This window comes from Pinus tabuliformis, chromosome 1_1, assembly GCF_031772625.1.
Source record: "Pinus tabuliformis cultivar Carrire ecotype Pingquan chromosome 1_1, CPIR1, whole genome shotgun sequence".
Lineage (NCBI taxonomy): Eukaryota > Viridiplantae > Streptophyta > Pinopsida > Pinales > Pinaceae > Pinus > Pinus tabuliformis.
The window spans coordinates 852,366,647-852,655,004 of record NC_142297.1 but is presented as its reverse complement, the minus strand read 5'-3'; the positions used below and the strand labels follow the sequence as shown (position 1 = coordinate 852,655,004).

The 288,358-nt window shown below is 40.6% G+C and overlaps 1 protein-coding gene across 3 annotated transcripts; it reads right to left on the bottom strand.

The window, feature by feature from the left end:
- Positions 1-144,301: 144,301 nt before the first annotated feature.
- Positions 144,302-275,232, bottom strand: LOC149216949 (phospholipase D delta-like). Of its 3 annotated transcripts, XM_089392863.1 has the most exons (10): positions 273,616-275,229; positions 268,100-268,216; positions 266,268-266,462; positions 236,999-237,295; positions 236,824-236,892; positions 236,331-236,478; positions 217,334-217,482; positions 194,167-194,340; positions 151,479-151,676; positions 144,302-144,998 (listed from the first exon to the last, which is right to left on the bottom strand). In XM_089392863.1, the coding sequence occupies exons 1-10, from the start codon at positions 274,561-274,563 to the stop codon at positions 144,705-144,707; spliced, it is 2,589 nt and encodes an 862-aa protein (XP_089248989.1). In that variant the 5' UTR covers positions 274,564-275,229; the 3' UTR covers positions 144,302-144,704. The 3 variants fall into 3 exon arrangements, with proteins under 3 accessions (XP_089248989.1, XP_089248991.1, XP_089248990.1); XM_089392865.1 differs by lacking the exon at positions 151,479-151,676 and having other exon boundaries at positions 273,616-275,232; XM_089392864.1 differs by lacking the exon at positions 266,268-266,462 and having other exon boundaries at positions 273,616-275,230.
- Between the last annotated feature and the right edge of the window lie 13,126 nt (positions 275,233-288,358).

Below are 288,358 nucleotides of genomic sequence, written 5' to 3'. Positions count from 1 at the left end.
TCACTCAAGGATTGCTCACTCATAATCTGTGAGTCTTCTTTTCCCAAAAATGGCAGAAGGTCTCACACCTTAGCGCCCTCTCTTCATCTCCATATTAACTTTTAACTTTAATATATAATTCCCTTTCAGTTTTCCTTTCCCCTATTAAAATCATGTATATAACACTCCCCTACGTAAATATCCCATCCCTGGCATTATAGCCATAATTCTACCAAGTCCGGGAAATCTCAGTCCATCTGGGACTGTTTTTAGCCCATCTGCGTCATTGAGGAACTGGTTTGACATCTGGTCAGCTAGTAACCTCCCCCTTAACCCCAAAGACCCCCAAAAAACCCATGATTTCACCTTTCCCCGTGAAAAATTTCACCCCACCGCTGTAAAAACCCACATCCCGCCCCTAACCCAAAGTTCCTGTGCATAAATACTAACCCGCGCCTTTATTTAACCCCGTAAACCCGTTTTCCTAAGTTTATAACCCATCTGCCACGCTTATTAATTTCGAAATATTCCTACGAATATTCCCGCCCGTTAACCCCCTATCCCGTCGCGTCCGCCGCCAGCCGTCCGATCCACAGCCCCGCAGATCTACGGCTGGCGGGCATCCTCATCCTCGACGCGCCCGGCCTTTAACGTCCGGGAGTTCGGCGGTTTTGCCGCCGTACTCCCGCCACGCGTCAGGCGCCGGGCTGTGGCGGAGCCCCCCCCCCCTTCGAAACGGCCATCCCCCATAAGCGGTGCGCCACATACCACTTACCGCTCTGCCCGGTGACGTCACCACCCACGTCACCCCCTGCACATTCATTCCCACGTCACCCCCCTGCCCAGTCACCCGATGAGTCACCTGCCTGCGTGGCCTCCTGCCACGTCACTGCCACATGTCCCTGCCACCGTACCTGCCACATCATCGATCGTATGTGATGACGTCATGCTGACGTCATCCCGCCACGTCGCCATGCTAACATCACCCACCGTACAATGCTGACGTCATCAACATTTTTTGGGCGCAGAGGCGCAAAAATCGCACTTCGAAGCCCCGAAACCGAATTCTGAGGCAATTTTTGATGAGCGATTTGCGCCTAATCGCTTATCGCAAGATTTTTTGGGCCAAAATGGAGAATCTTCAGGGAATCTTTAAGGAATCTTCGCTCCATGCAGCCCCAGGAAGCCCAAAAAGGCGCATAAATGATCCGTTTTCTTCACAGAGCATGCCGGAAGGATCAGAAAACAATTTCAGAGGTGCAGAGGCCAAACAACGGCCGTTAATTCGTGATTAGACCCGCAGCACATCAGATCAGCAGCCCAGATTTTGTCAAAGAGTATCAGAGAAGGAAAAAACTCCAAAGAGTATCAGCCAAAGATATTTTAGTGGCTCGAAGCAGCTAAGAATTAATGAGCCCATCAGGAAGTCAAATCAGGCAGCTAAAGCCCATTCCTTCACTCAAATCACAGATTAAACTTAAATGCAAGCAGACATCGAGGAATAGGAACCCATGCATATTTATTTTAGAAGACACTATAGCAAGCCACCAAGGACCACATCATTCACTTATTTCTGATACGGCAACCCTCAGCGCCGCTCAAGAGATTTTTTGCATTTAATTCCAGATAGAGTTAGGTCAATAAATGATGTTATATGACCTGATTAGGTCAAGATGTAATAAAAGCAGTAGATAGAAAGTTTTGCCCTATATATACCACCCTCGGTATAGTTTTAAGGGTTGGTCAATTGAGAATTTCATTAGAGACTCGTAGTGTATACCTGAGTTCTTCCATAATCAAAGATTGCTGAAAGCTCGGAGAACGAACTGTCTGTTGTTGATGAACGTTTTGAAGAGTTGAGGATGAAATTCCTGCGCTGTGGCCTGAAGCAATAAGTGACTCTTATCTCTGTTTATGTGTTTGCCATTATCTAAATAGCAGGAAGAAAGAATAGCCTAGAATTAGTTTAAACACTCTCTATGCTCAATTTCTGCTATTTCTCTGTGTTTTCATCTCAATGAATTGGTTATGAATATGAATTCCTCCCGGCTCATATTTACCCCAATTTACCTGTGTTTGCCAATTATCTAGGGATTCTTAACTGCCCCTAGGTAGCGCTCTGTCATCTCCTCTGTTAAGCCGATTGAGAGATTCTTAACTGCCTCTCATTGCTTGGCATCTCTTCCGTCCATAAAACCTGAAAGTTGCTTCGACCTCAACTATCTGGCTCCATCTTCCCTCACTGTGATTAAAGAAATATAACAACATTTCTCCTCCTTGACTCCACGCCCAATGGTTCGAGAAACTTAGACTATGCACTGCCTCTCCACCTGAGAAATCAATTTTCCCACCAAAACAAAACAAAGAACCCCATGAGCCCAAGACCTATCCTGAAATCCTTTCAAACAAAGTTAAATCTAAAAGAGAGAGCCCTCTCTGATTGCAGGTTGGCTAGAACCTGTAGTCCAAAGTTGGTTTGTGGTTACCTTGGCCGTATCCCTTTCTTAACCTTCAGGTACAACCTGAGTGATAACATAATGGCGACTCCACTGGGGACCTTCCTCAGTTAATTTTACAAAGTTTCATGAAGAAGGTTAAAAAATCCCTGTAGAAATCGATTTTCTAATTGTTGTATATTTCCTAAAACTACAGATGAAGCCTGAATGTTAGCCAGGAAGCCTTTGAAACTGTTTTTGTTTTACATTAACAGGTTTAGATAAAAGCTGCTTCAGTCAATCTTCATGCTAGTTTTAAGATATACACAGCCATTCCAAAATCTTATCTGGCCCCTGTGAATACAAAAATATTCCAAAAATATACCCAAAAAACAAGTTCGAAAGCTGGCTCCCAAGAAAAATCCGCGATATACAAGGTCAAACCCAGACCCAGATCCTCCAACTGTTTTTGAAAACCCTAACATAATCCCTAAAGTCCTTAGGAAGCAACAAAGACAGGAAAATTTTGCTGATCTGAGTCCTGAAACAGCTTACCCTAGCTCTGTCCCAACTCCTGTCAAGGTTTTATTCCGGTCTACCCCTGCTTCCTCTAGTTCATCATCTACATCTCAAAGCCCTCCTTTCACACCTTCATTCACTGCACATATTCCCATTACAACCACTGTTGTTTCTACCGTTCCTATCACCCCTGTTGTACCAGTCGTTCCCGTTGTTCCAGTTATCCCTGTCATTCCTATAAACCCTGCAAATATGGCTAATAGATATGCACCCCTGCAGTTGCCTGCTAACGCTGCAGCTTTACCTCAGGACTACCAATCCAAAATCACATATTTTGATTCCACTGGCCCTTTCACAGCTATTCAGCATGCCAAAAAGATGCAAGACCATTTTGAGAACTATGAAATAGATGATGACAGCGTGAGAATGAGAATTTTTGTTCAGAGCCTGACAGGTGATGTAAGAACTTGGTTCAAATCACTTGCTGCAAATTCCATAACCACTCCCGATGAGCTTTACCTAGCCTTTACCAACAGATGGGAGAAAAAGAAAGATCCTTTGCGCATACTAGCTGAATATGATACAATCAAACGAGGTCCTTAAGAGACCGTTTTGGAGTACTGTGCAAGATTCAACAATGTATATAACGCGATACCACAGAGTTTAAGACCTCCACCCGATTTAGCCTTGTACAAATTTCCCGACAGTTTTGACCTTGATATGGCATATTAGTTGAAAGAAAGAGCTCCCACAACCCTTGAAGATGCGCAAAAGGTTGCTGTCACGATAGAAGCCAACTTAATTGCCAAAAGAAACAGAGCGAGAATGGAAAAGAGAACCACCTTTAAGGAAGAACCCTCGGCCTTTGACCAGAAACTTGACGCTATCATTAATGGCCTGCAAAGACTAGGAGAAAGAGTAGAACATGTTGAGAGAAAAGCATCATGGGAAGGGCAGCAGTCCAACACTATAAGAAACCCGAATTTTAGGAAAACACAGAACATAAATGCTGGTAATCCCAACCAAGACCAGGATATTAGACCCCCTTTTCAAGATAACTACGTAGAAGGATCCACATCCAGTCAGCCTATAGAAGACAATCACATAAATGTAATGGATCTAAAGGGTGAGCATCAAACTTTCTTGACACAAGAAGACCAAAATGAACAGATGATAATCAATTTCAAACTAAAACTGGCGAATCTTTTGATTTTAAACAAGGTTATGATGCTGCTGTATATGAAGTGCACAAACAGTATAAGCTCAGAACTAGGACCATCGACATCTCTGAGCCCAGCAAGACAAAGGAAACCAAACAGCCCAACAAGATTAAAAACACAGCTGTTATAACCCAACCAGCTGACACGACTGCCTCAAACTCCAGTCAAGTGACTGTAGAGGACATAACAGACATGCAACCTATTGTTGGGCAGCCTTTGACACCTCCTTTCTCAAAACAAAACTCAAACAACGTCCCAAAAAGTACCCCTGAAGTTGACAAACTGCAAGCAAATGCATCCCATAGCATTGATAAACAAAAGCACGTTGTTGAGAATTCAAATGAAGAGGGAAAAACTGCTAATGCCAATACCAGGACTACCCTGGAGAAGCCTTTCAGTTTAGAAACAGAGATTGGAAAACTCAAGATAGCCATTCCTCTTTCAGAATTGGCTAAACACGATGTGTATAGGCAACAAATTCAGAGATCATTGCAAATGCCAGAAAATAAAGATGATGTAAATGTTTTGGATGATTCCCCTGAACTGCTATTTGGCCCAGAAGTTAATGGAAAATCTACCTATGGACCTGTCCCACCCTTTTATATCAGTCTGCATATACATGACAAAGTGTTGCACAACGCTATGTTTGACTCAGGGGCATCGCACAATCTTATGCCCAAAGCAGTGATGGAAAAACTGAACCTCGACATCACAAGACCTTACAAAGATTTATACTCATTTGACTCAAGTCAAGTGAAATGTCTAGGTCTCATCAAAGATCTATGTGTTTCCCTAGTTCAATATCCGAACAAGACCATTCTCATGGATGTAGTGGTCGCTGATATTCCTCCCAAGTACGGTATGCTCCTGTCAAGATCATGGGGAGCGAAGCTTCAAGGATCCCTTCAACTAGACCTTTCCTATGCTACCATTTCAGTCTTTGGGCAACCAAAGAGACTGTACAGAGAAACGCTCATGAAATATGTAGTGAGTAGTGAAAGCAAGCCTGAAAATTTTCCCATTTATTCGATCCATTCCGATATGGATTCTTTCATTTTATTTAATGATGATTTGGATCTGCCCACCAATAAGGAGCCTTTCGCTCTAGAACAACAAGTGCACATCAGTGAAGAAGCGGTTACCCACAATAAAAAGATTGTCAAAACAGTAAATGCAACCAGCATGTTACAAGAACCTCCCCAAACAGAAATTCTAAATCTGCCCAATCCTAAAATAGCTCAATCCCTTGATACTGATCACAGGCAAGAAATCACATGGTTCTTAGAGTTTGATGGTTCTGTTAACAAGTTAGGAGCAGGGGCAGGTGTCTGGATTCACAATACATATGATAACCATGCTGAAGGACATGCCTATAGACTGAATTTCAAATGCACAAATAACATGGCAGAGTACGAGGCTCTGCTGTTAGGCCTTAAACTGCTGAAAACTCTAGGTGCTGTAAAAATAGCTATCTTAGGTGACTCTGATCTAGTCATACAACAGATAAAAGGTAATTTTGTTACCAATGACAATAGAATGAGAGCCTACAGAACAGCTGCTACTGATATACTCCAGTCATTCTCTGAATTCAAGATTGACAAGATTTCCAGAAATCACAACATTCATGCACACAGCCTAGCCACCTTCGCGAGTACATGCAAGCTCCCTTTTGACCCGAATCATCACTTCACAGCCGAAATAAAACATAGACCCACCGTCCCAAATAATGTAAGAGATTGGCAAGTATTCGAGAATGATGCCCAGATTAACAATTTCCTTACCCTTGCTCACGAATTCTCAAATATTCACATTGACACGGATGCCATGACAGATTCTGAACAACAGAGAAATGAAAGTCAACAAGCTTTAGATGCTGCAATAGCCAAACTGATTCTGAAGCCAATCGTTTTTGACAATGAAAACATTGAACAACTAAGACAAACATAGGCAGAAGAAATAGACAAAACAGAAGTAGAAATCATTGACCTAAAGGATAATTTTCTGCCTGCTGGGCTAACTCCACTAGAAGACATGTTTGACTCTAATGACGTTCCCAGAAAACCAAAATTGCAACCAATAAACACGGAAATTGAAGAACACAACATTGGGACACCAGAGAATCCAAAAATGATCAAACTGTCTAAAAACTTGCCACCCGATCAAAAGCCCAAGTACATTGACTTATTCAAAGAATTTCAAGATGTATTTGCTTGGAGCTATGAGGACTTGAAGTCCTATGATACATCAGTGATTCAGCACACTATCCCATTGAAGCCCAATCAGAAGCCCTTCAAACAGAAATTGAGAAGAATCAACCCCGTGCTGCTTCCCCCGATTGAAAAAGAAGTAAAAAGGATGTGGGAAGCAGGCATTATAGCACCTATCAGATTCTCTGAGTGGGTGTCCAATCTTGTTCCTACAAGAAAAAAGACAGGAGAAATCAGACTTTGTGTGGACCTCAGAAACTTAAACCAAGTCTCCTTAAAAGACCACTATCCTTTGCCCAAAATGGACCACATATTGCAGAGAGTAGTGGGATCATCTAGAATCTCCTTACTAGATGGATTTTCGGGTTTTAACCAGATACTTGTTCACCCAGATGACCAAGACAAAACAGCTTTTACCACACCCTGGGGAACATTTAAGTATGTAAAGATGCCATTTGGACTTAAAAACGCTGGTGCTACTTTTCAACGAGCAATGGATATTGCTTTCGCCAAAGAAATACATGACTTCCTAGTTGTGTACCTCGATGATTTAACCCCATTTTCCAAATCTGATGAAGAACATCTCAAGCATCTTAGGCAAATTTTCATAACATGCAGAAAATATGGAATTTCCTTAAATCCTAAGAAGTCCTTATTTGGCCTTGAAGAAGGAAAATTGCTTGGCCACATTATATCAAAAGATGGGATCAGAATTGACCCTTAGAGAATACAAGCCATCCTCCAAATCCCATACCCTAGAAACATAAAAGAGTTACAAGCATTCCTTGGGAAAATCAACTTCCTGAGAAGATTCATTCCAAATCTGGCTGAATTAATAAGACTATTAAGCAACATGTTAAAGAAGGATGCCAAGGTAAGATGGTCCCTGGATGCTAAGCAAGCATTTGAGAGTATCAAATCTGCCTTAACTCAAACCCCTGTCCTAACCAGTCCACAGTTCGATAAAGATTTCATCATATTTTCGTTTGCATCCGAGCATACGATAACTGTTGTCCTGCTGCAGAAGGATGAACAGGGAGCTGAAAAGCCAATTTCTTTTTTCAGCCGAGCCTTAAGAGACGCCCCATTGAAGTACCCGATAATGGAAAAACAGGCCTACGCGCTTATCAAGGCCATCAAGGATTTTAGAGTGTATATACTGTATTCACACGTGATCGCCTACGTCCCACACGCTGCTGTAAAAGACATACTGACTCAAGACGGATTAGAAGGCAAAAGAGGTAAGTGGATTGCAAGTATCCTCGAATACGACATTGAAATAAAACCAACCAAGCTGATAAAGGGACAAGGTTTAGCTAAACTGATGTCCGAAACAAACTTTCAGGTCTTAGACATTAACCAGCTGGACAATGAACCGGAGCTGGCGACTCCACAGATCAGTGAAATATTTCTGCAATGCCCCTGGTACACTGATATTTGCTTTGTATTGTTAAACCTGTGTGCTCCCCCAGGATTGTCCAGAACAAAGAAAAGATTTTTGAAAATGAAAGCTTTGAGATTTTGTGTTGTTGATGGTGCATTATTTTGGAGAAATCATGAAGGTATATTGTTAAATTGCTTAACCATGAATGAAACCAACAATGTCATGAAAGAATTCCATGCAGGTGATTGTGGAGGACATCTCTACTGGAAGTCCACAGCAGACAAAATCCTGAGGGCTGGTTTCTACTGGCCCACTCTTTTTGCAGATGTTAAAAAATTTTCCACAACATGTCATAAGTGCCAAATTTTTGAAGGCAAGAGAAAATTATTGCCCCTGCCCCTTAAACCAATCTCCACCGAAAAACCTTTTCAACAATGGGGTCTTGACTTCATTGGAGAAATCCATCCCTCTTCCTCAGGCCAACACAAATGGATCCTAGCAGCCACCGATTATTTCACCAAGTGGGTTGAAGCCATTCCTTGTAGACAAGCTAATGATACCATCATTATCCAATTCCTTGAATGCAACATCCTCTCTAGATTTGGCTGTCCTGAGAAAATCATCACTGATAATGCCGCTTCCTTTAAGTCCAAAAAGATGATCAGTTTCTGCCATAAGTTTCATATCACCCTGGGCCACTCTACAACATATTACCCTCAAGGCAATGGATTGGCCGAATCATCTAACAAAAGCCTCATCAACATCATAAAGAAGATGCTAGAAGAAAACAAGAAAAACTGGCACAAAAAGCTGGTGAATGCCCCATGGGCAGACAGACTTTCAAGCAAAAGATCAATTGGAATGAGCCCTTATGAGCTGGTATATGGAATGGAGGCTAGATTTCCTTCATCCCTGAGCATTCCCACCATCAAGCTGTTACAAGAGATTCAGGCGGAACCAAATGACATTCAAAGAAGAATTAATCAGACAATCCATCTCCAGCAAACCAGAGAACAAGTATATGACAGAGCACAGATTTTGCAAGAAAAGCTCAAAAAGATGTTTGATAGGAGAGCTAAAGATGAATATTTCAGAATTGATGACAAGGTTTTAAAGTGGGACTCAAGAAGAGAAGACAAGGGCAAGCATGCAAATTTTGATTTCCTGTGGAAAGGCCCATTTATTATTTCTACTGTTCAAGGAAACAACACCTATTTCTCAAATCTATGGAGGACAGCACCGTTGAAGAAGGCCCTGTGAATGGCAGGATGTTGAAACATTATCACGATCCTTGTTGCTAAAACAATGAAAGTCCTGTAAATATCTTTGTACAATTATATTGTGTATATATGAGCACTGTTTTTAATTCATTTTGATAAGCAGGCCGATTATTGAAGGAACAGTAGTAAATTCATGGAGGCACAGCTGGTGCTGATTGTCCAGTTTTTAAAGACCTATCTCTGTATCAATCTCAGCAAGGCAGCAAGAGAACAACGTCACAACAACAATTCGGGTCAAAGAGAAGTTGTTTTGCACTTGCAATTTTCAGGCAAGAAAAGGTTAACAGAAGAGGAAAGATTTCAGCAATTTATTTCACACCAAATCTGAAGGAAATACATCAATTTGCAATCCATGTTTTCAAAGATATATTCTCAGGCAGGATTGTACATAATAATACAGCACGCAGAAGAAAGCAGGCGTTGCTGAGCAGTTCACAAAGATTCAATTGAGGAGAAGGTCGTTTTGTCACAAAGTTTCATATTTCTAACAGCCAGAGCAAAGAAGTTTTTTCAGTTTACAGTGACAACAGAGATCAAGGCAGTCTGACCTGCTGTTCTTGACTTTTCACAAGGAAAAGCCATCCCCAAGTGGAGCCACTGTTAGCCTCCTGTTGCAACAGGTTTCATATTTCATGATTGACATTTTTACATGCCAAATATGTCATCTTTCTTGCAGCAAGGTTCCATATTTCCAGAGAAGAAAACCAGAGAAGAAGTAATAGAGTATGCCAATTCAAATGTTACTGCTGTTTCCAATTTTGATGAGTTGTTCCAGTTTTGAAGAAGTTCTTAGAGGGAGGTCCAGACCGTCTAATCCTGGCTTCCCTAGGTTTCAATTTCCTGTTTTAGAATATAGAGAATGACATCTGTCCAAACAGTTTAATCTTGGCAGATTTTTAGATAGGTAGAGAATCAAAGGGACCCAACTGTTTAATCTGGGCCCTGGCAGAAATAAGTGCAGATCTAGTTAAGAAAATTCAAAAGAAAAATTGTGAATCTGGGTCTGCAAGTCTAAGTGCACCCAAAACAAAAAGAAGTAAAAATGTTAGGACAATAGGCTAGGTAGGTAGCTTTGGTGTGGCAGAATCATGACTAATGATCAATTTTGTATTCCACAATGTCTTATCTTTTCTGATCCCAGTTGTCAGGCAGTTTTGCAGTTTCATGAAGGTACTCAGGCTGAGATTCACTAACCTCCCCTTTCTTTTGATCACCCCAAAGTCACTTACTAACATCCCCCAAGAGGTCAAGATCTGCTTGAGCCTCTCAGTTTCATCATCCCCATGACATTTGCCTTAGTGAGGATCTCCTTCACTCAAGGATTGCTCACTCATAATCTGTGAGTCTTCTTTTCCCAAAAATGGCATAAGGTCTCACACCTTAGCGCCCTCTCTTCATCTCCATATTAACTTTTAACTTTATTATATAATTCCCTTTCAGTTTTCCTTTCGCCTATTAAAATCATGTATATAACACTCCCCTACGTAAATATCCCATCCTTGGCATTATAGCCATAATTCTACCAAGTCCGGGAAATCTCAGTCCATCTGGGACTGTTTTTAGCTCATCCGCGTCATTGAGGAACTGGTTTGACATCTGGTCAGCTAGTAACCTCTCCCTTAACCCCAAAGTCCCCCAAAAAACCCATGATTTCACCTTTCCCCGTGAAAAATTTCACCCCACCGCTGTAAAAACCCACATCCCGCCCCTAACCCAAAGTTCCTGTGCATAAATACTAACCCGCGCCTTTATTTAACCCCGTAAACCCGTTTTCCTAAGTTTATAACCCATCCGCCGCGCTTATTAATTTCAGAATATTCCTGCGAATATTCCCGCCCGTTAACCCCCTATCCCTTCGCGTCCGCCGCCAGCCGTCCAATCCACAGCCCCGCAAATCTACGGCTGGCGGGCATCCTCCTCCCTGACGCGCCCGACCTTTAACGTCCGGGAGTTCGGCGGTTTTGTTGCCGTACTCTCGCCACGCATCAAGCGCCGGGCTGTGGCGGAGCCCCCCCTCCGAAACCGCCATCCCCCATAAGCGGTGCGCCACATACCGCTTACCGCCCCGCCCGGTGACGTCACCACCCACGTCACCCCCTGCACAGTCATGCCCACGTCACCCCCCTACCCAGTCACCCGATGAGTCACCTGCCTGCGTGGCCTCCTGCCACGTCACTGCCATGTGTCCCCGCCACCGTACCTGCCACGTCATCGACCGTAATTGATGATGTCATGCTGACGTCATCCCGCCACATCGCCATGCTGACGTCACCCGCCGTACAATGCTGACGTCATCAGCATTTTTTGGGTGCAGAGGCGCAAAAATCGCACTTCGGAGCCCCGGAATCGAATTCTGAGGCAGTTTTTGATGAGCGATTTGCGCCTATCGCAGGATTTTTTGGGCCAAAATGGAGAATATTCAGGGAATCTTTAAGGAATCTTCGCTCCATGCAGCCCCAGGAAGCCCAAAAAGGCACATAAAAGATTCGTTTTCTTCACAGAGCATGCCGAAAGGATCAGAAAACAATTTCAGAGGTGCAGAGGCTGAACAACGGCCATTAATTCGTGATTAGACCCGCAGCACATCAGATCAGCAGCCCAGATTTTGTCAAAGAGTATCAGAGAAGGAAAAAACTCCAAAGAGTATCAGCCGAAGATATTTTAGTGGCTCGAAGCAGCTAAGAATTAATGAGCCCATCAGGAAGTCAAATCAGGCAGCTAAAGCCCATTCCTGCACTCAAATCACAGATTAAACTTAAATGCAGGCAGACATCGAGGAACAGGAACCCATGCATATTTATTTTAGAAGACACTACAGCAAGCCACCAAGGACCACATCATTCACTTATTTCTGATACGGCGACCCTCAGCGCCGCTCAAGAGATTTTTTGCATTTAATTCCAAATAGAGTTAGGTCAATAAATGATGTTATATGACTTGATTAGGTCAAGATGTAATAAAAGCAGTAGATAGAAAGTTTTTCCCTATATATACCACCCTCTGTATAGTTTTAAGGGTTGGTCAATTGAGAATTTCATTAGAGACTTGCATTGTATACCTGAGTTCTTCCATAATCAAAGATTGCTGAAAGCTCGGAGAACGAACTTTCTGTTGTTGATGAATGTTTTGAAGAGTTGAGGATGGAATTCCTGCGCTGCGGCTTGAAGCAATAAGTGACTCTTATCTCTGTTTATGTGTTTGCCATTATCTAAATAGCAGGAAGAAAGAATAGCCTAGAATTAGTTTAAACACTCTCTATGCTCAATTTCTGCTATTTCTCTGTGTTTTCGTCTCAATGAATTGGTTATGAATATGAATTCCTCCCGGATCATATTTACCCCAATTTACCTGTGTTTTCCAATTATCTAGGGATTCTTAACTGCCCCTAGGTAGTGCTCTGTCATCTCCTCTGTTAAGCCGATTGAGAGATTCTTAACTGCCTCTCATTGCTTGGCATCTCTTCCGTCCATAAAACCTGAAAGTTGCTTCGACCTCAGCTATCTGGCTCCATCTTCCCTCACTGTGATTAAAGAAATATAACAACATTTCTCCTCCTTGACTCCACGCCCAATGGTTCGAGAAACTTAGACTATGCACTGCCTCTCCACCTGAGAAATCAATTTTCCCACCAAAACAAAACAAAGAACCCCCTGAGCCCAAGACCTAGCCTGAAATCCTTTCAAACAAAGTTAAATCTAAAAGAGAGAGCCCTCTCTGATTGCAGGTTGGCTAGAACCTGCAGTCCAAAGTTGGTTTGTGGTTACCTCGGTCGTATCCCTTTCTTAACCTTCAGGGACAACCTGAGTGATAACACCTAGCATCAGGATTCTTCTCACCCGGTTGCAGTGGGAGCTCTGGATATTTGTCCTCCCTGACACATTTGGTCAATTTCACCCCATTGCAGAAAAAAGTCCAGGTCTATCTTGCATTTTTTATATCCATAAAATGGCCCAGTGACTTCCTAAGCTTCCGGTTCTACTGACATTTATCTCTCTAGGCTGGCCTCTTTCACTATTTCTTTCTGCTTGCGCTGTCTTTTGGGAGCCATATCTGTGTCCTGTAACTCATTCATATCGACATCTGCTTTTGGACTAAGATTTGAAAACGTGTTACACGAAATCAAAGCATATATGAGATAAGATGCCATAAAGATCCTCTTCGTCTTTTGGAAGTTTGACAGCTGATGAGAGAGCTCATTTGATATGAGTTCTCCCCAGTCGAATACAGTGCCCTTATGCAGAGAGTAGTATATAACATGCAAAACATACCTAGGCACATGTGCAATATCCTCCTGACCTACGACTCTAGCAAACACCCATGCAAATTCCCAATATCGTTATGCTAAACCTGCTACTTCTATGGTGGACACTTTAACGCCTTCTCAAGACCTACGGGTGGAATTTTTTCATCTGGTAGTGGGGCCCTTCATCAATACTAAGGAGAAGGAAGTGACTTGCAAAGTCATTCTTTACAAAATAACTCACCTTCTTCCGGATGCATCCTTAGTCATCGTAGCTGAAAGAAAGTCCAAGGCTGGGGATCTCTTTGACATTCAGACTCGAGACTCGTAGCTCTGTCCTCCCTTGAAGGTTGAATGAAATTTAGCCAACATAGGCGATATAATTATTTAGTGGATAAAAGATCTTATTACAGATGATTTGTTTCTTATATGATCAAGGCTTGGCCAAACCATAAGTGAATATGTTGTACCAAGGATCATAAGAAGATAGGGTAAAGGTTCATCTGGGTGCCCGCAATAACTCGATAGAACCAACAGCAGATTCTAGGGAAAAACTCGGTCAATACAAAATTTCGAGATTGTCAATGTTATGAAGCTGGCTCATGCTTCTTCAGCAGGGCAGTTATAATGCCATTGAATATATATGAGGAGCATCGCTTTATTATATGATGCATACCCCTAGTGAGTCGTTGGTTGGTTAGTTTGGGGGTTGGTTGTTCTTGGATCTGGAATTAGTCGTAGGTGAGCTCCCAGATTGCTTATGGAAATAATAGTGAGCTCTGGGAATGGTTCGATCTGTGGAAATGGGGTCTGATCCCCGGCGGATAGCGCTTCTGGTTAGTTCGGGTTGGATCGATACCGCCCACGTCGTATGCCCCACGAACGAGAATATCGCCCGCCAGGAACAGCTAGGCCCGATAATACCGCTTGCCTACGTCCTCTGATCTCCTACTGCTTGCCTACTTCTCTCTGGTTGCTTGCTTGGATCTAGTCGTAGGGTTTCAGATGGCCTTTGATCAAGTGAGTGGCGTTGATCTGGTTGCTGGTTGGAGATGAAAGTAGTTGTTGTAGGTGAGCTCCCGGATTGCTTCTGATTCTGGTTTGATACGGCAGATTGCTTATGCCTTCAGGTTAGCTCTGGAAATGATGGTTAGCTCTTCTGGTGGAATGGATATGGAATCTGGAAAAGGTTAGCTCTAGAAAAAAAAGGTTGAATGGAAAAGGAGTAGTTGTGGAAAGAAAGGGAAAGGGATCGCTGCTTGATCGCTCACGCTGCCTACTTTGGCACAGCCAAGAACAACTTAGATTGGAACAGAATTTGGGAAACCTTCTCAGTTGCTGGGTTTAAGCCATAAAAACGCTTCTTTAGGCGGTCAGATGGCCAATGACTCATCGGAACAATGAAATGGATTTGATTCTTTATGAACTATACCCTCTCACTACTACTATTTTGCAAGCGGGTTCGTATCCTCACCCCCTCACCCCCTCGCCCCTTTCAGATAGGTTACCTATGATTGCCTGGTGTTGATTCATTAGATGCTGGTATTCCATGCCAAGAGCTGATCCAACAGTCGATTCCCAGTCAGTTCCGATACCCAGTTGTACGTGTCCAGGAAGGAGTTATACATAACCTGTTCTCGCCCATGCCCAGGAGGTAGTGGTTCTTGGTGCGGGAACTTTCATAGATTATCCACCGTTAACAGTTCGATACATACACAGGAAGGAGTCGGTTCTTAGTGCGTTTTACCCGTTTTCAATCCACGTCCCTGTAAGGTGTTCGTGCCATTTTTTATGTAAACGATTGACAGTCAGCAATAGCGAAGTAGCACCAGTTAGTTATTGATTTCCCACATTGGCAGAGCAGGGCCTACAGTGATCGATGATAGTGATTCTTTATAGTCAGCACCTAGGGGTTGGCAGTACAACATATAGAATACAACCTTTGTTGGGGGAGTAGCCTACGGCAACAAATACAACCACTATAGCAACTATGGATACAACAACTACACCAACTACTACGAATGACAACAGCTACGGCAGCTACAACATATACAGCAACTACGAAAACTACAGATACAGCAACTACAGCTACAACGAATGGAAACAACGACGGATACGGAAACAGCGGCAGCTACAACGACAGATACAGCGGCTTATATGGAATATTGACACACCACACAGCGTAGATTTATATACGTTTGTTTTTATACAACATAGCGTGAATTTCTTCGGTACCGGCCAAAGCAAGAGGGTTGATCTCAATTCACATAGCACAGTGATTCCCATCATTATGTTGGATGCCGGGTGGACCCGTAGAGAGAAATAGAATGTGTCACTTTATGGTGGTTTCTTATGCTGCTTACCAGTTTCAGTCGAGGGTACTACAGATTATGTTGTCTGCAAGGTAGGCTGCTGGTGGGTGAAAAGCCTAAATTCTAAAGAAAAGGTGGCATATGGGTAGATCTAATTCGAGGTAGTGGCCCAAGAGATATGGTCTTGAGAAAGATAAGGTGCATATCCAGTAGATCCAAGTGAAGAAGCTCCGACAAGATTAGTTAGGAAAAATAGGCCTCTTTTCCTCCTTAGTAGAAGCTCCAACAAGATTGAAAGGTATATTTGAATCTTACTCAAACCCCGATAGAGATGATTTCTAGATTGACTCATACTCCGACAAGCTTTAACTAAAGATTTGTTCATACTCCGATGAGAGCTGATTTGTCATATTCCCATAACTACTCCAATAAGGGGGGTTATGTTTTACTAAAAGAAAGTGAGCTGTTGGTGCATGCTAGGATGGTGGTCCAGCCAGGGGTGTTGGGGATGGATGTCCAGCAGAGAATCAAAAAGCCTGAATAAAGTCTCCATTGGAGTGAAGAGCGTAGGAACTCCAAATTAGACCTCCAATCTCAGGTTTGATGGTGGGATTTGGGCTATTGAGACATGTCAGAAATTACATATATAATGAATGAACCGATCACATAATGACATATGCCCATAGCAGCATTTTCTGCAGAGAAAGCGTAATGAAATTATGCTTTTCTTCCAGTCATTCATTATATACGTAATTACGTCATTCGAGATATGTCATTCTGCCTTTGCCGAGCAGCAATATCTGTTTGGGGTCATTGGGGTCTTACCTGATAGTCAAGGAGACATGAACTAGTCTTTATTCTCCCCGTATGGATGGTTGAGCCTTAAAGCGTAATTACATATATAAGACACTCTGCTTTGTCCTTGAAATCTCGACCGACCTGGAGAGATTTTCTACTGTCCATCTCAGGCCTTGTATGCCCCGCGTAATTTGAAGGGACGTAGTCGCTTGTCCGCACTGGGCAAGGACCGACAAGATGCGTAAGCATGCTTAACTGTTAAGGCCGCCATCGGCTTGACTAATAAGGAGAGGATGTGGAGCACGCTCGACCAACGGGCCGCCATCATGCCCCCGACAGGGTGAGGTACGAACGCTCAACTGTTAAGGAGAGGACTTGACCAATGCCCCCCCACCCAATAAGTAAAATCAATTTATTGCTTGCTTGACGTTAGGAAAGCAAGGACAGGTAGGGGTTTGCTTGACACTAGGAAAACAAGGAACTTTAGTTGCTCGACCACCGGGAGAGGACCGGAGGGGCTCGACCACCAGGAGAGGACCGGAGGGGCTTGACCACCGCCCCCCCACCCAATAAGTAAATTTAAACTTTAGTTGCTCGACCATCGGGAGAGGACCGAAGGGGCTCGACCACCGCCCCCCACCCAATAAGTAAATTGAAACTTTAGTTTCTCTTTAGTTACTTATTTGAGAGGGGCCACCAAATAAGTAAATTGAACCGGCAGGGTGCGTAAGCACGCTCGACTGTTAAGGAGAGGGACGGAGTCACTCGCTCATTCTGATGGGTGAGGGTGCGTAAACACACTCGATTGTCAAGGAGAGGGGCTCAACCATAATTCCGCCCACCCAATAAGTAAATTGAAACTTTAGTTGCTCGACCACCGGGTCGCCATCACCGGCAGGGTGCGTAAGCACACTCGACTGTCAAGGCTGCCATCGACAGAGTCACTCACTCATTCCGATGGGTGAGGGGATCGACTGATAAGGAGAGGATGCGGAGCACGCTCGACCAACGGGCCACCATCATGCCCCCGGCAAGGTGAGGGTGAGCCTGTCGAACTCTCGACTGATGGGAGAGGAACGAACTCTTGACTAAAGGTCGCCATCGCTCGACCAACGGGCCGCCATCAGAATAGAGACGAAAAATAGACGTGATCGAATGTGTCTTTGCATGGCCAACAGGAGCGTAGAAAAGTAGGTAGAGAGAGGCGAGTTGAGGGAAGAGAATGTGGAGGGAATAAACATGATAGCTCCTTCTCCCAGTAATGAATGATGATAGCTCCTTCTCACTTATATTTATATTTGAAGATGTAGGTGGAGGCACAGTTCAATGCCCTTACGTTAGTTCATGATATGAATATGCTTACCGGGTATAAAGACTAATGAATAGAGACCTTGGTCATTGGTAAAGTATATAAATAAGTTGGTTTTCTTCTCCTTAACAGTCGAGCCCCTCCGGTCCTTGCACTCGGAAGCGCAAGACCCTCCGGACCTTCCTTAATAATGAATAGAGACCTGTACCTGCGCTATGTGCTTACCGGGTATAACTATGCTGGCTATGGCTAGCTGATGAGATATGCCTTCCTAAATAGAGGCTAAAATAGACTACATATAGATACGGGTAATAAATACGCTAAAGTCTATGCATGATTGATCTCCTTATGCCATTGTTTCATGACGCAGTGTTCATTTGTTTCATGAGGCACGCTTGGAGAGATCTTCCCGAAGATAGATTTCTTTTCCGCATATGTGGCTAGCAGAGTTTATAAGTAAAGAGAGAGTATTAGGAAGCTGGCCCTATCTTCCTCTGTTCTTCCTCTCATATATCTTATCCGCATATTGATTGACCACATATTTCAGGTGGGGCAGTCCCATGGACTAAAGACATCTACAGAGAGGGGTGGTACAACGAACAACTACCATCTACAGAGAGGGGTGGTACAACGAACAACTGCCATCTACAGAGAGGGGTGGTACAACGAACAACTGCCATCTACAGAGAGGGGTGGTACAATGGAACATGGATGGTGGCTTTAGGGCTGGTAGAACCCATGATGCTAGAACGTGATGCGAGAACGTGTGTGTGGATAGAACCGTTAGGCTTGGCGAAACTAAACCCACGAGGCTGGTCGAATGAAATAAAATGAAGCTGGTTTATGTTTTCACCTGTCTAGCTAGCTTATGAATGGTTTGTGTAGTTTTCTTCTTAGCCTATTTAGTGGTGATGTAAGTGATTGAATGGTCCTTAGTCAGAATGGTCCTGATTCAAAGAAATGAAGTGTTGATGGTTTTCCGGTTTCTAGAATGAAAGAATACTAAAATCTGTTGTTGGGGTGGTGGTAGTCCAAAGCATAGCTTGTTGTTTGGTTCCTGTGTTTGACTGGTGAGGGAAGCCTTGTGTTGTTGGATCAAGTAGTAAAGGAGCAGGGCAAAAAAGTGTTTGTGTCAATTCTACGATACACCTTACGGGTAACGGATAATAGGGAGAAGCGATCTAACACCCGAACTCTCTTTCTCTAGAGAAGAAACATTGGTGACACATAGTTGGTTGATGTCTATAGTAATCCAAATAAGAAAGAGCAGTAAAATGAGAACTTATCTTCGAGGGAACTATGATGATTATTTTCTGGTACGGGCAATGGCGAAGCGATCCTTCTATCTACAGTCTATCTACAATCAATCTAAAGTCTTACTTGCTCCTCCTCCGCTAGACACGGTAGATAGAGAATAGAAAGGAAAGGTTTCGAGGATATCAGCTACCAAGGTGATCGATGCAGGCCGCCACGTAGCTATGATAAAGTAGAAAAAAGAAAGTGGGCTGGGTACATGTGAAAATTGAATCTTTTTTTATCCTAATTACACCCTCATTTCTATATTATGTGCAAGGGATGAAAAAGTATGATACACCCTAATGAGATGTCAAAAGGTGATCCGGCCTGGGTCGGGGTCAAATTATGGGAAAAAACAAAGAAGTGACACCTAGTAGTATCGTGATCTGTTCCCCTACTTCTAGTCAAATAGCTATTATCTTATAGACTGTTGTTGGTTTGGTGTTATTCGATATGAGAAAAGCCTGTGTGAGAGCAGGTGTAAGGGCTTATGAAACTCCTGATAAAGTAAAGTAGAATCCGGCATGATATCCCAGTATTCTTCCCTAGAAATCCTAGAGTGTAGTTAATATGAATTGATTAATCCAGCTTAGTAATGTCCTCATCGTTTCCAATGTAGCGATAGGCTTCCTTCGTTCGTTATGTGTGTCACCGATTTGTGTCCTTTGCTCCACCAGGTGTGATCTGTTCAAGTTAGGAAGTGAAAGGAGTTCAATCGGTTATAGGGTTTATCCTATGAGGTGTAGCGTTATGGGTAGTTGAGCCTTACACTCGGATTTTAGGGCTTTTTCCGATGTGAGAGTCCCAGCCAGGATAGTAAGCCTTAGCTTCCCAGTCTAGAGCATCATGGATGGACCTCGAAAGGGAGTTGAAAGTGATCCTTACCCCAAGTCTTATGAAGCATAATTAGACTTTGCATAGGATCTGTTGGGCAGGCCCGGCTTTACTACACCAACACTTGGCTTTGCACCTGGCTCCTTACTATCACCATCCGGCTTTGCTGCACCTGGGTCTACTGCACCATCACTAGGCCTTGCCGTACCCTTCAAATGGTATTTCATTTATTTGGCATCTGGGTGGGTCGCTGGGTTTGGCCGGGGCCGCCTTCTGGAAGCCTTTGACCATTTCGGTTAGACCACTAGCTTCTTTTGATGGTGGCGGTACTTGAGATCGTGATTCTGTTCCAGATGTTCCCGATCGAGATACAGATGCACCAGAAGCGCTTTCAACGAAGGGACCAAAGACGGTTTACCTAGTTGATCTGAAACCAGTGAATGATCCAGTTAATGCAAGTAATCCAATGAAAGTAGCAACACCTACTACCTACTATAGCAGACAGTGAAGGGAGCATATTCAATATACGGAGCAAGGGGGGGCTAGATAGCAACGCACGTAACTTAGGGTACCATATCTATACAGGTTAGGAGTACATGAGCGTTAGCCAGATAGTTCCAACAACGAGAATATCCCAGTCTTCCAAGGACCACTTGAACTACCCTATGATGTATGGCCGGATAGGGCAAATGATAGCTGCCTTATCAGTAGTAGGTCTAGGAGCAGTGGTGTTAGCTTGATGAGATCTGCACACCTTCTGGAACCAATCCTCTATCTACGCTTTATGGAATAAATCCTCTCCTTATCAGTCGAGCCTGCTTACGCATCCTCAAGCCCCAACCGCTTGATTGATATGTATAATATTTGGGAGGGATCACATTGTGTTGTTGGAGGTTAGGCCGGTACAACAGACGGACAACAGCCAACGAACGTAGTGTAAAGTTAGGCAGGACATCAGACGGACTACAACCATTGTTGCGAAGTGGGCCCGGAAACTTCTTTATTGACCACATCGGCAGTATAGTTGCTAGCTTCACATAGTAACACACTGTATGGTGGCTTTCGCATAGTCCCCTTTCTCTTTCGCGCCTGACTAGGCCGGCAGGCAGTTATGCTACAACGATACCAACAATTGAAAGCTTACCCTTATGGAACACAGTGCATACTACACCTTACCAGTACGGAACCAAAAGGAGGTACTTCTACCTGCGCATAGAGCACCAACAGCGTTCACCCCGACAGAGATATAAGAAACCTTTCGGGAAGCAAAATGAGGAAGAACCTTTCAGGAATAGCACTTACCAGAAGGAACACAGTTACTACAACCTTCCCCCCTTTCAAAACTTCTCCTGCCTAAGCCCCTTTACCCATTATGCATTCACTTATTTGCCCAGGACGTGTTGAAGAGAGAGGTGAAAATACACCCGCGTTACCAACTTACGACGAGATGAACGAAACAACCCTTGAATGAAAGGCACAGTTATCCACATTATTGCTTGCCTCCTTTTTGGTGGTGCGTGGTTGATCGAGACCGCTTGCCCCAGGAATGATCCAAAGAAGGTACCGCAGGAAAGGAAAAAGGTAACGCACCAAACAACTCTGCTCCCCGTAAACCCCACAAAGAAGAAATAAAGGCCCAGTTTCATTACAGCATTCCCGCTTGTATAATTACGTATATAATGAAACCCGATAAACTGACCCATCTGCCAACAAAGGCGTTAACCAGATTACCCAGTACGCTTTCTGCCCGCTTTCCGTTCAATCCGCAACAGCCCACATCTTACCAGAGAGGCGTTACAACTGACCCATCTAAAAGCCCCAGCATTACCAGCTCACGGCCCGATCAACTCCCCATATCACATCCCAATATGAGGCCACAGAGAAGGCCCTCCTATACTACTATAAGAGAGAACTAAATATAAAGGCAAGTGAAGTTGTTGAACTCTAGAAAGAAGTCTCATTTCAACTATGCACAGACCGTTTGGGTGAGTCCGGTCCCACAGTTGGTGGGTGCCGTTACACAAGCGGTTACACAACAGGGTAGTGTCCAGTAGACCTACTATACCGCTACTACTCTACAACTAGTAGTTCTACTCTAGAGCTTCAGACTACTGCTAATCATTTCCTATATGGGGCCTTAGGGCAAGTAAGAAAGAAAGTGTCCATTCCGTGCCGTGCCATCCAGAATTGGGGGGAGCAAGGTACGAAAGGTAAATAGCAGTACCTCCTCTCCTCGTATTTCTGGCTGAAGCAAGTGTTGGGGCAGCACTCAAAGATCAACTAGGGTTAGAAGGGAGTAAGAAAGTAAAGGGGTAAGGTTGGCCGGTTGAATCCCGTGTCCCAATAAGAAAAGTTATAGTGCAGTAGCAAGTAAGCGATTCATGAGAAGGGTATAGGTATAAGGCAGGTGCTGGTGAGCTGGTGAGCTTGCTGGATGGTGGTGAGCTGGCGGGCTTATCTCGCTTGCTTGCTAGATGAACACGGCCGCTTGCTGCTTGCTGGGAGAATACACCCCGGCTGGTCCAAGAACCGAGGCTGGTCGAACCCATCGGCTGGTTGTTGAACCCCCGGCTGGGAAAGAACCCACAGCTGCTTGCTTTGATGCTAGAGGGAGGAACCAACCACCCGTGTGGTGAGAACCCGTGGCGAAAACCTGTGGAGAACCCACCCGTTACGCTAGACCGTGAAGGCAGACAACACCACCCGATGATGGCTTATGCTTTGCTCAACAAGAGCAACAAACCTTCAACCTTATCTATTTTCTCTTGATACCTGTCCGTATATCTATCGCTACCTGCTGCTTAGATATATTCTATCTACCTGCCTGAGATCTATCTCTCTTTATCCCCGCCTTCAATCGAACTTGAGACCTTCCACCGATCCTTCAACCTTACACTGACTGCCTTCATCGAACCTCGAGGAGACCCGCCTTCAGCGGCCTCGCTCCCTTCCCCCTGATAACTTCATCGAGGAGACCCGCCTTCAGCGGCCTCGCTCCCTTCCCCCTGATAACTTCATCGACCTTGCCTGCCTTCAGCGACCTTGCGACCCTTACGAACGAACTGCCTTCAAGGAATAATCTATGATGATGCGGCGGGGTTGGTGAAAAACGGATGGAGAGATACCTGCCTTGCCGGAAAGAGCGGCCAGATGAGGGAGCAGGTATGAGGGAGAGACAAGTAGAGGCGGACCCATCTTTGGGGTGGGATTTTCCGGAGAACGATTGATTTCTTTATGGCAGATTTGGGATATACAAGGAGAGACGGATGAGGTCTTCGGAATATCCAAGTCGAGACTGCCCCATCTTGAGCATAGAAAGTCGGGACGGATAGAGACCTGACGGGAACGAACAGAGACCTGGCGAGAACGGATGCCAGATGAGGGGGAAACGGTGGGATGGATTAAGTCTTCGGGTTAGACGTTTGGACGGCCATCTACAGATATGCTTTTGCGATTGATTGCTTTGCAATAAGGTGGTGTTTTCTTTATTTCCCAAAAACGATTTCTTCCCCTCAAAGAGCTAGAAGGGAGGGTTGGTTATCCCCTCATATTTCTTCCAATGGTGGCCCCCCCTTTAGTTGCTCGACCAAAGCCCCGTAAGGAATCGATAAGTACTTCGGCAAGGTCCGGAGGGTCTTGCGCTTCCGAGTGCAAGGTCCGGCAGGGGCTCGATTGATAAGGAGAGGAAATAAGGTAATTTATTGCTTGTCCGCACCGGGCAAGGAAGGACCGCTACGAGTTGATAAGGTCAATCCTTTGACAATGCATATATTATAAATGTCATTATGCATTTAAGAATGAGATATGTCATTTCGCTTGAAATTAGATCGATCTCGCGAACCTCTGCGCGAAACGATGGGGGCCTTCCAATCAATTAATCTTATGCACGAATCAATTGATCATATTCGATAAGGAGCTCTGCTCCCGGCTAGATCAATCAAACTCAAAATAGGACCGGCAGGGGCTCGACCACCTCTTTCTTTATTTGTGGTAATTAGCTAGCTACTTACTTACCGGCTCTCTATGTGAGGAGGGATAAAAAAGGAAGGATGCGTATGAAGATGGTAATTATGAAAGTGAAAACGCTTGTAAAAGTGGTAAATGCAGTAAGAAAAGGTGAAAGAAGAGAGAAGAAGGTGCTTCATAAGTAGGCAGATCCTACTTATTCTTTCTCCAAGGAGCGAAGCCGCTTGTCCCTCCGGGGGGCAAGGATGTCTCCCTGTTTTATGCGAGGCATATTAGTTCTCGATCACTCACTTAAGGGTGGCTGGCCCCGCCTCCTACCTAATAATAGGTTAGGTGTGGTTTCAACTGCAGGAAGGGTTGAGCTCCTGAGAGGTTTTTTAGGCATGATCCAGGATGGACCAACCAACAATACGCGGGCAGACGCTTCTTACTTCACGGTCCAATAAGCTGAGTACGGTTCAAAACCATAGACGATTACGTAACTCATACTAGATGACGCTTAAGGAAAAGTCGAAGTGGCCTCTAGGGGGGCTTGTTGATTTGCCGCCATCGATTCAGTCTTGGTTCAGAAGATAACAGTCACAGATCGAGATAGAGTTCCTAGGTCCTTAGTAGGATATTCACTGAACGTTCCAGCAGCAACAGAGCAAGTTTCAGTTGACCATCAACAGAAACAATGGAACCGCACAAGCCATCGATCCATCCCCAGCAATTCAAAGTAAGCCCAAGCAAGCTTCGTTGCAGCAATAGTTTGAAACGTTATCAAATGCCCTTTTCGTTGCTTTCACCCCGCTGTCCTTTGATTATAACACCCCATTATGAATAGAAAAGAAGTAGCAGGAGCATTGGAAAGAATTGCCAGAAGTCCAGGAGTAGTGGAAGAATAAATAGCCTTAAGCCCTTTAGCCTTTTTATATTTGCCGGAAGCCCTCGAGTCGGGAAAAGAGGGACTCACAGAACCAAGCATTGTTCGAAGAGCTTAAACCTATTCAAACAATGCTCCTTCCTGGGCGGGCTTATTCCGGGGCTTCAGGCTATTCTCATAAAGTGACTGCTGCACGTCTATCGCGAACTTGGCATCCGTCGCAACATAAATCCCTCATATGTTCTCCGTGTCTCCCGTCCACCAGACAACACATTTCCCCTAATTTGATTCCTTCAATCATCAAAGCATATCCGTAACTGGTTGGTAGTCCCGCTCTATCTCTTGTGGATAGCTGGCTGGCTATTGGTAGTTCGCATAAGTAGCTCAGGTCCAGGTGTACGCATAGCACATAGGGTACATCCTTGAGTTGGACAACCCCTATTCTGATTATTTAAGGGCAGCCTTGGATTGCTTAATTGTTGGAATTGCCGGATTGATTGATTGATCACGATTCTCTACAGCCAGATACTGATGATATCCAATCAGATGATTGGGTGGGGTGAAGCACTTGCAACCTTGAATATTTCACCTTTGCTGTTACCTTTTTATTTACTCTTACCAACTACCCCGAATTACCAACCGGAATACCTAGAGACCTCGTAGTTCTAGACCGCTTGCTTATTTTATGCAATGAATGGATAGATGGAATGGGATGGGATGGGATGGGATATGCCCCAACCGGGCACCCATTGCTTCAACCAGATAGACAGTATCAGCACTTGTAGGGCCGGGATTCACCCCCAAGATATGATTTTCTTAATTAAGATGGCCAGTCAGCATTGCCCAGGATATGGATGATGCCCACTTGCTCATGTTAGTGCCTGTAACCACCTGTTCTACCAGAACTTTCACTTGCTACTGCATTCAACCTAGGAAATGGGATGGAGTTATTCCTAACCTCTTCTAAAGCCAGGAATATATGTAGGGTACAACACTATGAGGAGAGAGAATCCCCTTTAGCCCTAGACCACGAACTTCATGAATGCTTAGGAAGTACTGCTATTAACAACCCTTCGCTAGAGAAATGAGATACCTGAGCTAGTTACTCTGAACATGCATGCTACCTAAGATGGAGAGATAGGCATTCCCTGAGGTGTGATACGAATAGAAAAGACCTTAGCTGGTGAGATAAGCCTTACCTACTCGAATGAGATCACCACTACCATTACCTGATTGGATGATCGGGTTTGGCACTAGGGTGTGGGATTAGGATTTGGCATGACCTACCTGAGTTGGTGAGATCAATATTACCTGAGCGATTTTACCTAACCTGAATGCTTTTACCTAACCTTACGCTCAACCTTCATCCTCAAAGTACAAGTAGAATAAAGGTCCTAAACGCTAACCCTAAGAAGACTGGTCAGAAGATGGAATAATTACATATATAATATATGCATTGATAAGAATCAGAGTGGGTACGATGCGGGTATCAGCCCCTTGCCCGGTGTGGACAAGCAATCAATTACCTTTCTCTGCTTTTTTCGTGCAAGCAATCAATTAATTTGACTTATTGGGTGGCCCCTCTCAAATAAGTAACTAAAAAGTCATGCTTACGCATCCTCTCCTTATCAGTCGAGTCGATGGCAACCTTAACAGTTGAGCATGCTTACGTATCCTGCCGGTCCTTGCCCTCAGTGGACAAGTAGTTCCTCTCCCGGTGGTCGAGCCCCTCCGGTCCTCTCCCAGTGGTCGAGCAACTAAAGTTCCTTCATTTGACTTATTGGGTGGCCCCTCTCAAATAAGTAACTAAAAAGCCATCCTTCCTCTCCCTTATGGTCGAGCGGCCTTACGACACCTTAAGAAAGCAAAAAGCAAAGCCTCTAAAAGAAAGAATAGAATAGAATGAAATAATCATAATATCTAATTCATTCATTTATTGACCTTGATTGATTGATTGAATGCTTGCTTGATTGATTGATTGAATGCTTGCTTGATTGATTGAGAGTTGGCAGAGTATGCCTCCTTGCTTGATTGATTGAGTTAGCTTGGTTGAGTGAGCTAGGCATATATGCTTGATTGGGTAAGTGTCTGCTTGGTCGATTGGTTGAGTAAGCTAGGGAGAATAGCTATTGGTAGTGGGATAGCTAGCTTGTATTTTTGGTATGTGTTGTCCTTCATTAAAGAAAGAGAGAACCTTATTGAAGAGTGATCAGATGGGCTTCCACCCTTTCACTATTGAAATTACCACTTCAAGGCCACCCAAAGCGGTTCTATTCCTTCTGGCCTAGGAGAGCACTGTAATAAGGCAACCCTCATTCCTTGTCACTAATAGGAAACCTTTCTTTAAGGACTGGCTGGCATGCCTTATCTTATCTTCTTGGGAATCGGGCCGACTCTTTCTTCCTATCTTCTCTTACTTGTCGTGGCTGGCTTCACCCCTGTTCTTGTTGCTAGAGCCAGAAGTTGATTCTTGGTCACTGCCGCCGTTGCCGTTGTTTGTACCCCCTGCTGATGCGGAGCCCCCTTCCTGGCTGGGTAGCCTCTGTCGGTTGGGCCCCTATCTAGACGTATTACCTGCTGAGCCTTCTCTGCTTTGGTACTTTCCGGGGTCTATTTGCCTTGTATGAGTGGGGAAAGGGAACCGGAACAAGGGATATAAAGCTCGCCGTCTAAGCGGGCGTTCTTTTTGCTTTACTTGAAAGGAAGAATAAGAATAATGTAACCACACAATACTAGTCGTAGGCAGGGGCACGGTGGGCCGCGCTACATGAAAGAACAAGCTGAGAGGGGAGAAGGTCCCCATTCTAGAGGCACAAAACTCAGTCTACTCGGAGGAGGCACTCGACCCATGGGTTCATGTTAGTAAAGATGAGCATCTGAAAGGATATGTGGAACAAGTGCAATTGGTGGATTACGACATCCACAACCCCACCCAACCAACCCCAATCACTCTTTCTATCCTACCTACCCTTCCTACTAAGGTGACTAATAGAAGGATTTTGATCCATGCTACTACTCGCCTACCGGAGCGAGGAGAGACAGGCATGGGTGGCGACTACCTACTAACCACTACTACTAACTCCTACTAGGGATGTTTACTTAAGCAAGGGAAGCTTCGTTACTAATGCTACCTACTCGCCTACCTACCTACCTCGGATCTAGTATGGTTACCAATCCACGGGTCTATGCTTACTACTAGGGATGTATGCTTAAGCAAGGCCAGGGTCAGGTTACTAATAGAGAAGCATACAGAGGAATAGATTCACATTCCTAAACGAAATCCATTTCCTGAAGATCTAGTGTCTATATATGTATATATAGGTAAGGTTGGTTTTGGTAAGAAAAAGCCCAGTCAAGGCGTGTTTCAGTCTAAGCAAAGGGTTAGTACCTAAGCTCAGTTTTGAGGGCTATAAATCTAGTGGTTTGATTCATAACATGGCATTTGTTCTAGGATTTGTTGTAATTAAGAGAGTAAGATCTTCCCTGTTGCTTGTGTTTTCCTCTGCTCATGGTGTCTACTGAGTGATTGATTCCTTCTGTTGTGAGTGTAGTACCAGTTACGATAAAGGTAAAGTGAATAAGGCACTCTGTAGTACCAATATGGATGGATATAAAGAGGCTCAGAAGTGATGGTAATGGTATGAGGTCTAAGTGTCAATTTGATCTCCGGGGATACTATTTGATTTTGTCTAGTGGTTTTCTTATAGTAATAGCTTGTTCCTAGCTTTCTATAGGGTGATATCTTGCTTCTCTAGTTCCTATTGTTCGAAATAGAATATTCCTTGTCCCCCGCAGGGACAAGCGGCTTCACATTCCTTGCACTCGGAAGCCCAAGACCCTCCGGACCTTGTATTAATTGTTTCTATATTGTTCAGGGGGGATTTCATTACCTTAGAACGCCCGCAAATGTCACATCCTTATAAGCCGTTCGGAGGTTCAAAGGTGGTGCCAGTCTCGTTTCTGTTCTACCCCATCCCTAACCTAGCTATTTTCTTTGTCCCCTGCTGGTGAAACTGAAACTACTACTTATGAGTTAAGCCTCTCTACTGCCTCTACAACTGGAACTATTTCCGTCCAACTAGTAGATCTATGCTGTAGGTTTTACCAAGTGCTCTTACCACCCAGTATTAGGGTCTATCTTAAGTGCTTCTCTCTATAGCCTATCTTTGTTGCCTATGAATAAGGCTTATGCTTACCATCTTTCTCTCATAGCCTTACTAATGCATTGGAAAACCATTTCTTTGGGTCTAACTTAAGTGCATGCTTTCTTTACTGCCTCTATGGCATTTCTTTATGGCTTATGCTTACTGTCTTTAGAACCCAACACTAGTCTCCCAATAGCCTCTTTGTCTTACCTATAAGCCTAACTTCTTAGCCCCACTGATAGGTTTATCAGTAAGTCTCTTCCTGCCTTGCTACGACTTAACTCCAGTCACTAGCGGCATTCCCCTCCTTGCAGTTAAGGTTTAGACTTAGGGGCCAACTCCCTAGGGTGTTGCCTATAAGGGTTTACCTTATATGGAACCCGCTCATTTTCACTTGGTAATTGTTAGAGTAAGTGGAAAATTGGAAAGTGATACCAGCCAATAAAACTTAGGGGGTAAGCGTATGAGATATGGTAATCTTAGTAGTGGTTTTCCTAGCGAAGGTGTATAAAAAGGGGTGTTATACTAATGGGGGTCCTTATGGGTCCATAGCAAAGATGTTGAATGGTCGGATACGGATAGTTGTCCATGGTACGAAGTGATATGAGTCGTAGAGGGTGTTAAGGTGTATGACCTAATATGATATATGGGATAAGATCAAATTATGAGGTGTGGGGGGAGATAATAATGCCTCGTGATGGGAATATGGGTCAAATCGTAGATAAGGATGTGGTGTGATGACCCCGGGGGACATGAGGGATTCGATAGCGTTATCTGTGTCGCTACCATTATGATCATTTGAGGATGTATATAAGGAGCATAGTCCGTTCATGATCCAATCCGTGTCCTATTGGGAGTTTCTTAGGGTCAGCGTGTGAGGACTCTGCCCTATGGGGTTCTTCGTTACTGAGGTTCTCACCCGCCCTGTTGTGTTGGTATCTGGGGTGAGGTGATAGCTTGTGCTGGGCTCATAGGAAGGGTCCAGTCTGGATTAGAGGTAGACAGGTTTACCTTACCTGCCGCTGCCACTATGGGCTAGCCTCCCTGGTTTCGGTCGTTGCTAATCATCACGTCATATCCGCGACGGGCTCGAGTTCCACGGGCATCCTCACTCAGTGTCCGTGGTGGGTTGACTTATGGGGGGAGTGAGACATCCATCCTATGTTAGGTGAGGGTTGGATTGACTATATAGATGCTTCCAATCAGTGGGTTGGACTAACATCCTACGAAGGGTAGTATGAGGGTAGGTAGATAGGAGCCTCACAGTCGTCACAACGTTAGGTTAGTTTGATTCTCACTATCTAAAGTATGATCCACAGGTCATACGCTGTTAGTCCAAGACAAGGAAAGAGGGACTCTCCTGCTCATAGGGGACTAGCCTGTAGGAAGGATACTAGCCCATAAGGCCTGAAGGGGATCCCGAAGGAGACAACTCAACTAATGTACAACTAGAATCTGATAGAATATGATCCAGGTTACACACTTTTATCCCAAGAAAGTAGTGTAGTGATCGTGGTGGTGTAGAAGAGAAGGCACTCACTTTCCTATAGGAGACTCTTGTAGGAGACTCCTGCAGGGGACTATCTTGTCCGAAGGGGATTTGATTGGTTCAGTGGTAGAACTGATGAGCACTAGTGGTAGGTGGATAGGAACTTCACTGTGTAGAGTATGATCCCACTCCACTTTCTGTTTAGAATCTGATAGAGTATTCATGCCTACCCCACCTAAGGTGTGCTTAGTTGATGTAGTGGATCTACCGATAAGAGCTTTTGAGAGTCATCAGTCTGTTATCTCCATTCCCACATCTTCATGGAGTGTGAGTGGAGTGTGAGATGTACACTATCTCAGTTAGCATACAACGTTATATATTCCATTATGCAACCAAATTAGATTGGTCATAGCAAGGCTCTTGATCACCTTGGTAAAGTATAGAGAGGGAGAGGTTGATCCCTGTGACATTGAGGTTCATCCTCGTCTGTATTGGATAGGGAGGGGGGGGGGGAATAATTGAACCTAGATTCCATAGCAGGTACTCCTCATAAACACCGCAGTATAGGTAAGGCACCCGCCCAGGCTTCAATGCAAAGCTTCTTATTTCTCAGCTCAAATGGTTAGTCTAGCTGTCTCCGTTGGTGGAGGAGAAATACAAATATTCCTGCCCTGCAAGGCTGTTGGTTAGTTATCTAATAGCAAGAATCTAATAGCGAGCGGTTAGTAATCCAATATAAGGCCGATTCAATAGATAGATAGATAGATCGGGATGTCAATATTATTTTCAATAGGTCCGGTAGAGTAGTTGATATAGCTTAGAGGTTTCCAAGGAAAAGAAATAGTTATTGAAAGCCCCGATTCCACTACCGAAAGAAATCTACGAGCTTCTGTTTCACCCAAGCCAAATGATAAAGAGGATGTCGATGTGCTCTGGGATAGTTTCGGAAATCGCGAGTGGGATGGGGGAATAGGTAGCAATATCAGTAATGCGAAACACCTTGGCTCTGCATGGTAAACCCTAGCTGGATGACCTGACTCAAATGAGACACATCATTGGAATATAGTAAATAGCAATTCCGATAGGGCAGACTTAGCTACTTCATTCCTATTTCCCTGCGGTGACCCCGTGATCATTACGAAACTAAATTGAAATTAAATTGTGGGTACTAAGTATTTGAGTAGAGGATATGTGTGGCAGTGTAGGTTCGGCTTTTCGGAACTATGAACCTGGTAGAGCCGGACGCATTACTCATCTGATCCCGTTTCTATAAGGAGTAGGGCAATCTCTAGCAATTTCTTCTACTTCGACCGCATCTGGTTGTTCTTTGACTCCGACATATTCATTTATTGTTCGTGGTCCTTTCTTAGTTCGAGATGGAAGGTCCCAATCGAATTCATTTAGGGAAGTGGTCTGGGTGGACCTCAGATTGCTCCATCAGTCCAGCATGAAAACCAATCATGTCACTTCAGAACCGAATGACACCAATAAAGAAAGGGCACGGAGATCCATGCATGGGCCTGTAACTCGAAGTGAAATACTTCTTGGTTCATCAAAGTTCTGAGAATAAAAAAAGGGATAATCCAATGGGTCACGTGCACTCAGTGCCCATAATGCTAGTTATCATCAAGGTCTCGGAGGGGCTTGCGCTTCCTAGTGCAAGGACCCGACAGGGGGCTCGACTGATAAGGAGAGGAAGAAATAGAAAGTTGCCCCCATTGTTCCCCTTTTGTCTAAGGAGAATACCACTGGAGTAGATACGACCACATTCACCTTGTTGGGATCTCGACCTCACTCTCGTATGGATCCACTAGCAGCCAAGATTGCTTTGGCCGGTCTCTGGGGTTTTTTCGGTTCCGTGGGAGAATATTTCATTTTGAAAAAGACCTAACAAATGCAGCTACACGGTTATTCTCTTATATATATGTTGCTGCGGTACAATAGAATTTCCCTAAATGGTCTAGTATTTGTTGGCCGGGGTGTTTTTAGCGTGAAGAGCATGGGGAATGAATGAATTGATTTCAACGGCTATCTGAAAACCGCCTCAAAAGCCAGTTTGATTTAATCAAAACTGTGGTTTGGGGATCGAGATGATATTCCATAAGGATATAACAAAAAACATAGCTTTCCTAAGTGTAACGAATGTCAGGCTCCTCCTTATAAGCCCCTCTCTTTTCCGGGAAAGCAGAGCTAGGGGAAGGAAGCAAGGCCTTTCAGATTCAAGTAGGATTAGTTAAGTTATGGATTAAGGGTAGGGCGTTAAATGAGGGTAGATCGAGGTGCGAAGCCGCTCATAATTAGTAGGAGGGAGAGGAAGTGTCGTTCTAATGACTCAACTGATGGGGCTAAAAATAGCAGTGGGATAGAAGGAGATATCTAATCATAGATAATCGCCTTATCTTTCTATAGATTTCCTGGTCCCTCAATATTTGGCATCTCCTTGCACTCGGAAGCGCAAGACCCTTCGGACCTTACCTTATTTGGTGGAGAAAGGGCTTTCAACCAACTAAGCCCAAAGATATCTCTCCATATCATCTAAGTCGGGTATTTAGGCAGTAATCAACATATCTAAGTCAGGTCTTGCTTCGTTTCACGCCCACCAAAGCCAAGCAAAGCCTTTATTTCATGATAACACAGGCCCACAAGGAACGGAGTGCTCGACCAACACCCCCCCACCTAATAAGTAAAATGAAGGCAGGGCTCGACTAACAGGAGAGGAACTGGAGAAGAATATCGTATACAAAAAGATATCTCATTATATATGTCATTATGCATGAATGAATTATATATGTCATTACGCTTTCTTATCATATGGGATCGTAGCTCTTTTCATCGATCATACCAGAATCTCGTATACAAAGATATATATCTAATTACTAATCATTCTTTATCTACGTCATTCCCCCTCCCCCCAATAACAAAGAGGGGGAGAGGGATGGTAGATTCTCCTCTACACACATGGCCTATCGAGGTGGTAAATTGTAGAGTGAGAAGGTGGCATATAGTTATGTTAATAGTAAGAGTTCAAACGCTCGTCAAAGTGGGTAAATTCAGTACTCAAAGGTAGCGTATCCAAACGATAGGCGCGAAGCGAACACTTACTTAATTCATCGTACTTGGGTACCCGCTATTTAGACTATTTGCCCCTTGACTCTTCAAGTGCAACTGTGCTACCAACCTTTGATATTTACCTACCTCTAGTTACTCACTACTCACTTACCTTACTTTAGAATGCCCCAACCTTATTGCATTGAATGGAAAAGGGCTTCAACAGAAAGCAAAAGCATTGGTTGGACTGGACCTGCGTTTGACAGAGCATCCTTGTATACGGGGGGCGTTTGACTACACACACTTGCTGACATATTCCTTACTTCGGGGGTACCATATCACTATGACTATTTACCTTTATGAAAGCTACTGACTTATCCCTACACGCTTAACTTGCCTCATGAATATTTGTAGGTTCCATTATGGTTGAAGCATCTTCGGTCCTTCTGGTATTTCCACTCTTTCGGTGATAGGACAAGGGAAATGAAAGACATATAACTCCACTCATGTGCATGCGGTTTCCAGGGCTGCATGATCAATGGCGTAAGAATCGAAGATCAGAGCCAGGCCTGATTTCCCACCCTATAAGTCAGTAAGTCTGGTAGCCAGGCCGGATACTAGAAGTACAAGAGCCAATTCAGTATAGTCACTAATATCGATCATAGGCAGGGCATAGAGTTTGTAAGCACCAGTTCGCTTTACTTGGGTTGCTTGGTTAGGGGGGTTGAAAGGGTTGAGCGCTACCCCCGGCTTAGGAAAGTTAAGGCTAAGCAGATGATCCAGATCTAGCTTTAGATTCTGTCGGTTTAATCAAGTGTCGGCGCTAATCCAAACATTCAATTAAGAAAATGGAATCTTCAGCTTCAAAGCCAGCCAGCTGATAGATAGCCATTGATGGGAAGTCATTGCTAGCTGGTTAGCCAATAGCCATGCATCAACAGGAGGCGGTCATTAACTAGAAATGACATACATATCCCTTGACCCTCTACCTCCAACTCTAACCTCGAACCTCACCTCACACTCGCTGACTGAGCACATGGTATCTAAACTGGTTAGGTATAACACCGTCCTGAATGTATCAGTACTGCCCACTGAACTAACCTCCTCACTACCAGGGCACGTGGGCAAGAGAAAGGTAACACAAATATAATCCACCACAACCGAACTTTCTTCCAGGGTACGTCGAACTGGTAGGGTAGATTTAGAATGGATAGCGCACCCTCCATACAAGGTAATGTAAATCTAGATTCCAGGACCCTTTCTTTCTTTGTCCACCCTTTCAATGGGCCCTCTCAATGTCATATCATGCCTATTATATAGGAAATTATTCTTTGCCATGTCTGTCCTTACATGGGGAAAGCGATAGCGATCAATAGCAACAATTCTGGCAAGCGGTCTCTTTTTCGCTCTCCTCATTAGCAAACATGGAGGCAAGCGTTGTGGGTGAATTGGATAGAACGGAAGGCAGTCGAAAAGAGATGACTCACTCAAAAACATCCTAACTAACCTCAATGTCAAATATCGTTGTGGAACTGGTGTATTTTGTAAATCCCTCTACCATTATTATTCCAGGCCTGTTATTAAGTGACTCCTCAGCTTGAATTCTTCGAGTTGCAGTAGCGAGATTCCATCATCTCATTATATATGTTGCGGTAGTTGTCCATCATTTCATTCCATATGGATATAAGTCAGTTCAGTTACTGATCGGAAAAGTGCCTTAACTCATAGTGAGTGACTCCGTCCCTAGCTGGGTAGGTCATGATCCCTCACCATATGAATAGTGAGTGACCCCTATGAAGAAGTAAGGGCCCTAGCTGGGGGGTTAGATCTATAGGGAAGGCACTCCTCCTACCTCAGGAACTTATGAGCTACAGGCACGACCCTCCTCATGAACTGATGAGTGGAGGGAGGGATGGTAGAGTAGATCGGTCCTATAGAATTCCCTTCTTTATACCCGAAGGGGCATTAGTACCCTTCGGGAGTGCCCTTCGGGGATTGATCGGTAAACTGGACTCAGGAACTGAACTGATTAGCTACTAGGATGGAACTTACTCACTTTGGAGCTACAGGGCGGGCATACCTATATACCCTCAAAAACATGAACTTATGAGCTACAGGCACTACCCTTCATGAACTGATGAGTGGAGCGAGTTCGTGCCCCAGCTTCCCCACCACTACCTTGCCTAGCATCCTTGTTAGTTCCAGCTTTCCTTCCCCCGGTTCTAGATATAGTCCCTGCAGTGTATCCTGAAGCTAAGGTATCAGCTAAGGTGGTCAAAACAGTCCGAGCGGATTCATTCAAGTGCAAATCCAATTCCACCGCAAGATCCACAACTACCAGTTATAGATTGAGATCCCGCAGCATACAAGCTAGTATTTTAGCCAGATTGAGACCCAACATCAGTATAAGTTGCTCGGAGTCCTTATTGCTCAGGAGATAAGTTCAACAACGGACCCAAGGACTTCCACACACCATACACATTGATCTCTACGTCAAGATCTTATCGAAGCACATGAGAATTCCACTTCAATAAATATTCCACTACCTTTTCCTTTGTCTTTGCTGTCTCTCCCACTTCGGGGTAAACTGAAACTCCTACTGATGGGGGCTCCGCTTCTGAAGCTATAGGATCTGATTCCAAATCAAAAAGGTCCACGGAACTAGTTAACCCACTTATGGTTATGTTTCTACGGGGTTTCCCCCTGCCCTAATTTCTGCTACTAGATTTTTTGGATCTGCATGGTTTTGAAACCACCTATGTTTCTGCTTCTTAATTTGATTGTTTTGTTGCCTCCGCTAACGTAGCTGCATCTACCTTCTATGCCTCTACCTTTGGTGGCCAACGGGTTCAGACTCTACCTCCACTATAGCCGTGGGTTCCCCAGAATGGAAAACTGCCTCCGCTATAGCTGGCTATCAAACTACTATAAGGGATGTCACTATATTCGGCCTGCCTTCCTACTAATATCTTCGGCCTTTCTATCTTAGGCCTGCAAGGAAATATGGGTGGGTAAAGCCAGCCACCGAAGGTCGTGGGTGAAGGTCTAGTGGGGCCGGTCTGGTTGGAATATTATCTGTAATTACTAGCAGGAAGGATTTTGTATACTACTTCACTTGACCAAAGGGCTAAAGGAGATGTTACTGGAAAGAGAGTTGACAAGCCATCACTGGCTGGAAAGAGAGTGATTATCAGTGGGCCATAAACAGGAAAGAGATTCTTTTCGGGCCTGCGCTGGTGACCGAAGATAAGGGAGCAGGGGTGTTGCCTGTCTTCCTATCTTATCTGTTGGCAGTAAAGTGACATTCATGAGTGGCCTGCCTGCCTTATCCATTATATTCGGCCTGCCTGCCTTTCGAGAGAGATGCAACAAAACCAAGATCGCGCCTACAGTGGGTTACAACAGGAGGCCCACTGACTGTTGGTGCATACTGGAGTGACTTTGCTTTAAGACTCGCCTCGCTCTCCAGAGATATTTAGTTATAGATATTCAATGGAGGGTCCGTGGCATGCAATTGAGTCATAGCTATGCCCACCATAGTGAGCCCTAATAAGGCATCCCACCCCCTAAAGCGAACGGGGAAAAGCACGGAGCATAGTGGAACAAGACGGAGCATAGCGGGGACAAGAATACCCTTATCCACCCTTTCACACAGGAAGCGTATCCAGATACACGCACGTACGCTCGGTCTCCTATCTATCACCTTGACGGGCACTAGATGACGGGCACTAACGGACATTAGATGACGGGCATAAGACTGGTAGACGGGCAATGGTTCTGTCAATAATCAATCTCCTTCCTTCCGTTACTGATGGGAACGAGAGTGGGAACGAGTGGGAAATCGAGCAAGGTGGAGCAACACCAACTTCGGTGAGCAATGCTCCAACGCCCCAGTGAGCAATGCCCCAACTTCCTGATAGCAAGCAATTGAAATTGTGAGTCTCCAGATGGAAGGTGTGGCTCAACATTGGTGGGATTCTCAGTTGGAATCATTCACTCTTGTGGTGGATCTACAGTCCTCTTCATCTGCTATTTCAATAGCACATCATATCCAGACCTAGGATGGACTCTTCTAGGCTTTGAAGAATCATTTTGACCCACTCGGTTATAGACAGAATTTGCTGGGTCGTTGGCTCCAACTTCAGCAGCAGAATGCCCAGCAATACATTTTTCTTTTCTAAAAACTGCACATTCAACTAAACATCCAGGAAGTAGAAGAGGTACTCATTAGTCAGTTTAGTACTTGTTTGTTGCTCATGTTTCATAGATAGGTGGAATTATTTGACAGTACTACATTGGATCATGCCTTTCTGCGAGCTCTTGTTGTCAAACAGAAAGTGGCTTCCCAACTTCGTTCCCCTCAACCTCGCCTAGCATTCCCTGCCTCATCCGCTCCATCTTCCCCTACCTCTCCCAAAACGGGCACTTGGTGTACCTTCCACCACACTCGCTTTCACTCGTCGGAGGAGTGTCGTGCTCTCCGGGGTCAGCATCCTGTGAAAACCCTTTTTTAGAGACTCCCACGCCCTCTAATAACAACTCCACACCCCCTGACCTCATTCCCTTGGACAATCCTACTGCTCCTGATCCTTCATTGATTCTCATGACCACTGGGGACACAACTACTTCACAGGCCACTCTCTTTACCCATAACTGTCATATCAAGCATGTGTTGGCTACTCTGATTCTCGGTAATGGGAGTCATAAAATTCTGCTAGCTCAGGATCTGGTCTAATGCTTTTCTCTTCCCACAAATTCTAACCCCTCTCTATATCCATTGGGTTGGGTCCACAAGGATGGCCCTCACCTCTTGGTTTCTAAACGTTGTGTAGTAACCTTCGCCATTGGGTCTTTTCAGGATACTTTGGTGTGCGATGTGTTTCCTCTAAACTACGCTTACATTCTTTTGGGCATTCCCTATTAGCAACAACGACACACTTTATATCATATTCGCACTCATCAGTACCATCTTAAGCATGAGGGCCACACCTATGTCCTCACCTCGATTACTCCTTGACATATGAAACTACTGCTACTAGCTATGCGTCTGGATCTTATGGATATGTTCCCGCCTTCGCTATTGGATCAATAAGGTAAACTAACCCTGCTGCTTATGGTGCTGGTGCTAGATCTACCGAAGCTACTAGCTCTGTTGCTATTTATGATGCCTTTACTTGTGCCCTAGCTGCTTTAGGCTCTGCTTCTGGAACTAGTGAAACTGTTGGTTCTTCAACTGTCTATGCAATTGTTTATGCTCTTCATCTTTCACTGCATCTTGAACTACTCGTGTTGCTTCCCTTGCCCTTGGTGGTGGTTCTGGTTCAACTACTTCATCTTCTGAATCAGCTGTTGCTGACTCTACATCTCGACCACGAAGGTCATAATCTCACTAATCAGAACCAGGATCTCCACCTCCTATAGAAATCTATCCACCTAGGTATGATGCTCTTAGGTATGATGCTTCAAAGAGAAGGATTGAATAGGTACCGGTGACTGATCGCATAGTCACACCAGTGGCTTACCTTTACAAATGGAAGTGGTGCTACGAGCTCTCGATCTGGAAGTTCTGGATCTGGGAAGAAAACTACACCTAGAAAGTGCAAATGTCTGGAACAGGGCAGGTCGGTCAACATCTGCATAACCAATGACTTAATCTACTGAGCCAATGACTGCTTCTTATACTTATAGTGGATCTGGAACCAGGTAAACACGACCCAACTTCTACTCCATCAACTTCTGGATCTACTGCAGAATGCTGCTGCATTAATGGCTAAATCTACTGCTGCGGCTGCTGCTGCTAATGCCCGTACCACGACTGCTGCTGATGACCCATCTGCTGAAGCAACAGGCTCTGAACCTTGCTTTCGAAACTCCGAAGCTTCATCTCGATCTCGAAAAGCATAAACTGATCACGAGCATCAGAATCTTAAGCTCACTTATGAAGCTCAGAATCTGTACCTCGCTCTCGATATCGAAAACCTGGATCTCGTTCTGGTGGAACTAGCACTACGACTGGCTTTGGAACTAATGAATCGACTGCTTCTTTAGCGATTGTTGGGTCAATGGAATTAACTGCTTAATAAACAACCTAATCGGCTGCTTAACCACCAGAATACACTTCTGTTGCTGAAGAATCAACTGGATCAATAAAAGAAACTACTCAGTCAACTACATTCTGTTATGCCCGTGCTGTATGCTTTGCTCTATCTATCATCTATATATATATGCATACTAGCCCTGGTGGGTAACTAGCTTTGGCTGGCTGGATGGCTTTGTATCTGGGACTGGCTTTGTTGCTGCTTTCTTTGTTGCTGGTGGTGGTTCTGGTCCTCTTTGAAAGACCCGGTAGGTTTAGGTAGGACCAGAGAGAGACACAGAGACACCTAACAAAAGCTACCAATACTTGTAGAACGGACAGCTGCTACCATTATACTTATACTTATATTGATACCGAGAACAAATGGCAGGAACATACCAGGAATAAGGGAAGGGCACATACACTTATACTTACCGAAACAAGGGTAGGGCAGGCGTTAGAGCCCTCGGATAGCTATCGCCCCGAACTCCAAGAGCCTCAGGAAGGACGGACCAGTGAAAGATCTACTAGACCGAGCAATGCGAGGTGCCTATGATCCACTACCCCTATCCACTCCATCAGTGGAATATACCCCTAGTAATGCATCCTTAGGGGGATCAAACACCACAGACAGACCCCTATCCACTCCATCATTGAGACTATATCCAGGGAGGGAGGAACACACACCTAATAGAAGGACCTGTTAACAGTACCTTACAGCTACCCTCAGACCAGAGAGACCTATTGACTACACCTTCCCCTTAGCTACCCTCATACGATACCCTATTTAATCATCTACCCATGAACAGAGAGGGGAATTATATACACCACTGGGAAGTTACACACACCGGAAGGGACAAACACCTATTGAATGAATCAGCTACCCTACGCATATATACCCTTTAGACGAGGGATTAGTTCATGCATATGTGATTACTAATAGAACCCGCACATAGAACTCTTGGTGGGAGGGGACACATAAAGCATTCAGTACCCGCCCTCCCCCGGCAGACCCCAGCCAGCCTTTAACCCATTTAGTGATCAAGGACACTCCTTAACCTTTCACTAACCAGTAAAGGACACCCGTAGGCGAGAGAGAGTGAAAGGGACAAAAACCAAGCCGAAGTAAACATTACAATCGAATACCTTAATCAATTTGATTTTCTGCTTGCTCACTGACCCTTGTTGTTTACTTATGAGCACATATTGATCGAGCCATGTTATCCACCAGAAAAACGAGATTGATCAATAAATGATAGAATACCTGGGCCCAGACACTAATTTGACTTCATTGAATGATGATGAATAGCAGAATCATCATATCTCCGCATAGCAGAATCATCATACCTCCGCTAGTGAATATTCATTGAATTAGAGGATGCGTAAGCATGCTCGACCATAAGCCCACCACCCAATAAGCATCAAGGGACGGAGTCACTCACTATTCCGATGGTGAGGGCCGGCAGCCCCCCCACCCAATAAGTAAAATGAAAGCGAACTCTCGACTAAAAGGCCGCCATCGACGGAGTTACTCACTCATTTGAGATATTACCTCACGCTTCTTAGGTCGGGTGAGCACTTTCGCTCCTCAAATTAGATTGCGTAATTACGTATATAATGACTGGAATCATGGACAAGTTTCAGTGATGGCGACCTTACTGCTTATGCATCCTCCCCAGGTTAGATCAGTCCAAGAGCATGCTGGTTCCACTGGGCTCAGGGAGTAGGGAGGCCATTTCCAGGAGTGGGAAAAGGGCCCGGGAGGGAAGGAAGGAAAATCCCCATACTACTATGGGCATGATTCGATTAGTCATGATGTCCTCTCCCGTTGGTCGAGCCTGCTTACGCATCCTCTCTTTGTCAAATCGTAGTGTCTTATATATGTCATTATGGCATGACTCGATAACCGAAATGACACCAGAAAATGCTGCTATGGGCATATGTCATTATGCATGAAGAAATGGCTCACATTCCAGTAGCGATATGTCTTCATCATATTATATATGATTCAGTGGTTTTCCGTGTGCACAAAGAAATTGATCGTATTTTGATCAAAATTTCCCCATCTCATCAGTAAGTTGGGATAGGAGGTATGGTTGGTAAAGAGCAAAGGTGCGCAAGCAAAGGTGAGGGGCGTAGCGAAGCACATAAGTAAAGCGAGTAGGCAGGAGCGTAGCGGAAAATAGTCAGAGTGGTACCCACCAAGTAAGAATATTTCATCAAGTGTTGTGGAACGCCCATCCAATCAAGGTTAGGCAGTTCAAGTGAATCAAAAGGTTAGTAAGGTCGGTCGCACGTAAAGTAAAGGCAAGTCTAATAAAGGCACGGAGTGGTCAGTGCCCAAGCCAAGTCGTCGGTAAGTTCTAAATGGTGGGTCTGCCTGTATTCATTCGATCCAACCAACAGGGCTTACAGTTACCACGTATAATTCTACTACTGCTACTGGTGGTTATCCTGTTCCCCTCCACTTACAGTAATCCTTACGGCTGTAAAGAGCCCGCCCGAAATGTTGTATATATCTATCAAAAGTGTTATGGAGAAATAACATATATAAAGAATACCCGGCGTGATATCAACCGGTTCAGCTTCGTGATAAGTCAAATGCAATAAGAAGGGGCGTAGCGAAGATCCCTGAATCCACGAAATAATCCAGTCAATGGGGTCGGGTACAAAGGGAAAGGTTCTGTGAGCATTCAAGCTTGTAGGACTTTAATGGTACGAGTATGTATGACCTAAATATTCCTTCAGGATGTATCAACCTTGTCCGAAACGTTCAGCAAACAGTAATAAGATGTCTACTATGGGAAAACAGGGAAAACGGGATGGGGATATATGTCTCACTCAACCTTCCTGGTCCTCCTGTCAGGGTCTGGCCTGAACGGTTTCTTCAGTCAGGATGTATGTATCAACTTGTTCGAACACGCTCGGCAAACAGTCAGTCATTGTGATAAGAGCCCCATCCATATCCCTCAAAAGGTGAAGATGGGATGCTCCAAGAATATGAAACTGAAGGCGAGGTGGGTGCCCGCTAACGCGCATAAGATAAGGTTTCTTAAGAATACAAGTCCCGTCCTATACTAGCCGAAAGGTGAGGATCGAAGAGGCGAAGAAGAAACAATGAAGTTATCTCTGCATAATCTAATCAAAAGGTGGGTGGGTTATAAAGAAGATCCCTTACCTGAAAAACGAAAATGGGTAAGGTTTAGGATGGATTCAACCGTTGGGCCATCTATGCCAGGGTAGGACATGTAATTCTTCTCCGAACGATGGGTAGTATAAAACTTTCAGGGTATGGGAATATGTATGACCTCAACGTTGTCGGAACTTTCTTTCATTCAGTCAATGTTGTCCGAAGGGAGGGGGCCTAAATAATAGCAGTAAGAAGTGTATAAAGACGATACGGCATAATCAAAAGAAAGGGTGCTTCCTCAAACTACTTCACTTTTATTACGCTTGGATGGGTTGCTTCTAAGACCTTGGGTTTTCATACGCTTGGGGCATACGGTTGGGGCTTCAACTTGGGCCTTTCATGAACCCTTTCATAGACGTGTGGGATCCTTCGTTAGTATGGTCCTAACGCTGCTATATTGGCCCAACTGGCCCTTATCGCGCGCATTATGAATATGAAATATGGCCGATCCTTTTTACGATTTACGAGGATGCCTTCCTTTGACAGCTCCCTACGCTACACGGCTCTTTGCCTACCGGGGTTGGTCCTTAAAAGCCCGTCTACCAAACGGATGTGAGGAGACATGCCCGCCCAACAAACACACTGTTGCCCTTACTCATCAAAACAACGTAGCACACTATCTCTTTACTTACGCATGCTTAGATAAAGACAGTAGACTCGATCCACTAGGGCGTTACCCAAACACCTGGGGCTTATAACCTGTCTTCGTTTCACGAGACCCTACCTTCTAAGTGGCTTTACCCAAGTTCCCTCATCAAACTGGGCTAGGGCTGAGAAGCCTACCTCCTTTACGATAGGATTCTTTTGGCCGAGAATACCTTCACTCGGAAGGGCAGGAGATACCGACCTTATCAAGCTAGAGGGAAATAGAGACTTGAATTGGGTATACTTCATCTCTTATTTAAGTAAAATAGATCAGAGGTAGGTCGATTAGACTTTCAAGGACCTTATCGGGCATTTAGATTCTCTAATTGTATGGCCTTTTGAAGCTTTCTCTATGTACGCCTTCTCTGACCTTGGTAGGCTTCCAACCTTTATCCTACGGTTGGTGCTTGGCTGAGCAGCGTTTCCCCTAACCCACCTTGGGGCAGAGATGATACCTTCGGGCAGTGATCCCGCAGCGGATGATGCCCTTTTCACGGACCTCGTGATAGTTCTTGCGATAGATCCCTTTCTCTCGTCTCGCTAGCTTGGGTGATATGCCCTAGCGCTATTACTTATATAATATAGTATAGGCAATCCCATAGGGAATTCCCCATAAAGAGGCTGAACAATAGGGCCCGTAAATAGGCAGTCTCACTGAAACAATAGATAAGGGAAGAACATTAGCTCACTAAACCAAGAGCTAATCATGGGAAGAAACATGACTCGCTAACCTACAAGCAAGCAACCTAACCGGCCTAAAGAGATTGACTGATTCTACTGCCTTACCTCCAAGCAATCATACCTGCTAAGCTATCCTTCCAAAGACATCTATCCAAAGCTACTGCCTACTGAACAGGCCATCCTTCTACTGCTACTTCTCGGAACTACTGCTTCTATCGCTAGCCCACGGGGAAGAACCTTTTCTCGCGAGCTCACCAATACTTCTCCAAAGCTAACTCACCCAATACTTCACTGATAACCTTCCACTGATACTACTTCACGCTAACTCATGTTTCTACTGCATTGCAACCACTTCACGGGCAATCACCTTCTACTGCTTCTCCCGTCTCGTACCACCTATCGCTATTCTCGAAAGCTAACTCGCCTACCCCCATCGAATCCCTTGGCAGTATGGATATTGGATTTATGGGTGACGCCTTGATGTTATATACGAATTCACATTTCCATGAAGTTGTTCTTAATCATGGGCTGGCGAGGAACAACAGTGGAACCCGATGCTTGTGGATGATGATTTCATGTAGCACTCGGGGGGCCAGAACAAATGGGCTAGAGTGGAGCATAGCATCCTAAACACCTTCTACCAATAAGAGTGAGTGAAGCATGGTTGCTCACAATATCCTCGACACTCATTCATTGGCCTCAAAATTGATTAGTTGGAGTCCGTACTCCGTGATCCGGCAGGGTCAGACAGTGAGTTTGATCTTCATTCATTTTAGTCTTCCCATATTGTTTGTTCTTGGCTCTTATTATGGGGCTCTTTCTTATGTGACACATAGGCTCCAACTTCAAAATAGACATACAGAGGTCGCTTTTTGAGCCCTAATCGAGTTTTCGGTCAACCGGGTGGGAAGACCAAGGGCCTTCTACGTCGCAGCCTGAGCTTATTTGATCCGTTGAATAGGTAGCCGTTGAGAGGCCCTCCTGACCAAGGAGTTTATTGGAAACATACTGCGCCTGTTGGATGTCGCATTTTCCTCTCCCTTATGGTCGAGCCCCTACCGGTCCTCATTCGAGAGCCTGGCCCGCAATTGGAAGGCCAAATCGGGGTAGATTATTAGAGTACCACTTGTTCATCTCGTTGTATCCCCTACAATGTGATATGGATCCTAGGTTTTGGGACCCAGCTATGGAAATAATGATTGATTAAATGCCTATCAAGATCTGATTAAGCTAATTGAGGTAATTCCAAGGGAAAAAGAATATGGGCTACCCTTTGGGGGTTGGATAATGCATTTGATATAGATCTCTTCCCCACGCTTAAATAAAGAAATCGTAATCTGAACCGGGTTATGAGGATGAAATGGATAGGCCTACTATTCTCTGTTCGATAAGAATGGTTATGAAGCAGCCTGCCGGGAATTCTTATTTGAGAAGGGGTATCCACATGCTTCCTCTCCATGCCTGGCTCAGCAGGTGGGAGTGACACGGAAACTGGGATTGAATCACGGGATCAGGTGGGCTTCTCACCATTCCCTTGATCGCCTCAACCAGAATCACTTCTCTATCCACATCCGTCCCAGCCCCTCAACCCTGCGGGTGTGAGTGGATAAATCCCCGTATATTCTTATTATTTAAGCGGAGTCACACATTCTAATTGATCGAGTCAGATCAGCCAACTGATAGGATATCGAACGAGTATATAGAGGGCAGTTTTTCCGGGTAAACAACCCACTCCCACCCGGATACTCGTCCATCGGGCCTAGACAGACTGAAACCCACCTCCTTCCAAGGCACACGTGGCTTGCTTCCAGACTCATCCGTGCCAATAGGTCACGGCCAAAAGGTACACTTCCAATCACTCTGTCTCCCCTGGGAATATATATATATATATATATATATATATATATATATATATATATATATATATATATATATACGGGCAAGCTTGTGTTGGTTTGGATTCCAACGTACAACCAGTAGGGCTGGGGACAAGAAAGTCAAGGTTCAAGGAGGGGCGCAGAGGAGGGGACTGTCTATTCTTTACCCGCACAGTATTTAGCAAGGCATATGCCCGATATTTGACACGCCGGGCACTCACTCAGCCGCTCCCTAACAAAGCTTTCAGGGCCCATATTATAGATTACCAACTTGAATTGCAACCTCAGTGGAATATGATAACACCAAGCCTGGACAACAAACCTTCGCGTCAAACCGCTCCAACGCCACCCTCTCCAATTCAGATCCATTTATTTCAATACTGGCTCTTTGGGAAATGCCAACCAACCACCTCCTATATATTGCCACTTCCTTCCTAATATATATTAGGTACTACACGTTCATATACAACTATGGCTAGTGAAATAGATAATGCTAGTGGAATAGATAATGCTCGTGAAATAGGTATTCAATGCCGAGCTCCTTACACTTGGGGGTACACTGGGGGGATCGAACCCGCTAGAGGTAATAGGGGAGCTTTTAGCCAAGACTTCAGTTGAATCTCTGGCACCATGTAGGCATGCTAAGTGCTTTTCGGTAGTCAATTCGGCTGGCCATATCTATCTATGAGTTTGGAACTATTCAAGGTGCGAAGCCGCCAGAGAAGAAATAGGAGGGGCAAGGTTGTTTTACAGGAAGGCCAGTGGCAATAGCATCTTCTTCATATTAGTGGATTTCCTTTCGCTGCTTATATAGAAGGAGTCAAGGTAGTGGGTAGTTTAGGCTTTCCAGCATACTTAGGATTGGTATGATCCTTTCCATCCTTCTTGAAGTATCTTTGCCATGTTTTCTCCTGCGGCACCATGTGGATCGCCCTGCATAACTCCTTAGGTTTAGATCCATAGTCCCTTCATCCATAGTCCCTTCTCTCTCTCCCTTGGACTAATTACTAATGGGTTTAGGATCCATATGGTATAGAGAGGTAGTATAGAGAGGTAGTATAGAGAGGTTTTCTCTCTATGGTAGAGAGAGTTGGTTAGGGTTGGATGCTTAAGGCGTTTGTCCAAGTTCTTAAGTCACTATCTCTTTAGGTGGTGGCAACAATCATTTCAAGTTGATAGAGCCCGACATGAGCTACTGATGGATCTTCTTAGCCAACACGTAGCGGATGAAGCCTTCTTGAACCTAATACGGATGTTTATGACCAATACTCTAATGGGATCAGACGGTACCATCTATACGAATACTGACATAGGCATCTCACAGGGCTCCGTGCTCTACCCGATCCTATGGAAGTACAGCTGCGCCTTCCTGCCATTGACCTTAAAGAAAAGGCGGTTAGAAATTCTACTTGAAGAGGTAGGGCAGTTAGAGGGTGCTTTCATATTTACCAACCCTAGCAGGAGCAAAGCGTAGCCTCTAAGCCTTGGGAATCTGAATTTGCCTTTTTTGTTAGCACGGTAAGGGGTGTTTCAAATCCAATCCCCCAAGAAGTCATCCTTATTTAGCAGTAGCAGTGTAATAAGAACTCTCAATAGAGAGTGCCCATGGAGAATGGAGCTCTAGAGGAGAAGTGCCAATGGATAAGTATCGGAGCTATAGAGGGAAAGTACTATACGGAGATATGACGATGGAGAAGTGATCGGAGCTACCAAGGGGAAGTACTTCGTCGTAGATTTGGTATATTCTCTATTTCATTATGCATGAATGAATTATATATGTAATTACGCTCATGATCTGCTTTTCATTGTGCGAAGAATGCTAAGTATAAGAATAGAAAGTGGGCATTTCTCTCCTTACCTTCTAGCTAGCGATTTGAGGGGAATAAATAGAGGGAGGGATGTCCATTGTTATGTTTTTGTGCAATCTGTTCCAAGTCAACTTGGTGCCTGGGCCTAATCTGTAGGCGATCAATGAATCACTCTCCGGGCGGGCATCCCCCACCTTGCTTACGGTCACTCCCCGACTAGCGTGAATTCAAGTTCAAGCATAGGGCGATGATCCAGTTGAGAGGCCCCGATGACACAACAAAAACGCCCCTTGCCTGGGACCAGGGGAGTTGATTGAAATGAAAATAGTGAATGAGGATGCGTAAGCAGGCTCGACCACCGCCCACCACCCAATAAGCATCAAGGCTGAAATCTGTTGCAAGCGAACTTGTAACCTTTGCCGATCCGGGTATGCCAGGTAATGCGGGGCGTATAATCGAGCTGTAGCGATCCTTTTATACTACTCATGGGGGCAAGCGGTAAACCGGCAAGCAGCACACCTTCGTAGACCACATCATCTGTACAACCTTCTGGGGACATCTACCGGCAATCAACAACATCATAACCATACCTCTCTCTCTCGCTATCGTTACACCTTTGCATACAACACTTCTGGGACATATACCGGTAAGCGAACATATCATAAACCGGCCAGCAGCAAATAAGAAACCTCTCTATATTGGTCCACCTCACACTGCAACATCATCCGTCCGTTGAACCGCCCCTATCTCTGCTCTCTGCCGATGTGGGACTATGCGACAGCCTTCAAATATGGGACCGCTGATGTGGAAAATCAATGACTCGCTAATTGGTGCTACTCCCCATGGCTGATTGTCCTTCGGTAACGTATAACATGGCATGAAAACCTCATTCAAGGGCACATGGTATTGAGAAAACAGGTAACATAGAATCAAATCATTATGGTCACATATCAGTAATGGCCCTAACCTGACTAACTTGACTGACTCACCTTCTTGGGCAAATGTTGTTATTGAGAATAGGTAACACACTTAGAATAAAAACCACCTGCTTTCTGGGCATGGTGGATCAAGAACAGGTAACACACTTAGAATCCCCTGCTTCATGGGCGTGGTTAATCAAGAACATCACGTAGAACAACTCCTCCTATCCTAGTCACGTACTGCAACTAGTAAAGCAGGAACACCTCCTTTTGGGTACGGGGTATCAACCACTGTTCACATCGAACTCGGAACGAATAGCTCCTGGCAATCAGAGTGTATATGCGGAATGTGTTGCTCTACGTGTAACCTAACCTCAATGTGTAACCTCTAACGTGTACCTCATTGTGTCTTTGTATGAGTATCCACCTCTGTAGAGAATAACCCCCTCTCTCTATAGGAGTATCTCCATTGCCATCGTCATCGCCAATGATTATTTCCCTCCCTGTGGATTAGGCCCATTGAGTAGACCCAATAGCCCTTGTGAGTTGTTTTCTCGGGGTAACTGAATGTGAGAATGCTATAGAATGCGGGTATGTGTAAGAATGCGGTTATGGTGGACTAGGGAGTGCTGGGGACGTGCGTGCGATCTTCCAGTGGATGAAGGGGACGATGGCTGGTAACGATGGGTACGTGATCAGGGGAATGAGGAGGGGTACGTGTGATCTGTTTGTGAATGATGGGGAGTTGGGATTGGGAGTGATGGGTACGCTATTATTATCGGCAGATGTTGGCAGTTTCGGATTGAACAGAAAGCGGGCTGAAGCGTACTGGGGAACCCGGGTAACACCTTTCTTGTAAGATGGGTAAGTTTGTTCAGCTTGCATTATATATGTTATTATACACAATTGTTTCAGCAACTTCTCCAGGTGCGTCGTAAGATGTGATCGGTTCAAAAACATCAAAGAAGAAATCCAAGAAGAAATGCTCCATTGTTTTCAAAAACCTACAAGAACCCATCTACCCCTGTCATAGAGTACCGGGCATTGAGTGCCTCGACACCTGAATCAGCTCTTGGATCGGCTCTTGGATCAAGTGCATAGAAACCTGTCATTTCCACTGGGCTGGGCTAATCGACTAGGATGGGCTCCCCGGCTGATCCAATACGCTGATCCAATCCGCTGGGCTACCAATCTATCTAATACCACTTTAGTCTTATCTGCTCCCACATATCGCACTATAACGGACAGTAGAAAAGCCAATGACACTTGACCACTATTCTCACCCAAATAGAGAAATAGCATTTTGACCATTTCCAATTCCAACTTATATCAGATTTGAAGGTGCGAAGCCGCCAGAGGAGAAAAAGGAGGGGCCGGGGGGCAAGGAAATTCCGGAGAGGTCTTAATTATTGGGCGACTTTGGGACACACCAAAGAAGCGCTCCTTCCTCCAATCCGGAGAAGGAACACCCAATGGAATGATGGATTCTTTTCATGACCGGAATGAAGGTGTTGGAGGTTATGCTCAAGGGCAGAGCCTAGGAAACGTATGGGATGATGGGATTGTTTCTCTCTAGGCCTAGTCAGCGAACAGGCACACCTAGGACACGTCTGCTGAGATGATTGGATCGTAAGGGATCGTAGGATTCTATCGAGCCATAGTCATGCGAAGAGGTAACCCCATACTGCCTTCAAGCCAAGTATCTCTGGTCAAGCTTGTACGCTGCGAAGGCAACACTGGTCATGGTCAAGGCAGATAAGGGAAGGGAAGAGAAGGGAAGACATTCTACCGAGTAAACACACTAAGCTAACTCGGTTGTCTTTCCGCGCACTGAATCGAACTGAAGAAAAAGGGTGAGCAAGCGAACTCTCGACCAACGCCATCATGCCCCCGGCAGGGTGAGGTACGAACGCTCGACTGTTAAGGCCGCCATCGCTCGACTGGCCGCCATCGTGAGCCTGTCGAACTCTCGACCAACGCCATCAACGAAGTCGCTCAACCAAGGCCCCCCCACCCAATAAGTAAATTGAAATCTCTCCAAAGGCACTGGTGGTGGAAGTCATGGTAAGGCACATTTGATCAAACAAGCCAAAGGATGCATGCTAGAACACCACGGAATCATCCATCAGACTCTCTAGAGCTAGCTATATCACCATGGAATGTGCAACTGATTGAACTTGAAAAGCTGCTCTATAGCGGCAACCAACACTTATATCACTTCTCTTCTTACGGTCCTACACAACCAGGCTCGCCTTAGCCATTGATCCTTAGGAAAGCAAGGAACTGACTGAACCTAAACTACCACATGCTCATATATAACTACCACCATTTCACCGGGCTATCAATTAGGAGGGAATGAGTCAAAGCAGGGTGTATTATCACCGTTATTATATATGTAATTACGCTATCTCGCCCCAAGTTGAATAAGCATCTGATGGTTCCTATCTCGAATGACGTAATTACGTATATAATGAATGAATGCATCGATATGTGTCATTACGCTCCTACCTACAAGCCCTCTCACCTGCCAAGCTGAGCCATGCCTTCCTTTCCCGTTGGTCATTCTTTATATATGTCATTATGCTTTTTGCTGGATCGAATCCCCAGATGATCGCCACTGATGCTCGTTCGGACCAGCCTTATCGCACCAGCCGTATTGCATTTCGCTCCATCAATCTGGAAGGGTAGAAGGTCCCGGAGGGGCTTGCGCTTCCTAGTGCAAGGAATCACTCACTTGAATAAAGAAACAAAACTGCATTCAGTGGATTCAGCACCTTTTTATGACCCAGAACCACTATATCGAGAGCTTGTTCCAGCTGACCTTGATGACCTAGAGTAGGCAGCAGAGGCAATGGTGGGCGCTTTGGTGTGTGGCAGTGGACAGGCATTACTTCGCCCAGCACCCTTTTTGGTTCGATAGCTTGTTCCGACTTTTGGTACATCCCGTGTCTATCCACCAGCAATTCCATTAGCAGCATACCTTACAGATCCAGTAGCACCATCAGTAGCAAAGGCAAAGACATAGCTTGTTGGGACAGAGGCAAAGCCATAAGCTAGGGCAGAAGCTAGGGAGGCAGTACCAGTTGTTCCAGCATCTAAGCTATCAGTAGCAGAGCTATAAGCACCAGTATAAGCATAGTCTAAGCACCGTCAGCAAAGACAAAGACTAGGAATGCAGAAGTTGCAGTTATAGGTCCAGACTAAGCAGTTGATCCGGGTGATTCGCTTGATTAACCAGAACCAGTAGAACCAGCAGCATAGGCAAAGGCATAAGTGGTCTCATAGACAGGAGCAAAGGCATACCTAGGGGCTTCAAAGGCATAGGCATCTAAGGTAGAGGTAGCAGCCCTACTAGTTCCAAAGCGAGTAGTTGATCCAGCAGTGGCACCACCAGCAGTTGTGGTTTAACCAGTCAATGTGCCAGCAAAGGCAAGGGTAGTAGCAATTACGGTTCCAGTTCCTATAGGTGTTCCGACAAGAGGAAAAGAGCTAGAGCTTCTAGGGGTTATATAGAGGCAAAGGCATAGGTCGCTATAGAGGCATCAGTGAAAATAGAGAAGCGCGTGGCATCAGTGTAGATCAAATATCCACTTAGACCTACATAAGCTATTGTTCCTGTGTATCTAAGATAGAAGAAATATGGTGGGTATAATGTACAAAGTGGGTAGAAGTGGTTTCCAAATATCCTAAGTACGAGTTAGGTTCCACATTTGGTTTCAGGGCTGGTATATGAACAGTATGTAGTTCCTCCCGCTTGAATGGCTATCTCGAAGCTGCTATCAAGCCCGGTTTTTGGGCTAATAGGTACTTTGACCTATATACAGCATTTTATCAAGGTTTTCTTAGGGTTCAATGATTGAATGAATAAGCGTGGTGGGTCATCGATGAAAACACATGGGAAACATTGGGGTTATTGTAACTGATAGCGATGCCTTTATAATTCATTGGTTCTGCCCTTCTTTCATGTGGTCCCTGCCCGTCAATCTAATACTCAGGGAAATGATAACTTGTATCCGTGTCGAGTAATGAGCAATAAAAATAGATCAACGGGTGGTCTCGTTGACCAAGTGAAAGATCGATACCCACGGCCAGCAGGACTAGTTCCAGTTCTTGATCGAGAACCATAGCCTACAGCAGCCGTTGATCCAGATCCATATACGAAGTTATAAGCAGCAGAGCCAAGAGCTAGAGCAAAGCAAACCAGAAGGATACTACTACCAAAGCCAGCCAGACCGGCCAAAGCCATAAAGAAAGCAGCCAGTTGGCCAAGAAAGCCATTCTAAGCCAAGCCAGTCAGAGCCAGTTCCATCCGTTGACCCAGTTGGTGGAGTTGGACCAGCACCAAAGCAAGCAGCAGTAGCTACAGCATTAAGCATGAACTATCAACCACTTAAGATAGACTTTTCCAGTTTACCTTGCACTAGGAAGCGCAAGCCCCTCCGGGACCTTGTTGTTTACCCAGTAGCAGGACCAGCATCCTTACCAGTAAGAGAGCCAAAGCCTGCTGTTCGTGATGATCGGGATTCAGTCTTTGCTTCTCGAGCAGAAGAACCGAATTCTCGAGATGAAGAGTCAGATGTTCTGAATGAAGAGCCAGATGTTCGAGAGCCATACTCTTATGATTTCTTTCCAGATCCAGACCTTCGTGATAGAGATGCTGACCTTAGGTTCCCATACCTTAAAGATCGAGATCTTTATTGAGATTATGCTTTTCGTGATCGATATCCAAACCCACACCCAACAGCTATTGATGTATATGAAGCAGAAGTAGATCCAGTTCCAGAAGCAGTAGTAGCAGTTGACCCAGTTGACCGAACAAAAGCACCTATAGAAAGCAGCTAAAGCATATCTCTATATAACAGATGCTTACCCAGATGCTTATGATCGTGATTCATATGTTCATAATAGGGATGAAGAGCCATATGTTAGGGATGAAGCACCAGATGTTCCAGATGAAGAACCAGATGATTGTGGTAGAGAGTTTGACCTTCGTGATCGTGCTTTGGAGTCCGATGCTCATGTTCCAGATCGAGATCCAACCTTATCTGTTTACCCATATCCAGATCGAGACCCAGACCCACCTATAGCACCAAAGGAAGCATCTTAGCTAGTCATTAATTCGGTTGACTAAGTTGCAGTTCTAGGTCCTCTAGCATATGCAGGTAATCCAGTTGAGTCAGTCGATTAAGAAGTAGTTGACTCCTTTGATTAAGCCACAACATATCCATCCAGTTTATCTAGTCAATGAGAAGCAAAGGCAAAGCACGGGCATAGGAGGTAGCTACTAGTAGATAGAACAAAGTAAGCAGCTGTTTACTCTGTTCATTATGGTGATCCAGCACTAGTAGTAGATCCGGGTCCATATGAAGAAGCACGAGCTATTCGATACCCAGCAGTAGATCTAGTAGCAGCAGAGCAAGCAGAGACAGGGACAGATACAGAGCCATAGCTAATAGCAGATCCAGTTGTTTATTCTGCATAAGCAACACTCGTATCCAGTTGAACGAGCAGTTCAAGATGCAACAGAGACAGTAGTAGAGACAGTAGCAAAGGCAGGTGTTCCAGTTGTTTAAGTAAGTAATTAAGTTGTTGATTCTGTTCCGGATGTTCCAGACGCTCCACCTCCAGCAGCACCTACAACACTAGCAGATCGAGATCCAATTGTTGACCTTGAAGCCAGGTCGATAGCCAGATACTACAACTTAAGCTGTTGCTAAAATAAGAAAGATGGGAACATTACCCTGAATTTATACCCTTCTTAAAATATGTTACAACTTCAAAACAACTACGTAGTAGAACTATACTCAATTAGGAACCTTAAAAAAGTGAATCAATGGTACTTTTTATAGTGTTTTGTGAGATTTTAGTATAAATTATTAAGGAGTGATTTTAGTGTTCCTTATTATAGATTATGAGAAAATTGAGATGAAACCATCAAACATTTTGATAAATTTTTTGATAGCAAAAGAAGGAAAAAAGTGAATTAATGAAACTTTTCTTTAATGTTATATCTATATATATATATATATATATATATATATATATATATATATATATATATATATATATATATATATATATATATATATATATATATATATGTTACATAGTTGAATTGATCGGGTCTCAAAAGAGGACTTTGTTGATTCCTAAATATACTGGGTATTCATATTTTTCTGCTAGACCCAACTTACATGATACAAACTTTGTTCTCCAATTGGGCATCCAAAACTACATGCTAGACTTGCTAGTGAATTGTTACAAAACATGACATAAAACTAGATACAAAATTCCCCCTCTAGCTAAAAATTGAATACTACAAACTAGATTTGCTAATGGACTATTACAAAACATAAGATAAAACCAGGCATAGCTATCAAAAATAAACACCATTAGGAATGATATGAAGAGATGTGACAGGATATTTGGCACTTGATCTAGGAGGAGCAGTAGTGTCTGACTCTTAAAGGAGGTGTCCCTCAACATGAGTCAGTCTTGAGTCAAGTTTTTCCATAGTGAATCATTGGTTCCACGACATCCTCTTGGTGCCTTCCAATGAGACAAACACATTGTATTGTTCTTCCTACTTGTCTTTGAAAACTAGTACCAACAAAGTATTCATATTCTAGTGAAGGGTAACAAAGTTGAGATATTGTTTATTCCATCTCCAAGTATGCCCAGGGTTTGGAACCCAACAAGAAACATCCTCCATACCTAGTTTCTAGCTTCCTTATTTCCCTCCTAGTCTTTGGAGGGACTGCATTGAAGTATGCAGCGACTGACTCTTGAGCGAAGAGCTGAGCCCTTCATTGACCTGGTGGATTTTTGCCACCTCCACCCCTTCTGCGATGGATACGTTTTCTGGGCGGCATGGTGGACAGTAGGGGGTAACACTTATAATAGAAACTAAAGAGACCATGACCAAGGAAATGACAAGAGACAAACCCAACCCGACCACAAACTTGAGGTGGAACCAACAAAATACCCATGGCATACAAAGACATTGAACATATTGAACTATCATTAGAAGCCTTATGTGTATACCCCCTGGGACTGCTTCTACACTATGAGTAAACTGTAGTTGTCATGGTTAAAAGACAAACAACAAAACCCAAACCTCATAAAATGTAACCCTTTTGTAACTGCACCAACTTACATAAATTTTAGAGGGTGCGTGAAGATCAACCCCCTGCCACAAACTCAACATCAGATTACCCTTACCCATAGTAATTCTAGACATAAAAATCTCTCTCCAAACTAGACCAAGCCCAAGACCTAGCAAAAGCATATACACCATAATAAAGAAAGGACTGGCACGGACTATACTAACATAACCAGACAAATTGCTAAGAATTGCAAAGTAAAAAATGAGAGGATGATACTAGTGTGCCAGTGCTAGAGAATACAATTTGAGGCCAACATGAACCTCCCCAACTGAACTCAAAAGCTATCAATCGGTTTGCCTCGTTGCACCTGAAGTTCTTGACCCTCCTCCAATTTCTCAACATCTGCTATGGAGAGTTCTCCTCCCACTTCTCACTAGGATTTTGGATTTGTAGCTCTCTCGCTGCACCAAAGCTTAATTGACCAGAACCCAACTTCCGCAACCAAATTCTTTTCTTTCCTCTAGAGAAACCCACGACCCTCCATTTCTCTGGTTCCAAACGAGAAACCCACCTCACAGAAAACAGGGCAGGGGCAAAACTAGACTGAAATACCTCCACATCATAGTTAGTCAAAGGGGCTCACAACAGGGAGGTCAACTCCTCAACCTCACACCTGCAACAACCCTCCACCTTCACCACCAGAATGAAAACACAAAACATCAACCCATCGATGTTATGTAATGCCAAATGTGTGGTTGTATGCGACTGCATGCCCAAGACATGTACCTCCTCCTTCATTTACTCACGCTCAGGTGGGTTAGGTGGTGGGCTCGTTCTCCCAAGCCTCCCAGATCATATGTACACCCCCATCAGGGATATGAGAATGTAATATAAATTATTAGAAAGAGAGTGTTTTTAGTGTTTCTTATTAAAGATCATGAAAAATTTGAGATGAAACAATCATGTATTTTGTTAAATTTTTAGAATTTTTAAATATAATGAGTAAATAAGTAGAAAAAGCCATTTTTTTTAGCAAGTCATTTTCCGAGTAAGGTCGAGCCATACAAGCCAAATTGAGGTCGATTGTTGATCCAAATTATAGAGCAAAATCATGAAGAAATTAAGTGAATCAAACGCATGACTTCTCTAACTTTAAGGGAAAACACATATGGCTCATGACCATTTGAGTTAACCCTTAAGACTACTAATTCAATTATAAATTTTTATTATCTATTAAATCTATTATGTATTTATTTTAATTAATTAATTTAAAAAAATAAATAAATCTATAATCAAATCAATTTATCTTTTGGTCCAAAGCCTCCGAAGTGTGTAGTAATGTCTAACCAAAGAGGGAAGATCGTGATAATGCAATAACATATGATTGTTGAGGTTTACTAATGTGACGAATTAAATGCTATTATCATATTTAAAATGTGATGAATCATATGCTCTTATTATATTTAAAAAATAGATCTTATATTTATAAGATGAGTTTTTTAGTTTTTAGTGGTTTTTTTCTTTTTTTTGAAACGCGTGTTATTACTGGATATAATTTATAATTTTCAATTACAAAAACATTCTTAAAAGCAATTAGTAAGGTTTAAAATTTGTTTTTAAAACCAATTTTATAACATTTAGAATTAATAGGTGGTATGGTTCGTTAGTTCACGATTTAAAAAAATAAGTTAGAGATTTTATTGGTAGTGTGGTAGTGGTATGGTGGAGAGTTGGATATATTTGAAAAACTTAGGTAAGAATGTGTGATAATTTATATATTTTACTAGTTTTGGTGATTAATTTGTGGATAGTAAATGTGAAATAGTAAGGATGTTATATTAATTTGTAGTCTAGGATAATTAAGAATCCCTAAGGTAGATGATTGATAATGCTATAACATATCATCGTTGAGATTGAAAATGAAAGGAATATTTTAAGGCTTAAAATATAAAAATTGAAATATTTATTTATTTATTATTATTTAATTAATTAATTTTTAATATGAAATTTGATAAATGGTAATTAATAAATTAAATTAAAAAATTAATGTGATTGGTAAAAAATATATTTTATGATTATATGATGATGATGATTATTAACGTCTATTGAGATTAATATAGTTTATTTAACTTTAAAAAAGTATGAGATTAATTGATACTCTTTGATATTTTATTTTTATGATCAAAGAAAAGGGAGAAAATCTTCCTAGATAACTATAGTTTTGTTGACTTAACAATTCAAGGAGGTTGGTAGTGTGGCAAAGATTTTGGAAATGAGAACGGATGTAAGTGCCGGACAATCCAAGAGGAAGCATTTTTCATCTTCAACCCTCTTGGTATCAAAAAGGTGTTTGACGCTTTCGTCCGTGCGTGTTTTGGGAATTGACCAATGCTCATTTTTTTCGAAGCTCATGAGAATTAGTCCTTATATTCACAATGTTCATTTTCTTCTAAGCACTAGTGAATATAGAAAGATAATTTTGATTAGCAAGATTGGTGTTGATCACCTCATTTTCCCTAGAGAGAGAGTGTGCTCTTATTCCATTAATGTGTGCTTTCTAATTTAGTGTATGAAGAGAATTTAGTAATCCCTTCAATGCATAATATGGAATTTATGTGTAACAATTTTTTAAAAATATTAATAATAAGAAAGATTTAATGTAAATAAAGATAGAATATGTAAAGTAAATGGAAAAATTAATGTTTTTTAATGGTTAAAATATTTTATTTATGTGTTGCTCAAGATGAATGAAATGTGTAATTCCTTCCACAGATAGATGTTTTTTAATAAATTGACATGTAACATTTTAACAAAATATTAATAACAAACAAAATTCATATAAATATCTATTTATTTATAGAGAGACTATGTCTATGTTATATAAAACAAATGAAAAGAAAAATTGCAGTTAAAACATTTTTTTAGTTTATTGCTCAAGATGAAGGCTATATGTAACTCTTTTCATGCTAGGCATGGAGTTGACACATGCATAGATTCATGTTAACTCAGGATCTATCAAGCACTATGAGAGATCAAATCTCTCGAGGTACAAACTTTTCTTTAATTTTTGCACGAAGTTTGCAACTTAAGGAATTTGATCCCTCTTGACGCTTAATAAAACCGAAGTTAACGTAAATCTATGATAGTTATAGATTTATTATATATAAATATAAATAAACATATTGACAAGATTTTATGTTTAATTGTTACACTTCTTAATGTTTTTTAATGAATTAATGAAATATAACAAAGTAGATATTAACAATGTGATTTTATTTAGAGATCTATCTTTTCGATCTATTATATAAATATTTAAATTATCGATGCATTTCAAACCAACTAATATAATTTATCTTAAGATAAGTTTAATTAATACAATTTTTATTTTTTTAATAAATTAATGAAATAAATAAATAAATATATATATATATATATATATATATATATATATTTTTAAATAATAGAGAAGAAATAAATATGTATTTTTTATTTATTATAATAATTTATTAATAAAATAATTGTGTTTATTAATAAATGTGAGAAAATGTATACTTAATTCATGTATTTTCCAAAATAAGATTTAGATTTAAATTCAACAGCATTGGATAGGTCTCAATTTTATTATCCTTATTCATATCCATCTACCTACTTCATATTCCAAATATTGATGAATTTAAACTTTTCAATAAAGTTGGATTTTACCAAGGTGGTAACTTCCATTTATTATTTACTGGTCTGATCGACCCAATATGGAACATTTTTTTTTTTTTTATTGATGATATTGGCAAAATCATATTTATATATTCTTCATGGAAATTATTTCCATTTTTGTATGAGAAAAAATCCTCTTGTTCTTGGGGTTTCCGCACGTGTAGAAAAAAATGTGGGACGTATTGCTCAAATCATTGGCCCAGTATTGGATGTCTCTTTTCCTCCAGGTAATATGCCTAATATTTACAATTCATTGATAGTTAAGGGTCAAGGTACAGCCGGTCAAGAAATTCAGGTTACTTGTGAGGTACAACAATTATTAGGAAATCATAAGGTTAGAGCTGTAGCTATGAGTGCTACAGATGGTTTGACGAGAGGAATGAGAGTGATTGACACGGGAGCTCCTCTAAGTGTTCCAGTTGGTGGAGCTACTCTCGGACGAATTTTCAATGTTCTTGGAGAACCTGTCGATAATTTGGGTCCTGTAGATGCTTGCATAACATCTCCTATTCATAGACCTGCTCCCGCCTTTACAGAGTTGGATACAAAATTATCCATCTTCGAAACAGGCATTAAAGTAGTAGATCTTTTGGCTCCTTACCGCCGTGGGGGAAAAATTGGTTTATTTGGAGGAGCTGGAGTGGGTAAAACAGTACTCATTATGGAGTTGATCAACAACATTGCTAAGGCTCATGGAGGGGTATCTGTATTTGGAGGAGTAGGAGAACGTACCCGTGAAGGGAATGATCTTTACATGGAAATGAAAGAATCGGGAGTAATTGATGAACAAAAAATATCAGAATCAAAAGTGGCTCTGGTCTATGGTCAGATGAATGAACCACCGGGAGCTCGCATGAGAGTCGGTTTAACTGCTCTAACCATGGCCGAATATTTCCGAGATGTCAATGAGCAAGACATACTATTATTTATTGATAACATCTTCCGTTTTGTCCAAGCGGGATCAGAGGTATCCGCCCTATTAGGCAGAATGCCTTCCGCCGTGGGTTATCAACCAACTCTTAGCACGGAAATGGGTTCTTTGCAAGAGAGAATTACTTCCACAAAAAAGGGATCCATAACCTCGATTCAAGCAGTTTATGTACCTGCTGACGACTTGACCGACCCTGCTCCTGCTACGACATTTGCACATTCAGATGCTACTACCGTACTATCGAGAGGATTAGCTGCGAAGGGTATCTATCCAGCAGTGGATCCTTTAGATTCAACATCGACTATGCTCCAACCTTGGATCGTAGGCGAAGAACATTACGAAACTGCACAAGGGGTTAAGCAAACTTTACAACGTTATAAGGAACTTCAAGACATTATAGCTATTCCTGGACTGGATGAATTATCGGAGGAAGATCGTTTAATCGTGGCAAGAGCAAGAAAAATTGAACGTTTCCTATCACAACCCTTTTTCGTAGCAGAGGTATTCACAGGTTCCCCGGGCAAATATGTGGGTCTCATGGAAACAATTAGAGGTTTTCAAATGATCCTTTCTGGAGAATTAGATGGTCTTATCGAACAGTCTTTTTATTTGGTGGGTAATATTGATGAAGCTACCGCGAAGGCTATAAACTCCAGCATGGAAAGTTAATTCTGAAAATGACCCTAAATCTTCGTGTACTGTCTCCTAATCGAGTCATTTGGGATTCAGAAGTTAAAGAAATAATTCTATCTACTAATAGTGGTCAAATTGGCGTATTACCCAATCATGCTTCACTTGTGGCAGCTGTAGATATAGGAGTTATGAAAATACGTCTCAATGGGCAGTGGTCCACTATGGCTATGATGGGCGGTTTCGCCAAGATAGACAGTGATAGAATAACTATATTGGTAAATAATGCAGAGAGAGATGTTGACATCAATCCCCAAGAAGCCCAGGAAAATTTTCGAATAGCTAAAACTGACTTAGCTCGAGCCGAAGGCAAAAGACAAGCAATTGAGGCTGATTTAGCTCTGAAAAGGGCTAGAACCCGATTAGAGGCTATCAATGCTAGCCCCCCCGTCTCTAATTAACATTTTCTATAATGATCTGAAAAATGGATTCAATGTTCCGCCTCGATCCAAACACGTGGAGTAAAACTTATTAGATACCATTGAAAACTTGATGGCATCTAATAAATTTACCTACTATTGGATTTGAACCAATGACTCTCGCCGTATGAAAGCGATACTCTAACCACTGAGTTAAGTGGGTCATTTATTCTCATAGGTAGAGTTGGATTTATAAACGATTCTAAATCGAAATCGAATTAAATGTATAGACAATGTATGTGTCCCTGGCACAGATCGAACTTATTGGAACGTATTGGATCATAGTATTGGATCATGAAATATCTACCTTGACATAAAGTGATCCATCTGGTTAGTATAGTAGTGTATCACCAAGACTGGCAAGGAAGGGCTATAGCTCAGCAAGGTTACATGTGCGCCAATGGTTTTCGGGAGAGTTTATCGATTCGTCCGATCCACGAAATAGATTCTATGTGAAATAGTCTTACTCTATAAATTTGTTTCTCTGGGGAACAATAGCATGACAAAGATTAAGTTCGATCTGATTCGAATTACGGATCTAATTGATATGGTCAATCCCAACTCTGTTCAATGCCAGGCATAATGAGTATAATACGGGGACCTCAAAATAGATTCTTTTCGCTCTATGAACTTTTAGGTGTATGAAGTGTCATATTTTACTTTTGGAGCGATAGAAGAGACTCTATTTGAGTCAATCTATGCCCGAGCAAGGCAGACCTACGTCAAAAAAACCTTTTGAATAACTTTGGGTACCGAAATTGCATTGTACATCCAGAATAAACCAAGGAAGACATGATCCCAGGCAGATACTTGACATGTTCCTCCTCTACCAGGTCCATCACAAGGAAAGCGAAAACCCAAATTCGCTTTATCAGGTATTAAACAGGAGCTACGGGCAAATAGAACACCTTTAAGTAGGATTGAAACAGTCACATGGATAGTAAATGCATGAATGTGATGTACCAAAAAATCCGCGATTCCTAATGGAATTGGTAACAAAGCCACTTTGGAACCTACTGTCACCAAATCACCACCTCCCCAGGTTAAGCTGGTACTCGCTGTTGCACCAGGAGCTGTTGAACCAGGTGCTGAAGCATGAGTGTTTTGTATCCATTGCGCAAAGATAGGTTGTAATTGTATAGCAGTATCTGAGAACATATCTTGAGGACGTCCTAGAGCGCTCATAGTATCATTATGAATATACAGACCAAAACTATGGAAACCTAAGAATATACATACCCAGTTGAGGTGTGATACAATTGCATCACGATGTCTAAGAACGCGATCTAATAAATTGTTGTATTGAGTAGTTGGGTCATAGTCTCTTACCATAAAAATCGCTGCATGTGCAGCAGCGCCAACTATGATAAACCCACCAATCCACATATGATGTGTGAACAGAGAGAGTTGGGTACCATAATCAATAGCTAGGTATGGGTAGGGAGGCATCGAATACATGTGGTGAGCTACAACAATAGTTAAAGATCCTAACATAGCTAGGTTAACAGCTATCTGAGCATGCCACGAGGTAGTTAAGATCTCGTAAAGACCTTTATGCCCCTCCCGTAAATGGACCTTTATGAGCTTCTAAAAGGTCCTTGAGATTATGGCCAATGCGCCGATTGGTATTATACATATGACCGGCTATCAGGAAAAGAACTGCAATAGCCAAATGATGATGCGCAGTATTGGTCAACCACAGACCCCCCGTTACTGGATTTAATCCTCCACGAAAAGTCAAAAAGTCTGAATATTCCAACCAATTCAGGGTAAAAAATGGGGTCAATCCCTTAGCAAAACTGGGATAAAGTTGAGCCAAAAGATCGCGATTGAAAATAAATTCATGAGGAAGTGGTATCTCTTTAGGATCCACTCCAGCGTCTAGAAGTTGGTTAATGGGCAGAGAGACGTGTATTTGGTGTCCTGCCCAAGATAGAGATCCAAGTCCTAGTAACCCTGCTAAATGATGGTTCAACATGGATTCTACTTCCTAGAACCAAGCCAATTTTGGGGCAGCTTTGTGATAATGGAACCAACCAGCAAAAAGCATTAATGCTGCAAAGATCAATGCACCAATTGCAGTGCAGTAAAGTTGTAATTCACTGGTTATTCCAGATGCTTGCCAAATCTGGAAGAACCCAGAGGTTATTTGTATCCCTCGAAAACCTCCACCTACATCCCCATTCAATATTTCTTGGCCTACTATTGGCCAAACTATTTGGGCACTGGGTTTGATGTGAGTGGGATCAACAAGCCATGCTTCATAATTGGAGAAACGAGCGCCGTGATAGTACATCTCACTTAGCCAAATAAAGATGATGGCTAGTTGACCAAAATGAGCGCTAAAGATTTTGCGAGAAATCTCTTTCAAATTATTAGTATGGCTATCAAAATCGTGAGCATCATCATGTAAGTTCCAGATCCAAGTGGTAGTATCAGGACCTTTAGCTAGCGTCCTTGAGAAATGACCAGGTTTGGCCCATTTTTCAAAAGATGTTTTTACAGTATCTCTATCCACTACGACCTTTACTTTCTTTACTTCTGGTTCCGGTGAACGAATGGTCATTGAATTCTCCCCTTTTCGGACGAGACTTAAATAATAAGAAACCTGCCAATAGCAATTAGTGAACTTACGAGAGATATATCTCAACTCGTTTCTCCCTTTATTTTCTAGTTTATGACTGGAGCGACTATGATACGGGAGTCAATCTGAGGCAGGTGTTCAATTCTATTATGACATATCTTTGAGGTGCTCAATGGACCGTAGGCTTTTTTCATGCAAAAAAGCCTTTTTTTGTAATTTTAAAAAGCAACGGTGATTATTACACCGTTTCTAGATGGATAAATAAATATATCTGTATGGATATATCTATATATATATATATATATATATATATATATATATATATTATATTTATTTATTTATCCATCTATTGATACTCCTCCGTATGTCCCATATAAAAGGCCATCCATTATAAATCGTTATTCATGGATCATTAATGAAAAAAATATCCGGATGGATTTTACCCCTATTAAGAAGATCCGTCAACAATCCAGAATCAGAAAAGGTATTCTTTTTATATTGTAAATATATTCCTATAAGATGTCGACGAAATAGAATCTAATTTTTGGGAATATTCTGGAAAAATCCCATTGATTTCGAGTCAGATATTCAATAATGAAAACGATTTCCCAATAATAGAAACTCTCATTCTCCAAAGCGTCCTGTAATCTTTAACCAATTTTGTGCTTCGATGTAATTGCCCGGAGCAAGTGCTATAGCTTGTTCCCAATACTCAGCAGCTTGATCGAACCAAGCCTCCGCAGTTTCAGGATCTCCCTGTCGAATGGCCTGTTCTCCTCGGTCGGGATAGGTAAACTTGGAAAAGTTTTCTTCCCTCAGAACCGTACTTGAGAGTTTCCTACCTCATACGGCTCAATCCACTATTCTTTAATTTGATTTTACATAAAATCTACTCAACTATGAACCTTAAAAAAAAGAGTGGATCAATGGAGCTTTTTCTTTAGTGTTATGTGAGTTGTGAGTTTTTAATATAAATTATTATGAACGGAGTATTTTTAGTGTTTTTTATTATAAATTATGAAAAAATTGAATTGAAATAATTAAATATTTTGATATTTTTTTATTAAAACAAAGTGAATATGGAATTTTTCTTTAATGTTTTATGAGATTTTAATATAGTTTATTAGAAAGAGAGTGTTTTTTTAATTATTATTAAAGATAATGAATTATTGAGATGAAACAATCATGTATTTTGATAAATTTTTATAGTTTATAAATATAATGAATAAATAAGTAGGCGGGCTCAATTTTCTGGCAAATCTATTTTTGGAATAAGGTTAAGCTAGACAAACCAAATTGGGATCAATTGTTGGTCCAAATTATATAGCCTAATCATGAGTAAATCAATTGAATCAAACTCTTGACCTCTTTAAATTTGGGGGAGAGCACATCTGGCTCATGACAATTGAGCTAACCCTCAGTGTTACTAATTTGATTATAGTTTTTATTATCTATTGAGTTTGTTATTTATTTATTTATTTTATTTTAATTAATTAATTGATCTATTTTTGAACAAGGTAAATTTATACTCCCATCAATTTTTTATTTATAGATTATCTTAAAAAGGTCCAAAACCTCTAGGGACAAAGCTTCATGATGAAAGTTCCCATCAATCACGTGGAACCATAGCCTTTGGCAAAATTTTCATTAAATTTAAGCAAGAATTTACACCTAGAAAAATGTTAAATTTATCTCCATATTAACTTAGCTTGGGAACTAGGAAAGTGTATTTTGTAGACCTAGGAAATTCATCAACAATGATGCAATTCATACAATTCTCAACTCTTCAATCTTAATTCACCATGGATAATACATTATTTTTTGTTCTAAGCTTACATAATTGAGCATAAGTTTCAATTTTGCATTCATATTTCTAACTTCGGTTTGAGGTCACCTAAATATTCTAACTTTTACATCCATGGTTCTTAGACACTACATGATGTTGGATTAACTTATTTAATTTAATTAGATCACATTCAATCGAGATTTAACATTTAGCTAGATCTTATTTTTTCTTTATGCATATTCATTTTTTTTAAATTATTTGAAGTAAATTGTTTTACTGTTTATAACATTTTAGGTGTCAAATCACATCTCTTCAAAACATGTATGCTCTTCACCTTACACTACTATGCAATATAGACAAATCAAAAGCAAAAAAGAGATAACCTAATACCTAACTAATTTTATGTACTTTTAGATATTATACCTTTTGTCCTTTCATGTTCATCAAATGCACATTACACATGCACACCATCCGCACCTAAGAACTACAAAATTAGCTCATGCAATGAAGAGGTTGCCTCGACCACTTTTAGGAACTTTTGGACATTATACGTATTATCTTTTCATGTTTATCAAATGCACATGCACACCATCGTCACCCATCCACACCTAAGAACTACAAAGTTAGCTCATGCAATGAAGAGGTTGCCTCGACCACTTTTAGGAACTTTTGGACATTATACTTATTATCTTTTCATGTTTATCAAATGCACATGCACACCATCGACACCTAAGAGCTACAAATTTAGTTCATGTTGTTCACTAAAACATTAAAATCAATATCTTAATTTAAAAGTGACTTCATGAGTTGTTTAGAGAAATTTTCATATTTAATATAAAGTGGAATTTTTGAAATAATATTGAGAGGTCAAAAATCTAAGTGAGCATACATTACAATTTAATATTTTATTATATTCTACTAAACCCTAGAGTAACAAAGAAATCTTACCAAGAAAAGACATCTCATACATGTGAAAAGTACTAAATCAAATTAAATAAGTATTGAGTTCACTCGTGAATTAAGTGTGATAGCAAAACTATCTTTCTTACTCCTCTTGCATCTTTGTTATGAAATATAAATCCACCTACAAAAAAAATTGAAAACATCCTTTTCTTTTTTACCTAGACTCATATAGATTATAAATTCATTGTATCTAAGAATATAGATCAAAATCAACTCTTTTGCTTTTATATCTTTAGATGAAATAAAAATCTACCCAAAAATTAAAAATTAAAAATAAATAAATAAATAAATTCTTTCATACCTAAAACTTATCCCAATTATAAATTCCATATATTCAACCTATATAAATGAATTCAACCGTTGACTTTCCCCTCTCCCCATTAAATTCAATAAAGTGAAAATACCCTTCTTCCTTTATATCTAGAAAAGTTTCTCTTCGTTTTTATTACTAACTTCAAACTCTCCCCATTTTACATCCGGTAAAATAAACTCAAACTACCAAACAAACATACAATTTTCTGTTACTAAAAAAGTCTTTAACTCAACAAGTTTAGAATAACCTATTATTTAAAGATTATAAAATGTTCCAAACTTATAAAGATTATAAAATGTTCCAAACTAATGCCAACACGTACTCATCTGTAGACAACAACCACCTAAAATCGAACCCTCACAATAAAATCCAAAAAAAAATTAACATTTAAACCTAAAATATTTTTACCCGATTCTCATCCTCTGTATTATTTCGGTGACCATGAGCCGTCCATATTTAATATATTGGGAAATATGGAAAAGGTAAATAAATGCTATTAAAAGTTTATGAATAAATTTATTTGTTGGTCTCATAGCAAATCTTAGAGAAATCCTGAGGTCGAGAGTTCGAGCCTCTCTCACCCCAATTGTTTTAATCGAGAGTTCGAACGATTTTGAAACGTAACTGATCTGCCGCATGCATACATCATACCGTTTGCTGAATTATTTTTAATTTACGAAATTGCAAGAAAGCTATTAAAATCATTTTATGTTTACATACATAAATTTATTATATTTAAAAAATCGATGTTATATTTATACGGGTAAGTTTATACAAAGGGTTGGTGTTATAATCGGTGGATGTAATTTATATTTTATATATTTTAGTAGTTTTGGTGATCAAGTTAAGTATGGTTGATGTGAAACAATAAGGATGGTATACATAAAATTATTATATTTAAAAAAATAGATGTTATATTTATACAGGTAAGTTTATACAAAGGGCCGGTGTTATATAATCGGTGGATGTAATTTATAATTATCATGATTTTTTAGTAGTTTTGGTGATCAATTTGAGGAGGGTAGATGTGAAACAATAAGGATGTTATATTAGTGTGCAGTTTAGGATAATTAAATAATGTAGATAATGTGATAGTAGATGAGCATTCAGGTTTGGCAATGTGATGAATGTGATGAATTGTGTGTTATTTGTGGAAAGATAACAATGTTAATGGTATATTGAATGTATATGAATATTTAGTGAAACATGAACACGGTCTTTAGGGACTATCAAGTAAGTGTTAGTGTAGATAGATAACAACATGGACTAACATTCTTTAGTGGGTTATTAAGTATTATTAGTTTGGGGGAAGGTAATGTTGCAACATTACCAATAATGATGCATCATCACTTATGGTCGAACAACCACTTCATATTCCATATATTTTATAGCATAAATTATAAGGTACTTACTTTAAATTTAGTGAGGACATATCAATTAAGCATAGTTTAGGTGATACAAACTAAAACACTCTCTCTCACCCCCATGTACTATCTCGGGTTACAGAAGATGTTACCTATTTACTTTAACTCGACCGCCAAGGTCTGTTATAAAGATGGGGTTACAAAATCTTATTTTTTTTCCAATGTCGTTAAAACTTGAAACAAATTCCACCATTGGGTTCAACTCATTGAGAGCTTTTCGGTGATATAAACTTTATCTCGATTTGACTCCCAAATTTAAATCTATGCCCATTTGAATTTTAACCAATAATATTAGGTCACATCAACATTGAGCCATGTCAACGTAACACGAGTCCACATCATCAGTGTGCGACCATTTGGCATTTAAATGTGATCCACATGGTACTACCACATCAACATAATACGAGTCCACATCATCAGTGGGTTTCTACATGGCCTCCATGTGGTCCTTGTCATGCCAACATGGCACGGGTCCCACCAGGCCTTCCCCCCTTCATGTTTTGCAACATATTCACATTATATCTAGCTCACACCTAGTCTGATGTTACAATTATATATCAACTTGTATCCCTCTCTGAACCTTCGAATTCAAGTTTGCTTCCAAGTGCTTCAACTTCGGCTAAGTCTAGGCCTTCATTTATGCATACACCTCTTGTCACTCCAAGATACCATATCCTTTGGATCAAATCCTCCTTGGAGATGATATGGCCTTAGTCACATCTGAGCCTTCCAACCACTTGACAACATCTACCATTTTTGGATTTAAGATTCTTAGATCTCCACCATTGTTTGAAAGTAATCCGGTTGAGTCACATATGGCCTATGGCATATGTGAGCGCCCTTGCCACACCACAGATGCTTGAATTTTGAATGTGGACCGCAATGAATGAGAGAAATCTCACCGAATACAAATGGCTTTAAAAAGGACATTTAGCTTTGTAGTATATTCAAGCTACACTCAAGAGGGCTTTGCCTTCTTATCCCCAGACCTCGAATGCTGGGATACAATCTACTATAAAAGAGTTTGATCCAACTTACACATAGGGGTGTTGGCCAATGCAACCCTTTGATACCTCAGATCATTGGATTTTTCTATAGGAGATTTAAAGAGAAGGGAACAAGGAAAATGCAATAATTTCTTAAGATAGTGGCAGTTACCCAAAACACCAAATTTTCTAAATGAGATTACCAAGGCCTGAACAATGGCCTCCAACAAGTGAAACAAGCTTGTAACTTAAGTCTGAAGGATTTTGACATGCATTTTATCAATATGGTGGATTATAAGTGTACAATTCAAATTTATCATCCAAACAAGGAAATATTGCAAAGATTTACAATTAGCCAATAGTAAATGCAATAACAACTTTCAAACATCCACACATGAACATGCATGATTATAGTAACATTCATTAATAGAACAAGGTTGTCATAGCTTGAGATCTAGATATGCACAATTTTATACTTATCTAGGTAGATTGAAATGGCTGGAAACTAAAGAGGGGACTTCAACTCTCTACCCAACCGAAGGCCAACTACATTGCAATCTCACTTGCAATTGACCACCCCCGAGTCAGATCTAGAGTTTGAGGGGTATTTTCTCGAGGGAGATTTACACCAAGGCTTGGTAAAACATTTAGGAGGAGTCCACTATCTAGGTGGTTTATCAACTGCTCTCTAGAAATAAGCACCACAATTTACTATTTTCCTCTCCGAGATCAATCACAGGGATTCACCCAAGGCCCGACTAGGGTAATGCTCAATTCCAGGAGACTAAATCCACTATTTAGGTGGTTTCTTAGTTGTGTTTTTAGGGCATGCAATTTAGGATCTTTTAATTCATTGTCTAGGTGGTTTATCATCATTTGATCTAGTCAGCCTAGCCAATGGACAAGGTTGCCCTACTATGGACCCCAAGAACATTATAAATAGGTGTTTTGTTGAGGAGCCTAGGAACTCATTCTCTCAAGAAATTCAATTATCCTTTTAGGTTAACGAAAGAAGATGTCTAAGGCTCATACCTCATAAGCCAAGTGAAGTAAAGGTGAGTTGGAAGTGAAGCCAAGTTGGAAGGGTTCTTGGCATAATTCTTAGGAAGGATTTATTTTTTGTTTAAGGCCTATTGAGGTCGAGTTCTATAATTAAGGAGGCCAAGTTCAGGGTCTATTGAGGAGGTTGAGTTCTGGTGTTAAGGATGCCAAGTTCAGGGGTTGTTGGCTCGAGTTTTGTTGGACCTATTCTAGTTTGAGGCTGAGATTTTGTCTTAGTTTGAGATTGAGTTGCAATCCTAATTAGAGGCTAAGTTGCAGTCATGGTAAAAGGTCGAATTATAGACATGTTTTAGTTGGAGGTGGAGCTTTGTTGAAGACCAAGTTGTAGTTCTTGTGGAGGCCAAGTTCTAGCCTGAGTTGGGTAGAAGCTTCCAAGAGGGTACACCTTCATTTGAAGAATTTCTAAGCCTAAAAATTATCTCTTGAATAATGAAACAATTGTAAGTTAGTGCTTACTAAGGATTGTTTTCCTCATCTTCTTGATAGGTTAGAGTCTACTATTTTTGTAAGTTGGTGCTTATATAGGATTGGTGTCCTCACAACTAGTTGTAATAAATTGAATACTATTTGAAAAAAACATTTCTTCTTCAAGTTTGAATTTTCACATTAATTCTTGTGTTCAAGCATTGTGTTGATGATTGATAATGTGATGAGATTTTATTTTTAATATTAATAAAGTGAAAAAGTTTAAAATTGAGTGATATTGATTGACCCCCCTCTCATTATCACTATGTAATTTCAACAATCTCTTACCTAATCCAACAATAATCTTATTTCTCAAGTCATTGCCTAATCTATTGAAAAGGGAACTAAACAATGAAAGTAGGAATTACAATGCTTGATGCAACACTAGTTTGATAAACTATGCATGAACTAGGGCGTTTTCTAAAATAGAGGGATAATGGATGAACGCTTCTAGTCTTTTACCTAGTTTAACAATAAGTTTTACTTCAAGTGCATTGACTAACCTATGATAAAGTGATTCAATTTATCCATGAATAGTAGTTATCAAACAAGTATGGACAAAAAATTATAAACAAAACAAATTTATGGACAAGTATGATCACAAAATAGCATATAATTGAAAATATGAACAAGATGGCTAAAATATCGTGAAATGAAATATTTTCTTGCATGAGTATAAAAAAAAAAATGTGAACATATGTACCAACATCTATGGTAATGCACAACAAATGGAAACAAGTGCACAAGTTGAGGTTGTGGGTGCCCTCCACGCCTTAGCTTGCACACTGAAGCAACCAAATAATGTAAACTCAAACAAGGCTGCATATATTGATGGTAAGGAAGCTTAATCAAAACTTCAATACTAAAGTTTCTAGAAACTGAGCTCACAATAGAATTCGAAAGTCTGAAATATAAAGTTATTAAAAACTAGCTTTGCATCTATACACAAATCTTAAAATAAACTAGTAAAATTCCTCTTTCCTGCTAACAAGAAACTATTCTAAGCTTCCTTCTTGATAAATTTGATCTCCCTCATGGTTCAGATCATGGAAGAAATTTTGTTCAATAAAACATGGGTGGATTTTTTTTAGCTGATATGCATTTTAGCAGCTAGTGTGACTATGTTGACTGCGTGTTGACCAACCTTCCACCTGTCATTTGTTGTTGAACCAAGGGGTATTTTACCATCTCGGGATCATGTGCGAAGAAACACATGTATTTTTTTCCCATCTGGTCTACAAGTATCACAATGAATGAGCATTTATGAGAATTGTTATTTTCCTCTAAAATATGGTAAACTAGCTTTATAAGGCAACCAATTTCAAGAAACTTTTAAAAATAAAAAATAAAATGAACAAAAAAAGTACCTTATGGAATGATTTATTGGCTAAAATATGTTCAAAAAGTGACCAAAGTGCTATAAATGGATTTATTATGGCCGAGATAGAGTGTTTTATCATAGAAAAATGTTGCCAGAATAGAAGACTGACATCTCCCCCAAGATGAATATATGACATTTCCTCATGGTCAAAATTGTATTATTGCCCCATGCTGAAAATTGTCTCATTGTCAAAGTGTCCCTACTTCTGGAAGAAGGACATCCACATTATCCCTTTGTGTTGACCAAGATGTCTGCCCTACTTGCCTTGGGTTGTTCATGAGTAACCTCACCATGAGGCTCCTGTTTTAGCCTTGAGTACTCTTTTATGTTCTTACCAAATATAGGCTTATTTGGAAAGCATTACATTTTTTCCCTAGAGTTTCTTATTTTATTCCTTTAGCTTTCCATTCTTCTCTTCCAAGGAAATTCATTTTCTGTTTTAATGTGCCTCTCAAAGACCCTCATTTCTTCAATGGTCCTTTTCATCTTTCTAAGTTTCCTTTTCTTTTTCTTGTTGGCCTCTTCATTGATAGCTATAGGAACCCTACCTTTGTCTTTTTGAAGGATATTTTTTAGAATGTATACACTCTCATCTTCAGTAGAGGTATTTTTCTCTTCCTCTTCACTAATAAGAATATACTCCTTTTTCATCTTCATTTATTTTGCTACTAATATTTATTTTAATTCTTTTTCCTTGGCTCCTAAGGATTCAATGTAATCATACAAGGTTTGTTGGTCTTCATCCACCTCCAAGGTACTTGAAAATCTAGTCCTTGGTCTCTTTTCCACATTGATAATTTTTTGTTCCTTCTTTTGTTCTTCTTGGATTTTCTTTGTCATAGTTCTTGTAACCCTTCTAACATATGTAATAAGATCTTTTCTTGTTGTTTGTACCTATAGAGGTTGAGGTGGAGGCATATCAATCATTTCTTCTTCTTCTTCCATTCAGGGTTCTTCTTCATCAATGCCAACAAACCGATTTTCCTTTAAAAATTGGTCACAAGTTTGTTGATACTTTGCTAGTTGTCACTGTAAAAATAATATTGATAAATCCTTGATGGTAATACTTAGGTTTTCACTTCCAGGGTGCTTTTGGATCATCCTTTCCATTTTAGTAATGTTATGCAAAAATTAATATGGTACATTCAGTACTTTCTCCCAATCAAATGTTGCAAAATACTAATGTCATATAGATAAATAAGACTAAATATCCCATCAAAAGTTATATACTTATGTATCAAAAGGGTCAGCTCATCCCATGGATGCATCAACCAAATCTTAGGCATTCATCTATCCAAATTAAGTTTTGTTCTTGATTTATTAATGAAAGGTGTCCATGGTTTTCCTTCCAAGTGGTGAGCTTTGAACCACTTCTCTCCTTCCCAAGATAAACCTATAACTTGTGCTAGAACATATTCATACATATGTATTGTTAAAGTTTCTACCTCAGCACATTATCCATCAAATGTGTAGGCAAATGCTTTACAAACTTCCTCATAATACCTATTGAATTTTGAAAAGAATTCTATCCACCATTTTTTTTGAAATGGTTAAATCCTCACTTTTGTTGGGCATGGAATCCCCCACAACATGTTTTGGGGATTAGAGCCCAAGTTTTGAGTTTTTCTTATTGTAAAAACTCCACGAATTGCGGGTGCGAAACACGAATTGTATGTTTGAGTCATAGGTCTATCCGCCCTAAGTTTTGAATGTAGTGTCATCCTGCCCATGGTCCGCGGACCATGGGATTGTATAAATAGAGCAAGGCTATAAGTTGTAAAGTAACTAAGAAAATGAATGGATGGAGTCTAGATGATAGCGAAGCGTAGAGCAAGAGTCTAAGTGCCTTGGGTAGTAGTAGTAGGAAGAGGCTCTTTAGCTGAGTGCGCAAAGGCCTAGTAGAGTCCGCAACTGAGAGCGCGGACCACTGCAGCTAAGTGTGCAAGGTAGTGTCGAGTCTATAAAAGAAGGAAGAAAATAATAAAGAGAAGCTTCATCTAAATCTTGTGTATCTGTTCTAAGTTATTACATGTTTTATATTACTTGCAATTATATTGTTTATTTATTGTGTGCACTTACATGAATTGTGAATATTGTTAAGAATAACTAAAAGTGTATAACTAAGTTCAGTTAATCACCTAATATCGGCTGCAAGGAGAGACTTGGGTAATAACACTATTCGAGCCCCAGGTAGGGCTGCACGAAGACAATATCTCAGGCTGCGGGGTACGAGTAAGTGCGCATAGCGATGTGTACGCAGGATCGAACTGCGGACCACTTGAAATCACCAGACATCTCCATGGTGTGGAAACCTGGTTCTAGCACCCTCCGATACTACTTCGGGTGAGACCTCAGTCTGCGCTCTGCAAACTGTTGCTGAAAGGGCCAGTAGTACCAGGATTTGTTTGGCTAAATCATCTCTGAACCTGGGTTAGACCCCAACAAGCCAACAAATGGTTTCGTTGCTGGGACTGGGATCTACATAAGGGATGTCTAATGTCGTGTCACTGGTATCCGACAAAGAAAGAAACTGAAAGGTGGTTGGACAAGAAAATACACGAGTTCACGGCGCAGGAAAACAGGAATCCGTGAGCATCAAAGGAACATTGGTTGGAGCACTACTTATATACAGAAATCCATGAAATTTTCTTTGCATCCTTCCCCTCTGAGCTATATGAGTGGATCGCGAAGCTAGCAGACAGTCAGGGAAGGTGTAGGCTGGACAAACCGATTGTGTGGACTCCAGAATTAGTGCGCAGACTAGAAGCACATCAGAAGATAATATCGTGCGCGCTATGGACCATTGGCTCGATCGAATTATGGGGGGTTTATCACCGAGTTCGCAGTAGATACGACCGTCAGCTAGAGCGAGGCGGAACATTGCTTCCTCAACGGACCGCGAGGTAAGTACATTAAATCTTTGAATACCTGGATTAAAATGCTACTGTGTGAAAAGCGGGCTATGCGAATAAATTAATGTTTGGGACTACGCGAAGTGGGAAGATCTACAGAAATGGAAGAAGTGAAGAATTAGAAACTAGTCCCTCCATTTCACCCTCACAAGAGAGCGAGGAGGAGCTCGCGAAAGTTTCTCTGAGAATCGTGACCAGGTTGATAAGACAACGAATTCCGCATATACCACCCCCACCTATGCCACCACCAATTTCACCATCATCACCCCCATCCCCACCCACACTACCTCCACCACCACCACAGTTCAATATGGCGAGCGCGATCAAACTATCGGTATTCAGAGGAGTAAGGAACGAAAACCAGAACCAATTCTGGTTCATAGTAAAGGCTGTATGGGAAGCACAAGGAGTCGTGGATGATAATATTATAAAGAAGGCTACGCTGGGGAGTGCGTTGCAGGATCGCGCACTAACATGGTACATTAAGCATTCTAATGATCATCCAAATGCAGGTATCACAAATATCCAGGCCGCGCTGAATAGGGAATCTAGCAGGCCAAAATCGGAGACACAATCGATTATTAGGTTTAAGGAAATCGCGATGCTACCAGGTGAGACCCCATCGGATCTGGACCAGAGACTGAAGAGTATGATTCACAAAGCCAACATGACCTTAATGGATGGACAACACCGTGCATGGTTTGTAGCATCACTAACACTGCATTTAAGGACGGCGCTGTCACAACAAAAGCTATCTACCCAGGCCAAAGCTTTGGAGATTGCAATGAGATTGCACGAGACCCCTATATAAGATCCTGGTCTAGGAGTCCAAAAAATCCATGTGCAACTCCAAAACTTGTGTCTGGAAATGCAGAGCTTAAAACAGGACAAGACAACTCGAGCAGAGGTTCGTGAGGAGGTATGGTGTATAAAATGCAAAGGCCAGGGGCATGACAAGGACCATTGTCTAGTTTTCATGAATTACTTGGTGGGAGGAGGGTCGATGCCATTAAGACCAGAGGCACAAGCAGGACCGAGCACGGCGCCTGCATTATGGTGCGCGATTTGTCAGATAGGAGGAAAACACACTACGGATAATTGTCACCTATTGCAGAAGTATACGCAGACGTCCTAGCAATTGTTCTGTAATTTCTACAGGTCGGTAGGCCATGATGAGCGCACCTGCAGAAGTTACGAGCTGATGATGGATCAGACCCTTGCCTATAGAGTGCAGACTGAAACGCGAGCCTTCGATCCGAATGCAGGGATAGCGCGTGCTAGATTTCAGGGGCGCGGACAAGGTCAAGGTGGAATGGGACCCGGAAGGGGTCGCAGACAATTAATCTGTTACAATTGCGAAGGGCTAGGGCACTATGCCCGCGATTGTATGAATCTAACGAGAGAATCATGTTTATACTGTACCCAATTTGATCATGGGATGAAGGACTTCCCTACACTGATAGCGAGGTTGCGTGATAAAGGAGTGCTTCAGCCTCTCCTAACTGAGAACCTACAAATGATGAGGTCTGAGCCGCGTGAAGAGGACCCAAATGTAAACATAGTGCTTCGAAGTGGTATCACAACCGGAGATGACAAAGATAAGCAGCCAGAAGAAAGTGTGTGGGTTCACAAGGCTCCTACAAAGGAACCTGAATTTGATTTGGAGCACGCGAAGGAGACATTCATGGAAGCTAAGAAGAGCTTCACAGAGGCCTCCACTTCAAGTAGTAAGGATCAACTAGAACCAGGGATGGATCCTTCAATGCTCACTACCTTTCTGGAGACATGCATGAAACTGTTGTGTGAAAACAAGGCTGTAAAAGGGCTGCAGGAACCTATCACCAGGTGCGCGGGGTCAGGAGAACCACATGTAGTCCGGAAACTTGGAAAGCATGCATTGCGAATAGGAAGGGAAATGAGATTGACTGCGCAAATCGAAGAGTACGAAATGGATCAAGTAATTCTGGATCTCGGATTAAACGTGAATGTACTGCCAAAACAAACATGGGAACGCATGGGCATACCCGTGCTACAATGGTCCCCTATTCAATTGTGAATGTCGAACTAGTAGAAGATCTTACCCATGGGAAGATTGCAAGGAGTCATGGTGGATATTGAAGGTGCGAGTGCGTTGGTGGATTTCGAAGTGATAGAGATTGTCGACAATAGTAATCCCTATCCCGCGCTATTAGGCATAGACTGGGCCACTGATATGAACAAAGTCATAAATTTGAAGAAGCGCAAAATGATTTTTGATAAAAAGTCGCCACGCGTAGTAGTACCACTAGATCCTGCAGAAGGAACGCGATACACTGAACTGGTGTGCAACGATGATAGTGATGACGATATCGATTGTATTTATAAGATAACCGCGTGAGAGAGGGATTGCGTGAATCCAACAACAGATGGTAGGATTTCGTGGGAGCGTGAAAGCTCCTGCACTTCGGATTCGGACGAAGAAATAGATCGATGGCAAAATCAGTTGCACGAAGTAACAACACTCAATTGCAACATGATGGTAAGATCATTGCACTGTGTGACAACAGAGATAAGGGATCTGCCTAGGTACGATGGGTTGACAGCGGTGGGTTAATTTCTGAACAAGTTTGACAGCAAAGTACTAGAACAACAGCGTTTTGACGCTATGAAATGGGCACTGCATAATACGCCTGCAAGATGGTGGGGTACGCATCAGAAAATATTTGAGGATTGGCGCGGATGTAGAAGGATGATGCACCTACGATTTGGGAAACCACAGATGCAACTAGCTGACAAGTATGACGGATGGGATGATCCACGTACACACCTTGCGAAATGGACCAAGGCCTATGTGGACGATCCATAGCCTGAATGGGTGCATTTGTTCTGTCATACCCTGGATGTCATACCCATGAATTGGTATACTAAAACAGAGCTCTGCCATGGTATGAGTGAATGGGATATTTTGCACGAGGAATTTCTGTTAACTTTCATGTTTGAAGATCATTGGTGGGATATTATTGATGATGTGCTACAAGCAATAAAAGCAGTTATCTTCAAAATACCCCAGCAGCCAATGGACGTGCTTCAGCTAGAATGGGCGACAAAAATGGGTTGCGCGCTGGAGTGTTACAATTTAAATGTTAAGGAGGATGATGATGACCCACGAAATATTAACATTCCAGAAACAGAAGGTTGTTGCGAGGTTCGAGGGCCCTCAATTGAGGACCCTGACATCACCGCGCCGCTAAAAACAAAACAAGTAAACATTGGAATGGATGCAGAACCAAAGTATGCAATGCTTGGAGACTATTGGGATGATGCCATGATAGATAAGGTCGCAAAGTTACTTCGCGAATATCAAGACTTATTCCCGACCAAAATTACGGACTTAAAAGGGATTGTTGGTGACTTAGGAATGATGAGGATCACCCTAAAACCCGACATGTAGCCGGTCAAGCAGAGGCCTTGCCACTTGAATGTTAAGTACAAGGAAAAGGTCCGCATAGAACTAGAAAAAAAGCTCGCAGCCGGAATTATTGAACCAGTGGAAGAATCCAACTAGGTGAGTCCTATGGTAGTACAGGAGAAAAAGCAGAAGGGCGAAATAAGAATATGTGTTGACCTCAAAAAGCTGAATGATGCCTGTGTGCACGATCCATTCCCGACACCGTTCATAGATGAGGTATTGGAAAATGTTGGCGGACAAGAAGCATACTCGTTCACGAATGGGTTCTTGGGGTATCACCAGATCAAGATTGCATCGGAATATAGGAGCAAAACAACCTTCGCAATAGAATGGGGATGCTTCCAATACACTGTCATGTCATTTGGACTAAAGAGCACACCAACAATTTTTTCTTGCATCATTGTCGTCGTGTTCAAAGAATACATCCCCAAGTTCCTAGAGGTCTATCTAGATGACTGGATGGTCTTTGGATTGGTTAAGCACCACGTAGTAAGCTTATGCTTGATGATGGATACTTGTCGAAGACACTAGATTGCGTTGAACCTTAAAAAGTGCACATTTATGGTCCCCTTTGGGAACCTGTTGGGACATGTGGTCTACAAACAAGGGCTAATGGCCAACCCTGCGAAGATTGCCATTATTCTAAATTTGGAAGCACCGCGAAGAATTAAACAATTGCGCTCTACTTTGGAACACACAGGGTACTATAAGAAGTTCATCAAAAGCTATGCCCAAATAACAGTGCCAATGGAAAAGCTATTGAAAAAGGATGTTACATTTTGTTGGAATGATGATTGCATGAAGAGTTTGGATGTCCTGAAATTGGCCTCCGCTCCAATCCTAGTCTTCCCAAAATGGGATGTGGAGTTTCATGTACATGTTGATGCATCGTGTATTGTGCTGGGAGCAGTACTCACACAGGAGGGCACGGAGGGCGTGGATCACCCTATCGCATTTGCAAGTTGAATATTGTCTAAAGCTAAGAAGAACTATTCCATCACCGAGCGCGAGGAGTTGGCAATGGTTTATTTGCTCCAAAAATACTGACATTATTTGTTAGGAGGACATTTCAAGATGTATACCGACCATTCCGTGTTGAAATACCTAGTCAATAAGCCTATGTTGGGGGGGAGCATATGCAGGTGGTTGTTATTGTTCTAGGAATATGATTTTGAGGTCGTAGTCAAGTTGAGACGCCTGAATGCAGGACCAGATCATTTATCATGCATTGAGACGGGCGAGGAACCCACTAATTTGGAGGAGGGACTACGTGATGCGTAGCTCTTTGCAGTGCGCATCGCTGGCGAACACTTCGACAATAATCCATTTTCTGACAACAGGGACTGTGCTAAAGGAATACTCCATCCAACAGAATAAGGAATTGGTGGTGCGCGTGATGGATTTTTCTGTCATCGTGGGGCACCTATACAAAATGGGACATGATGAGATATTGCAAAGATACGTACTTGAATTTGAATGAAGTCAGATCCTAGGGGAAGCACATGGGGGCACTGCAGGACGACACTATGCAAGACGCACGACCACACAGAAGATTCTTCGCGTAGGGTTATGGTGGCTAACCCTCCACCAGGATTCGAAAGCGCACTGTAAGGCCTACGATATATGTTAAAGGATGGGAAAACCATCGTGAAGGGATGAAATGCTGTTAAATCCACAAATGACACTGCAACCGTTCAAAAAATGGGCAATCGACTTTGTGGTACTGATCAAACCTCTGGGAAAGATAGGCGTGCATTATATCATCACCGCGATGGAGTACGTGACACGATGGGCGGAAGCGTAGCCAGTCAAAGACTGCACGGCCACTACGGCTGCGAAATTTTTGTTCGAAAATCTGTTAACCCAATTTGGCTGTCTGAAAATCTTAATGAGTGATTGTGGAACACATTTCCTGAACGAAACCATCAGCGCGCTCACAAAAGAATTCCAAGTGTATCATCAGAAAAGTACACCGTATCACCCACAAGCGAATGGGACAGTAGAGGCATTCAACAAAATACTGGAAACCGTGCTGACAAAAGTGTGCAACGTGCAGCGAAACGATTGGGATATGCGCGTCCCTACAGTACTATGGGCTTACAGAACAATGTGCAAAAAATTGACGGGACAAACCCCTTGCTGGTTAGTCTATGGTGTGGAAGCTGTCATGCCAATGGAATATATTGTACCTAGTCTTCGAATAGCAGCACTGATAGGGATGCTGGACCGCGAAGCTCTGGAGGAAAGACTTGCACAATTGGAAGAACTTGAGGAGGAACGGTTCTTGGCAAGTTTTCATCAGCAGGTTCAGAAACAATGTGAAAAAGCTTGGCATGATTGCCATATTAATTTGCGCACATTCAAAGTAAATGACTTGGTATTGCTATACGATAGTAAGTTTGAAAAAATTCTGGGCAAATTCAAAATGCATTGGCTAGGACCATACGTGGTTAAGGAAGTCAAAGATGGAGGTGCGATTGAGCTAGTTAAATTAAATGGAGAACCCTTCCCAGGAAAAGTGAACGGCAACCACTTGAATCCTTACACAAGTGGGTCGGCTATCTAACTATCCGACAATAGTATAGTCTTCGCGCTTCAGAGAGCCAGACAAGGACGCGGGACTATAAATACTTATCGGTACGACTGTATGGGAACAATTCAGTTATAGAGGTCTCAGAGGAGAGAATGCAGCAGGTTCAGCAAGCAGCAGCTCAGTGCGTTGCAAACATCAAGACCGTTTGGGACCAGCGGGAGGGACTCCACACCAAGATCGCCAGAGTGACTCGAGGATGAGTCACTATGTTTGTGTTGGGGGCCTATTGGGCATGGAATCCCCCCCATAGCATGTTTTGGGGCTTATAGCCCAAGTTTTGAGTTGTTCTTATTGTAAAAACTCCGCGAATTGCGCGTGCGGAGCGTGAATTGTATGTTAGAATCATAGGGTTATCCGCCCTAAGTTTTGAATGTAGTATTGGCCTACCCATGGTCCGCGAACCATGGGATTGTATAAATAGAGCGAGGCTCTAAGCTGTAAATTAACTAAGAAAATGAACAGGTGGAGTCTATACAATAGCGAAGGGTAGAGCAAGAGTCTAAGTGCCTTGGGTTGTAGTAGTAGGAAGAGGCTCTGCAGCTGAGTGTGCAGAGGCCTAGTAGAGTTCGCCGCTGAGTGCGTGGACCCCTGCAGCTGAGTGCGCAGGGTAGTGTCGAGTCTGTAATAGAAGGAAGAAGAAGTTTCATCTGAATCCTGTGTATCTATTCTGAGTTATTACATGTTTGATATTACTTGCAATTATATTGTTTATTTACTACGCGCACTTACATGAATTGTGAATATTGTTAAGAATAACTAAAAGTGTATAACTAAGTTCAATTAATCACCTAATATCAGTTGCAAGGAGAGGCTTGGGTAATAACAATGTTCGAGCCCCGGGCAGGGCTGCGCGAAGACAACATCTCGGGCTGTGAGGTACAGGTAAGCGCACGTAGCGACGTGCACGCAGGATCTAACCGTGGACCACTTGAAATCACCAGACATCTCGAAGGTGCAGAAACATGGTTCTAGCACCCTCCCATACTACTTCAGGTGAGACCTCAGTCCGCGCTCCGCGGACTATTTCTGAAAGGGCCAATAGTATCGGGATTTGTTTGGCTAAATCATCTCTGAACCAAGTTCAGGCCCCAACAAGCCAACAACTTCCATGGTTTGAATTTGTGTAGCACCCTTGTAAAAGAAATCTATGAAAAATCTGTGTAGTGACGATGTGGTAATATTGAATAACAACTCGATATAGCGGATTTATATAAAAAGTAATCTATATAATAACCACTACAAATTCATTAGCAACCCATGTTTTTTAAAATGAAAAGGATTTATTTTTTCAAACAATAAAAAACACCACAATACTGGAAACATTATTGAGCAGAATAATCATATTGTGGAAAAATATGACTATTGAGCATAATTTCCTTTTTCTTGAGTAAGAGTTTCCTATCAAATCTATTCTTTGAATTGAGTGAAATGTAAAAAGAAAAAAATCTATGAGGTTGGAATGTGATTTTTTTTATAGCAAATATGGGTTTAAAGATTAAATACTAACCCTATGTAACCTAAGAAAAATAGATTGCATGTGTCTCCTTGTAACTTCAAAAATCTCTCTATGGTCTCTATGTTTGAGAAAAGAAAAATGTACTTACTCAAATTAAACATTATGAATCTTTGAGAAACTCTTAACTGATAAGGAGACAACATGTAATTCATGAGTGGACTATTTTATAAACTTGAGTATTTTCTAAGAAAATTACCAAGTAAATTATCAACATAATGTTGAGCAAAATATATCTCAATTTCTCATGAAATTGTTTCATTAGATTTTATGTTAACACAAAGGTTGTTAACATCAAGTTGATTTCCATAATGTAGTTCCAATTTGAGTGAAAGTCATTTCTAAGAACTCAATTGAACCTTGAATGAAGTCATTTTTCCTCTATGTATTACTTAAACTATTATAAGTATAGTTTAAGACACAAATCCTGAGCTAAATGAAATGGTATTCAATGTATATTTCCTTATGTAAAAACATAATTTTATATGTGTTAATTAAACATGATAAAATATGCTTCAGTCAACACCATATATTTCCTTCAGAATTCATTCCTTAACATACCTATAATGTTGGATTCCTAGGTTGCTAAAATTCCTACGCCATATATTTCCTTCAGAATTCATTCCTTAACATACCTATAATGTTGGATTCCTAGGTTGCCAAAATTCCTTGCGAATTTCATTGTCCCTTGCTATTAAATTATGGTATGTTCTATGCTTAGAGAATTTTACTTATTTTCTTCTTATTAGCCAAAATTTAGCAATCACATACACATTAAGTAAAGTGCAGATAGAACATTAAACAATCAACAAAAAACAAGCCAAGACAAGAGACACAAGATGTGGCGGCTAGCCAAGGACAAGCCCCAATGCAGGGAAACCTTTTGATCAAATATTATTTTAACTTCAATAGTTCAACAGAGAGAAATAGTACAAAATCATAATTCTGTAATTTTATATCAGTAGCAGTAAACCCTAGATCAGCAAAGTCAAACTTGGTCAAACGAGTTGAAATTGACCTCCAATATGCTTGGTCAATTTCTGGTCAACTAGCCCTTGAACAGCTTGAAGAAATATCCCTTGAATAGCCCCAAAAATATAGTCAAACTGTTGTTGACTGAAGTCAACCTTCTGCCCAAAACTAGGGCAGTGAATGTTGGTCAAACATGTGGATGGATTGCCTTGATTTTTGTGCCAAAATCTGCGGCCTGCCTAGGAGAGGCAGCCACATCAAAACCGCACCCTTGATGAGTCAACACTTGGTCAACACAGGTCAAAGAGACATTCAGAAGCCTTTGCGTCCTCCTTGCCCTAATGTGTCCTCCTTTCAGCGTCATCCTTACCCTAATGCATCCTCCTTCTTCCCATGTGTGCGCCGCTCCTTGTATAACCCAAATCTAAGGAGAGGGAGAAGAATGAGTGAAATGACATGATGAGAAAATGAATCAACCTCTCTTGTATTTATATGATTCATTGGGCATGTGTGCCACACATTTAACTACTGGATGACCTTGACAATTTGTCAAGTAAATACAAATAAATTCATATGTCCATAAATACTTGTCGGAATTGGATGATCTTTATATCAATCCTACACCTCTCGACAAGAGGAATCTAGAAAAAATATCGACTTCCATAAATGAGGTGACCCACATGGATTTTGACCCTAGTTTCCAATTTTAACACTCCCTCTCAACTAGGGAGAACTCCATCTGCAATCCATTTGTCTGTCGCTACTATCCCAACCATCAAATGCTTGGCCCTGCTTTGCTCTGCTTTGCTATTCTCCACTCTACTAGAAATATGAAGAAGAAGAAATGATCGAGGATGTATCATACCATCCTCCACTGACCCGAAGTCAGTCTCAGAGTGTGTCATACCACTCTAACTAATCCCAGATCAGTATCATTGATCCCAAATCAATGGAGGTCATCCTAGCATAGGGAGTATGGTAGATACAATGATGTGTCCTTAGATAGTACTACTAATGGTCCCTAACCCCATTTCCCTACTCATTGATCAGATGAGAGGTACTTCCCATGAGTCCCAGACTGCATGGGTAGGATGCATCGACAGGAGAGCTAATCATCTTGTCCACAAGAGAACAAATCATCCTGTCCAATAGTCACCACAGGAGAACTAATCATCCTAGCCCACAAGAGAGCTAATCATCCTGTTCCACAGTCACCACAGAGAACTAATAATCCTGACCCACAGGAGAACTAATCATCCTGTTCCATAGTCGCCACAGAGAACTAATCATCCTGGCCCACAGGAGAACTAATCATCTTGTTCCACAGTCGCCACGAAGAACTAATCATCCTAGCCCATGGGAGAACTAATCATTCTATCCTACAGTTGCCACAGAGAACTAATCATCTTGGCCCACAGGAGAACTAATCATCCTATCCTATAGTCGCCACGGGGTGTCACAGGGGAAGGTTGAACCTTTCACCCTATACATAGTGCACCACCAGGGGATGGTGAGTCGCCCTGTGGTCGCACATCACTCCAAGAAGTACCCCGTGTCCCCTTGGAGCTCCCAGAGCTCAATACATCATACTCAGCCCTCATAAGAGGGTCTCTGAATGACACCAAGTCATTCTCGGAAAGTTAAGAATTTGACCTTTCCCAGGGCTTCGTCAAAATGTCGGTGACCTGTTCATTTGTACCAATATATTGGAGCCTTATTGCTCCCCGCTACACCATATCCCGAATATAGTGGTACCTGATATCGATATTTTTGGAGCGATCTTGAAATACGAGATTCTATGATAAGCGAATCTCGCTCTGGTTTTCACACATGATCACAATGGTATCCAATGTAAATTCAAATAGCTCACTGAAGAGATTTCTCAACCAGACCACCTCACAAGAGGCCATACTAGCAGCAATGTACTCTACCTTGGCAGTGCTCAAAGCCATCGACTTTTGCTTCCTTCTCATCTAGGATATCCAGGTAGATCCCAAAGAGAAACAACATCCAGAAGTGCTCTATCAGTCCACCACACTGCCTGCCCAATCAACATCGGTATATCCATGCAGTCTCACATCTCCGGCAGTGTATCTCACCCCATGAGTGATTGTGCCATGAAGATATCTCAACAGATTCTTGGCACCAATCCAATGTGAGTGGTGAGGCTCAACCATATGTTGACTCAACGTGTTGACTACAAAACATATATCCGGACGATATTTCACCAAGAACATCAATGCTCCAATGAGTTGACAATACTCGGTAACATTTCGTAAAATGGGTCTGGCAGCACTACCACTTAACTTCTTGAAGTCAAGCTCCATTGGGGTAGTCATGGGCTTGCAGTCCACCATATCGAATCTCTCCAATATCTTCACCACATATTTTCCTTAAGATAGGAAAATCTCCCCTGGCTTCTGCCAGACTTCTAGTCCTAGGAAATAGTGCATCAATCCTAGGTCCTTCATCTCAGATTCAGAAGCCAAATCCCTCTTACATTTGTCAATGAGAGGGTCTGCACCTATTATAAAGAGGTTGTCAACATACAAAACCAGTATGAGAGGATTGTCATCTTCAACCTTAAATTAAAGGTTAGGGTCGACTTCACTCCTAGTGAATCCCAGCTTCATCGAGTAGCTATTGATCCTCTCATACCACGCTCGGGATGCTTGCTTCATCCCATAGAGGGCCTTCTTCAACCTGCACACATGAGATTCTTGATCATAAATCTCAAATCCTTTGGGTTGCTCCACATAGACCTCCTCTTTGATCAAACCATGCAAGAACGCGGTCTTGGTATCCATATGATGTAGGTTCCATCCTTGCGAAGTAGCAGGGATATGATCGAGCGGATGGTGGTATATTGGGCAACAGGTGAAAATATCTCGTCATAGTCTATACCTTCCTTCTTAGAGAAGCCACAAGCGATAAATCAAGCCTTATACTTTTCCGCGCTTCCATCAACTGCATGCTTTATCTTGTAAAGCCATTTCGAAGTGACAATTACTTTGTCCTGGGGTTTGGGGACCACATCCCAGAGATCGTTTTTCATGATGGACTCATATTCCTCAGTCATTGCATCCTTCCATACTTGATGCTTGATATATTCTGCGAATGACGAAGGCTCATTTTGGATGATCGTGCTCCTGATGGTTAAGTATCCCTCATACCTAGTCGGCTTCTTACTTTCCCGAATGGTTCCCCTGGGTGCAATGTGCCCTTCAGCATCATCAAGTGTCCCCCTAAGTCATGAAGGCTTCTTCCTAGAAGAGGAAGGCTCTTGTGGAGGGGTATCAATAGGATCCATAGGTTCTTCCACATCGGCCATCGTCTCATCTTCCTTTTCCTTTGGTTCCCTGGTGTCAGCTTCTTTAGATCCCCTTTGAGTAGGAAGATTGTCAACTTTTCTAAGAGTCGTATCTTTGTCAAAGGTGACATCATGGCTAATCTCATTTTCCCTTTGACCAACCACAAAGATTCTATAGCCCTTAGTGCTTTCTCTATAGCCCATGAAGATTCCTTTCTTTCCAGATGCACCCAATTTATTCCTCTTCACCTTCGGCATATGAAAATATACTGGACTTCCAAAAATTCTAAAATGAGATACGTCAGGTTTCTTACCAGTGAACATCTCTTCGGGGATCTTGGAACCCAATGCTTGATGAGGGCATGGGTTTTTCACATAGACAACGATATTAGCAGCTTCAGCCCATAGAAACTTCGAAAGTCTTTAATCATGGAGCATAGCACAGACAACTTCCACAATCGTACGATTCTTCCTTTCTGCCACACCATTCTACTCAGGAGTATATGGTGTTGTAGTCTCCCTCTTAATGCCAACCTCTTTGTAAAAGTCGTGGAACTCATTGGATTCATACTCAGTCCCATTATCAGTCCTTAAGATCTTGATCTTCTTTTCGGTTTTATTTTCGATCAAGGCTTTAAAGTGACAAAACCAAGTGAACACTTCATCCTTCTTTTTCAAGAAGTGTATCCAGGTCTTGTGAGAATAATCATCTATAAAAGTGAGGTAATATAAATACCCCCCCAAAGAGTTCACAAGCATCATACGAGATATGTCTGAGTGAACCAACTGCAGTTTATCGGAGGTCTTGCTTTGGCTTGAGGGGAATGGTCCCCTTTTGAGCTTCCCTTCAACACATCCAGGACATACACCTTCTTGCTCTACTTGGAACTCGGGCATCCCTGTCACATTTTGTCTTGCATTTGGTAGAGATTTATAATGAAGATGAACAAACCTTTGATGCCATAGTTCGGACTGATGTGATATGTCACAAGACATGACACCCAACGAAATTCCTCCTACTTGATATAATGAATCAACTTGAAACCCAAGAGTGAAAGCTTCCTTAAAATTCTTTTTCCATACACGTACCTTGCCATCAATGAAGGTTACCTTGTAGCCTTTGTCCTCCATTGCCGAAACAGACACTAGGTTATTTTTGAGATCAGGTACATATAGGATTTCTTGCAAATGAATTGTATTCTCCTGATTCAATTGAAGAGTGACATTCCCTACACCTTTAACGATATATTTTGCATTGTCCCCAAGAACAATTTCCAGGTTGGTCTCCTTTTCTATCAGATTGGAGAGAGCTTCTTTGTAGCCAGTGAAGTGCCTTGAGGCACCACTATCAATAAGCCAATTTCCCAACGAGTCTGTGGGAGCAATAGCAGAGAGGGTCACTAGTATGCAATATTCATATGGCTTATTGTTAATAACATTATATTCATACCTGGAGTTTCTTTCCTTATTGAAGGGTTTTCCTGTTCCTTGATTTCTGACATTTCTTTTACCTCTACCATTAAACCCGCCATCCCTTTGATTTCCTTGAGAGTGATTTAGGTCATCGTCATGGTATGATTCCCTTTTATCAGGGCACTCCCTCACATAGTGGCCCATTTTGTTACAATTGTAACATCGAACTTTTTCTTGCACCCTTTGGTCAATCCTTTCCTTTGGATTTAGCCCCAGAATTGTTTCTTCTTTTAGCATGAGAAGAAAAGGCAGAGGGATGGCCTTTAAGTGCGGGCATTTCTTGCTCTTCCATCCTTATATCTTATTGAATACACCTAGCCATAAATTCCTCAAATCCCGGGATGACATTATTGTTGAGAAGAGTAGTCCTGAATATATAACATTCAGGTGGCAATCCTCCAAGGGTTGTGATATTCATTTCCCTGTTAGGAACTACTTCCCAAATAGATAGGAGATCATTCTTGATCTCGGTGATCCTTAAGAAATATGCTTGCATACTCTCATATTTTCCCTTCTTAATTTCCTTCAGCTTATTTCTAAGGAACAGAACTTGATTTGCATCCTTAAATTTAAATAAACTCACCAGTCTATTGTAGATTTCCTTGGAGGTTGTCAGCTCAGAAACATAGGCCACCAGGCGCTTGTCGATAAGTCCTGGATGATCTTACTTACTTTGACTTCTCCCTTGGACCACTTGCTTTTGGCGGCAACAGATGCATTTGATGGAGGCGCAACAATATTGCCTCTCACATGGTCCAACACTTACTGATCTTCTAAAGTTAGATCATGAGACATCTTCCATCCATGATAGTCAGACTTCTCACGGAGCTTGTCTTCGACAAGGAAGAGTGTTGAGGACCCCATGAAGTTTTTAGGATAGCCTTTCCAACCTTCTCTTTGGTGATTTCTCTTGCTCTTGCTCTTGCTTGGGATTTGTCTTCACCTCAGCTCTGATACCATGTTAAATTATGGTATGTTCTATACTTAGAGCAGTTTACTTCTTTTCTTCTTATTAGCCACAGATTAGCAATCACATATACATTAAGTAAAGTGCAGATAGAACATTAAACGATCAATAGAAAACAAGCCAAGACAAGAGACACAAGATGTGGTGGCTAGCAAGGGACAAACCCCAATGTGGGGAAACCCTTTCATCAAATCTTCTTTTATCTTCAATAGTTCAGCAAAGAGAAATAGTACAAAATCAGAATTATGTAATTTTATATCAGCAGCATCAAACCCTAGATCAAGAAAGTCAAACTTGGTCAAATGAGCTGAAATTGACCTCCAATATGCTTGGTCAATTTCCGGCCAACTAGCCCTCGAATAACCTGAAGAAACAACCTTTGAACAGCCCTAAAAATACATTCAACTTGCTACCCAAAACTAGGGTAGTCAACATTGGTCAAACATGTGGATGGATTGCTTCGATTTTTGTGCCAAAATTTGTGGCTTGCCTAGGAGAGGTAGCCACACCAAAACCACACCCTTGATGAGTCAACACTTGGTCAACACAGGTCAAAGAGACCTTCAGCAACTTCTACGTCCTCCTTTCAGCATCTCGTTGCCCTAATGCGTCCTCCATCTTCCCACGTGTGAGTTGGTCCTTGTAGAACCCAAACCTAAGGAGAGAGAGAGAAGAATGAGTGAGATGAGATGATGAGAAAATGAATCAACCTCTCTTGTATTTATATGATTCACTGGGCATGTGTGCCACATATTTAACTGCTATCCGACCTTGACAATTTGTCAAGTAAATACAAATAAATTCATATCTATATAAATACTTGTACGAATCGGATGATCTTTAGATCAATCCTACACCTCTCGACAAGAGGAATCTAGGAAAAATATCAGCTGCCATAAATGAGGTGACCCACATGGAAATTGGCCTTAGTTTCCAATTTTAACACTTGCAACTTCTACATGTGCCTTTATTCTCCAAGAAATTCACAACTTTTTCACCCAATTTTGTTTGCAAAATTCTTGTTTGCTCATGGTTTAGTCAACATGATTTTTAGTCCTCAATAGTCGGAAAAAATGTATGTATTGATGGAAAGTATTAAGGAATGGATGATTGGGTATTAGTGGCAGAGTATAGATTGATGAGTAGAAGTAAAATGCTTCAAAAACAAAGTGTATCTTTTGACTAAAATAGAGTGTGAATCAAAACATATTTCACTTGCAATTTTCCTTATGCATAAAAACTTATTTTTTTGCTCCATAGTTTGAATTTTGGTATTGATATCTTTGAGCTCAACACTATCTTACAATTTATTCCACAAGTCTATGTCAACCTCGTAAAAATTGGTGCACTCATTCTCAAGCTCCCATGCACTCTCAAAAGACTCCGAGGCTACGTATACCCTTCTCTTCTTTCTAGTTCCTCCTGTAAGGTAGTGGGATTGATTTACAATTGTAGCTCTTCCACGAGTGCTTTGAGGCCCTGAACGACTTGTTCAATTTTTAACATTTTCTTTTCTATGAGTGTGCCCATTTCCATTTGGACACCTGGTATTTTAGTATACTTATTCGATGAGCCATCAAACTGTCCTTTCTCTCTCTCTTTAGTTGTATTTCATGATTCTTCCACTATGTGTGTGTTTCTTGCAGAACCTCATGCTCACTAGTGAGTTGGACTGGGTCTATTGAGGTTGCATGTGCCCTAAACTATACTTCCTGGGTAATAGATTACTACAATGAATGTAAAATATGCATAGGAAAATTTGATATAATAAATTTTACCTAAGGAAATACTTAATCTTGCTTCTAGATTTTGGTGTCAACGAAGTGTACTGCGACTAGGGGAATTACCAAGTTGTGATTCTCCATGGAGGTAGAGGATATATATGATGGCTCTGGTCATATATTTGGTGTGGAAGGTGTGATAGTTTCCTCTATTGTAGTAGCTATCTTTGTCACATTTGGTGTAGGATTATATGTCATTTATGAATTGATTAACACGTGAAATTGCTCCAACTATTACTGCATCTAGTCCTATAATTCTATTGACGGTGCTGGAAATCTATCAACCAATGGGGTCTCCCTGATGAAAAGTCCCAATCATACTTCGCACCATCTGGTGTGGGAGCCCTTCTGGAAATAAGGCCTGACTTCTATATGTTCTTAAGGATATGCCTTGGCTACAATTGTCAACACAAGAGAGTAATGCATAAGTGCTTTTGGATTAGCAAGTGAGTATGCCTTGTGGAAATTTCAGCTGCGAAATGTATCAAGGTTCTTCTGCTGAAGGGGGAGAGAAAAGTGAGCCTTAAAAAGAAAATTAATAATACTAATCTAGAAAATACACATGAACCTGTACATATGAATGAATCATTGGACAACTATAGAAATAGCTCACATAGCAACAACGATTGTTAAAACACATACAACACACCTTCAACAAGATAAGTTTCAAATCCACCGAAATAGTTCAATTTCCTTAGTACAATTGAAAACAACATACATCGCAAACATTCAAAGAATAGTCTTACAATATTTATGACATACACATGAAAGTGTGCTGGCTCAACGAGCTTCTAAATTAAGCAAAAGTTCTAAGATACATCAAGACAATGAACACCACTAGCCCCAATAGTGGAGCATTAGAGCAACCACTTGCTCCTCCAAAAGAACTATTTTCCTCTCTAATGCCTGGTAGGAGGAGCCAAGGTGAAAATTCCTTTGCATGAGCTATGAGGGTGTATATATAACAAATGGGATGACGATTAACCTCCCTTGTGACTCTTGGACTACCCTCATGACTATTTTTTTTTCTCTATGACCTTTCGAATTCCTACATGACTTTTCACATTACATAGATGACTCTTGGACTTCCACTTTACATTACATTTCCACAATATTGAATTTACATGATCCACAAAATGATGTGACAAATGATGACTCATGACATGACGTGACATGAAACTGATGAAATGGACTACATGATGATGTGGCAGTGTCAAGCCATTATTTGTTGCTACTTTCTTTATGTCTCGATGAGAGGTGGTGCATGTTATTCTTCTTCCTCCTTCATCTAGATTGAAAGTAAGGAGTCCTCAATTTGGTCTTGATTTCTAATCCTTTGTTGTACTTTGGTGTTCCTTCATCTTCTCGTCTAGTGATCATCTTATATATTTAGATCCATAGGTTTCTTCTAGCATGGTCTCCTTATTTTCCTCCATCATCATCTTTTCATGATAAGATAAAGTACGTACTGAAAACCACTCATGACAAGTTGGCATCAGTTAAAAAACTCCTAATCTAACATGTTTCATTAATTCACTTGTTAGGGTTGGAACCAGTTAAAAGATTAAGTAATTGACTCAAGGATTGCACAGTTCTAGAGGCCAAGGTTTGGGACTAAGGCTTGAAACTGCACAATGTGTAATTTAGGATGGCCAGGGTCAAAGGATTGCGCAATTGAGGGGTTCAGGAGCTCAAGGTTGGGGCTTCAGGCTTGAGGTTTCCCAATGCGTAGTTCTAGAAAGACATACTTAAGGAACTCCGTAGTTGAGGGACTCATGATTTCAAGCTTGAGTCTTGAGCCTTGACGTTTCCCAATGCACAATTATAAGAGGCTAGGCTAGGTGACTGCACAATTGACAGACTTAATAGCTTAAGGGTGAGGCTTGAGGCTTGGAGTTTCCCAATGCGTAGTTTTGGGAGGAGAACAAGATGGGAGATTGCAAAGTTGAGGGTTTCAAGGGATCAAGATTGAGGATTGATTCTTGAAGTTTCCCAACACGCATTTCTGGAGGGAGAAAAATCTCATGGATTACACAGTTGCACAACTCAAGGTGTTAGGCTAGAAGCTTTAGGCTTGACATTGCACAGTGCACAACTTTGGATGACTAGAGGGAAGAAATTGTGTAGTTCCAGAGCTCAAGGGTCAAGGTTGGGCACTGTGACTGCATAGTGCACAGTTCCAATAGAAAATTTCAAGGATTAAGGGTTGAGACTTCGTAGTGCGTAGTTATGGGAGGCTGAATGAAGTTAAGTTTCCTGGGAATGAAATTTTATGAATAAGGCTAAGTGTGGGATTAGTGAAGCTCACGTGAACATAGACAAAATTAGATCTTGATCACAAACTAAAATAGTAGACGACACAACATTGATCACCCAGAAAAAAATAACAACACAATGTCCTCAATGTAACAGTGATACAACATACCTCTCCAAGTGCGACACAAAAGGTACACTTTGCGACGAAAGTGATGACACTTATGCGACAATGCATAAATCTTTTAGAATGAGTGTAAAACATGTCTACATGACTAGAAGGACTCATCAACACCAAATTTACCCTTTTAAGCAAGCAAAAACTCCATTTTACATGATAAAAAACACTTCCCATGCCAAAAGATGCCATTTTCTAACACAAAATGGAAATGACACTAATTAAGGTGAAAGAAACTGGACCGATAGTCAAAACATGAAAGTGACACTCACGACATCGAAGGCGTGCAAAAACGACAATTTGAAAACTCATCGAAATAGAATTACATTCACAAAAAAAGTGAGGTACTGTCAATGAAAGTGTGCACTGACTCTCGACACAAGTTGAACATCACACATGCACTGTCTTGATGGAATTTTTCTATGCCTATTCAATATTGCATAAAAGAGCATGCTCATGAACTTGTTGAGGACTGAGTGTTTGTGAGCATGTTCATTTTACACTTATCGATCGAGCATAAAGTGATTACGAAATGAACAATCGCAAGATCCACAATGGGCTCCAAAATTCAAGTGTAAACCAAATTTTGGAGGGTGTTTGTCACAACAACAACAAATTCCCTTTGCTATTGCACTTCCTTTTCAATAATTGTGAAGGGAGGGGTGATTCCCCACTCCATCACCTCTTTGATCTTCTTGATTATTTTATCTAAGTCATCCTTTGACAGAGAAGGTGCATCTTGGCATTTTGTCTTTCTCACCTTCTGCCTCCTTCTTGCCCCCTTTTGTTGACCCTACAACGGTCTCTTCTCACCTCCTGGATTTGATTCATCTTCTTCAGGGTATCTCTATGGTGCGTTGGGATGCTCTTATTTAGGCTCTTATCGTAGGGGCTATGGTCATTCCTCCTAGTATGGGGCAGATGGCCCTTCTTATTGTGGGTCTTAGATCTATTCCTTTGCACCAATGTCAATTGTTTGCACTTTTGGATACTCATTAGTGGATGGTGTATAAATTCTCACTGTAGATTAAACTTATTATGCAATGTACTAAAGAAAATTACTTAATCTAATTCTACAATCAAACTTGTGGAAGCTTAATCGATTTTGAGAAAGATCAAACAAAACACATATAACAGAGAAGAAGATCCAATCACACATGAAACACAAAAGAATACTCTAGGGAAAACCTCAGCTAAAAACCCCGCTAATTGTATTATCATACAAGTGGAAATATCTCAGGATTACACAAAGCTTTAGCTCTCAATACAATCCCTCACTGCTGCTCATAGATAGAATAGACAACACATATGCCTTCTCCTCTATCCTCCAAGCCTCCTATTTCCTTGCACAGTTTTCCCTAGGTCCTCCTGTTATAACCTGTGTGATTCTCACCTCACACACTGCTTTGACCTTTATAGAAACTGGGCAATCCTCAAGGAATGAATTCCTTCTGCATGCAAGAGATATTCTCATAGGAATAGTCTAGCAAATGATAGTACACTATCCCTGCCTTTAATCTCAACTGGGTCAGTTTGTCTAAACTGACATGCATAAGTTATTTATGAGAGAATATTCAGTTATCTGGAGAACACTAGTTGCATGCATGCATGCATTAACTGACTGAACTCACAATTAGTTCCACAAACTATTTGGAACTAATTTAACTGGACTTAACTCAATTAATTGAGCTAACTAATTACAACTCAAATACAACTCATCCTTATCTCCTTAATTAAGGGATAACCTCCTCAATAAAAGGGATAACTATTGTATGTCTTCAAAAAGACTTCATGTTTGATTTTCACCAACTAATTAACTCAAGATGAATTAATTAATTATTTTTCAAATAGCTAGTGAGACTAAATTCGAATTTTAATTCTCAAATTTAATTCAAGGACAAATTAAAATTGGAATATATCCTGAAATGCTATCTATAGCAATGCTATTTATAGCATTTCTATTTTTAGAATTTCTTCTTCTTATTTTCAACACTCCCTCTCAACAAGAAAGGGATTATCTGCCACCCCGATCCTGTCTCTATGGAACTTGAATTTACACTTTGACAATGCCTTAGTCAAAATGTCAACATCTTGCTCCTCGGTCGAAATATACTGCAACAACATGATCCTCCTCGCCACAAAATCTCTGAGATGATGATACCAAATGTTGATATGCTTAGACCTGTCATGAAATATTGGATTCTCAGAGATTTTGATACAACTTTGATTATCGAAATATATCACAGTTGGATCCATCCTCTGATCAAACAAACCAACTAGAATTTTCCGCATCCAAATGGCCTCACATGCTACCTGACTTGCAGCCATGTATTCAACCTCTACTGAGCTGAGTGCAGCTGACCTCTGCTCTCTGTTGTACCAAGAAACTGCAGCTGAACCAAGGTTGAAAATTCTTCCTGATGTGCTCTTCCGATCTGATGGACTCCTTGCCCAATCTGCAATTACGAAGCCCTGTAGCTTCACTCCCTCTGACCGTTTGTACCATAATCCATATTGAGATGTGCCTCTGAGGTATCTCAAAAAATTCTTAACCACCTTCCAAAATAGCTTGGTATGTTGAACCATAGCTTGACTCAGCCGGTTCACCGCATAACACAAATATGGTCGTGTGTTCACTAAGAAAATCAGTGAACCCACAAGTTGCCTATACATAGTAGCTTCTACTACTTCTCCTGAAGTAGCATCCTCCTTCCTCCAGTTACCTGCTAGAGAAGTCTGCATGGGCTTGCATTTCTCCATGTGGAATCTCTTGAGTATCTCATTGGAATACTTGCCTTGAGACACAAACACTTCCCCATCCTTCTGTCACACTTCCATGCCTAGAAAGTAGTGCATGAGACCCATGTCTTTCATCTTGAACTCCCTTGCAAGGTCCTCCTTGCAAGACATGATCAACTAATCATCACCTGCTAATATCAGATCGTCAACATAAAGAAAAATTATTAACTGCTTACCTTCCACCATGATGTGGTACAAGTTCGCATCCACTTCACTCTTTGTGAAGCCCAACCCGGTGAAGTAGTGGTCGATCCTGGTGTACCAAGCACGAGATGCTTGCTTCAGCCTATACAAAGCTCTCTTCAGTCGGCACACATGCGACTCACAATCGAAGGTCTCAAAACCTTCTGGCTGCTTTATGTACACCTCTTCCTCAATCTTGCCATTGAGGAATACAGTCTTCACATCCATCTGATGGATCTTCCAACCCATATGTTCTGATAGTGCCAACATCGATCTGATAGATGAGTACCTTGCTACAGGAGCAAAAGTCTCATCATAGTCGGTCCCCTCAACCTGTGAGAAACCACGGGCAACAAACATTGCCTTATGTTTCTCCACATTGCGATCAACAACTTGCTTTACCTTGTAAAGCCAACGGGAACTCACAACTAACTTGTTCGCCGGTCTTGGAACCACATCCCAAACATTTTTCCAAACTATGGAGTCATACTCCTCCATCATAGCATCAACCCAAATCGGTTGTTGCACTGCTTCCTCAAAGGAAGATGACTTGGCCTCAACACATTCCCCAACAAGGGCCATGTATCCAGTGTACCTATCAGGTTACCTCCTCGATCTGCACTGAGAAGATGGTTCTCGCACATTCTCTCTCGCATTCAACAACAATCTGTCAGCTTCTCTTGTGTGCTTCCGCCCATCTCTAGAAGACTCTACTTGAGTGGATGTCTCTATTCCTAGAACCTCTGCATGTGGTTGTTCCGCATTAGTCTGAGACTCCTCCTCCTTAGGAACCAAAAGTTCCTCCTCTACCTACAACTTGAGCTCCCTCTCAAGGGAAACTCACATGGCATTCAGCTCATCAAACTTATGATCTATGTGAACCACTATCCTCTCTCTGGTAGGCAAATACACCCGATAGTTGTGGGGAGTATCAGTGTACCCCACAAGTATCCCCAACTCTGTTGTCGGCTCAAGTTTCTTCCAGTCATCCTTGGTCACATGGCAATAAATCGATGAGCCAAAGATCCTGAAGTGACCCGCATCTGTTCTCTTCCCGAAGAAATCTTCCTCTGGTGTCTTCATCCCAAGAATGTGATGCAGGCTTCTATTATGCAAATAGACCACTGCATGACTCAGCCCACAAATGAAGTGGTAGGCCTTGGTCATGCAGCATCGCCCGAGCTTCCCCAATAATCGTTTTGTTCTTCCTCTCGGCCACCCCATTCTGTTGTGGATTATGAGGTTCTGTCAACTCCCGTTTAATTCCTTTCGCTACACAGAAGTCCTTAAACTCTTGAGAGACATACTCTCCACCATTGTCGCTTCTTAAGGCCTTGATAGTCTTTCCTGATTCCTTCTCAACCAAGGCTTTGGACTCACAAAACCTTGAGAAGGTTTGATCCTTCTTCTGCATGAAATAGATCCAACATTTACGAGAAAAATCATCAATTAAAATCACATAATACCTTTGTTTAGCAGTGGAGGCTGTCGAGAATGGTCCACACACATCTGTATGAACTCGCTCCAAGATTAATTCAGCTCAATTGTCTCGATCATGAAAGGAAGATTTTGCATACTTACCCAAGGTACAACCTTTGCATGTGTCCACTTGCTCAATTTTACCTTTGGGAAGTCGTAGAAATCTGTTGCATTATCTTCAAGACCCCATGATGCAAGTGGCCCAACCGTCTATGCCATAACTCGCCAATATCTTGGCTTTGCACCAATTCTGCTTTGGAACTCAATGCAGCACAGTCATCTACCTCTAGCTTGTAGAGATTCTTCACTCGAATCCCAATCCTCTTGGTCTGACTTGTGGCTATGTGCCTCAGGAACGCCTTTCCTTTAATGAAGACTAGATCATAGCATTTTTCTTCCAACATCACAATTGATAACAAGTTTTTCTTTAGTCCAGGCACATACTTTACATCAGTCAGAGTGAGAGGAGCTCCATGCTCCCTCTGAAACACAACCGTACCTTCACCTGAAACATGGTACTTTCCATCATCGCCCATCTCAATGCGCATATGGAGGTCTTTCTCCTCCAAGGTACTGAATAAACTCTTATCGCCAGTCATGTGGAATGAGGCTCCACTGTCTAGGTACCAAACACAGCCCACCATCGATGAAACAATGCATGTGATGAGGGTAAAATTGAATTTGAATTGTGAGGCTAGTGCCTTACCATCTGATCCTTTCGAGGATTCCTTCTTGGATTTCTTCAATGGACAATTAGTTTCATAATGGCCCACCTCATGGCAATTAAAGCATCTCACTTTAGATTTGTCAATCTTCTTCCCACCATGGGAAGAACTCGATTTGGAATGGGAAGCTTTCCCTTTCCCTTTCCGCGCCTTACTTGCTAAGGCTAGATTTTCTTCATCATCATGCTTAGATGAAGAAGCATCTCTGGTGCTTCTCCTAATCTCCTCCTACATCAAATCTGACCACAGTCATTCCCAATCTGGAAGTTTCTCTCTTCCATTCACTGAGTCCTGGTAGCTATGCCAAATATTAGGAAGACCAAGGAGAGCAAGACTCACCATATCATCATCAGCTGTCATGATTCCTACACTTCCAAGCTCATCTCTGCAGGTGGTGAGCTTGTTCAGATATGTAGAAATTGTGTCGCCCTTTTCACACTTGATTTTCCTAAGCTTGTCCTTCAGCGCCAGCTTCCTTTGGTCGTTTTTGTTCTAATATAGATCCTTCAATGTCTTCCACATTGAAAACGATGTCTCCTTCCCATGGAGACTCGAGACAATATGGTCTCAAACTCCCTCTAGAAGAATCCTCCTCGCTCTCGCCACACATTACTTCCATTCTGCCAATTCTTGGGCATTAGCTACTATTGGCTTGGGGACTTCTTGATTTATGAAGTCCTTCAAACCATTGTCTTCTAATACCGCTTCCATGCGATCCTTCCATGCTATGTAATTTGAGTTGCCATCCAGGGCATACTCGAGTCTCAAGCCATTGAATGCCATTTGTGAAATTTGAGATGTGATAAGAAATCGATTGTGTACCTGCAATCAAGAACTTCAAACTTCGAACTTCTCCCTTCTTTGTATATTGTTCTCTGCTTTGATCACATTTGCTCTGATACCATGTAGAAATTCTCACTATAGATTAAACTGATTATGCAATGTACTAAAGCAAAATACTTAATCTACTTCTACAATCAAACTTGCAGAAGCTTAATCGATTTTGAGCAAGATCAAACAAAACACATATAACAGAGAAGAAGATTCACTCACACATGAAACACAGAAGAATACTCTAGGGAAAGCCTCATCTAAAAAGCCCTCTATCTGTATTATCATACAAGTGGAAATATCTCAGGATTACACAAAGCTTTAGCTCTCAGTACAATCCCTCACTGCTGCTCATAGACAAAATAGAAAACACATATGCATTCTCCTCTATCCTCCAAGCCTCCTATTTCCTTGCAGTTTTCCCTGGGTCCTCCAACTGTAACCTATGTGATTCTCACCTCATACACTGCTCTGACCTCTGTAGAAACTTCGCAATCCTCAAGGAATAAATTCCTTCTGCATGCAAGAGATATTCTCATAGGAATATTTTAGCAACTGATTGTACATTGTCCTTTCCTTTAATCTCAACTGGGTCTTTGTCTAAACTGACATGCATGAGTTATTTATGAGAGAATATTTAGTTATCTGGAGAACACTAGTTGCATGCATGCATGCATTAACTGACAAACTCACAATTAGTTCCAAAAACTATTTGAAACTAATTTAACTGGACTTAGTTAACTGATCTAACTAGTTACAATTCAAATACAACTCGTCCTTATCTCCTTAATTAAGGGATAAATTCCTCAATCAAAGGGATAACTGTTGCATGTATTCACAAATACTTCATGTTTGAATTTTACCAACTAATCAACTCAAGATGAATTAATTAATTATTTTTCAAACAGCTGGTGAGACTAAATTCGAATTTTAATTCTCAATTTTAATTCAAGGACAAAATAAAATTGGAATATATCCTAAAATGCTATCTATAGCAATGCTATTTATAGCATTTCTATTTTTAGCATTTCCTGTTGCTATTTTCAATAGTATGCACCATTTTGTTGGAAAATAATTCACTATCTACCATACCACATGATTGTCAAGCTTGTATCTATACTTAAACCATTTCTTTTTTGGGTTTGTGCATGTGCCTGTATATACATGTGGTGGGAGGTTGCCACAACCTTGTAAGATTCAATGAATTGTACTAGGATGTGTGATACGTTCAAAATGGAGTGATGGATGACCTCTTTCCAAATATAAATTTTAAGACTTGTATTCATCTAAGTTTTGTTATCAGAGGTGTACTGGAGTGATCCAAATCTTTGTGCGATGAAGTTTGGCTTTTCTGGTAGGGGAAAGTTAATATCTTGTGGAACTTTTCATTTTGTTAAACTAATAAGGATTAATAAAAATTCATATTGGAACTCTGTATTCCTATTCTATGCCTCCAAGCATTCTTGCATAAATTTTTTGAGGAAGGTCACCCATTTCATTTGCACACCTACAACACATTTTGTTGTGGAAACCACTACTCCCGCAGGGCATTGCTCCTTTCATCACTTCCTGAGAAACTTGCATGCCATCGATTCCACGATGAAATGTACTTGATTATCATTTATAGAGGATATTAAGATCCCTTGTTGTCTATGATCTATGCCATATCTCTCTGTCACCTCCTTAGCAATAATATTTTCATTCTTTTTGTAAAAAAGTGGGTTTGGAAAATCTCCAGTTATATAAAAGCCAACAATCCTAGAGATGAAGGGTGAATCAATTTCTATGCGCTCATAAAGCCACATAAATTCATAATGTACACAACTCAAGATAAATTTTACTTGAATATTTAGTTGAAAACTAGGACTAAAATGGGGGATATCCAACAAATTGAAAATACCTATTTTTTCTAACTTTATGGCCCATTGTTGTGGTTTGCAAACCTCGGGATGTCCTAGTTTTGATATGAAAGTAAAGTAATTGTCGTTAAAAAATTAGGGAAATTTGTTGTGGTTAGTGACATCATGGTTTTCCTTCAGCTTGTCTATCATGTTGAACATGTCACCTTGCATGATAACCCTTGTTAGAATTGGATCCATTAACAACTTATACTTCAAATATTTTGGCAATTAAGTTTCTGGTTTTGTAGTTGGTTGTGGAGGTGGCAGGCCACTAGCACTTTTTTTCCTTGCTTTATTTGGAACTGACAATGAAGCCATAGTGTATGTATTTAACAATTGTAAGTCTCTACAAGGCCCACTATTCTCTGGTCTTTGGACTAGCTATTCTCTATGGGTTGCGCTTAGGTTTCAACTCTATGCTTCTAGATACAACATAATGAAAACAAAAAGGGAGGAAATAATAGTAACTTACATGCCTTGAGCATGCCTTTTCAGCTACAATAACTTTTTGTGATTCCGGCCTTATCTCGTAATAACTTCTTTGATCTCACACAAGATGTATTTATGGGTGGGAACTATATTCTATGGTTCCAAGCACATTGAATTTATGTCAACAACCTTTCTAACATAGAAATTGATCTATAATAGATTTGGCCCTTATTAACCTTACTTTTATTTATTTATTTATTTATTTTTATTTTTCTTCAGTAAGGTTCCATGGTGTCCAATCCACATGGGTGGCACATGCTTTGTCAACACCTTTTTCTACATTTTTCTAGTTCCCATTGTTGTCATTGATTGCTAGTTGTATCCAATTTTTCCAGTTCTTCTTCGTACCACACACTTCCCTTGGTTGCCTATTCAACTAACTACATAGTATTTTTAGTGCATGTATTATTCCTTCACTACGAAAAAAAAGTTCTTCTCTACCAATTTTTTCGCATTGTTCCCTGTAGTCACAATGTCCTTTGGATTCTCTCCATAGATCATGCATGTGAACATAAATAAAATTACAAAAATAATTTTTCTCTTTTTTTTTTTTCCTACAAACAAATCAACTTCAGTAAGTGGGGTGAGTCTCTTTATACAATTTCAACCGGATCCCATTAACAAGTCTTTTGAGGGGCTCCCCAATCAATTTCTCCAATTGGACAACCCCTACATCTGTGACATTATAATATACGGTCACAAACAATGCATTTGAAATTTTCCAGAGTGCTTTAGATATTTATTGCCATACATCAACACGAGATCACTACTCTAGAATTGCTTCTACTTAATGTGACAATCATGTCACGCCTTCTCTCTAACCTTCATGTTGATGGACTATCAACCACCACACACCTGCACACAAAAGTTTGTGCACAATCACTTTTCTCGCATAGGAACCTCCAACCACTCCTTCATGAGACTTTTTCAAAATGGTTGGTCTCTCATGCTCCAATATGCAATAACAAAGCATTTCATCCACACCCAACTTTTATAGATAACCTGCAATCAACTGATAGTCTGTAGCCTTAACTACCAGTTGCTTCTTTTGTGAAACCATGAAATCTTCTGGTGTCGTTTCTATGCTAAGGAAGTGGATCATCTCTTAAAAATGGTTGTCTACCATCTCCAAAACTATTTGATCTCTATAATATTAGTGTATCCCCCACATTATTATTGGTGTTCCCCAAATAATTCATTATTGTTATTGTTGTGCCCTTACATTATTATTTTTATGTAGGCTCTAGTTATATTGTGACGCCTTAGACTCCTATATATACCAAGTAGATCTTTTCATTTGAATAATCCAAGAAATATTCATTTATTTGATGTAAAAGGAAGTTTCGCCCTCTAAGAGGCTTATTTTCAATTTGTTGATCTATCTTTTATTATGTTTTGTGATATGGTTACATAACATTTGGTATCAGAGCTCTAGATCCTAGTGTTTCATTGCTTCAAACATGTCATCATGGAATTTTTCAATATAATTTTTTTCTATCAGGATTTAGAAGCTAAAATATTTACCATGTGGATCTGAGATCTTGGTGACATTCATGTAAAAATTATAGATATTAGTTCGCTATATTTTCTGAGTCATGGTCTGAAGAAGTTAGGGTTTTTGCATGTTCTAGAATTCAGACTCAAACATATGACCTAGGGATAATCATCATAATTTTCTCTTCGAGCATTAGATTTGAATTTCATAAAAATTTCCTGAAATTGAACATACTATAGTTTCTTGAGAATGAATTTCAAGGCTAAAGTTCGAAAAAGCGACACGTGGCATTCTGTACAGGTTTTCTATACTAAACCAATCCATAATCATGTCATTGTGGGAGATTTCATATAATTGTATCTTGAAGAATCTGATTTTGGTCTAACTTGTGGGGTTGGAAAGTGTTAGAAAATTATATATTACAAAGCAATGGAACACATAAAATATTGCAGAAATATAAACACAGAAAACACATAAAACAAGAGAGACACAGATATACGTTGTTCACTCAATTTGGGTTATGTCCGCGGAGAAACAACTAGTCCTTCCTTTATATTATCCAGCAAAATGAAGAGATACAACCTACAAAAAATCCGTTGTAATTTCCTCTTCGTTCTCACACAATATCCTCTCCCTTTCTCGCTCAGAATACACATCTGCATAGCCACAATAAAATTCCCTCATATATAGAGAGGGGTTGCCTTCTAGTGAAAAAAAAACCTAAATTAAACATAACTTCTACCGTCATATCATCCGCCTAATGAACGGCTTAGATTGACTACGAAATTACACTATTTACAAGCCAATTTTACATCTATTTTAGCTTCGGGGGCACCACCCTCGAACCCCCGCTAGAGGGGGGCTCATAAAAATCATCGTCCCCCCTAGCGGCAAACAGACGGGCGGCGTTGCCGCCCCATTACAAACCAGGTTCCAATGTGGTGATACCTCTAAATAAAGAAGATAATTAGGCTCCACACCCAACAATATCCCACTTAGAGATTGGTTATAGCAACTCCACCACTGCTTCATTTGTTGGAAAATGACTCCACTTTGGACCTGGTTGTTTCTCATATTCATCATCATACTTGAAGACCAATTGAAACCAAGCAAAATCTCAGTTTTTCCCTAGTTACAACTTTTGTTAACATATCTGCAGGATTTTGGCTAGTGTGTATCTTTTCTAGCTTCAACTGTCTATCTTCCAACACTGCCTGTATGATATGGTACTTGAGATTTATATGTTTAGTATTGGAATTAAATGAAGAGTTCTCTGCAAGATGAATTGCAGTTTGGTTGTCTCTGTATAACCTACCCAACTCCTGCTTCTTACCCAATTCATCCAAAAACCTTTGTAACCAAATCATTTCTTTACTAACCTTTGTAGCAACAACATACTCTGTTTCCATTGTCGAGAGTGCAATAACACTTTGAAATTTTGAAACCCAAATAATAGTTGTTCCACCTACATTAAACACATACCTTGTGGTGCTCCTCATGTTATCTCTATCACCTGCCATATCTGCATCGACATGTCCCTGTAGAGAAATGTTTGAACCACCAAAGCATACCGCTTGATATGTGCTACCTCTCAAATATTTGAGAATCCACTTCACTGCCATCCAATGTTCTCTTCCTGGATTTTTCATGCACCTTCTTACAACTCCCACCGCATGTGCAATATTATACCTTGTGTGGACCATTGCATACATTAAGCTTCCAATTTCTGATCCATATGGAATTTTAGACATATAATCCATATCTTCTTGAGTCTTGGGACACATCTCCTTACTTAGTTTGAAATGACTAGCCAAAGGTGTAGTAACTAGTTTTGTGTTCTGCATATTAAATATTTCTAACACCTTTTGTATGTACTCACTCTGAGACAATGTTAATATGTGATTTTTCTTGTCTCTAGTTATTTTCTTACCAAGGATTTGTTTTGCAACACCCAAATCCTTCATTCCAAATGAATTTTCCAATTTTCCTTTGATCACATTTATTTCTTGCATGTTAGAACCTGCAACAAGCATGCCTTTTTTTTTCTCATTAATACTATGCTATGCTATTATTTACATTAAAACAGAAAAACGGTTACAGCCATGAAGTCACGTGCCAGAGGCCGTGGAAGGCAATCTGGACTTACAGCGCTCAAAAAACCACCCGTATAGGGTCCATACCTCTCGATTGACTACCCACGCAGGGGCCTTGACATGAAAACTTATCACCCACACAGGGGCAGCAACCTTGAGACCACACACCCACGCAGGGGCGCTACCACAGAAATTGAAAGCCCACGCAGGGGCGCTACCACAGACATTGTATGCCCACGCAGGGGCTTTAGACCTTAGAACATCAGTGATGGCAGAAGTAGTCATTCCATTCAGAGACGTGGACAAGAAAGAGAAAATCTTCATCAGACTCCCTCGCAGGGGCGCGGAGACACACTGAGCAGTAAAATTCACATACAAAACAGAGACATTCAGAACATACCAGCTGCCGTAGACAAAATCAGAGCATCGAAGACAAGGAGGAGAGTGAGCGAGCGGTCGATTAATCGTCCGGCTCCTCCTCATATATCCAGCACGATCCCTCCCGGGGGGGGCCCAATATGCCTTAGCTTTCTTTGACAAGGGCTCTGGCTGAGTCGCTGGAGGGTCAGTGTCTGGTCTCGGGCAGTCCTCCGGCAATCCTTCAGCAGCTCTGGAGCTTTCGGCCTGATGCGGCTGTGGGCGGGGCTGCTCCCCGACCTCCTCCACCGGTTCTTCCAGAAAAAGAACAGATACATGGGCATTGATGCGCGAATTGGCCTGGGGGCTGTTGAAGGAAAAAACCGCAGTTCCAAACGCTGGGAGAGGATTGGAACCCGCTTCAGAATTGCCAGCCTCCATGAATTGGTGCAATTGCAAAGGGTTGGCTTCCTCAACTCGGTGACATAAACAACGGCAGCAGCGAGAAGAGACATTATCCACAAATGGGCGCGAAGTTCCGCCTCTACCTGAGCCTCTACGGCTGATGAGACGTTGCCTGAGCTTGAACATGGTGGTCTTGGATACCAAATAGCTAAATGGAGCAGGGTGAGCAGACACCCACCTGTCGCCCCCGCTAGCAGGCTTGCTCCCCACTCTAAATGCAACAAGGGTGCCTTGAGCCAGACCTCCGGAAATTGACAACCGAAATCCCAATACTCCCCACTGTAAATGATCCACAGCAAAACATTCCTCATCTGCATTGTATTTATGCCTCTCTGAGACGTCTCGGCCCTCGCCCTCCATAACTGCACACAGCAACCAAGACTATGAACCGGACCAGGCATTAATTTGCCGTCCCTTCCCTCCTCAGCACCCACGCTTGCAGTCCCCGACGGCTGCTCGCAGTGAATGCTCACCTTAATCCTGGTACCGCCCATGGTGACCAGGTGGCGGTCTCATTTCCTCTCCCGTGGCACCCGCATCCGGGGCTGCAACAAGCATGTCATCTACATACAATAAAAATTAATATATAACTACCATCATTTTTCCTTTTGAGATAAACACAATTATCAGAGTGACATCTAGTATAACCTTGTTCAGACATAAACTTGTCAAATTTTAGATACCACTGCCTTGGAGCCTATTTTAAGCCATACAAGCTCTTCTTCAACCTGCACACTAGTTTCTTCCTCGAAATCCCCATGGAGAAAGGACATATTTACATCTAACTACTCAAGATGCAAATCTTCTACTGCTACTAGACTTAAAATAGTTTTGACTGAAGTCATTTTAACAACAGAAGAAAATATCTCATCAAAGACTATACCTTTTTTATGCGCACCCCCCTTCACCACAAGCTAGCTTTATACCTTTTTTTACCTCCAGCATCTTCCCTCAACCTGTAAACCCATTTATTTTGCAATGTTGTTTTACCTGCAGGCAACTTAACTAAGTCCCAAGTCTGGTTATGTACCAAGGAGTCCATCTATTCTTTCACGGATAGCTCCCACTTCTTCCTAGTTTCTACCTCCACTACTTCTTCACAACATTCTGGTTCACCAGAATCAGTCAACAATACATAATATAATGCAGGATAGTATCATTAAGGGGGTCTACTTATCCTGGTATATCTTCTAACACCACTTTTAGGTGTATGTTGTTGTTGTGGTTGCTTTTGTTGTTATGACTATTGATCATTATGATTTTCAGGCACCTTTACTTTTTTTGTGATCTCATCAAGCACTGTGTATTCTCTATTTTCTTTTTCTTGTTTCTTTTCCTACATATGATCCTTATACAAATCATTTTCATTGAATATGACATCTCTTCTCCTAATGATTTTGTGATTTTCATAATCGTATAAGCGATAACCAAAAACATTAACACCATATCCAATAAATGTACATTTCTTTGATTTTTCCTCGAGCTTTGTTCTATTTTCTTTATTAATGTTGGCAAAGGCTTCACAACCAAAAGCCTTTAAAAATGAGTAGTTTAACTTTTTATCTGTCCATGCCTCCTCTCGAATACCTCCATCCAAGGAACTTGAAGGCCCTCTGTTTATTAGATAAACAACAATATTGATCCAGATTTAAACACGAACGCAACAAATTACAGAGATAACCAGATACACAAAGATGCAGCGGAAATAATACTTCATTTCATTAATGGAAAATACTGAAATATGCTTACAGACAGAAATGGAAATAAACTAGCTAGGGCGATGGTAGCTTATCTCTGAGAAGAGATGTGATAGCTACATGCCTCTGAACTGTGTTACAATGAGGCTCGAAGGCCTATTTATTGTTGAGAAACAATGGAAAAACCCTTAACATTCCAAAACCTAACCCTAGGAGATGAAACGCCAAACTGTGGGCCCCGTTTGGGGGTAAGTTAGTACATCAACTTCCCGGGGTCGTAACTTTGGCATATGATCTCTGTTTGACGCGTACAATAGCTCATTAGAAAGATCTATCCGAGCACTATCATTGTTGGAACAGGCAACACGAGTCCATTCCATGGATTCGTGTTGCCCCTGGATTCCCCAAAAAACGTCGTTTAGGGCCTCAAAACGGCTCCGGAAGTTCAGGACCCGAAAAACTGCTAAAAATAGTAAGTTGTGCTACAATTAAGGAAACTGAAAATGCTGAGAAAGACAATGGTGGGGGTCCAGGTGGACTTGGCAGGTGGCCACCAATATCCACCTGGATCATTCCTCCCCCCTTAGGAAGCAATGGTCCCCATTGCGTTGAGCTCCTCCATGAGATGAGGAAACTTCTGCTGAACTTGTTCCCTGGTGAGCCACTTGCCCTGCTGAAGGAGTTGGCCCGCTTTGACAACTCGATACAGTTGGATATTCTGTTGGCGGGTGTTCTTGATCTGTGTGTCCATGATCCGATCAGTTGCAGCTTGTTCCATGCAATCTGGATTTAATTTTGTGGGTTTGAGCTGTTCTGCAATGTCGGATGTGTCTAGCAATGGTGGAAAGTATGGCCGAAGGCGGTCCACATTGAATACTGGGTGCAGGCCAAGGAATGGGGGAATGCTGAGCTCAAATGCATTGTCTCCCATAGCCTTAGTAATGGTGTAAGGACCATATCGGAGTGGTCTCAATTTCCGATAGGCTCCAGTAAGGCGTTCCTTTTGCAAATGCAACCAGACTTTGTCGCCCACCTGAAACTTGTGTGGCACCCGATGTTGATCATGTCGCTGCTTGTACTTGGCATTTGATTTCTCAAGAATGTCATGGACCTGCTGGCGAATATGTTGGATGCGCTCAATGAAGCTGGTGGCCTTATCTGTTTCGGACTGGACATGAGCTGAATTCATGTGAGTAGCTGCAAGTGGCATGGCCACATCAATGGGGCATAGTGGCTGGAATCCCAAACCCACCTGAAAAGGGCTATGGCCAGTGGAGCTGTGAAGAGCTCGGTTGTAGCTGTGTTGAACGTAGGGGAGGCTCTCGTCCCATGTGCGTGGATGCTTTGAGTTATACATGCGCAGAATGTGCACAATCATCCTATTGACAACCTCTGTCTGGCCATCAGTTTGAGGATGGAAGGCTGTGGACTTCGTGAGTTTGGTGTCCAGCATTGACCAGAGACTGGACCAAAAGGTGCTGAGAAACTGACTGTCCCGATCTGAGATGATAGACTGTGGGATCCCAAAGTGCACCCACACTCGTTCAAAGAAGATTTTAGCAGTAGCTTCTGCTGTGATATTCTTCTTGTAGGCCATCATAATGGCCATCTTTGAGAACCTGTCGACGACCACAAAAACACAGTCATTTCCATGCTTAGTGGAAGGAAGGCCTGACATGTAATTGATCCAGGTGGATATTGGTGGCCACCTGCCAAGTCCACCTGGACCCCCACCATTGTCTTTCTCAGCATTTTCAGTTTCCTTAATTGTAGCACAACTTACTATTTTTAGCAGTTTTTCGGGTCCTGAACTTCTGGATATAAGGAGTTAGGGCTTGAACTGGTTGAACCTTTGCAAGACCAGCCTCGCAAATCCCGACGGCCTCCCATGGTGGACGAGAAGAAAGACGAGGGGGTAGGAGATCCCATCAAAATCTTGCTCGAAGAAGCGCTCGAGTGACAACGGAACGCGATGATGGACAGCTTTGCGCAGATCCTTCAGCGGCTACCCAGAAGCGGCGCATCGGCTTCCAGCAGCTCCTCTGGAAACGCCACACCCTTTAAGGTACAAGTTAATTTTGAAATCCCCATATTCGAGGGTCAGATAGATGCCGATGCTGTAGATAAATGGTTAAATCTGCTAGAGGGTTATTTTTCTGTTCATGAATTTTCGAGTTGGGAAAAGATTGTTTTTGCTCTTCTCAAAGCAGCCCCCCACATCAAGGACTGGTGGGAAACCTACTGCGAGCAGAAGGATGAAAGTACTGGCTCACTATTTTCAGCCGCACCCACCTGGGATTCGTTCCGGGATGCCATCAAGGAGCAGTACTACCCTGTCGGAAGCTATGAGGATGAATACATAAAGTGGACCACGCTGCGGCAGGGAAGGGACCAAGACGTGCCGGAGTTCACCAATCTTTTCCATACCCTTCGCACAAAGTTGGGTATCAAGGATTCAGAGCATCATTTGATACTCAAATACCGTGGCTGCCTGCACAAGTACATCCAGGAAGAAATACAGTTCCTAAACATCCCCTCGCTCGGCGCAGCATACCGGTATGCCGTCAAGGTCGAGCAGAAGTTTAAACAAAAGAAGCGAGACTTTGGATCTGCGAATCCAAAGCAGGGGAAAGGTGCCCCTAAACCACAGAACAAAGGACAAAGCCAAGGCGGGACAGCCCAAGACAACCAGCCGAAGCTGCAAGCAAAGAGCAACGCCGCGAAGCCGAGAAAGGACACTGGAAAATGGTGCGAGTTCCATAAGAGCTCCACTCACAACACAAGTGAGTGTCGGGCCAAGCAGTCACTGGTGGCTGAGCTAAAGGTTTCAGAATCAGATGCATGTTCCGACTCTGAGTCAGAACCCGATAAGGGGTATGAAAAAGGGAAGCAGATCATTGATGCGGATCCCAGCGCCACTGTTGCTACCGCAAAGATCCAGAAAAATGAACCCGAAGATCCAGAGGAGGAGGAGCGTCTCTTCCACTCCCAGATGTGGGTAAAGGGCTCCCCGATACAGTTCATTGTTGATAGCGGGAGTCAAAAGAACCTCATTTCGGCAGAGGTCGTGAAGCGGTTGGGCTTACCGACCACAGCACATCCACAACCATACACCATTGGGTGGCTTCACCAAGGGCGAGATCTTCGCGTGAGCCAGCAGTGTCGCCTTCCATACAACATCAAGCCCTTCACGGATGAGGTATTGTGTGACATTGCTCCCCTTGAAGTTTGTGACATATTACTAGGACAACCATACTTGTGGAAGCGACATGCTGTGTATGAATCAAGGCCCCGTGCTGTTATTATTACATTGGGAAATAAGTTGTTCAGGATACCAGAGGTAGCATCACCTGCCGCCATCTCTTTGATTACTGCAAACCAATGCAGTAAGATCATTTCCAAAACCAGGAAATTTGTTTTCCTGATGATACGCCCTCAAGGGAAGAAGAAGACAGTGGCCGCAGCCTCCAAACGGGGTCCCTCTGCACGACAGCTACAGATGGACAAGATTGTGGAGGAGTACGAAGACATCTTCACCTCCCCGGCAGGGGTTCCTCTGCACTGTCAAGTCAAGCACTCCATCGATCTGACCCCAGGTGCGCCGCTACCCAATGGACCAATTTATCGGCGCTCCGTTCTGGGGAACAATGAAATCAAGAGGCAGATTCAGGAGCTCCTGCAGAAAGGTCACATCCGTCCGAGTTATTCGCCCTGTGGGAGCCCGATAGTGTTGGTCCAGAAGAAGGATGGGACGTGGAGACTCTGTATTGACTATCGGGCGCTGAACAAGATCACTGTCCGTAATAAGTACCTGATCCCGCGGATTGATGACCTCCTAGACCAACTAAAGGGGGCAAAATATTTCAGCAAGATCGATCTGAAGTCAGGATATCACCAGGTACCAATTGAACCCTCAGATGTGTGGAAGACTGCCTTCAAATCCAAGGAGGGCCTCTTCGAATGGTTGGTCATGCCTTTCGGATTGACGAATGCTCCTGCAACCTTTATGAGGCTAATGGATGACATCTTGCGGCCATTCACCAACTCCTTTGTAGTAGTATACTTGGATGACATTCTGATCTTCAGCCAGAGTTGGGAAGAGCACCTCCAACACATCCGACAGGTTCTCCAAACACTGCGGCAACACAAGCTATGTGCCAATTTGGAGAAATGCACTTTTGGCATGACCGAGGTTCAGTATCTGGGATACATCATTGATGAACAGGGGGTGCATGTCGATCCAGCCAAGGTCCAAGTCATTCGGGATTGGCCCTCTCCAACCACTCTAACAGAGCTCCGCAACTTTCTAGGTCTTGCCAACTTCTACCGCAGGTTTGTGTTGGGATTTTCTCATATTTCTTGGCCCTTGAGTCAAGTCACCAAGGGCGGGGCGACAACAAAATTCTTTTGGTCTGAATCTCAACAGAAGGCATTCAGGGAGTTGAAGGATCGCCTCTGCACGGCACCAGTGCTCGCGTTACCAGATTTACAACAACCATTTGAGGTCGAGACAGATGCCTCTGACTATGCTATTGGGGCAATCCTTACTCGACATGGACATCCAGTGGCATATCACAGTGAAACACTTTCAGACACAGTCCGGAAGTACCCCACTTATGATAAAGAGATGTATTCCATTGTACAGGCCTGCCGACAATGGAAGCATTACATTTTGGGGAAGGAAACGGTCATCCACACAGACCACCGACCTCTGCAGTTCATACAGACCCAAGGGAAATTGCAGAATGATTGCCATCAGAAGTGGTCTACATACCTACAACAGTTTCACTTGAATATCAAGTATAAAAAGGGCAGCACCAATAATGTTGCAGATTGCCTCAGTCGACCACCGATCATGGCGCTAACCACCGTGCTCAACTCTTGCGGGCACGAGACTTCTGATTGGCCACTTCTCTACAAAAGCGACCCAGAATTCGGCCACACATACCATACACTCTTGGAGGGTCGGCAGGTTGCAGATTTTCACCTCCAAGATGCCCTATTATGCCACCTCGGTCACCTTTGTGTTCCTTCAAGCGAGCGTGCCAAGATGATTTGGGAAGCACACTACAGTCGGGCTGCTGGGCATTTCGGGGTCGAGAAAACAGTGGCAGTACTGCAAAACTATTTCTATTGGCCGAATCTTCGGCAGGATGTTGGGAAGTACATCCGATCATGTACTGCCTGTGCCATTGCCAAACCGACCATTAAGAAGCAAGGCCTCTATACCCCGTTGCCTTGATTCATACACAGCATGTCGCTTCCACAAGTATGGTTGTCCTAGTTATACGTCACAAACTTCAAGGGGAGCAATGTCACACAATACCTCATCCGTGAAGGGCTTGATGTTGTATGGAAGGCGACACTACTGGCTCACGCGAAGATCTCGCCCTTGGTGAAGCCACCCAATGGTGTATGGTTGTGGATGTGCTGTGGTCGGTAAGCCCAACCGCTTCACGACCTTTGCCGAAATGAGGTTCTTTTGACTCCCGCTATCAACAATGAACTGTATCGGGGAGCCCTTTACCCACATCTGGGAGTGGAAGAGACGCTCCTCCTCCTCTGGATCTTCGGGTTCATTTTTCTGGATCTTTGCGGTAGCAACAGTGGCGCTGGGATCCGCATCAATGATTTGCTTCCCTTTTTCATACCCCTTATCGGGTTCTGACTCAGAGTCGGAACATGCATCTGATTCTGAAACCTTTAGCTCAGCCACCAGTGACTGCTTGGCTCGACACTCACTTGTGTTGTGAGTGGAGCTCTTATGGAACTCGCACCATTTTCCAGTGTCCTTTCTCGGCTTCGCGGCGTTGCTCTTTGCTTGCAGCTTCGGCTGGTTGTCTTGGGTTGTCCCGCCTTGGCTTTGCCCTTTGTTCTGTGGTTTAGGGGCACCTTTCCCTTGCTTTGGATTCGCAGATCCAAAGTCTCGCTTCTTTTGTTTAAACTTCTGCTCGACCTTGACGGCATACCGGTATGCTGCGCCGAGCGAGGGGATGTTTAGGAACTGTATTTCTTCCTGGATGTACTTGTGCAGGCAGCCACGGTATTTGAGTATCAAATGTTGCTTTGAATCCTTGATACCCAACTTTGTGCGAAGGGTATGGAAAAGATTGGTGAACTCTGGCACGTCTTGGTCCCTTCCCTGCCGCAGCGTGGTCCACTTTATGTATTCATCCTCATAGCTTCCGACAGGGTAGTACTGCTCCTTGATGGCATCCCGGAACGAATCCCAGGTGGGTGCGGCTGAAAATAGTGAGCCAGTACTTTCATCCTTCTGCTCGCAGTAGGTTTCCCACCAGTCCTTGACGTGGGGGGCTGCTTTGAGAAGAGCAAAAACAATCTTTTCCCGACTCGAAAATTCATGAACAAAAAATAACCCTCTAGCAGATTTAACCATTTATCTACGGCATCGACGTCTATCTGACCCTCGAATATGGGGATTTCAAAATTAACTTGTACCTTAAAGGGTGTGGCGTTTCCAGAGGAGCTGCTGGAAGCCGATGCGCCGCTTCTGGGTAGCCGCTGAAGGATCTGCGCAAAGCTGTCCATCATCGCGTTCCGTTGTCGCTCGAGCGCTTCTTCGAGCAAGATTTTGATGGGATCTCCTGCCCCCTCGTCTTTCTTCTCGTCCGCCATGGGAGGACGTCGGGATTTGCGAGGCTGCTCTTGCAAAGGTTCAACCAGTTCAAGCCCTAACTCCTTATATCCCGACCTTGTTGGGGACATGCAAAGAAAAACAGAGAAAAAGCAGACCGCTCTGATACCACTGATCCAGATTTAAACAAGAACGCAACAAATTACAGAGATAACCATATACACAAAGATGCAGCGGAAATAATACTTCATTTCATTAATGGAAAATACTGAAATATGCTTACAGACAGAAATGGAAGTAAACTAGCTAGGGCGATGGTAGCTTATCTCTGAGAAGAGATGTGATGGCTACATGCCTCTGAACTGTGTTACAATGAGGCTCGAAGGCCTATTTATTGTTGAGAAACAATGGAAAAACCCTTAACATTCCAAAACCTAACCCTAGGAGATGAAACGCCAAACTGTGGGCCCCGTTTGGGGGTAAGTTGGTACATCAACTTCCCGGGGTCGTAACTTTGGCATATGATCTCCGTTTGATGCGTACAATAGCTCATTAGAAAGATCTATCCGAGCACTATCATTGTTGGAACGGGCAACACAGTCCATTCCATGGACTCGTGTTGCCCCCGGATTCCCCAAAAAACGTCGTTTAGGGCCTCAAAACGGCTCCGGAAGTTCAGGACCCGAAAAACTGCTAAAAATAGTAAGTTGTGCTACAATTAAGGAAACTGAAAATGCTGAGAAAGACAATGGTGGGGGTCCAGGTGGACTTGGCAGGTGGCCACCAATATCCACCTGGATCAAATATCTATAGCATTTACCCAAAATTATAAAGGAAATCCTGCATGCAATCTCATGCACCTGGCACACTCCATGATTGTCATGTTCATCCTTTCTGACACACCATTTTCTTGTGGTGTTCTTGGAATTGTCTTCTCTCTGTGAATTCCATGCTTTGAACAATACTTATCAGTCTCTCTGCTGCAATATTCACCTCCATTTTCTGATATAAGATACTTCAATCTTTCTCCTATCTCATTCTCAACCAAAGCTTTCCATTTCTTGAAAGTATCAAATACATCAGATTTATTTCGAATACAATAAATCCAGGTTTTTCTGGTTGCATCAGAAATAAAAGTAACATTATAACGAGAGCCACCGAGAGAAGATCCCTGAGCAAGTCCCCATACATTTGTATGGACAAGATCTAATTTTTCGCTCTTTTTTTCTTTCCCAACTCTCAGAAATCTGACTCTCTTCTGTTTTCCATAAACATAATTCTCACAAAATTCCAAATAAACATGCTTCAAACTAGGCAACCAAATTCTTGAGTGAAGAATCTACATCCCCTTCTTATTCATGTGCTTGAGCCTATGATGCCACAATGTTGTATCTCCTCTTGTAGAGGTTAAATAGCTAACAGAATTAGAAATACCATTGCATAAATACAATATACCAACCTTTTCTCCTTTGCTATTACTAAGGCTCCTTTAGTGACCTTCCAGGTTTTATCTATAAAAGTAGTTACACAACCTTCACCTCCCAACTGCCCTATTGAAATTAGATTTTTCTTCAGATCTGAAACATGTCTTACCTCCTTCAATAGTCGTTGGTTTCCATTCTTCCTTTTTATGAAAACTTTACCTATTCCAATGATTTTACAGGGTTTATCATCACCCAAACGAACCTGTCAAAAATATCCTTGAACATAGACATGAAAATGTTTCCTATCAGGTGTGGCATGGAATGAGGCTCCTGAATCTACCACCCAAGCATCATTAATATTTTCTAATGAAAGAATCAAAGCATCTTGCAACACATCACCTATCGCATTCGCTTCATGATTGTTTTCTTGTTGCGCATCTCCTTCTTTTCCCTTCTGAGACTTATAGTATTTCTTCATGTGTCCTTTCTTCCCAAATTTCCACCACACTATCCCTGATCTCGACTTCGATCTGCCTTTCCTTGATGCTACGATGTCTTGGGCTCTTTCCTCTTTCCATTTTTCTTCCCCTAGTCTTTGTAGTCAAATCATTACCTAGATTCTCATCGGAGGTTTTCTGTCGCATTTCCTCACTAAGGATTGCACTGACAACATCATCAAATTTTAAAGTACTAGATCCAGAGGCAGAGTTACTAATGGCCATAAGTAAACCATTCAAAATTTCTGGCAATGAGCATAAAAATAACAGAGCCCTAACTTCATCAAAAGTTACCCCTACATAACTTAACTGACTGGTAACTGTATTAAATTAATCTAAATGATCAGCAACAGATCCACCTTCTCACATCTTCATATTAAATAAACGCTTCATAAAAAATACTTTATTTGAGGCCAAGGTTTTTTCATACAATTTTTCCAATGCCCACATTAAACCCTCTGTTGTCGTTTCTTTTGAAATATCAAAGGCTACTGACGCTACTAGGACGACCATATTGTTCCAAGTGTCTTTCTGTCAAGAATATCCCATTCTTTGTTTGTCATACTCGTCGGCTTCTTTGTCTTTCTGCTCAATGGAAGGTACAAATTTTCCTGACACATATAATCTTCCATCTGCATCTTCCACAATTGCAGTTTTGGCCGTTAATTTTTTTGACCCTAAACCTACCATCTTCTGCCATTGCTCCCACTCGAACTAGGAACCCTTCTCTCCTACGAGTTTATCAGCCAAATATACCTTCGGCTCTGATACCAGTTGTTAGAAAAATATATATTACAGAGCAATGGAACACATAAAATATTGTGTGTAGAGTTATCTTCTGGATTCATCACATTCATGTTTGTAGGAATCAACATTTCGAACCAACCTCTGTGGTTCATCATCAGGAATAGGTCCATGAGTGAATAAGTCAGAACTCAATAGGGTTAATAAATAAGGTTAGGGTTGGTATGGGAATGAATATAAGTCGATAGGTTTGATACAATTTTGTTATAATTTAATTTTATTGTTAACTTAATAATTATTTTAGTTGTTGGTTTTAATTTCTAATTTAATATCTAGTTTTTCTTCTTTTAAGATTAAAATAGGGATATTTAATTTATAATTAATACTGATAAGTGATTATAAATTAATCTGTATTATTAATTCATTTTTATTAATTATATGATTATCTTAATTTTAAGTTATGTTTGAAAATAAAATAATAAGTGCCTAGTGACAATAAATTAATTTATATTATTAATCCCAAGAATGAATCTAATATTTTAAATTAAATTAAATAAAAACTTTTTTGTTCTTTTGTATTAAAGGTTAAGTGTATTGTAAATTTAATTATGTTTTTAATTAAATTATTAATTAGTTTTTCTTATATGATTATCTTAATTATATGAATTAATGTTTTGAATTAAATTATTAATTAATTTTTATTAATTGTATGATTTTTAAGTTATGTTTGAAAATAAAATAGTAAGTGCCCAGTGAAAATAAATTAATTTATATTATTAACCCAAGAATGAATCTAACGTTTTGAATTAAATTAAATAAAAACATTTTTGTTCTAGTTTGTGAGAGATTTTTTGGCGAAAATCACATGGGATACCATTTGTCGACGCGTTTCGAACCAACTAGTGTGGTTCATCGTCAGGACAAGTTGAAGAAACAGATCCAGCTTAGCAAGTTAAATAGTCTGAGCAGAGCCTCCAACGGCTAACTTGACCAACGGCTAGCCGTTGGAGGCTCTGCTCAGACTATTTAACTTGCTAAGCTGGATCTGTTTCTTCAACTTGTCCTGACGATGAACCACACTAGTTGGTTCGAAACGCGTCGACAAATGGTATCCCATGTGATTTTCGCCGAAAAATCTCTCACAAACTTGATATGGATCACAGAAGCCTGAACTCTATAATTTTTGTTCTAGATTAATTGTATTGTAAATTTAATTATATTTTTATATCCTTATTGATTATTTTATAAAGATTTAGAATTTTAAAATTGAATGGTTAAATTAAAATTGTTAGATTAAATTCTTTTTAACTTTTTGATATTAATTATATATATATATAGAAAATGGTTAAATGAATTTTGGACTTTTTCCTAATATCATGAGCGGTTAAAAGTTTTAAATTGTCAAAATTGAGATAAATGACCAACCTTATTCAAAATTTGTTACCACTTAGCAATTGGCCTTTATGATCTCAATTAGATTATTTGATGATTTATGAAACTATTGGTATAATATGCAAAAATAAACATATAATTACATGCCTTTCGAAGCTTCAAAATACCCTATCTGAATTGCCTCTTTATACCTAAGAGAATATCATCCATAAAAGAAACTTTATATAAATAAATTTTTGAATACAAATGTTTTCATTAAAAAACAATAATGATAATAAAAAGAAAACCTTGTACAATAAAATTCCCAATATCTAATAAGTTAAATGAAAAATGAAACACTTGCATTACTTTAAACATTACGAAATTCTAAAATTAAAAACTTCAAATTTTCTTTAAAATGACCTAGAAAATTGTGAGTGAGTAGATATTCTTTAGATGAGTCTTAAAATTTTGTATACACCTATTCTCTAAATTGAGTTATTGGATGTGTAAAGCGGGCCCGTAAAGACTTTATATAAACTTAAGTGAATGCTCTCCAAAGCATTTTTGTGTATGTCTTCCCAAAGATGTGAGAGTATTGATATAAATATTGAATATACATCAAAGTGGAAGGCCATATATTAAAAGACATTAACTTGACCTTACATGGGCCAAGTGGATTATGCGTGGCTCAAAAGGATTTCCCCATTCCAAACGTAACCTCTCATACTTTGTTTCATGTTAAAAAAAAAAATCCTCCCATACTTTGTTTCATGTTAAAAAAACAAAAAACCTCTCATACTTTGTATGCCAACGATCCCTGGATTCCATCAAAGTGTGTGAATGTTTTTTTTGCTAGTGTGAAACCAAGCCACGGTAAGTGTGATCTTGGCTTCATGGAAAATGAAATAAAGTGATATGATATTTTAAGGTCCATGAGACTAAAAATAGTCTACGAGACCATTAGTTCCCTGTTTTTCATTTTTTGCAATTCAATCATTTTCTGATTCAAATTGATAATGAGCTGACCCAACATTTCAACAATTCCCTGGCTAAAAAAACTGATGCTAACACATTCTCATAGCTTTCTCTGATGTCTTATGCATCACATTCCAAAATGAAATGTTTTTCCGATTCCACAGCTCCAGACGTGCAAAATGTACACACTCGTTCTTCTCAAACTTCTTTAGTTCTTTTTCATCGTCCTGTTGCACATCGAAGTTGATGCGAGTTGGTCCTTAATTAAGCAATAAGAACCTTTGCGCTCTGTTGTAGCATCCATTGTCATTTAAATTTCATTTTCAATTTTATCGCAAAAAATAAAATAAAAAATAAAATATTATGTTCTAACAAAATCGTAAGAGAATGTGAAATTCCGAAAGTAGTGATTTGTTTTATATTATTGATGGCTTTCGAATCTGATATAAGGTGGAGCCCTGACCCATATGTTAAAGATCGGGTAGTATCTCAAGATTTAAGAAAGCGTGGGTTCGAGAAGCGAGTAAAGTGCTCTGTGGGGCTTCAAGCCTGATGAACATCTCATACACTCCCTACCCCCGTAGTGGGCCACCCCATCGCTCCACTCCATCTCATCTCCTCCACGTCATCCGCCACCCTCATTCATTACCGTCCACCTCATTCACCGTACCCCGTCGCATTAGTATTTTGTTCATTACTAAGCAACCTTGTAGCCAGTTCAACAAATCTGAGTCAGTAACTGTCCCAACAATTGTCATCAACGATTGTCACCTATAGTCACCATGGCCAAACAAGCATTAGAGATCGGGATTTCCCTTTTGAATGGATGGAGGGATCAGCTAGAAGCGAGCGCAATTGGTTCATAGGAGACAGAGGAAGATTGAGAACTATCTTCTATAGTGGAGGACGCAGGCTTTTTCTCAACTTCCTAAAGGATTATAAAGAGATAGTGAGGGCGAAATAACGGTGGAGATTAAGTCGCATCGTTGAAAATGGAAGATTGACGGCATAGAAAGAATTAAAATGGCAAAGAACGGGAACCGTCGGATCAGCCAGATCAACAAATAATAACGATGGAAGAGGAATGGCGGAGGAAACATCATAGTCGTCCGATGGAAGAAGATCCATGGTGATCGCGTGGAAACTTGCAAGCAATTTACCTCGACTAGCGGACCCGAGAAAATCATTTAAAGGAGTTTAAGGTTCCAAAGGATCAGACCATCCGTTGAATGGATGATCGGATGCATATTGCGTGCTAACAAACGCGGACGTTAATTCAAAAAATGGATGTGATAAGGATTTATTCAACAGGCTTAAAACCTCGTTGAGGTCCGACCATCAAGACCGTTCGTTGATTGGTCATGTTTCTTTGTCATTCCACCAATTAGAACGCTTCTGATATATACGTGGGCCCATAACCCACAGTTCCACGCATGGAATAATGGATGATAGGGCAGACCAAAGATGCATCAATAGGACCACCCACTCAAGCCATAGATTCGAAGAGCGAACAACAATCACCAATCATACTCTGATTTCCGTTACTTCTTGTTATCTTATTTTCTTGAGAAGAGTGAGGTGTCTTTTACCCTCCAATGTAATATTTTGTAATGACTTTTACTTTAGACAGTTAGAAGGTAGTTAAGCAATTTTGATAGTTTTGGTAGTTACCAATTGTCCCATGATGTATAAGAAGAGGCAAAATTATAGAAAAAAAAATCTGAATTTTGAAGAGCCTGGAGACTATGCTATTGTATTTTTGATAAACTAATGATTAATTAAAGAATTAGGAGTTTTCCACACATTGTTGGGTATGATTTTGTAATTTCTTTGTTATGTGTCATCATGTGTCTTCCTTTCTTTAAGTATGGTGATGAAGATGCAGGTCTTTGTTTACTTATGTGAATGAAGTTAAAATTCCTTAAAAGAGAGCTCCTATATTTAAAGTCCCTACTTCTACATTTCTTCTAAGTTACAGATAATAGTTTCTGTGAAAAACAACATATTGTCTCTAACTTCACAAATCATTCTTCACTTAGCATTTATATTCAGCATCATATGGCATCCTGACACTTTCATATCAGCTAACTATTAAGGGTAAAAAGTCAGGCCTTTTAGGCCCTTCATTTGAGGATACATCATACAAATAAGTGACATGAACAATAAAAAGTAACGTTTTAAGCACAATTTCTACACAGCCAAGAAATTGGTTTCTTAAGGGACAACATTAATTGGTGTCGTTGCTCGGGGAACGAAATCAAGAACATTTTCCCTGGGTTTTTAATATTTTCCTCTGGTTTTTCAGTGAGGCTTCAAAGAGGCCTAATACGAGGTCAGATACCTCACAGCGAAAAGGCCAAGCCCTTTCAGATCCTAAGAGGCTAATTTCCAAGAGGGTTGGAAGGCCAAAAACTCCATTTACACCAAGTCCTACACTATCTGCACCTGGCAGCAGTTCAACACATCTTTCATCCAAACATTCACCTTTTATTGACCAAGAGCTACCTTTTACATCCACTTCATTTCAAAAACCCAACTGTCAAGAATAGTATTTAGAGTGTGTCCCTTTCTCAGTATTCAGAGATATATCTGCTATAGTTATTCAACCTGAACCTATAACTACATTGCCACCTTTTCATACTCCATTTACTCCTCAGACAGGTTTTACATCTGCTGGTACTCAAGGTTCAGTAAGTTCAGGAGAAAACATGGCAGCACCTGCATTCTTGTTGAATAGGTATGCACCTATTCAGTTGCCACAACAGTTGAATCCAATGCCTCAAGAATACTTAAAAATTCTTCCTCGTTTCTCAGGGGAGGATGAACAAACAACAGAGAAGCATATAGCAGTGTTTTGTAATTTTGCAGAAAACCTCAATGTTGAACACCTGGATGTTGTTTTAAGACTTTTTATGCAATCCTTGGAAGTTGAAGAAAGAAAGTGGTTTAAAGGGCCTCCTAATAACTCTATCCCTACATGGGAAGAGATAGAGCACCAATTCACACAAAGATGGGGAGAGAAACGAGACCATGGGTATTCACTTACAGAGTTTAATGCTATTAAAAATAAATGTGATGAAAGTGTTGTTGAGTTCATCAGAAGGTTCAATAAACTTTACAACAGTCTTCCAGTGGAGATGAAACCCCCTCCTACTGGTGCAATTATAACTTTTGCAGGGGCATTTGAATCAGATTTTGGGTTCACATTGAGGGAGAGAAGATCCACAACCCTTGATCAGATCCAAAATGATGCTTTCGAAATAGAAGCAAATCTCGTGGTTGCAAGTAAAGCACCAAAGGCACAGCCTACTCAAGATAAGGGAAAGGCTAAAGTGGATTCCTCTCAAAGTCAAACATTAGAGGATCTGAATAATGTAATTAAAAATTTGTCTAATAAATTGATTAAATTGGAATTGGACAGTAATAATTCTCAGAGGCAAGTACATCGAAATAGAAACTTTTATCCTCAATATAGAAGACAACCTCTTCAAATTTTGCAGAGGGAGAGAAAAGACCAAGATCAGGTTCAAGCACCACTTTACTTAGAGGCAGATCCTGATGAAGTACCAGAGCATTCCAAGGATCATGATGATCATATTTCCACACTGTATGCAGGAGATGAAGATGAACTAAAGTGTTGAGGGAGAAGAATATACTGAAACAGATGCCACTTATGATGAGAATGAAATTGATGAATATTGGAAGCAGTTTACTAATGTTATGCAGGCGGAATTGCATAATAAATATGACTTGAGATGAAGAAAAAGATCTAAAATTCAAGAATCACAGCAAGTTCTAGCTCCCCTAAAAAAGGCGACTCCACAAGAACCACAGCCTGCAAAACAATTAAATAAAGGAAAGCAATAGCAGAATACAAATAGAAAAACTCAAATACATCAAGGTGAGTCTTCTCAAGATAAAATTGATAAAATTCCTTTAGAAAAAATTGTTTCCATTCCACAAGAGATTTCAGTGATGAATAAAAGTGAAGATGAAAATGAAAGGAATACTAAACAAGGCCATATATTTAGTCTCACTAAAGAGTTAGAAAAAATCAGAATTCAAGTGCCCCTCACAGAGTTGATCAAAACACCAGTTTATCAAAGAGAGATTGTTGAGTTTATCAATCTATCTCAGAATGTGAATATAAATGACACTGTGAATCTACAAAAAGATAAATTGGTAGTGGTTTTTGGTCCACATGTGGAGGAGGTAGATTCTTGAACACCTCCTTTCTACATTTCTTTATTGATTCATGATTTCCTCTTGCATAATTGTATGTTTGATTCAGGAGCTTCACATAACCTTATTCCATATCAGTAATGAAACAACTAAACCTACAAGTTACTAAACCTTACATAGACCTGTATTCTTTTGATTCAGAGGAAGTCAAGTGTCTTAGGGTCATTAAAGATATGGTGGTGTCATTAGCCCAGATCCCAGCTAGAAGCTTGGTAATGGATGTAGTGGTAGCAGATATCCCTGCTAGGTTTGGAATGTTGCTATCTAGGTCATGGGGGGCTAAATTGGGTGGTGTCCTGAAATTGGATTTTACTTATGATATCATACCAATTTTTGGTGGAGAAGAAAGAAGGTTGTACAGAGAAACAAGATTTGTTAAAATAATCACAAAGAACGAAGCAAGTAATTCACCTGTATATAGCCAAGAAAAAGATGACTTTTCTTGCTTCATCCTGCATGACAATGCAGAATTGGCTGAAGATAACCAGAGGCATCTCACTTCAGCCTATGTAAATAAAGAGCTGCAAACAGAAGGGGTGTGGAGGTGCTTCTTTGATGGAGCCTATTCTAAAGAAGGAACAGGTGTTGGTTTCCTTTTAATTACACCTGGAGGTAATATGATCCCATTTTCTTTTAAATTGGAGTTCGACGCAACTAATAATGTGGTAGAATATGAATCCTTAATCATTGCTCCGCAAAAAAAAAATAAAAAAAATGGGAGTCCAATCAATTTCAATTTTTGGAGATTCAGAGCTGATTATAAAGCAAATTAAGAACCATTGTCAAACAAAACACCCTAGGCTCAGGTTATATATAAATGAGGTATGGGATTTAGTTGAGAATTTCTTTGAGGCTTTCAACATACAATTCATTCCAAGAGATGGAAACATATTAGCAGACTCCTTGGTTATGGCTTCATGTACTTTTAGGCCTCCTATAAATCCAAAGCTAAGATATGAGGCTGAAATGAGGCATAGGCCTTTTGTTCCAGATAATATAAAACACTGGCAAGTTTTCGAGGATGATCAGGAGATTAAGGAATTCTTGACTATGATTGAAGATTTTCAGGGCACCGAGATTGATCAAGATGGAGATGAAATAGCAAAAGGTGTAGAAGTAAGTGGTTTTAAAAATTCCGTAGTTAATCAAAAAATTATTCAATTGAAAGATAATATTTTGCCAAGGGGGGTTGTCCCTCTTGAAATATTTTTTAACACCAATGGTGTAGCTATTAGTTCATAGAAAATTCCACAAGATGAGCAGATTCAATATCACAATATTGGAACCCAAAACGAGCCCAAGTTAGTCAAACTATTTAATGGAGTTCCACTTAAATATAAGGAAAGATATATTGAGCTTTTCAGGAAGTACATTGATGTTTTTGCTTGGTCCTATGAGGATCTCAAGACATATGATGTAAACATTATTCAGAACAAGATTCCCTTGAAAGAAGGGACTAAACCATTTAAGCAGAAACTCAGGCAAATCAATCCTTTACTTTTACCATCGATTGAAAAAGAAGTAAAAAAGATGCTTGATACCAAGATAATAGTTCCACTCCAATACTCTGACTAGGTGGCTAGTTTAGTACATGTAAGGAAGAAAAATGGAGAAATAAGATTATGTACGGATTTTAGAAATCTAAATAGGGCTTCCATAAAAGATAACTATCTGTTACCTAAAATGGATCATGCGCCACAGAAGGTAATTGGATCATTCAGAATGTCAATGTTGGATGGGTTCTCTGGGCATAACCAGGTGTTTGTTGATAAAGAAGATCAGAAAAACACTGCATTCACAACTCCTTGTGGAACCTTCATGTATGCTTGAATTCCTTTTGGGTTGATGAATGCAGATGCAACATTTCAGAGGGCTATGGACATTGCATTTGTGGGTGATAAGTTTGTAGTGATATACTTGGATGACATCATTGTTTTCTCTAAGTCAGATGAGGAGCATCTGGACCATATTAAAAATACTTTTGAGAAATGTAAAAAATTTAGGCTTTCTTTGAATCCTAAGAAGTCTATTTTTGCTCTAGAGGAAGCCAAACTGTTGGGGCATATTGTTTCTAGAGATGGAGTGAAGATAGATCCAGCAAGGGTGCAAGCTGTGCAGAAAATACCCCTGCCCAGGAGTAAGAAAGACATTCAAAAATTTCTAGGAAAAATAAATTTTCTAAGGAGGTTTGTGTCCAATTATGCTGAAATTGTAAAAGAGATTACCAATATGTTGAAGAAGGAAAATGAAGTACATTGGACCAAGGAAGCCAGAGAGTCATTCTCCAGGATTAAAGAAGCATTACAAACAACTCCAATTTTAATTAGCCCTTATTATCAAAAGCCTTTTCAAAATTTTTCATTTGCATCACTTAATTCAATAGTTGTTGTTTTGTTACAGAAAAATGATGAAGGAAAAGAGCAGCGAGTTGCTTTCTTTAGCAAGATTCTCAGAGATGCTGAACTCAAATACAATATTCTTGAAAAATAGGTATATGCTTTGGTAAAATCCCTAAAGGCCTTCAGGACTTATGTGTTGCAGTCACAGATCATTTCTTATGTGCCAAACATTGTAGTAAAGGATTTTTAGTCTAGAGTGATGTGGAAGGCAAAATAGGAAAATGGATAGCCAAGATCCAAGAGTATGATCTGGACATAAAGCCCACAAAGCTGGTGAAAGGGCAGGGACTAGCAAAGATGTTGACAAAGTCAAATTTTCAAGCATTGGGAATCAACTTTCTAGCACCTGTAAATGAGGAAATAATTGAAGAAGGTGAAGAAAAATCAAACCCAGGTATGAAGATCCGATATAAATTTTTATGTTCAGAATGGCACAAGCACATAGTTCATTATTTATGTTTTCTCTCTTGTCCCCAATCATTGGATAGAACAAGATATAGAGCATTAAAAATCAAAGTGTTAGCGCTTGAAATTTCACCTCAGGCTGAGAAAGGTAAACTCCAAGGCAACATCAAACCACTTAGCCTCGTAGCTAGCCCTACGGGGCAGGAGAGGGCTCTCTCCGGTCTATCTCAGTAAATATCTTCAATGGGTGAGATGACCAATAGGGAAACACTGATTTTAGGCTAGTAAACTGATCAAGATGTTTAAATTGGGATTTTTAATGTTTTGGTGGAAAATTGGGGAATGACAATTTCAGGTGCGGGGATTGGACACAGTTTTTGCAGGGGGTTCTTTGGGGCGAGGTAGGAGACAATATTGATGCCTTTGATAGAGGTGGATGGATTAGAATGACCGGTAAGGAGTTAAGGAGAGCAAGCAATAACCTTGAATTCCCCTTAAACAGTTGAAAACATTGATATTAAGCAAACTTAAAAGCAGAGCATGACAGTCATGAATTCTAATTTAACACTTCATTTGCCTAATTTGCAGAAGGAAAAGTAAGGAAATGATTCACATAACACACTTAAAAGTACAAAGAGAAACACACCATCAATACATGTGACCACAAGAATCCCAAAAAGGACTGCAAAACCCTGGTCTTCCTTTGCCAAAAATTGCAGAGATACAGTGAGTAATACAATAAGAGCTTCTCCCTCAAGAGTCCAACCATGAAAATGAGCAAGAAAGTACATAATATAGGCCATCTAACATCTTTCCCTGCCTCTAGGGGTCGAGCTCACTATCCTAGGAGATGTTTCAACCAATTCTAAACTAAGCACTAAAAACTAGGCAATAAAAACAACTTGCCTCTATAAGCTAGGAAACCAATTCATTCATTAAATTTTGCCTATCTTATGAATGAATCTTCTAGAAGAGATAAATAAGTGTCTAAACATCATAAAATTACATCATATACAACAAGGAGGATGAAAATCAACTCCAAAAAGTCAAATCCAGTCAAAAATGCGTTTTGCTGAGCTGTAGGTTGAATTCTTGTGCAAACTGCCTGATGGGTCGCGCGCAATTCCTGGATGGGTCGCGCGCCTTTGGAGGCTCTTTTGAGGCACTTCCAGGTGTCCAAATGAGGCAAAAGTGGGCCTGTTGGAAAGGTCTGGATGTCTACTTTCCAACCCAAGTGGAATTTCTGAATTTGGTGGTCATTTGCCCCTCAAAAATTGCAATCTCCCAAGACTGCTTCCTATGTGTCAAAAATGTGGCAGAAAGTCATTTTTTGCCAGAAAAATCACAAATGACCCAAAATGCTCAAATTTTTTTGAAAATTGTGCTGGAGTTGGGTTATTTAATATCATGCTCCTTCAAAGAAGCCTCAGCGAAGATGTGGAGGGGGTCGGGCCTTTTCCCTCGTTTTTGTGCTTTGGCCAACCGTCTGTGGAGCACTTTCATTCTTGCCTTGCATACGTGCATCCGCGCCCAATAATGATTTTTCATGTTCCTGAGCAATTCCTTATCTTGGTTGGCCTTGGCCAGCAACCTCTCCAAATGAGAATTCACCTGGAGAAGCATAGCCTCTCGCTCAACGGGTACCAAATCGTCAGGTCTCTTTCGAGCCAAGTTGCGGTCCTCATGAATCCTCCGCAACTCATCAAGAGTGTGCTCATCCTCCAACTGCTTGTTGCGCTGCTCTAAATATGTGATCATCCATTGTGCCCCTTCCAATCTTCGCTGCAATGAATCATTTTCAGCTCTTAGGTGCTGAATGATCTCCTTTGACTCTAGGCTAGGAGAATTGATATCAAGATCAACAACCTCTATGTCTGGAACAGCTGATGGCCCCTCATCAATGCTGGGTTGTTTGCCCTTCTCTGATACCTGTGCTGTTGTTGGAGACGAGGCCCCTTCCACCTGGTGTGGAGATAACACTCGTGGTGCTGATGAAGAAGGCGAGACCCCTTCCACCTGATGTGGAGAAAATACTCGCCGAGCTGCTGCAAATAAGGCCCTGTGGCATTTCTAATAAGTGGCCAATGGAGGAGAGATGACATGTCTAATCTCAGGGATATCATGCTTCTGTGATGGTCCTCCCTCCTCATGAACAATCTCAGGATGTGGTAGTGGTGCTGTGAAAAACTCATGAGAGATAAACTCCTCCCATGGGATGCCATGCTGAGCCAACTGATGTATGACCACAAGCTGAATCAAACCATAATGATAGAGGCTCCTATATTGTTGTGTTGGGCTCTTCCTCTGCATCAAGGGCACCATCCTCTCAATATTCTGGCACAAGAAAACAAGGATGTTCATCATCCGAACCCGGGTGAAATGCATCAACAAGCGAATATGGTATGAATACACACGTGAAAATCTGCCCTCACAGGTGAAATAGCGCATGATAAGCCTCATCAAAGGAGCATACTCATTCCTCAAAAATCTGAAAGGAAATACACCCATCACTTGTCTCATAAATGCAGGTTTAATGTAAGGCTCATACTGAAAACTGTCCAATATTTTACGCTTGTTCCACATTTCTCCAACATTTGGTATCCCTGTTGCTTGAGCAATCATCTCAGGTGTCAATGTAAAATCCATCCCTGCAAGGTTCACATGCCCATCTAGCAAATGCAAAACAAACAAGCGAGCCAACTCCCCATGATGCTGAATCTGAGAGATCCTCTCGCAAAACTCATAACATGACAGATAACAGAAACATGTGACTGCAATTGGACAGGCCTGCAAATCGGTCAAAGAGGTGGGCTCCTCTCTCTTATGGTGACCGCTCTTACCACCCCTGTGAGGCCTCCTATGTACCTCAAACTCTGAAGCTGACTCATGGTCATCACTTTGCTCATAATCGGTTTCGGTTTTTGACATGGTTTCAGGAGCAAAGTGGCAGAAATGTATTGCTGCTTCTGCTTTGAAATCTGTTGTTTTAACTGTTTTGAAATGTTGTTTCAAGGGGACAAGTAGCACAAGGGAAATGTTAGGGAAGGGAGACTTAGAAGGGAGATTGGGAAAAATATATGAAACAGGGAGTTTAGGGGAAGAATTATGACATATACATCATCATACAATTTCATTTGCAAGGATGTTATGGGAGGTAGGGTTTAGGGTTTGATTTTTGATTTCTTAATATTTTTGGTAGGGAAATTAAATAACAGTGATAAGGGAGTAAGAAATGGGAGGTGGGAAAATGTAGGAACAATAGGAATGAAAAGGAATACCTTAAAACAACAAAACAAACCCTAGCAACTTTGATATTTTCAAGCAAAAGCACATGGAGTCTTTACTTGCAAATGAAGGCTTTTAAAATAACCATAATTTATATGATTTAAGGCCTACCTGACAAGCTTGAACAATTTGTGGTCGCTTGGCAGCTTGCTGGTAATTTTCTGTGGAGGAAACCCTAATGGGTCGCGTGCACTGCCCAACAGGTCGCGCGCACTCAACGGGTCGCGCCCGTATAAAATTTACACTGGTGGAGGTGCCCTGATGGGTCGCGCTCGCCTGACGGGTCGCGCGCCAGTCTCGACGGGTCGCGCGCCTTCACACTTCACCAAATTCACCCAAATGCTCTTGAAAACGACTTGCTCTATTGCTTGAAGGCACAATGAAGCTTAATGGAGGGAGAGAAAGACTTTATAGCCTTGTTTTGAATTAATTTCATGTCAAAACCCTCTTTCTAATGTTTTTCATGACACTTTTTAAACTTTGAATGTTGCTGACTTTTTGGTTTCCTTTTGTCCTGAAATTGGTTGAATTGATGTTTTTCCTTGATAATTTTTGCAGGGATAGCTTCTGAAGAGTCTTGGCAAAGGGGACCAGGGTTGCGTGTTGCCTTTCAAAGAATTTTGAATTTTTACAATTTTTACAAAATTTTGAGAAATGACCTTGGCTTTAAAAACAGGGTTTTTAAATCCAAGGTAAAAATTAACTGTACAAGATGAAATCTTTTAAAGAAACACTTTGATAATCATCCCTCTGGCCTGCTGGGCATTTATTGACTTTTAGAGACATGACCTTGAAGACAAACTGGACCTAAACCCTAGACCTAAGACTTTTGACCTCAAGACAAGACAAGCAACTTTGATATAGTTTATTGACTGAAACAACTTGATCCAGCAGTGCCAAGAGGGGAATAAAGACACCAGCTCCTCCATCAGGGTTATGGCATGCCTAATGGAATGCAATAAGATGACACTGATGAGACACCTACTTATGCCAATGCAAAGAGCTTTGATCGCTGATGGAGGGCTACTAGACCGACTCTAACACAAAGCACAACCATATGTGATTGTAGAGGGCAGATTATATTCGAAGGATCCTGTGGGAATTTTATTGTTATGTTTAACAGAGGATGAACCTAAAGAGACCATTAAATACTATCATGATAAGTTATGTGGTGAAAATTATAGTTGGAAAGCTACTACACATCCTCCAGGTGGGATTTTATTGGCCCACCCTATTTGGTGATATATATAAGTTTGTCAAAAGCTGTCAAAAGTGTCAGCGTTTTGCTGAGAAGAAGAGGTTAGCTCCTTTTCCATTGATCCTAGTCTTCATAGAAGAACCATTCAGACAATGGGGACAAGACTTTGTTCGAGAAATTAACCCAACTTCAAGTGGACAACACAAGTGGGTTTTCACAACTATTGATTATTTCACCAAGTGGGTAGAAGCTATACCTACCAAAAAGGCAAATGACTAGGTGGTGATGAAGTTTTTAGAGGAAAACATTTTCAGTATATTTGGATGCCTTGTCAAAATCATAACTGACAATGCTCAAGTGTTCAGTTCAACTAAGTTTGTTGCTTTTTGTCAGAAGTATAATGTCATTTTATCTCATTCAACAGATTATCATCCTCAGGGAAATGGATTGGCTGAATCCACTAACAAAACATTGATGAAGATTCTTAAGAAAACTATTGCAGAGAATCAAAAAGACTGGGATTTGAAATTAAAGTTTGCTCTATGGGCTATCCGAGTGACTACAAGAAGGTCTACAGGTAAATCACCTTTTGAGTTGGTGTATGGAACTCAAGCTTTGTTCCCTAATCAACTTGTGAAGCCTGTGATTGCAATAATTCAGGAGGCAAAAGAAGAGCCCAATTCTCTAATAAGAAGGATGCATAAGGTAGTGGAGATGAGTGAAATCAGGGATAAGGTAAGAGATAATTTGATTATATATCAATAAAAAATGAATATGATTTTTGACATAAAAGCCAAAGAAATTTATTTTAAAGTTGGAGATTTCATATTAAGGTGGGATACTAGAAGAGAAGATAAGGGCAAACATGGGAAGGTTGATCCTCTCTGGTATGGTCCATTCAGGGTCATAGAAGCAAGGGAAAATAATACATTCTTCTTGGAAAATCTTGATGGTGAAACTTTACAGCTACCTGTAAATGGGCAGTACCTCAAACAATATTTCCAATTTTGAAGCATAAGCATCCTATCATTGTAGATACCGGAGTAAATTCATTGTATAAATTCCATAGAATTTAAATTGGCTAAGCAATATATGACTCCATGCCCGACGTGAAGGCATTGATCTGCGGTTCTTAGTGCTTTTGTGGCAAAAGCACTATCCCCAGGGGGAGCTAGATGTTGTAGCAGCCATTGTCATTTAAATTTCATTTTCAATTTTATCGCAAAAAATAAAATAAAAAATCAAATATTATGTTCTAACAAAATTAAAATAGAATGTGAAAGTCCGAAAGTAGTGATTTGTTTTATATTATTGATGGATTTCGAATCTGATATAAGGTGGGGCCCCGACCCATATGTTAAAGATCGGGTGGTATCTTAAGATTTAAGAAAGTGTGGGTTGAAGAAGCAAGTAAAGTGCTTTGCGGGGCTTCAAGCCCGATGAACATCTCGTACACTCCCTACCCCTGCAGCGTGCCACCCCATCACTCCACTCCATCTCATCTCCTCCACGTCATCCGCCACCCTCATTCATTATTGTCCACCTCATTCACCGTACCCCGTCGCATTAGTCTTTTGTTCAATACTAAGCAACCTTGCAGCCAGTTCAGCAAATCTGAGTCAGTAACCATCCCAGCAATTGTCATTAGCTACTGTCACAAGAAAATTGTCACCTACAGTCACCATGGCCAAACAAGCATGTAGAGATCAGGATTTCCCTTTTGAATGGATAGAGGGATCAGCTGGAAGCGAGCGCAATTGGTTCACAGGAGATAGAGGAAGATTAAGAACTATCTTCTATAGTGGAGGATGCAAGCTTTTTCTCAACTTCCTAAAGGATTGTAAAGAGACAATGAGGGCGAAAGAACGTTGGAGATTAAGTCGCATCGCTGAAAATGGAAAGTCGACAGCGTAGAAAGAATTGAAATGGCAAAGAACGGGAACCGCGGATAATAACGATGGAAGAGGAATGGCGAAGGAAACATCATAGTCATCCAATGGAAGAAGATCCATGGTGTTCGCATGGAAACTTGCAAGCAAGTTACCTCAGCTATCGGACTCGAGAAAATCATTTAAAGGAGTTTAAGGTTCCGAAGGATCGGACCGCCCACTGAATGGATGATCGAACTCATATCGTGTGCTAACAAACGCGGACGTTAATTCAAAAAACAGACGTGATAAGGTTTTATTCAACAGGCTTAAAACCTCGTTGAGGTCAGACCATCGAGACCGTTCGTTGATTGAATGATCAGACGATAATCGCGCTCGAATGTGCGTGTGGGTTAACATTTCTGGCGGACCCGATATGTTATGAACTGGGGTTTATTTCCTGTTGGGTTCCAGCCATAAGCATTTAAGGAAGGACCGACGGTGATTGATCAGGTTTCTTTGTGATTCCGCCAATTAGAACACTTCTGATATATGCGTGGGCCCATAACCCAAAGGTCCACGCACGGAATAATGGATGATAGGGCATACCAAATATGCATCATCAGGACCACCTACTAAAGCCACATATTCGAACAGCGAACAACAATCACCAATCATACTCTGATTTTTGTTACTTCTTGTTATCTTATTTTCTTGAGAAGAATGAGGTGTCTTTTACCCTCTAATGTAATATTCTGTAATGAATTTTACTTTAGATAGTTAGAAGGTAGTTAAGCATTTTTTAAATTTTTGGTAGCTACCAACTGTCCCATGATGTATAAGAAGAGGCAAAATTATAGAAAAAAGGTCTGAATTTTGAAGAGCCTGGAGACTATGCTATTGTATTTTTTATCAAATGATGATTAATGAAAGAATCAGGAGTTTTGCACACATTGTTGGGTATGATTTTGTAATTTCTCTATTATGTGTCATCATGTGTCGCCCTTTCTTTAAGTATGGTAATGAAGTTGTAGGTCTTTGTTTAATTATGTGAATGAAGTTAAAATTCCTTCAAATAGTGCTCCTATATTTAAAGTCCCTACTTCTACATTTCTTCTAAGTTACAGATAGTAGCTTCTGTGAAAAACAACATATTGTCTCTAACTTCACAAAGCATTCTTCACTCAACATTTATATTCAACATCATATGGCATCCTAACTCTTTCATATCAGCTAACTATTAAGGGTTAAAAGTTAGGCCCTTCAGGCTCTTCATTTGAGGATACATCATACAAATAAGTGACATGAACAATAAAAAGTAATGTCTTAAGCACAATTTCTACACAACCAAGAAATTGGTTTCTTAAGGGACAACACCCTCCACAAAATGCTAACTCCAATGAACTCTTTTTGTTGTAGATCACACATAGGGTTGAATTCCTCAATGTAGTACTTCTTTCTACACAACTCTTTTCCCCATTCATTTTTACGAAACTTCTCGATAACAAAATCCTTTAGCTCCTTGTTATTTGTGGGACAGACATTGAGGTAGATATTACATTTTTGCATCCATATGCAGTTTTGTTTCATCCATGTTTTCTTTATTTCACTCATTCCTTCATTGAAGATAACATTAGGCCATATACCTACTCTCATTTGCTCAATTCTTTTTAGATATCTTATGATGGAAGGCTGAGATGCCTCCATACTAAGGTCAGAGTGCACCATTAAAACCAGAATTTTGGCCACATTTCTACTTGGATTGGAAGTAGATGTGAGCCAGTGATGCGAAGGCCAATTGGGTGCTACGTGGAATGGTATTGATGAATTAGATTGGTGGTTTGGGGAAAACTGTGGCAGGATTCCATTGCACTGCATGCCAAAGATAAGCAGTTTTCGGGTCATGAAGAAAATGGTTTCGATCCATGTCCAAATGAACAACGAATGCCAGGCCATGTAGGTATTATGAGTGTGATACCTGATTTTCAAGGGACTTTTGCATAGGGATTTGATTATAAAAGTTTTTTTTTATGGATTTGAACTTCAGATCTCATCAGGTACATATTTTAAATTATTAAACCTAGTTAATTTGTATTTGAACGTTTTTTATATATAAAATATATATTAATTAATTTAATATATTTATATATAAAATAATAAATATATGTATTTATATATATTAGTCAATTAATATGTAATACGTAATAATAATAAATATATTTATTTTATATGGTGTGAAAGAAAGAGAGAGAAAACAAAATTGATAAGAAAAGTTAAAGCACATATATAAAGGGTTATTTTAAATAATTATGGATATGAACATGTGGATGACATGGTAAGGTTAGGTGGTTTTGGCGACCTAATATGTTTACATATTTAATAACAATAAATAAATATATTATATATGGTGTGTGAAAGAGAAAGAGAAAGGAAAATTTTATAAGAAAAAGGTAAAGTACATAGATAAAGGGTTATTTTAAATAATCACAAAAATAATTGGATATGAACATGTTGATGACATGGCATGGTTGGGTGGCTTTGGCGCTAACTAGGAACCACACCAAGAGTGATATACGAATTTGGAGTGTCATGCCATCTACCATGTGTCAGATGTATGAATGTGTTGACATGACCATGATACAAATCTTCCAAGAGCTACAACTTTGTATCCCATGTTCCAATTGACACAATTTACATCATTGAAAAGCTCTTAACGAGCAGAAGATGATGGTGCCCTTATAAATGGGGCTTAAATTGAATGAAAAAAAGAGTGAAAATTGTTATAACCCTCACTGATTTAAAGTGACCTAGGAGATTAGGTGTGTTATATGTTAAAAATCCATGCACCCCAGGTCTCGTCTATGATCTAGCTAGAGGAACATGAACACATTGAAAATCCATAACTTCAAACAATTTGCACAATGGAATATACACCTGCAATTAGATCAATGGTAGTACACAATATTTATTGCCCAAATTTGTTTATTATCAATCCATTAATAAGAAAACTCATAGGGCTCATGTACCAGGGATGGTGGCATTTTATCTCCCAGTACAATCCCCAAAATACAATGTTTTTCCATTGACTAAAACTCTAGGGTTGAGGCCAATTCCTTTAGGTCCTCTTCTGCCCAAAATACAACACCTACAACTATCAAATCACACCCGTAGCACTACTAGGGCTTAACTAGTCCACCATAAATCATCAAACATCAAATGCTTGTCTCATAGTCCTTAGCCTGTAGGTTTTAACCATGTACGGAAATTACCTGCAAATGAATTCTTAAAAAACAGAAAATATATAATGGCGAGAAACACAAAACAAATACACAAATATTTCCCCTAGATCTCAAAACCGAGACTACCAGATTGATTTTTCATTATGTTCCTTTCAATGTTACAATACATATATATACATGTCGAAACATTCATAAACCCCAATCCATTAACCCTGGATTAGAATATAATTGTAGTTCCCTTGATCGAATCTACAAAATACCATGGATAGAAAACCATCATGCCCAAAATCATGTGTGAAACCTGTTGAAGAAAGTGTAACTAGGTTTGGTATTTACAAATGTAATTTTGATCTTTGTACTTGTTAAGAAAAAGAAATATTATTTTTGTAAATTATAAGAATGAGTTTCTTGCTCATTTCATAGGTCTAGGAAAGTCAAAGAGTTAAAGCCATGTATAAGGAGCTCTTCTTGAGCCTATGTGCAAATGTATACTAGTCTAAAAGGCCCTCCAAGACAAGCACAACCTCCTGAAGACATCAGCTAACAAAACAATGTAAAACATAGTCATGTCAGCCTGCAAATATATGTATAAATGACAAGTCGACTCAAATAATAGACACATCCTTTCAATGGATACGCCGGCTAAGGACGACAGCAAAACAACAGTGAATATCTCAGACTTGTCTGAGATTTTCGAAGGTCTGTCACAGGGTCATTTTTGTATGGGTCCAAGATAGATATCCGCGTTACAAGAGTTTTACAGTGATAAATATATCGGTCTTCTCATGATCATAGTCTCAGTCACAATTACAGTGATATCTTCTCTGAGATTGTGGATAAGGAACAGTGGTACAGGAAGCTCGAGTGAAGGCAACAGACCAGCGCTTCAAATAGATCATTGTGATCTTCAGATAGACATTACAGTGACAACATAATTATGATCTCGGTGCGAGGAGGATGTTGTCATATGTCTTGGCACAACAATGTTGCAACAACGGTAATCTCAGTGATTACCTTTATAGTGCAGCAGTAACAAGACCTCGTTGACATGGTGATAAAGCAAGATGAAACTGTAAGGATCTTTGTGGTACTATGATAAAGATCTAGGTGAAGCAGTAATGATGATGATGATCTCAACATCAAGAAGAGGATTGGTGCCTTGGTCTTGGAGTGGCCTAGTAGTTCAAGGGTCATGGTCTTGGTATTCGTCAATGAGAACCTATAAGAAGAATTTTGTGTGGGTTTTCCTCTCCAAGAGGGAGAGGTTTTGGCCCTAGCGGAAAGCCAAACATCTTGTGTTCTTGTCTATTTGTTTTGGTATTTATTTGATGAACTAAAGAAGACACACTCTAATAATAATAAGTGAAGATTTGAATAAGAAGAAAAAAAGAAAACACCTCACAAATAGCTATCATGATAAGAAGAATCACGTTAACTACATTTTCCCTAGATTCTTCAACAAAACCCATGCACAAAACCATAGGTAGGTCTGCCCACCTAATATAGGGTCCAAAAAAATTTCCAGAGACACTGCCCTAGACCCCGTACAGGGAGGCTATCGTCCCCTGTGAACCCCACATGCGTGCAACTAGTTGTGGAAAGAATATAACACATACCCAACATTCTCCTACTTGTTTTCTTTTCCACACAAGGGGGGTCACAGGAGATCTTAGTCATTGTTCCAACCCTGCAACACCCATTGTTTCTCTACACCAAGAAAACTTCTCAGTGCTCACAGACTTTGTCAATGCAACTGCAGCATTCTTCAAAGTGTCCACTTGTACTAGCAACACCTTTTTGTCCTAAACCATATCCCTCACAAAGTGATACTGAACATCAATGTGCTTTGTCTTTTAATGATAAGAAGGGTTCTTACTCATCCAACTCACTGCACCTCCAAATAGGTTAAACACATACCCACTTGTAGATCTTCTTTGATCTAAATCTCCAGCCCAGACTGCATCAACAAAGCAACAAATGCCCAAAACTCTACCAAATCCTAGTCTTCCTTGGTAGCACAGAATATAATCACTAGTGCCATGCAAATCCCTGAAAACCCGCTTCACTGTTGTCCAATTCTCCTTCCTTGGTTTTGAGATAAACCTACTCAATACTCCCACTGCATGTGCAATGTCTTTTCTAGTACAGACCACTGCATATATCAAGCTGCTCACTGCACTTGCGTATGGAACACGAGACATATCCCCTTCCTCTTCTTGTGTCTTGGGACACTGTTCAACAAATAACTTTACACCTATAGGAATAGGAACCTTCATCCATTTACTATCCTGCTTATCAAACCTCTACAGTATTGTCTCGACATACTTCCTCTGGCTTAACCAAAGCTTCTTCTTTGCCCGATATCGTTTAATTTCCATGCCTAAAATATAGTTTGCATTACCAAGATCCTTCATGTTGAATTTGGAGGACAAATGGGTTTTCAAATCTTGGATAATTTCTTTGTCATTTCCAATCAGCAACATATCATCCACATACAAGACTAGATAAATAACACGGTCACCAATAAATTTATAATACACACAATGATCTACTTTGCTTTTGGTGAAGCCAAGTCGCCGTATAAATGTATCGAATTTTTGATACCACATCCTTGGTGATTGTTTTAACGCATACAGAAACTTTTTTAACCTACATACCAGTTTTTATTTTCCTTCACCGCAAAGCCTTCATGTTGCTTTATGTAGATCTCTTCTTCCAGATCCTCATGAAGAAATGTTGTCTTCACATCCCTCTGTTCTACCTCAAAATCAAAAGCATTAATAACAGATAAAAGTAATCTAATAGAAGCTACCTTGTCAACAGGAGAAAAAATATCACTACAATCAATTCACGACACCTGGGATTAACCTTTTTCTACCAACCGAGCTTTGTATTTCTCCATCTTTCCTTCTACATTCATCTTCTTCTTAAACACACATTTTCTTCCAATGGGTTTCCTTCTAACCGGCAACTCCACCAAATCCCAAACCTTAATTTTTTCCAAAGATGTCATTTCATCAACCATGGTCTCTTTCCAGAGTTTATCATCCTTTATATTTACTACCTCCTTAACAGTTATAGGATCATCGTCAATAATTGATAAAGCAAAATTTGAACATAACGCAAATGGACTATACATTTCTGGTTGCTTTCTTTCTCGAACTGATCTTCTCACAGCTAGAGTTTGTGCCTCTTCATCTTCTGATTCATGTTCTGTTGTACAATCTGATTCTTCCTCCTTTAACTCAAACTCTATCTTTTCAAGTTATTTTGGTATGACTTTAATAACACCTTTCACCTCTCTAAACACCACATCTCGATTGTACACAACCTTCCTTGTTTTTGGGTTCCAAAGCTTATAACCTTTTAAACCATCCTTATACCCAATAAAGATGCACCATTTAGGTTTACTATCCAACTTGGTTCTTTTCTCCTTTGAAACATGTACATATGCATCACAGCCAAATACCCTTAGATGTGAAAGAGAGTGTTTCTTACCAATCTACACCTCATGTGGAGTCTTATCCTCCAACACTGATGAAGGTGATCTATTAACCAGGTAACCTGCAGTCTCCACTGCCTCTGCCCAGAATTATTGTCCTAACCTGGCACCATTGAGCATGCTTCTTACATTTTCCATCAATGTCTTGTTCATTCTTTCTGCAACTCTAGTTTTTTAAGGTGTGTATGGAGTAGTTTTTTGTCATGATATACCACACTTCTTACAAAACTCTTCAAATTCCTTCTTGCAGAACTCTCCACCATTATTTATCCTCATCACCTTTATCTTCTTCTCTGTCTAGTTTTCCACCAGAGCCTTAAATTCTTTAAACCTGTCAAAGACTTCAGATTTCTTCCTGAGGAAATATATCTATGTATTCCTTGAGAAATCATCTATAAATGATACATAGTACACAGATTTACCCAATGATGGAACCGACACAGGTCCAAACACATCACTGTGCACAAACTGTAATATTTCTTTCACCCTCTTAGCACCAAAGGGGTAACTCACTCGATTATGCTTCCCATATACACAATGTTCACAGAAATCGAAATCCAGAGAGCAATTAGACATACCTTCTACCATACCATTACCATGAAGTATTCAAAGGCTCTTCTCTCCAATATGTCTAAGCCTTTAATGCCATAGCATGGTTTTTTCTCCAGAGAGCACTAGATTTTCTACTCCACTTTCAAGAACCATAGAATTGTTGCACCCATCAATAACAATACTACCCATAAGCTTGTACAAAGTTCCAATCTGAACTCCCTACATCAATACCAGTGCTCCCCGAACCATCTTGTAGGTATCTTTCTCAAACACTATTTTTACACCTGCATCATCTATCTTGCTTACAAAAATTGGATTTATGACCAATGCAGGAATATGCAGAACACCTGGAAGTGTTCTAATCCTTCCACCTTGCAACTTTAGCTTGACTTTTTTACATTTGATGATTCTAGCCTTCCAATAATCTCCTAAGAAGACATCACCAACATCACATTTCTCATAATTGCGGAACTACTCCCATAGGGAGTGAAGTGAAAGGATGCACCTAAGTCAATCAACCACGCCTCGTGATTTACATGTGTACTTGAAGAAGAAGCCAACTACACACCCCCACCTTCATCTGAGGTGATTTTGCCTCTACATAAGGAGCATTATCAGATCTCTTTCCTTTCTCAGGAGCTTTAGATCTACAATCCTTTTTGAAGTGTATTTCCTTTTCTCATTTCCAGCACACCTTTACAGGGTTTCCTGGAGACTTAGATCTCCCTCTAAATTTAGATCTCTCACTTGAGGACTTATTTATTTCTATTCTGGGACCGACCTCGTACAAACAAGGAATCTTCATTCAGACCCTCCATATTTTTTTGTCTCATCTCCTTCGACAACAAGGATGAGACTATTTCGTCAAACTTCAAGGTAGTTGCATTGCTACCTATTACAACAACTAGAGTATCCCACGAATCTGGTAGAGAACACAGGAAACTGATGCAATTATCTTCATCTGAAATTTGTATATCAACAAATAACAACTGGCTTACCACAGTGTTAAAGGCGTTCAGATGCTCTGTCATCAAGTCTCCATACTTCATCCTCAAGTTATACAACTTTTTCCGTAGGAATGATTTATTCACCAGAGACTTAGATTGGTACAAAGTCTCTAACTTGTCCCATAAAGCCTTCGTGGTAGCTTCTCCTTATACATTCAACAATATTGAATCTGAGATACACAACCATATTGTGCTCTTTTCTTTCTGATCCAACTTCGTCCAATCCTCAACTGACATTGTCGTTGGATTAGTACCCGGATCTACCGTGATCCAATGATCTTTATCTACCAGCAGATCCTCCATCTTGAGCTTCCACAACTCAAAACTTTGACCATTAAATTTATTGATCTCTATCTTTCCACTATTTTCCATCTTCTTTCACCGCGAGAATCGATCTCACGAATCTCTCACTGAACAAAGTCTACCACAAGCCCGAGCAAAACCCCTCAGCAGCAAAGGTGTCCTCTTGAAGTCGAAACAACTTTGATGCCAAATGTAGACTTTAACCCTATACAGAAATTACCTGCAAACAAATTCTTAAAAAACAGAAAATATACAATGACAAGAAACACAAAACACAAAACAAATACACAAAGATTTCCTCTGGATCCCAAAACCGGGACTACCAAGTTGATTTTTCACTATGTTCCTTTAAATGTTACAATACATATATATACATGTCGACGCATTCATAAACCTCAATCCATTAACTCTAAATTAGAACATAATCATAGTTCCCTTGACCAGATCTATAAACACCATGGGCAGAAAACCATCATGCCCAAAACCATGTGTGAAAATCATGCACAAAACCATAGGTAGGTCCGCCCACCTAATATAGGGTTCAAAAAAATTTCCTAGGGCACTTCCCCAGACCCCGTACAGGGGGATGGCTACGCCCCCCCTGTGAGCCCCTCACACATGTGACTAGTTGTGGAAAGAATATAACACACACCCAACATAGCCAACTTGTTGTCCCTTGCAATCAAACCCTTGGCTTACTCCTTTAGCACTATGCCAATCCTTCAACTCACTTAGTTAGCTTCTTTTTAGCCCTTGGCTTGCATGTATTTTCTCTTGTTCAACCTCATCCTATCCTGTAGCCTTCTTCTAACTAATCCTCAAACTGTTACATAGACTTGCAGCTGCCTGTGACCAACCTAACCAAGTTTGTTTCAGTTGCGGTCTTCTTGCACAACAATCTACAAGGTTACAACTACCCTCAAACAACCACAAAAAACTTGGCCTTCTTACTAAACGACAACTCCTTTGTGGCCTTAGACCATGGCTCCTTTGTTATCCTAGACTGTGACTCCTTTGTTGCCTTTACTAAGTCACTTTTAGCCATTCCACAAGAAAAAAATTGTTTATGTTCACTAACCTCCCCATCAGATATTTTATTTATTTATACTTGTCCTTAAGTGCCTTAAAGCCGTTATGTCCTAAAAAAAAACCTCCACTCTCTCCACCATATCATTCAATTATAATTTTCTTGGATTCCAAACCCATTCACTTTGAATCTAATATTTTTTAAAATGATTTTTATTAATTTTTAACTAAACTCCACAAGTTTTTCATTAGAAATATTTTATAAATCTTAAAGCAAACGGAATTTCAAACACATTTGCTAATATTTTCCCAAAGCAAAAACAATTTCTGGAACATAAATTTTATATTCATTGTAATCTATGAATTTTATAAAATACAATATACACATGTAATTCTTTTTTATAGCTTTTTATTTTAAAAAAATTAAAAATAATCAACTTTTAACTACAATAATTTCTTTAATACGATAACTTTACTATGCATTTGATATTTTTTATACTTTAATTCAAAATTCAAACTCGCTACCTATTAGCATCAGTTTCTTGGCATTGTCTTTTTAGCGAGGGGACTGTTAGAAAGTTGGGTCAGCTTATCATCAATTTGAATCGGAAAAGGACTGAATTACAAAAAGAGAAAAACAAGAAACTAGTAGTCTCATAAACTATTTTTAGTCTCGTAGACCTTAAAATATTATTTCATTTTATATATAAATATGTATGTGATATAAAAAAGATGCCATTTGTAATTTATAAGTTTCTTTTTCACCCCAGTTATATAAATTTCTTCTTTCTTACAAGAATGGTCATGCAATACAATATATTTTTTATATATAATTTAAATATGTTTTTTTGGTAATTAAAAATTTGAAAATTAAGTTTCCTTCTTTCTTACAAGAAAGGTTATGCAATACAACGTATTTTTGTAGTGATATATTTCATTTTGCTAATCAGAAGAATGAGTTGGTTTCTTAATGGCTCGACAAAAAGTTGATTTTTACGGTTAACACTATAATTTATCTAAACCATACTTTTCAAAAAAAAAAATTAATTCAAAAAAATTAAACCTTAAATTCCATAGTTTACCTAATAATTCATAAAGTTAAACCTTATATCCCATAGTTTACCTAATAAACTCAGAATTCTAAAGACAGGTTTATAGGATGGTTTAGAAGTAATATCTGAGGAAGAAAGCTGTGTCATCAATGCCGGCTATTCTGCTTTAAAACTGTTGTTAATTTCATATAAGCCTATGTTACCAGAAACAATGACGCCGTGCTATGTAATCAAAAAGTTACAAAACATAGAATTTATTTATGTATTAAAAAACACCTAAAACTTCTGCCAAGCCACAGAGTTTATTTTGTAACATTTCTCCTTGGTTCAATCAAAATTTACAGAGACACCATATATAATGTGAATTATAGACTCACGCAGCTTTATTTTTACATGAATGAATCAAGTCTGAGTTTGTACGACCCAACTTTATTTTGTTTTACATGAATGAATCAAAATCTGAGTTTGTACAAAGGCCAGTGCATATGATACAACAACGACATTCATTTCCAGGCCATTCCCTTACAGTAGCTAATATAATGGCTAATGTCCCAGTGGCTGCTGATAGTTTAGTCATAGAACCAAATTTACACGAGAATGGAAACCTGAAATGAATTGAAACAATTGACCAGATAGATTTTCCAACCTACCAGATCGAAGGCATCTGGGTGGTAAGGGCAATCATTGCATTCCACAAAACCTCTTCGTACAAAGACCAATATAATCATGGTGAAAGAAAGTATTACACGAAATGTACACTCAAGTAGTTAGAGTGTCAGGAAGACTGCCAGGTGCCCCCAGAATTTTCCCCCCAACATCAGGGAAGCTCTCATTCCCTGGCAGGGGTACAACTTTTCCATTTGGTTCCACCTTCAGTGGATATTTAAGAAGATGACCATGCATTTTTATCACTTCGTCTGCTGTGAATTGCTGCCAGTACGTTTCAGCTAACTCATTCACCCTCCGGACACACTCCAGACTTTGTGGATGATTGAAGCAGTCCTCAAGAAGCCCCAAATGCTCTGCCCAAAGTGACATCCTGTATCCATAAATCTGTAAAAACAGAAGTTACTAGATTTAGCTGGCGGTACCCATAAAAGAAACGATGCACGAATCATTATCAACATCTGTTCTATTAACATAAAGAACCTTAACTTCTCAGGTCTTCTTGCTGGAGATAATATTTATTCATTAAACCACATACATGAATGATTTTATTCGGTGTTTTTGATACTTTTCTGTGTAGAAAATTCATTGAAATTTCGAACATTGGTAAATAGTTTATATAAGAACAAGGAAACTGACAAACAGTGGAACAAACTGAGAAACTCGAACTTCTGGGGGCTAACTGCTTCACAAAAACAGAAGTGCATTACCCAGACAAACTAGTACATGTTTTCCAATGTCCAGAAGTGATAATATCCGAAATTATCTTCCAATGTTTATAGCTATAAGCATATTTTATGTGCGAGGTCCTCAGTCCTGACTTATTGTGGTGCATTCAGCACAAGTATCCTTCAAAAGGATATATTTGTTGGGAGGTTTGTCAACTTTTTAACAAATACTATTGGACTTTGGTGACATACATTGGCATTAGTAGAGATGAGTGCATACTTATACACGTACTTCATATGCTAGTATGAAAATCACGTTCTTATTCATAATTTCATACGATGGTACTTGACGAACTAGCACTAGTGTTCTACGTTGTCCAAGGGAGTTGATTTATGATACAACACTAGCAAATCAAATTATAACTTTAGATTATCCATCAATTACATTCAGAAGTTCCACCATAGATTGTCTGCATGCAAAATGTTATTGACAAGATAGCCTTCCATTAGGTGAAGTTACAAATTAGAACTCCATAGCCGATATCCACACAAACATTCTATGTAAACAGCAAGGGATAAAATTGCTGATACCCATGTTGATAATTTATGGTTCCTGAACAACTTCAGAATATGATCCAGGCAAAGACAAGATAGCAAATTTTGAATAAGAAACATTTGCTGGTGGGCCAAACTAATTTTATGTTTTAGGTCCTCAGAATGATGGTGATGCCGAGATGCTTTCACCACCAGCTGGCTGCGCTCCACTAACATTTCTGTAGCGAATTGGAGAGTTTGAACTTTAAAGAGACTTGGAATTTCTAAGTCTAACCCGTTAGAAACCCTTCATGTACTTTCTGATTTATTCCTACTTACTTGTTCTGTTTATTTACAAGTTATTCACCATGTAAATAGTAGAAATAAATACAAGTACATGCTCAACACGTTACAGATCATCAACTGAAGGAAACAAAACAAGCACACGAGTGACATCGTTGTTTTTGGATCAATGTCCCCGGAAAAACCCAATGCGGGAAAACTGGTGCAGCTATCTGAGGATTTTATTATTACGCAGTTTCTGAATACAATCTGGGTGCCAAAACCGGCTCACCCAACAGAGAATAATCTCGGCAATAGTACCTCTCCTTCAGAGATAGATGCTCCTGCTGAAACCCCGGATAAACACTCCGGCAACTCCTCAGCTCCAATCTACTCCATGAAAACCCCAGCGTCAGCCTCTACGGACTGCATCAGCCTCTTCTACCCTCTGCGTTAGCTTTCTCGGCAGTTCCGGTTGTTCCCGATAGTTCCGGCTTCTGTCCTTTGCGTCAGCATTCCCGACTGTTCCGACAGTTCCAGCTATTCCCAACAGTTCCGGCTTCTGCCCTCTGTGTCAGCTTTCTCGACAGTTCCGGTTGTTCCTGGCAATGCCGGCTACTACCCTCTACATCAGCTTTCTCGGTTGTTCCCGCAATTCCGGCTATTCCCAGCAATTCCGGCTTCTGCCCTCTGCGTCAGCTTTCCCGGCAGTTCCGGCTTCTGCCCTTTGCGTCAGCATTCCCGACTATTCCGGCAATTCCGGCTTCTGCCCTCTCTGCTTCTATATTCACTGCCCCTCAACTGCAACTCTGATCACTCTCTCGACTTCCTCAGCAAACCCTGACCCAAAAAGTCGAAATCTTGATCAACTCGGTGTGTTCTCCAAGTGACCCTCAAGCCTCCTCTTATACTTTTCTCGTTGACAAATCAACGGCTGAGATTAAGTCCTTAATCAACGATTAAGATTAGATTTGACTTGATCCATGACTTTTGGACCATTCTAACACAGTTTTATAGTAATTCACATTAATATTTTATTTTCCCTAAGTTTAGACTTGGGACTCCATTAAAAATATTAATTATTTTAATATCTCCCAAAATTTTTAGAATCTGCCCAAACTCTTTCTGTGTATTAGAGATCTCATGTGCCTTAGCCTCTTCACCAAATTCCGTAGCTAGAGCACATCCGATGCTACCCCAAATCAACACTCCCTCTTAGCGAGGACTGTGCTCTAGCAATACTCCTCACTGAGTATTACTCTGATCATTCGGCATCGGTCCCTGATGTTAGGCCTGTTACCCATTATCTGTACTATTGTATCTCGTACTGCCATTGCTGCATCTGTACGACAACTCCCTCTGCATCCGTGTTGCTGCCCATGGCCCTGCCACTGCCACTGCTGTGTCTGCACTGCATCCCCTCTCATCATGCTACATCATGTTGCCCATAGCACCATCACTGCTAACCGTTGCACTGCAACTCAGTTACTGAGAAGTAAGTAACTGATTTCCCAACTTTGACATCTCTGTCAGTCTAGAGACACTCCCGATGCTGAAGCTCCCTCTGTCACTGACAAGTGCTCCCTCTCCAACCTTTGCGTTGCTACAACAACTCCATGAATCTCACACCATTGCACACCTCTTTGTGCCATCCTGCACTGGGGCAACACTCCCGTGCCTCTCACACTGTTGCAACCTGCTAACCTCGCGTTGTCCTGGGAATCCTGCACTATAGCTCCCTCTGTCGCTCCATCCGCATCCGTCTCTACTAACATCGCCAGTACTGCTACTCCTCTTCGGGGCTCGCGTAGCAAGGTCTAATCCAAGAGGCTGAGTACCTCGAGGATCCTGCCCCTCATTGCCTATAGTCCGCCTAACTACAGCTCAATGTCTCCCCACTTCTTCTGAAGTGGAACATGAGCACTCATGGCACACAGAACAGAAAAGATCCTGGCCTTTCAGATGACAATTGGATGCCTCTTCCATGGCACACAGAACAGAAAATTCCTGATGACAGTTGGATGCCTCATCCATGGCACACAGAACAGAAAGGATCCTGGCCTTCCAGATGACAGTTGGATGTCTCATCCAACCTGTCCTGATCCCTCAGCCCATTCATGGCCATCTCTCTACTCTTCTTGTTGACTCCTCTGAGTCTCTCTACTTCCTGCCTGGAAGTTCTCGGTTCGACTCCTGCTGAGTCTCTCCACTTCCCGTATGGAAGTTCTCGGTTCGACTCCTACTGAGTCTCTCTACTTCCCGTTTGGAAGTTCTCTTCTAGACTCCCTCTGAGTCTCGATTTCCCACCTGGAAATCCTTTTGCCAATGTCAAGTTGCCCCTCTCTGATCGTCTGTGCAACAACAACACTAATCTGGATTCCTTGGCTAGAAATCCGCCTTGGCAGCAACTCCCTCTACCTTGGCCTTGCCCTGTTAGGTATTGTTCTGACTACAGTACCCCACCAGCTCCACTTTGCGACTTACCCACAGCCTCCTAAACCTCAGCAAACTGAAGGTTAGAGCTCCTAGGCTCTGCGCAATCCTGGCACCAACAAATCAGCTTCCTCAGCCAACTGCGTCAGCCCTCCTGGCCTCTGCGTGAGCCTGTCTTTGCATCCCTCAGCCTCTTCTTGGCTCAATCTTGATGACGCAGCCACTGTCACCCCTTCCTTGCTGCTACTCTGCTAGGAACAACTTCTGTCACTCGGGACAGCGGTTTTCTGCTATTCCTGCTCTTGCTCGGCTGATGTCCTCAGTTCTCCTGTGATCTGCAACCACGCTTTGATACCATGTTGGAATTTCTAAATCTAACCCGTTAGAAACCCTTCATGTACTTTTTGATTTATTCCTACCTACTTGTTCTGTTAATTAACAAGTTATTTACCACGTAAATACTGGAAATAACTACAAGTACATGCTCAACACATTACAGATCATCAACTGAAGGAAACAAAACAAGCACACAAGTGACACTGTTGTTTTTGGACCAATGTCCCCAAAAAAACCCAATGCGGGAAAATCGGTGCAGCTATATGAGGGTTTTATTATTATGCAGTTTTTGAATACAATCTGGGCACCAAAACCAGCTCACCCAATAGAGAATAATCTCGGCAGTAGTACCTCTCCTTCGGAGACAGATGCTCCTGTTAAAACCCCAAATAAACACTCTAGCAGCTCCTCAGCTCCAATCTGCCCCACAAAAAACCCAAACGCCAGCCTCTAGGGACTGCGTCAGCCTCTTCTGCCCTCTGCGTCAACTTTCTCGGCAGTTTTGGCAGTTCCCGGCAATTCTGGTTGTTCCCGGCTGTTCCGACAGTTCCAGCGTTTGCCCTCTGCATCAGCTTTCCCGACTGTTCTGACAGTTCCGGCTTCTGCCCTCTGCATCAGCTTTCCCGGCTGTTCCGGCAGTTCCAGTTGTTCCCGACAGTTCCAGCTTCTGCCCTTTGCGTCATTTTTCCAGGCTATTCCAGCGATTCCCGGCAATTCCGGCTTTTGCCCTCTGTGTCAGCGTTCCTGGCTATTCCAGCAGTTCCGGTTGTTCCCACCAGTTCCGACTTCTGCCCTCTACGTCAGCTTTCCCGGCTGTTCCGGCGTCTGCCCTCTTTGCTTCTATATTCACTGCCCCTCAGCTGCAACTCTGATCACTCTCTTGACTTCCTCAGCAAACCCTACCCCAGAAAGTTGAAATCTTGATCAACATGGTGTGTTCTCCAAGTGACCCTCAAGCCTCCTCTTATACTTTTCTCGTTGACAAATCAACGGCCTTAATGGAATCTCTAATCAACGGCTAAGATTAGATCTGGCTTGATCCATGACTTTTGGACCATTCTAACACAGTTTTATATTAATTCACATTAATATTTTATTTTCTTTTTATATTAATTCACATTAATATTTTATTTTATCTAAGTTTAGACTTAGGGACTCCATTAAAAGTAATAATTATTTTAATATCTCCCAAACTATTTAGAATCTGCCCAAACCCTTTCTGGGTATTGGTAATCTCATGTGCCTTAGCCTCTCCACCAAATTTCGTGGCTAGAGCACATACGATGCTACCCCAAATCAACGGAAACCTCTCATACAAGATTAAGTGACAACTCAAACATGATAATTTTTCTAGAGAAAACATTAGGAAATGAACTCCCAACACTTAAATGCTACTGAACCACAACATATCACATTCACTCATACGTGTGTGTGTTACTTATATATCATGGGAAGTAGTTACATATAATTCATATCTTTAAGCTATCATGCATCATATATATCAACTACCAAAGTCAAAGGGTGCTTTGATAACGAACACCAATTCAACCAATGATCTATTGATTAAAACTTTAAGAAAAGTTCAAATAACTTGATCCCATCATTAAATTCTTGGATCATGATATGACAATATTATATTTAAGTCAACACTTTCGTACGTTGTTTACAATATCTGACCATAAGACTATATTATTTGAAGATGTTACCTTGTGGTCATACCAGATAAACATAGATTATAGTACAGACCAATGTTATTGGGACTAGACAGAAACTGGCTAAACCGGCCACTTAGACTGGTTCTGGGGGTTTTCCAAGCAAAATTGGCCCCACACGGGAAATGCCCAATTTGGTCTGAACTGGCCCTGAATGCAGGCCGATAAATTATTACAGTGGCAAACCAGAGATGATTAAACTGAGACTCGTATTATCGGAAAAACATATCCATTATGGATGGATATACATGATTGTTAAAGATGTCCATTACGAAAATGTGTAAACCACACATCACTTTTCCACGTGCTTATTGAAAGAATCAAGTAAGAATTGTTGGTAACCGTGATTGGTAGTTTCTGTGCCCAACATTTAAAGTGGAAACTTGGAAAGCATGCTTGAAAGTGATTAGACAAAATAGAGACCATAAAATGACTGACACATCTATGTATGATATTCCATATATTGGTATTGTACCATCAAATACAAAGCTTTATAACTCTTAGAGCCATTTTAGTTGGGCAATGACATCAATCTAGATGCAACAGAAATCATAAGAATGAAACTTTAATCGTGTCAATGTTGATAGAAGACCTAGCTTTCAAAATTGGTAGGACTCTAAAGAGAGTTTGGTATTATTTTGCAACTGAAAATGAACATCATGCTGTTATGGTTGTCACCAGCCACCACCTTGCATTTGTCAAATATTGCAATTTAAGTCAAACATAAATTTCCTCTTCTCAATTTTCTAAGAAATCATAATGAAAATTTAGGAGCATTCATAATAATAGCTGAATCTGGTCAATCTTCAGAATTTCACATCAATATCAGTTTAAAACAATCAGCAATCCACAATCAACAAAAGTATTATTTGGTGCAACAAGGAAAAACTAGTCTAACAAACCTGGCCATGTGGGTGACGTTGTTTTCCAGCCCATGTATGGTGAGGTTGGTAGGAACCCATAGCAATCTCTGTATCTCTTGAACCATCTAGAGAGCGTTCATTGATATTCGCAGAGCCCATAATTACATATTCATCATCCACTATCATGCCTTTTGCATGAACGTAGATCATAAAACGTCGAAATTTCTGAGCTTGACCCTTCAATCCAATTTTCATCAATCAGTCACTTTGGGAACTTTACTTTCATTGAAGTTCTATTAGAAAACTCATAACAACAATTCCTAATCCATTGAAATGAGCAGCCTTTAAACAAAAAACATGAACAATTCTGGAAACTGTTACTAAACATGCAAGCCTATTAAGTATTCCTACTTTGTCCTCCATCTATTTTTAATTTTTTCCTGTTTATGGTTATAAATGCAGAATTGATTGTAATACTACTTTGTTATAAGCAATAACAACATTTTCTAGGATGTGATATCATGAAACACCCCATTTAGTCTTACTAAAGATGATTTCTAGTCATATTTACACAAACAGAGCATATCAAATTGCAGCCAAATTGCACATGCAAAATTTCCACAAATAAACATGAATCTGCAAAGTGTAATGGTTTTATTCTAATGAAATAAAACATATTTATAATGGTCCCTAGCCTACCTGGACCCTTTCAACCTAAGTCACCTCACACAGGAACATGGGACATGTAAGACACGAGGATTCGAGTGTCTGACACGGGCACGTTAAGACACGTTATATATTATTTTATTAAAAACTCTCTCTCTCTCTCTTTCTATATATATATATATATTAAAAATTAGATATTTCTTACACAAATTCTCATTCATGATACAAATTCATTGATTCAAACATAGATCTTCATCTAGATGTAAGTTTTACAAAGTAACAGTATGCGTACAAATACAATTGCGACAGATCCATCAATGATCCAATAGGAGAAAGGCAAGAAAATGTAGTTTTCTCATCAAGTCATCAAAATCAAAATGTGTTACATAGGTAGTAGCAATGCCAATGGCAAATAGAAATAGCAAATACAAAATGAAAACAACTACAAGTACAAGGCAGTAGGTAGCTCATGAGTCATCAATCATCATCATCAAAATCAGTGTCACCATCATCAAAAGTGACAGGCTCTAGCACTGGTTCATTAAGATCCAAGTTGGCCAACGCCAACTCGACACTGCTGTCCAAACCCATATCATCAAGAAAGACATCCACATCTTTGTCTTTCCCTTCAACCACTCATCCCTCTCCCTGTAAATAAGACGAAGGTTGGTGTGCACATACACCATTGTCTTTGCCCTAGACTGCTCAAGCCTGCTCTTCTGGACACTATACAAATTCCAATACGTGATTCAATTCTTCTCGCAACAAGAGGATGAAGGCACCTGAGAGAGGAGCCTCGTGGCTAACTGTTGTAGAGGAGGGCTTGTTGCCCCATGAGTTTCCCACCAAGAATAGAGCTTCTTAGCCCACCTGTCTCTAATCACATCATATCCTACAAATCGACCAGTGTTAGTGGAAAACTCTGCAAAGGCATCCTCCAACTCATCAAGGGATGCTTTATCCTGAAAAATCTGCCTCAATTCATCCTTCCTCCCCTGTGAAATTTCACCATCCATGTGAGGAGGGAATCTGTGGGAAGGTCCACCATTCAACCACTCATGGTTGTAGCATTTTGGGTTCAATAAGTGAGCCAAACAATGCAAAGATATGCAATTCTTGTCCCATCTGCTGAAAAGAATATCATGTATGTTGGTGAAAAGGCCTCTGATGATGTCTCATACTCAAGGCACTCTCTCTGTAAAATAATGCTCCTCACAGACTCAATCATGGAATCGCATCCCTCATAAACCTCTCCTAGGATGGGTTGGTCTGTATCTGTATCTACAAATCGTAGCAAAGAAATGATAGGGTCCATGATCTTAATAAGTAGATCTACCCTCTCCCACCAAATGAATTGATCTTGATTTGACAGACTTGATGCTAGGGTGACATGAATATACTTATTAATCTAATTTTTGATATCAAAATATTGATGTATATTTATAACATTATTACATTCATTATTATTATTACCAGTGTTCCACGGGGACGCGTCCCCTGGGGTCGGGTGCACGCACCCCTCGCACCCGGGACGGGGGGACGTCTGGGGAAACGTTTCCCACGTCCCCCTTTTGGGGAAACGCAGAGAGACACAAGGGGGGTCGTTTCCCCAGTGTGGGGGGCACGACTCCCCAAAAGGGGGACTCCTGGGCGTCTCCCCTCAATATGGGCTATGTGTCCCCCATTAAATTTGCTTTTAAACAATAATTTATGACAGGGAAAACCTAGTATTTGACTATATTTCCCTACTAATGCTATGCAATTCATGGTAGCGTTGAATTCTTTAAGTAAAAGTGACATTTTCCTTTATCTTTCATTTTCATCCTTTTACTTAAATTTTTAGCATTACCATGAAATGACTCGGGATGTTTGAGAGTGGTTCCGACCTCATTGGATTTCATATGGAGAAAGTAGAATTTAAGATCTCACTCAAAATCCAGCAAACTTAACAGTTTTTCAGGAATTCAGGATTCGATGAATTGCAATGTTTCCATTGCATTTTGTCATGTACAAGGGTATGGGATTAGTATTTAATCAAGAGCACCAAGCCCTCTTTGTACTTTAAAATGACTTTTAGACTTATCACTCCACTGTTTTTGAGTTTTAGTTATATCAATTTACTATTCTAGTATTCAGATTTCAGTATCTATTATAGTCTATTTCGCTTAGTACTAATTAGATTCTAGAATGATGAATGATGAATTCTAAAATTAAATCAATTTAGAATCTAGAATGATGAATGATGAATTTAATTTTTAAATCAATGTAGATTCTAGAATGGTGAATAATGAATAATGAATATGGATTGGAATATTTCATTATTGAATCTTGTGATCTATGGATGAATCATGTATGTATTAGTAAGGATGATGCGTATGGATCAATGTATTTCATTATTTAATTCAATTATGTATGTATCATTGTATTTATGCTTTCATTATTGAATATGAATTTGATATATATATATATATAGATATATATATATATATATTAAAAAAGAAAAAATATATATATACCCCGACGTCCCCCTGTCCCCCCTAAATTTCCCTAAAATTTGAGGGTACTCCCACATGTCCCCCTTGTGCGTCTCCCTGCACCCGCGTCTCTCCGTCCCAGAGTCTTGGTGGAACATTGATTATTACATCCAAGCACTCGATAAAGAGACTATCTCTTAGGCCTGTCTTGTACTCTTTTCTTGGAAATGCTCAAAGGTAACATTAATATATTTATTAAACTACGTTTTGATATCAAAACAATGTATATTTATAACATAATTACATTTATTATTATTACAACCAAGCACTCAATGACAAAGAGACTGTCTCTTAGGCTTGTCATGTACTTTTTTCTTGGAAATGTTGCTAATGGTAACTGCAGTCGTCCTTTGGCTAAGCTGCCACACTATGAGGGGAGTTTTTATGCCATCACAATTACCTAAGACTTTGCAACTGGGCTCATCTGCACCCACTCAAAGGGTTTGGAATCCAGGTCTCTGCATTAATATTGTTAGATTTTCCTAAAACTCAGCAATCTAATTTGTGAATTATGTTAAGCAAAGAGCTGAAAATTGAACTTTAACTTCAATCCACAAATATATTGAGTTAACTAACTAGCATGCAGTGGAAAATAATGAACAAATGAAAGCAACATAAAAATGAACACAACAAATTTTACCCTAGAAACCCCTGATTGGGGAAAACCTGCAAACTTGGTGGCTTTTTATTGGTGGCTTATTACATTGCTTCAGCTATAGTAATATTCAGAAATTGATTACAATGAGGTGGGAAACTTCCCTAATCCTCTTCAACTTCTTCAACGCGCCCTGACTACCCTAGTCTCCTCACGGCCTTCGTGCACTGATGCTAGCGGCCTGGCTAAAGATGATGATGGATGGAAGTGATAATGAGGTTATCTGCCTCTCTTTTCTCCCTTGGTCTTGTTGATCTGAACCCCTAGTTCATTGAAACCCTAGTTTGAAGTGTTCTCTTCCCGTTGCCTTTAGCCACCAAATCTCTAGTGCATTAATGAACCAAGTGAGCACACTATTTTTCCCTCATAGAAATTGACTTGGGCCCACCATTACCACAAAGGGCTGAGATTAAGTCTCCCTAGATGGTCGAGATCATTATAATTCTTGACTATAGGAAAATGTAAATTTTCCTAAGTCAAGGAATAATTAAAAAAAAGCATAATTGTACCTTGGTTGACGTGTGGGTACCCCTGCCAAAGTTAGCACACCTCTAACTTTGGTTGAACCCTTCCTCCTCTAACCCCATTTAATACTCCCTCTTAGAGACGAAGGTGTTTATAACTAAACCCAGTTTATCCCTGAAATAGACAAAGCTCCCTCTAGGCAAATTTTTGGTCAATATGTCCATTGTCTACTCTATTGTAGAAATGTATTGAAGTCTGATCTTGCCCCTCTAAACACAATCTCTGATATGGTGGTATTAGATCTCAATGTGCTTGGAGAGGTCATGGAACACTAGATTGTTAGAGAGCTTAATGCACCTCTAATAGTCACAGTGTATGTTGTAGGCTCAAACCTCTGACTAAAAATCCCAACAAACAACTTCCTCAACCATATAGCCTCACAAATTGCCAGGCTAACAGACATGTATTCAACCTCAGTTGAGCTCAATGCCACTGATCCCTGCTTCCTGTTGAACCAAGAAACAACTATTGACCCAACCCTAAAGGTGCAACCTGGAGTACTCTTCCTGTCTGTGGAACCCCCTTCCCAAACTGTGTCTATGAAGCCTTCCAACTTCACTCCATCAACCTATTTGTACAACAAACCATAATCCATTCACATTGTGCCTCTGAGGTACCAAAGGATATGTTTGGAAACAACCCAGTGCACTCTAATAGGTTCAACCATGAACTGGCTCAACTGGTTCACTGCATAGCAAATGCCAGGTCGCATGTTCACAAGATACATCAACAACCCAATCAATTGTTTGTAAAATGTGGTATCAACTCGCTTTGCTCTGCTAGCGTCTACCTTCCTCCAGTTTTCCACTAGAGGCGTGGGCATGGGCTTGCAATCCCTGCATGCAGAACCTCTTGAGAATCTCCAGAGCGTACTTTCCCTATCCCAAGAAAATTTGTCCACCATCCTTTCACACCTCCAACCCAAGGAAATAGTGCATAAGCCCTATATCCTTCATATCAAACTCTATCGCAAGATCCTTCTTGTAGTCACTAATGAGCTTCTTGTTCCCTATCAATATGAGGTTGTCTACGTACAACACAAGAATGAGAGGTTGCACCCCAACCACAATGTAGTATAGGTTAGGGTCAGCTTCAATCTTGGTGACACCCAGCCCCCGAAGATAGATGTAAATGTGAGAGTACCACGCTCGCAAGGCCTACTTGAGCCCATATAGAGCTCTCTTGAGACTTTGCACACACGTGTCTCCCTGCTATGTGCATCAAACCCCTTTGGTTGCTCTATGTAAATCTCTTACACCCAGCCCCCGAAGATAGATGTAAATGTGAGAGTACCACGCTCGCAAGGCCTACTTGAGCCCATATAGAGCTCTCTTGAGACTTTGCACACACGTGTCTCCCTGCTATGTGCATCAAACCCCTTTGGTTGCTCTATGTAAATCTCTTCCTCAACCACATCGTTAAGGAAGGCAGTGTTCATGTCCGTTTGGTGGATCTTCCACCCCATTTGCACTGCAAGTGCTAAATTGCTCCTAATCGACAAATAGTGAGCCACATGTGCAAAAGTCTTGTCGTAATCAATTCCCTCCACCTGAGAGAATCCTTTGGCTATGAATCTAGCCTTGTACATCTCCACGCTCCCTTCAGCTCCGTGCTTAATCTTGTACACCCACCAGGATCCAATCATAGAGCTGCCCTCCAGCCTTGGCACAATCTCCCAGACATCATTTTGCATGATGGAAGAGTACTCCTCCAGCATAGCATCACGCCAAACCTGCTGAGAAACTACCTCCCAAACCTGCTGAGAAACTACCTCCTTGTAGAAAGAAGGCTCTGAGTCTAAGGACTCAGTGATCAATGCCATATAGCCTATATCTTTTTGGTTGTTTGCTCTCCCTGAATGTAGAGCTAGTTGCCCCAACCTTGTCTTAGAGTCTTTAATTAACTGATCAGCCCACCTCAGCTTTCTTTTGCTTGTGCTAGGAGTCAATAGTAAATACTAGAGTGGGCCCTTCTTGATCGTCTCTCTCCTCTTGTTCTTGTGTTTCCTCCTCATCTAACTGTTGTACGACCTACCCAACAATTCGCTGTGATGTGGTCTGTGTAGCTAGCTAAGCCTCCTGCTTAGGACCCAGCAGCTCCTCCACCTGTGTTGTAGCTTGCTCATGCTCTAAGGATTTCCTAAGAGCCCTTTCCTCCTCAAACTTGACATCACGCCTAATAATTGTCTTCTTCAATGTTGGTATGTACACCTTGTACGCCTTGGATATCTCACTATAGCCCACGAAAATGCCCTTTTCTACTATAGGCTACAACTTATTCTAGCTCTCTATAGGCACATGGCAGTAAACCAAACTACCAAAAATCCATAAGTGAGAAACCTATGGCTTCTTGCCGGTGAATGCCTCCTCTGGTGTAACTTGTCCAAGCACCTTATATGAACTCCTGTTCTACAAAAAGACTGCAGTGTTGCATGCCTCTACCTAAAGAAATAATGGTAGTCCCTAGTCATGCAACATGCCCTTAACTACTTCAAAAATACTTTGGTTCTTGTGCTTTGCCACCCCACTTTGCTGAGGGTTATAAGGTGTGGTGAGCTCCCTCTTAATGCCCTCCTTGGCACACAAAGCCTTGAGGGAATTGAAGATGTACTCCCCACTATTATCTGATCCCAGCGCTTTGACCTTCCTTCCTATCTGGTTCTCCACCAAGGCTTTGAACCAATGTTCCACCAAGACTCCGGGACGGGGAGACGCACAAAGGGGACGTGTGGGAGTATCCTCAAATTTTAGGGAAATTTAGGGGGGACGGGGGGACGTCGGGGTATATAATTTTTTTCCTTTAAAATATATATATTTGTATATATATATCAAATTCATATTCTATAATGAAAACATAAATACAATAATAAATACATATTTGAATTAAATAATGAAATACATTAATCCATACTCTGTTATGTAAAAAATAACAGAATATCATGCCCTTTCCCTTAAATTAGGCAAAAGGGCACGATCATAAGATCATGCCCTTTCACAAAGGGTGTCCATGGCAGTATATAAGCCAGGAACCCCATTTGTAATCACCATCATCTATCTATTTATTTTTTTAATACAATATTTATACACATAATTCTGCGTATCAAAAGTTTTCTGCTTCATTGGTATCAGAGCGCGTTCGCTCCTCAGGCTATATTCATCTGCTGCGAATCTCGATTCCCACACGCACACGCCCTCCCATTCGCTGCTCTCAACACCTGTCCACAACCACCGTCAGTGTCTATCCCTCTACACCCACCGTCACCCCGTCCCTTCGTTGTTGCCGTCTCACTACCAGCGTCGTTCCTCCCTATCCGCGTCCATATACATTATCGTGCCGCTGCCTCAGATCCGGGTGTGCTCGCTAAACCGCATCCATCAGCAATCTGCTGCGTCCAACTGCCGGTTATCCAATCCGCCGCAACGTTGTGTTCCCCGTCCATTGTGGTGGCTCTGCGGTGATTTCCGCTTGAAATCTTCTATTAAACTGTCCGCTGGAAGAGTTAATCGCTGCGGGACGTGACGGTCAGCATAGACCTGTTGGACGTGGTGACATATAATACATATAACATATATATATATATATATATAATATAATATATATATAACGTGACATAATATATATATATATATTATATATAATACATATAATTTAATGAATTAAATTTATTTTATTTTAATTAATTAAAAATTATATATAAAAAAAAAAGTTAATTTAATTAATTAAATTGAATTTAATTAATTAAAAGTTATATATATAATTTAATTTAATTAATTACAAAAAAAAAAAAAAAAAACTTATGTCATATAATTAATTTGATTTAATTATTTAAAAAAAAATTAAGCTAGCAGATAAATACACACCTCCGCAAACTCGCTCAATGTCGACAATGACAATGGCAGACTTCCAGAAAAAATTGTTGGATTCGGAGCATAAGATAAATAACAACCACGACGAGGTCAATAAAAGATTCAATGAATTTCAGATCAAGCTTGGGAAGCAAGTTGATGAAATCAAAAATCTTCACGAACGACAAATCGAATAGAAACAAAGATGGAAAATTACCGTGTCCAAACAGAAGCAGGCATCAGAGAGGTCTTAACAACGCTGAAAATTTTGTGTAAAAGGTCGAATTGTACACCCGAACAACTACTAAAAGAAGGTGAAGAGAATCAAGAACACATCTCGTCAGATTCAACAAAGTCAACAGACTCTCATGAAAAAGTTGAATCCCCAAAAAATCAGCGACACCCCACCAAGAAGCGAGTAACACAGCCTTTACAAACAAGCAACTCTGGGATAACTTTGCCAATCAACACCCTTTTTTTGCTCAACCATTAGCAACATACCAACAAAGGGCCAAAGTTGAGATGCCTAAATTCGATGGAAACGAAAAAAACAATGTTGCATGGATAAATAAAGCATAAGAATACTTTGAGATATATGACATCAATGACGATGACGAAAAGCTCAGGCATGCATCCATGAAAATGGAGGGAGAAGCATATAACTGGTATATGTGGTGGAAAAAGACAACACACGTCATTAGCTGGAGGAAATTTAAAGATGCATTCTTCAAAAGATTCCAAGGTGTAAAGGAAGAAGAGTTCTTTTCAAAACTCATCAAATTACGACAAAAAGGAAGTGTGGACGAATACACTCAAGAATGGGAGACCTTAGTAACACGAGTACCTGGGTTATCAGAATATCGTCTAATTCAGTCATACATCTCGGGACTCAAAACCCATTTACAAGCAGAACTTGAGATGCATGATATTACATCTATAGAAGTAGCAAGACAAAAAGCAAAAACAACCGAAAAGAAATCCGAACCAATATTTTGGTCAAAAGCAGAAAAAACTTATGTAAGACGAAGGTTACCCCAATATGTGGACTCAAATAATACAAGATATGTTCCACCACATCGTCGTGAAGATGAAAAATCTAATGTGGAAATGCAAAGGATAAAAGAGAGTAAATGTAAACATTGTGGTGAGAAGTGGGACCCCAAACATAGATGTGCTAAAGGAAAAGAACCAAAGAACCTATATAATTGTGAAGCAACCAATGATTCAAACAGTGAAGATTATGACATAGAAGACAAAGAAGACGCCCCAGAATTCTCACCAGAATTAGATGACGGAAGTATTCCGCAAGTGTCATTATCAGCTATGACAGGTATATCACAACTTCAGACTTTAAAGTTAAAAGGACACATAAAGAAGAACAACATAGTGGTTCTCATCGACTCAGGTAGCGCACACAATTTTTTAAATGCAGCCGTGGCAAAGAGACTCAATATCTTTTCATTTCCCTTGCCAAACATGAAAGTGATGGTAGCTAAAGGTAAGAAGATTGAAAAGGTGGGAAAATGCCATAAGGTCAATTTGCAAATTCAAGACTTTAATCTAGAGTCTCCGTTCTTCACGGTACTGTTAGGAGTAGATGTAGTCTTAGGTATCCAATGGATACGAACTTTAGGTACTTTTGCCGCTAACCATCAAGTACAATTTATAAAATTCAAATGGGGGGTCAAAAGTACAAACTACACGGATTCCAAGCACCAGAAAATCAAGTTGTATCATCATCTCAGATGATGAAGCTGAGTCGAAAAGGAGCACCTGCTTATGTAGTACAATGTCACCAATTAGAAATATTATCTACAAATATGACCAGAGAAGAGGCACCAGAGATACAAGATTTGATTCGGAAGCATGAAGAAGTAATTCAAGACCTACCTATGAAGATCCCGCCTAATAAGGGAATTGAGCATACAATAGATGTCAAGGCAAGATCAAACCCCGTCAACATCAAGCCGTACCAATATCCACATCATCAAAAAACGGAAATTACAAGATTAATCCAAGACCTTTTAAAATGTGGGATCTTGGTCATCTTGGAATATTTAATCAAGAGGAAGGACTTACCCGAAGAAGATGCTTTATGGGAGAATGAATCATTCTTCAACAACATCCATTGTTACTTATGCTTTGAGGACAAAGCATTCTTTTGAGAGGAAGGCAATGTTATGTAAAAAATTAGTTAGATTAGGTTTATTATTTAATTTTCAGTTAAATTAGGCGAAAGGGCACGATCATAAGATCATGCCCTTTCCCAAAGGGTGTCCATGGCAGTATATAAGCTCAAATTACCTTCAAAACCCTAGGAGAGAGAAATGAACAATTTGCTTTTTCTTCTTCAGGTAGCTATCGATCCTCATACCACGCTCGGGGTGCTTGCTTCAGCCCGTAGAGGGCTTTCTTCAACCTGCACACACGAGATTCCTGATCATGAATCTCAAATCCTTCAGGTTGTTCCACATAGATTTCATCTTTGATCCAACCATGCAAGAACGCGATCTTGACATTCACCTGATGTAGGTTCCATCCTTGCGAAGCAGCAAAGGCTATGATCGAGCAGATGGTAGTATATCGGGCAACAGGTGCAAATATCTCGTCATAGTCTTACCTTCCTTCTGAGATAAGCCACGAGCAACAAAACGAGCCTTATACTTTTCAGCACTTCCATCAACTGCATGCTTTATCTTGTAAAGCCATTTCAAAGTGACAACTGCTTTGTCATCATCCCAAACATCGTTTTCATGATGGACTCATATTCCTCAGTCATAGCATCCTTCCATACTTGATGCTTGACAGCTTCTGCAAATGATGAAGGCTCATTTTGGATGATCGTGCTCATGATGGTCAAGTATCCCTGATACTTGGTCAGATTCTTATTTTCCCGGAAAGTCCCTCTGAGTGCAATGTGTCCTTCAGCATCAAGTGTACCCTTAATCCATGAAGGCCTTTTCCTAGAAGAGGAAGGCTCTTGTGGAGGGGGATCAATAGGATCCATAGGTTCTTCCACATCGGGCATCGTCTCATCTTCCTTTTCCTTCGGTTCCCTCGTGTCAGCTTCTTTAAATCCCCTTTGAGTAGGAAGATTGTTAACTTTGCTAAGAGCCATATCTTCGTCAAAGGTGACATCAAGGCTAATCTCGATTTCCCTTTGACCAACCACATAGATTCTATAGCCCTTTGTATTTTCGCTATAGCCCACGAAGATTCCTTTCTTTCCAGATGCACCCAATTTATTCATTTTCTCCTTCGACACATGCAAGTATACAAGACTTCCAAAAATTCTAAAATGAGATACGTCAGGTTTCTTACCAGTGAACATCTCTTCGGGAGTCTTGGAACCCAATGTTTGATGAGGGCATCAGTTTTGCACATATATGGCAGTATTCGTAGCTTCGGCCCATAGAAACTTCGGAAGTCTTTGATCATGGAGCATAGCACAGACAGCTTCCACAATCCTACGATTCTTCCTTTCTGCCACACCATTCTGCTCGGGAGTATATGGTGTTGTAGTCTCCCTCTTAATGCCAACCTCTTTGCAAAAGTCATGGAACTCATTGGATTCATACTCAGTCCCATTATCAGTCCTTAAGATCTTGATCTTCTTTTCGGTTTGATTCTCAATCAAGGCAAGGCTTTGAAGTGACGAAACCAAGTGAACACTTCATCCCTCTTTTTCAAGAAGTATATCCAAGTCTTGCGAGAATAATCATCTGTAAAAGTGAGGTAATATAAATATCCTCCCAAGGAGTTCACAATCATCATACCAGATATGTCTGAGTGAACCAGCTGCAATATATCGGAGCTCTTGCTTTGGCTTGAGGGGAATGGTCCCCTTTTGAGCTTCCCTTTGGCACATCTAGGATATACACCTTCTTGTTCTACTCGGAACTCGGGCATCCCTGTCACCATTTGTCTTAAATTGGGTAGAGCTTTATAATGAAGGTGAGCGAACCTCCGATGCCATAGTTCGGACTAAAGTGATGTGTCATAAGACATGACACCCAGCGGACTTCCTCCGCCCTAATATAATCAATCGACTCGAAACCCAAGAGTGAAAGCTTCCTTAAAATTCTTTTTCCATACATGTACTTTGCCATCGATGAAGGTCACCTTGTAGCCTTTGTCTTTGATTGCTGAAACAGAGACCAGGTTCTTTTTGAGATCAGGTACATATAGGACTTCTTACAAATGAATTGTATTACCCTGAATCAATTTAAGAGTGACATTCCCTACACCTTTCACGGGATATTTTGCGTTGTCCCCAAGAACAATTTCCAAGTTGGTCTCCTTCTCTATTAGATTAGAGAGAGCTTCTTTATAACCAGTGAAGTGCCTTGAGGCACCACTATCAATAAGCCAATTTCCCAGCGAGTCTGGGGGAGCAGTAGTAGAGAGTGTCGCTGGTAGACAATATTCATCTTGCTTATTGTTAACAACGTTAGATTCATACCTGGAGTTTCTTGCTTTCTTGAAGGGTTGTCCTCTTCCTTGATTTCCGGCATTTCTTTTACCTCTGCCATTGGACCTGCCATTCCTTTGATTGCCTTGAGAGTGATTTTGGTCATCGTCATGGTGTGAGTCTCTTTTATCAGGGCACTCCCTCGGATAGTGGCCCATTTTGTTGCAATTGTAACATCGTCCTTTTCTTCCACCCTTCAGTCCAACCTTTCCATTGGATTTAGCCGCAGAATTATTTCTTCTTTTAGCATGATAAGAAAAAGCAAAGGGATTCCCTTCAAGTGCGGGTATTTCTTGCTCTTCCATCCTTGTTTCTTCTTGAATACATCTAGCCATCAATTCTTCAAATCCTGGGATGACATTATTGTTAAGAAGAGTAGTCCTGAATATATACCACTCAGGTGGCAGTCCTCCAAGAGTTGTGATAGTCATTTCCCTATCAGGAACTACTTCCCCAATAGATAGGAGATCATTCTTGATCTCGGTGATCCTTAAGAAATATGCTTGCATACTCTCATCTTTGCCCTTCTTAATTTCCTTCAGCTTATTTCTAAGGAACAAAACTTGATTTGCATCATTAACTTTAAATAAACTCACCAGTCTATCGTAGATTTCCTTGGAGGTGGTCAGCTTGGAAACATAGGCCACCAGGCGCTTGTTAATAGAGTCCTGAATGATCTTCTTTGCTTTGACTTCTCCCTTGGTCCACTTGCTTCTGGTAGTAGCAGATGAATTTGATGTAGGCGCAACAATATTGCCTCTCACATGGTCCAACACTTCTTGATCTTCTAAAGTCAGATTGAGAGACATCTTCCATCCGTGATAGTCAGACTTCTCACGGAGCTTGTCTTCGGCGGGGAAGAGTGTTGAGGACCCCATGAAGTTTTTAGGATAGCCTTGCCAACCTTCGATGATTGCTCTTGCTCTTGCTCTTGCTTGGGCTTTGTCTTCACCTCAGCTCTAATACCATGTTAAATTATGGTATGTTCTATGCTTAGAGTAGTTTACTTCTTTTCTTCTTATTAGCCACTGATTAACAATCACATATACATTAAGTAAAGTGCAGATAGAACATTAAACGATCGACAGAAAACAAGCCAAGACAAGAGACACAAGATGTGGCGACTAGCCAAGGACAAACCCCAATGCGGGGAAACCCTTTGATCAAATCTTCTTTTATCTTCAATAGTTTAGCAGAGAGAAATAGTACAAAATCATAATTCTGTAATTTTATATCAGCAGCAGCAAACCCTAAATCAGCAAAGTCAAACTTAGTCAAATGAGATGAAATTGACCTCCAATATGCTTGGTCAATTTCCCGGTCAACTAGTCCTCGAACAGCCTGAAGAAGCAACCCATAAACAGCCCCAAAAACACAGTCAAATTGTTGTTGACTGAAGTCAACCTGCTGCCCCAAACTAGGGCAGTCAACGCTGGTCAAACCAAAGGTCAGATTGCCTCGGTTTGTGTGCCAAAATCTGCGGCCTGCCTAGGAGAGGCAGCCACACCAAAACCACACTCTTCTAAGGTCAACGTTGGTCAAAGAGACCTTCAGCAGCTTCTGCATCCTCCTTTCTACGTCTTCCTTGCCCTTTTGCGTCCTCCTTCCCACGTGTGAGCTGCTCCTTATGTAACCCAAAGCTAAGGAGAGAGAGAAGAATGAGTGAGATGAGATGAGTTGATAATGAATCAACCTCACTTGTACTTATATGATTTGTTGGGCATGTGTGCCACACATTTAGCTACTGGCCGACCTTGACAATTTGTCAACTAAATACAAATAAATTCATATCTCCATAAATAGTTGTCGGAATCGGATGATCTTTAGATCAATCCTACACCTCTCGACAAGAGGAATCTAGGAAAAATATCTGTTGACATGAATAAGATGGCCCACATGGAGTTTGGCCCTAGTTGCCAATTTTAACACCCTGCCGCCTACACCTACCTACAAGTCAGTGAGAAAAGCCTTCAACCCCACAAGGTGTGGTTGGTGGCAGGGAACTCAGAGAAGGGGTTGTCACACTAATCCCGACTCTCTCTGTTTGAGCTATCTCCTAGGTTAGCTAAGGGGGGTGGTCCCTAATGAAAATTTAAGTTAAAAGATGTCAGTTTCTAGGAGAGTGTTATAGTTAAAATGGATTACTTTTAAGGATTTATGAGCAAATATGAAGTGCGCAACTTGAAATAACAATGTCAATCATTAATATGATTAAAAACTATAAAACCAGTGCCTTACAGGGAATTTGCTCAACAATTTAAAGATATATTTGTTCAAAGTAAAATGCAATGTTCTCAAAAGAGAAAACAAAGTCACCCTAAAATGTAAAGAAGAATTGTTAGCACAAGATATGCGAGATACAAAATATCAGCTGCCATGAATAAGATGACCCACATGGAGTTTGGCCCTAGTTGCCAATTTTAACACCCTGCCGCCTACACCTACCTACAAGTCAGTGAGAAAAGTCTTCAACCCCACAAGGTGTGGTTGGTGGCAGGGAACTCAAAGAAGGGGCTGTCACACTAATCCCGACTCTCTTTGTTTGAGCTATCTCCTAGGTTAGCTAAGGAGGGTGGTCCCTAATGAAAATTTAAGTTAAAAGATGTCAGTTTCTAGGAGAGTGTTATAGTGAAAATGGATTACTTTTAAGGATTTGGAGCAAATATGAAGTGAGCAACTTGAAATAACAATGCCAATCATTAATATGATTAAAAACCATAAAACCAGTGCCTTATAAGGAATTTGCTCAACAATTTAAAGATATATTTGTTCAAAGTAAAATGCAATGTTCTCAAAAGAGAAAACAAAGTCAACCTGAAATGTAAATAAGAATTGTTAGCACAAGATATGTAAGATACAAAATGTTTTTGAGATAATCAACTTTATAAATCAAAACATGTGAAACATATCTTGCCAAAACCCAAAAATTAGTAATTAACTTGGAAATGTAAAAGAAAGGAAGTGTTAAATCAAGACATCAATATGCAATTAGAGCTGAAACATGAAAAGAAAACACTTGTTTGAAATAATTACAATACTTGCTTTTGAAAGAGACTTTGCATATGAAAACTCAAACCATCAAGAAACAAGTAAAGTAAATGTAATGGAAAGTGCTCTTAGTTAATTTTATTAATTAGCTCTACAGCAAGATTACAATTTAACTCTTCAATCCTCAGACCTCACCCCCACCCAATAATATGGATCTCATAGTGAGGAGTCAATAGAGGATCCCTAAAATGTCTACTTCAACCAACTTATGTTGGAGGTAAAATTTTAATGAGGCTTGGGGCCTTCCTACACTAAATTGCCTAGATGAAATGCAAATTGTGTTAATTCCCCAAATTAAAATAATGATACATGCAAAATGCTTCAAAGAGATTGATTTGCAATGCTTGAAAATGAAATAGTGTTCAACATAAGTTGCAATTATAACTTCAATTGGAGGAATAAAATTAGCTTGCAAGTGTTGCATCAATGAATTAAAATGATACAAGTAATTTGCTTGAAAGTAAAATTTGTTTCAGATAGACAATAACAATAAATTGCTCCAATATTCAAGATAATAATGTAGCATAAAATTGAAGCATGTATTCAAGTGTTCATGAAACAATTTACCAAGGTAAATGGAAACGAATCAAAATTTGTTAAGAATATAAAATGTTTGCATGTAAAGGATGAATTTCCCAAAGTAAAGTGTAAGCTTCTAGCTCCAAGCAACAACGAGAAAGAAAATGCAAAGCTCAAATGAAATTGTAACAAACTTTAACTTAATGAAATGTGATAGTGAGGTTGTGTTAATTCCCAATTAAAGCATGCAAGTGAATGATGTATGAAAGCTTAAACCATGCGAATGTCAATCCACCCAAGAGAAGCCTCCCTCTAAATGGAGAGATAGGATACCATGGGAGAAATCCCAAACTCCCACAAGCAAGTTAGATCTTTTACTAATATTACAATGAGAAGAGGGCCTTTCAAAGTTCTCAACTATACTTCAAGGAGAGTCCTCACAATAATTGCTTGAAACTTGGACACTAGACCTCTTTTCTTGAGAAAGTAGTGACAAGATCTCACAAAACTTATGCAAGGGAAACAAGGTGTGAGTTTCTTCCAAATGCCCACGGCTTAGAGAGGAAAATGGGTAGCCCTCTAGTGAACTCGACTTGGCCAAAATAAGCCTCAAAAGGGCTCACGACATCCTTGGAAATCGAACCCCCAACACTTGCCAAAGGTCCTGCAAACACTTGTTAGATGTTGCGAGAAGTTGCTCTTCAAAATCTGCCACACAAGAGTTAGCAAACAATCCAAACAATGACTACAAAATAAGTCAAGTATTAATGAAAAATCAGCAAGATAAAATGTATGTGTACAATTATAATTTACAAAAGGCTAAGCTAAAGAGAGAGTAAACTCTCGTCTTTGCTTAACCATCTTCAAGCTCTTAGATAGCAAATGAAATAAATGAAGTACAATGTTTTTTAAAAGAGATTTAAATTTAGAAGTTCTCACCTTGTGTACAAGCTATGTGCCGAAATCCCTGCAAAACCACTTTGTAAGATAAAACTATGAAGGTTCAAAGAACAAATGAGAGCTACTTTAAAAATGTATCAAGAGTGGGTTGGTCTCTCCAAAGACTTCCCCTCACGCTTGATTCTGCAATCCCAACAAGATGTTCACTCTACAAAACTTCAATCAAAAATTAGTTCCATATAGATTTAGCAATAAACAATCATAAGAAACTCTAGAGATTTATTTAAAACCAACTAGACCATTCTATACCTAGAGCATACTTCTAAATCAAATGTCAAATCAAGATAGTTCTACATTAACAAATCTATAAGAGCATATGGAAGCAAATTAGATCAAAGCATGAGTAAAAGGAATAATACCAACGCTCAACAATTCATTACACTCGAAAAGGAGGAACACCTCATGAATGAAACCCCAAAGTCTTTATTGATATTTCTGAAAGTGTACAAGGCATCAGCGCTTCCGCAAGCACAATAGCTAGTAACAATATTATCTAATGTGAGAGCCCATGGCTCTATTATATAGAGCATTGGGAGCAAATCCCAATGAAGAATGACAATGACAAATGGCATTGGAGCCAATCCCAACGTAGAAGTGATTAAACAAGTGGCATGAAGTGATAATACCAAAGAGAAATTCGAATTTGTTGAATGGAGCTCCAATGCCAAGTCTAAAAATCGAATTCTGGCAAGTGGACATTATTTTCTTCTTCCCTTATGTGCCAAATTCGAATTTTATGGTGGAATGACAATGTATATGAGTGGTAACCCATGTGGGAACAATTTCCCACAAAAATCTCCACCAAATATTCTCCCAAATCCTTCCAAATGTGCATTAACTTCACAAATTCGAATTTTCAAGCAACTTGTTTCATTTAATGCCAAAAAATCGATTTTATTTGAGCACATGTCCTTTCCTTGATTTTAGGAGTCCACATCACCTTGGGACTTCACTTTAACTCCCCCATAATTTTCCACCTCATTTCCACAACATTTAGCATGTGTGAATATTTATTTTTCTCAATTCATTTAATTTCTGACTTAATTAATTACCAGATTTCCCACTAAACTTAGGAAAAGTGGGTTTTGAGGGTCATAGTAGAAAGTTGATAGTGAGAGGTGTAATTTTGATTCCTCATACCCCATACAACTTATCTAGACTACACTTATTACAATTTAAATACAATTTTATTTGCAATTTTTGACCTACGGGAAATCTAAAAAATTTAAAAATGACTATCTAGACCTAACCAAATTCCACGAAATTTTTTGTGTGATCTAGTATGGTAATATACATAGAGTCTAGACACTAAGATGTGTTAGGGGCTCAACCTTCAAACCGTCACCCCGGCTTTGGGATAAAACGTGAGTGAAAAAACCTAGAAAATTATTCGTTTCTGAAAAAAAAGGATAATTAACCAAATAATAAAAACACTCCAATGTGTACTCATTTGTTGATTGAGTCTCAACATCCTAGGCCTGTTACAGACTCAAAACTCATCATTACTAGTATCACTTATTACAATTCCCTGTAGGGTGTGGAATCTGGGTACAAGAAAGATGATGAGAAGATAGAAGTAGAGTTAAAAAACTCTGTTGACTGATGAGATCTGATGGTACAAGTGTCATTTGGATCATCCTTGGGCATGGAGTCTTCATATAATCATCAGGTGCCACTCCAGTGGTCAACAAGTCCTACTATGAAAAGTTGAGAAGCAACATCAAGACCCCGGAGGTTTGTATTTGATTATGTACATATGAAAGTATATTATTGATTGGGGTTGTGTTTGTATGGGTAAATCTCTCGAAGGTGTTGATAGCATGTTGGTTACCAATCAATTTGATTGGGAGAAATTGGTTCTCCTTGATCTGTTGGATCTAGGAGTGTTGAGGCTTTGCGAGTGAAGCATTGCCTAGGAGGACATATGGCAGACACTTTGTGTTGATGTCTAGGTGCCGAAGTTGGAAAAGGTGGTGTTAATTATAGAGCTCTGTTTTTGGATACACACCTGGATCTTTGGGTTGATAGTTAGCAAGTAAGTCTGATGTTACCTAGAAAGACTGAAAGCTTGAGTCCATCTTAGTCCCACCTGGATAGATTGCCCTAGTCAGGAATCTGGTACGTGGCATTACAATGCCTAAATTGTTGAAGACACCAATTGATAGATTGCCCTAATCAGGAATCTAATCCATGGAATTGTGGTGCCTGAAGTTCTTCATGGTTCATATAGTTGAGATCTTCCTTGTACTTCTATATGGTGAATACCTCCCTAGTTAAGAGGGAGTTTTGGAAAATGTCACTAGGTCCGTTCTTCATTTAATGTATTCAAGTCATCTTGTAATGTACTTGTCAAAAGAATAAAGAAAAGAATTTTTATTATTATTGTGACTTATTAAATGATGGTTTTCATGCTTGGGTCACCATGCTTTTAGGTCAAAGTCCCCATTGAGAACTTCTAGAATTTATTCTGAGTCAATAGAGTCATTGTACTTTTAAAGAGACCCTTCTTGGGCTTTTGAATCATGTAAAAAGGTTAAGTATTGAGTCAAATATAATTTATGTATCCTCCACATCAAGTCGGCCTAGAAGAGATCAAGTCGACCTAAGGACATCAATTCGACCTCCCTTGAAGCCTATAAATAGAAGCAAGTCGAATTCATTTGGAGCACTTCATCTCAAACAAGTTCGATATCTCTAAGGAAGCTGGGAAGTGCGAAGTACGAAGTCGGGAAGCCAAAGGAAGTGCGAGTTGGGTGGAGTCTAAGGAGAAGAAGAAAAACAAAATTTTGGTGCCTCTCTCTCTGTTTCGTGCCCTAGATTGGGAGATCGAAGTCTTCCAAGTTTCACTGATGTTGGAAGTTGCCTGATGTCGGAAGCTGCTGCCTAGTCGAAGTTGCTGGAAAGGAGGTCGAAGATCTAGGAGGCTGACTTGGTGTGGAGGGAAGGTTTGGTCTTTGTCTAGGGTGAAGATGTGAAAATTCCTAATCCTCAAGGAACCGTTACTACAGCAAATCTGAATCTACTTCACCTACTTGATTTTAATATAGATTATCAAGGTATTCTCTAAATACTAAAGCGAATTACTTCTGCAGCCTACTCTTCTTTAATATATGAATACATGAAACAGAAATTGAGCAAAGAACAAGATACATAGGACACAGTTATTTTTGGACAAAATAGTCCCCAGAAAAACCCAATGCGGGAAAACCGGTGCAGTAGCTCTGAGGGTTTTCTATTATTAAGAAGTAATTCTGAATACAAATGTTGGATGCCCTCCCGGCAATCCAGTGACAGAGAAAAATTGAAAATATAATGGTGGAAAACTGAGTGAGTTTTACCTCACTTCACCCGGCAAATTCCAGTTGATCCGGCAGCAAAACTGACTAACCTCCGCTACCTCTGTGCTGGCCCTACGTCAGCCCTACAGGCTCTGTGTCAGCTCTGCGTTGTCTCTTTTGCCCACTGCGTCAGCTTTCCCGGTTGTTTCGGCAGTTCCAGCTTTCTGCGTGGAGGGCAGCTTCAGCATCTGCGTTGGCCCTTCTGGCTCTGCGTCAGGCCTGTGTGGGCCCAGATTGGCCCAGTGTCAATCCTCTTGGATGTTGCGTTGCCTCCACAAGCTTCTCTCCACCTCTCTGTCAGTACTCCCGAACTATCCCTGCCCCTCTGCTGCAATTGATCACTCAGTTTGAATTCTCAGCTTCCTAGCCCCAGAAATCGAACTCCAGATCAATTTGTTCTCTCCTGTGTGTGTTTCTAAATGAACCCCAAGCCTCCTTCTTATACTTTTCTTGTTGAGACTTCAACAGCCGAGATTAAGTCTCTAATCAACGGCTAAGATTAAAACTTGACTTGATCCACCTTCTAGATCATTCTCACCCATATTTTGATTAATACCCATTAATATTTTAATTTTCCTAAGTTTAGACTTAAGAACCCCATTAAAAATATTAATTATTTTAATAAAATACAATCCAGGTGGAATTTCACCAAACGGTTTACGGGTTCTTTAGAACTCATGTGCCTTAGCCTCTCCGCCAATTTTCATGGCTAGAGCACATCCGATGCTACCAAAAACTAACACTCCCGCTTGGCGAGGAAGGTGCTCTACAACAATGTCCAACTGCATGTTGCTCTGTTTCTGAAGCATCTCCTTTCTACACTGTTGCTGCCACCAACATTGTGTTGTTGCTGCTACAGTATTGTTGCCCATGACACTACCACTGCCACTGTTGTGTCTGTACTACAGCTTCCTCTGCATATGTTGCTAACATTGCCACTATTAGCTCTGCATTGCGTCATTTTCCAATTGTTGTTGTTCAGCAATGAAAAAGCATCCAAAATTTCTGAACTAACTGTGTTCAGCATAATACCATGAATGTTGGAATCTGACTGCTATTAGTCTCTGACCCTCTGAATCTTCTGCGCTGCTGCTGACTTCTGCACTGTTGCCAACCTTGCTCTGCGTTGATCAGTCCCTAGTCTCAGTGTACTACATCTATCTCTCCAAACAATCCACTGTATCATCTGACACTAAGTCCATCTCATTACTCCTAAATCTCGGGCTCCCGTAGCAAGGAATTAATCCATGAGGTGGACTCCTCAAGGGTCCTGCCCGCATGTAGTCCTCCCGACTATAGCTCAATATCGCCCCATTTCCCTCCTGGAGATGCATGGGCACTCATGGCAAACTCATCTTCGTCAATTTTTGTTGGAGCAGCCTTAGGATCATGTTTCTCATCCTTATCATTTTGCTTCAAAGGACACTAGGATGCAAAGTGACCCATCTCACCACATCTGAAACATTTCAACTTCGAAATGTCTTTCTGCTTCTGCTTTTGTTGTCCCTTTGATGCTAAAGTTGTGTTCTCCTCCTCCTCCTTGGTCTTCGTGCCACTCCCACTATTGCCATTGAGGTTGACCTTAACCAGATCTCTCCTTAATTCCTCCTATTGAAGGGCTGCCCACATCTCCTCCCATGAAGGTAGTCTTTCCCTGCCCAATATACTTTGGATGAAGACTTGCCATTCATCTGAGACTCCATTCAGGGTCGTCCTTACCATCACAATAGACTAAGGAGTAGACCCCACTGCAGCAAGCTAGTCTCTGGTGTCCTGAAGACGTTGAAGATAGGAGTTAACCCCTTCTCCCTTCTGCATCAATGTCTGCTGCAACTTTTGTTCTAAGTACATCTTCCGTTGTTTGGAAGAACCTTCATACAGTGAAGACAAAGCTTCCCACATCTCTCGGGTTGTATCTTTGCCCTGCAAGTGTGAGACCACATGATCTCGAACTCCATCAAGTATGAACCTCTTCGCCTTCCCCTACTCAGCCTTGTACTTCTTCTGATCATTGTCAGCGGGAACAGCCACAACACTCTTGACGTAGGCTTCGAGATCATACTCCTCCAGAACAGCTAAGATTCTGGTCTTCCATATGACATAGTTGGAAGCTCCTTCCAACCTGTCCTGATCTCTGAGCCCATGCGATGCCATCTCACCCAAAATGTCGAATTGACTCTTCTAGTCACTGCTCGTCATTGCTCAGCAATGCTGCCCGACAAGTGAGAAATTTGAACTTTTGGCGAGAAAAGTTATCTGAGGAGAAAATTTCCTTTCTATGCATCTTCGCTCTTTCCCAACAGATTTTTGCCCCAGCAGAAACTGCGTCCTTCAAGCACTACACTGAGGCTCTGCATCACTCCCTCTGCCTCTACAAACTCACGAGCTGGAAATCATACCTCTCTATCGGCTCTCTCAGAGAGAGATTTCCTCGGACTCTCTGCTTCCCGGCAAGGACTGTGCAATCCCTTCAAGGGGATTCGAATTGCTGCCAAGTGAAGTTTTTGGCCTCTTTGCTCAGCACTGCATCTGCTCTTCCTGTTTCAAAATAAATGCTCTGATACAATGTGAAAATTTCTAATCCTCAAGGAACCCTTACTGCAGCAAATTTGAATCTACTTCACCTACTTGATTTTAATATACATTATCAAGTTATTCTCTGAATACTGAAGAAAATTACTCATGCAGCCTACACTTCTTTAATATTTGAATACATGAAACAGAAAACTGAGCAAAGAACAAGATACACAGGTGACATGACACAGTTATTTTTGGACAAAATAGTCCTCAGAAAAACCCAATGCGGGAAAACAGATGCAACAACTCTGAGGGTTTCTATTATTAAGCAATGATTCTAAATACAAATGTTGGATGCCCTTCTGGAAATCCAGTGACAGAGAAAATACAATGGCGGAAAACTAAGTGAGTTTTACCTCACTTCACCTAACAGATTCCAGCTAATCCGGCAGCAAAATTGGCTAACCCCAGCTACCTCTGCGTTGGCCCTGCGTCAGCCCTACAAGCTTTGCGTCAACTTTGCACTGTCTCTTCTTCCCACTACGTCATCTTTCCCGGTTGTTCTGACAGTTCCCCGGCAGTTCCACCTTTTTGCGTGGAGGGCAACTTCAGCTTCTGTGCTAGCGCTTCTAGCTATGCGTCAAGCCTGCGTGGCCCCAGATTGGCCCAGCGTCAGTCCTCCTGGTTGTTGCGCTGCCTCCATAAGATTCTCTCTGCCTCTCTGTCAATACTCCCGAACTATCCCTATCCCTCTGCTACAACTGATCACTCAGTTCAAATTCTCAACTTCCTAGCCCCAAAAATCGAACTCCAAATCATTTTGTTCTCTCTTGTGTGTGTTTCTAAATGAACCCCAAGCCTCCTTATACTTTTCTCGTTGAGACTTCAACGGCCGAGATTAAGTCTCTAATCAACGGCTAAGATTAAAACTTGACTTGATCTGCCTTCTAGATCATTCTCACCCATATTTTGATTAATACCCATTAATACTTTAATTTTTCTAAGTTTAGACTTAGGAACCCCATTAAAAATATTAATTATTTTAATAAAATACAATCCGGGTGGAATTTCACCAAACGGTTTCTGGGTTCTTTAGAACTCATGTGCCTTAGCCTCTCCACCAATTTTCATGGCTAGAGCACATCCGATGCTACCAAAAACTAACAGAAGAGTCTCAAAGAATATTATTGAAAGGAAGAGTTTTCTTGACTAGGTTTTCCCCTCGAGGTGGGTTTTGCCCTGGCATAGTGCCTACATCTGGTGTCCATTATTTTATGTGTTATTACTTTGGTAATTGCTTGATGAACTGAAGAAGGATGATACAAAGAATCATGATAACAAGAACATCACAAGTAATTATCAAGAGAAAATCTTTCTGCCTTTCTGATTTTCTAACAGGGTTAAGGGTTTTTCTCCCTAACTAGTAGGTGTAGGCAGCAAGCGATAACACGCAGTAGCATGATGGATGATGTTTGCCAAATTGAATTCTTCATTGTGATTTCCAATGACATGGAGTCAAATCAATTGAGATGTGAATAAAGGAGGTATAATAGATGTTAGACATCAGCAGCGTATGACACTCCAGCTACAGGATGTTCATCAGGATAGATGAGTAGAATGGATAGTGGAGTGTGGAGAACACCTTCCTCGCTAAGAGGGAGTGTTATTTTTTGATGGATATGATAGCATTAGACAGGGGTTCTAATCTCTATGGTGTCAGAGAAGCTATGGAACATGAGATCTCCAAAAGCCAGAAAAGGTTTCGAGAGAAAACATTTAGAAGCCCTCAATTAAATTAATCGATCAATAATTAAAAATGTCCTAAGTTTAACTTAGGAAAATTGATTAATTAATGGGTATTAATTGAGGAGATTGATTTTGCTCTAGAGACTTCCAGAAAAGTCACTTGATGGAGTCTAAGATGATCTGAGCCATCGACCATAATTAGGTCTTGGTTATTGATGCTCCAACGAGAGATTATAAGAGCAAGTCGAAGGGGCTTGGAGAAGACACAGTGTACAATTTGTGAGCAAGGCAGTTTGAATTCCACATTCGCGGTATTCAGTGAGGATGCAGTTTGAGCCAAGAGAGAGAGAGTAGCAAGGGTTCGTAGAGTGAGAATTTCTGGAGAAATTCTCAGGAGGTTTTCTAGTTTCCAGAGTCAGGGAAGTAAGGTTGAATATCTAGCAGGGAGGCCTCATTCTACAGTACGAGTTGCTCAGTTTACTAGTGCGAGTTACCAGAAGGAATATCGATTCAGCAGCTAGAGCTCAGATCTAGTCTTAAGAGGCCTAACGAATTGTTTCAAGAGGCAGAGAGAGGCAAGACAGCGATCTAGAGGTGTTCCGAAGGCAGGACGAATTTTCTCCAGCAAGTCGTGCACATTCCCAGCCCAACAGTGTGTATTAGTTGTAATTCTCTATATTTGCAACATAATAATAAAACCCTCATCTGCTGCATTGGTTCTCCCTTTGGTGCTTTTCCGAGGACAATTGTCCAAAAAACAACGGTGTCATTTTAGTCGTGTGTGCATCTATTTCTCAATTCCTATTTTTATTTCCCTGACATATTTTATTTCGTGAAGAATTGTAGTGTGAAATATTTGTTATTTGTCGTAATAATAATTACAGAAGACAAATAAAGTGTTAAGTTAGAAGAATAATTTCCAGTTGTTGCAGTTCAAGAATTTTCACAGTGTCTCAAACTAGGGCTTTAACCAACCCCCAAAGTGAAATTCCCACCAATGATGATAATCCTTGGCTCAACACCCCTCCTCCGAGATGGTGCACTTTCAACAGGTTATTAGTCCAATGAAACCTCTTCCATGATGGGCCACTATCTAAGTGTTCTCATCTAGGCTGCTTCGAAGGTGCCACTCCAGTGGTCAACAAGTCCTACTATGAAAAGTTGAGAAGCAACATCAAGACCCCGGAGGTTTGTATTTGATTATGTACATATGAAAGTATATTATTGATTGGGGTTGTGTTTGTATGGGTAAATCTCTCGAAGGTGTTGATAGCATGTTGGTTACCAATCAATTTGATTGGGAGAAATTGGTTCTCCTTGATCTGTTGGATCTAGGAGTGTTGAGGCTTTGCGAGTGAAGCATTGCCTAGGAGGACATATGGCAGACACTTTGTGTTGATGTCTAGGTGCCGAAGTTGGAAAAGGTGGTGTTAATTATAGAGCTCTGTTTTTGGATACACACCTGGATCTTTGGGTTGATAGTTAGCAAGTAAGTCTGATGTTACCTAGAAAGACTGAAAGCTTGAGTCCATCTTAGTCCCACCTGGATAGATTGCCCTAGTCAGGAATCTGGTACGTGGCATTACAATGCCTAAATTGTTGAAGACACCAATTGATAGATTGCCCTAATCAGGAATCTAATCCATGGAATTGTGGTGCCTGAAGTTCTTCATGGTTCATATAGTTGAGATCTTCCTTGTACTTCTATATGGTGAATACCTCCCTAGTTAAGAGGGAGTTTTGGAAAATGTCACTAGGTCCGTTCTTCATTTAATGTATTCAAGTCATCTTGTAATGTACTTGTCAAAAGAATAAAGAAAAGAATTTTTATTATTATTGTGACTTATTAAATGATGGTTTTCATGCTTGGGTCACCATGCTTTTAGGTCAAAGTCCCCATTGAGAACTTCTAGAATTTATTCTGAGTCAATAGAGTCATTGTACTTTTAAAGAGACCCTTCTTGGGCTTTTGAATCATGTAAAAAGGTTAATTATTGAGTCAAATATAATTTATGTATCCTCCACATCAAGTCGGCCTAGAAGAGATCAAGTCGACTTAAGGAAATCAATTCGACCTCCCTTGAAGCCTATAAATATTAGCAAGTCGAATTCATTTGGAGCACTTCATCTCAAACAAGTTCGATATTTCTAAGGAAGCTGGGAAGTGCGAAGTACGAAGTCGGGAAGCCAAAGGAAGTGCGAGTTGGGCGGAGTCTAAGGAGAAGAAGAAAAACAAAATTTTGGTGCTTCTCTCTCTGTTTCGTGCCCTAGATTGGGAGATCGAAGTCTTCCAAGTTTCACTGATGTTGGAAGTTGCCTGATGTCGGAAGCTGCTGCCTAGTCAAAGTTGCTGGAAAGGAGGTCGAAGATCTAGGAGGCTGACTTGGTGTGGAGGGAAGGTTTGGTCTTTGTCTAGGGTGAAGATGTGAAAATTCCTAATCCTCAAGGAACCGTTACTACAGCAAATCTGAATCTACTTCACCTACTTGATTTTAATATAGATTATCAAGGTATTCTCTAAATACTAAAGCGAATTACTTCTGCAGCCTACTCTTCTTTAATATATGAATACATGAAACAGAAATTGAGCAAAGAACAAGATACATAGGACACAGTTATTTTTGGACAAAATAGTCCCCAGAAAAACCCAATGCGGGAAAACCGGTGCAGTAGCTCTGAGGGTTTTCTATTATTAAGAAGTAATTCTGAATACAAATGTTGGATGCCCTCCCGGCAATCCAGTGACAGAGAAAAATTGAAAATATAATGGTGGAAAACTGAGTGAGTTTTACCTCACTTCACCCGGCAAATTCCAGTTGATCCGGCAGCAAAACTGACTAACCTCCGCTACCTCTGTGCTGGCCCTACGTCAGCCCTACAGGCTCTGTGTCAGCTCTGCGTTGTCTCTTTTGCCCACTGCGTCAGCTTTCCCAACTATTCCGGCAGTTCCAGCTTGTTGCGTGGAGGGCAGCTTCAGCATCTGCGTTGGCCCTTCTGGCTCTGCGTCAGGACTGTGTGGGCCCAGATTGGCCCAGTGTCAATCCTCTTGGATGTTGCGTTGCCTCCACAAGCTTATCTCCACCTCTCTGTCAGTACTCCCTAACTATCCCTGTCCCTCTGCTGCAATTGATCACTCAGTTTGAATTCTCAGCTTCCTAGCCCCAGAAATCGAACTCCAGATCAATTTGTTCTCTCATGTGTGTGTTTCTAAATGAACCCCAAGCCTCCTTCTTATACTTTTCTTGTTGAAACTTCAACAGCCGAGATTAAGTCTCTAATCAACGGCTAAGATTAAAACTTGACTTGATCCACCTTCTAGATCATTCTCACCCATATTTTGATTAATACCCACTAATATTTTAATTTTCCTAAGTTTAGACTTAAGAACCCCATTAAAAATATTAATTATTTTAATAAAATACAATCCAGGTGGAATTTCACCAAACGGTTTACGGGTTCTTTAGAACTCATGTGCCTTAGCCTCTCCGCCAATTTTCATGGCTAGAGCACATCCGATGCTACCAAAAACTAACACTCCCGCTTGGCGAGGAAGGTGCTCTACAACAATGTCCAACTGCATGTTGCTCTGTTTCTGAAGCATCTCCTTTCTACACTGTTGCTGCCACCAACATTGTGTTGTTGCTGCTACAGTATTGTTGCCCATGACACTACCACTGCCACTGTTGTGTCTGTACTACAGCTTCCTCTGCATATGTTGCTAACATTGCCACTATTAGCTCTGCATTGCGTCATTTTCCAATTGTTGTTGTTCAGCAATGAAAAAGCATCCAAAATTTCTGAACTAACTGTGTTCAGCATAATACCATGAATGTTGGAATCTCACTGCTATTAGTCTCTGACCCTCTGAATCTTCTGCGCTGCTGCTGACTTCTGCACTGTTGCCAACCTTGCTCTGCGTTGATCAGTCCCTAGTCTCAGTGTACTACATCTATCTCTCCAAACAATCCACTGTATCATCTGACACTAAGTCCATCTCATTACTCCTAAATCTCGGGCTCCCGTAGCAAGGAATTAATCCATGAGGTGGACTCCTCAAGGGTCCTGCCCGCATGTAGTCCTCCCGACTATAGCTCAATATCGCCCCATTTCCCTCCTGGAGATGCATGGGCACTCATGGCAAACTCATCTTCGTCAATTTTTGTTGGAGCAGCCTTAGGATCATGTTTCTCATCCTTATCATTTTGCTTCAAAGGACACTAGGATGCAAAGTGACCCATCTCACCACATCTGAAACATTTCAACTTCGAAATGTCTTTCTGCTTCTGCTTTTGTTGTCCCTTTGATGCTAAAGTTGTGTTCTCCTCCTCCTCCTTGGTCTTCGTGCCACTCCCACTATTGCCATTGAGGTTGACCTTAACCAGATCTCTCCTTAATTCCTCCTATTGAAGGGCTGCCCACATCTCCTCCCATGAAGGTAGTCTTTCCCTGCCCAATATACTTTGGATGAAGACTTGCCATTCATCTGAGACTCCATTCAGGGTCGTCCTTACCATCACAATAGACTAAGGAGTAGACCCCACTGCAGCAAGCTAGTCTCTGGTGTCCTGAAGACGTTGAAGATAGGAGTTAACCCCTTCTCCCTTCTGCATCAATGTCTGCTGCAACTTTTGTTCTAAGTACATCTTCCGTTGTTTGGAAGAACCTTCATACAGTGAAGACAAAGCTTCCCACATCTCTCGGGTTGTATCTTTGCCCTGCAAGTGTGAGACCACATGATCTCGAACTCCATCAAGTATGAACCTCTTCGCCTTCCCCTACTCAGCCTTGTACTTCTTCTGATCATTGTCAGCGGGAACAGCCACAACACTCTTGACGTAGGCTTCGAGATCATACTCCTCCAGAACAGCTAAGATTCTGGTCTTCCATATGACATAGTTGGAAGCTCCTTCCAACCTGTCCTGATCTCTGAGCCCATGCGATGCCATCTCACCCAAAATGTCGAATTGACTCTTCTAGTCACTGCTCGTCATTGCTCAGCAATGCTGCCCGACAAGTGAGAAATTTGAACTTTTGGCGAGAAAAGTTATCTGAGGAGAAAATTTCCTTTCTATGCATCTTCGCTCTTTCCCAACAGATTTTTGCCCCAGCAGAAACTGCGTCCTTCAAGCACTACACTGAGGCTCTGCATCACTCCCTCTGCCTCTACAAACTCACGAGCTGGAAATCATACCTCTCTATCGGCTCTCTCAGAGAGAGATTTCCTCGGACTCTCTGCTTCCCGGCAAGGACTGTGCAATCCCTTCAAGGGGATTCGAATTGCTGCCAAGTGAAGTTTTTGGCCTCTTTGCTCAGCACTGCATCTGCTCTTCCTGTTTCAAAATAAATGCTCTGATACAATGTGAAAATTTCTAATCCTCAAGGAACCCTTACTGCAGCAAATTTGAATCTACTTCACCTACTTGATTTTAATATACATTATCAAGTTATTCTCTGAATACTGAAGAAAATTACTCATGCAGCCTACACTTCTTTAATATTTGAATACATGAAACAGAAAACTGAGCAAAGAACAAGATACACAGGTGACATGACACAGTTATTTTTGGACAAAATAGTCCTCAGAAAAACCCAATGCGGGAAAACAGATGCAACAACTCTGAGGGTTTCTATTATTAAGCAATGATTCTAAATACAAATGTTGGATGCCCTTCTGGAAATCCAGTGACAGAGAAAATACAATGGCGGAAAACTAAGTGAGTTTTACCTCACTTCACCTAACAGATTCCAGCTAATCCGGCAGCAAAATTGGCTAACCCCAGCTACCTCTGCGTTGGCCCTGCGTCGGCCCTACAAGCTTTGCGTCAACTTTGCACTGTCTCTTCTTCCCACTACGTCATCTTTCCCGGTTGTTCTGACAGTTCCCCGGCAGTTCCACCTTTTTGCGTGGAGGGCAACTTCAGCTTCTGTGCTAGCGCTTCTAGCTATGCGTCAAGCCTGCGTGGCCCCAGATTGGCCCAGCGTCAGTCCTCCTGGTTGTTGCGCTGCCTCCATAAGATTCTCTCTGCCTCTCTGTCAATACTCCCGAACTATCCCTATCCCTCTGCTACAACTGATCACTCAGTTCAAATTCTCAACTTCCTAGCCCCAAAAATCGAACTCCAAATCATTTTGTTCTCTCTTGTGTGTGTTTCTAAATGAACCCCAAGCCTCCTTATACTTTTCTCGTTGAGACTTCAACGGCCGAGATTAAGTCTCTAATCAACTGCTAAGATTAAAACTTGACTTGATCTGCCTTCTAGATCATTCTCACCCATATTTTGATTAATACCCATTAATACTTTAATTTTTCTAAGTTTAGAATTAGGAACCCCATTAAAAATATTAATTATTTTAATAAAATACAATCCGGGTGGAATTTCACCAAACGGTTTCTGGGTTCTTTAGAACTCATGTGCCTTAGCCTCTCCACCAATTTTCATGGCTAGAGCACATCCGATGCTACCAAAAACTAACAGAAGAGTCTCAAAGAATATTATTGAAAGGAAGAGTTTTCTTGACTAGGTTTTCCCCTCGAGGTGGGTTTTGCCCTGGCATAGTGCCTACATCTGGTGTCCATTATTTTATGTGTTATTACTTTGGTAATTGCTTGATGAACTGAAGAAGGATGATACAAAGAATCATGATAACAAGAACATCACAAGTAATTATCAAGAGAAAATCTTTCTGCCTTTCTGATTTTCTAACAGGGTTAAGGGTTTTTCTCCCTAACTAGTAGGTGTAGGCAGCAAGCGATAACACGCAGTAGCATGATGGATGATGTTTGCCAAATTGAATTCTTCATTGTGATTTCCAATGACATGGAGTCAAATCAATTGAGATGTGAATAAAGGAGGTATAATAGATGTTAGACATCAGCAGCGTATGACACTCCAGCTACAGGATGTTCATCAGGATAGATGAGTAGAATGGATAGTGGAGTGTGGAGAACACCTTCCTCGCTAAGAGGGAGTGTTATTTTTTGATGGATATGATAGCATTAGACAGGGGTTCTAATCTCTATGGTGTCAGAGAAGCTATGGAACATGAGATCTCCAAAAGCCAGAAAAGGTTTCGAGAGAAAACATTTAGAAGCCCTCAATTAAATTAATCGATCAATAATTAAAAATGTCCTAAGTTTAACTTAGGAAAATTGATTAATTAATGGGTATTAATTGAGGAGATTGATTTTGCTCTAGAGACTTCCAGAAAAGTCACTTGATGGAGTCTAAGATGATCTGAGCCATCGACCATAATTAGGTCTTGGTTATTGATGCTCCAACGAGAGATTATAAGAGCAAGTCGAAGGGGCTTGGAGAAGACACAGTGTACAATTTGTGAGCAAGGCAGTTTGAATTCCACATTCGCGGTATTCAGTGAGGATGCAGTTTGAGCCAAGAGAGAGAGAGTAGCAAGGGTTCGTAGAGTGAGAATTTCTGGAGAAATTCTCAGGAGGTTTTCTAGTTTCCAGAGTCAGGGAAGGAAGGTTGAATATCTAGCAGGGAGGCCTCATTCTACAGTACGAGTTGCTCAGTTTACTAGTGCGAGTTACCAGAAGGAATATCGATTCAGCAGCTAGAGCTCAGATCTAGTCTTAAGAGGCCTAACGAATTGTTTCAAGAGGCAGAGAGAGGCAAGACAGCGATCTAGAGGTGTTCCGAAGGCAGGACGAATTTTCTCCAGCAAGTCGTGCACATTCCCAGCCCAACAGTGTGTATTAGTTGTAATTCTCTATATTTGCAACATAATAATAAAACCCTCATCTGCTGCATTGGTTCTCCCTTTGGTGCTTTTCCGAGGACAATTGTCCAAAAAACAACGGTGTCATTTTAGTCGTGTGTGCATCTATTTCTCAATTCCTATTTTTATTTCCCTGACATATTTTATTTCGTGAAGAATTGTAGTGTGAAATATTTGTTATTTGTCGTAATAATAATTACAGAAGACAAATAAAGTGTTAAGTTAGAAGAATAATTTCCAGTTGTTGCAGTTCAAGAATTTTCACAGTGTCTCAAACTAGGGCTTTAACCAACCCCCAAAGTGAAATTCCCACCAATGATGATAATCCTTGGCTCAACACCCCTCCTCCGAGATGGTGCACTTTCAACAGGTTATTAGTCCAATGAAACCTCTTCCATGATGGGCCACTATCTAAGTGTTCTCATCTAGGCTGCTTCGAAGCAGGAGCAAAAGAAAAAGCAGGGGCGAGGAGTGACAATTTTCAAAATCTTTTGAGTTGGGAGCGAATTTAGAATGATGCATATATGTCAACAAAAGAATGTAGAATGATGAATGAGTTATAAAAGGCATAAAAACATGGATTAAACCATATAAAATCAATCATCTAGTAGCTATAATCTTCATCCACCACAGGTCCACAAATTACAAGTTCTCATTTATATAGCATGTAAGGGTGCACATAACCAAAATAGCATCAAGCGCAATCCATCTTTGAACTGAAATTACATCAACAAACAAGCTCTAGATGGTCTCTAGCATCCAAAAAAATCATGCTACGAAAAATACTTACATATCATCAAAATCATTGCCTATCTTGGGATCTTTTTCATTAATATCAACCTCTAAAAATTAACATAAGATAGAAAAAAACATAGCATGTCAAGTCAAGATTTTGTTTGAGTGATGGGTACATTTTTAGTAGGCTCATGATAGAGGAGTTTGACAACCAATGTCACTAACATCAAGGTACATAGAGGGCTTGGTGGTTTTGATTAAATATGAGTTCCATACCCTAATACATGACAAAATCCAATGGAAACATTACAATCCCCACAATCCTGAAATCTTGAAAAACTAACAAGTCTACTGGATTTTGATTGAGATCTAAAATTCTACTTTCTCCATGTGAAATCCAATGAGGTCAAAACCACTCTCAAACATCCTGACTCATTTCATGGTAATGTTAAAAATTTAAGTGAAAATGAAAGATAAAGGAGAATTTAGCATTACCATGAATTGCATATCAATACTAGGGCCATAGGCTTGAATATAAGGTTGTCCTACTCAAAAATTCTTGTTTCTTTCAAAAAAATTGTGTTTGGAACATCTTTGTGAAAAAAATTGTGAAGAAAAGCTAGGGAGCGAAAAAAAAATTGCGGGAGTGCACTCCCGGGGTCACTCCCTAAGTGCATCCCTCTTCTTCTATGTGCCACGTCCTCTCACATGTGCCAACGTGGTCACTAAGCTCTAATGCTCCTCAACATATGTGTTTATGTCCATCACCAACCTCCATGAAGTATGCTCCTCAACCGAAGCAACCTAAGTCAAGTGTCCAACCTCCAAGTTCACTACCACATGGTCCCAAGCTCCTAGGGCCAAGTGCCCTTCTCCGAGTTCCTAGCACTAGTCTTAGATAGGTACCTCCTCTAAAAAAGAAATTGATTCCCCTATTATCTGCACCCAATGGGTTGGTCATCATGTCGATTGAAGAAACAACCTCCGAGGTAAGGATCTATGGTAGCACTCTAACCAAGATAAAGCATGCAACTAAATTGAGACATCCATATGTCCTTGAAGCATCACCAAAGGAGTAGTGCTAAGGGAAAACAATTTTGGAGTTACCCAAAAAGCTAACAAGAATGACCCTAGGAAAAGCCTAAAGAGCGCTATCCTTTAAAGGAAGGTTTATGCCCCATAAAACACTATAGAACCCAAGAGGACAATGCTAAAGAGTAAGAGAAATTCACGCATGCTATGATATCGTGATGAGATTCATAATAGGGAGAAATGATTGAATGGAACCAACCAGAAAACCCTAAACCACCTACACTGAGAAGGTAAGCCAGCACTAGGAGAAAGATAATTTTGCACCAATCCACAATAAAAGAAACCAACAAGAGCACCTTTAAAGAGAAATCACCCAAGAACACTAAAAGACAATTCTTGAAAGATAACCCTTAAAAAATAGATCAAACCATCAAAGAGAGCACAATTCTAGCTATGGTGCTCATAGGCTAAATGAATGAGTAGAGCAGAGCACCCTCCCCGAGAGGGATTATGGGCCCAAATAACTAGGTCAGTGTTAATGTTAAATTTGGACAACTAGGTCCAAACTCCATGTTCTGATGCTCAGATTAAGAGGCTAATATTTTTGTTGGATTCCTCTTTCTGAGAGGTGTAAAATCCATATAAAAATAGTCTTAATCCGATGAGCAGAACTTATATTTTGAATTTATTATTCTTAATAAATTATATCTGCAAAGGTCAGCCAGTTTTGTAATGTAGGCTCACATGCCCAACAGATGTGTCACACACCCTCATTGATGGATATATATATACAGGAAAAGTTGGAGAGAATTTGATCACAACACAACTCACATCTTCCTCTCTCATCCTAAAAGTACGAGCTACCTGGAGGACGAATTTCAGCCACACGTGGGAAGGACGAAGAGGATTTTTCTGCTGCTAGGGTTTCTGCTGCTAGGGTTTCGCAGAAGTTTGACCAGCGTTGACTTTGGTCAACGCTTGGTCCAAACAAGCTGAAAACTTGTGGGAGGTTCGATTTTTGAAGGCCATACTACTTGGCACAAAAATCGAGGTCAAAGGGTTGACCGTTTTGCTGCTGCGTTGACTTTTAGCTTGCTGCCCCTGCGTTGACTTTTCAGGACAGCGTTGACTTTTGTAGAACTGACTTGGGTTGACTCATCTACTGGTTGGAGGGTTGTTGTGACACATGTTGGGCTGGCTGACCAAAGGAGACTTTGCTGGTTGAAGCATCCTGTTGACCGCCGAAACAAACACATACATTTTTCTTGTTTCTGATTTGTCTTCTGTAAGATCTACTTATATGTTCTATCTGCATTTTGCTTATCTACTTGTATGATTGCTGTGAGAAAAGTGAAATTGCTCTTAGCATAGAACATCTACAAAACTTTACATGGTATCGGAGCTGAGGTGAAGACAAACTCTATCTATAGCAATCATCATCGAAGGAAATGGATTCCTCTAAGCTTGAATTCAGGGAGAATGACAAGCTGACTGGAAGTGATGACTTCCATGCCTGGAAGATGTTATTAGATCTCAAATTAGAAGATCATGATCTCCTAGATCATGTGACAGGGAAGATTCAAGAACCTCCATCAAATGCCTCTGCTGCTGTTAAACACAAGTATAAGAAGGGAGAAATCAGAGCAAAACTGTTGATCAAGGAATCCATAAATAAGAGTCTGGTTGCCTACATATCTGAACTAGGCACATCCAAGGAGATGTATGACAAACTGATACTTATGTTCCGAGTAAACAATGTGAACCAAGTGCTATTCCTCAAGAACAAGTTGAAGAATATGAAGAAGGGCGGAGACGAGTCTATTCAAACTTTCTTTATGAAGTTGACCGAAACCAGGAATAATCTGCTAGCTATTGGGGAGACAATAGCTGATCGTGAGATGGTTCTCACCACACTTGGAGGACTTCCATATGAATGGCAAGTATTCACAACTACCATTCTCAACAATAATACCATCCCTAACTTTGATGAGCTTCTGTCTAGATGTATGCAAGAAGAAACAAGGATGAAGGAATTTGATAATGAAAGAAATGCTGCCTATGTTGCTCATTCCCGAAAGAAGAACTCTGGTGGTTCCAAGGACAAAGGAAGGACTAAGACTCAAAAGAAGAAGGGTAAATGTTTCACCTTCCATAGGACTGGACACTATGCTAGAGAATGCCCCTTCCAGAAGAATTCTCCCGATAGTGACGACAACAACAACAACCGAAGGAATGGGAATCAAAGAAATGACAAATCCAAAGGAAAGAGGAAGGCTCACTTTGAAGGAAACCATCCACCTTCTAAAAGGACCAGAAATACCAGGTATGAGGAGTCTAATGTTGTTGATAAAAGAAATGAGTATATTCTAATATCTGCTCTCTCAGCTGCATCTCCGCCCGACACTATGGATGTCTGGCTAATCGATAGTGGTGCCTCAAGACACATCACCGGATTCAAGGAAGCACTTTCTGACATGGTTGAAAGGGATACTAATCTAGAAATTATCCTTGGGGATAATGCCACTTATCCTGTGAAAGGGACCGGGACTGTGACCCTCCACTTGTCTCAAGGACAAGTCCTCCATCTACAAGATGTACTCTATGTACCCAAATTGAAGAAGAACCTTGTGTCTGTATCTGCCATGGAAGACAAAGGATTCAATGTAACTTTCTCTGATGGAAAGGTACTCATGTGGAAGAAGAGCTTCAAGGAAGCTATCTCAATTGGTTTTAGAGTTGGTACACTCTACCAGGTTGGAGGGAGTCCGTTGGGAGCTATGACTTGTGATACTATCCGTCAAACCGAACTATGGCACCGAAGATTTGGACACCTTCATTACAAGGCTCTTCCCGAAGCAAGGAAGGTGGTGACAGGGATGCCTGATTTTGGAAATAATCATAAAGGTGTATGTAAGGGCTGTGCTGAAGGAAAACATACAAGGGGACCTTTCCCCTCAAGTGTCACAAAGACATCTGAGATATTGAAACTGGTCCATTCTGATCTTTCTGGTATATTGCATGTAACATCCCTGGGGGGATGTTCTTACTATATGACATTTACTGATGACTTCTCTCGCAAAACCTGGATATACTTCTTGAAGAAGAAGGATGAGGCTTTCATGTGGTTCCGTACCTTCAAAGCCTTGGTGGAAAATATGACCGGAAAGAAGATCAAGATTTTGAGGACTGACAATGACACTGAATATGAGTCAAATGAGTTCAAAGACTTTTGCAGAGAAGCTGGCATTAAGAGGGAGACTACCACTGCATATACTCCTGAGCAGAATGGTGTTGCTGAACGCAAGAATAGGACTATTGTGGAAGCTGCCCGTGCCATGCTATGTGACCAGGGTCTTCCAAAGTTTCTGTGGGGAGAAGCTGCAAATACTGTTGTGTACATTCAAAACCGATGCCCTCATTCCGCTTTGGACTCCAAAACTCCCGAAGAGGTTTTCTCTGGTAAGAAACCTGATGTCTCACATTTTAGAATTTTTGGATGTCCTGTCTATTTTCATGTGCCGAAAGAAAAGAGAAGTAAGCTGGATGCTACTGGGAAGAAAGGAATGTTTGTGGGCTACAGTGAGACTTCTAAGGCATATAGAGTCTATGTACCTGGTCAAAGGGAAGTAGAGATAAGCCATGATGTCACTTTTGACGAAGATGCTTCCCTGAAGAAAGTAGTAGATCTTCCTAGATCTGAAGAAAACCATGAAGAAAGACCTGGAAATTTGGAAGAACCCCAAGATGAGACTATGCCTGATGTTGAAGGGCCAATGGACCCTATTGATCCTTCCCCTTCTCTAGGAAAGAGGCCATCATGGCTCAGGGACACCCTCGAAGATGCTGAGGGTCATGCTGCCCCAAGGGGAACATTCCGAGAAAGCAAGAAGCCGTGTAGATACCAAGGGTATCTAGCTGCCATGAGTACTATTATACAATCTGAACCTGGATCTTTTGAAGAAGCCATCAAGCATCAAGTCTGGAAGGATGCTATGCATGAAGAATATGAGGCTATTATGAAGAATGATGTCTGGGATGTGGTCCCGAGACCGAAGGACAAATCTGTTGTCACCGCTAAATGGCTCTACAAGATTAAACATGGATCTGATGGGAGTGCTGAAAAGTTTAAGGCAAGATTTGTTGCCTGTGGCTTCTCTCAAAAGGAAGGAATTGACTATGACGATATATTTGCACCTGTGGCTCGATATACCACCATCCGATCCATCATAGCCCTTGCTGCTATGCAAGGATGGAGTCTTCATCAGATGGATGTCAAGACCGCTTTTCTGCATGGTGCAATAAAGGAAGAGGTGTATGTAAAACAACCTCTGGGATTTGAAGTTCAAGATTGAGACACTTATGTCTGCAGGTTGAAGAAAGCCCTCTATGGGTTAAAGCAAGCACCCAGAGCTTGGTATGAGAGGATGGATAGTTACTTGATGAAGCTGGGCTTCACTCGAAGCAATGCTGATCCAAACCTTTACTTTAAGGTTGAGGAAGGAAAGCCTCTCATTCTAGTGCTGTATGTGGACGACCTCTTCCTGACAGGTGATGACCCTCTCATTCATTAATGTAAGAGGGAGCTTGCTATTGAGTTCGAGATGAAAGACCTAGGACTGATGCACTATTTCCTAGGCCTGGAGGTCTGGCAGAGACCTGGAGAGATTTTCCTTTCTCAAGGAAAGTATATTGTGAAGCTTCTGGAAAGATTTGGGATGGTCGACTGTAAGTCCGTGTCGACACCAATGGAACTCAACTTTAAGAAGTTGAGTGGCAGCGCTGCTGGGCCTATCTTGGCCAATCCTACTGAGTATCGTCAACTCATAGGAGCTTTGATGTTCTTAGTGAACACCCGTCCGGACATATGTTTTGCAGTGAATACTTTGAGTCAACAGATGGTTGAGCCTCATCATTTTCACTGGGTTGTTGCCAAGAATCTTTTGAGATATCTTCGGGGCACGATAAACCATGGGCTGAGATACACTGCCGGGAGTGTGATACTCCGAGGATATACTGATGCCGATTGGGCTGGCAGTGTGGTGGATCGTAAGAGCACATCTGGATGCTGTTTCAATCTTGGTTCTGCTTCGATCTCATGGATGAGCAGGAAGCAGAAGTCGGTGGCTTTGAGCACCGCGGAGGCCGAATACATTGCTGCTAGTATGGCCTGTTGTGAAGCAGTTTGGTTGAGGAAGCTCTTTAGTGAGCTGTTCCAACATGTGCTAGATACCACTGTAATACTCTGTGATAATCAGAGTGGGATTCGTATGACTGAGAATCCTGTGTTCCACGACCGATCCAAGCATATTGATATCAGGTACCACTTTATCCGGGATATGGTACAGCGAGGCACCGTAAGGCTCGATCATATAGGAACTGATGAGCAGGTCGCGGATATTCTCACTAAGCCCCTGGGGAAGGTCAAGTTCCTAACCTTCCGTGAGAGTCTTGGTGTCGTGGAAAGACCCTATGATGTGGGTCCTGTTGGACGATGAGCTCTGGGAGCTCTGGGGGGCTTTGGGGATAGCTTCTCGGAGCTATAAGCACTCATAATGCTTCTGCCCTACCCTTGTGATTATTGAGCTGGTTCGCCACTCATTTAATCTGTGCCCCGTATGCATCCTACCCATTGAGTTCAGGGCTCATGGGAAGTACCTCTCATTTGGCCAATGAGGTGTGGAAAAGCTAGAGACTATTAGCAAAGACTGATGGACGCATCAGAGATTGTCGTACTCTCTATCTAGGATGGCATGGTCCAACCACTTGATCTGGGATCAAGATTTGTGAGGTCTGGGACCTCTGGACTGATTATGTCAGTCGGGGAATGATGTCTTTGTGACTGACCCACTTCTGTTCTAAAATAAAGAAGCCAGCAAAGCAAGTTTCGGCGGGATGACTCACGATGTTAATTGCACTAATAGATGGAGTTCTCCCTAGTTGAGAGGGAGTGTTAAATTTGGACAACTAGGTCCAAACTCCATGTTCTGATGCTCAGATTAAGAGGCAAATATTTTTGTTGGGTTCCTCTTTCTGAGAGGTGTAAAATCCATATAAAAATAGTCTTAATCCGATGAGCAGAACTTATATTTTGAATTTATTATTCTTAATAAATTATATGTGCAAAGGTCAGCCAGTTTTGTAATGTAGGCTCACATGCCCAACAGATGTGTCACACACCCTCATTGATGGATATATATATACAGGAAAAGTTGGAGAGAATTTGATCACAACACAACTCACATCTTCCTCTCTCATCCTAAAAGTACGAGCTACCTGGAGGACGAATTTCAGCCACACGTGGGAAGGACGAAGAGGATTTTTCTACTGCTAGGGTTTCTGCTGCTAGGGTTTCGCAGAAGTTTGACCAGCGTTTACTTTGGTCAACGCTTGGTCCAAACAAGCTGAAAACTTGTGGGAGGTTCGATTTTTTAAGGCCATACTACCTGGCACAAAAATCGAGGTCAAAGGGTTGACCGTTTTGCTGATGCGTTGACTTTTAGCTTGCTGCCCCTGCGTTGACTTTTCAGGACAGCGTTGACTTTTGTAGAACTGACTTGGGTTGACTCATCTACTGGTTGGAGGGTTGTTGTGACACATGTTGGGCTGGCTGACCAAAGGAGACTTTGCTGGTTGAAGCATCCTGTTGACCGTCGAAACAAACACATACATTTTTCTTGTTTCTGATTTGTCTTCTGTAAGATCTGCTTATATGTTCTATCTGCATTTTGCTTATCTACTTGTATGATTGCTGTGAGAAAAGTGAAATTGCTCTTAGCATAGAACATCTACAAAACTTTACAGTTAACCACCTTCACTATGTTGCAAAAAACACAGAAGGGAGAGTTGTACCCCATACATTTCCATGCAGAAAAGCATGTGGTACAGCTTGGAAACACATTTCAAGCTGTACACACATGTCCCATGTGTGTTATACATGTATCATATGGCCTGAAATGCATTTCCTGGTCATACAATTATCCATCCATACAGTGTTTCCAAAAGTGTTTAATGACTACTAAAAGTTCACATTTCCTTTATTTTTCATTATTTATCCTTTTTGTTAAAAATTTAACATTACCATTAAATTGTTTGAGGATGTTTGAGAGTGGTTCCAAGTTCCAACCTCATCAAACATCATACGGAGAAAATAGAAGTTCATATTCTATTCAAAATTCAGCAGACAGAACAATGTTCAAGCTTTTACGGTTGGAAGGATTGCAGCATTTTCATTGGATACTACCATATATGAGCGTATGGGATCAGCATTTAATCAAGAGCGCCAAGACCTTTATGTGCGCCAATGTTTGTTGTGCTATTTTTTGAACTCCTCTATCATGGCCTTAGCAAAAATGTACCTTTTAATCAAGCCAAAATCATTGATTAGGCATGCTAAGTTTTCCTACTATATTTTAAGGCTTGGATTAGGCAGTTTCATCGGAATTGAATGGTGTTGACTGATGTCCCTAAAGGATCAAATCTATTTGTAAGGCTTTCTTTCAAAATTTCACTATAATGAGCTATTTATAAGATAGATCTCTCTCTCTCTCTCTCTCTCTCTCTCTCTCTCTCGCTATATATATATATATATAGATACACACATTTCTCCATTTCTACATTTTTGAGGGGTCCCATTTCCAGAATGTTTCCATTCAGAAACTCGTACCTGTTTCCTCATATCATGCAACTTAGCAGCTAGGAATATAATAAATGACTATTGAATAGTTCAGCTTTCAGCCAAACCCTGGGAACATACTAATACACAATACCAATGATTAAAAAGTAAGGTCAGCCTTGGCCACAACTAAAGCTAAATCAACATTGAAGAGGAGATTATATGGTGCCAAGTTGGTATATTGCCTAAAGCCTTCTCTAAGTGACTATATTTGATAGCCTCACAGTTTTAAAAGGTGCCTCTGGTCAAGGTAATATTTGTAATTAGGAGTCAAACATAAGGGCAATCCATCATGGACAAACACATAATTCTAATGACGATCAAACATAAATCTTTCCCACACATGCAATCTTTTGGTCAAGAATAAAGCATATGTAACTGGCAGAAGAAACGAGAGTACATTATATGAGGAGAATTATATACACCAATAGAATTAAACATGTCCTAAAGTGACAGTTTCAGAGAACCTCACCAACACAACAATCAAACACTGTAAACACAAACATGATGCATTAGCTATGCTTTCTGATGTTGCCTATAGATCTAAACTAAGGATACTTTTTTCTTTAGATTTGATAATGTTTCTTTGTAAATTCAACATTTAAGTTTTAACAGACAAAAGAAAAAGTAAGTTGAAAACAGGCATTAAATATGTACGGGACACAAAAGGACAGAATAGATTGATAAAATTCTCAATCAATTGACTGCATACACATGGAATTAGTACCTGGAGGCTGTTTTCGGCTGGTGAGTTTGTTGAAGGTGGCTCACTCCCAAACTTTGGTTCCCTATTTCCAAGGCAGTAAAAATTCAAATAATCTTGTGGATGTTGACTATCTGCCAATCCTGCATCGTTCAGAGCCTCTGCAATAACGCCATACATCATCTCCATTGTCTGGCTCTGTTAAGAAGAAATGAAAATTTGAAAGAGGATTTTAGAGACTGAAATCTGTCCTAAGAACCTTCATCATTTGAAAATATGCAGTTGAATGTGATAGCTTTCTGATCCAGAATATTATCAATGGTTATAGCATCTTCATAACATCTAGTCAATAGATACAATTTATCCACAAAAATCAAAAAATATAGTTGTGTTTTCTGTTCAGAAACTTCTAGAAAATGATTTGAATATAATATTATTAGAGATCAAAGAATATTTAATCACCTCTGAAGAACTAAAATAATGAACTGGTTCTATAAGATAAGATAGAATAATTTTACAAATGTTCGATGAATGACCACAAAAGTAGGTCAATGGGACTCAAGAATACAGCCAGTATGAATACAATGTGGGAGTACAAGTGCAGCTCCTAGAGAATGCTGAAAGTAACATAAAGAAAGAAACCTGCAATAATAAAGCCTCAAAACACGTGTATATCTGTGACAAAGGTATGGTGATACAAAATACTAAGTGAGTTTGACCAAGAGCGGAAAAGTGGACAACTCAAGAACCTGTCAAGAAAAAGAGAGAGAGAGAGAGAGAGAGAGATCTGTCATTGAAGCTAATAATGTCAAGGTCTCTTGGGTCTGATGGCCGAGGCTGAGGGGAGTGAACTGGGCACTGGCTTGCTGTCAGAGTCCTCTGGGATCATTAGAAGGTCCAGCTGTATGATCCTGAAGGGGATGTAGGAGCGGGGGATACTCCTAGCATCCAAGGTCGTAAGGGAAGTGTGTCAGCCATAATTCCTCAAGAAATGAAAAAATATTACTAGAGGAAAGGCATCATTCAAGAGAGAACAGGCCAACTTAAACTTAGAATGCAGGATGAAGCTAACACTTGTGCAAGCCGCCTTGCAAATAGCAATGAAATATATAACATATGAAAAAAGGTTAACTTGAATTAGGAGGTTTAAGTAATAACACCTCCTTAAATCATTGATATTATATAAATATCATGAAATGGGATACATTTCCACAATTTTTTCATGCAATTTTCTCTCCAAAGTGAGCTTCCTTTCTCTATAACTGTAATGATTTGGATATTTTACTCCAAATTTCTCTCTTTTTCTATAACTGTAATAACATATGAGAACAGGTTAACTTGGAGTAGGAGGTTTAAGTAATAACACCTCCTTAGATCATTGATATTATATAAATATCATGAAATGGGATACATTTCCACAATTTTTTAATGCAATTTTCTCTCCAAAGTGAGCTTCCTTTCTCTATAACTGTAATGACTTGCATATTTTACTCCAAATTCCTTACTCTATAACTGTAACAACGTACATATCTTACTCCAAATTTCTCTATCTTGATATGTGTATTTGTTGTTCTAGAGCTATATCAAAGCTGTATAGTGAAGTATTGTTGGTGAGATAAAGTTCTTCCATATTGGAGGATCATTCACAAAAAAGGTACTATATTTTTATATGAAAAAGTACGTTGATTTATTTACTGCACTACATTAAATTGCATTTCCGCATAAAACAACACGAGCCTTGATGACTGGCACTGGAGTTATAATCAAATGCTAGTTTTCTTTCTCAGGTTCCATTCCCTTTTGTGTCTTGAATTGACTCCCTTCATTGATCGTCTTGTATTATTGAGCTGTTGACATATACGTTGCACTGGTCCCTGGGACAGCTAGAGAACACCCCCAAATTCACCATAATTATTTGTAGATGCTTATAAGCATATCAGACTATTCTATATAGTATTAAGCACAGCCCTTACACTTTGCAATTATTGAAAGCTCAGGCAATGTAGAAAAGGGCAGAGAGGCATTCCATTATTTGCCCCTAGACATGAGCAAAATGAAATTTAGCTTTAGGTAACTTAAGCGTAACTATTTTCAATTTGAAATAATTCCATGAATGCTCTATGAAACAAAAAACTGTCTCTATAGCAGCTTTTATTCCCCACATTTCTTGTCAATGACAATAATGTTTAAACTTAAAAAGCATTCTCTTCTCAATAGGTTGTGCAGATTTTTACTGCTGTGTTGTAAACCACTGCAAAACACTCTTGTTCTGTAAAGAGATTAAATCATATTTCAGATTAAAAGGTGGTTGAGTAGGAATGTATTCAAACATCTAGTACCCAATCTGAGTCACTACTATCTCATTGTTTTCACAATGCTTGAGCTTGGGTTGGTGGAAGAAATGGACTTGAATGACTCTTAGAAACCCATTTATAATATGTAAAGGTTGAGATGACCACAACAATGAGAAGTGTTGACCACAGAAGTGTACCCAAAGAGTTTTGAAGACTCCATGCCCAAGGATGTATCAAAGGCTTCATGTACCATTTGAGATCATCATATCACCAGAGTTTTTCAACTCTATTTCTTCTCATCTTCTTTTGTTGTACTCAGATTCCACAAGCCCTGTGGGGAAAGTGATGCTAGTATGAAGAAGTTGAGTCATGTAACATGCCTAGGTAACTTGGGACCTTGTCATCAAGTGAATTTACTTTGGGAGGTTTTTTTCACTTGGTTAATTATTATATCATTACACATACTTAATAATTAATTGAGTTTTTTCCTCCAAGCATAACCCCAAAGCCGAATTACGGCTTGAAGCCAAGGCCTTGGATGAGTCCTAGTGTCTAGAGCCATTGTATATTACCAAACTAGATCAGTCATAAATTTTCATGGAATTTGATTAGGTCTAAGGGTCATTTTTTTAATTTTTTTAATTTCCCACATGGTGAAAATTTGAATAAAATCTGAAAGTAAATTGTAATAAGTGATGTCTAGAGAAGTTGTATGGGGTATATGTGCTCAAAATTACACCTCTCACCCTCAACTTTCTACTGACAAACTTTGAGGGGTCAAAAATAAGTTCTAGACCCTCAAAACCCATTTTTCATAAGTCTTGTGGAAAATGTGGCAACAAATTAGCCCAGCAATTAAATAAATGGAGAAAAATAAATATCCACACATCCTCAAATGATGTGAAAATGAAGTGGAAATTCATCTAAAGGTCAAAGTTGAGTTACCAAGTGATGTGGACTCCACATAAGCCACAAATCAAGCAAATCGGATTTTTTGTGGAGAAAACGACGAGTTCCAGTGACAAGATCCATGATTTGAGGAAGTTAACTCGTGCTTCAAGGAGATATCATGAGTTGACTTGAGATTGGATTAGAGTTCACTTGAGTGACGTGGAGAGAGGTCTCCTACCACTCCACTTCACTCTTGTTGAAGTTTCTAACTTTACTTAGTTTAAAAACCCTTCATGCACTTTTTTTGATTTATTCTTACCTACTTGTTAGTATTCTTTAACAAGTTATTTACAAAGTAAATACTGAAAATAAACACCAATGCATGCTCAACATATTACAAATCAGCAACTAAAAGAAACAGGAACAAACACACCACATGACACCATTATTTTTGGACCAATGTCCTTGGAAAAAACCAATGCGGGAAAACAGGTGCAGCTATCTGAGGGTTTTCTTATTAAGCAATATCAGAGTACAATCTGGGTGTCGAAATTGGCCTACCCAACGGAGAATTTCCTTAGCAGCTATACCTCACAGTTTGAGAGAAATCTCCTATCTGAAACCCCGAAAAACCCTTTCGGTAGCTCCTAGCAGAAAACTACTCCTGCAACCCCAGCGTTTGCCCAATCTAGATTGCGTCAGCCCCTCTCTCTCTCACGCTGGCCCTGCATCAGCCTTTCTTGGCCGGCGTCAGCCCCAGGAGGCCCTGCGTCAGCTCTGGGAGCCTCTGCGTCAGCACGCTGGCATCTCTGGTGCTCTACGAAGCACTTGGCTGCCTCTGCATGGCCCTGCGTGAGCCCTTTCTGGCTCTCCATCACTCTCCTTAGCTGTTGTGCTGCTCTCCCAGCACAATCTCTGCCTTCTCTGCTTCTCTGTACTCAATGCCCCTCAAATGCTCTCCCGATCACTGATTCTATCTCTCTTAGCAAACCCTGCTCCAGAGAATAGAATGACTGATCATCTGGTGTGTTCTCTAAGTGACCCTCAAGCCTCCTCTTATACTTTTCTTGTTGACATCTCAACAACAGAGATTAAGTCCCTAATCAACGGCTAAGATTAGATCTGGCTTGATCCATGTCCTTTGGACCATTCTAACACAGATTCATATTAATACACATTAATATTTTATTTTCCCTAAGTTTAGACTTAGGGACTCCATTAAAAATATTAATTATTTTAATATCTCCTGATCTGTTTAGAATCTACCCAAACCCTTTATGGGTATTGGAGATCTCATGTGCCCCAACCTTTCCACCAAATTTCGTGGCTAGAGCACATTCGATGCTACCCCAAATCAACACTCCCTCTTAGCGAGGACTGTGCTCTAACAATACTCCTCACTGAGTATTACTCTGATCATCGAGCAGCGATACCTGTGTTGATGCTAGGCCTTCCTGCCCAACATCCTCTGCACTGATGCATCCTGTATTGTTGCCCATGGTTCTGCCACTGCCACTGTTGCATCTGTACGGCAGCTCCCTCTGCATCCGTGTTGTTGCTGGTCCTTTCTCCCAACACCGCATCCGCACTGCACCTCCTCTCATCATGTCGCATCGTGTTGCCCACTGCTGCACTACAACTCAGTTACTCATAAGTAACTGATCTCCCAACTGACCTCCCTGTTGGGCTAGAAACACCCTCCGATGCTGAAGGTCCCTCTGCCGCTGACAAGTGCTCCCTCTCTCTGACCTCTGCACTGCTGCAACAACTCCCTACATCTCACACTGTTGCACACCTCTTTGTGCCTTCCTCCGCTGGTGCAACACTCCTGTGCCTCTCACACTGCTGCAGCCTGCTAGCCTTGCGTTGTCTCAGGACTCCTGCACTATAGCTCTCTCTGTTGTTCCATCCGCATCCGTCTCTTCCCACTCAGCCAGTCCTGCTCCTCCTCGTCGGGGCTCCCGTAGCAAGGTCTAATCCAAGAGGCTGGCTACCTCAAGGATCCTGCCCCCCATCGCCTGTAGTCCACCTAACTACAGCTTGATGTCTCCCCACTTCCACTCAAGTGGCGTGTGCACTCATGGCACAGTCATCGTCTGTTAAAACTTCCTTCTCTGCTTGTGTTGGCGTTGCCTTAGTCTTGGAAGACTCTCCCTTACTCTTCTTCCTTGGGCACTGGGTCGCATAATGACCCATCTACCCACAGTGGAAGCACTTGATCTTGGAGAGATCTTTCTTCTTCCACTTCTCCTGTTTTCCCTCAAATGCTAGGGCCACATCCTCCTCCTCCTGCTTGACCTTGATCCCTTTGCTGCTGCTACCTGTCTTTGACTGTCATCTGATCTCTTCTTAGCGAAGAGTTGACCACATCTCGTCCCAAGGTAGGAGAGTCCCTCTGCCCAGGATGCTCTGGATGAGTCCTTCGAGGAAGGAGGCAATCGTTTGACCCGTCTTCATCTGATACGACCTCATCTGGTTCTCAAGCAACATTCTTCTCTGCACAGAAGTATGCTGGTACAAGTTCTTGAGAGCCTCCCACATCTCAACTGTCGTTTTCTTCTCGGCTATATGTGGTACCACATGATCCTTGACCCCATCAAGGATAATGCACTTTGCCCTCGCCATCGCCTCTTCGTACTTGTCATTATCATTTGGGTCGACTGGGATAGCTATCATCTTCAAGGCGAAGTTCTTGACACAATTCTTGTCAAGCACTGATAAGATTATGACCTTCCAGACTGCGAAGTTCGATGCTCTGTCAAGTTTATCCTCGTCTCTTACCCCGTGTAGTGCCATGATGCTCCTCTACTTCCCTCCTAGAAGTTCTCTGTTCGACTCCTCTGAGTCTCTAGTTCTCGTCTGGAAGTTCTCTTCTGGACTCCCTCTGAGTCCTGATTTCCCTTCTAGAAATCCTCATGCTGCTAGTCGAGATGCCCCCTACTCTGATCGTCTTGTGCAATTGCACTGTTGATCCGGGTTCCTCAGCTAGAAACCCTCGATAACAACTCCTCTGGCCCTGCTCTGTCAGGTACTGTTCTGACTACAGTACCTCACCAGCTCCACTCTGCAATATTCCTATGGCCTTCTAGACCCCAACAACTGCCTCTCTGTGAACTGCGTCAGCCACTCTATGCCTCACACTGGCCCTGCGTCACCCCGAATGGGTCTGCGCCAGCCCTGTGATGCCCTACGTCAGCCCTTTGGCCCTCTGCGTCAACAATGTTGGCCTCCTGAGGCTCTGCGCAACTCCCGGCTTCCTTTGTGTGGCCCTGGTTGGCTCTGTGTCACACTCCTTGGCTTTTGCACTGCTAGAAACAGCTTATGTCACCTCAAGACAATTGTTTTCTGCTGCTATTGCTTCGTTTGGCTGATGTCCCTTAGTCCTCTTATGATCTGCAATCACACTCTTATACCATGTTGAAGTTTCTAACTTTACTTAGTTTAGAAACCCTTCATGCACTTTTTCTGATTTATTCCTACCTACATGTTATTATTCTTTTACAAGTTATTTACAAAGTAAATACTGAAAATAAACACCAGTGCATCCTCAACATATTACAGATCAGCAACTAAAAGAAACAAGAACAAACACACCACATGACACCATTATTTTTGGACCAATGTCCCCGAAAAAAACCAGTGCGGGAAAACCGATGCAACTATTTGAGGGTTTTCTTATTAAGCAATATCAGAGTACAATCTGGGTGCCGAAACTGACCTATCCAACAGAGAATTTCCTTAGCAGTTATACCTCACAGTTTGAGAGAAATCTCCTGGCTGAAACCCAGGAGAACCCTTCCGGCAACTCCTCAGCACAAAACTGTTCCTGCAACCCCAGCATCTACCCAATCTGGACTGCACCAGCCTCTCTGTCTCACGCTGGCCCTACATCAGCCCCAGGAGGCCCTGCATCAGCCCCAGGAGGCCCTGCATCAGCTCTAGTAGCCTCTGCGTTAGCACACTGGCCTCTCTGGTGCTCTATGCAGCACTTGGCTGCCTCTGCATGGCCCTGCGTGAGCCCTTTCTGGCTCTCCATCACTCTCCTTAGTTGTTGCGCTGCTCTCCCAATCACTAATTCTATCTCTCTTAGCGAACCCCGCTCTAGAGAATAGAATGACTGATCATCTGGTGTGTTCTCCAAGTGACCTTCAAGCCTCCTCTTATACTTTTCCTGTTGACATCTCAACGGCTGAGATTAAGTCCCTAATCAACGGCTAAGATTAGATCTCGCTTGATCCATGTCTTTTGGACCTTTCTAACACAAATTCATATTAATACACATTAATATTTTATTTTCCCTAAGTTTAGACTTAGGGACTCCATTAAAAATATCAATTATTTTAATATCTCCTAATCTATTTAGAATCTACCCAAACCCTTTCTGGGTATTGGAGATCTCATGTGCTCCAACCTTTCCACCAAATTTCGTGGCTAGAGCACATCCGATGCTACCCCAAATCAACAACTCTCCCACATGTCCTCTCATCTAATTCGAGCTCCCTCATCAAAGATTGCATGGGGCTCTAAGGAAGAAATGGAGTTGCCACTTGGGAAATTTGTATTTGCATGAAGGAACATTGGGATTATCACCCATTTGTCTTGGGATTGTCACCATTGCCTTGGGATTGGCTCCCAGGCTTCTATATAATAGAGCAATGGGCTCTCACTATATGATCATTGTTATGAGCTATTGTGCTTGGGAAAGCTCTGCTCTTATGTACACTAGTTCTTGTTGGAAAATGTAACTAGGTTCGGTCGTCATTATTGTACTTGAAGTCAAAATGTAATACATTTGTCAAAAGAATTTTATTATTATTGAAATTGACTTATTAAAGCATGGTTTTCATGCTTGGGTCATTTGTATAGGTCAAGCCTCCATTGTAGGCTTTAGGTCATTGTCAAAGTAAATGTGTGAAGACTCCTCCATCCATCGAAATCACCTTCTTGTTGAAAGACTCCTTCAAGTCGGCCTCAAAGGAACTGTCATAAAATAAACTCATGTTGGCCTACAACAAAGATGCATCTCTTCATGGTCATGTCGGCTCATTTATGATGGGAAAACTACTATATATACTAGGTTGAGGTGTTCGCATTACACATAACAGAAACTCGCATAAATCGCAGAAGTATAAGTTCGGAGATCACAGATCAGATGACTTTAGTTCGGTGTTATTTCAGATGGACAGGCTCGTTGTCATTACAAGGATATTTGTCATTACAGATACGGAAATCACAGTGGATTGTTCGATGCTACCACAGTTTCGTTTCTATTACAGTAAATACACTTCGATAATATCTCAAAGGACACATTTCGGTGGACATTCTTCAGTGCTATCACAGTTTCGGCACTATTACAATGAATTTATTTCAGTGACCTTTGATACTACAGTGGATATCTCTCGGTGTTACCACAAAATGGCTCAATGTTAGTACAGTGATGAAGTATTGGTATCACAGTCTCAATGCTAATGCTATCACAGTGAGATCATTGCCATTGCAAGTGAGAAGAAGAATGACTGCTACAGGAGCTATTGAACTGAAACATGGCAAGGTTGATTTAGTGGATGGAGGTAGTCTCGAGTCTAGATTGTAAGGGTCATGGTCGTCTCATCTTTTTGAACGAATAATTTGTGACTGGGTTTCGAGGGGGGTTTTCCCTAACAGTGTGCCTATATCTTGTATTCTCTTCTTTTGTTGCTTGGCATTAATCTTGATGATAAGAAAAGATAATTAAAAGATCTAACACTTATAATGAAAACATCACAAGTTAATGCCATAATAAGGGCAATTGTTTTAACTGCCAAACCTATGGATTTCCAACATGGTATCAGAGCTATGGTCAAAGTAAAAGGCAGTTTGAAGTTTGAAGGCAGTTACAATGACAATGCAAGGTTCCAATATGTCACAACAAAGAAGCTCGGTCAATCTCAAAAACAAGAGCAGTGAAAGCTCAGTACAAAAACTCAGAAGGAAATTCTGATGTAATGAATTATGGTATACTTTGTGAGACAATCAGAAAATGAGTGATCAAGTTCAGTGCTTCCTCAGAAAACCAGTTTAGTAGAAAGGTTGGAAAGTAGTTTCAGTAAAAAATCAAGTAACAGAGGAGTCAAATTCGAATCAACTTGATGAATTGGTGTGAAAAGATCAGTGTAAATCGCAGTCACAGTCATAAAGGAACTCAGATAAGATATCTATGTCTCCACAGTTCGATATTATGTATACTACAGTTTGATGCCTCCACAGATTCGGTGATACATGAATCGGTGCCACTACATATCACAGTTTGAGTGCCATTTTAGTTCAGTGTCACTTCAGCAACCTCAATTCGAAAGCTATCACGTCAACTTCATTATCACAGTGACATCAGTTTGGTGATATTACAGTGAAGATATATCACAATGAAGAAATTCGGAGAATAAGGATTGATGAATTCACAATCTGAAAGAGATACATATTCAAAGGCTTTTGATCAAGTGTCACAGTGATCTAGTTTGGATTAAATTGAGAGTGATCAACTATTTTCTTCCAAGCCTTCTCTACAACATTCAACAAGATTGAGAACAACTTCTAACACAAGTAAGTATTGTGATCTTTGTGCTTTAGTCTTCTAACAATGTGTTTACAGTTTCCAAGGAGAGCATCAAGTCCTATAAATCATTGATCTCTCAATTAAAGAAGTTCAAGGTATGAAAACTCAAGGTACAAATATTTATAAGCTTTCATGGTCCATATAATTCTAGCCTAGATAAAAGAACCTTGAACCTTACCTTCTAGGATTTATAAAGCAATCTAGGATGCCAAGTAAAATCTTAGTATTAATTAGAAGGAGAGATAAACTTGACTTTCATATAAAGGTTTCCATCCTCCATTATAGATTGAGAGCTAATATCATATTCTAGGTATCTCATATTCTGTCTAGAAGTATTTGTTACAGGTACAAAATATCATGGCACTTCAAGGAGTCCCTACAAGGTTTGTCAAGAAACAAAGGTATGTTTTAAATTACAAAACATTGATTTCCTTATAATAAATGTTTATTCATATATTACTATTACTAACATCATTATGTCCAACTATATTAAATCATATAAATTCTTGTTTAGGGTGATTCATCTCTCGATAAATCTACCCCCACCCCCCCCCCCCCAACACTTATATTCTTAGTTGATTTTATAGAACTCTAGACAGGTTCTCTGAAAAACTCTAACCTAAGGGTATGCTAATGTCAATGTTCAAAACTGCTTAAGGTTATTGTGAAATACTATTTGAAGTTTTTGTTGATGATGTCATGTTTGGGATTTCGGTATGATCATAAAAACCTAGCTTGTTAGGCTTCAATGATGCTTGTCTGAAATCCCGAACCTTTGAAATTTTCAAAATAGTAGGGTTTGCTTTTCTATGTTATGAAACCCTAGATATTTAGGGTTTGTTGGGTCTATAAGCAAAACCCTTGTTATGTATTTAGAGTCCTAGGAATGAAACCTTAGGCATGTGTCCATTGGTTGAAACCCTAGCTTGGTATAGGTTGGTATATGTCTAACAGTTTAATATTGCCTGTCATGTGATGTGCTTATGATATGTTGATGAATTCCTAGATATATGTGTTGACCTAAGTGTTAATGGTCATGAGTCCTAGGGTTTGGAAACAAGCCCTAGTCAAAGTTTGATGGTCTAGGATGATGTTTGGAAAATCTAGGGTTTAGCAGCTAAACCCTAGTAGTAGTTAAATTCTCTAGTATGTATAACCGTCTAGAATTTATGAATCTATATAGTGATTGTTGAGAATTTGAAGATGGAAATCTAGGGTTTACATCAAACCCTAGTAGATGCTAGTCATGATGTTGATTAAGTTGCGATTGGTTTTGATTGATTCTCTTGTATGAAATCTAGGATTTGTATGAAACCTTAGTGGAAAATATAACATATGAATTCTGAAAGTTGTTAGATGCCTTGTAGATCTATATTTGTTTGAATTGTTTCTAGGGTTTGCTATATGTTGTAGTAGGGTGTGTCATACCTTTGAAGAAACATTGAAACCCTAGATGGAATGAAAGTTGTTATGAACTAGTCTAGGGTTTATGACAAAGTCCCTAGCAAGATGTTGAAGAATATGTGTTTCTTGTTTAAGTTTGGGTATTTGATATATGTAAGGTTGAAATGCTTCTATAATTCTGATATGGCTAACTTCATGCTTCTATAGTTTTGGTTGTACTTGCTATCTAAGTTGTGCAGGTACACAATCTTCAATATGGTGACGATGTCGTTGATGTGATAAGCATGATGGGGATGATGATAACTCTAATGAAATGGTTGGGAGCCATGAAAGATTCTCCGATGACGAAAATGGAAGAAATCTCCCTTAGATTAAGAGGGAGTTTGGATAAACAGATGCTCCTTGGTTGAGAGGGAGGGAATAGCTTGGTTTTGATTGAAAAATGAATTTCGGAGGATATGTTGTTGCATGGGTAGGAAAGGAAAGTATATGATTGAGGAATCTTCTGTCAAAGATTCGGTTGATAGTCCTACTATGAAAAGTTGAGAAGCAACATCAAGTTGTCTAGAAGACCCCCGAGCTTTGTATTTGTTTATGTACATGTGAAGGTATATTATTGATTGGGGTTGTGTTTGTACAGGTAAATCTCTCGAAGGTTTTGATAGCATGTTGGTTACCGATCAGTTTGATCGGGAGAGATTTGTTGTCCTTGATCTGTCGGATCAAGGGGTGTTGAGGCTTTGTGAGTGAAGCATTGCCTGGGAGGACATCTGGCCGACACTTTGTGTTGATGTCTAGGTCCCGAAGTTGGAAAGGTGGTGTTGGTCATTGAGCTCTGACATGCACCTGGATTTCTAGGTTGATGGTTAGCAAGTAAGCCTGATGGTACCTAGAGAGGCTGAAATCTTGAGTCCATCTTAGTCCCACTCGGATAGATTGCCCTGGTCAGGAATCTAGTCTGTGGCATTGCGGTGCCTAAATTGTTGAGATACCAATGGATAGATTGCCCTGGTCAGGAATCTAGTCCATGGCATTGTGGTGCCTAAACTTCTTCATAGATGATGTGGTTTGAGATCTTCCATGTACCTCTTTGGTTATATGTAAATATGAATACCTCCTAGTTAAGAGGGAGTGTTGGAAAATGTAACTAGGTTCAGTCTTCATTATTGTACTTGAAGTCAAAATGTAATACATTTGTCAAAATAATTTTATTATTATTGAAATTGACTTATTAAGGCATGGGTTTCATGCTTGGGTCATTTGTATAGGTCAAGCCTCCATTATAGGCTTTAGGTCATTGTCAAAGTAAGTCTGTGAAGACTCCTCCATCCATCGAAATCACCTTGTTGTTGAAAGACTCCTTCAAGTCGGCCTCAAAGGAACTTTTGAAAATTCTGAAACCTGGAATCCTACTGCGGCAACTAATAATATTTCTTCTATTTGTTAAATTAATTAAACAAATTATTTGCAATTTCCTACGGCAAATATTGAAATATATACGCTACAACCTTCACAAAACAAATGATTGACTAACCACCAAGAGGGAGGGAGAGAATGGCGAGGGTTTATGCAAGGACCTCTGCGACCGAGCTCTACGAGGGTGCTGGCTCGAGCAATAACGGAGTTTTTGGATTGGGCAACCGCAGTCTTTGCCAAAGGTATGGAGGAACTTTCAAGTTTTTTGCATGTCAGAATTCAGATCTGTATTACTATGACGCAGATCATGATATCCAAAGGTTCAAGTGATCGCCATTGAGCCCTGATCGAGCACCATTTCCCTTGATCTGAGGCTTGGTGCATAGATCCAGTCTAAGGGTCATCAGTACAGACATCCGTTGACAAATCAACCCCTATTCTGGTCAGATCTTGAAGCTCTTTTTGGGGGAAATCGGGATCTTGGAACAGCAGTCAGAGCAATCAAACAGGCTTGGTATACCACAGTATATGAGATCGATGCCGCTGCCCTGCAGATTGATTTCTTTTTTCAAAATCATGCCATCAATCTGACAGATCAGGCCCTCAGAGAGCATAGAACCGGTAAAATTAATGTAACACCCAAGCAATCAACAGGGTGGATACCTGAAACCAGTAAATCAACGGCAAAACAGGTTCATGGGTGCGGGAACCTTGTCGAACACAGCAATGGTAATGGCATCAACACCGACTCAGATCTGGAGGATGGTGCAAAATACCGCAGATCTGTAAACAAATTAATGGAACAGTTGCTCAGAGGGCAGATCTGGGTGACCACAAGAACCATGAAGGTTAAAGGGGCGGCCACAACCCTGACAATTCATTAACTCCAGCACTTGGATGGAAGGAGGCCTAGAGCTTAGGTCAGGTCTTACATCATAGATCTGACTCAGTTTTTTTCTGCCCGGATCTGGAACATGGGAAAGACACAGATCTCATGGAGAAGGAAATATTCAGAGTCAAAGGAAATAATAATGCGGAGCTGGAGAAATCAGCCAGGGCGCTGATAGATCGGGAGCATCTCTGGTTGGTAGAACCCTCAAGGATGGCTGACTGCGTATCCAGGAACAAGGCCATTGGGGCAGAAGCAGTCGAAGCCACTATAGCAGGGAAGGAAGTCCTCTAGAATGAATCCCGGCCCCAAATCGCCAGTCCAAACTCTACCGGGACAGAACCCAATTACTTTCAAATCCTCGTCAAAACGCCCATGGGAAACACAATTTTGACTTGGACTCATGCCACAGATAGGGCAATAGATCTGAAAAATAACATAGCTAACCAGATTGGTTATCCGACAGGGGAGCAAAACCTAGTAACAGGGGGCAGATCGCTACAGGATCACAGAACTTTGAAGGAGAACAACATCAAGCCAGGATCTACAATCTTCCTCAATATGAGACTACGAGGAGGTGCAACTACCAGCAAAACAGCAGGAGGCAGTGGTTCCAAATCGAATCACACCCCAGCTCAGCATCAGCAATACAGAAGCGAAGGAGCGTCCTACAAGCATATTTTACAAAGTGGGAAAGCTCCTCCAACAGTCCCAAAGCAGACCGGAACAGAACCAAGTCCATACATAGTGGAACAACTGCAGCATACACTAGAACTAACAATCGAGACAGTAGAAGCAGAGAAGGTATGTGACAGCTATGAAAAGCAAGCCATCATCTGTCGTTTTAATGGGTTTTGGCCCAAACCCTTGGATTTGTTTCATTGGATACTCACAAATTGGTCGTTGGACTGTGAGATCCACCTCTGTTCAAAAGGATTTTTCATAGTTAAATTTCAGTCGCCAGAAATCAGGGAAGCCGTGATTCAGCAAGGACCGTGGTTTTGGGGCTCTTCGGGTCTCTTTATTACTCCATGGTTCCCGGAGTTTGACGCAAACACTTTTGTTGTATCTCGGATGCCTGTATTGGTACGGCTTCATTACCTCCCTATCCATTTTTGGGACCAAAAGATACTTGCATGTATAGGCAACTCCATAGGCAGATTCATCAAAATGGACACACAAAGACTTGAAGAAAGAATTTATACTTTCGCACACATATGTGTGGAAGTGGACCTGAGTAAAGGATTACCAGGAAACATTAAACTGAAACACAAAGATCGCAGCTGGTTGCAGTCATTAGACTATGAAAATACAGCTTTCAGGTGCAGAATATGTCGGCAAACTGGACATCTGCAAAACGCATGTCCAGAATACAAAAAGAATAGCCACAGAAAGAAGAAAACAGGTAACCATCAAAAAGGATGGAAATTCTCCTATACAGAATCAGATGAGGAGGAAGAACCAATCCAAGATGAAAGCAACCAAACAGAAACTCAGAAGACATCCCCACAAGAACCTAAGGAATCACAATCGGGAAAGAACTTAAATGCAATGGAAATCAGTGGAATCAAAAGACAACACTCTCCAGACGCCTCTGATTCAGACAAGGAAAATCCTCGACCCGGCGAAGAAAATCCTCTTCAACTGGTTCCCATCATTCCATCCCAAGGAAAATGGCAAAAAGTTGAGAAGAAAAAAGGGAGAAAGTCATGATTTCTCTCTTTTCTCCTTTTTTCTCGCTGCGGTCTTTTCTCATTGTTCTTGTTTATATTTTTCAAGCTGAACAGGCACTGGCCCGAACACTCCTCACATGAGCTGGACGGGGCTAAGTTCCCCCATCCAGCGAGCTCTATGATTCGCAAATTATAGAGCAAATTGAATGCTGCGGCATATACTTGTAACATTTTATCCTGGTAATAAAAAGTTCGATTTTTTCTTTTGGAAAAAAACCTTCACAAAACAAATACTATGGAAAAAAATAAATGCTAGAAAATTAGATAAATTCTAGCACACACAAAAATATTGACAATTATTTTTAGACAATTGTCCCCGGAAAAACCCAACTTGGGAAAATTGGTGCAGCATATGAGGGTTTCTTTATTAATTCTTTAGCAGAAATTCAAGTACAAGAATTCAGACATCAAAACAGAGGAAAAATACTAAGAAATTTAGTGACAAATTTCTCACTCTCCACAGTGACTCCCTAACCCCGAGATCAACCCTCTGTCCATACGTTGGGTTTCTGCATCACCCTCTGTGTTGGTGTTGTGTAGAGCTCTAGTGGACTGTGTCTCTCCTCCTCCTATCTCTTCCGAAACTCATTCTGCACTTCTCGGATCACTGTTGATACCCTCTCTCTCCCCCTGCAACTCACCCTTTGGCTCTATCTCCTCTGTTGAACTTCAGCCACTAAGAAAATCGATCTGCCTGGGCAACTGAGTAGCTGCTGGTGTGTGTTCTCCAAGCCCCATCGAGTTTCTTCTTATAATTTCTCGTTGAGACATCAATGGCCAATTTCTCACCATGACTTAATTAATATCCTTTAATTAATCATATTTCCTAAGTTTAGACTTAGGAAACATTAAAAAATGATTAATTATTTTAATTAAGTCGTCTCTAGGTGGAATTTCCAGAAAAGATTTATGGGTTTTGGAGATCTCATGTATTCTAGCCTCTTCACAAAATTTCAAGGCTAGAACACATCTGATGCTACAAAAACTAACACTCCCTCTTAGCGAGGAATGTGTTCTAGCACTGCAACCTACTGAAGCAACACCATGTCATTGCACCACCTCCTGTTACACTATTGATGTCTGGTTGCTTTGCGCATCAACTACTGCGCAACTCTGATATGCATTGCATCTTTGTTGCTGCTGACCCTACTGTATTGTTGTCAACTACTGCAACTCCCTCTCATCTGTTGCCGCTGCAACTGAGAATCCACCTGTTTCTGCTACTGAAACAGGTTCTCTACCATACCCATATGTTCCCTAAACCGAATGAACTTAGCTCTCCCTAGAGCTTTTGTGAGTATGTCTGCTACCTGATCTCTTGTGGGAACATACTGCAGCTGGATTGCCCCACGCTGAACGTAGTCTCTGATGAAATGACATCTGATATCAATGTGCTTCAACCTATCATGAAATACTGGATTCTCAGAGAGTTTTATGCAACTCTGATTATCACAGTAAACATTGGTCGCTCCCATCTTCTTCCTGAATAAACTCACGAGCAGCTTCCTAAGCCATATAGCTTCACACGTAGTTGTGTTGGCTGCCATATATTCAGCTTCTGCTGAGCTCAATGCTACTGACTTCTGCTTCCTGCTGCACCAAGAGACCATCCTTGATCCAACATTGAAGTAGTACCTGGAGGTACTTTTCCTGTCCACTGAACTACCTACCCAATCTGCATCTGTGAATCCGCATAATCTGACGTCATCTCCTCAAGTCTATTTCAACCCAAATTTGATTGTTCCACGCACATATCTAAGAATGTGTCTAGTTACTGCACAATGTACCCTTTTAGGTTCTACCATGAATTGACTAAGGGTATTGACAGTGAAAAAAATGTCTGGCCTAGTGTTAACCAGAAAAATAAGCGACCCAATGAGCTATCTGTACAAGGTGGGGTCGACTTCCTTGTCCCCTAATGCATCTATCTTCTTCCAATTGGTGATCATGGGCGTCGTCATGGGCCGACAATCCTGCATTCTGAACCTCTTCAGAATATTTGTAGCATATCTCCCTTGCCCAAGGAAGATCTCCCCATTCTTCTGCCATACTTCCAATCCTAGAAAATAGTTTATCAACCCCATATCCTTCATGTCGAATTCTGCTTCAAGGTTTCTTTTGCAGTGCTTTATGAGCCTTGATGATCCTGTCAAGAAACAGGTCATCTACATACAAAACCAGAATGAGAGGCTCATTCTCCACCATCAAATAGTAGATATTGGGATCTGCATCACTCTTGATGAATCCCAACTACTGCAAATAATTGTCAATCCGACCATACCACGCCCTGGGTGCCTGCTTGAGCCCATATAGGGCTTTCTTCAATCTACATACATGAGTGTGCTTCTCATGAGTTTTGAAGCCTTCACGCTGCTCTATATACACTTCTTCCTCTATCACCCCGTTCAAGAATGTTGCCTTGACGTCCATCTGGTGAATCTCCCATCCTAACTGCACTGCTAGAGATATAACGAATCTGATAGAGGTATATCTGGCAACTGGAGTGAAGGAGACTCTAGCAACTAGAGCAAAGGTCTCCTCATAGTCTATCCCTTCCTTCTGTGCATACCCCTTTGCCACGAATCTAGCCTTGTACTTCTCTACACTGACATCTGCAGCGTACTTGATCTTGTAGATCCATCTGGAACCTATAACCGATCTGCCTTCTAGCCGAGGCACTACCTCCCAAACATCATTTGTCATTTGTCATTTGTCATTAGAAATATTATTGGGGTGAAATAGGGTTTCCCCTTGTCCCCCACATTTTTTGGGATCTACATTGACAAGCTAGACTTGTTTGACCATATCCACAATGGTGATGGTTTCCTTTTATACAAGGTCTTAATTTCTATCTTTTTGTTTACAAATGATGTGATCCGTCTAGCCTCATCCTCGGACAAGTTGTTGCAATAGCTAGATGCCCTAGCCCTTTTCTATGATCTTCATCAAATGACAGTAAATCTAAGTAAAACCAAGGTCATGATCTTCAACGAACGGAAGAAGATTCATTATGATCACCACTTCTTTTTCAAAGGTGAGGAGATCAAGATCACCAACACCCAGGTTCTATTCGGCGTTCGCAAGTCCTGACTTCAGTTTGTCGTATGCACTTCAGCCTAAATTAAGGGATATGGGTCCTTGGCCCTTCTTGAAAGACGATATTTTCAAAACCACTTTCAGGACATATTATCCAAGATGTCACTCATGGACACTCTTGTTCAACCTATAGTTCTATATGGCTTTGAGGTTTGGGGACCTAGTTTACTAGAGTATAATTAGTCCTCATTAGAGATAGCACAAACCATCCTCCACCACTTTATATCATGCAAATAGACAGTTCCCCAACCCATCATCCTCGAAGATTTTGGCACTCACTCCTTCCACCTTGAGGCAATGTTCAGTCTCGTCTCACTTCTCTACTGTTCAGAGTTTTCCTAATACAATGCAGGGGTGTGACAAATATCCATAGTTGGCCTATCATTAATCAGAGTCCATTGTAGCAGCTAGTCCTTTAGCTCGTTACCAATGTTAGTACACTAAAATCTCAAATCTCCTTACTTTAGTTGGCATTATGTTGGACCAGCTTCCTCCAATTAGATATTTCTTATCTGCACTAAGCTACCGCTTACCTACTAACTAGGAGATGAATACAACCATTTGTGAGTATAATAGGAGATGGATACAATCATTCATGAGGATATCTACAGGAAATGTATACACCCTCAAGGTAGGTTACATCCATAGATGGCCTTCTATGTTGAGCACTTCATGATGATGAGGGAAGGACTCATTGTTTGTCCCCATTACACATTTTACCATTGGTTGTGTGCCCTTCATATTCCCTTAGAACAATTCAGAGTTGGCTCTCATCAACTATGGATTGAGACGGACCACCAACTAGACCACTTAGACAAGATCTACCAGCTATGTCATCTCTGAAAGATTGATTTGAAGGAGCACTTCATCTTCTGTTGCTCCATTTATTATGAAATCTGGGTATATTTCATTACTTTTTCAGCAGGACTCAGACCCTTTACATGCAAGAGGCCCCCAGAATAAGTTACCAGGAAACAAAATGTCAAAAACAGATACGAATTCAGATTCGGATCCTGATATAGATCCAACATATTTTGTAAAGCTAGGATCCGAATATGATAGGGAAACACGACGTACAAAATATACAATAATACTTTTCTAATTTTAAAAATCATATTCAAATTTAAATATCAAAACCATTCATGTATCACAACAATAGGACTGAAATCATTAGATAACTTATAAATCTGAACACTAAAATCATGATGCGTCATGCTTGATACAACAAGGATAATTGTAAATACAAAACTAAGTGTCTCATCAGTGATCATTCTATTGATATGATGATGTGAAGTAGGGCTAACTAAATGTCCAAAATGGGTCTACACGTTCATCATTTGAATATTTCAAGTTTCAACTCTACATCATGATCAACCTGTCATCTTCCCTGAAATTTGCCTCAAAATCTAAAAATTCCCATCTATTTACAATAGTAAATAAATATTGTACACCATTTGAGAACATATTATAGTCTATGTATCATATTGTTCTAAGAGGACTCTTCATCTAGAGTTGGATGGAATTGATCTAATTAAATTAATAATGACACAAACATCCCTTGTACATTATATATGATTATCTATGTATTGTCTCAAAGCTTTCCTATTAGCGTAATCAAAAATTGAAAATTAAAATTTTGATGTGCAATACCTTTCCTACTAGCATTATAATGTGATATACAACTTATAGGTAGTTAATAACTTACACGACTATACAACCTACATGTTACTAATAAGTAATCTAATTAAAAATCTAAATAGAGTATTTGCTTTTCGTGGTTTTAAAAAGGTGAGAAACATCCTTAAAGAAATAAAAAATAAACCAAAAATTCTAATTTTATTTGCTTGGGAGACAGTGTGTGAGGGCTAGCTGGCACAAGATTCATTTCAGTAGCATGGGATACATTTTTGGGTTTGAAGGATCCATTTACGTGGAGGATCCTACATGGATCTGGGTGGATCCATATCTGTATCCATTTCAGAAAAGTGGATCTGCGGATCTGGCATCAAGACCCTGTGGATCCGAAATTACAACCCCCAAACTTTGTGCCCACACTCTCTAGCCTCCTTGTTGTTGAGAAATGTAACTAGTATCAATCTTCAAAATTGTTGTAATTCTCATGTATTTGTCAAAAGAAAAGAAAAAGAAAAATTATTGTCAAAGAAAAATTATTTATAAGCATGGGTTTCATGATTTATTTATTTTGTTTCTAGGTCAAAGAACCTATTGAGTGCTTCTAGGGTTCATGTCATGAGTCATTGTCCTTGTCATTATGTACTAGACCCTTCTTGGACTCATTGTATCAAAGAAGAAAATATTTTTTATGTAAAAAGTGTCACTTATCACTCCACTAATTCGGCTCCTTCAACTATCTACTCAGCCTCATGAAGGTGACTTCGTCCACACTTGAAGACAATATATAAGAGAAGACTTCGACCTCTTGCGAAGATTACCATCAAGAAGACATTCGATCTGCAATTTTTGTAGGAGAAAGAAGTGCAAAGTTGAGAGAAAAAAGAGACAAACCCTAGCCAGGAAGGAAGGATCTTTTGTCAAGCAAGGACCAAAATTTTGTTGTTTCTGCCACACGTGTGAGCAAATTAGGGTTACTGCAGTTTCAAAGTGTTGCAGGAAGAGTTTCAGAAGTTGCAGTGAGGTCCGAGACTCTTGTTGGTTTGTTTTTGGAAGAATTGACTTGAGTTGACTTTTGGAAAACTTGACTTGAAGGAGGTCTCACTGTTGGTCTAAAGGTCCTGGTTGTCTCATTTGATTTGGTTCTAAAAGAAGAGAAGAATTTTTGGGTTTTCCACTAGAAGAGGGGTTTTGCCCTAGCTAAGTGCGGATGTTGCAAACATCGGCATCGGTATAAAATCGGCAAGGGTTCGGAAAACCAAAAAAATCGTAAAAATCTGGAAAATATCGGTAAATATTGGCAAACATCGGCAAAATCAAGATACCATCAAAATATCGGTGAAAATCAGCAAACATCGGCTATGCCAAAACATCGTGATTTCGAGGTAAAATCAGGATATTATCGAGATGTTAGCCACATTGTGAGTGCCTACATTTGTGTTCTTTGTTGTGTTTGTGATCTTCCTCTGTTTGATATTTGTGTTGATGATAAAAATATAATAATTGCAAAGAAGAATTAATAAGGAACATCAAAAGAAAATGTCAAGAAAGAAAAATCAAATTAGTATAACCCTAACTATGCTGCCTTAAGGATTTCTCCACACTTGTAGGATGAATCTTGCTCAGCAGATTACGTCCTCCTTTATGGTGCTCCCATCAAGTAGGAGCACTAAGAGACGGGCTGGTGACAGCATTGCTTCTAGCTCCAAATCAGTGCGGACCAAGTGGACCGTTCCCCCTCCTTAGAGACCTCTGAGATGTCACCAGACTAGATCCCTTACCGGTGCACAGATGAGATCACATAGACATCAGCAGCAAGTTACAGCTGTGAGGCAGAAATGCAGTAGAGCATCCAAATTGTCTCTGTGCTCTTCCTCTGGGCATCATTCTGTCCTGATTTTTCTTCATACGGCCTTGGATGGTAGAAGAGGTAGTTCTAGTGGACCATAACCCAATCCCTAGATCCCTTGCCTCTGCATCTACCTCCCATTGTGGCTACCTGCACTTGGGTCCGAAGATTTTTCCATGCTTTTGCATATTCACTTCATGTTTACTTTATTTCTTGTTCTTTATATAGGATACCTTTCAGTAGTCATGCTTTGTATTGACATCATTGTACTCAACAATCCCATCAGTGGTTCTTACTCTTACTCTGTCAACCTGATGGTTGGTATTGTGGGAGTGACATTGGAGGTACAACAGATGTTGGGGTTGTAACAGAGCACATTCTTATAGTCTACTACAATTCATCTGAACAACAGGATCATGTTGTGGATGACGGCTTAGTTTTCAATGCCATTCGTGGCCTGAAGTTATCAGAAACATGGGTCGTAGCTTCTAGAATCTATGTTTCTGTACAAGCCTGTGGTCCCAATGGTACCCATACATTTTGCAAATCTGATCTTTCTGTCATAGCTTAATGAACATGTTTGTCATCACCAACACTCGCATATCCTGCCAAAGGCCTGCTCTTTTGGTGTATGCTTTGCAGTCTCTACCTTTAATGAGTCAATGACATCCTGTCGAAAATGTTACTTGGTTTTGTATGACTTGCAGCCTTTACATGTATAGAGTCTCGACATGCATGCAGCAAGTTAGAATTTTACTGTTGATTGAATTTATTTTGCCCAGAAGGAAACTTATTTAAGTTAATCCAGAAAGAATGGCATATGGGTAACTTTAGCTACAGGATCGCTTGATGTAAGCCCATTTTTTAAATCATAAAGAGCATTTTACCACATTAACTTATCCAGATAATGGAAAATCTAATTTCCTATTTAGGAAATATATATGGAGGCACAGAGAAAAATCTTGCAATCATGTGGACTAGATGGATATAACAAGCTGCAACTTGCCCAACGATTTTGATTAGTTGATCCTTTGGGATCAAGGTATGCAATGATAGATAGCATACCATATGTTTTCTGTAATAAACGATTCATATGAAATAAGTCTCTGACAGAAAGAAGAAAATGTTGACTTGCCAAACGTCTTATTACCATAGGAAAGACAATTTTTGGTCCAGAACAGAATATTTCTACGTGAAGCACTGCATTATTTTATGATAGGACCTCACCTCATTACATGCACTAAATTTTTAAGTAGTTAATTTTAGTCTTTTTAACTAGTTAATTTGAAACTTCATAGAGGTTCATAAAATGTGCTCCTTTTCATTTTAAACACTACTACCAAATAATAGTACATCAATGAAAATGTCTATCCATCACTTCATACAGTGCCTCACCTGCCAAAAAAGTATTTCTTGTACAGATGCACCAGTAGGAACGCCTTCTGGCCACATTGGTATCACTACATACACTGCAAACCTTTCATGTTTTCTGATTTTACCAGCAATCTTCAAGGCTATCTCCATTGGAATCAAATTATGAGCACCTGTTTATAACATGCAAAGGTTGTAAACCCAGTAAGAAGAGGCATATATAAATGCTTAGAATATAGAAATAAATAATAGCATGACTTGATAAATAACAGTGACTACTTTCATAGACACCAAATTAATCTTAATCGTCAACAGCTGTCAATGATTTTCATAGGATTAATGGAAAGGATCTGCTCAAAACACCAGAGAGATATTGGCTCACACATTGGGATCATATAAGTGTAAATCCTATTTACCAAAAAAGAATTCAAAACAAAAGCAATTTTTTTCCCCACTGACAGCAGCCCAAAACCTGTTTATCTAAATGCCCATAGGATGCCTAGTCCTGAAACGGATAGACCCCAGGAAAGCCAAAGGAGCAATAAAAGCAAGAAATTGGAAGATTTCGTCAGCCCTCAAACCACGGCACATTATGAGGTCATACCTTGAATATCTCAACTAGAGGAAATGAACAAGGATACATTTAGGTAAATACTGGAGAAACACTCTACTACTCTAGAGAAGATAGAAGAAGAAACCATGACACCAACTAATTGCACACCACTGAGTACGCCCAATGGAGTTTTTTTAAATTGATCATCATTTATCAAAAACAAATCAGAACAAGAGCAGACACTGGGGTAGCATACAATTTTAGATACTCCGATGCAGGGTTGCGGGGGAGCGCCCCCCCCCCCCCCCCCCCTCTTGCTCCAGTCCCCGATTGCGCTCCGGGTCGGGAGCGGCTCCGGAGCGCCTGAGGAGCGCTCTCCCTAAAAAAACGCTTCCTGCCTTTTCGGGAGCCTTGTGTCTTTTTTGCAAAAAAAAATTGCAGTAATATTCCAAATGCAATTTTTTTCAAAGAAACAAATAAGTTCTGAGTGGGGCAGCCTAATGATCAAGCCTATGGCCCCAGTATTGATATGCGATTCATGGTAATGTTAATTTCTTAAAGTAAAAGGATGAAAGGATGAAAATGAAGATTAAGGAGAATGTCACTATGAAAGGATGAAAATGAAGATTAAGGAGAATGTCACTATGAAAGGATGAAAATGAAGATTAAGGAGAATGTCACTTTTACTTAAATTAACAACATTACCATGAAATGACTCGGGATGTTTGAGAGTGGTTCCGACCTTATTGGACTTCATATGGAGAAAGTAGAATTTTAGATTTCATTCAAAATCCAGCAGACTTATCAGTGTTTCAGGAATTCAGGATTGGGGGATTGCAATGTTTCCATTGAATTTTGTCATGTATTAGGGTATGGAACTCGTATTAATCAAGAGCACCAATCCCTCTATGTACCTTGATGTTAGTGACATTGGTTGTCGAACTCCTCTATCATGACCCTCCTAAAAATGTACGCATCACTCAAACAAAATCTTGACATGACATGCTATGCTTTTTCTATCTTATGTTAATGCTTAGAGGGTGATATTAATGACTAAGATCCCTATATAGATCCAGAGGTAATGACAAAAATACCTCTGGATATCAATGCTTAGAGGGTGATATTAATGACAAAGATCCTGATTTTCCAACAAGATTGAAAAATTAGACATTTCTCGTGGTGGCAAGAGACCCAAGCATAAGCAATAGATAATAGATTTACTTGTCTTTTCTAGTTTCTAGTCGTTTTTATAACTATTGACTCTTTCATATTTATTATGATATTTTTTTAAACAATATATGACAATTTAAGTTTGAAGTTGGCAATTATAACTCATTAGTAATGAATTATGAATATGATGCTTCATGAAAGTTGAAAGTTGTTTCATTTCATTCCATTTTATAACATTTCATTTCATGTTAGATATTACTTGTTGTAATGGTTACACTTAGCTTACAAGTACAACTTCGATTTTCAATGATGATAAATGTTATATATTGAATTTTGAAAGCTTGAAACTTTAAGATTGATGAATCATGAGACTCAATATGTTGTATGTTACTAACTTGTGGACGTGGTTGATGAAGATTATAACTTCTAAATGATTGTTGTTATATGTTTCAATCTATGTTTTTTATGTTTTTTATATCTAATTCATCATTCTACATGTTTTTGTTGACATATATGCATCAAATTATAAAAAATATATATATTATATAAAAAACGCTCCGGGATTCGCTCCCAAACTGGGAGCTTCTAATAATGTCGTTCCCACTCCCAAGTAACCTTGCTCTGATGATCTTTCATCAAGCATTTTGATTTACTTTATTAGGGTGTTGATCTAAGGTAGCATCGGATGTGCTCTAGCCATGAAATTTGGTGGAGAGGTTGGGGCACATGAGATCTCCAATACCCAGAAAGGGTTTGGGCAGATTCTAAATAGATCAGGAGATATTAAAATAATTAATATTTTTAATGGAGTTCCTAAGTCTAAACTTAGGAAAAATAAAATATTATTGTGTATTAATATGAATGTGTGTTAGAGTGGTCCAAAAGGCACGGATCAAGCCAGATCTAATCTTAGCCGTTGATTAGGGACTTAATCTCGGTCGTTTATATGTCAACAAGAAAAGTATAAGAGGAGGCTTGAGGGTCACTTAGAGAATACACCAGAGTGATCAGTCATTCTATTCTCTAGAGCGGGGTTTGCTAAGAGAGATAAAATTAGTGATCGGGAGATGCAGCTGAGGGGCATTGAGTACAGAGAGACAGAGATAGTGCCGGGAGAGCAGCAGAGCAGCTAGAGAGAGTGACGCAAGAGCAGCTAGTGCTCACGCAGGGCCACGCAAAGGCAACTAAGTGTTGCGCAGAGCACCAGAGAGGTCAGCATAGTTGACGCATAGGCTCAGAGAGCTGACGCAGTGTTAAAATTGGCAACTAGGGCCAAACTCCATGTAGGTCATCTTATTAATGGAAGCTGATATTTTTCTTGGATCCCTCTCATCAAGAGGTGTAGGATTGATCTAAAGATCATCCGATTCCGATAAGTATTCATAGAGATATGAATTTATTTGTGTTATGGGACAATTCGTCAAGGTCGGCCAGCAACCAAATATACCCCACTTGTGCTCAACGTTTTACTATAAAAGGAGGAGGTCTTCAAGTCATTTAGACACACACTCTTCTTGTGATCCCTTCCTCTCCACATGTCTTTGGGTTTTGGTGGAAGGAGAGATACTAAGAGTATACGCTGGCCTAAGTCTTATGATGCCTTAGTCGTAGTAAGGAGGATGCCCTAGCAGCAATCTAGTCGCAAGGAGGAACATCTAGACGCGGTCAAAAGAGAAGGCTCTACGCAGATCTAAGGAGCAACTAGAGGAGGCCTCTAGCCACACCATTTGAGGGTGCCCTAGGCCGCAGTCAATGAGGATTTTTATGCAGCAAGAAGAGACACTTACCGCAGTCCTCTATACACAGCTAATCACAAGGCATAACGTACACTCCATACGTTGTTCTATACGCAGCAAGAAGAGGGACTCCGTTGTCCCTAACACAATCATGGAAGGAGGTTAAACACAGGCCTTATCTGCTGGCCTTATTCCACTCATACGTTGGAAAGAACACAGCTCTAACAATGCCCTAAATTATAGTCACAGAGAAGCCCTAGACGCAGTGAAGGAAGGAGCCTAATTGAGACCTATACGCTGTCCTAAAAGGGTTCTAACCATTGTACAGAAGAACCCTAATCCGATGATCTAAGGAGTCTCCTTATATGCAGTCAATGAAGTTATCTAGCCGCAGTTTGATAAGAGAGCTATCAGTTGTCTTAGGGAACATCTATACGCTACAAAAGAAGTCCTAAAGAACCCTATCTGCTATCCAAGGAGGAGCCCTAATCTTCTGTCAAGCTACTGTAAAGTGCAGCCATAATCCGCAGTATATGAAGAACAATGGAGCCCTAGCCACAACAAGAGGAGCCCTCATCATAGCGTATAGAATTCTAGATGGACAACGTTGATATCTTTGGTAACAGCAAGATAAATAAGGCAGTCTTAAGTAACTATAGCCTAGCTGCTCTGCTAGGCTGCAAGCCATAGCAAGCAGCTAAGGCTGATATACATTTGCAGCAAAGTGGACATTGTTTGATAAGAGCAACAAAAGTATTGCAGCAGCATGATGTAGCAACAAGGTATTGCAGCATGATGATGATGATGTATTGAGTATGCCTTGAGTGTATGATTGGGTGAAACACAGTGACAGGTGCAACTGATGATGAAGTGCAGCATAGCAGTCATTGAGTACAGATCAGTGATGGTGCAGCATTGAGTGCAGATCAGTGATGGTGCAACATTGAGTGTATATCAGCGATGAGTTCAACATTGGGTGCAGATCCGTGATAAGAGCAGTTGAATGATTGGAGCGGCACAGTGACAAGAGCAGCAACATGAAGTGCATAGCATGGCCATTCGGTCCAGCACTGTGATGATAAGTGCAACATGGTGCAGCACGATGAGGTGCAACGTATGGACGAGATGCAACACATGACAGGTGAAGGAGTCACCTTGGAGAATCAGTTGAAGCAGCATGTCTTCAACTGATCTCATGTAGAGATGATTGATTCTCTTATCTAGAAAGTCGAAGTGTTGACTTCTGTTGTAAATGTACTATCTCTCTCTCTCTGTGCTGAACTATTGAAGAACATAGAAGAATTGATCTAGGGTTTCCCCACATTGGGGTTTGTCCCTGGCTAGCGCCACATCTTGTGTCCTCTTGTCTTGGCTTGTCTTCTGCGATTTATGTTTATGTTCTATCTGCAATTTACTTTAATGCTGATATGATTGCTAATCTGGAAAAGATATTGAGCTAACTATGAAAATTGAAATAAATTGCTCTAAGCATAGAACATACCTAAAATTAACATGCAGGGCCTCCTAGAATTGACGCAGGCCAAGACAGGCTGACGTAGGGCCAGCGCTGGGCTAGGAGAGGCTGACACAGTTCAGATTGGACAGACGCTGGGGTTTCTGGGGCAAATTGGTGCTGATTAGCTGCTGGAAGGATTATCCGGTGTTTCAGCCAGTAGATTTGTCAGAAGCTGCGAGTATTACTGCCAAGGAAATTCTCTGTTGGGTAGGCCAGTTTCAGAACCCAGATTGTACTCTGATATTGCTTAATAAGAAAACCCTCAAATAGTTGCACCGATTTTCCCACGTTGGGTTATTCCAGGGACATTAGTCCAAAAATAATGATGTCATATGGTGTGTTTGTTTCTGTTTCTTTTATTTGTTGATTAGTAATATGTTGAGCATGCACTAGTGTTTATTTTCAGTATTTACATTGTAAATAACTTGCTAAGGAAAATAACAAGTAGGTAGGAATAAATGACATAAAGTGCATGGAGGGTTTCTAAGTAAACTTAGAAACTTCACCATGGTATCAGAGCGTGATTGCAGATCACAGGAGGACTAAAAGACATCAGCCAAGCGAAGCGATAGCAGCAGAAAACAGTTGTCCCGAGGTGACAGAAGTTGTTCTAGCAGCGTAGAAGCCAAGGAGTGTGACGCAGAGCCATACAGGGCTCACGTAGGGCCACGCAGAGGCAACCGAGAGTTGCGCAGAGCCCCAGAGAGGCCAGCGTTGCTGACGCAAAGGGCCAAAGGGTTGACGCAGGGCCTCCTAGGGCTGACGCAGACCCATCCGAGGTGACACAGGGCCAGTGTGATGCAGGAGAGGGGCTGACACAGTCCACAGATAGGCAGTTGTTGGGGCTTAGAAGGCTGCAGGAATATTGCAAAGTGGAGATGGTGAGGTACTGTAGTCAGAACAATACCTGACAAAGCAGGGCTAGAGTTACTACCGAGGGTTTCCAACCGAGGAACCCGGATCAGTGGTGCGATCGCACAAGACGATCAGAGTAGGGGGCATCTCGACAAGCGACAGAAAGTTTTCCAGGAGGGATATCAGGACTCAGAGGGAGTCCAGAATAGAACTTCCAAACGAGAAGTAGAGACTCAAAGGAGTCAAACAGAGAACTTCCAGGAGGTAAGTAGAGGAGCATCATGGCACTACACGAAGTAAGAGACCAAGATAAACTGGACGGAACATCGAACTTCGCAGTCTGAAAGGCCAGAATCTTATCCGTACTTGACAGGAATCGTGTCAAGAACTTCACCTTGAAGGTAATAGTTATCCTAGTCGACCCCAATGATAATGAAAGGTACGAGGAGGCGATGGCGAGGACCAAGACTATTATCCTTGACGGGGTCAAGGATAATGTAGTACCACACATAGCCGAGAAGGAAACGACATTTGAGATGTGGGAGGCTCTCAAGAAGCTGTACCAGCATACTTCTGTGCAGAGAAGAATGCTGCACGAGAATCAGATGAAGAAGGGACAATCGATTGACACCTTCCTCGGAGGACTGAATAAGATCCAAGATGAGTTGACTGCTATAGGGGTGACACCGGATCAGGAGCTAATGGTGAGGACAACCCTGAATGATGTCTCAGAAGACTGGGAGGTATTTGTCCAGAGTATACTAGGCAGAGGGACACTTCCACCTTGGGACGAGATGTGGGCAGCTCTTCGCCAGGAAGAGATCAAAAGACAATCGAAGACGGGTAGCAGCAGCAAGGGGATCAAAGTCAAGCAGGAGGAGGAAGACGTGGCCCTAGCATCTGAGGGAAAGCAGGAAAAGCGAAAGAAGAAGGATCTCTCCAAGATCAAGTGCTTCCACTGTGGGGAGTTGGGTCATTATGCGACCCAGTGTCCAAGGAAGAAGAGTAGGGGAGAGTCTTCTGAGACTAAGGCAGCGCCAGTACGGGCAGAGAAGGAAGTTTTGACAGATGATGACTGTGCCATGAGTGCACACACGCCACTTAAGCGAAAATGGGGACACATCGAGCTGTAGTCAGATGGACTATAGGCGATGAGGGGCAGGATCCTCGAGGTACCCAGCCTCTTGGATTAGACCTTGCTACAGGAGCCCCGACGAGGAGTAGCAAGACTCGCTGAGTGGGTAGAGACTGATGCAGATGGAGCGGTAGAGAGAGCTACTGTGCAGGAGTCCCAAGACAGCGCGAGGCTAGTAGGTTGCAGCAGTGCGAGAGGCACAGGAGTGTTGCACCAGTGCAAGATGGCATAGAGAGGTGTGCAACGGTGCGAGATGCAGGGAGTTGTTGCAGCAGCGCAGAGGTCAGAGAGGGAGCACTTGTCAGCGGCAGAGGGAGCTTCAGCATCAGTGGATGTCTCTAGCCCAACAGAGAGGTCAGTTGGGAGATCAGTTACTTACTTCTCAGTAACTGAGTTGTAGTGCTGCAGTAGGCAGCACAATGCAACATGATGAGAAGAGGTGTAGTGCGGATGCAGTACTGAGAGAAAGGACCAGCAGCAGCACGGATGCAGAGGGAGCTGTCGTACAGATGTAGCAGTGGCAGTGGCAGAACCATGGGCAGCAGTACAAGATGCAACAGTGCAAAGGATAGTGGGCAGGAAGGCCTAGCATCAGCACAGGTACTAATGTCGGATGATCAGAGTAATACTCAGTGAGGAGTATTGTTAGAGCACAGTCCTCGCTAAGAGGGAGTGTTGATTTGAGGTAGCATTGGATGTGCTCTAGCCATGAAATTTGGTAGAGAGGTTGGGGCACATGAGATCTCCAATACCCAGAAAGGGTTTGGGCAGATTCTAAACAGATCAAGAGATATTAAAATAATTAACATTTTTAATGGAATCCCAAAGTCTAAACTCAGGAAAATTAAAATATTAATGTGTATTAATATGAATCCGTGTTAGAGTGGTCCAAAAGACATGGATCAAGCCAGATCTAATCTTAGCTGTTGATTAGGGACTTGATCTCGGTCGTTGGTATGTCAACAGGAAAAGTATAAGAGAAGGCTTGAGGGTCACTTGGAGAATACACCAAAGTGATCAGTTATTCTATTCTCTAGAGCGGGGTTTGCTAAGAGAGATAGAATTAGTGATCAGGAGATACAGCTGAAGGGCATTAAGTACAGAGAGACAGAGAGGCAGAGATAGTGCCGGGAGAGCAACAGAGCAGCCAGAGAGAGTGACGCAGGAGCAGCCAATGCTCACGCAGGGCCACGCAAATGCAGCTAAGTGTTGCCCAGAGCACCAGAGAGGCCAGCATCGCTGACGCAGAGGCCAGCATCGTTGACGCAGGGCCTCCTGGGGCTAACGCAGGCCAAGATAAGCTGACGCAGGGCCAGCGCTGGGCAAGGAGACGTTGACGCAGTCTAGATTGGGCAGACGTTGGGGTTTCTGGGGCAGATTGGCGCTGAGTAGCTGCCGGAAGGATTATCCGGGGTTTCAGCCAATAGATTTATCAAAAACTGAGAGGTATTACTGCCAAGGAAATTCTTTGTTGGGTAGGTCAGTTTCAGCACCCAGATTGTACTCTAATATTGCTTAATAAGAAAACCCTCAGATAGTTGCACTGGTTTTCCCACATTGGGTTTTTCCGGGGACATTAGTCCAAAAATAATGGTGTCATATGGTGTGTTTGTTTTTGTTTCTTTTGGTTGCTGATCTGTAATATGTTGAGCATGCACTAGTGTTTATTTTCAATATTTACATTATAAATAACTTGTTAAGGAAAATAACAAGTAGGTAGGATTAAATCAGATAAAGTGCATGGAGGGTTTCTAACTAAGTAAACTTTGAAACTTCAACATAGGGAAGAGAAAGACGTGACACATTATGCATTAAATTCCGAGTCTTCACCTCCTGCAACCATGAAGTCTTTCCTATCTTCACCTCTAAGGCCTTTCATTCAATGACTTCTGACATTTCATACCCTTCTATCTTTCAGATACAATTCTCGGCGCTCAGCCAATAATCATTGCTTTCATAAATGAATAACTCCATGTGACCCATTAGCTCACCAACATATAATAACCCCCTTGCATTAAAGAGGATGTGAACCCGTGCCTTGTAATAAAGAAAACATTCTTTCTAATAACCAACGGTCTCAATTCACAAGGTAGGATAAAAATGAGCCTGAACAATCATTCCCTATAAGAAAGGCCTCCGCTAGATTTCTCAACATAGAGAGATGAAAGAAAGCAGCAAGGCAAGATAACAACCGTCATAATAAAACTTATGATCTCAAAATCCTTTCTCATTTGTGTGAGCATATGCACAAATACCAGGAGACCAACATTGGGCAAATCATGATTGTATTCTCAGAGAATATTTATGGTGTTAAACTGACAACTTTGAAATATCAAATGATAAAAAGAATAACCTAGGGTCAAAATACCTGACCGTTAGGGTCTATACTTGTTTCTGTTATATGTATTGAATTTGGTTAACATCTTAGTGCTTCTGGATCTACTGCTAGTGCCCCTTCTGATTCCTTAGGATATGAATCTGTCAAAAGTTCCAGTTTGGAAAAAGTCTGCAAAACATCGGGATTAAATGCTAAAATTGCGATTTTTTCAACAAACGATTTAATCCTCCGATTTTTTGTAGGCTTTTTCAAAAACGAAAAAATCGTGATTTATTCGTTATATGCCCGATTTTTTGCAGACTTTTTCAGAAACGAAAAAATCCCGATTTATTCGTTATATGCCTGATTTTATCAGGAGTCGACTGACAAAGTCGGCCATCTCTGCTGAATGTGGGATATGACAATGGTGTTTAAGGGCTATCATATAGTGATTTGATAAGCAAAATTACTATGAGTTGCCACTACTGTTAGAGCCGTTATACAATGAATTTGACAAGGCAAATTTGCTGTGAGGAGGCTGAACAATAAGGGTTTTGGACAACTAGTATTCAGTGTCTTGGAAGGGCGAGTTGATGATATACTTTGATGCTGATTGTACAGTGATTTGGTGGTCAAATCCACTTGAGAAGTAGATCTGGTTAGGGCTGAGTATATTGTGTATTTTGGAGCAGAAAATACTCAATGAGCAATTGATGGCAAATGAGGCAAAGGACCTGCCAGGTGTCAAGGACAAAAAATGCAGAAAGGTTTGATCTAGATGGGCTACTTCAACAAGTAAGCTATATGTTTGTTCTTGTCTATTTCTCATTGGTTAGATTGCAGATCTGATCTTGCAGACTACAAGCCCTAATGGACTGTGGATACTCTAGATGTTAAAAAAAATCAAAACAAATGAATATTTTTGTGTTTTTTTAATTTTTCCGACTTTTTCAAAAAACTCCAGACTTTAACAAGTTTTTCAACTTTTGGACCCTTGCCAATTTAATCCCGACTTCGACTTTTTCCACATTAGTCAAAACACCCTTGTGATATTCTATTGGAGATCTTTTAATCAATAAAGCAGCAAAAGGCCATTGTCCTGTGTGGGTTGAGTTTCTAGGTCTTCCTTTATAATTTTGGCTATTATTGGAATAGCTTGTACAGCCCAAAGGCAATTCTGTTTTTCATGAACCACACTGTACTATGAATCCCGTGCGCAAAAGGAGAGGTGTTTAGGTTGATCTTTCTTGAGTTCTTGATGAATTCATTGACATCCAGGCAGGGAATAAAAATTTGGTAGCTAGTTCAAAAGACTAGTATCCCACATGCTTAAATTGTCAGTGTCCAAGCCACAATAATTGGGACTGCTCTATGTACTAGCAGGATTAAGGTGCAAATCCAACACTAGACTGCTCCTCAAGCTCCATGGTGACCACTAAAAAAAGGCAGCCACAAGATGCAAAGCCAACACAGCCCCAATGACAACCAACTTCAAACCAACAGAATAAGCCAGCCAAAAAGACAAAGCTTTGGGCATCAACTGAGGTTGTCAATGGAGCCAGCCAGAGTTGACAAGCCACAGGCCCACAAGGTCCTGATACTAGACACACATGATACTACATTTCTAGAATTCCCAAGGGATTCCACCAAACAAGAGTTCTAACAGCCAAATGAAAAGTAGTTATTTTGAATGAGTTCTTGATTAAACCTAGTAACCCAGTTCTGGAGAATCTGGAAAGAGAGGATACGAATACAAAAACTCACTCTAAGTCTTGCTTATATAATCCATCTCCTAGAATGTGAGGGATGTAGGACCCCTAAAGAAAAGGTGTGGTTGGACTAATTTCTAATTCTTTAGATTTTATAAATGTTATTTGTTTACCAGAAATCAAAGTTGTAGGCCTGAAATTACAGCCTACTCAATCATTTATTTGGCCCAATGTTAAGTTTTACTATACTTCCCATAAGGAAGGTAAGCACAGAATTGCCATCCTCTTGCCCAATGCTGCTGATTTTTGGGAGGGTTGACCCCACACAACAGTTGGTTTGGATTTTGTTCAGCTTGGATGGTGACATTCTGGGGCTGACCAGCATTTGTTCCTCCAATAATGCTGAGGGCTAAATTTTGGAGATGGATGGCTGATGAACTGCCTAAAATCCATTGCCTTATTTCTGGGAACTTTAATATGGTTGATTCAACCATGAGGGCAAAGATGGAATATTGCCTTTTGTTATGCTGGTCAACCGTCAAAGAACCCTAGTATAGCTTGAAATCCAGTCTGCCTTATACAACATTTCACAGAAAGTATATTCAGCATACACGGGGTGGGCTACGGACCTTGAACTTCTAGAATAAAAAGGGGATTTCTAGAAGATTGGAGAAGATCTGTCAAAATCTTTAAAAAGGCAAACAAGGCCATTTCTAATTCATTCTGATCTATTATTACCTCTTGCGGATTGATTGTGGCTCAAGTGAGTCTAGCACTGGGGTTTCAAGCGAAGCTCTCCAACTAGTCTTGGTGAACTTCAAGTGTCACCCTAGCTGGTTCTTCAGCTGATTTTGGTGCACCGCGAGTGCCACCCTAGTTGGCTCTTGGAGATCATTTTGGGTCTTGTATTTCTGCTTATTGCGGGTGGTTCTGGAGCATTTTCTCAAGGGGCTGAATTGATATTTATCTTTGGAGGCACCGAGTTTCTCATGCCATTATTGTCCGAGGTCAATTGCCAAATCTTCTTGTCGGAGGATTGATCAATTCCATTTGCCAGAGCTAATCATTACAGGTGGGATAAATTATCTTCTGAAGGATTGAGTTCAATCAGAGGTCAAATTTGTCATCAATTGGGCCATATTTATAAAGAGTGTGATTATTATTTAGAGGTCAAATTTGGTTTAAGGTCGAGTTCTTCAGTAGGCCAAGTTCATCTAAGATTAAGATATAATTTGTTGGAGTCAAATTATTTTGGAGGCCGAGTATATTTTGCAGGAACCCTGATATTTCTAAGTTTGCTTGGAGGCCGAATTGCCTAAGTTCCTTGAAGGCCAACTTGTTCAGCTTGGAGGCAAGTTTGTTGCTCAACTAAGTCACATGACATGAGGACACGAGACACGGAGGACACATAAATACGAGTATTCAACACAAGACACAGCAACCCCGGAAACAGGACACAAGGGACACGTTTTATATATATATATAAAATACTAAAATATAGTGCCTGATCCATATAGATACGAATCATGATGATATTTATTTAGTATTTAATATACATTATTTACTATTTAGTAATTTACTAGTTAGTTTATTAATTTACTACATCAATGATGTTCACAGCTCAATGTTCATTGTTCATGTTATAACTTATGTTATTAACTTCAAACAGGTTCAATCACTTTCAAACTTCGCATAAGGTAGTTTATAAATTATAAATTTATGTATTCAAACTTCACTTTTGACCATAGCGTTAATCGAATTTCCCTCCCTTTAGACCTCAAAGGTGTAGTGAGTAGTGAGCACATGACGGGTAGTTTAGCGTTTTATTTCAACACAATATACATGGTCATTGGTCATAAAATGTGGTCACTGGTTGAGCCAAGAGGCTCATTCTACAGCCTAGTATGATGTGTAACATGTCCATCTGTCATCAAAATTGAATTGAAATTTTGCTCCTGTCCGCCAAAATAAAAATTATGAAAAATCTATAAAAAAAAATAACTATACAAAACATTTAAATAATTTTAGCGCATAAAAAAAATTACACGTGAATAAATTGGATCTCTCTTGGCTCATGTTAGATCCGTATTTAAGATGGATCTACGCTAGTGTATAATACAACTACGCATTCTATTCTTCTAGGGTTTCTGGTTCTACAGCTACGCATTCTGTTCTTCTGTCTACAAATGGAACGGCTAGGGTTTCTGGTAATGGCAACGCGAGAAGTAAAGCATTAGTCAAGAAGACGATTACAGATGGGAATGCTACGGGAGGCATGAAAATTAACGATTCAGTCAGCGACAAGAGGTAGGAGAGTGGCGGTTCTGAGAGGGTCAATGAGCTCGGGCAAGAGGTGTCGTGGTTTAAGCAGGACGGATAGGAAAATCTTCAGAGGTCTTTGAATGCAGAGATCTTGTTTCGAATGCAGAGATCTTGCTCGGGCAGTCGGGATCGAGTGATATTTTCTTTTTGTTTGAAGCAAAAGTCGGTGATTTATTTTTATCAGGATTTGATTCTCGGTACTAAAAGCAGGATTTTTCCTACTAGGGTTTCTTGCAAATTAAAAGGCTTATTGAGACTCTGCGGCTGGGTTCTAGATCTAATCTTTTACGGCTATCTAGATCTAGATCTAATCTTCTGCCTTATTTCTCTGTGGCTTGGTTCTAGATCTAATCTTCTACGGCTAGATCTAGATCTAATCTTCTGCCTTATTTCTCTGCGGCTGGGTCTTGGCTCCCACGCTGTGTTTCGGCACTCTCCGCTGTCTCACGCTGTGGGGTTATCAAATTTCATAGACGAACCACCTGTTCAATCTTTTGCGGCTAGATCTAGATCTAATCTTCTGCCTTATTTCTCTGCGGCTGGGTTCTACGGGCAAATATGGCTCCCAACTTCGCGAAAATAGCTGCTGGCTCAATTTCGTCCGCTTCTGGAGGGCAAGCTCCTGCCCATATCGTCAATGAAGCCCCAGCTCCCACTGTTCAGGTGGTCCAGGCCTCACTCGATGAGGCTTTGAAGTTTTCCGAAAGTGCCCTGATCTACTGGTCCAATGGTTTTTTGCCGCGGTTGACAACTCTCCACAATTGGATCTCGGAGGTATGGAAGCCTATCATTTCTAATGAAATTAATATCTACCCCTGTGCTAGGGGTTTCTTTATAGTAGATTTTGAAAATCCTGAAAGCAGACAATGTATTCTAGATTTCGGCCCTTGGTTTTGGGAAAACTCAGGCCTATTCATGAAGCCATGGAACCCATCATTCGATCCCTCAACAGTAGTCATAACCTCAGCACCAGTTTGGGTGAGATTTCCAAGCCTACCCTTGCATCTTTGGAATCTCTCCTCACTAAAAGCCATTGGAAATGCAATTGGGAAATTTTACTGCAAGTGCCCAGAAACAAAGGAATATGCCAGAACCACCTATGCATGCATCTGTGTGGAAATGGACTTCAGCGTCGGATTCCCAGCTGAAATAAACCTAACAAGTAAAGATTATGTGTGGAACCAGAAACTCAATTATAAAAGTGTCCTCTTCAAATGTCGATCCTGCTTTGAGACGGGCCATCTAGCCAAAAATTGCCCAAAAGCCTCCCAGAAAAATTCTGCTAGAAAAAACCACCACAGATCTACATGGTGGGAAGGAGCACAAAAAGAACACTACACTGTCATCAAAGAAGAATACTCTAGAGAAAACTCCGAATCACAAGAAGTCGGGCAAGAAAGAAACAACTCTCAAGAAAAGCAGGGAGAAAGCCCCGCCCAACAACAAAAAAGTGAACTCGACAACCCCTCAAGCATCAACAGCTATGAGGATTCGAATACCGCACAAAATAAATCTTCATTTAACAGCAAAGCAGATCTCCTAGACCAAATTTCTTCTCTGTCTATCTTCAAAAGGACGAACACAATAGATCGCAAAGCTAAGACACCAATGCCCCAAGAACCAAAAGAGATGAAGGAGATGCAAGATAAAGGAAGTTGGAAGGCCGTAGAGAAAAAAAGAAAGCTACAGCATCAATCTCACCAAGAAAGACAAGGAGCCAGACAATTAAAAACTAAGAAAACTATAGGTCCGATAGACCAATTTGGTCTCAGTGGACGTTAACCACTATCATCATCATCAATAAAGTTAAGTTCCATATGCTATAACACAACTTACAAGAAATTTAAGTGCTCCAAACTATTAGCAAAGCATGCAAACGCTCGCCTCCTGCATTTCCAGGTCCAGGTCGATGTGAAGTTGTGAACTATGCTCTCAATGTGAAGTTGTGAGCATTTCACTCGAATATGATGGAATTCCTCACACTGCACAACAAATTTGATTTCGACAGCGAGCAAACTCAACTTCAACGACGAACAATGACAAAAAAAACCCAAAAATAAACCATGTTGCAGGTTTTAAATGTCACTTTTCATGGGACATGTGTCCTAAGAGCCAAAAACATTAGGGCACATTTTTGCCACGTCCAAAACACGTGTCTCGATTGGAGGACACGAAGAAAAACGTTTTCGACACGTTTTAGGGCACGTTTCGTGTCCGACACGTAAAATACGGGACACAAGACCCTGATGGACGTGTCCTGTAACTTAGCTGCTCAGTATTTGGTGGGTCCAGCTCTTCTTCTTGCTCCAGGAGGCCAAGTTCTTGCGCACATATTTGCCAGAATTCCGAGTCTCAATTGTTGGTCTATTCCATTATTTGTAGAGATCAAGTTTCAGGGGGGCGTAATCATTTCTACAAGAGGGCCGAATTGTTTGGAGGCTGAAGTTATCATTTGCTGGGCCGAGTTGCCTCATTTGCCAGACCAAGTTGCTTGTGGGATGAGTAATTTCTCATTGGGCTGAGATCATCTAATTTCTGGAGTTATATTCAGGTTCACAAAATTGTTATGTGCATGTAATCCCTCTAATTCAGCTAATAAAATTGGCGGTTTGCCCTTGCAAAATTTCTTCTGTACATGTTATTTTCTTTGCTCGCCAAGTGTTTCACAAAATTCATCAAAGAGAATTTTTAAAATTGTGTTGGCACATTTTAGCTTTGGTACATTACAGTGGTATCAGAGCATTTTCTGGCAAATTTTATGCTGTAATATTTTATGGGTACTTTTAGCTAAATATTCCAAAAGGAATATTACAAAACCATGGCAAGTTCAATAGTCTTTGGTTAGGTCTGTATGGCATTGAGACTGTGGTAGGACCAAACACTTTTTTGTTGGCTGATTTGGATGGAAATGTGGAAGCGTTGCCCATAAATAGGCAATAGTTGAGGTGTAATTTAGAGTTAAAAAAAAAAAAACAGAAAAATTGAATATTTCTGGTCAAGTTTGGATGGAGGATCTAGCCAGTTATTTTCCATGATTGATTGAGTCTACTAGTATGGTTAGTTTGAAGAGGCTTTAGGAGTTCTAATGAGTCATCATATGAGTCGCCTCTTCATTGTGCTTTATTGAATCATACTTAAGGAGTTAGTCACCTTGTATCCAGAATCTGGGGACATGATGCCAATTGTTTTCCGGTACTTCTTATATCTTGCTTCCTGTTAAGGAAAAGAACTACACTATTGTCTCTCTCTTCATAGATTGTTCCTCATCGACCTCAACAAATTATCTGAGGGATGATCCATGAGCATGAGCACCTAAGTGGTTGATAGCTTCATTGGCAGTCATTTCACATCCAATACGGTTGATCACCATTGGGCCTTGATTGGATGATCCTTGCCACTGTTCACCTTCAAATCATTCATTCACAAGTGGTGGGATGTGGTCATTCCTTAACACCAACTAACCTTATTGGTGGGTACCTTCACTCCTAGCAGATGTCTCCATCATTGGCATTTGACTAGGTGACTTTCTTCTTTGTGTCAACTTCAGCACATTTTGCAGGAGTATACATGATAGATGAGATGGAAGAAGCATCATTTTCTTTAGGCATGCATGGGTAAGACCTCCGTTCAGTCCATCTATCAAGGCACCATATGGCATATAGTACTTTGACTCCATTTTCCCAATGGGCAGGCACTGATTTATATACATATCTTTCTAACGTTTTATTCATATGGCAGTTCATGACTAAAGATGTTGAGATTCTCAGTGTCTCCAGTAATCCACTATCCCCTTGTACTACCATTGTTAAACCCTAGATCTACTTCCCATGAAGTATAGAGGGTTAGAGGCCAGCTTGCATCATCTCGCTGGTGATGAGTGAAGGATTTCAGGCATTGCTATTCTGTCATCATCCCAATCACAAGAATCATCAACCTCATCAATCAACTTACTAACGTCCCCAATATTTCAAATAAAAACAAAAGTTTGTTTACATTCCAAAGAACCAAAATTTTAATATAACTTCATTCTAAACAAATGCTAGTCACGATAAGAGAAGTCTCATTCAAGAATCTTATCAACAGATATTCCAATAAAAGCCAACCTGAGATGTATTTATGCTTCTAAAATGCATCAATGTTACTTGGAGCTTCGATGATCCTTTTGTCTTCTTTCCTCTTGTGCTTTGATGACAAAGCATTCTTGGATAAGAGAGCATGTAATATACCTAATTCCTATTATTATACTTACTCGTTATTATGAATAGTTATTATGGTAGTAACGTCCTTTATGTCTATATTAAAATATATGACAGTGTTCTTAACTGCATATCACTATACCTTTTTAATCTACTTTTATCCTCTGGACTATATAGCTTTGTGCCTTTAACGACGAGTGCCTAAAGCATACATGATTACCGTTAGGTACATCATAATGTAAGTTTTATTTTTACAAGGCTCATTTATCTCCCCCATTTTTAGTAAGTGTTATCCTTTTAATGATCAAATCAGTGTGACTAAATCCGTCCCATTTGAACCAGACTCTGGAGTCAAACCAGGCCAAATGGCCAAAATAGGTTGCTTCGATGCATTGGCAAGTCAAACTCACCACCAACGCGTACTCATGAGGACTTGTCAAGTACTCGCAGTTCATTGACAGGTCAACCTCTTTTACTGGTTGACACATTAGAAAATCTTATCTGTCTCTTTATAAAACCAATAAACTAAAAAAATTCAAAACTTGCTGATTCTTTAATAGTTCTGTGCAAGCCGATCTTTTCCCATGCTTTTCCTGAGCCAAGTTGAACCCTTGACTCTTTTTCCTTGCCGAGTTTTTGCCTAGCTAAGTCTCGTAACACTGTTTCAAATTACAGGTGAACTTGTATCATGCTTCTATTGCATATACGTCTCCACTCTTATAGCACAGCTTTCTTTACTTGAGTGGGCCTAATCTTTAAAAACATGTGTTTCCTCCTAGGAGGTCAGAGGTTCAAATCCAAAGGGGGGTAGAGCATGTACACCTGTGTAGAATTAGCAGTCAAATCACTCATGGAGGGGGAGCCATTGTCCCACAAACAAGGGGGTCTCATGAACCAATTTGGTGTTTGGCTTGGCCGTGACCTTAAAATTAGGTTATTATTATTATTAGAAGCACATTGTGTTCTGCATCATAAAGGAATTTCAAGAATCTGTTAAAACCATTATATTATCAACAGGATAATTATTTTAATGAAATTTTTTGTGAGTGTCTTCTTGGAGGCTGTTTACATCTGTCTCCTCTTCTTCTACTAAAATGCTTCACTTTCCCATATGTAAATTGAATCGGTGTGTTTAGTTAAGATTCAAGATTGACAGATCCCATTACCCCTCCTTGACACCAAGATGACAACCTAAATGTAAAATCTTCCATGGCTTTGGCTTGTTATCTTAGCATGGATAGCAATTTTCAGTATATCTAGACAAGGGGAAGATATTTAATATCAGATCCACTTCTAAGTAGCTTGGTTTAGGCCCCTGAGGTCAATGGTTGAATATCAGACCCTAGATGGCATTCACCCAAGCAGTATGTGCGACAAGCTTTCATTCATATCATCTTTATTTTAATAGAATTTTATTTGCTTGAAAAATGGAAATGGCCCATTATACAAAAACATACAAAAATTACTGATTATAATCCATTTGAGAGTCAAAAAATGACCAATAGCACAAACCTGCATTTTTGTACGAGGGCCAATTGTAAGATGATCCCAGAAAATACTGGTTTTCAATGTAAATAAAGTGCTGTGCAGATCGGATGGCCTTCACATATGCTGTGTGAATGCTTTTATCGATTAGCAAGTTCTTTCGGCAAACAAGGTTCTGTAGCAATGGAAACAAACATCACTACCAACCAAAATAATCCTGGTATTATAAGTCAGCTATATTTTACAGACTGGCAACAAACAAACAAAAAATCAATCTGTAGCAAAGCAAAAAAATATTACTTGCAACACAAATAATACTTTTATCAGAGGTCAGCAATATCTTACGCTGTTACAAACTTGCCACAAATAAAGTTCAATTAAAACATGACAAGATATACGTTTCATTCAGTTCACCGAAATATATATTTTTATGCAAGAAAATACATAGCATGCTTCGTAAATGCTAGAAACATGTTGAAGCTTAAGTAGAAACAACTTGCTGAACTAATTGATGAACTACCTGGTTTTGTGCATCATGAACAGACTTTGGAAAGCCTTTTACTGATCCCGAATCAATAGATCGGAAAACCTAACATGACAGATACAAACAATTACAATAGAATTCATTAGCCTAAGAAAGTTCACTTCACTTGGAAGATGGAGCCACAAATGACATATGTGCTGCCTCATCCAACCTGTACATGCCAATTGTCTTGATCATCTTCCTTTGAAACCCATAGCTTAGGATCACCATCAGGAGGATTTTGTGTAGCACTAGGGCTAAGAATCCATGAAATACGTTCAACTTTGATGAGTGAATCATCAGTATATCTATGAGCAACCTTCCTGAAACGTTTACCAAACCTATGTAATTTTGCTGATTTACGCCAGCGTTGCTCAAAATTTGTGAGTATGTCGTATGCAGCTGGACCTTCTATTTTAGAGTGTAAATCGTGCCATGGCTGCCTTGGCCCATGAGCATCAGCATTTGTCTGTAACCAAAAACCAGCACAGTAATTCAGGGTTATCAAGGAATGTTTATAATAACACCTTCATATTCAACACTTTTAGTTAAAGATCAAACCAAATGGAAGAAAACTTTAACAGTATTTGAGACAGGTGAAATTAAATAACATAAACAAGTTACAATGGTGACCAATCCCAAACTCACGACCAATTAATATCATTACAAAAGAAAAAGGGAATTTCATGTTTGGAATGCCACCATTGTAATAGTGATAACGGTCACAGTTACTGGAAGCTCCAATATATGGTTAAGAGTGTGATCTTATTTTCAGAGAGACCCATAAAAGTCCACAATGCTCCCTGCAACATATCAGAAGGTACAGAGATATCATTCTTCGTAAAATAGGCTACAAAATCTTGTGGAGTTCAAGGATCTGACATATAGCTCATCTCATACATGCTAGACGAGAGATGTGCTGTGATCAAGCATAATGTTGTTTGTTCTCTGGATAACTACTCCACCTGCGACTAGAATTATATAGCCTGCAAACCTCTCATGGAGTTCCATACCACAAGAAGGAAACTGCTCACATGTTACAGCAACCCATCATCGTATAAAACTATGGACATAAGATGTCTATCCTTGGTGACCCAACACCTCTTATCAGGGATGTTACTAATTATGTTGCGGGGTTCCCTCTTGTGATTTTCATCACATTGATTAAGATTTGCTGCCAGTACTCTTGGAGCATAGGACTGACTTGGGGTATTCATCTTCGTGGAGCCCCTTCTTTTCATTGGATTTGATCACTTGATTGAGATCTTTGGTTAGGGCAGTCTCACTTCTCCTTGGTTGGATGGTGATTGTGCTTCCTGCCTGGGGGTCTTCTCATGTGTTTTCCTTGTTGATCACTCCTTGGTTTCACTTTTGATGGATGTGGAGGATGCTATCTCATTATGATGGTTTGGTATATATGCTTATCTTGGATATGGATGATGGTTCTAGGCGCCCAAGGGGTTGTATGATGATGGTTAGGAAACGTATTATAAAGATTGTTGAAGTTTCGTGCTGACTTTTGCATAATGATGTGATACTATTTGATGGCACTAGGAGGGGTGCTCTACATCGCCTTGGTATGTTGTGTATGTGATAGGGCACAAACTTTATGATCGGATGGGTTAGAACTTAGACTTTTAATTGTGTCACTATCTCTTATGATGTTGCTATGGTGGGATGATTCATATTGCTCTCATGGGATTTTCCTAGGTGATTTAACTTTATAATGTCACATTTACTAGGTGTTTCATGATGTTAGTACCCTCATTCATATGTTATTTCCGAAGTTTGAGTTAGAGAGAAGGTATTACATTATGATTTGATGGTGATCTAACATTTCTCTAATGTTATATGGTGATTTTGATTTAATAACCCTTGGTGTTGGCACATTTTAGGTTGGTACTGTTGATGTTTGTAGCTCAGACAAGTTTTTTCGCACAGGATTAAGTGTCTAGACTCTAGATGTGTGGAATTTGTCTAATTACACTTTAACCTTGGCGATTATGTTAATTATTAAAGTAATTTCTTTTTATGAGAAAAGTGACATAATTTAATGAAACCCAAAGGTTACTTGCATTAGTGAATTAGATGAATTTCAACCATTAATCTCAAGTGATGTTGATCTCTAATCTTGACCATCAATCACTTTGGAGATTAGGGTTGTGGATTTGGTCAATAAATCAATCCTATAAAAGGAAGGCTAGCCTAAGGGAGAAGACACATTAGTGAGCACAAGACATAGTGAACAATAGGAGATCTCGGCAAGGGTGGAGAAGGACTTTTCATCCAGAGATCAAGTCACTTTTCTCATAAACAGAAATTACTTTAATGAAACCCAAAGGTTACTTGCATCAGTGAATTAGATAAATTTCAACCATTAATCTCAAGTGGTGTTGATATCTAATCTCTACCATCAATCACCTTGGAGATTAGGGTTGTGGATTTGGTCAATAACTCAATTTCAGATTCTTATAAGAAAGCCTAGCCTAAGGGAGAAGACACATTAGTGAGCACAAGACATAGTGAACAATAGGAGATCTCAGCAATGGTGAAGAAGGACTTTTCTTCCAGAGATCAAGTCCAAGGGAGGAGAGTGCAAGCAGGTAACAGCAAAGAGGAGGAAACCCAGCAAACCAAAAATCTAAGGACAAATTTTCTAGGCAGCAGATCATCCAAGGCAACAAGTATAGCAGCATCTATGCGGCTGCACAGAAGAGAGTCACGTGGACATACAGGGTGGCTGAGATGCAGAGCAGCAACGCCGCCACACAGCGCAACCGTACAGCAGACAACAGCACAGCTGTACATCTTTGCAAACACATAGCAGACAATTGCCCAGAGACTGTATAACAAGTTGCAGAAGGCACATATGTAAATCAGGGTTTTTCCAAGGAAACAGAGAGTCATACAACAGTATAGGTGCCCTGTAAAAAAAATTGTAAATGTTGTAGCTTATATTTTCTTCAATGGGCCATTTTCACAGAAAAGGGAGCCCTTGTATGTTGTGAAATTATTTGAACAAGCAACAGATTTGAAGGGCAATAAATTATATGTGCATATTTGTGGAGATTGATTCAATTTGCTTCTGCTGAAAAAATTTATACACCAGTTAAAATCTCAGTAATACATTTCATTCAGTAAACTAAAAATTAAATTAAAAATCAGCAAGGAAACTACTTGGAAATAATTTGTTGATTTACTAGGGGTTGGAAAGAGCATCTGTAAAGAGGAGGCTGATTTCCTAGTTTGCACAATAGAAAACCAACAGTAAATTCTTGTGAGTGCTAAAAGGAATTATCACACATCAGTTTATTTGTTCAGATCTAGAAATGGTAGTAACTAATCATAGGTTTGAAGATAGGTTGGATAGGGTTTCAAACTTCCTAACCTGGAAGGCAAGAGTTACCTTGCTGCTGAAAGAGAATGATCTTTGGGAGATTGTTGATATTCAGCCACCAACAAATGCAATACAGCTGGAAACCCATGAAAATAAAGCCATTAAAGCTTAATGAGTCATTACGGATTCTATGAAGGATCACTTGATCCCTTACTTGGTGAAGAAGAAGACAACCAAGAGAATGTTCAAGGTTCAAGTGGATTTATTCCAAAGTGAAATGTGAAAAGAAAGATGATCTTAAAGGACAAGTTAAGATCTATCCAGATGTCAAGATCGAACAATATAACCAGCTACCTAATGAAGGCCCATATACAGGATCAGCTTGCAACAATATAACCAGCATGTTGTGAGGTCTCTTAAGAAGGATCTTTGGGCTCAAACAATGTGTGGAGAGGCCTTGAAAAGGACAGCAAAGAAGCAGTTTGTTTGACAAGGGAATATAGTGATTTGAAGCAGGGATTTAGGGCTGCTAGTGTGCCCTAAACAGACTGCTAGATGCACAGATACCAAGGCGAGAGGTTTTGAGAAATCTAGGGGCAGCTAGATTAGGTGATTTCTCTTACTTTGATAACTGCTTGTGATGTTCTTTTACTTAACTGGAGATACTTGTAGTTAGCTCTTCTTTACTTTATTATTATAGTGTTCTTTAATCATCAAACAGTTACCAAACAATGAAGAACAATGAGACAAGAGGACACAAAATGTAGACTGCTAGCCAGGGCCAAAACATCTCCTCTTGAGAGGAAAACCCACAAGAATTCTTCTCTTCTTATTGAATGTTCAGATGACAAATTCCAAGACCTAAGACCCTTAACAAAGACCCCTCCAAGACCAAGTCAACCTCTTCTTCTATAAGCTTTTCTTCCATAAAGTCAACGTCGGTCAAACTTGCTTCAATACCTCAAATTGTGGCCCTTCAGATTTTTGGTCACTTCTGTAAATCTGCAATTTTTGGCCTCCGTAGCAGAAACCCTAGCTCACACGTGTGAATAAATTATGGTGAATTTGGTCTTCTTTCCTCTTCACTCTATGCAATTCTTCCTTCTTAGAATTTCAGGTTGCAAATGTGACCTCTTTTAACCCAAAACTCAGCTTCTAAAGGTGACTGCAATTCGGTTCTTCCTGCAACAGAAATCAGCTCCAATTCCTTCGCACATGTGGGATATTGTATCCCTAAAAACAAACTTTTAGAATCCGATCTCTCTTCCACTTGGTCTCCTCTTCTTTGCTCGACTTTTCTTGCCTTTCTTGTCCTTGTAGGAACTGCTTGGATGTCATTCAATTGAGGCCAAGTGCCTCCTATTTATAGGCTTCTTAAGAGCCCTAATAGGCCAACTTCTCACAGCTAGTAGGCCGACATGTCATCCGCAGGCTGACTTGTCTTGGAGGGTGACTTTGACTCAAATAAATTATCTTGACTAGATACAATATGCCCAAAAGGGTCTTTCACATATTACAATGACTCTTTTGACTACTTGACTTCATGACAAAACCCTAGAAGCACACAATGGATGCTTGACCTAAAACAAATTGACTTTGGGCATGAAACCCATGCTACAGAAATAATAATAATAATAAAGTTTCTTTTTCTCTTTACATCAAATACATAAAATCATGATTACATTAGACATTATGAAGACCAAACCTAGTTACACATTTCAACACTCCCTCTTAACTAGGGAGGTATTCATAATATACAGTATATACATGGTACTTGGACATTCTCATACTGAAGAATTCTTATAAGAAGAGTCAGATTGGCAAGCCATCTCAGAAGCTATCATATCAGCTGATATCAATGCATCTCATCATATCAACCAGCAGTGTCATATAGCAAGGCCTCGACTAACAGTGCTATCTCTCCACAAGAATAGAGCACAATGTTGGGGAGAATGATTTATAGACACCATCATCATTGTCTCTCAAGGCACATACCCCATCTGGATGTTCTCGAGGTATGTCCTTTTAGAACGATTCCCATCTTGGATTAACACATCCTCGTGGAATTTCCTCTTCAACTACTCTTACTTATTGGATGTCCTACCTCATCCTCAAAGAGTATTGGAATCAATCTCAGATGCTTACCCAATCCTCCATTCGTTCTTCATAACATGAAAACAAGAATGATGTGTCTATCTCTCCCTCTCAACTAGGGAGGATCTACTCATTCCTATAAAAGGAATATATCCAAGCTCCCTCTTAACAAGGGGCTTGTTACCAACATCAACTCTCTTCGGTGGAGATCATGGTGCTATCAGTTGCTTGTAGGGCTCCTCCTCTCATCCTCATGTCATGAACTTCAACTTCTTCATCATGGAGCCTTCTTCTTGTAGGGCATCGGCCATCTTCTTCATCACTTCCCTTCAATGAAACAATGTGTTGAACCAATAGTAATGTCATCCTTCTCTTCATCGGAAAGTGATCTTCTAGTCAACATTCGGCTATCCTTCATACAACTACCTCTTCCAAGTCATGTTTCTTTCTGGATCTTCCATCCAATCTCATGAATACTAGTTGTAGGTGACTTCTACAACCTTCTTCCAGCAGCACTGTTTCAACCCAAACAGATGTTTTCAAAAATCAAAATGAACATCAAATCAAAGTTACATTTTTATGATGGCCTTTCATCATGACATTTGCGCCTTGCATTAACATCCTTTTGCATATTGTATGAATCCATCTCCTTAATTCAATCCCTCCCTTATGAAATCCACACAGATCTAGATCTCACCTGTGTTCTTAATGATCACGGGACTTTCGCGTCTGACTGTATTGGCTGGAAGACTGTCCTATTCTATTGAGTAGGGGGGCAGGCAAGCATACCTCCCTCCCATCGTTAGGGTCTTCATATCTTTCTCCACGGAGATGTCATAGCTAACCCTTCTAGTTATCAAATGTTGATCACTTATCTTATCTTATGTGACAGTAGATACATCTTCTCACGAACTCTTCTTTCACCTTTTTTCACATATTGCTTCCTCGGGATCGTCTATACATAGTTCCTTTATTATAGGAACCATAGTTGCTAACCACCTCATATTCTCCATGAGGTTATATTATGTTGATTTCATCTTGTCAATATGTAGATGAGTTCAAGGCACATTGTCCACATGCCTTATTGCATCATTATAATGGAAGAGTTCCCTTTTCTTTCATCATGCTCATTAGACGCAGCATTATGTCCATTCAATCTACAACCAGATGATGACATGACTTTATCTATCTAATATCAAGTATATACATACCTCTTCCTTCATTTGATCATCTAGACTTCTTTTGGCAACTCCCTTTCCATGCTTGAAGATGGGAGCACTCTAATCAACTTGACATGTTGCATATCTTTGTCACCCTACCTTCATCCTTCTAACTAGTGGATCCCACACAAGGTGGAATGTAGACTATCAAAGAGATGCTTCTTATAAATAGAGGTGAACCTTCTAATGAAGATTCCAATGGAGGATCTTGATGATCCTCATTCTATAAATGCTTCTTCCTAATGATGACGATGTATGATGATCTCTTTGTTGAGGAAAGTGTAACTAGGTTCTTTCATCATGACATTGTAATTATGATTTTTGTAAAACAAGAAAATGAATTTATTATTATTCCTTGTTGCATGGGTTTCTTGAGCAAGAGGTTTATTTATAGATGGCTCCTATTGATAGACTTAGGATGTCAAAGAGTCAATGCCATGCTCTTCTTGAGCCTATATTTAATGTATACAAGTCTATATAAAGGTCTAGAACAACCCTCCAAGACAAGCACAATCCTCTTGAAGAAGGCAACGAGCAAAACGATAAAGAGAGCAGTCATGTCGGCCTCAAATTGAATTAAATAAACTAAAGAAAGTCATGTCGGCTCAATAAAAGGACACAACACTTCACATTGTCACGCCGGCTCAAATATAGAGACATAACTACTATATATACGCAGTTAGGGTCACCATAGAAAAGCAAGATTTTGGATTCTTCTCTAAACTTCGGATGGGTGCAGGAGGTACAGGAATCTTGAATCAAGGCAGCAGAACACTGTCTCGAATCTCTGAAACTTCGGGTAAGTACAAAACCTCAAATCCTCTCGAATGCGTACAGGAATCGGAACCTCACATTACAGGAGGACACATCTCGAATAGCCCTGCTATTTCGGGTATAATTTCACTAAGCAGATTACAGTCTTCTCCTCCTTGATGGTGACAGTGTGGGGTGCAAGGAAAGACCACAATCACAATCTCATTATAGATGTAATGACATAGACCTTAGTGTTGATCACTGTCTCGGTATGTTTGTTATGAAGAAGATGAAGATGATACACTGATCACTGTCTCGACATATTAGTAATCCCACAATAATGCTCTCTCAACATAATGTACACAGTTATGACCTTGGCATAATGATCTTAGTGAAGACAAGGGCATGATTTAGACCTCAGTGCATCGATGAAGACATGGTGATAATAACATAGAAGAATGCAGAATGATCTAGTTGAAGGAATGGCAATGGTGCAACAATAATGACCTCAGTGATGTTGTAAGTGATGACCTCAATGGTGCAGCAATGATGATGATCTCAGCAGTGACAAAGAAGAGGATTGGTCTCTTGGTCTTGGAGTGGCATAGCATGTCAAGGGTCACAGTCTTGGTATTTGTCAATTGGAATCTCTATAAGAAGAATTTTGTGTGGGTTTTCCTCTCTAAGAGGGAGAGGTTTTGGCCCTAGCAGAAAGCCAAACATCTTGTGTTCTTGTCTCTTTTTTTTTGGTAGCTATTTGATGAACTAACGAAGACACACTCTAATAATAACAAGTGAAGCCTATGTTAAGAAGAAAAGTTAAAACACCTCATAAATAGTTATCAAGTTCAAAGAATCCTATTATATCTAATTGCCCAAGATTCTTCAACATGGTATCAGAGCTAAGGTGATGAAGTCAAAGGAAGGGCAGCAAAGAGACATTCTAGGAGCAAGCTTTAAAAAGAACATCAAAGCAAGTTGAAGGGTTTTGTCAAGATTGAAGGATCAAAGAAGCAGTCTACAACATCAAGAACCTTTTCTCCAAAGTCATCATCAAAAGGCCTCCAAGACTCCTATCAAGATATCTACAAAGCAATGTAACTCAAAGGACCTGTTGTCGCTTTTTCTGGCACCCGTAGCACAAGTTCTTCGGGAGACATAGAAAGCTTCCTAGAGACAACCTCTGGGTTCATTGTAGACCAGTGCCTAAGACATCTTAAAGAGAGGAGTGCATGGAAGATTATCAATGGGGGCTTTCTGTTGCACTCCAATTGTCACGAAGTTAAAAGGATAATAAAGGGGGCTTGGTTCAATAGGCCTTCATTAAGGTAAACTCAAGCCAATACATGGATCCAAATGTTCAGGGGGTAAATCGGGCCAACCTCAAAGAGAAATGTCTGGTTCTGGTGGCCAACACACAACAACGAACAGCTTAATATTGACGTTGTAGTAAAGTGAAGAGGATAAAAGGAAGGAGGGAATTTGGTGCGTAAGGATGATTGTAATGCAGAATCCTAAGCCATGATGCTCCAGTAGAAATATGGAAGAGGGAGGAGATGAAAGAGCGGAAAGAGTGGAGCGCAAATTAAGGTTTCATGCCATGTACCTCATGGGTACCTTTATCACCAAACAGCATGAGTAAATTTGTGCTCAGATAGGTACTGTGGGTGAATCGAATAATGCAAGTAACTTTGTTTTATACACAGGTACTGCAGGTTATAGACTAACATAAGTAAATCCGTCTTATACACGGGTATTGTTCGCTATTTAGCAGCCTAGATAAATCCATGAATCAGAGAGAAACCGACAGCGTTATCACACTATTTCAGAGAAAGAAACACATTTATGAAATGAGATTTACAAAGGGGAAAACATATTGCGCATTGCCATGATTGGAATCACCAAAGAGTTTCATTAATCTTCGAAATGAGTCTCATTCACCAATCCAATTACATTCAGCAATCTATAGCTCAAGTCCCTCATGACCAAGCTTCATAGAATGAAAGTGGAACCACATAATTTGGACCACTGGGGGTACAGAATTTCGAACCCCCATATTAAGTGTTTCTCCCCCTTATTTATACAGGGAAGGAGGACTTTGAATCCACATTTACAAAATATCTCAGCCAAGGGCCAACTATCAGATTGACTAGTTGTCTAGGCCTACAACAACTCTGTTGCACAAACTGATTTCCTCGGATTTGATTCCGTTCTTGGAAATATAGAAATTACGAAATAAAAGAAATTATAGAAAAATAGAAAAGAGGAAACTGAATGATGATGGAGGAAAATATCGTCCTCCGGTTCCTGTGAAGGCCCCTGATCAGGCCACATCTCTACCACAGTGTGTCCCTCCTGCTGCTTGGCCGGTTTCTATAGCTTTCGCCTTAACTGCCTTAATCGCTCATTCTCCAGAGTAGGAAGTGGATCGAATGAGTTGCTTGTTACAGAGTAGAAGTGGTGAATGTCCTGGCAATCCTTCGTTGTGTATCTGAGTGGAGCCCCATGCCGAGCCATTAAGTCTTCCTGGGTCCCATACCTCCCTTTACTCTCCGAAGACGTGCAGCGAAGCAATCAGATTCATTCTTGAGGGGATTGTTGTCCTGAGTTTCTTGTTGTAGAGGCTTCCACAGGATTAGCCCATATCGCTCTCCAACTGCTCCATACCTCTATTCAAAGTCTCAGCTGCTGACCCATCCAACTTTAAAGCATTGTACCACGCTATCGGGGTGTCGTTGTATCGGGACTTTTATTCTAGAGGACATTACAAACAGCGAGTCCCAATGCTCCTTAGACCCCTTTGGTTTAGCTCCTTTCAGTAAATTGCTCTTAAGCATAGAACATGCCATAATTTAATAGTGTCCCTCCTACTGCTTGGTTAGTTTCTGTCGCTTTCACCTTAACTGCCTAAATCGCTCGTTCTCTAGAGCAGGGAGTGGATCGACTATGAGTTACCTGTTAGTAGAAGTGGAGAATGTCCTGACAGTCCTTCACTGTGTATCTGAGTGGAACCCCATGCCGAGACATTAAGTCTTCCTGAGTCCCATACCTCCCTTTACTCTCCGAAGGCGTGCAGCGAAGCAATCGAATTCATTCCTGAGGCGATTGTTGTCCTGGGGTTCTTGTTGCAGAGGCTTCCACAGGATTAGCCCACATCACTCTCCAACTACTCCATACCTCTATTCAAAGTCTCACATGCCGACCCATCCAACTTTAAAGAACTGTACCACGCTATCGGGGTGTCACTGTGTTGAGACTTTTATTCTAGAGGACGTTACAAACAGCGAGTCCTGATGCTCCTTACACCCCTTTGCTTTAGCTCCTTTCAGTATTTCTTCATCATAGGACCGCAAGCTGTGACCTGGGGCTCAGTCTTTATATCGAAGCTCCCTAGTCGACGAATCGCAATCGAGGTTTCCAGTCGAGACTTTTACATTGGAGCCGCAACATGTTTGCGACCTCCGATTGCGATAGCCCTTTAACGCTCGGCCCTTGGTTCCTTGACCCTTTATGTGATCATGGGCCAACCCCCTTATCGGAGCCCCTTTATTGGAGGTTCGCAATCGGCGATTCTTTTTTTATGCACAACACAACTGTCGATCGTCGATCACCCTTCGTGCTTAGCCCCAGGTTATTTTAGCTTTTTATGTGACTGTGGGCAGGCCCTATATCGAAGCCCCTTTATCACACTTTCCTGTGTATGCCCTGCGTCACAAAGTGCCGATAAGCCACAACCTCCAATTTGCGATTGCCGATGTGACGTCATCATTGCCACATGCACTTCCTGAGTGGTGACACGTGTCACCCGGATATGCCCTCTTCGGACCCTTGAAAATGCCAGATCTGCATGCCACGTGTCCTCCATATTGCCACGTCATGGTGACGTCAGCGCCATCGTGTCTTTATCGACTCCAATAGTGCTCTGTCGCGTGGCCCCCTAGAGGAGAGAGAAAGGGTCTGCCTGCCCTTGGTTTTTCGCTGCAAAGCTTTGTTAAATTGTTTTCTGCCCTCCCCGCGTTTTAACACCATCAACATATTCCTCCTGCAACTTCTTAAGAGTGGTCTGTTGGACCCGCCGATCGCCTAGATGCCTAGACCCGTCGATCTGCGATTTGCGATATGTTCCCGGACTTCCGATCTGTGATTCTTTCCTTCTTTCAAAGGTGACAAAAACCCTCATCTTTAACAGGCCATATCTTCTGATCCCGGGGTCCATTTGAGGAGTTCCATATATCGTTAGAGAGCTTATTCCGAGCCCTATCCAATGAAGAGGGTCCGATTTAGCTTTGTGAGCTTCTATGGCTTGGAAGATGGTTGCAAACTTTACTGCTCTTTTGCACTTTGGGCAACAGAAAACACATTTTGTAGTGCGTGACAACATTGGCTCCAACTGCGAACAGTGCTTTGCTGGCAAGGTACTAAGAACCTGCAGACTAGTAGCCTTCACCATTGGGCATGGAGTTAAAAATATAATGAACTTGTACAACAACCATAAAATCTCCATGAAACTTTATTTGCAGGGAGTCCTTTCCTCATCAAACTGAAATGCAGAAAAATAAATTCTACCAACTGGAAAGTGAATGCTTAGATAGTGAGCTTATTTATATACAACTCCTATCTGCGTACAAGGCTCAATTCACCTAAGCGAGTTCAACCCTCCAATGGAGCCATGCCAGCGTTTGGGTGCTGGACCTAATGCCTCCCTATTGCTGAAAATTAAAAATTAAAATAAGCATGCACCATGAAAAATCTGCAATTAAAAAGCTTCATGCATACTCCAGAAACAACCTTTGATGCGAACCGAAGAAAGTTGTCATGTAGTCAGCTTCAGGGTCATAGAGCTGACAAGAAAAATTTGCAACTACCTTATTTTCATGAAAAGTTTGCTGACCATTATCTTCTTGGTCAAGGCAGTGACAAATATTGTTCAACTCCTCAGCTTTAGATTCTTCTAGAAAATTTTGTTGCTGATCATTTTCTAGTAGCTACCCATTTGTCAAAGGGTCAACCCTCTTGTAAATATGCAATAGATTCTTCATTGTTTGAACTGTAAGAGTCATAGATTGGAGAATTTGCTGAGAATTCTTGGCAGGAATCTTTCAGCAACCGGCAATCGCAAACTCTGCTTGGTCCTTCTACTTTGGGCTCTTCTTGAAAAATTTGTTGTTGGGAGCCTTCTCCCCACTTGCTTGTAAGTGGATCCCATTTACAATTTGTAACCACCTCATCCTCCTCTGAATCATATGAATCATAAATCGGAGGAGGTAGATATTCAGACAGTGGAGTCACCAGGATGTTTGCCATAAGATTGAAACAGTGGAGTCGCCAAAGTGACGGATCTTCAACCCACACTTCCCTTGCTCATCTGACAGAGGGAATGTAAAGATTTGTCGTACCCAGGGAAAAATATTCTAATCTGTTCCCCGGCAACGTCGCTAGAAAGATGTTGTCGTTTTTTCTAGCACAAGTGCTTCGGGAGACATAGAAAGCTTCCTAGAGACAGCCTCTAGGTTGATTGTAGACCAGTGCCTAAGACACAGTGTTCCACGGGGACTCGCCCCCCCCAAGGGGTCTAGTTTCCTCGCTCCCCCGCGCTCCGGGGACTTGGGGACGAGTAGGGGACGTTTCCCCACGCTCCCAAAATGGAGGAAACTCAGGGGGACGTGCCAGGGAAACATTTCCCTTCCCTGAGGGGACGTTTCCCCACGCTCGGCCTTGCTTATAGTTTATGATTTAATAGAACTAAAGTGGTACAAAACTACTCATGTTCTGTATGGGGATAATGTCTTGTGTTGTCTTTTGGTTTCAACAAGCGTTATTTTAGAGGGTCAGTATCATGGAAATTTGCTGGACCATATAGCACGTACATGAATTTTCCCTTTTAAAACTTCTCCTTTTTTTCTCAAGTGATGGCTGGATTACAGTGGGGAGATAACTGGAGTGACAGGCAAAGAATATGAGACATTCAGTTTGTGTTTTTAATTTGCATGACATTTGACATACAAACTATGGAAGCAGCACCTATGTCATGTGGGAAATAATTGGGTGGACTATAGACTAACATGCGTTTACTGCAAGCATGACAAAATACTATGGGCAGCAAGAAATCTCAGGAACTGTCGTTATATATGAATTTATACAGTTACAAAATTTACACAGAGCACAGTTGCTCAGCTTGAATTCTCAAGTCTGAAAATTATTTTCACCCCTGAAATACACTGCTAGTTTAAAGTTTGAACTGCATGGCATTGCTCTAATAAGGTAGACAAATTATCCATGCCATCGTTGGTCACCCAAGTTGATTCGCAAATGGTCATCCTGCAGTCAATGTCATTTGATAGTAAACTGTCAAAAACTCTTTCATGTGATCTTCTCATCTCTCCTGGAACTAAAACTCTTCTTTCAGCATATGGTGTACTGTCTATATTATATATAATATAACAAACTTTCTAGCTGTTGGACCCAATACAACTGGACAACCCATTGTAGTTGCCCCTTCTACTGCCAATGCAGTGTCCCTGATCTATTCATTTATCTTTTCACAGAATTCGGTGGCTACCTTATCAAGCTGAAGCTCTCCCTCTGTCTGACCAAAATCTAAATTAGAATTTGACCAAGCTGAATTAGAATTTTAGATTTATTATTTTATATGATATTATAAATTTGGATAATGTCAAATGATATTCATATCAATGATCATGCTTTGCAGCTTTTCAATTCAAACCAAATTGTCATAGTGGACTCAATTAATAAATTATATTTTATATTTATAAATTTTTAAGACCCTGACGCTCCCCCACGTTTCCTAAAAAATAGTAGGGAGCTTTTGCATAGGCCGCTCCCGCGCCCCCTCGCTCCCTCGCCTCCTCGTCCCAGAACCTTGGTGGAACATTGCTAAGACATCTTAAAGAGAGGAGTGCATGGAAGATTATCAATGGGGGCTTTCTATTGCACTCCAATTGTCACGTAGTTAACGGGTTTGTTTCAATAGGCCTTCATTAAGGTAAACTCAAGCCAATACATGGATCCAAATGTTCAAGGGGTAAATCGGGCCAACCTCAAAGAGAAATGTTTGGTTCTGGTGGCCGACACACAACAACGAGCATCTTAATATTGACGTTGTAGTAAAGTGAAGAGCAGAAAAGGAAGGAGGCAATTCGGTGCACAGGGCTGGTTGCAATGCAGAATCCTAAGCCACGATGTTCCAGCAGAAATATGGAATAGGGAGGAGATGAAAGAGCGGAAAGAGTGGAGCACAAATTAAGGTTTCATGCCATATACCTCATGGGTACCTTTATCACCAAACAACATGAGTAAATCTGTGCCCATACAGGTACTGCAAGTTAATCGAATAACGGAAGTAAGTCTGTTTTATACACAGGTACTGCAAGTTATAGACTAACAGAAGTAAACCTGTCTTATACACAGGTATTGTTCGCTATTTAGCAGCCTAGATAAATCCATGAATCAGAGAGAAACCGATAGCTTCATCACACTATTTCAAAGAAAGAAAAACATATATGAAATGAGATTTACATAGGGGAAAATATATTTCGCATTGCCATGATTGGAATCACCAAAGAGTTTCATTAATCTTCGAAATGAGTCCCATTCACCAATCCATTTACATTCCAATATCTATAGCTCAAGTCCCTCATGAACAAGCTTCATAGAACCAAAATGGAACCACAAATTTTGGACGACTGCAGGTGCAGAATTACGAACCCCCATATTAAGTGTTTCTCCCCCTTATTTATACAGGGAAGGGAGGCTTTGAATCCACATTTACAAAATACATCAACCAAGGGCCAGCTGTCAAATTGACTCACTGTCTAAGCCTACGATAGCTCTACTGCAGAAAATGATTTCCACGGATTTGATTATGTTCTTGGAAATATAGAAATTACAAAATAAAAGAAATTATAGAAAAATAGAAAAGAGGAAACTAAATGATGATGGAGGAAAATATCATCCTGCGGTTCCTGTGAAGGCCCCTGATTTGGCCACATCTCTACCACAATGTGTCCCTCCTGCTGCTTGGCCGGTTTCTATCGCTTTCCCCTTAACTGCCTGATTCGCTCGTTCTCCAGAGCAGGGAGTGGATCGACTGTGAGTTGCCTGTTACAGAGTAAGAGTGGAGAATGTCCTAGCAGTCCATCATTGTGTAGCTGAGCGGAGCCCCATGCTGAGCCATTAAGTCTTCCTGAGTCCCATTCCTCCCTTTACTCTCCAAAGACGTGCAATGAAGCAATCGAATTCACTCCTGAGGTGATTGTTGTCCTGGGTTTCTTGTTGTAGAGGCTTCCACAGGATTATCCCATATCGCTCTCCAATTGCTCCATACCTCTATTCAAAGTCTCAACTGTCGACCCATCCAACTTTAAAGCATTGTACCACACTATCAGGGCATCGCTGTATCGGGACTTTTCTTTTAGATGACGTTACAAACAGCGAGTCCTGATGCTCCTTAGACCCCTTTGGTTTAGCCCCTTCCAGTATTTCTTCATCATAGGACCGCGCGCTGTGACCTGGAGCTCAGCCTTTATATCGGAGCTCCCTAGTCGGTGGATCGCAATCGGGGTTTCCAATCGATACTTTTACATTGGAGCCGCAACATGTTTGCGACCTCCGATTGCGATAGCCCTTTAGCACTCGGCCCTTTATGCGATCACAGGTCAGCCCCCTTATCGAAGCCCCTTTATCGAAGGTTCATAATCGGCGACTCTTTTTTTATGCACAACACAATTGTCGATCGTCGATCACCGATCACCCTCCGTGCTTAGCCCCTAGTTCTTTTAGCTTTTTATGTGACTGTGGGCCAGGACCTGTATTAGAGCCCCTTTATCGCACTTTCTCATGTGTGCACTGCGTCACAAAGTATTGATAAGCCTCAACCTCCAATTTGCGATTGTCGATGTGAAGTTATCACTGCCACGTGGCACTTCCCGAGTGATGACACATTTCACCCAGATATGCCCTCTTTAGACCCTTGAAAATGCAAAATCTGTGTGCCACGTGTTCTCTGTAATGCCACATCATTGTGACGTCAGCGCCACCATGTCTTTATCGGCTCCAATAGTGCTCTGCCATGTGGCCCCCTAGAGGAGAGGGAAAGGGTCCGCCTACCCTTGGTTTTTTGCTACAAACCTTTGTTAAATTGTTTTCGGCCCTCCCGGCGTTTTAACATCATCGGCGTATTCCTCCCGCAACTTCTTAAGAGTGATCTGTTGGACCCACTAATCTGCGATTTGTGATATGTTCCCAGACCTCCGATGTGCGATTCTTTCCTTCTTTCAAAGGTGACAAAATCCCTCATCTTTAACAGGCCATATCTTCTGATTTCGGGGTCCATTTGAGGAGTTACATATACCGTTAGAGAGCTTATTCCAGGCCCTATCCAATGAAGAGGGTCTGATTTAGCTTTGTGAGCTTCTGTGGCTTGGAAGATGGCTGCAAACTTTTCTGCCCTTTTGCACTTTGGGCGACTGAAAACACATTTTGCAGTGAGTGACAACAAGACCTCAAAATAAAGATCTCATCGTCTTGGAAAGGATTGAAGCAGTCTTGATCCACTCTACAAAAGAAGGCAGAGCATATTAAAGGCGAGAAGGCATTGTCATCTTCAAGGTTATAATCATGCAAGGATCATCTCCTTTTCCAAGAAGAAGATCATCCGAGAATGCAACAAATCATCCTCATCAAAAGGAGCAACCTTTTCTATTGAGGAAAGGCTCTCTCATTTGCAAGAAGGTCATCCAAGAAGAAGCCCTCATATATCTTCTTCAACCATCATCAAAGCAATCAAGGTGAAGATTTCGTCTTCACATGACAAGTAAGTATCTTTTCATTATATAATTAAGTTTGGTTAAATGACTTCATGATTACAAGGACATATATAAATTGGATGGTCATCAAGATTCCTTGCATGAAGAAGGAGGATAGACATAGTCCTCTAAGTAGTTGAAGTCATCAAAAGGTGTTAAATTATGGTATGTTCTATGCTTAAGAGCAATTTATTTCAATTCTTCTTATTAGCCCAATGTCAATTTCCAGTATAGCAATCACATTAACATGATAGTAAAATGCTGATAGAACATAAATGAAAACAACAGAAGACAAGCAGGGACAAGAGACACAAGATGTGGCACTAGCCAGTGACAAACCCCAATGCGGGGAAACCCTTTGATCAATTCTTCTATATTCTTCAATAATTCAGCAGAGAGAGAGATATTACAATATCACAAATCTGTGATTTACAACAGCAGTAATGAAACCCTTGAACAGCAATAGCAAGGGTGATCAATCAACTCCCAAAATGTCCTCAAGACAACCTAGGAGAACTTGGTCTCCAACAATAGTAATAGCAGCCCAAAACAGTCAATATAAGATGGTCAAAACAGCAGTCAATGCTACAACATACTACAGCCAGCCCTAACCAGTCAACGCAGTCACAAATATGCCTTCCAACAAGTCAACACAGACTTGTCCAGCAACGCGGCTAGTCTAGGAGAGGCTGCCCATGCAAATCCGCAATTAATGTTGCTTATACGCTGGTCAACGCAATCCTTAATCACTTGCTGCACCTTCCCGCGTCCTTGTTGCCCTAACTACGTCCTCTCACAATGATGCCCTAACAACGTCCTCTTTTCCCACGTGAGAGAGAGTCTTCTTTCTCCTTCGTATACCCAAGAGATAAGGAGAGAGAAGAGATGTGAGGATGAGATGAGTGTGCTAATGCCTCAATGTCTCCTGAGTCCTCTACTTATATGCCATGTTGAGGTTTAGCTGGGGGTGTGCAACATTATTTTACTTGCTGGCCGACCTTGACAAATTGTCAAGAAACACAAATAAATTCATATCTCCATGAATGCATGTCAGAATCGGATGATCGTTAAATCAATCTTACACCTCTCGATGAGAGAAATCCAAGAAAAATATCAATGGCCATAAATAAGATGATTCACATGGAGTTTGGCCCTAGTTGCCAATTTTAACACTCCCTCTCAACTAGGGAAAACTCCATCTACTAATACATCTGTCTATCGGTACTATCTCTGCCATCAAATGCACTACTCGACTCTGCTCTGCTTTTCTTTGCTCTGCTCTGCTTTGCTTTGCTCTGCTGAACTATGAAGAAAAAGAAATGATCGAGAATGTATCATACCATCCTCTACTGACTCGAAGTCAATCCCAGATAAAAAAGTGTCCAATAGCACTCTTACTGACCCGAAGTCAATCCCAATGAAGAGAGTGTGTCATACCACTCTTACTGTCTCGAAGTCAGTTCCAAAAGAGAGTGAGTTATATCACTCTTACTAACCCGAAGTCAGTTCCAATTGATCCCATGTCAATGTCATCCTAGCATATGGAGTACAGTAGATACACGATGCGTCCATCGGTACTACTATGGTCCCTATCCTCATTTCCCTACTCATTGGCCAGATGAGAGGTACTTCCCATGAGTCCCAGACTGCATGGGTAGGATGTCTCGACAGGAGAAGGATGAACCACTAGGTATCATAGGGGAAGGTTGAATCATTCACCCTATACATAGCAAACCACTAGGGGAGGGTGAGTCACTCTATGGTTGCTTGTCGCTCCAAGAAGTACCCCAAGCCCCCCGGAGTTCCCAGAGCTCAAAGTATGCATCATACAAGACCCTCATAAGAGGGTCTCTCAACGACTCCTAGTCATTCTAGGAAAGTCAAGAATTTGACCTTTCCCAAGGGCTTTGTCAGAATGTCAGCGACCTACTCATCTATCCCAATATGATGGAGCCTTATTGCTCCTCATTGTACCATATCCTGGATAAAGTGGTACCTGATATCGATGTGCTTAGAGCGATCATGAAATACAGGATTCTTAGATAAACGAATCCCACTCTGGTTGTCGCAGAGGATCACGGTAGTATCCAATGTATGTCCAAAGAGCTCACTGAAGAGCTTCCTCAACCAGACAGCCTCATAGGAGGCCATACTCGCAGTCATTTACTCAGCCTCAGTAGTGCTTAAAGCCACCAACTTCTGCTTCCTTCTCATCTAGGATATCGAGGCCGAACCCAAAGAGAAACAGCACCCGGAAGTGCTCTTTCGGTCCACCACACTGCCTGCCCAATCAGCATCGGAATATCCATGTAGCCTCACATCTCCGGCAGTGTATCTCAACCCATGAGTGATTGTGCCCCGAAGATATCTCAAAAGATTCTTGGCACCAATCCAATGTGAGTGATGAGGCTCAACCATATATTGGCTCAACATGTTGACTGCAAAACATATATCCAGACGGGAGTTCACCAAGAACATCAATGCTCCTATGAGTTGACGATACTCAAAAGCATTTCCCAAAACAGGTCCGACAGCACTACCGCATAACTTCTTGAAGTTAAGCTCCATCGGGGTAGTCACGAGCTTGCAATCCACCATACCAAATCCCTCCAATATCTTCACCACGTATTTTCCTTGAGAAACGAAAATTTCTCTTGGCTTTTGCCAGACCCCCAGCCCTAGGAAATAGTGCATCAATCCTAGGTCCTTCATCTCAAATTCGGAAGCCAACTCCCTTCTACATTTGTGAATGAGAGGGTCTGCACCTATTAGGAAGAGGTTGTCAACATACAGCACTAGTATGAGAGGTTTGTCATCGTCAACCTTAAAGTAAAGGTTTGGATCGGCTTCACTCTTAGTGAATCCCAGCTTCATCAAGTAGCTATCGATCCTCGAGGTGCTTGCTTCAGCCCATAGAGGGCTTTCTTCAACCTGCATACGTGAGATTCTCAATTATGAATCTCAAACCCCTCGGGTTGTTCCACATAGACTTCCTCTTTAATCGGACCATGCAAGAACGCGATCTTGACATCCATCTGATGTAGATTCCATCCTTGCGAAGCAGCAAGGGCTATGATCGAGCGGATAGTGTTGTATCGAGCAACAGGTGCAAATATCTCATCATAATCTACACCTTCCTTTTGAGAAAAGCCTCGAGCAACAAAGCGAGCCTTATACTCTTCAGCACTCCCATCGGCTCCATGCTTGATCTTGTAAAGCCACTTCGAGGTGACAATTGTTTTGTCCTGGGGTCTGGGGACCACATCCCAGATATTATTCTTCATGATGGACTCATATTCCTCATTCATACCATCCTTCCATACTTGATGCTTCATGGCTTCTTCGAATGATGAAGGCTCATTTTGAATGATGGTGCTCATAATGGTCAAGTATCCCTGATACCTGGTTGGTTTCTTACTTTCACGGAAAGTCCCTCTGGGTGCAATATGTCCTTCGGCATCATCAAGTGTCCCCCTAAGCCATGAGGGCCTCTTCCTAGAAGAGAAAGGCTCTTGCGAAGGGGGATCAATAGATTCCATAGGTTCTTCCACATCAAGTATCGTCTCATCTTCCTTCTCATCCGGCTTCCTGGTGATAGCTTCTTTATCTTTCCTTAGAATAGGAAGATTGTCAACCTTGCTAAGAGCCATATCGTCGTCAAAGGTGACCTCATGACTTATCTCGACTTCCCTTTGACCAGCCACATATTCTATAGCCCTTAGAATTTTCAATATAGCCCATGAAGATTCCCTTCTTTCCAGATGCACCCAATTTGTTTCTTTTCTCTTTCCGCACATGAAAGTATATGGGACTCCCAAAAATTCTAAAATGAGAGACATCAGGTTTCTTACCAGTGAACTTCTCTTCGGGGGTCTTGCAATCCAACGCCTGATGAGGGCATCGGTTTTGAACATATACGACGGTAGTTGCAGCTTCGGCCCATAGAAACTTCGGAAGACTTTGATCATGGAGCATGGAACGAACTGCTTCCATAATCATACGATTCTTCCTTTCCGCCACACCATGCTGCTCAGGAGTGTTTGGTGTTGTGGTCTCCCTCTTAATGCCAGCTTCCTTGCAAAAGTCAAGGAACTCATTGGATTCATACTCAGTCCCATTATCAGTCCTTAAGATCTTGATCCTCTTCTCAGTTTGATACTCGATCAAGGCTTTGAAGTGACACTTCATCCTTCTTTTTCAAGAAGTATATCCAAGTTTTGCGAGAATAATCATCTTTAAAAGTGAGATAATATAAATATCCTCCCAAAGAGTTCACAGGCATCATACCAGATATGTCGGAGTGAACCAACTGCAAAATGTCGGAGGTCTTGCTATGGCTTGAGGGGAATGGTCCCCTTTTGAGCTTTCCTTCGGCACACCCCGGACATACGCCTTCTTGCTCTACTTTAAACTCAGGCATCCCTTGTCACCATCTATCTCACATCGGGTAGAGCTTTATAATGAAGGTGGGCAAACCTCCGGTTCCATAGTTCAGACTGTAAAGTTGTGTCACAAGACATGACTCCCAACGGACTTCCTCCAACTTGATATAGGGAGTCAACCCGAAACCCAAGAGTGAAAGCATCTTTAAAATTCTTTTTCCACACACGTACCTTGCCATCGATTAAGGCCACCTTGTAGCCTTTGTCTTCCATTGCCGAAATGGACACCAGGTTCTTCTTGAGATCAAGTACATATAGGACTTCTTGCAAATGAATTATGTTATCTTGATTTAATTGAAGAGTAACATTCCCTACACCCTTTACGGGATAGGTGGAGTTGTCTCCGAGAATAATCTCCAAGTTAGTCTCCTTCTCTATTAGATTAGAGAGAGTTTCCTTGTAGCCAATGAAGTGCCTTAAGGCACCACTATCAATAAGCCAATTTCCTAATGAATCCGGAGGAAAGGTAGTGGAGAGCGTCAATATCAGATAATATTCATCTTGCTTATGGTTAACAACATTTGATTCATACCTGGAGTTCCTTGCTTTCTTGGAGGGTTGACCACTTATTTGATTTCCCGCATTCTTCTTTCCTTTTCCATTGAACCTGCCATTCCTTTTATTGTGGTTGGAGTTTCCCCGGGAGTGATTTTAATCATCGTCATGTGATGTGTCCTTTCTATTTGGACACTCCCTCGCATAGTGGCCAAATTTATTGCAAACAAAACATCTTCCTTTCTTTCCAAGGACTTTCCTTTGAAATGACCTTTAGACCCAGAATTATTTCTCCCTTTGGCTTGAGAGGAGAAAGCAGTGGGGTTGCCTTTGCTTGAATGCATTTCTTGCTCCACTATCCTTGTCTCTTCTTGAATGCATCTCGCCATCAATTCTTCAAGTCATGGAATTCGATCATTGTTCAGAAGAGTGGTTCTAAACACATCCCATTCGGATGGGAGCCCTCCAAGGGTAGTGATGGTTAGTTCCCTGTCAAAAATGACTTCTCCAATTGATAGGAGATCATTCTTGATCTCAGTGATCCTTAAGAAGTAGGATTGAATATCTTCATCCTTGCCCTTCTTAATATCCTTCAACTTATTTTTGAGGAACAAAACTTGATTTGCATCACTAACTTTAAACAAGCTTACCAGTCTATCGTAGATCTCCTTGGAGGTGTTCAACTCGGAAATGTAGGCCACCAGACGCTTGTCAATTGAGTCCCGAATGATCTTCTTCGCTTTGACTTCACCCCTAGTGTAATTGTTCCTTGTAGCAACCGGTGCATTTGATGGAGGCTTCATAATTCTACCCCTCACATGGTCCAACACTTCCTGCTCTTCCAATGTCAGATCAAGAGACATCTTCCATTCGTGATAGTCAGACTTCTCACAGAGCTTGTCTTCGGTGGGGAAGTGTGATGAGGAACCCATGAAGCCTTTTGACTTTTTCCAACTGTCTTTAGTGATTGCTCTTGCTCTTGCTTGGGCTTTGTCTTCATGTCAACTCTGATACCATGTTAAATTATGGTATGTTCTATAATTAAGAGCAATTTACTTCAATTCTTCTTATTAGCCCAATGTCAATTTCCAGTATAGCAATCACATTAACATGATAGTCAAATGTTGATAGAATATAAATGAAAACAACAAAAGACAAGCCAAGACAAGAGACACAAGATGTGGCGCTAGCCAGGGACAAACCCCAATGTGGGGAACCCCTTTGATCAATTCTTCTATATTTTTCAATAATTCAGCACAGAGAGAGAGATAGTTCAATATCACAAATCTGTGATTTACAACAGTAGTAATGAAACCCTTGAATAGCAATAGCAAGGGTGATCAATCAACTCCCAAAATGTCCTCAAGCCAACCTAGGAGAACTCTGTCTCCAACAGCAGTAATAGCATCCCAAAACAGTCAATATAAGACGGTCAAAACAGCAGTCAATGCTACAGCATACTACAGCCAGCCCTAACCAGTCAATGCAGTCACAGATGTGCCTTCCAACAAGTCAACGCAGACTTGTCCAGCAATGCGGCTAGCCTAGGAGAAGCTACCCACACAAATCTGCAGTTAATGTTGCCTAGACGCTGGTCAACGCAGTCCTTAATCACTTGTTGCACCTTCCTGCGTCCTTGCTACCCTAACTGCGTCCTCTCACAATGATGCCCTAATAGCGTCCTCTTTTCCCACATGAGAGATAGTCTTCTTTCTCCTTCGTATACCCAAGAGACAACGCAATAGAAGAGATGTGAGGATGAGATGAGTGTGTTAATGCCTCAATGTCTCCTCTACTCATATGCCACGTTGAGGTTTAGCTGGGGGTGTGCAACACTATTTTACTTGTTGGCTGACCTTGACAAATTGTCAAGAAATACAAATAAATTCATATCTCCATGAATACATGTCAGAATCGGATGATCGTTAGATCAATCCTACACCTCTCAACGAGAGGAATCCAAGAAAAATATCAGCTACCATAAATAAGATAACCCACATGGAGTTTGGCCCTAGTTGCCAATTTTAACAAAAGGTCTCTGTTGAATTCATGGAAAGGGATACTTATGGAAGATCCCCTCATATAGCAATATTGGAGGAATCAAAGGAAAACTCACTCTCTAAAAGGTGCAATGAAGAAGGTCACATGAAATCTGATCTACATGGAAGCAAAGGTATCAAAGGATGTAGGATATCTTCATAAGGTCCCATCTACAAGATCGAGGAAGGAAGATAACCATCATTGATCTATAATGCACTAACAGATAATCAAGGTAACAAATATCCATGAGATACCTCATTTGACAACTTATGGTCTCTATGCTAAATAAAGAAAGACAAGTCGATAGCAAAAGTATTGAAGGTTAAAAGGACTCAAACATGTGCAAAAAGGAAAGGCAAGTTTGAAATAAGTATAGCTAAGATTCAATGCTATGGAAAGTTTATAGAAAGACACCCATATCACTGGAAAGATGGAGGAAGCTGAAGAAAGGGACCAAAGAAAGAGGGAGTAACAAATCTCTCCTATGAGTAAGATGGCATCCCCCAAAAAAGGGTCCTATCGTAAGCTCCTGAATCTTGTGTTAGAAATATGACCAAGATAATAAGATGCATCATGGCATCATGGAAGCATTAGAAACAAGAGCTCGTGACATCACCATGGGAATCATGAAGGATAAAATCCATGGCAAACAAACATGTAGGATATAGCCCTTGAGAACCTCAGTGAACATTAAAGGAAAGGAAGGAGTCATCTAGGACAAGGCTCATCATACATCAAAAGCAAAAAGGAAACATCTGCCAGTTGGGGATATACAAGATCCTCAAAATTCTCTGATGGAATCCTCAACATAGGGTTCACTAATCTAGAGAGGAAGCAAGTGTTTCAACAGGAACTCCAACTTATGGAATCCATGAGACGATGATGTGATAACATAATGCAGGTCAAGGGATTGAAGATCTCTTCAATCTAGGAAGTTGCTGGAAGAAGCATCGATGATCTAAGGTAAAAATAAGTATGTATGCTTGTGTTTAATATTATAATGACATGTCATATGGTTGCAAGTAATATAGATCATTACTTCTATCTTGAGAAGCATGATCAAGAGAAAAAGGATCTCCTCCTCTGAAAGGATAAGAAGACATAAGACACACTAGATGAAATCAACATAATGTGTCCTCATATGATGTATGAGGTGGTTGATCACAACTAAGAAACTCTGATTAAAAGCACCTGGGAATGGAATGTGTAAGGAATGAAGAGATCGTGAGATATGCAACCCTGATGAAGGCAATCAACATCCAAAAGATCACAAAGACTTGACTAGAAAATCTCCCGGAAAGATATGCGGACTCTGATGAAAAGATGTAGACCCTTGACAATGGATATCTTTGGGAGATGTGTCAACATAAATGCAGGATGTTGATACCTACATAAAGATGTCATGATGAAGAGCCACCTAATAAGGTACGATTTGATTTAATGATATATTTTGATTTCTTGAATAATATCTGGATAAACTCATGCAGGGCTACTTACAAGTGCAACTAGCATTCATATGATGAATGGAAGAAGCATAATGAGAAAGAAGTAGTCATATGACGAAGGTCCCAGATATGAAGAAGGCCACTTTCCATGAAGAAAGAAATGACATGACAAACTAAGGAGGAAAGTGATCGGTGTGTTGTTGCCCTACAAGAAAGAAGCTCAACTAATTTTCATGACATCAAGGAGAGAAGTTGATCAAGCAGGTGAAGGACCCACGAAGAATAAGTTGTTTATGTATAGAAGAGTCCCTAGCTAAGAGGAAGCTCTAACAGGTCCCTGATCAAGAGGGAGATTGAAATAGATCACCCCTGATTAAAAAGGAGTGACAATTGTGTTTTTTCTATTTCATGTGTCATGCACTAGACCAAGACTAACAGCCGTAAGTCTAGGTGAAGGACATGAATGGAAATGTAGACACACGATAGACACAACATTCTTGTCTTCACCTAGGAAGAAAGAATGGAGGGTTGGGTAATCATCTGACATCCAATGCTCTTTGAGGATGTGTAGGGCATCCAAGATAAGAGTAGACAAGAGGAGCAATATTCTTTGAGGGTTGGGAACCCAAGATAAGAATAGTCCTAGAAGGTCATACTCAGTGAACACCCGGGTGGGGATGTACCTTGAGAGACAATGATGAAGGTGTCTATAGTCATTAGTCTCGCCAACATTGTGCTCTGATCTGATAAGAGCTGTCAGTCAAGGCCTTGCTGTGGAAACAATGTTGGTTGTGAAAATTCCTATACTCAAGGAACCCCTACTACAGCAAAACTGAATTCACTTCTCCTACTTGATTTTAATATACATTATCAAGTTATTTTCTGAAAAATATTGAAGTAAATTACTTCTGCAACCCATACCAATTAAATTTGATTACATGAAACAAGAAACCGAGCAAAGAACAAGATACATAGGACACCGTTATTTTTGGACAAAATAGTCCCCGGAAAAACCCAATGGAGGAAAATCGATGCAACAGCTCTGAGGGTTTTATATTATTAAGCAGTAGTTTTGAATACAATGTTGGATGCCCTCTCGACAATCCAGTTACAGAGAAAAATATAATGGCGGAAAACTGAGTGAGATTACCTCACTTCACCCGACAGTTTCTGGTTGATCCGGCAGCAGAACTGGCAAATTCCCGGTTATCTCGGTGTTGGCCCTGCGCAGGCCCTGCGTCAGCCCTATGTTGTCTCTTCTGCCTCTTGGAGCTTCTGCGTCAACCTCTCCCGGCTGTTCTGGCAACTCCTCGGCAGTTCTAGATTTCTGCATAAAGGCAGCTTCCCTTTTGCGCTAGCCCTTCTGGCTCTGCGTCAAGCCTGTGGGGGCCCAGACTTGCCCAGCATCAATCCCTCTAGGTGTTGTGCTGCCTCCACTAGTGGCTCTCTGCCCAGTATTCCCGAACTATCCCTGCCCCTTTGCTGCAAAATGATCACTTAGTTCAAATTTCTCAGCTTCCAAGCCCCAGAAATTTTGAACTCTAGATCAATTCATTCTCTCTATGTGTTCCTGAATGAACCCCAAGCCTCCTTCTTAAACTTTTTTCGTTGAGACTTCAACGACCGAGATTAAGTCTCAAATCAATGATTAAGATTAAAAATTTGACTTCATTGGTTTTCTAGAACATTCTCACCCATATTTTGATTAATACCCATTAATACTTTAATTTTCCTAAGTTTAGACTTAGTAACCCCATTGAAAATATTAATTATTTTAATAAAATACAATTCGGGTGGAATTTCACCAAACGGTTTCAAGGTTCTTTAAAACTCATGTGCCTTAGCCTCTCCACCAATTTTCATGGCTAGAGCACATATGATGCTACCAAAAACTAACACTCCCTCTTAGTGAGGAATGTGTTTTAGCAACAATGTCCAGTTGCATGTTTCTTTGTCTCTAAAGCATCACCTTTCCGCACTGTTGCTTCCATCAACACTGTGCTACTGTTGATACTGTATTTTTGCCCATGACAATGTCAATGCCACGGCCATTGTTTTAAAAAACGGTCGAGTCGACTCCGGCTCGGCCAAGTCAGACCGAGCCAATGCCTGGCCGGGACGGCTTGGTGCCCGAAACGGAACGGCTGGTCGAGTTGTTACCGAGCCAGTCATTGACTCGGTAACAACTCGGCCAACTCGGTAATGACTCGGCTAGCTCGGTAACAACTCGGTCGGCTCGGCTCTTTGACAAAAATCCTAAAGCACATTTGTCAAAAGTTGTTCCGCCTCCTACATATCAATGGTTGGGTTGTTGTTTATTGCATATTTATAGCCCTAAAGTAATCTATCACTGTGAGAAAGTTTTGAAAATTACAAGGCCGAAGTATGGTTATCCTAGTGGCATGAATTAGAAAATTGAAACAATGCATTGAGCCATACAATGTTTTTAAAAAGGCAAACGTTCTGGCAATGGACTAATAAATACATATTTACCTCTGATTGTTCTGGAGCTTGACCAGAATTAAATCAAGGGTTTTGAGACTTCATTAGGGGCAGAGAATTGGTATTATTGTTGTTGTAGTCTAGTGATTGTCCTTAGGCTGAGGCAGAAAAGAATCCTAGCATTGGTCTCTAAGTATGAACTTTGTATTGAACGGTGCACTGGGTGTCATTTTGATATAATGGATATATTCATGAGCCTACTTTGATCATATGTTGTCTTCTCTCTGTATTCTAAAGCTTTGTGTTTGGAAACATGAATGAAAATATTTAAAGTTATGTTTTTTATAATAAAAAAAAATATTTAATGTATTTTTTACAACGACCGAGTCATTGAAATCAAACCGGCCGAGTCGATACAGAGTCGGAGTCGGAGTTTTAAAACATTGCTTCAAATGGTTATATATAAACCACTCTTTTTTGTTTTATTTTTACATGTGATCGTTTTCATTCTTTCAAAATTCATTCTTTATGCAAGTGATTAGCACATGGGCACATTTACCTATCATGTACATTTTTGTTCCTGGTTGCGATGGTTGTGATCTCTCTCTGGTGCACTTATGGTTGAGCTCCAGCACACTCGTTATGGATTTAATGCTGCGCTGCTCTAGTTCTGATTCTGAAGAACTAGGGTTCTTTCCCCAAGAGAGGTTTTGGATCCATACAGCTAGCCCTAATTGACTAGGATGGCCTTAGACAAACCTAACAATAACAATAACATAAGGTTGATTGTGGCCGGAAGTGAAGTTTACACCGTTCTCAACAGCACAGACAACAGTGAATAGAAGGGTTGTGACATGCACCAAATATTGCATGGAAGACCAATTTCCCGGGCTCATATGAAAGAAGACTCGAATACATAAATAGCAATCATAGATGACTCTTCAAAGATGGAGCAGCATAATGATAATTCAGCAAGTTGGACAGTCTCCATCAATGGACAACAAGCATATGGACAGCCTTCCATGCCATACAATAGCTGATAGCAACAGCTTCCATTTACTCTGAAATTTGAAAGGACCCAGCAAGTTCCTTACCCATGGGTGTAATTTCAGCTCAAATACAGATTGCTACAACATGTGTATATAAACCACCATAGATAATATTGGATTACAGTTGATCCAACGATGAAACATCTCTACCAAATATTTGTTATGTCAAATTGCATACCCGGTATAAAAAGCTTTTAATATGTTTTAGTCAATCATGGGCAGTAAAGTTTATTTCAATTTCCAAACATGTTTGTGGCAAGTACAGAACAATAACATGCTAAAATAAAAGGGAACGCATACTGTAAAAGTAGGATTATGATAATCTTCTTTGTAGACAGTCTCAAGATCCTTGAACAAACGATGCTCGGGAGTATCATAACGACCATCACAAATATCAAGCCCACCAATAAATGCAGTTATTTTTCTGTAGTTTCCATGAGCTTGTGAGTCCACTATCACATTTTTCTGATGATGAGTATACAAGGTACCCACAACCTGCGAACAGCAATGCCACATTGAAAACAATGTAAGTAAAAGTTAGAACAAGAAAAAGAATATATGCTCAAGCCTCAGACAAAATCGACATAAAACATGTACAGGTTTGTTCACATACACCCTCCACTACATGCCCTTTACTCAGAATCTATTTGCATCTTGTTAATGTGGATATCAATCAGCATAACAGCCTCAAAAATTATTGCACCTTCAGTGGAACTGATATTTCTTAGCAACTTACTAGGACTGACCTATACCATTAACAATTAATACCATTAAAAGTTATAAATCGTGTGCGTTGGAAGAACTCAAACAAGATTTTCAAAGAATCTTTGTTTTTAAACAACATGAAACAATAAAGATCTGAATTCACAAGGGCATTAAATTCTTGTTACGATATATTTCCTAAAGGAATTTACATTACACTTACGTGTTTGAAATGATAAAATAATATGTCACGTTTGCAAATCCTTTACTAGGGGAAACTCTAAAATTCCATGTTTTGATCTCTGATGAGGGAGAATCTGGTGAGTAATCAAAGTAATCATGACAGGTATGATTTAGTGAAGAAATAATAAGACTTCCACCCAAAGTGATATTCAGGAACAGAATTGTGGTACGGAATGTTTTCCCAAGGAACAGTATCTAAAATTATTAGAAATGCAGAGTGCCAGATGAGAACTCGTCCTAATTCATGCCAATATACAAGCTGACAGATGATCAGTACTGCTAGAGATAAAATTCACTGGATGATTTGTAGCTAACTTAGATATGGACAGATCAGGTTCAGACAGGTTTTGGAAAATAATGGAGTCCTATTCAATAGTAAAGCCCAATTATATGTCCTTTGTTGAGAATAGTGGCCTACTACAAATATTACAATTATGAGTAGATCTAGAAAGGAAAATTTGCTGGAATGCCATCTACTACATTAAGCTAATATCGAAGGCTATAGTTTTCTGGGTTTTTGTTATACTACAGTTTTCTTTACTGAGTAAAAAGGAAAAGCAGATAAATAATCAGTCCAATAGATTTGAGTGATCACTATTCAAGCAAGCATGCTTCCACTTGAACTACTCAAAAACTCTAACCCTTAACTTGGAGCTCTTTCTAAGGTTTTTTGGAACTAAATATCAAATTGGAGAGTGATGTTATCCCAGTTGTTTAAATCATACAACTAAATATCAAATTGGAGATTGATGTTATCTCAGCTGTTTTTCTATTTGTATCTCAATACATAATTTCATAGGAATTTGCCTATTCAATCATGTAGTATTTTAACTGTTTCCTTCTGTGAACAGTTCAAACTCCAAATTATCACAGCTAAATAAGGTCAATCATCATGAGAAATATATAATTGTAGCTCTTTCAAGAAAAACTAGAATGATGCAATAGTCTTCTTCGTTAAGTTTTTGAACTATGAAATCATCCTGTTTTGTTTTTCTTCTTAATAATGTCAAAGAAAGCCAATAAAATGATAGCAAGAAAAATATGGCGACCAACACAATCTCAATCTGTTCTTGGCAAACCACATACTTACTACCATATTCTATTGTCAGTAGCAAATTCACGATAATGTCCTAATCCCAAAAACATAAAAATTCAGAACGCAGAATGAATAGTTCTGGGAAACTTACCTGTTGTTTGAACCAACTCAATTTAGTACTTGCATAACGCGGAGCTAGCACACATTGAACCGATGAGTGCTTGAAGAATTTTTTTGTTTCCTCATCATGTGTTTGCATAACTCCTTCCTGTTCTTACACAATTATAGAGAGAACTTAGTTATTCCAGTATTTCCATCTATTCACAGTATTGCATTCTCTTACAGGAAATGTCTTCATGTAAATTAAATGGGCATGAAATAGTGCAAATTCACTAGCATGTTACCAACTAGAAACACCTCAGTTTATAAAATCTAGCCCATGACACAATATCCATGCACAAAAACGATCAAAGAAACATCACCCACAGAGAGTTTCCGTCCCAATTTTAATATCCATATGTCAAATTTGAGTTCATAACCTCTATAAAAAATCATAACGTGTCTATAAAAAATCCAAGTCAATGCCCTCCTGCATAATTGTTGATAAAATTCACGAAATAAATAAAAACATCCACATCAATTTTTTATTTCAAAAAGGCTCTAATGCCAACCACATATTAGGTAAGATACGTGAAGCTCCTAGAGAGTAATATCACTCAGAATAACCAGCAATAAAAGAGGAGAAAGTAAACTACTGCGTGCTTGCTTACATAATTGTCTAATGAAAGAAATTTCCTACCATCTTTAATTGACTAAAAGCAGATAGGTCTAAGAATTACATGTCGAGAAAGTTGAATCGTAAAGATGATGAACTAAAGATTTGAAGAACTTGAGAGTGATCAAATATGAACAAACATGCATCTCCTTGATCCGCATGGATATGACCCTTTGATTGCAGTGCATTTTGGATATTTTTGAAGAACTTTGATGGAAAGATGCAAGTCCCCTTGAGAACATTGAAAAAGGTGGTGTCAGCTTTTGGGGTTACTCTAAAAGTGTTTTCACATAGCTAGGAGAGCACCAGGTCTCCAAGTCCCTTGGTGATCCTTGAGGGAGATATGAATGACTCACTTTGAGTGGATGCTTGACCTTGAGTAGAAAACTAGCATGGTACATTTACCTAGGAGCTCATTCTCTATGTGGCATGATGTCTAATTCATTGGGTGCACATAATGGGGGGAAGTCAGTTGTTAGACAAGAGAGGTGTCCACATGAGAGGTACGAGCACTAAACACTTGGATAAGGGTACATGGCCCTACAAACATGGGACCACGTGGCATACACCTAAGAGGTTGGATAGTTGACTTTATGATGCTCACGTTGAAGAGGCTACTTTATGGAAATCAGTTGTGGATCTGGCCACATAAGTTGAGGAGAGGCATTGGAACAAGTAACTAAAAGAGGACATGTGGCATAAAACAAGAGGGGCACCTTGGATGAGGACACTTGGAGAACTAACCATGACATAAGAGGGAGCATTGGGCTAACAACTAGTTGTATAGCACACCATCTTTTTGTTAGAGTTTATTTTCTTGGACTGCATTATGTATTTGCTTGGACGGAAGTGAAATATACATTATTGTAATTTATATCTAGTTCACAAGAGAAAGATCCAAGGAATCTCAAGGTTGAAGTGAAATTTCTAAATTTGCATTGAGCATGGATTCTCAAAGTTTCCACATGCCATTGGCATTGATTTGACTAAGATTACCTTCTTGCTGATTTGAGAGCCAGATATTTCAATGGCTGAACCTAGGAGAGGTTATTGGATAGTAAAAGTTGAGATCAGTGTGCTTGAGATGAGCACTTGCACACATAAAGGATTGGATGGGTTGAAACTTGAAACCCTAGTTACTCTTGTGATGAGAGTGCATCTTCACCTGTGATAGGTAGAAGATCTACTTCAATGATCATTGGTATGTGATTTATTTTCAGCAAGTGTGATACATAGAAGGATCTGTGATAAGTAGTTGATTTATTCCAATGGATGCTAATTTTTGGAGTGGATTGATGCATGTGATATGCATGCTTAACCATTTGATTGTTTTGTTGATCTTCAAAGCTCAAGGGGAGCTGATTCATTATGTGATAGATTGACAATTATTGGCTGATCTATTTTGGCTGAGTTGTGACTCAAGGTTTTACAAGAACAGAAACCTTGTTCAATTTCAATGATTGCTATAGACCAAATGGAGCTTCCAGCATTATTCCTTGAGGATAGTTGTACATATTGTACATTGCACTTGTAGAGAGATTGATCATAGATGTGATAGCTAGTGTGATGTGATTCTATCGTATATTGTAACTGTTGTTTGAGGGTTGATCTTTCATGTTATACTCTTGTACTTGTCTTAGAGTGCTAGGGTTTGAAGAAAACCCTGAGAAGATCACCAGTGTTTGGATTTACCCTAGTAGAGCAAAGAAGCATTTGGCATTAAAGAAGGTTATGGAAGACAAACTTGGCAATAGGTTCAAAAACTGTGGTGGTGGAATCAATGATTGATTCCAAGCTTGCAACTGACAGGAGTAATGGCAACTACTATTGACAAGGTTGTTGGATTCTCGCGGGAAGAGGTAGTTGACCTTGATGTCACTCTTGTCCCAGAATTCTATCAAAAAGAGAGAGGTGACCTTGTTAACAATATTGCTCAAATGCTAGAGGTTTTGAGGTGCATGAGAGGGATTTTGATGTTCACAATTTGATGACAATCCTTTATATCTTGGTATTCAAGATCAGTGAGTTGAGATGTATACATGTTATTATTTTGTGTTTTTGATAGATCTAATCCACCTGTCTTGGTCTTGTTTGGAGATGTGAATGTCTTTGCAGTATGTCTTAAATGACCCTCAATATTGTGCCAAAAGAATTTGGTCTTTGATGTTGACTTTAAGGACACTAGAGTTTTGATAGATTATTGTTGATGTTTTCCTAAAGTGATTTTAAAGTTCAGCAAGAAGTAGTCATCCTGGGTTATGTTCCTTCAATTTCACAAAAGGTCATTGTTGTTTTCAAATCCCTAGCAATGATTGCTTGGATGATGAGATGTGCGAACATGTACTGGTGGGAGTGACTCTCATGGATACTTGCAAAGTACGTAGGATATCGATGTCACAATGAAGGAGTATTCTTCCAGCTTTATGGAAGCACAAGATTTACAAGTTTCATAATCAAAGGGAGTTAATTAGTGTTATAGAAAACACTTTACTCATAAAAGGGGAGTGCTAACTTTTGAGGTTACTCCAAAAGTGTTAGATAAGAGAGCACTAAGTCTCCTAATTCCTTAGTGATGCATGATGGATATATAAATGGCTCAATTTGAGTGGATGCTTCACCTTGGATAGAGTGTTGCCATAGTGCACTTACCTAGAAGGATGTTCTCCTATGTGGCATGATGACTAGCCCATTAGATGTAATTGATGGGGGACTCAATTGCTTGATTAGGTGAGGTACCTACTTAGGAGGATGAGCACTAGGCACTTGCAGCAAGGCACTTAGCCCTAAGAGCGTGGGACCATGTGACATACACTTGGAGGTTGGATACTTGACTTGAGGACGCTTAGGTCAAGAAGCATAACTTCATGGAGGTTGGTTGTTGTCTCAAACACATATGTTGAAAAGAACCATGTAAGAGAGCATTGGGTTAATAGCTTGTTGGATAGTGTGCCAACTTGGATGAGTGTTAGGCCCAGTGGGGCATCATGCTTAAAGAATGCACCATCTTTAGGTTAGATAAAACCCTAGTGTGACATTTGTCATCCTCGTATTGTAGAGCGCTCCATGTGTGGTTGCTTCGTTGGCTTAGGCCTAGGGTTACTTGTATGTACCTAGTCCATGTTTTATGTTGGCCTCTCTCACCTATTCTATATAAAGGGAGGAGAAAGCCTTTGTCATTAACTCAATATCGATGTACCCATTCTTTTATCTTTGTAATTGTCTTTAAGAAGTCTTACGAGCAAGACCTAGAGTTTTTGATGTAAACCCTAGAGAAGCAATGAAGACGAATGTTAGTGCCATGCATGAGCTTGTTCTTAACACTAGTGTGATGCAAGCGAAGATGACCTACGATTTGTGTGATATAAACTAGTTAGAACATGGAGTGCTAAAGGAATAGAGAAGCCTTGGCGCTTGGTGTGATTCTTAGCTTGAAAAAGACTTGGAGCTTGTGTTAATGATAAATCATAACAAAATTTCCTAATTACGTATATGCAAGACATAAAACAAGAAATGCATGATGAAAACGTCAAAATGTTAAGAGCCAAGGAAATAAAAGAATATCTTGTGGAATGGCCCAAGAAACTTCTTAAAGTGGCAACACGGGAATTTACTAGTTTTATGTAAGTAGCTGGCCTCATCAAAGTCAACGAATTCTCCATGGGGGAAGAAATGTTACAACCCAAATTCCTACGTTGAAAAAGAATCCAATGATTAATAAACAAGTAGCTGAAGTTGTATTTATAATTAATGAGGTTTTTGCTATAAGATAAAGAAGTGTTAGGCATTGGATAATGCAGCGCTCCCTGTGTGTTTCGCGACATGTGCTTAACCGTCTCTTGGATCCCTGTGTGTTTCGCGACATGTGCTTAACCGCCTCTTGGGGATCCATTAACTCTTGCGATCCATCTGTTTACTAACACTTGCAGGTTTTGGTGTAACGGCAATCGTGATTCCAACAAATGGTATCAAAGCCAAAGGTCTCAAGTTTGAAACACCCCGGCTCGCACTAGGGGGAGATTGTTGGGCATTGGATAATCCAGCACTCCATGTGTATTTCATTACATGTGCTTAACTGTCTCTCGAGGATACGTTAACTCTAGCAACGGGTCCGTTTACTAACACCTACGGATTTTCGTGTAATGGCAATTGTGATTCCAACAAGAAGTCAAACAAATCTTAGAACTAGAAGACACCTCTCACTTGTACAAAACCTTCCATGCCAGCAGGGCCCATTTGAAGCGTTCTTTGTGTCAATATAAATCAGTGGGACTCCATAGGTGGTGATTGTTTGTATAGTTGCACATCTACAAAGTACAAGCGTATAAAGCGATGAAAAAATACTGTATAAAGCTTCCATTGGCATCATTGCCTCTCACTCTCATTCTCTTTTGGTTGACTCAAAATGTTTATTGTGCTACACTTGAGACTTTGGGATTTATAAGGAGAACAACCTCCTATATGGCTGTTGCACTATACTTGTGATGACATTTTTGAGCTACTACTGTGCATTCATGGCATAATTTAAATTTGATAAGGGAGCAAGTCCTATTCTGCTGCAAACACTTGCATTTTTTACACCACGGCATATGGTCTCAAATCCACATTAACGAAATGATGACGATAACAACACTTTTTTCATTTTAATTGTTAGATGAGAACTAGCTAATGTCAGACTAAAAATGTTTCATTGCACACAAACAGTCATGTTTGTCAACATGCCTTTAGTATCATGATGAGCATTAATTTTTCAGTTCCCAGCCCTCATGCAAAAGAACGAAGGAAAGAACATGAGAAATAAAAATTGATTGGTTCATGGTTAGGGCGGCAACTACTGAATCAACGCTTTCTAGAAAGAATACAGAGAAATATCATGAAGAGAATATCAAGTATACCGTTTTCAGAATCATATTGTGGTGTGAAGTTTTGTCATCCCAGACTAATAGAAGAACACGCACACCTTCTTGAGATTTAAATTTTAAAAGCTCCCCCAAGTTCAGATCTCCTCCTTCTGGAAATGGCCTTGTGGGTTCCCTCACAAGCTTTACTTTATGATATATGGACCATCCAGTAATGTAGACCAAATGATGGGCTTCAAGTATAGCATGGCAGATATCTTCCCAGCATTTTCCATGTTCAAACACCTTTCCGCCGTCCAAAGGAATTTTAGGAAGTAAGCCGTCTACGACATGAGCATCCTGATAAACAGAAACCATCCCACCTTTACGCAGAGGAAAATAAGTATTGGGAACCCCACCACTATCTTTGCACAGGGTTTCAGCTTCTGCTTCTGCTGGACGGAACTGAATTGACAACCTCAAAGCAGAATCGGGCTTAGGAGGCTTACCACTGGAATTAAGCACCGGAAACCAGTCTTCGATCTTGTCACCAGTCAAAACCTTCTGGACAGGGATCACCACAGTTCCTATGAGATCAGCTCCAAAAACATCATTGTCCTTGACAGCGAACTCCACATTCGATGCAAAATGAGCCAGGTCAACATGGAAATGCTCACCCCAGCGAGGATCTTGGCTGTTGCTTATGATACGGGTTTGCGCAACAGTTGCCCCTGCAACATGGATCGAAACATAAGGATCACTGGTGATAATCTTATGATGGTGGTGGTTCCTCTCTCTCCTCTGGATTTTCATTGTACATGTCTTAAGCAATGAGACGCATTGCCTTAGATTCTCCGATACCATATCCATGTTGGGCAGTTCCCTTGCCTCATAAATCCAGACTTCCAAACTACCGTGCAGAAGAACAGGTTTCTGAGATGGGCTTTTATTTAAGGGTACATCATCCATCGTCTCAGATCCATTGAATCGCCCAGAACAAGCCATTTCAATTGAATCAGAACACCGAAATCCAAAGGAAACAGAAACCTTAAACCAATCCCAGAACTGCAAATGCTCAATGATGCCAGATTCCTCCTGTTATGTCCTCGAATTCACCCAGAACCATACGTTTCAGCAAAAACTCAAAAAACTGCAACCCAATAGCGAAAAATAGATTGAAACCAATCCCAGAGCTACAAATGATCAATAATGGCAGATTCCTCCTTGTACGTATGTACTAGATCTCGTATTGAAATCACAACCTTGATCCATAATGCCCAGCTGAAATTTCAAAAGGGCATTTCAGCACTCTGCAATAGGTTTGGATTCTGTAGCTTTCTCTTTCTTCCCACCAACATAGAAAAACTACGAATTTCACTTCACTTTCTTGTGAAATATCGAATTTAATTTTACACTGACAACCCAGAATGCATCTCACTGCACTACCGATATGCCAAATCTTATATTTATGTTTCCACTTATCACCCAATAGCCAAGATCACTGGCAAAGTAATGGATCTCACCACTGTTTTTTATTACAACTATAGATCCTGGCATGACCCAGCATCATACGGATTGAAACTTAAGCCGAAATCTCCACGGCCCTGCAGAGCCTTCCTGTCACAGTCGGATTTTACTCCATGGGCCCGTGTTTCGTTTCGTCGATGTGAGGCTGTGTATTGAACGATAAGAACTTTAGATATTGCTGCACTGCACGTCAGGACAAGTACTCCTTGTATGTTCGCTACGTGTTATTTTTATTATATTTTTATATTTAATAGGAAATATTCATTTTAACTATAAAAATTTTGTTAAGAGTACGTTATGATATATTTTTATATTTTTTATTTAAAATTTTCAATTAGTGAAATATTTTATAATTTATTTATCATAAGGGTTGTGTGACAGGGTATATATTGTCTCTCATGGGTAATGACCGACCTAGTGGAAATTAAGAAATATATATTAAAAAAAAATTAAAGAAATTCAAAGTTAATAAAATTATAAAAAATGAAAAATTAAGGTTTTGGTAGTTAATTTTACATATTTATATTATGTAACTTTATATTAGGTAAAGTTTGGTGAGTAGGGAGAGTTTTAGATTCAAAAGTTAAAAAAAAAAAAAAAATTAGTGGTTTTTTAAGTGGTTAGGTGTTTATATTTAGATGTTGGAAAGAAAGAAAAGAAAATTATTTAATATTTATGAGGTTAAAGATAGTGTATGGGGCAGATTGTTTTTTCATATACTTGATGTATTGGGTTTTTTTATGAAGCTTCACAATAAATGCTCCACATTGATCCACAAACCCCTCACTAAATAGATTATCCCAAGAGCTAGTTGTCACCATATCTACATAACTTTCCATGTTGTCTTTGAAGGCCTCACATTCTAAAATGAAATGCTTTATGTTTCCACTTTTCCGGAAGAACCAAAAATGCATACTCTTTCCTCCCAAACTTCTTTTGGCCTTTTCCATTGCCCTGTTTCACAACGGAGTTGATGAGAATTACTCTTTAACTGAGCAATAAGAATTTTTTTGGCTCTCCAAGAGATATTAGCCCCTATGTATGCTTTTGGTTGATGACTATGAGTGGGATTAAACACTTCAATATAGTATTTTTTCTTTCTTTCTAACTCCTTATCCCAAGTACGCATGTGGAACTTATCCATAACAAAAGATTTTATCTCTTTGTTGTTTATGGGACATGTGTTCAAGCAAATACCCCATTTACTAAACCATTTGTTATTTTGTTGCATCCAAGTCTTTTTTTTTGTTTCACAATATGTCATTAGAGACAACCTTAGGCCATCTACCCTCTTCCATTTGCTCAATTTTTTTTCAATACCTTATGACTCACACCATAGTAATTGCTTCAATAGGAGCAGCCCCTATTTCACTTAACAAAATAGCATAAGGAACTACACTTTTAATCTTGAATTTGTTTGTAACCAAACGCTTCTGAATTTTCTTAATTTGTTTCCACTACATGTCGAATGTACCACTGGCCCATAGTTCACAATCATAGAGAATCATCGGAATCACTAGAAGCCCAAAAATGGTTTGAGTGGTTTTCCAGTCTCATAACTCTGCCTCTCTACACCTATTTTGAAAAGCATAAAATGTCTTCCAACCCCTCAAAGTTATTTTCTTCTACAACCATCCCAGCTTAGATTTTGTTGAAGTCAATTATGAGGTATTTGTAATCCGCAACTTCTTCCAGAATGTTGTCTTCAAAGTAGAACTTATGTTGGTTATGTTTTCTTTTTTTAGAGAAAACCACTACTTTCGTTTTGCTGATATTGACTTGCATCCTCACACTTCTACAAAAATGCTCAAGGGATAGTACGTGCTCTTGCAAACCAAGAGTCGGTTTAGCAAACAGAATAAGGTCATTTGCATACAAAAGAAGCCTTATAACAAACTTGTCCAAATAGATACCATCACCCCCTTACGAATTATAAACCAACAATGGTAGGAGACAGTGGGCAACCTTACTTGGCCCTGATATCACTTCTAAAAGTTTCAGAAATGCTTGCTGAAGTTCTAATTTTGACTTTCACCTCTTCATACAGCCTATGCACAGTTGCTCTCAAATGTTTAGGAACCCCAAGTTCCTTCATTTTGTGCCAAAGCTTATCCCTAGGAACCATGTCAAACGCTTTTCTAAAATCAACAAAGCAACAAAAGACTTCTTCCTTTTTCTCGCAAACTTTTTCAATGATGTGCCTTAATTTTATACAATGATCAACTGTGGAATGTTTAGGTCTAAAACTTACTTTCCCTTTAGCACGCTTATCTCTTTCTTTTGCCCACTTGCTAATTTTATTTTCTAGCATGCTTCTAAATAGCTTTGCAAACAAAGGGTTTATCATGATGGTCCTATAATTGGAGGGATTATTGACATCACTGCTCTTGAAAAGAGGTATTTCTAGACTAGTTATCTAATCTATAGGGAGCCCCTGTTGTATGATGTTCTTGAAAAAAAAAAATGTGAGGTGCAAGAATCTTTGAGCCCTACTTTAGATATTCTGCTTGGAGTTCAATGAAGTATTTTGCTTTTCCAACACCCAACTTCTTGATACCCATCTCTACCTCTTGCACCATGAAGCGTTCAGTATCAGTGTTGACCAAGGTGGGAAGATCAACCTTGGGATCCTGCTCATGGAGTTGTCTTACAAGTCAAACCATTTAGAAGTTGTAATACTATTTCCAATTTGTATCTTTCTCGATTGGAGCTCCTTCCAAATTAATTTGGGATTATTTTTCACAAGGAAGATTAGTTCTTCCCTCCTTGAAACCATGAAATCGACCTTTTTCTTGCTTAATAACTACTTGTAAGCTTTGAGCTTTATGTTATCCATGTTTAACACTTTCCACATTCTTCTTGCCTTTTTGCATTCCTAATTATAATTAAATTTTTGAACTCTAATTTTATTTAAAAGTTATAATAAGAATATTTATGATAATTATAGTTATCGAAAACGATCTCAACGTAATGGTTAATTCTTTTAGTATAAAAATAAAAACTATAATAAATAATTAAATCATTTTGTTTTAAAGAATATTTCACGTTTGAAAAACCTATAGCATGAATAATTGTATTATCCACTTACACCTTATGAAAAACTATGTGGTTCAAATCCCTCCATAGGTTTGATAACAAAAAGTAAAATGTAAATATTAAGGCACTTTGCTAATCATTTTTATTTTTGTTAAAAAAATTAAAATTTTATTGTGGAGTGGGTTAATAATAGAATTAAAAATAAGAAAAGGTAAAAAAAGTTATAAAGATAAAAAATCTAATTAACTAAACAATTTTTTATATATAGTACAATTTGAGTGGGTCTAATGGTTAAGAGCATGTGTTTCTTCCTAAAAGGTTACAAGTTCAAAACCAAAGTAGAGTATGTAAGGCACAAATTAATAACAAATTAAAGACAAAATAGTTGCATATGTCATATTAAGAAATATATAAATTATTTAAAAATAATAAAAAAATATAAAACTTGATTTATAAATATAAAATTTTGGAGTATTTTGTGCAAAATATTTAGTTAAGGCATAAAGTAATAACAAATTAAAGGAAAGATAAGAATAGTAAATTTGTTTTTTATTTTTATTTTTTTTAATAATAATGAGACTATTTGTTTTGATTTCAAAATTTGTGTCTAATTCACAGCTTTATATAGTGGGTTACAATTCAATTTTATCATATACTTCAGGTATATCCATAACTTGTATTAAAATTATCCTCTATTGAAGGACACTAAAATAACTTGTATCAAAATTATCCTCTATTGAGGGGCACTAAAGTAACTTGTATCAAAATTATCCTCTATTGAGGGACACTAAAGTGACAAACAAAGTACAGGTCTTTTGAGTTGAAAACCTTCAAAAAGGGCTCCAAAATAAAGAAAACTCTGCAAAAAATCCAACCTACTTGAAACTTAAGGAAGAAAGGATGGCCTTAATTGGCTATCCACCTTTAATTCACCAAACTTCAGGATGTAACCTTCATTGTCACATGCATCTCCTCTTTATTTTTATCTTGTAAGACATGGATATAGTTAATTGAGGGGATTTCTTTTGTGACCTTTCTGATGTGATTTAATAGATTTTCTAGTTTTTTATCCCTCAGAGAGGATCCTTTTACCATGTGATAAATAATTAGAAGGGAATCCCCTAACATAGTAAGAGAATCAACATTATTTTATTTAGCTATAAGGAGGCCTTGCAAAAGACCATAGGCTTCTGCCTAATTATTTTTCATCTTTCCTAAACCCCATGAGTGCTTCAATATTTTAGTTTGCCATAGAGTATGCCTCCCTCTCCTGCCACCCCTGGACTATTTTTTGAGGCACCGTCAGAGCTAAGAACAAATCTTGAGAGATGTGTCTTCCAATCCTTGAAGGCTTCCCAAGAGAGGCAAAGTTTCCATTTTTCTTGTGAGACATTTTGTAGCAACCCTAGAGCCAAATTGATTGCCTTTGGAAGGGAGAGCTTTGAAAGCTAGGTAGATTCCTAGGCATCCATAACTTGGGGAGAGGCTACTTTACAAGGGCTTTGGGCCCAAAATTCAGAGCACAAATGCAAAGCTTTCATTGTTGTCAATTGGGGAAGCACTTGAGTATTGTTAAAAAAATGTTCCTTGCTAACCAAACTTTCCAACAAATGAACTTCGGCAAAGCTTCCCAAACTTGTTTAAAAAATCATTCTTGATTGAACCGACTTGAGTAAATGTCCAGGAAGAAAAGATATCTTGGAGCTAGCATGGCCATATTAGTCTATATGTAAATGTTGTGACAGTTGCGATCCATACATTTTTTATATAGGGGCACTCCAAAAAAATGTGTTGGATATATTCTTCACTGTTCTTGCATAATTGGCATCGAGAGGGGCCTTGGATTCCCCTCTTCTGAAGATTTTATGTGGTCAAAATCTTCTTATGCACCAGTAACCAACAAAAGGAATTAATCTTGGGAAGGTTGTTAGGATGCCAATTTTTTTCCCAACAACAAGATTTTGGAGGAGAACCATGTGGAAGAAGAAGAGAAGCATACCCATCCCAAACTGTATACACTGAATTATTCCAACCTCATTCATTAGGCACATCACAGTTCTAAGGGTCACATCCAATGAGAGCATTACAAATTTTTGGGCAATATAGAGCAGGTTGGGGGGTTGTGAACTCAAAGTTCTAGCCACACCACTTTCCTCTGTTGGTTTTTCCATGGCACTCAAGAATCTGGTTTGAGTCTATAGTCTCGAACATAAACACACTCAAATGCCACAACACTTTGAATTTACACAATGGAATAACTGTTAGAAATTGTAGCAAGAAAGGCTCAATTTGACCTGTGCCTTAGTCAAATCGAGTAATTTGATTTTCCACATCAGCAGGATGACTTGGATTGCAGTTAGCTAGAGTGAAATGGCCTTGTCTACTAGTTAAGTCAGTAAATTCGAGTTATAGGCTTGGAGTAGAGTTGTGCATGTAGTGATTGCTAAAATTTAGCAATCTAATTCAGTTATTTTCAGTTGAACTCAATTAACTGAGCTCAAGTTTTTAGTTGAGTCATTTAAAGTTCAATTGAGTAGTAGAATTGTTGTTAACTTAGTGATCTCTCAATTAAATAAGTCAATCAGCTAAAAATAGTCCAGACATTATGGAATTCAAATTGCCTAGTTGGAGTGGAGGAAAAGGTGTTGAGCCCTGAACTTGCATCTTTCCTATACACCTTCCTAGACTTTTTCCATTTACCTGGACCTCCTAAGCTATCAACATCATTGCATATTAATCATAAAAGAGCACTTAAAGTGGTTTTTAACTATGGTTTGTGTATGTTGTTTGAACTAGATTTTTGCTCATTGAGCTGCGGAATCCTGTCACTTTCCGCAGCTGCTTCAACTTTCCACAACTGTTTTTGTTAAATTCTATATTGCAGGTGTCATCATGCAAATTGAGCCACATGGGCAAGTTGGAAATGACGTGGACATGGACCGAGTCCTATTGGCTTAGTCGGATTCATCAGAGGAAGCCGTGGTCAACGGTGGTCAAGCGATGGTCAAACAAAAGAGTCCTACGGCAACAGGGCTCTGTTTCCAAGCACGTGAAAGATTTTTGTGGCCGTTTCTAGATTTCTAGAGGCACGCTGACACCTGTAGGCTGCCCACAATGTAAATCCAACAAGCTGATTTCAATAGATTGCATCATCTCGGCAGCCATGATGCTATATCCATGGAAGATGTCATTCACGTGTCCTCTGTCAGCGCAGTTTTTAGGAAAACAGTTATGTAATCTTATGTTATAAATAATGCGTTCCTATACGCATAGGAGTTAGTCTTTTTGAATATATTTTTGTTGTTAAAAAGCCCACTATGTCGTGACACTAGTTTCATTATTGTGACTGCGTTCTGAAATATATGAGAAGGCTCTATTTCTGAGCATAATTCTTGATTGATAGCTGTTGCCCGAGGTTGTGCAGAGGGCCCCTGCACACGCCAAGGTTTTGTTTCTTATTTGCTGTACAGTTTCATGTTGTTGTTTCTTTATGTTTATTACGCCATAATTATTCACTTATGTATATTTCATTTACTATGGTACTAACGTTTCATTCTTGTTCATAATTTTACATGCTTTACGTTACTGTTAACGCTGATCAGTGTGTATGTTCCAGATTATAGTAGGCAACCCGGGCATTTGCATATAATTTTCACAATGACTAATTACATGGAATCTGTCTTTCTGTTGACTTACTTTTCTTAGCTTTTAATTCCAGTTCTGTTTTGTTTATTTCAGTTTTTTTCATTGGCTTTATTAGTTAGCTTAGATATTAAATTGCTCATATCATTGTCAGTTACCTCCGAAAACCATAGTGAGACTAATGGCGAGGGATTGAAGTATGAGTGTGTAATTTGATATTATTTTTATTTTTCTGCAATTAGATATCAGATTGCTCAAGTTGTTGATGATTACCTCCGAAAGCCATAGCGAGACTAACTGGCGAGGGGTCAGACTATGAATTGATGTGATTTGATTTTAAGTTTACTTTTCTGCAATTAGATATCAGATTGCTCAAGTTGTTGATGATTACCTCCGAAAGCCATAACAAGACTAACTGGCGAGGGGTCATAATATGAAATGATGTAATTTGTTTTTAGCTTTACTTGCAATTTTTGGATTTCTTTGAGTACAATAGCTTAATTCATTTCTTTTGTATTTAGACAGTGGCAGGGATAATAATTTCATGATCAATAGTTCATTGTTTGTTTGATTAGAATAGTGGCACATTTTCATTTTCTTTTAGGAATTAATTTCATCATTAGCATGTTCTAAGACCTTTTGAAGCTTGAAGTTTTGGAAACCATTATAAAGGACATAATTGCCTTGAACATTTATATCCATACTTGTCTTTTAGAATTTCCATTTCACATTAGGAGATAAACGAAGATAAAAACCCCCAAAACAACACAAAAAATCAAAAACAACAAAAAGTAAGAAATAGGTTATCTTGCACATATAGTGCGTCACACTTCAACAATTTACGACTCCCGGATTGACAATTAATATAGCAATTTAGGACACTCTAAATTGACCAAACAAAAGGCACATCGTAATTATCAATTTTATATTAGTTGAGTGTACAGGCTTGGTAGTTAAGCAGGTGATCAAGTCCTTGGGGTTTGCACAAGGAAATATGGAATTCCCCAATTAATTAGGAGATCAATTTCTCCTAAATTATGCAAGGAAATAAGAGGAAGTTGGAACCTTGAATTGACTAAGTGTTGGCCAAAGCATGACAGTCAGCACGAGAATAGGTTTACAATGCAGGGTATGCTTCAGAGTTAAAGAAAGAAACTGTAATAATTTCTCATTCTCATCCATTTAATGAAAAGTAGTTGGTTTCCCCTATAAAATCATTGTGTTCTTGTGATTTTGATGGTTGTGTGCCATTGCCTGTGTTTCTAAATTGTGATTTACATTTCGTAGAATAATAGAGGAAATTTGTAATATCTTGTTTTTAGTCTGAATTCATCAGTAGTAGTAAATTTCTATTAATTTCTACATGGTATCAGAGCTCGAAATCACAATAGAAACCAATCAATAGATCTTCTCCTTCAGAAATTTCGATTTGCAGATTCAGTGAAGCAGGTTTTCTTCCATGCGGGAAAATGTCTTTCAACGGATTGAGATTGGAGTATGCCCTGGAGGGAACCTCGAATTTCATAGCTTGGAAGGACAAGATGGAAGTTGTACTTGATGATAATGGAGTGTTGGAGTACACCAAAACTGACATTCCAAAATCAACAATATCGAATGCACATCAGTTAGCCCATTGGAAGAAGGATACCGCAAACGCTAGGAGGATCATCCTAGAGGGTGTGAGAGACCACATAGTCTCGAATTTACATGGAAAAAGAAACTCCATTTCCTATGTGGAAGACCCTCAGTGAGTTATTCGAAAATAGTAGTGATTTCAAGAAATTGGCATTGAGGGAAAAGCTCAGAAACATCTAATTGTAGAAAAATGAAACCATTCCACATTACCTCTCTAGACTCACTTAATGTCAAGATGAGCTTGGAGGAGTTGGAGAAAATATACCATCTTCGAAGCTAGTGAGCCTAACTCTCCTAGTTCTTCTGAAATCCTGGCATAGTTACCAGGACTCTTAAATGGAAGTGATAAATTGCCAAATCTAGAGAGACTTTGGTCCGATTTGGTGCAAGAAGAAATTTGAAGGAACACCAAAGATGGAGTAACATCCAAATATGAGGAGGAAAATAATTTTTCCTTGGTTGGGAAGCTAATTCGAACTTAAATAGGAACACAACAACTTACAGATATAATCATAAATATAGAGATGCAACAGAAAAACACTTCATTTCATTAATAGAAAAATATTAAACTATGCTTACAAACAGAATGGAAATAAGATAGCTCGAGTGATGGTAGCTTATCTCTGAGAAGAGATGTGGCGTCTACATGCCTCTGAACTATGTTACAATGAGGCTCAAAGGCCTATTTATTATTGAGAAACAATGGAAAACCCTAAACATCCAAAAACCTAACCTTAGGAGATGAAGCGCCAAAACGGTGGGCCCCGTTTGGGTAAATTGGTACATCAACTTCCCGATGTCGTAACTTTGATATACTATATCCATTTGGCTATCATAATACCTCATTTCGAAGATCTCGCAGAGAGAGTAGAATACAAATGAGCAAGCCCATTTGGGACATTTTCGATCTCTTTTTTTTCTCCCTAAAAACGTTGTTTAGGGCCTCAAAATGACTCCAGAAGTTCAGGACCCGAAAAATTGCTAAGACAAGTAAACTGTGCTACAATTAAGGAAATCGAAAAACTGAAAGAGACAGTGTTGGGGGTCCAAGTGGAATAGGTAGGTGGCCACCAATATACACCTAGATCAGAAGGACAAGAAAGCTAAGGGAAAGAAGGCTCAAAGCAAGTCAGAGTCCAGCTAGAATGATGTAAAGAAGAAGGACCTAAGTAAGATAATGTTTTCACTACCATGAATATGGACCCTATGCAAGAAATTGTTTGCACAAGAAGTCTAACAAGAAGCCTTCAAGAGGAGCAAGAGGTGAAGCACTTGCCTCACAATTTGAATTAAACTTCACTGTGATTGCATGCATGGTGAGAATTGTAATGGGGAGTGTGTGGTACCTACATTTTGGTGCCACGTTCCATATGACAGGATGCAAAGAATTCTTCAATAGCCTAGAGAAGAAGGATCTCCAGATGAACATAGAACTTGGGGATGGCGGGAGGTACAGTACCAAAGGAATTGGAACTGTAACCTTTAAGAGGGAGTCAAGATCCCATCTTCATCAGAAAGACGTTATGTATGTAAATGGGCTAAAGAAGAATTTGATCTCTATAGATGTTTGGGAGGATAGAGACTATGATGTTGTTTTCAGTAAGGGGGAAGCCTTTCTGAGACATGTAGCTATCGGGCAAGTGAAACAGATTGGAGTTAGAGTGAAAAATCTCTACAAACTTGAGGTGGAAGCTTGCATTATATTGAGTAGCGAGATAGAAAATGTGCAGATTTAAGATGTTGGAGAACTCTGGCACAGGCACATGGGACACTTACACCATGGGGCCTTAAAAATCATGCAGCAGATTAGCACAGGTCTCCCAAAATGCACCCTTAACTAGCATGATGTCTTCAAGGGATGCACATTGGGGAAATATGTCAAATCCACCTTCCAGGGTTGAGATAATAGAGCGAGAGCAATCTTGGAGTGAGTCCACTCTGATGTATGTGGACCCTTTTCTACAGCCTCTACAACAAAACATAGGTATTATGTATTTTTTGTTGATGACTTTTCTAGAAAATTTTGGATTTTCTTCATGAGGAAAAAGGATGAAGTGTTTTCCAAACTTGTTGAATTCAAAGCATCGGTTAAACAAGAGATTGGTCATAAATTGAAAGCCTTGAGAAGTGACAATGGAGGAGAATTTGTTTATAACACCTTTAAGGACTTTTGTGCTAAAGAGGGGATTAGAACAGAATTGATAGCATCCCATAACCAACAACAAAATGGGGTGGATGAAAGGAAAAAAAAAAAAAAGCATATTGGGAGCAACAAGAGCCATGTTACATGATCAAGGGTTGTTATTACATCTATGGGAAAAAGCATGCAACGCCATAGTTTATTTGTAGAATAAGAGCCCTCATAAAATACTTGGCATGATGACACCCAAAGAAGATTTCTCTGGGAGGAAGCCATATGTATCTCATTTTTGAATTTTTGGAGCTACTTTGTATTTTCATGTCTCCAAGGATAGAAGGAATAATTTGGAGCCTACAACTGAGATAGGGGTCTTTGTAGGATATAGAAAGACTCCATGTAACTATAGGCTGTATTTTACCTCACTCGGGGTGGAAGTAGTGAGGAGAGATGTCAAATTTGATGATGTGAAGGCTCTCTCTAGAGCAAGAGCTTAGTATCCCGCCAGAGTAGGAGCTTCTAGCTCCAAAGGAGGAGCCTCATGCAGAGCTTCAGGATGTTGTGGAGCAGCCACATGTGGAGGAGCAAACAGGAGCCTGAGTGGAGGCACCCACTCAACCAGAATCTTCTAGAGAGGGGAGGAAGAGAACCAGAGAGGTTGATAGGTTTATGCAAGATGTGTGGGAGCATTTGGGAGCTCCTACATCCTTGCGCAGGCAAAGGAGGTCATCAGACAGATACATTGGGTATATGGCTCTCATGAAAGAACTCATTGAGTCAAATCCTTCTTCATTTGAGGAAGCAGTTTCTCAACCAATGTGGGTTGATGCCATGGTCGAGGAGTATGACTCCATCATGAATAACAGTGTATGGGAGGTGGTGCCAAGAGTAGAGAACAAGTTAGTGGTTGGTTCCAAATGGATTTACAAAGTGAAGCATGCAAGTGATGGGAGCATTGAGAAGTACAAGGCTAGATTTGTGGTCAACGACTTCTCATAGGTAGAGGGAATGGGCTATGAGGAAACATTTGCCCCAATAGCATGATATTCCTTGATTAGAACCATTCTAGGATTAACAGGCGTAGATGGGGTGGAATATCCATCAGATGGGTGTCAAGACCACCTTCCTCAATGGTGTTGTTGAGGAAGAAATTTACATAGAGCAATAAGAGGGATTTGAGACATATGACAGGAAGACACATGTGTGCAGACTCTGGAGAGCCCTGTATGGTCTCAAACAGGCACCTTGAGCATGGTACACTCGGATCGACACATATCTTAGTGGATTGGGCTTCACCAAAAGTGAAGCAGATGCTAATTTCTATCACATTGTGGTAGATGGAAAGTTTCTTATCTTGGTATTATATGTTGAATACTAGATACTTACAGGGGATGAGCAATTGATCCACTCTTGCGAGGAGGACCTTGCAAGAGAATTCGATATGAAGAACATGGGCTTGATGCATTACTTCCTTGGGCTGGAAGTATGGCAGGGTGATGGCAAGTTGTTTGTGAGTGAGGGGAAGTATTCCTCTAAAATACTTCACATATTTCACATGCATAACTGCAATCTTATGGACACACCTCCAGCTACTAACTGGAGGAAGGAGCATGGTTCTTCAACAGAGGCAGGAGATGCTACCATCTATAGACATCTTGTGGGATCCTTGATGTATCTGGTGAACACAAGGCCCAACTTATGTTATATAGTTAATCAGTTGAATCAAGCCATGGTGAAGCCTGCCAAACTATATTGGAAGGCAACAAAGCATGTGTTAAGGTACCTCAGAGGCACACTCAAGTATGGATTATGGTACATGAGGATAGATGGAGTGAAGGTCCAAGGCATCATTGATGCAGATTTAGTAGGGAGTCCATCAGATAAGAAAAGTACTTCAGGTGTTATCTTCAGTGTTGGGTTTGTAGCTATTTCTTGGTATAACAGGAAATAGAGGTTTGTGGCACTCATCTCAACAAAGGCTCAAGACATGGTTGCAAGTCAAGCAACATGTGAGGCCATATGGATGAGGAAAATACTTGTGGTTCTTTTTAGTCAGGATATCGATCCGACAATGATTTATTGTGATAATCAGACTTGTATTAAACTCTCTGAGAATCCAGTATTTCATGACAGGTCAAGCACATTAATATCAGGTACCATCACTTACGAGATTGTGTGCAAACGAGGATCATGATGCTACAATACATTCTAACTGATGAACAAGATGCAAATATCTTGACAAAGACATTGTTAAGAGGAAAAATTGAATTCCACAGGTGCAGGATAGTGATGGTGCAAAATCCCTTTCTTGCTAAGAGGGAGTCTTAGCAAGAAAGGCTCAATTTGATTTGTGCCTTAGTCAAATTGAGTAATTCGATTTTACATCACCAGTGGATTGTAGTTAGCTAGAATGACATGGCCTTGTCTACTAGTTAAGTCAGTAAATTCAAGTTAAAGGCTTGGAGTAGAGTTGTGCATGTAGTGATTGCTAAAATTTAGCAATCTAGTTCATTTATTTTCAGTTGAACTCAGTTAATTGAGCTCAAGTCTTTAGTTGAGTTAGTTGAAGATCAATTGAGTAGTAGAATTGTTGTTAACTTAGTGATCTCCCAATTAAACTAGTCAATCAACTAAAATATCCCAGAAACACATGGAATTCGAATTGCCTAATAGAGGAAAAGGCACATTGTAATTATCAATTGTATACTAGTTGAGTGTAGAGGCTTGGTCGTTAAGCAGGTGATCAAGTCCTTGGGATTTGCACAAGGAAATAGTGAATTCCCCTATTATTTAGGAGCTCAATTTCTGTTGAATTGTGCAAGT

Coding starts and splice junctions, on each gene's coding strand:
- LOC149216949 (XM_089392863.1), bottom strand. CDS start 274,563: ATGGCTTGTTCTGGGCGATTCAATGGATCTGAGACGATGGATGATGTA. Junction 236,479..236,823: donor TTCATGATGCACAAAACCAG/GTAGTTCATCAA, acceptor CCATTGCTACAG/AACCTTGTTTGCCGAAAGAA. Junction 151,677..194,166: donor CAGCCGAAAACAGCCTCCAG/GTACTAATTCCA, acceptor ATTGGATTGAAG/GGTCAAGCTCAGAAATTTCG.